The 288,358-nt window shown below is 40.5% G+C and overlaps 2 protein-coding genes across 2 annotated transcripts; one reads left to right on the forward strand and one right to left on the reverse strand.

The window, feature by feature from the left end:
* Nucleotides 1-20,254: 20,254 nt before the first annotated feature.
* Nucleotides 20,255-55,735, forward strand: fam98b (family with sequence similarity 98 member B). The gene is made up of 8 exons (XM_072569051.1): nt 20,255-20,563; nt 23,174-23,322; nt 28,671-28,805; nt 30,851-31,032; nt 31,117-31,197; nt 40,526-40,642; nt 44,144-44,311; nt 54,886-55,735. The coding sequence occupies exons 1-8, from the start codon at nt 20,520-20,522 to the stop codon at nt 55,324-55,326; spliced, it is 1,317 nt and encodes a 438-aa protein (XP_072425152.1). The 5' UTR covers nt 20,255-20,519; the 3' UTR covers nt 55,327-55,735.
* Nucleotides 55,736-76,245: 20,510 nt separating this feature from the next.
* On the reverse strand, nt 76,246-190,466 carry LOC140476440 (RAS guanyl-releasing protein 1-like). The gene is made up of 17 exons (XM_072569052.1): nt 190,251-190,466; nt 179,805-179,983; nt 139,184-139,289; nt 131,174-131,236; nt 128,220-128,351; nt 124,580-124,733; nt 121,633-121,806; nt 120,962-121,078; nt 118,984-119,259; nt 115,258-115,338; nt 111,887-111,991; nt 109,154-109,263; nt 104,713-104,857; nt 102,001-102,037; nt 100,367-100,510; nt 90,164-90,537; nt 76,246-78,928 (listed from the first exon to the last, which is right to left on the reverse strand). The coding sequence occupies exons 1-17, from the start codon at nt 190,322-190,324 to the stop codon at nt 78,758-78,760; spliced, it is 2,442 nt and encodes an 813-aa protein (XP_072425153.1). The 5' UTR covers nt 190,325-190,466; the 3' UTR covers nt 76,246-78,757.
* Between the last annotated feature and the right edge of the window lie 97,892 nt (nt 190,467-288,358).

A 288,358-nucleotide genomic window follows, 5' to 3' on the forward strand; every position in this document is an offset into this window, starting at 1 on the left:
TGTGGCTTGCTGGAGCATTCCAGCTGTTGGCAGTACTCGGTGGAGGGGAGGACCCTGTTGCTTCAGGCAACATGATTTCATGTTCTACAACAAAGACAAACTTAGCTTTATTTTCAAGCCAAGAATCCTTCAGTCTCTCAGCAGTCCTTGTACTACTGGTCATGAGAAATTTCAGCATTTATCTTGAGTAAAAGGCATAGGTTCACAGTTCATGTGCTGTTACTTCACATTTCCAGGTGCTTCCTTTTGACTGTAGTATTGAAGGGCTTCAGAACAGTAACATTTATGTAAACTAATATCTTAGAAACTGAGATCAAGAAACAAGGTAGAAGCTTTCTCTTGCCTGTACTTAGGAAGAGCAAATGAACACATCACAACTCCCAGACAAAATCTGTATAAGTAAATTGTCTCTTGTAACACCCAAAATTAAATGCTTTTGCATTTCTTAGAAGTGTTATAATTCTGGATCTGTAATTAGAAACTTCTCTTTCACCCAACACTCCACCCCACCTCCCCCCCCACCTCCCGCCCCACCTCCCAATCAGGAGTGTAGCTTTATATGCATGCTATCTGATAATCTACAAGGCTTGAATAAAATAATTAATTACTGTTCTTTCTGCTGGCAAAGAACAGGGGCCTATGTACAGCACTAAAATATGTAGGTTCCAGTATATTTAAGTTCGCCACATTGTGAGCAAGACTGATTGACAATTTTAAATTGTTTGGGTAGACGCCATACCTTGCTTATTGTGAACAGCCGAAGGAACATGCTGTTTGATATGATCTGCCAGTCTTTACAGCATATGGCCTACATACCTGGTGTAACACAGACACTGACATTAATATACTGCATTCCTCTTTTGTGCGATTGTACATTATTTTTAACTTCATGTCAGCATCATATTAGTAATGAACACCACTTGCATTGCTGTTCCACGTAGTAGAAAGTGAGGACTGCACATGCTGGAGATCAGAGTCAAGAGTGTGGTGCTGGAAAAACACAGCAGGTCAGGCAGCATCCGAGGAGCAGAAGAATCGATGTTTTGGGCATAAACCTGTCATGAGGAATTAGCCCTGATTATACCCGAAACGTCGATTCTCCTGCTATTCAACAGTAGCAGCATAAAACAGCTAGCTTCACCGGATGCTCCAATCTTTGAGACACCTTACCCTTCCAGGGCAATCTAAGGTAAACCGGGCATTTTTCAGGATCAAAAGTGGCCACCCTAGGATCTTTCGGGAATTTGTGTGATATACAATGAGAGAGGGTCTGATCAGGACAGTCACTATTCAATAGAAGGAGTCTGAGAGAGTAACTGATCATGAAGATGATGAAGAAGCCATGGCAGTAGTAAGAAAACAGGCCAAAGAAAACCTTACAGCAGCTAGATTTGGAAACTAATGATCTTGCATGGACATTTGCAGACACGCAGAAGCAATAGCTAGTTGTGATGCACAAGCATTACTGCCCTCAAAGGAATACTTGTTTTATTACCATGAAACTTTGTTTGTTAGACATTTTTCATATCTTTGCTCCCTTTGCACCAATAAAATGTTGTTAAGTTTAATGGCCTGAGCATCAGCTTGGAGTTATATGGACTTGCATGGAGTTCATGCTTGTACCGTACAGATCTTAGTTTGCAAGGGACATATCTCTACCACAGAGATGTCGAGGGTTTGCACCACACTGATTGACTTACAGTCATGCAAATAATGTTGCCTCTTCCCAAAGCGTTTCCTCATCCCAGATGAGACCTGTCCACGTGAGTATCAGCATTCTTCACAACATTGCCCGTGAAGTGCAGGTAAGCATCCAGGATGCTCATCAACCCTCAAGGTATTCTAGAAAGGAGTGTAAAACTATTAGAAGTAGAGCAGATTGCACAAAACCAAAGAACTGGCAAATTATGGTGTGTTTATTTCCATATCAGCATAAGTGAAGACTTTGTCTGAGTAAGACAAAGGTCAAGTGAATATAACTGGCAAATTGGTTCACAGAGGGAATTTGGAGGAGGGCGAAGGAGGTACTTTTCATAAGGTTTACTGCCAGAAGTAAAGTCTCCTGAACAAGCAGTGAGTGGGAGGGGATAGAAGGTGCAGATAAAAGTCACAACCCCATAACATGACACAACTAGAGAGAAAGCAATTGATTGGTTAGTAAGGGTGGTGAATATTTCTAGTCTTTAAAATAAAAGTAAGGTCTTCAGTTTGTGTTTTGGCCTTTAGCCTTTTTTTAACTCTATCTTTAATAGCTTATTAAGTTTAAGATTGATATTCTGTTTTTTTTAAAAAATACAATAAAGTGCAAAGAGCAGGGATTCTGGAGTAATTAGTTAATAAAGTAAATAAAATACAATAGTGATGGCAGGATGGATAATATGAGAGCTGCTGGACACCAGGATCTTCCACGCCACACGCATCTATTACAATGTCTGCAGTTTCAGGAACTGCAGTCTGCGCTGGGAAGGAGAAGGTTACCGGGAGACTTTAGTCCAGGAAATCATTTAAATTCGGTCTGTCGTCAGGCACAGGAGGGTGTGACTGCAGGTGAGGCAAGCCTGGGAACCTGGAATATCGTCAGCCCCTGAAATTGTCCAACAGTTACAAGGTTCTTGCTAGTTATGTGGATGAGAGTGGGTACTGCAAGGAGGATGAGAGAACCGACAATGGCACTGTAGAACAAGAAGTCATTAATATGTGGGAAGGAAAAAAAGTGTGTTGGGGTATAAAAGAACATAAACAATATAATTAGGGGATAAATACAGTTCTCAGCAGCTTGAGCATGAATCCTAAAGCCTGACTTACCTGCCTAAATCCAGGGTTATCATCATCTCATCAATGCTAGAGAGGAACTTGGAGTGGAAGGGGAGGAATCCAATTGTTATCTTCAAACTGAAACCAGCAACGTTAAGAGTTGGAGCAAAATATATTAAAACACAGAGGTAAATTCAAAAATAATAGTCTTGGGATTACTATCTGAGCAACTGTCAAACTGACACAGGGTAAATAAAGTCAAGGAGTTAAACTTGTGGCTCATTGTTTGGTGTAGGAGGAATGGGTTTCAGTACATAGAGCACTGTCACCACTACAGGAATAGAAGGGAGCTGTTACTGCTTCACTTGAACCGTGCTGCAACTAGTGTCCTGGCAAAACAACTAACAAAGACTGTACAGAGGGCTTCAAATTAATTAGAGTATGAGAGGATTTAGGAGAGGGGAAGTGTGGGCTTACAAAGCAAAGGGATGTGGCTACATTGTAGGGCAGCTATTTGGATAGTAATACCAGATGGGACAGGACATAACACAGTATACAAACTTCAAAAACAGTAACAAATAGGGTCAGAGGAGGAGAAATGCTAAAAAGTCAAAATTAGTGGGTCTTTACTTGAATTAATTGTACAATTAGAGATTAATGGTGACAATGATATAACCATTACAGAACCATGGTTACAAGGAGATCAAAGCTGAGAACTGAATATTCAGGGATATGTGACTGTTTAAAAGACAGGAAAGGGAGGTGAGGTAGCTTTATTAATGCATATTAAAGTATGTTAGCAAGAAATGATCTAAAATCAAAGAGTGTTGAATCCATATTTGCAGAAGAAATAAATAACATGGAAAAGAAAACATTGGTATGGTAGTCTATAGACAGTTAAAAATTGTAATGTTGTAGGACAGGGAATAAATGAGGAGATAATGAGGGCATGTAAAAAAAGCAGTGCATTAATATTGGGTGACTTCAAACTTTATGTTGATTGGGCAAATCAAATTGACAAAGTAGCTGCAAGAAAGAAATTATGTGTATTCGGAGCAGTTTGCAAGAACAATAAATTGTGAATCCCACCAGGGATCAGACTATTTTAGATCTGGTAGGTGTGATGAGGCAAATGGAATAAATTATATTACAGTAAAAGAATCCCCTAGGAAACAGTGACTACAACACAGTAAGGTTTGCCATTCAGTTTGAGAGTGAGAAACTTGGATTGTAAAACAACTGTGTTAAACTTAAATAAGTGCAGTTCGCTGGAGAAAAAAAGATTGAGGAACAATGGCAGGTTGTTAAGAAAATATTTAAGACTCACAACAAACCTATTCCCAATGAGGAAGAAGTATGTCAAAAAGTGGTAGCCAACCATGGTTAACCAAGAAAGTTAAGGAAAGTATCAAATTGAAAAAAAATACATATAATGTACAAAAGATTTGTGGTAAGCCAAAAGATTAGGAAAGTTTCAAATCCAACAACAGATGACCACAAAAGATTAAACATGTAAAAAATAAACCTTGAAGGTGAACTAACAAGTGTTGGCAAAACAACATGAGGAGCTTATTTAAATATATAAAAAGGAAGAGAATGACTGAAATGAACTTGGGTGCTTTAGAGATTGAGCCTGGGGAAATAATAATCATAACAAAAAAGCAGCACACCAAGGTTTTAGGTTCACTTCAATCAAGGTGAGCAGATTTTGCTTAACCACAATCGAGAACTCCAAATGATCAGTCCTCCCATTGCATTGGGATTTCAGCTGAATGTTTCCCCTTGGCATGAGTTTAGTTTTATCATATTGCCTCAATCTTACTTTCAAGGCTTTTATTTTTGGGTCGCAAACTAGGCCACTTTGCAGGAATCTTGTGTGGAGCCGCAGGAGATGGGGGAGTTACTAAATGAGTATTTTGAGTCAGTGTTTACTGAGGAAAAGGACATGAAAGATATAGAATGTAGGGAAATAGATGGTGACATCTTGAAAAAAGTCCATATTACAAAGGAGGAAGTGCTGGATGTCTTGAAACACATAAAAGTGGTTAAATCCCGCGGACCTGTTCAGATGTATCCTAGAACCTTGGGGGAAGTTAGGGAAGTGATTGCTGGGCCTCTTATTGAGATACTTGTACCATCGATAATCACAGGTGAGGTGCTGGAAGACTGAAGGTTGGCTAACGTGATGCCACTGTTTAAGAAGGGTGGTAAAAACAAGCCAGGGAACTATAGACCAGTGAACCTGGCATTGGTGGTGGGCAAGTTGTTGGAGGGAATCCTAAGGGACAGGATGCACTTTATTTGGAACGGCAAGGACTGATCAGCAATAGTCAACATGGCTTTATGCATGGGAAATCATGTTTCACAAACTTGATTGAGTTTTTTGAGGAAGTAACAAAGAGGATTGATGAGGGCAGAATGATAGATGTGATTTATATGGACTTCAGTAAGGTGTTCGACAAGGTTCCCCATGGGAGGCTGGTTAGCAAGGTTAGATCTCATGGAATACAGGGAGAAATCCATTTGGAGACAGAACTGGCTCAAACGTGGAAGACAGAGGATGGTGTTGGAGGATTGAGTTTCAGACTGGAGGCCTGTGACCAGTGGAATGGCATAAGAATTGGTGCTGGGTCCACTACTTTTCATTATTTATGTTGATGACTTAGATGTGAGCATAAAAAGATATAGTTAGTAAGTTTGCAGATGAATCAGAAGCAGAATCAGAATCCCTACAGTGTGGAAACAAGCCCTTCGGCCCAACAAGTCCACACCAACACCCCCGAAAAGTAACCCACTCAGGCCCATTCAGCTATGCTATATTTACCACTGAATAAGACACCTAACCTACACATCCTGAACAATATAGGCAATTTATCATGGCCAATTCACCCAACCCGCAGATCTTTTGACTGCATAGGTGACACCAAAATTGGAAGTGCAGTGGACAGTGAAGAAGGTTACCTCAGATTACAACGGGACCTTGATCAGATGGGCCAATGGGCTGAGGAGGGCAGATGGAGATGCGAGGTGCTGTATTTTGGGAAAACAAATCTTAGCAGGACTTATACACTTAATGGTAATGTCCTAGGGAGTGTTGCTGAACAAAGAGACCTTGAGTACAGATTCATAGCTCCTTGAAAGTGGAGTCGTAGGTCAATAGGATAGTGAAGAAGGTGTTTGGCATGCTTTCCTTTATGGGTCAGAGTATTGGGTACAGCTGTTGGGAGGTCATGTTACGGCTGTACAGGACATTGGTTTGGCCACTTTTGGAATATTGCAATTCTGGTCTCCTTCCTATAGGAATGATATTGTGAAACTTGAAAGGGTTCAGAAAAGATATACAAGGATGTTGCCAGGGTTGGAGGATTTGAGCAATAGGGAGAGGCTGAATAGGGTGGGGCTGCCTTCCTTGGAGCATCGAAGACTGAGGAGTGACCTTATAGAGATTTATAAAATCACGAGGGATAGGATAAATAGACACAGTCTCTTCCCAGGGATTGGGAAGTCCAGAACTAAAGGGCATAGATTTAGGGTGCGAGGGGAAAGATATAAAAGAGACCTCAGGGCAACTTTTTCACACAGAGCGTGGTACGTATATGGAATGAGCTGCCAGAGGAAGTGGTGGATGGTATTATGATTGCAACATTTAAAAGGCATCTGGATGAGTATATGAATAGGAAGGGTTTGGAGGGATATGGGCCGGGTGCTGGCAGGTGGGACTAGATTGGATTGGGATATCTGGTCAGCTTGGACGAGTTGGACCGAAGGGTCTGTTTCCATGCTGTACATCTCTTTGACTCTATTATGATGTTGCATGAAGCAACAGTCTATCTGACATCTATTGCTTTCCTTTTGCATTCATCACTCTAATAGTCACAATCTTTTATCATTTTAAAATGTGATAACACCAACTTATTATATTGTGTAAAATGATTCATCAGAATCATTGGTTGACATTTTTCCAGCAGCCATCTTTATAGCCTTGTTTTGCTTCTTTCTCACTAAGTACTTGCTGGCAAAGTGATTCAGCTTCTTGCAGTTAGAGCACTACTTTCCCCAAGCTGAACATGCTTACTTTTCTTTCATGTGATGCCCTCTGCAATATTTACTTCCTGCCTTCCAGCCTTGACCTTTCCGTTTGCACTTCTGCAAATATTTCTTCATTTTCATCAATTTAGTTTTTCATTCAGTCCAAAGTGTCTCTTTGTGTAATGCAAAGTCTTATCTATTCTCCAGCTGATGATTGATACTCTGAGCTTTCACTCATTTCAGCAGCTTTCTTAAGAAAACATTTCTCCTCTCTCATCAAAAGTGCTGTCACTGTGGTATCTCTTTTACCTAAGACCATCCTATCACAGATGAGATTATCTTTCAATTATCCAAACACAAAATTCAATTTGGATCAATTTCACGTATAACCAATAGTCCCTGTTTCCCTTGACTTCAGATTTTGAATACTGTTCAAAATAACATTAGTATGAAATTTCAAATATGTCTTCAAAATCTCTCTTGTCTGGCTTTTCTGTTCCTCAATGAGATCTCGACTGCAGGACAGCTTGAATTAATCTTTCTCCAGGGCTGATAGCAGGGTTACAGCTCTTGTATGCTTAGGTTTCTAGATGAATTTTTTTTTTAGATTAGATTACTTACAGTGTGGAAACAGGCCCTTCGGCCCAACAAGTCCACACTGCCCCGCCGAAGCGTAACCCACCCATACCCCTACATCTACATCTACCCCTTACCTAACACTACGGGCAATTTAGCATGGCCAATTCACCTGACCTGCACATCTTTGGAGTGTGGGAGGAAACCGGAGCACCCGGAGGAAACCCACGCAGACACGGGGAGAATGTGCAAACTCCACACAGTCAGTCGCCTGAGGCGGGAATTGAACCCGGGTCTCTGGCGCTGTGAGGCAGCAGTGCTAACCACTGTGCCACCGTGCCGCCCACGGTGGCACTATTACTATTTCATTGTTTTGCCTCTGAGAGAGAAAAAGTTCCAATTTAATCTCATGCCTCCTTTCATTTCCACAGCAGCAAAGAACAGAAGATGCACAGCTATTTTGACTCACTCAGTAATTCAAAGGGACACTCTTTTCTGAAACTTTTCCCTTGCTGCATCTTTCAGCAACTGAATATTTTTAAGCTCTGAAAATCCATAGATGTTCAGCTGCTCCACTCTGGCACCATATTCTAAGTGATGTGTGATTAATGACTCCTACAGACTGTAGATAAAGGCATTTACAGCAAAGGTAGAGGTCACATATCTACATCAAGCTAGCCAGTATACTTAGTCCAAATAGATAGGGCACCACCTGTTTGGTTCTTAATTAGGTCCATGAAAAACTAGCAGCTGAATAGGACTAATTGAATAGCTTTTTCAATGCATCAGCAGTGGCACAATGGGCAGAATGGTCACTTTCTATGCTGTACCATTCAATTATTCTAGTTTTAAAAATACCAGGTATTTGGCTCCAGGATCTGGAAGTCCATTCTGAGTAATGATCACCCTTAGTATATGTACATTCTGATAGACTTAGGCCACCAAGAAAATGCTGGCTCTAAAATCTCCTTCAATTAATTTGCTGGATGGATGGCTGATGTGGGAAATGGGAAATACTGGGACTATGTGTATGTGTAAGATTGTCATTTGCAGCTTCCTCACCTGGAAATGGTCTAACATGGGATGGGGAAAAGGAGGGAACATTTTTGTTCTCCAGTGCAAGCATACTTTGCATTTTTTAAAAATCCTTTGGGATTTCTCAGGATGAATTACTTCCAAAATGTGTTTTTATTATCCAGTATGTTAGCTGCCACTCTTTTGTTGACACATTTACCTCTGAGTTAAAAGATTCTGGGTTCAAGTTTTACTCTATGGCTTGAGCACAAAAATCAGAGTAGATACTCCAGAGCAATACTTGGGGATTGTTGCACTGTTAGAGGGGCTGCCTTTTGGATGAGACATTAAACTGAGACTCCAGCCATCGAGAGTGTGGTACTGGAAAAGCGCAGGTCAGGCAGCAAGAAAGGAGCAGGAAAATTGATGTTTTGGGCAAAAAACCCTTCAGCAGGAAGGGTTCCAGCTGCAATCTCAGGAGAATGTAGGAGATTCCATGGCAAATTTTGAAGAGAAAGTGGGTTGTCCCTGGTGTTCTGCCTAATGTTTATCTGTCAGTTAACACCACACCAAAAACTGATTGTGTGGCCAACATATCACATTCTACTTATGAGATCTGCTGTCTACAAATTTTCTGCCACATAGCATACATTACAACACTGACTACAATTCCAAAAGTGCTCCATTGGTTGTAAAATAATTTGGAGACATATGGTGTTTGTGTGAAGTGCAATACAAACAAAAATCTTTCTTTTAATATCTTGTTTTTCATCCTTGATTTCAAATCCCAACATGGCCTTACCACTCCCTAATGGTGTAATCGCATCCAACATCACAATAATCTGAGATAACTGTGCTCCTCAAAGTCTGCCCTCATTTGCAGTCCTAACTTTAATTGCTTCACCTTCAATTGCCTAGACCCGAAACTCTGGAAATTCCCTCCGGCTTCCATTTCTTCTTTCAGACACCCCTTAAAATCCACTTCTGAAATCAGTTTTTTGATCATCTGCCTTATATGCACCTCATATAATATTCCTTTAAAATATGATTTGGAGATGCTGGTGTTGAACTGGGGTGTACAAGTTAAAATTCACACAACACCAGGTTATAGTCCAACAGATTTATTTGGAAGCACTAGCTTTCAGAGCACTGTTCCTTCATCAGGTGGTTGTGGAGTATAAGATCGTAAAATACAGAATTTATAGCAAAACTTTATAGTGTGATGCAACTGAAATCATATATTGAAAAAGACCTGAATTGTGTGTTATGTCTGTTATCTTTTAGAATGACCGTGTTGGTTTCAGTTCTTTCATATGTAAATCCCAGAGCCTTTTTCAAAGTTACATTCTCAAGTGAACTTTAACAATAGGTGCCACGCCAGCTCAGATAATGCATTGAAAGTGAGAGGTGCCCTGTGTAAGGCTGTCTGTGCCCCAGCGTTCAGATTGATTCTATTTCTAAAAAAAGGATTTATGGAATCTTGCGTAGATTCATGCAGTTTTCCAGCAAAATAAAATGCTATTCTGCAAGTACAAATTCATCCCACAAACCCATAAGTGTGTGTGTGTGTATGTATAGGAGATCAATATAAGACCATAAGACCATAAGACATAGGAGTGGATGTAAGGCCATTCGGCCTATCAAGTCCACTCCGCCATTCAATCATGGCTGATGGGCATTTCAACTCTACTTACCCGCATACTCCCCGTAGCCCTTAATTCCTTGTGAGATCAAGAATTTATCAATCTCTGCCTTGAAGACATATCATGTCCCAGCCTTCACTGCACTCTGTCGCAATGAATTCCACAGGCCCACCACTCTCTGGCTGAAGAAATGTCTCCGCATTTCTGTTCTGAATTTACCCCCTCTAATTCTAAGGCTGTGTCCGCGGGTTCTAGTCTCCTCGCCTAACCGAAACAATTTCCTAGCGTCCACCCTTTCCAAACCATGTATTATCTTGTAAGTTTCTATTAGATCTCCCCTTAATCTTCTAAACTCCAATGAGTACAATCCCAGGATCCTCAGCCGTTCCTCGTATGTTAGACCTACCATTCCAGAGATCATCCTTGTGAATCTCCGCTGGACACGTTCCAGTGCCAGTATGTCCTTCCTGAGGTGTAGGGACCAAAACTGGACACAGTACTCCAAATGGGGCCTAACCAGAGATTTATAAAGTCTCAGTAGCACAACAGTGCTTTTATATTCCAACTCTCTTGAGATAAATGACAACATTGCATTCACTTTCTTAATCACGGACTCAACCTGCATGTTTACCTTTAGAGAATCCTCGACTAGCACTCCCAGATCCCTTTGTACTTTGGCTTTATGATATTTCTCACCATTTAGAAAATCATCCATGTCTGTATTCTTTTTTCTAAAGTGCAAGACCTCGCATTTGCTCACATTGAATTTCATCAGCTATTTCCTGGACCACTCTCCCAAACTGTCTAGATCCTTCTGCAGCCTCCCCACTTCCTCAGTACTACCTGCCTGTCCACCTAACTTTGTATCATCGGCAAACTTCGCTAGAATGCCCCCAGTCCCTTCATCCAGATCATTAATATATAACGTGAATAGCTGAGGCCCCAACACTGAACCCTGCAGGACACCATTTGTCACTGGCTGCCATTCCGAAAAAGAACCTCTTATCCCAACTCTCTGCCTTCTGTCAGACAGCCAATCCTCAATCCATACCAGTAACTCACCTCGAACACCATGGGCCCTCACCTTGCTCAGCAGCCTCCCTTGTGGCACCTTATCAAAGGCCTTTTGGAAGTCTAGATAGACCACTGGGTTTCCCTGGTCTAACCTACTTGTTACCTCTTCAAAGAATTCCAACAGGTTTTTCAGGCACGACCTCCCCTTACTAAGTCCATGTTGACTTGTTCTAATCCGACCCTGCTCTTCCAAGAATTTAGGAACCTCATCCTTAATGATGGATTCTAGAATTTTACCAACAATCGAGGTTAGGCTAATTGGCCTATAATTTTCCATCTTTGAGTGTCTGTGAGAGAGTGTGTGTATGTGTGTGAGAGTCAGTGTAAAGGGGTATAAGTCTGTGAGAGGGTGCATATGTGTGGGCGTTTGGGAGAGAGAGAGTGTGTGTGTGTGTGTGTGTGTGTGTGTGTGTGTGTGTGTGTGTGTGTGACAGAGAGACAGAGAGAGAGAAAGAGTGTGTGTGTGTGTAGTGCAGTGGGGTCACTAGGAGTGAGACTTTGCCACCGCACCACTCGCAAACTCCTCAATCATCTTGTGCACAAACACGACAGCAGGTGCCACAACCTTAAAATTAAGTTGGAGTCCACACTCCTCAGCCTGCACTCAGGATACAGCAGTGCAGTTACAGGACACTGCCAAACAGGCAAGGTGGCAAAACTACACCATGTACATGCACATCAAGAACAAGAAACTGGAGAAATTTGGCATCACAACCAGCACTAGCCAAACCTGCCCTAGCACCACAGTGGAAAATACTATCAGCACGGGGAAGTCGATCATGAACTTATCAAACCATACCCTTCAACCGGAAGAGATTGAAGTTCTTAGCAGGAGTCTCAATTTCTGCCCCACCATCAAAATGACCCCATGGGTCTTGCAGCAGACATGGAAGAATTCATCAGATGTATGAGACTCCAGGAATTCTTTCACGATGCCAGCAGTGATCCCACTGAGCCCACTGAGGAACCAAAACAGTCATCACAGGGATCAACCAAAGAAGGAGTCAATTTGGACCCCATTGGAGGGCCACTGCCCTGGGCTTAACACGTATGCTCAAACCATCAGGAAATATATAAATGCCAGATTCATCAGCCATATCCACAAAGTAGAGCAAAACATCATCCGATCACAACGCAATGCCATCCATGCTCTCAAAACCAATTACAACATTGTCATCAAACCACCAGATAAAGGAGAAGCCATTGTCATTCAGAATAGAACAGATTACTGCAAGGATATGTACCGACAACTGAACAACCAGGAACACTACAGGCAACTACCAGCTGATCCGACCAAAGAGCCCACCCGTGAACTAAACACATCGATCAGGACTTTAGATTCAGTCCTTCAGAGTTCCCTATGCGCCCTCATCCCACATACTTCTCATGTAGGTGACTTTGACTGCCTTCTGAAGATATACAAAGCCAACCCACTAGGACGTCCCTTTGTATCAGGCAATGGGACCCTGTGTGAGAACCTGTCTGGCTATGTCAAATGCATCTTGAAACCCATTGTACAGGGGGCCCCCAGCTTCTGTCGAGGCATGACAGATTTCTTACAGAAACTCAGCATCCACGGACCAGTCGAACCGGGAACATTCCTCATCACAATGGACATTTTAGCACTCTACGCCAGCATCCCCCACGATGATGGATTTGCAGCAGTAGTCTCAGTACTCAACACCAAAATTGCCAATCTCCGAGCATCGTCCTACAACTCATCCGCTTTATCCTCCACCACAACATTTTCACCTTTGAGAAATAGTTTTTCATCCAGACACACGGAACAGCCATGGAGACCAAATTTGCACCCCAGTATGCCAGCATTTTCATGCACAGGTTTAAATAAGCCTTCTTTTCTGCACAGGACCTCCAACCAACACAATACACCAGATATATTGACGACATTTTCTCCCTCTGGATCCCTAGCGAGGAGTTACTGAAACAGCTACACAGTGATATCAACAAGTTTTATCCCACCATGGAAAACTCTTTAATGTCTGTCTCATTCTTGGACACATGCATCTCCATCAAGGATGGGCACCTCAGCTCCTTCGTCTACTGCAAACCCACAGATAACCTTCTTCAGCTTCTACCTGAAACATATTAAAACAGCCATCCCCTACAGACAAGCCCTACGCCTACACAGGATGTGTTCAGATGAGAAGGAACATGACGGCCACATGGAAATATTCAAGGATGCCTTCATAAGAACTGTGAATGATACTCAACTCATCGACTGCCAGTTCCAACATGCCTCAGAGAGAAACCATAATGACCTATTCAGGAGACAGACACAAGCTGCAACTGACAGGGTACTCTTCATTGTCCAGTACTTCCCAGGAGCCAAAAATCTATGCCATCTTCTTCACTGCCTGCAACACGTTATCAATGAGAATGAGCACCTCGCCGAGACCTTCCCCACTTTTCGCCTTTAAACAACCACCAAACCTCAAACAGACCATTGTTTGCAGCAAACTGCCTGGCTTTCAGGACAACACCATACAACCCTGTCACAACAGACACTGCAAGACGTGTCAGAGTGTCAACATGGATACCACCATTTGCGTGGGGACACCACTGACCACGTATGCGGCAGGTGCTCGGCCAATGTTGTCTATCTCATGCGCTGCAGGCAAGGATGTCCTGAGGCATGGTACATTGGTGAGACCGAGCAGAGACTGTAACAACGGATGAATGGACACTGCACAACAATCAACAGACGGAGTGTTCCCTCCCAGTCGGAGAACACTTCAGTGGTCCGGAACAGTCGACCTCGGACCTTCAGGTGACCATCCTCCAAGGCGGATTTCAGGACAGACAACAACGCAAAGTGGCCGAGTAGAGACTGATAGCCAAGTTGGGTACCAATGGAAATGGCCTCAACTGGGACCTTGGGTTCATGGCACACTACAGGTGAGCCCACTTCACTACACACATTCTCTCTCTGTTGCACACACACAACACAAGCTCTCTCTCATACGCTCACACATACACTCCCACACTCGCACCCATACACACACCCTCTCACAGACTTATACCCCTTTAACCTCAGATTCACACACATACACATACACAAACTCTCTCCCACCCCGAACATGTGCGCGCGCACGCACGTATAAGTTTGTGGGCTGAATTTGTACGTGCAGAATTATATTTTATTTTGCTGAAAAACTGCATGAATCCATGTAAGAGTCTATAAATCTCTTTTTTAGAAATAGAATCAATCTGAACATTGGGGCACAGAGAGCCTTACACCAGGCACCTCACACTTTCAATGCATTATCTGAGCTGGCATGGCACCTATTGTTAAAGTTCACTTGAGAACATAACTTTGAAAAAGGTTCTGGGATTTACATATGAAAGAACTGAAACCAACATGTCATTCTAAAAGATGAGAGACTTAACAAACAATCTGGGTCTTTTTCAATATATGATTTCAGCTGCATCACACTGTAAACTTTTGCTATAAATTCTGAGTCTTACAATCTTATATTCCACAACCACCTGATAAAGGAGCGGCGCTCCGAAAGGTAATGCTTCCAAATAAACCTGTCGGACGATAACCTGGTGTTGTGTGATTTTTAACTTAAAATATGTTTATATGCTTCATCAGATTAAAATCATTCACAAAGTGAACAAAGGCAGGTGTTTGACTCATTGTCTGCCTATAAAATTCTATGAGAACCAGAGAGGATAAATGCATAAAGAATGTCCTTGTTGACTAGAGAGCCCAGAATCAGGTTTCACAATTTAAAGAAATGGGGAATGCCATTTAGGACTGAAGTGAGAAGAAATTTCTTTGCCTAGAGTGATTATGGAATTCTCTGAAACACAAAATGATTGAGGTCAAAACATTGAATGTTTTCAAGGAGTTGTATATGCTTCTTAGGGCTAAAGGGATCAAAGAGGATGCGGAGAAAGCAGGAACAGGGTGCAGTGTGACAATACTATGACTTTAGACATCTCATCACCTCTGTCTTAAAACATTTCTTTATAATAAAACCAGGACAAAATAGACCTCTTATTGAAAACTTACAAAATACAGAGCTAGTGAGGCCTTGGATTTTACTTCTAAGTTGGAACAAAAGAAACAGCCTGAATGGGTGTGTTCAAGTTCTCATAGAACTAGGATTTTTAGGGTTTTTTAAGTTTTCAGTAGTAGCCGGTGCTGCTGAGGTTTTGAAGAAGTAGAAACTATTTTTCCCTTTCTTTATTACGGCTAAAATTTGGGGGTTCTCTTGCTGCTGCTGGAGTTGCTTGCAAGACAATCTGTTTTTTGAATTTGCCTTTTGCCAAGGGATTATGAGATGTTATTCTGTTCGAACAGATAATTAGTAATGGCTGCTGTGTTATTATTCTGTTAAGTTTTCCAATAGAGTTAAATTATTCCAATTGCTTTATTCTTTCTTCTGTTGTACTTCACTGGAGTGGATGAATGAAGCATGTTTTGCTTCAGATCTGGTAGTTTGCCTAATAGAATTGCATCTTGGAAGCTGCATCTTACACTTACCTTTAAAATAAGAAAAAGTTAGGGTCTAAGCTATCTTATTAATATATTTTTGAGAGGATCTAGTCTAGTCCATAACAATGGCTTTAGATGATCGTCCATGAATATATTGATTGACAGACCAGACTCGAAGAGTGCAGTGACACACTCCCACTTCTATACTCTATGTTGCTACAGCCAAACTGGATACAAAATTAGCTTGAAGGTAGGAGACAGAGGGTGGTGATAGAGGGTTCCTTTTTGGTCTGGAGGGCTGTAACCAGTGGTATGCCACAAGGATCAGTGCTGGATGCCCTGTTTTTGATAATTTATATAAATGATTTGGATGTGAATATGGGATGCATGGTGTGGAGGCGTGTTCAAATAAATATCAAAATTGGTGAGTAGCAAAAATAACCTCTTTTATTCAGCAATCACAGCACAAGTTCGAGGCGGCAATAGAATCGCAAAATACAGTTCTTACAAGAACCCTTTATACACAGTTCTAGCATATATTAAAATCTCATTACTGTGGTGTTACATTTTTTATCTATAGTACATAAAGGTTTAAAGGGCTTCTGTCGTGGGAGACAGGAGATGGGTTAAAATGTGCTAAATGCTGGCAGCTACTTCTGATGGGATGTCTGTCAGGTCTGCTTGCATAATTATAGAGTCATAGAGAAGTACTGCATGGAAAGAGACCCTTTCGGTCCAACTCATCTATGCTGACCAGGGATCCCAACTTAATCTAATCCCATTTGCCAGTATCTGGCCCATATCCCCCCAAACCCTTCCTCTTCATATTCCTATCCAGATGCCTTTTAAATGGTGTAATTGCGCCAGCCTCCACCACTTCCTCTGGCAACTCATTCCAAACACACACCACCCTCTGTGTGAAAAAGTTGCCCTGAGGTCCCTTTTTTATCTTTCATCTCTCACGCTATGCCCTCAAGTTTTGGATTCCCCCACCCCAGGGAAAAGAATTTGTCTATTTATCCTATCCATGCCCCTCATGATTTTATAAACTTTGATAAGGTCACCTCTCATCTTCCAACACTGTAGGGAAAACAGCCCGCCTCTCCCTATTGCTCAAATCCACCAATCCTGGCAACATTCTTGTAAATCTTTCCTGAACCCTTTCACGTTTCACAACACCCTTCAGATAGAAGGACACCAGAATTGCATATAATATTCCAAAAGTAGCCTAACCAACATTCTGTACTGCTGCAAAATACTGACTAATAAAGGAAAGCATACGGAACACCTTCTTCACTATTCTGTGACTCTACTTTCAAGGAGCTATGAACCTGCACTCCAAGGTCTCTTTGTTTAGTAACACTCCCTTGGACCTTACCATTAAATGTATAAGTCCTGCGAAGATTTGCTTTCCCAAAATTAAGCACCTCAATTTATCTAAATTAAACTCCACCTGCTACTCCTCAGCCCAATTAGGAGGTGTTAACCCTTTTGTCTTTTAAATTAAGAAACGTTAGTAAAAATACCAGGCCCATATGCTCTAAATAAATTAGAAATCATCATAAAAGAATAAACAATTTTAAATTTTAATTTTTAACTGAATTTTATTCATTGATGCAATTTTATGCAAGCGCTGTTTTGTCTTAAAGGGATAATGGCCCAGTTAAAAGGTAATTAACACGTACTTAATTTATTCAGGTCCAGGAGATGGCTGGTAAGGGCTGCTTAATATTATAATGTGTCGTGGAGACTTGACGGGGATGGTATTGTTCTGTGTGGGATGCTTGGTGAGGGCTGATTAATATTATAATATTTCACGAAGACTTGATGGAGATGCTGAGGTAAACACTGCTTGTAGCAGGGTGATAAGGTGTAGGAATGCAGTGATGGGTTTGAAAGGGTTTTTTTAAATTTGGAAAATATAGAACTGCAGTTTTATGAATGAATGAATGATGGGTTAGTAAAGGGTTATGAATGAATGAATGGGAATCCCGTATTAATGAATATAGCAAGCTAGTGAGTGAGTTAATAAAGATAGCCTATAACACAATATCTCACAACACAATATCTCACAATGTTAGTAAGTCAGCCGATGACACCAAAATAGGTTGTGTAATGAACGATGAAGAAGATTATGTCAGAATACAATGGGTCCTTGATCAGACGGGTCAATGGATCAATAAGTGAAAGATGGATTTTAAGGGAGAAGCTAAATAGGCTAGAGTTATTTTCCCTGAAGCATTAGAGGCTGAGGCGTGACCTTGTACAGGTTTATAAAATCATGAGGGGCATAGATAGGTTAAATAGAGAAGATCTTTTCCTGGGGTGAGAAAGTCCAAAATTAGTTGGCATAGGTTTAAGGGGACAGAGGACAGATTTAAAAGGATCTAAAAGGCAATTTTTTTGTGCATGGTGCATGTATGGAATGAGCTGCTAGAGGAAGTTGTGGAGGCTGGTACAATTACAACATTTAAAAGGCATCTGGATGGGTACATGAATAGGAAGGGTTTAGAAGGATATGGGCCAAATGCTGGCAAATGGGACTAGATTTATTTAGGATATCTGGTTGATATGGGCGAGTTGGACTGAAGAATCCGTTTCCATGCTGTATATCTCTATGACTCTAAATAAATGTGAGGTGTTGCATTTTGGTAGGGCAAATCAGAGCAGGAGGAGAAAGTGAGGACTGCAGATGCTGGAGATCAGAGCTGAAAATGTGTTGCTGGAAAAGCGCAGCAGGTCAGGCAGCATCCAAGGATCAGGAGAATCGACATTTCAGGCATAAGCCCTTCTTCAGGAATTCCTGAAGAAGGGCTTATGCCCGAAACGTCGATTCTCCTGTTCCTTGGATGCTGCCTGACCTGCTGCGCTTTTCCAGCAACACATTTTCAAATCAAAGCAGGACTCATACAATTAATGGAAGGGCCCTGGGGGTGTTACTCAACAAAAAGACTGAGGGATGCAGGTGCATAGTTCCTTGAAAATGGAGTTGCAGGTAGACAGGCTGGTGAAGAAGGCATTTGGCATGCTTGTGTTCATTGGTCAGCACATTGAGTATAGGAGTTGGGATATTATCTTGCGGCTGTGCAGGACACTGACTAGGGCATTTTTCAACTACCACATAGAATTCTGGTCACCTTTGATGGAGGTACAATGGATCTTTGTTAGAAGAAGATGCTCTTTTGAAAGCAGTTGACATGGGGCAGTCCTCTTCAGAATTTACTGACTTTTGTGAGTGGTTATCATCATAGATTAAACTGTTGTGTAATTTGGAAGAATGTGTAAATTCAACTACCAGGAGTGTAGTCTATTATCAGAACTTCTACTGTTTAAACACTATGCTTCCTTCTCATTCACTCCTATATTTAAAAAAATCACCATGAGTTGAGATTGCTCCTCGATCCTGAAGATTTCTCTGAAATGTGTTTCTAAGAAATGTTTAGCTTGAAGTCTGGTTGTTAAACTTGAGAGGGTGCAGCAAAGATTTACAAGAATGTTGCTGAGTCTGGAGCATTTGAGTTATAGGGAAAAGCTGAAGAGGCTGGGGCTTTTTTCTCTGGAGTATCGGAGACCGAGGAGTGATCTTACAGAGGCTTATAAAATCATGAGGGGCATGGATAGGGTGAAGAGCCAAAGTATTTTTCCGAGGATGAGGGAGTCCAAAATTAGAAGGCATAGGTTTAAGGTGAGAGGGGAAAGATTTAAAGGATCTGAGGTATAACTTTTACATACAGTGGGTGTATGGAACAATTGCCAGAGGAAATGGGAAAGGTGGGTACAATTAGAACATTTAAAAACCATCTGGATGGGTATATGAAATGGAAGGGTTTACAAAGATATGGGCCAAATGATGGCAAATGTGACTAGGTCAATTGGGATGTGTGGTTGGCACGGATGAGTTAGAGCGAAGGGTCTGTTTCTATGCTGTATGACTCTATGTATTGCGGGGTGGGGGAGCCCAGAACTGGAGGGCATAAGTTTAAGGTGGGAGGGGAAAGATATAAAAGGGACCTAAGGGGAAACTTTTCCATGCAGAGGGTGGTGCATGTATAGAGTGAGGTGGAGGCTGGTATGATTACAACATTTAAAAAGGCATCTGAATGGGTACATGAAATAAGAAGGGTGTACAAGGGCATGGGCCAAATACTAGCAAATGGGACCAGATTCATTTAAGCTATCCATTGGCATGGACCAGGTGGCCTGAAGGGTCTGTTTCCTTGATTTACATTTCTCAGATTATATGAAGTATAAAGTTAAAAAAAATCACACAACACCAGGTTATAGTTCAACAGGTTTCATTGGAAGCACACTAGCTTTCGGAGCGTCGCTCCTTCATCAGGTGGTAGTGGAGGGCTCAATCCTAACACACAGAATTTATAGCAAAAATTTACAGTGTGATGTAACTGAAATTATACATTGAAAAATTGATTGTCTATTAAGCCTTTCATCTGTTAGAATACCATGTCAGTTTCACTTCTTTCATATGTAAATCACAAAACCTTTTTTTAAAAAAGTTGCATTCTCAGGTTAGCTGTTAACAATGGTTATAGCTAGACAATATGTTGAAGGTAAAAACGTCAAAAGTGTTATCCCCCTATGAAGTATATGTTGATTTAAACTATGATTGGTCTTCATGCACGTGCTTCGGAGGGCCGGCCAGCAGGGCGGCGCTGCTTGTGGATGTTGAGCAGGGTTTTAGTGGGGTTTATTTTCTAAGCGAGGAGGTGGAGGCGCCTCTTGCCGTTTCCTTCTGGAACAAAAGGAGCGGGAGGAGGTTTGAAAACAGCGGCATCGGCAAATACGCCGCGAGAGGGGCCTGGTGGTGCCTGAGCTGATCCCGTGTTGAGACTGCTGTGTGCCGATCGACTGGTCGGGGCCTTGGCCTCGGGCTTGCTGTGGGCCCTGAGCCTGAGCCTGAGCCTGAGCCTGAGCCTGAGCCTGAGCCTGTGTGCGGGGCTGTCACCATGGCTTTGGAGGGGGATGTCCTGGACACGCTGGAAGCCCTGGGGTGAGCCGCCTTTTCCTGCAGGGTCCAGCATCCGATCTGCCTCCGAAGGGTTTATTAGGTCTTCTTACTCTCTTTGTTTTAAAGCAAAACGGAGGAGCGAAGTGGTGAGATGGGTTCTCCCTGCCCTGTTGCTGCAGGGGAATGAATGGGGAGGGGGTGGGCTTCCAGCACAGGGACCCACTGTGGCCATTCACTCATACTGCCCCATCCACGGGGAGAGCTCCCCCTCTCGCTACAAGCACCTCCCCTCCCTGCACAGTTTCACCAACTCTCCCACTACCCCCCACCTCTTCCCCCTCCTCCCCAACTCTCCCTCTCCTCTCCCCCACCTCCCCTCTTCTCCCCCCCCCCCACTATTACCAGCTCCCCCTCTCCTCTCCACTTGCCCCCCCACCTACCACATTACCCCCACAACTACCATCTCACCCCCTCAGTATCATCAACTCTCCCTTCCCCACCCCCCTGTATCACCAACTCTCTCACCTTTCCCCTCTTCCCCCACTACCACCAGCAACATTTTTCCCTTTCCCCACAACTACCACCAGCAACACCTTGCTGCCACAACACCACCACCACCTCCTCTGCCCATCCCCCTGACTACCACCACCAGCACCTCCCCTTCTCCAGATCATCTTCACCCCACAGACTTCACCTTCACCCAGTCAGTGCTTCTCCCATGGAGTAGTACTGATGACACTTGGACCATAAGAATGGGAGGGGGTCGGGAGTTGTGTGTTGGTGCTACTGTCGGTCATATAGATCAGGTGGTGCAGCTCACACTTTGGGAGAGGAGAGAGTAGATGCAATTGCTGAAATCAAAGATATGGGACTGACATCGTGGCAAGCAACAGTCCCATCAGTATGGCATATGGTGGTGCAGCATCCTAGAACTTTGTGGAAGCAAGGACAAATGATTGCTGGGCCCTTTGCTGAGATACTTGTATCATCGATCGCTATGGGTGAGATGCCAGAGCATGCCATTATTTAAGAAAGATGGAAAGGAAAAGCTGGGGAACTATAGACTGGTGAGCCTGATGTCTATGGTGGGGATTCTGAGGAACAAGATTTACATGTATTTGGAAAGGCAAGGACTGATTAAGGATACTCACCATGGCTTTGTACATAGAAAGTCATGTCTCATTAACTTGAGTTTTTTTTTTGCAGGAGTGTCTAGGAAGATTGAAGGCAGACTGGTGGATGTTGTCTACGTAGGCTTTAGTAAGGCAAGGCAAGGTTCTGCATTGTAAACTGATTAGCAAGGTTAGACCACATGAAATACAGGGAGAACTAACCATTTGAATGCAAAATTGGCTCGGTGGTAGGAGACAGGGTGGTGGTGGAGAGTTGCTCTTTGGACTAGATGTCTGTGATGAGTGTGTGCTGCAAGGATCAGTGTTGGCTTTTTTTTGTCATTTTATAAAAATGATTTGCATGTGAATGTAGGGGGTACTATTAAGTTTGCAAATGCCACCAAAATTGGTGTTGGGACAGCAAAGATTACCTCTGAGTACTACAGGACCTTGATGAGGTGGGCAAATGGTCCAAGGAGTGGCAGATGGAGGTTAATTTAGGTAAATGTGAAGTGCTGTATTTTGGTTGGGCAAACCAGGGCAGGACTTATACACCTTAATGGTAAGGTTCTGGATTGTGTTGCCAAACAAAGAGGCCTTGAGATGCAAATTCCTAGTTTCTTGAAAGTGTAGTCACAGTGTAGTGAAGAAGGCATTTGGAACACTTGACTGTATTGGTCAGTACATTGAGTATAGGAGTTAGGAGATCATGTTGCAGTTGTATAAGACATTGGTTAGGCCACCTTTTGGAATACTGTGTTCAATTCTGATCTCCCTGCTGTGTAAAAGATGTTGAGAAACCTGAATGGGTGCAGAAAAGACTTACAAGGATGTTGCCAGCATTGGAGGGTTTGAGCTATAGCATACAGCTGAATAGGCTGGGGCTATTTTCCTTGGAGTCTTGGAGGCTAAGGAATGATATACAGTAGAGGCCTATAAAATCATGAGGGGCATGGATAGGGTCAGTAGCCAAGGTCTTTTCCCCAGGGTTGGAGAGTCCAAAACTGGATGACACATGTTTAAGGTGAGAGAGGAAAGATTTACAAGGGACTTAAGGGGCAACTTTTTCATGCAGAGGGTGGTGCATGTATGGAATGAGCTGCCAGACAAGATGATAGAGGCTAGTACAGTTAAACTATTCTGGGTATATGAGTAGATGGTTTAGAGGGATAAAGGCCAAATGCTGGCAAATGGGGCGAGGTTAACTTAGAATATCTGTTGGCCTAGATGAGTGAGACTGAAGGGTTTGTTTTATTGGTGCATATCTCCCTGATTGTAGTGATGCTACTGGCTCATAGTTTGGTTGCTTACATTAGCTTTTCTTTCTTTAATGACATGCAAGTTAGCATTGACTGCTTATCCTTAATTGCACTTGACGTAATGATCATGAGCTGTCTTTATGAACTGCTCTAGCCCATGTGCTGTAGATGTACCCACAATGCTGTTGGGAAGGAAGTTCCAAGATTTTACCCAGCTGTTGTTTTAATAACACTTTCAATTTCTAATAATAGTTACACAGACCTTTGTTTTTATGATGCAGATACAATGGACCCTTGTTAGAAGAGGATGCTCTTTTGAAAGCAGTTGAGATGGGGCCGTCCTCTTCAGAATTTACTGAACTGTGTGTGTGGTTATCATCACAGATTAAACTGTTGTGTAATTTGGAAGAATGTATAAATTCTACTACCAGTAAGTGCATTTTATTATAAGAACTTCTATTGTTTGAACACAATGTTTCCTTTTCTTCCGCTCCTATGTGAAAGAAAGTTGTCATGGAATCAGATTTTTCCTCAGACTTGAAGATTTCTCTGAAATGTTTCTCAGAAGTGTTTAGCCTGAATATACTGTCACTGAGAATATTTGCAATTCATAGATATGAAAACATAGCTAAGAACTTGTGTTACAGTGGTTTAATGCTCCTTGTAATTTAGTTTATAACTGAGAAGTTCAATTCATTTTAGCCAAATTGTACCATATTTTTCAGTAGAAAGTTATCCAAGAGATTATGGTTGGTCAGTCTAAGTGCATGTGGAAGGTGGCTTGATTATTTAACATCCTGTTAACATCAGTTAGCTGAAGTGAGTTTTAAACTTGTTACTACAATAAGCAAAATATCTTTTCAATTTTCTGTTTTCAGTAGAATCCCACTTATGTGGTAAGTTAGGGTGCAGGTTGGAAATCTATTAATATAGAAAATTGAATAATTGGGTAATCGATGGTATCTTCTACAGACACAGTTGAGAGTTGAAGGGCAAGTGATTTACCTGATACCTCAGAGCAGTTGGGGAAAAAAACCTGGAAAGATATCTACAGTACAAGAAAACCTTTCAGCCCAGCCTGTGCTGATTTAAAAACAACTACCTAATTATTATTATCCCATTTTCCAACACTTAGCCCAATGCCTTGGCATTGGCAGTGCATATCCAAATACTTATGAAGGTTTTGCTTTTACCACCCACACAGGCAGAGCTTCAGATTACCACCACCCTCTGTAAGAAATAAACCTCCTGCCCCTTGCCTTTCTCTATATTCCCTAGTCATGATCCCAGTCCCAAGGGAAACAGTGCCAGGCTCTCCAATCACTCTTCATAACTAAAACTCTCCATCCTGGGAGCATCTGGTAATTCTCTGCGCACTCTCCAGTGGAATTACATCCTTCCTGTAAAATGGATTCCAGAACTGCACACAATACTCTAGTTGTTGCCTAACCAATGTTTTATACAGTTTCCCAACTTTTAAAGTATATGCCTTGGCTAATAAAGACAAATATCCCATATACATTAACTACTTCATCTTCCTGCCTTGCTACCTTAAGGGATGCTGGGCGTGTATACCAATGTCCCTCTGATCTTTGGTGCTTCTGAAGGTCCTGCCATTCATTATTTCCTTGTTTGTCCTGCTCAAGTGCATCAGTTCACACTCAATCAGGTTGAATTCCATTTGCCACTGATCAGAAGAAATTGAGTGAGTGGGTTAAGAAAAAGAAAGAAGCATATATCAGTATAGACAAGATAGATTAGAAGTGTATAGGAGTATACTTAAGGGAAATCAGGAGGGAAAAAAGGGGACATGAGATAGCTTTGGCAGATAGGGTGAAGGAGAATCTAAAAGGTTTTAACAAATACATCAAGGACAAAAGGGTAACTAGGGAGACAATAGGCCCCACAAAGGACAGCAAGGTGGCCTTTGTGTGGAACCGCAGGAGTTAGGGGGAATTACTAAACGAGTATTATGCGTCAGTGTTTACTGTGGAAAAGAACATGGAAGGTATAGAATGTAGGGAAATAGATGATGACATCTTGAAAAATGTCCATATTGCAAAGGATGAAGTGCTGGATGTCTTGAAACGTATAAAGGTGGATAAATTGCCAGGAGCAGATCAGGTGTACCCTAGAACTCTGGAGGAAGCTACTGAAGTGGTTACTGGTCCCTGCTGAGATATTTGTATTATCGATGGTGACAGGTGAGGTGCAGGAAGACTGGAGGTTAGCTAACGTGGTCCACTATTTAAGAAAGGTGGTAAGGACCAGCCAGAGAACTATAGACCAGTGAGCCTGATGCCCGTGATAGGCAAGTTGTTGGAGGGAATCCTGAGGGACAGGATGTACCTGTATTTGGAAAGGCAAGGACTGATTGGGGATAGTCAACATGGCTTTGTGCGTGGGAAATCATGTCTCTCAAATTGTAATTGAGTTTTTGACAAACTAACAGAGGATTGATGAGGGCAGAGCAGTAGATGTGATCTATATGGACTTCAGTAAGGCGCTCGACAAGGTTCCTCGTGGTAGACTGGTTAGTAAGGCTAGATCAATGCAGTACAAGGAGAACTAGCCATTTGGATACAGAACTGGCTCGAAGGTAGAAGACAGAGGGTGGTGGTGGAGGGTTGTTTTTCAGACTGGAGGCCTGTGACCATTGGAGTGCCACAAGGATTTGCATTAGCTCTGCTACTTTTTGTCATTTATATAAATGTTTTGAGCATAAGAGGTATAGTTAGTAAGTTTTGCAGATGACACCAAAATTGGAGGTGTACTGGACAGCGAAGAAAGTTACCTCAGATTACAATGGGATCTTGACCAGATGGGCCAGTGGGCTGAGGAGTGGCAGATGGAGTTTAATTTAGATAAATGTGGGGAAGTAAATCTTAACAGGACTTATACACTTAATGATAAGGTCCTAGGGAGTGTTGCTGAGCAAAGAGACCTTGGAGTGCAGGTTCATAATTCCTTGAAAATGGAGTCGCGGGCAGATAGGATAGTGAAGGTGGTGTTTGGTATGCTTTCCTTTTATTGGTCAGAGTATTGAATAGAGGTGTAGGGAGGTTGTGTTGCAGCTGTACAGAACATTGGTTAAGCCACTATTGGAATATTGCGTGCAGTTCTGGTCCCCTTCCTATCGGAAAGATGCTGTGAAACCTAAAAGGGTTCAGAAAAGTTTTGTAAGGATGTTGCCAGGGTTGGAGGATTTGAGCTATAGGGAGAGGCTGGACAGGCTGAAGTTGTTTTCCCTGGAGCGTTGGAGGCTGAAGGGTGACCTTTATAGAGGTTTATAAAATCATGAGGGGCATGGATAGGACAAGTAAACAAAGTCTTTTTCCTGGAGTTGGGGAGTCCAGAACTAGAGGGCATAGGTTTAGGGTGAGAGGGGAAAGATATAGAAGGGACCTAAGGAGCAACTTTTTCACAGAGGGTGTATGGAATGAGCTGCCAGAGGAAGTGGTGGAGGCTGGTACAGATACAACATTTTAAAAGGCATTTGGATGGGTATATAAGTGAAAGTGTTTGGAGGAATATGGGCTGGGTGCTACCAGTTGGGACTAGATTGGGTTGGGATATCTGATTGGCATGGACGAGTTGGACCGAAGGGTCTGTTTTATCTGTGATTCTATGTATGCATGCCTGTACTCAAAAGCTTTCCATCTCGCTATTTACCACCCCACCTCATGGGATGTGGCTGTCACTGGCTGGACCAGCATTTATTGATTGTTCCAAGCTGCGCTTGAGGTGTGGTGAGCTGCCTTCTTGAACTGCTGCAATCTATTCTATGACTGTGCATCTGTCTACAGCACAATGCTTTTAGCGAGGAAATTCCAAGGTTTTGACCCATTGACAGTAAAGGAATAGTGATAAGCTTCCAAGTCAGGATGGTGAGTGGCTTGGAGAACTACCAGCTGGTGGTGTGCCCATATGCGCTTGTCTTACTAGCCTGCTATTGGTCATGGGCTTGGAATTCTTAAACAATCAAGAGCCAAGCCCCCAGTCCAGCTGAGCTCCCCAACTGACATGGTAATCCTGAACTAAATGGTCACGATTTGCAGAATTGAGTACAACTCAATGCCTGGATCCTGATTGCACATAGCAGTCCATCCCCTGGACTAATGGTTCCTTTGAGAAATTATGGTGTCACTCTGTGACTGGCTTAGGACTTCTCCCTTTGGACTTTCAGTCATTGCATGTGCTACAACCAAGAGGCTATGTGTGCTGCATAAATATGCAGTAAATGTCACGGTGACGTGGCATAATGCCATACACAGCCAACAAAAAAAACTGCTAGTGCTGACAGCAATAACAATGTGCCAGACTTTCTGTGCTCAAAGGCAATGCAGTTCACTCTGAGCATTCACTTCTGAATGAAGGGACGTTAGGTAAAAAGATATTACAAAGCTGTTGAGTATCTGAGTGATAGTTAAGAAAGCAAATTAACAGTTTCCAACATCTGCAGTCATTGTTTTTACCTAACAGCTCTGAAACAATACAACTTGCTCTGATGCATGAGCTAGGTACATTTTCCTACGTGCACAGTGGCCGGCAGCAAAATTGCAACCTAAGATGTTGATGAGCTCCAAAGTGCAGTTTTGAGGTGCTGAGCTATATTCTAAGTTTAGTTTGAGGTGTGCAATAATGATGTGATATGCTGATGCCTTTGGCAATGCTGACTTCTGTTGATGGAGAGTGCAGGCGGTCACTTCAAATAAGATTTTGGGGAGTGCTGGCCAACCTGGACAGCCAGCAAGACACCAGTCCGTGTCAGCATCGAGGTAACCATTCTGGTTTTCAAGTTGTGAATTGGTGATATCTACTGTTTCAGCGGAGCTTGAGAGCATTGTGTGCTGTGTGTACATGAGATGAGATCAACATCGCATTATCAAATAACAAATGCAAATACAGCCCTCACTGCTTGCAAAGTTGAGAGATTTGTATCCAGTTTTTAAAACCATAAGGGAAGAATTGAATTTTGATTTTCTCAGTGTTGAGACTTTTTTTTTCTTGCCATATTTTCTGAACTTTATCACCTTTGACCACATCATTCTAGACTGAGAAAATTCCACCCTATGATGTATTTGACAGTGTCACCCTCTTATGTGAATCTCTATTAAAAGTCAATTAGTATTAGATAATATCAACTTGTTAAATGTTTGAAATTAAGTTTAAATTATTAAGTTTTCAAGCATTCATCAAAATATGAAAGTGGATAGAAATTTGAGATTCCTAGCCAGGGCATGCAGAATGGTTAATAATTGGGAGTAATTAGAGTTAACTGTAAAACCATTTAAGAGTCTAGACAGCAGTATGAAAATGTTAATCATTTTCACTGAATTAAATTCAGACTGCTACGTTTCTTCCTGTGATTTGAGTCAACGAAAGTCATATTTTTAGCTGTATGTTTTCAATTTAAATAACCATAGTTCACTTCTTCAATACAGGAAAAAAATGATTTATCAAATTTCATTTGAAGAAATGATAGGGATGTATGTATTAGTAATTGGATTAGATCACTTAATAAAATGCAATCTGAAGATTTGTAACCAGATTCAAGGGTACAAGTTGGAATCAGACTTTTTAAGAAACTATCACCATTTCCAAATGAGTTTTGAATTCTTGTGTGATATGTTGCATTGGTGATGGTGCTTTAGCTTAGGTATGGGAGATAAGTAACCTAGAACATCATACCTTTTCTTGGATGGACTCTGCTTTTTGACAATAAATATTCTCTTTGAGTACCTTTTCAGTTCTGCTTGCCTTGCTTTTTTTTTTAAGGTGCTGATGATACAGAAAGCTTTCTGCTGGAGATTAATGGCTTCTTGAAAGAGATGTTGTGCCCTTTCTCATCACTTCTCACTGGAGATTTCAAAGAAAGACTAAGAAAGAAGGAAGACTGCTTAAAACTTCTTTGTAAGTTGAATGGTAGCTTGGTAGATGAAAAATATCAGTCAAAAGAATTCTATACAATTTGCAGGAATTGTTAGTGGAATCTTTTATTGTACTTAATCAGTAGAATTGCTTCTAACATATTGCAAAGAAATACTAAAGTGGAAGCCGCAAATTTTACAGCACAGAAGGACGAATGTACAATAAGCTTTACAAGTAGCAATATTGCCAAACTGAGTCTCTTTTAATCTTTAGTGTTTTGAGACCATCTGACTTACCATCATTCACCACAAGGTGTCCTCTCCATCCCATGTTACAGGAGCTATGACATTTTTGACGAAGGGAGCAAAAGCTTATGTTCCTCCATAGTACTCATTTGCTTAATCCTTGCTTTGACTAACAATTTAGGGAAGTAACTGTTCCTGAATCCTGGGTATTCGCATGACCATTATTTTTCTGGTAGCAAGAGTTCTGCACCCCCTTCCCCACACCCAACCACAGTAGCTATAATCCTATGTTTCTGTGAGCTTTCTGTATCTTGCCTTATCCATTTTAAGCTTATCTTGTCGATGAAGCCACTCTCATTTGACCCCATTACTGCTACATTGTTGATAGCCAACTTCTTTTCCTGGTCTCTGTGCCAGTTGCTATTTTTATTGTTGTTTCCTTTTTCCAAAGTGCTGTCATATGCCCCTCCTTAATCTGAAATTGACAGATTTTTGTTTTTAATGAAGTTACACACAGTGGATTGTGTTGAGATGCAGATCAACCATGAATGGTGTAGCAACCTCCTAGAGCTGAATATTTGCTGCTGTTCCTTCATTCGCTTGAAACAACACTCTGAGGCTGGGAAAGGGGCATTATACAGAGGAACCTCAATTATCCGAATGAGATGCGCGGGCACTATATCATTCTGATAATTGATTATTCGGTTAATTGATTCAGTTTCTCTGGGGCTCAGAGTTTTCTGTTAAATCTGCTCCCCATTCAGGAGATGGGGTAGCAGCATACCACGCGCAGGCCCCCATCTGCCCCCAGCTGTGCCCCACCCCCCAACCCTGTCCAACACCACCCCCCCATCTGCCCTGCTCCCTCTCTGAGGCAGCTGGACTGAACACCAACAGCAAGACAGCTGCTGTTGCCGCTGCTGCCTTTTGGGGGGGTGAATCTCCAAATAGCACACATGAGCACACAAACTTTTTACTGCAACGCTTTAACAGGTTCCACCTTTGCCCTATACAAGGCAATGTGGGAGAGATTATCTGGTGAGGGGAGGGGGAGGGTTAGGGTACACCCCTATGTACAACTGCAGGGAAAGTGTGTGGGGAGAGAGGGGATGGGAGGTCAGTCATTTGGACTGGGTGCCTGGGTCCCCATCGATGTCCAGGACTGTTCTCGGCAGCATTTCAGTCAGCCAAGTTCACTTTTAATCACCGTAAACAAAAGGCACAATCAGTGTAGGAATTACGTCTTTGTAATGTTTCTATTAGGACCTCTAGATCTCCTTCAGATAATGCAGTATTTGGATAATTAATGTTCAGATAATCAAGGTTTCTCTGTAAATGCTTAGTTCAAAAACAACTAGGTCTGAATAAATTAAAGAACTGCAGATTCTGAAAGTCTAAAAAGAAAACAAATTGTTGGAGGAACAACATGTCTGGTGCCATCTGTGTGGAGTAAGCAAAGTTAATGTTTCAGGTTCAATGACCATCCTTTAAAACAAATTTCGAAGTAAACACTGCTTAGAATTGCTTTTTCAATTATTTTAGCATGATGCTTTTTTTTTTTTAAAACTATGCTCACCTCTGCTAAAGGTCGATGTTTTATTGTGCTGGAAATATAATTGTGACCATGAACAGAATTTTTTGGAGCCTTTTGTCTCCTGTAGAAAGATTGGCCAGCCTTATCTAATAAGATCTTTGTAACTTTAATGTATAAAATGATAAATGCAAATAATTGGATTATAAATAAAGCTAATTTCCTTTACCCAATGTGTTTTTAAGTTTAACTACGTATATGTTTAATATATACAGATAAACAAAATTTTGTTGTATTTGTTTGTTTTCCAGTATACTTATCATCTGAGCTTCAAACTGCTAGGATCCTACACTCTAAATCTCCTCCAGTGCCTAAAACTGAAGGCAATGAAGAAGTTCGGCAAGAAATTAGATCTATTTGTGCAACGTTGAGTGTGCCCTGCCCTGTATCTGGTGCTGCTGATGCACATTTATTTAAAATTCTGGAGGAAAAGGTTGGTGCTACAGCTTGTCATTCTCACGTTGTAACGCGTATTTGCTCCACTTGAACCACTTCTGAATATATCCCGTTCTTCTAGGTGAAAAATATCACTTCCAAGGTTCCCGAAAAACACATGGGAGAGCCCTTGCTAAAGCTAACATTAACCTCTGACCACTGGGTAAGAGACAGATTCCTCAATAAACTGTTGTAGCTATTATGTAGGTAAACATTGTGTATCTACCTTGTCTGCAGAATATCTTTGAATCAACAATGAGATAAATTATCTTTTTAAATGTGGTTTTTGATGGTGATATTTCAGGAAGGAATGTTTAGTGCACCACTTGATGGTGTTAACTGTCCTCTTTGCATAAAGCTTTGAGATTTGTTTAACCTCCAAATAGATCACAGTTGCGTGGCAAGTGCCACCACTTATGTACTGAAGGTTTTATCTTCAAGTCGCCAATAAGCCGGTATGACAATACAGCCTCAGATTATGCCTTTTTAAAATTCAGCAACACTTAATTAAGCATTCAGGGTCCAGCGCAAACAGGTCAGAGTGTCAAGTTTGACTTAGTATGCAGGGACAGTTATATCCTGCGATACCACACACTTCTGACACTGGAAGTATGGTTATTTTAAGATTACTACACATGGCGAACTGTCTTTATGGTTGAACTAAAAAAGGAGAAATAATAATACAGATTCTAGTGCTTTTCACATTCTCAGGATATTTGAAATTCTTTTATAGCCAACCAGATGCATTCTGCACAGCTATATCTCAAAAGCCAAATTGTGTACAGTGAAGTTCCACAAATGTGATTAACATGGAGCAATGAATCTGCTTTTGGTGGTTGTGATTGATTCATCCTGACGGGATATCAGGAGAGACGTCTTTTAGAATATAGAACATTACAGCGTAGTACAGGCCCTTCGGCGGCTGATGTGTGTTGGTTCCACAGATAAATCTAAAGCCTATTCTGCACTATTCCATTTTCATCCATGTTTATCCAATGACCATTTAAATGCCCTTAAAGTTGGCGAGTCTACTACTGTTGCAGGCGGTGCGTTCCACGCCCCTAGTACTGAGTAAAGAAACTACTTCTGACATCTGATCTATATCTATCACCCCTCAATTTAAAGCTAAGTCCCCTCGTGATAGCCATCACTATCTGAAGAAAATGGCTCTCACAGTCCACCCTATCCAGTCTTCTGATTATCTTCTGTCTCAGTTAAGTCACCTATCAACCCTCACTCTAAGGAAAACAGCTTCAAGTCCCCCAGCCTTCCCTCCATAAGACCGTCCCTCCATACATTCCCTTTACTAGGCAATATCCTAGTAAATCTCCTCTGAACCCTTTCCAAAGCTTCCACATCCTTCCTATGATGCAGTGACCAGAGCCATATGCAATACTCCAAGTGCAGCCGTACTAGAGTTTTGTACAGCTGCAGCATGACTTCATGGTTCCAAAACTCAAATCCTCTATTAATAAAAGCTATCACAGTGTATGCCTTAACAACCCTATCAACTTGGGTGGCATCTTTCAGGGATCTATGTACATGCACACTGTGATCTCTCTGCTCATCTACCCTACCTAGAATCTTAACATTAGCCCAGCACTCTATATTTCTCTTGCTCCATCCAAAGTGAATCACCTCAGACTTTTCCACATTAGCTCCATTTGCCACCTCTCAGCCCAGCTCTGCAGCTTATCTATGTCCCTCTGTAACCTGCAACATCCTTCAGCACTATCCACAACTCCACCGACATTAGTATCATCCGCAAATTTACTAACCCATCCTTCTATGCCTTCATGTACATCATTTATGAAAATGACAAACCGCAGTGGCCTCAAAGCACATCCTTGAGGTACACCACTAGCAGCTGAACTCCAGAATGAACATTTCCCATCAACCACTACCATCTGTCGTTTTACACCTAGTCAATTTCTGATTCAGATCACTAAATCACCTTCTCCCATGCCTCCATATTTTGTGTAATAGCCTACAGTGGGGAACCTTATCAAACGCCTTACTGAAATCCATATACACCCATTATCCATCTGTTTGGTCACCATCTCAAAGAACTCAGTAAGGTTTGTGAGGCACGACCTACCCTTCACAAAACTGTTGATTATCTCTAATCAACTTATTCCTCTCTAGATGAATAATCCTATTTCTTATAACCTTTTCCAACACTTTACCCACAATCAAAATAAGATTCACTGGTCTACAATTACCAGGGTTGTCTCGACTCCCCTCCTTGAAAAAGGGGACAACGTTTGCTACCCTCCAGTGTTCTGGCACTATTTCTTTCGGCAATGATGACGTAAAGATCAAAGCCAAAGGTTCTGCAATCTTCTCCCTGGCTTCCCAGAGAATCCTAGGATAAGTCCCATCTAGCCCAGAGGATTTATCTATTTTCACACTTTCCCCAATTGCTGACACCACCTCCTTGCGAACGTCAATCCAGTCTAGTCTAGTGGCCTGTATATCCATATCCTCCTTGACAACATTCTTTTTTTCGTTGTAAATACTGACGGAAAGTATTCATTTAGCCCTTCCCTCGGACTCCACGCACTATTTTCCACCACTATAAGATTTGACCTTTCTCTAATTTTTTTTTTCTTGATATACCTGTAGAAAGCTTTAGGGTTTTCCTTTCCTCTGCATCTCGAGCTATTTGGAGGCCTTTGCAAACTCCCAACAGGGTGACCTCCCCTTTCCTGTTTCTAACTAACCTCAGTAGACAAGTCCTCATGCATCCTTTCTGCCACTGTAATGCTGTCCTTGACTAACAATGCCATGTCGCACCTCCCCCTCTTTTACCATCTTCTCGTTCTTACTGAAACATCTAAATTCCATAATCTGCAACAACCATTCCTGTCCCTGCTCTATCCATCTGTCTGAAATGGCCACAACATCCAAGTCCCAGGTACCAACCCATGCTGCAAATTCACCTGCCTTATTCCAGATGCTCTTTATTCTTGGTCTTCTTTTGATTTTAAAAAGTGGCTACAACATTATTAACAACCCCCTGACATGGAAGACAGGTCTTGGTTAACTTAATGTTAGAGATACTTCCAATAATGTGTCACTCATAATGCATGGAAGTGTTGGCTTAGATTTTGCATAGAGTAGGCATTCAATCTACAAATGTCTGGCCTCAAGTTGAGCATGTTACACTGAATAAAACTGACATGTGAATGTGTCCATGCATTCAGATGTAAAGTTTTTGTTATGGCCTCTTATAAATAATTGTACACATGCTGTAGTAGAGTTTCTGAAAGAAAGAACTTAATTTTGCAAGGGAACCTAGATTATCCGAACAAGGTGGTCGGGCACTATTCTGTTTGGATAATCGTTAATTCGGTTAATTGATTTAAATGCCTTTCCTCTGGGGCTTGGAGTTTTTTTGGAGACTGCAGTAGCGTACAGCACATGAGATCCAGCCCCCCAACTCCATCAACACTCTCTCCTCCTCCTCTCTTCTTTCCCCCCCCCCCCCCCCCCACCCACAAACTGGGGTAGACACACTGTACACCAACAACAAGATTGCTGCTGAAGCTGCGGCTGCCTTTGTGGGGTAAGTCTCCAAATAGTGCGCGCACACACCGGCACAGCCCTACACACACCTTTTTCTTGCAACCTTTTGACAGGTTCCATGTTTGCCCTGTACGGGACAGTGTTGGAGAGATTATCTGGGGAAGGGGGTTGTGGTTTAGGGTAAACCCCTCTGTAGAACTCCAGGGAATGTGGTGGGGTGAAAGAGAGGGCAGGAGGTCAGTCATTTGGAGACTGTGCCTGTTTAATCATTGTAAACGAAAGACGCGATCACTGTTGAAAGCACATCTTTGATGTAATGTTTCCATCAGGACCTCGATCTCCTTCAGATAATCTGATTTTCGGATAATTGGTATTCAAATAATCGCGGTACCTCTGCATACATTTTCTCCTCTGTTTAGAAGCCTTCTGCCATCTTAAATTTCCTAGAAGGAAGGTGAATAGAATGGGTAAATGTCAGCTTGGGAGAATGAATAGCTGTTAATGGGTACCACGAGTGGCTGAGTTCCTAGAAGGGCTTACCATTATTACATAAGCTTTAGTGGGCCATATTTCGCACACTGTCCTTTGTATGAGTTGCATTTATCTTGTGTTAGTGTATAGGCTGATTTACATATTTTGTGCATAGACATATACATATTTTATATGTTCCAGTGCACACCAGACATGGGCTACTAAAAAAACAACACAGCTACTAGTGGTACCCATTAGCAACTATTCATTCTCTAAGGCTGACTTTTATGCATTCCTTTTGTCTGTCAAACTGCTTTTCTCTCTCTGTATCTCCACCTATCATTTGCTCCATCCCATCTTCAGTATATATCGACATTTATCCTAGCGACAACCAGTTCTGAAGAAGGGTCACTTAACCCAAAAAGTTAGCTTCTTTGAGAGAAAACAGAATTGTCAGACCTGAGTTTTTCCAGCAATTTCTGATTTTATTCCCTCCTCGTTTTCCTGTCACTGAGTGAATCTCAGAAGTCCCTTAAAGACAGCAGCTTCTAGAGAGAAGCTCTGTTCGGCACCCTGATCAACACCTGTGAAGCTTCCTGGCTGCTGTGTAGCTTAGTGGGAACATTTGTTACAGTGTATTTTGCCACAGTGAGTGTCCGCTGCTTTTCCCCATATGAATGTGTGCGCGTGCACACGTGTTCAACTTTTTCTTCTGAAAATAAAGATGAAGTCTACAATAGGACGATGAATCAGAATTCCTGCAGCTCCTGCATATCTCATAAGCATAAGAGATATGGCTGATCAAGCAGTTACTCCAGACTTGCTGCTAAATTTCAGAAGTGGAAGTATTTTTATCAGCCATAACAAAATGTATTAGCTTCTGAGAAACTGCAGGATACCTCATAGTTGTGAAGTATGCTAAAATTAGAAACATTTGAAGGCTCATTCCTAACAGATTAACAGGAGAGCCATGATCCCATCTTGTTCAAATGTTTAGAATCAAAAAAGCTCTTTTATGAAATTTAGAGATTGTTCGATAAGTTTGAGTATTTCGAGTTCTACGATAAGAACTGTCTCAGTGTAGTACTGGAATTAAAGAACTGATTTTAAGTCCATGGCAGTTTAACAACAATGACAAGATGAAGAACAGAACATAGGAGAGCTGCGCAAACTCCACAAAAAATTGGAACTGTGAAATTTGGACTTGGTGGAGAAACAGAATTGTAAATTGTTTTAAACTAATTAAACTTTTTGAAGTACTTCAGAAAAATAAATCCTACTTGAGTTGGTGGAGGGATAATATGTAGTGTAATGAGAATGGCATTTACAGTGACAGGATGGTGACCTTGAATCATGTGCTGAGAGATGGAATGGTCTGTACCAGTTATAGGTGGACTTAATTTTGTATTCTACATTTCAAACCTGTGTTTTGTTGAAATTTACTTGTTCACTCATCAGTAGAGTAGATCCTTCCTATAACAGAACTGGGCGCAAGTTACCCAAAGATGCATTTACACTTATTCTAAAGTGGAATCAAACCACAAATCAAATGCAATCCAGGCTATTATTTTCTGTTTTATCTGTCTTCAGTATTATATGCCAATTTCCACATCTGATCTGCTGTCATATCAATATAGATCAGTTCATAGCTCATGAAATAAAGGGGACAGTAGCGATTAGATACAAAACTGGCCATGTGCTTAGAAACGGAGTAATGGTTGATGAATAGTTTTTCAAGCTGAAGAAATGTTTTTAGTGGTATTTCGTTGAGATCTTTATTAGGACTGATTTCATTGATTTATATTAATGATCTCAGTTTTCGAGGAGAGGGTCAATTTTTCAACATTTGCAGAAATTACAAAAGTTGGATGCATTGTGAGGAGGACAATGTTGAACTTCAAAGGGACATTGCTGAAAATGTGTTGCTGGAAAAGCGCAGCGGGTGAGGCAGCATCCAAGGAACAGGAGAATCGACATTTCTGGCATAAGCCCTTATGTCCGAAACGTCGATTCTCCTGTTCCTTGGATGCTGCCTGACCTGCTGTGCTTTTCCAGCAACACATTTTCAGCTTTGATCTCCAGCATCTGCAGTCCTCACTTTCTCTTCAAAGGGACATTAACAAGTTGGTGGAATGGGCAGGGAGTAGGTATTATGTGAAGTCCAGTAAGGTAATGGCAAGACTTTAAAGGGTGTGCAAGAACAGAGGCCTGGGTGTATATATGCATAAGTCATTAAAGGTGCAGGGCCAGTGGAGAGATTGGTTTATGAAATATACAGTATACTAGAATTTAATAGTGGCACACTAGAACAGGGAGAAAGAGTTAACATTTCTAATCCAGTGACTATACTTCAGAACTGTTCTGTTGCCAAGAATTGTCATTGAACGCAAACTATTATTTGTTTCCCTCCACCAATGCTGCCAGACATGCTAAGTTTCTCTGACAAGTTTTTATTTCTGATCTCCAGGATTTTGGTTTTACAAGAGCAGGATTTTGTGCTTTATCTTGCACAGAATTATTTAGATTACAGCTGGAGTATTGTGCACAGTTCTAGGCATCGCACTTCAGATGTGAATATGTTGGACAGAGTATTGAAGTTTACAAAAATGGTCTCCCAGGATGTAAAATTGCAGTTATGAACCTGAATCTTGAGAAGTTGGAACTGTTTTTCTTTGACTGGACATTTGTTTTAAGTTTTCAAAATCATGAGATCTGGACAGAGCAGATGGGGAACAACTGTTTCTACTCTAAAATGGATCAAGAACAAGAGGGCACAGATTAAGTGATTTGCAAAGCAGGTAAATGTGATCTGAACAGAAACTTTTTCACGTAGAGTTGTTAGTTCCTGGAATATCTGGAAGTGTGATGAAAGCCAGTTTAATTGAGACTCATTAGATTATTATTTATAATGTGCAGATTACTGGGAAGGCAGGATTATGGGTACTAAGTCAAGATGCTTATTTGGAGAGCTGGGGCAGACATGATGGGCCAAATGGCTGCTTTCTGTACCATAACTGTTCTGAGATGCAGTCCAAAGTAATATAAAAGCATGTGTTGAAACAAGGTGAAGCAATTTTTTTTAGCACTCTAGATTTGATTTCTCTGCCAAGCTTACATGCAACATCTGACATTAATCTTCACTGCACTCCTGCTAGAACAATGAGAGTTTTATATTGGCTTCATTTCTGAAAAATGAACCTTTTGTAAGGATTTTTGCTAAAATTATGATACTTTATTTACAGTTGTTTAACTACTGAGCCCAGTATTGTACAAGAGGAAAAAAAATCCACAGTTTTTACCATAAACATTGCTCTTTTCTTTTTTTTGTTTCTTGTCTCAATTCCAATGTACATTATAGGCTGAATCAATTGTTTTTTTACAAGTATTGAAATCAAAATGATTCCAAAAAATTAGATTTACACAGTCTCCTGTTCAACATGTGGTTAAACCTCCCCTCCCCCTGCTAATTTAAACCTGCAACATAGAAATGATTTAACCCATGCTTGAATCTATTAAAATTCGAGAGGCAAAGAACTATCCCAAAAGTCACTATTTTAAAGTAAAATTAACAACTTTTTAGTTTTTAAGTCTAACAGAGAGAATAGCTAACTAACTATTTACAACTCATTTATCTAAACCTATCTTTTACCTTCCCCTCTACAGTACTGATCTGATTAAAACCCCCGATTAAGATTTACAGAAAAATTCACATTTCAAAGCCAGCCAGCTGTTGAATCTTCTCTGTAGATTTGCTCTCCAGGTCGGTGTCTTTCTTTTTTTTCCTGTGCAAGCTCCTTCTCCAGACAGGTTTCTCTCAAAGTTCTTACTAGTAGCCTACATCTGCTGGTCTTTCGGCAGTTCTCTTCCAACAGGTCAATTTTTTCCCAGTCTTATACCCCAAAGCATCGAATCATTTCACTGGTTTTAATATTGTCAAAATACCAAATTCAAACTTGATTAGAGTATCTTGGGACATAATTTAAGATTGTCAAATTTGAATTGTTTTTTTTCACATAGCAGTTCAGGTACTGCCAGCTGCTAGACCAAATGTTACATTGTAAATTCTCCAGCACTCTGTGTCCTTGCTAAGTCCTTAAATGTACAGTACTCTTTACACCTTCATAACACTCCTTTGGTCATTTTATATTTGAATTCACCTAACCTATCGTACCCATTATTTGTTTAGGATCTCAAAAGTATTGCACTGACAGGAGACCAATCAGCCTATCATGTCTGCACCAACTCTCCAAATGAGTGTGTCATTTTGTTCCATTTCCCTGCCTTCTCCCCAGAATGTTCCAGATTGTGCCTTTTTTCAAATAACAGCATTTTTCCATTACTAATCTCATTCCAGTGTGCACTCAAGCAGTTGTGTACCAGATCTTAATCACTCCCTACATGGAAAAGTTATTTTCTCTTTTTTTTTTTACTGCAACAGATATCCATTATAGTGCCTGTATATGGTATCTCAAAGTAATGGTCAGTGGCAGCTTTGAGTCTAAAACTGATCTAGCCAATGGAAGCCGTTGTATTCTTTGTTCTGTATTTGACCCCCTTTTTTTTGTCTGTGCTATTTATTGATTCTGTTGCATCTTCTTAATTCCTTATCTTTTAATTACATTGTGTCTTTTTTTTTTCAATGATGCTTTGAATTCTATTTTTGTTGCTGCTTTTCCACAAATAATTGTAAATCATTTAAATCTTTATTTTGGTAATAGTGTTCAAAATGATCAGCAAGAGCATACAATCTAGTTTGGAGTGTGGAATATGTGCAGAATTTATTTCTATTTTAGCTGGATTCCTTTTGTGTAGTAAACTTCTGTTTTAATGATGAAACCAAATCTGCAACATTGCATGCTTATATTTCAATGCAAGACTGCCAATTTTATTTTTATTTAGAAAACTGATCTATCAAACCAGATTTCAGTCCAGAGTCTGACTTGCCCAGTAATGAATGACATGTCTGGGATTTAGCCAGAACAGGAATAGAACGAATGCTGCTGCTGTTTTCATCAACCACATACTAGCCATTTAACCAACTGAGCGAACTTAAAAGATTGTATGGTATAGAAAATGTCATGATGGAATATCTTTCTAGTAGATCGAATGTCTTTTCTCATCTGTAAAGGCCTTGGTATTTATTTTTAAGGTATTTTATAATGACCTGAGTGCAATATTGATTTTAAATGTATTGTAAGCTTTAAGTAACTCCATTTAAGAACACCTTTTGGGACAGTACCATCACAAGAACTGCAGCTGTTCAAGAAGAACACTGACCATCTTCTGAGGGCGGAGGATAGTTATTAAATGCAATTGTGGCAGGATCACATGCATTGTTTTTAACAAAAGCCAACTGATCATCAATTTTGAACAGTGTTTGGATAGATTAAGAGCTCAGCTGAGCTGAAGTTGGAACTTGCAGCTGGTGCACTGATATTTTATAAAACTTGATTTGTTTCTCAGTAGATAGTAACCACCTTCTTTCTGCCTAGGAAAAGCTCATGGCAATAAATGATGCTCTCACAAATGAATATGAAGTGCGCAGAAGAATGTTAATCAAACGTTTAGATGTGACTATCCAGTCATTTGGGTGGTCAGACAAAGCCAAGGTAAGGGTCTAAAGAAACAGAATAAAATTTATCTTCAAATTGCTTTTGTACCTCCCAAACTCTGTATCCTAACTTTAAAAACTGAGGAACAAACTGTGATTTGAAGCAACATCGAAGTATGAAATAAATGCTTGGCAGTGAATGTGTTAAAATAAAGCAAAGAAATTTTAAGATTTTATCATTTGAGTGGTTAATTTATTATTGTTGCCTTCTGACTAAGTTATAAATATATGCGTGTTGACGCTTACTTTGAAACTGAATTTAAGTTGTGCTCCTGATGTTTAGATTCAACCTTTTACTGGAATCTCCGGGCCGGTCTAAAGTTTTAGGCAAAATCCATGATTCCTAACATTGGATGGGGTAGGAAAATTTGGAGGGAGGAGTTATTCTCTGGCTTCATGTTTCCCCAGTGAGAGTGGCTTAGCAGGCCACTCTGGAAAAGAGCATGCAGGTCAGGTTTTGAAAATATGTAGTCAAGCAGTGTGTGTCGTTATTCATATTCCTTTCTCCTTTTTAAAATTTATTCTCCTACTATTCTGTGTAACGACAACAATGTGCGAGACTGTGGGCAAATGCATTCTTCTCATTGTTTGTTGCATTCTGCCTCTGCTATTTCCCTAAGTGCTATCATTATCCTGCAATGCATTTTACACATTGCAGTGATGAGATATTGACTAATCATCTGGATACTGGGTGAGTTGTCTGCCCAAGATAATTAAAGGGTTGCAAACAATATTCTGTGATGTGTCACCTAAGATTAAGAATTTGCACTGCTGCTTGATATAATGTGTATTGTAAGTTGGTGTTGAATGAATATTTCATATTACCAAGGGATTCCATTCTGCACATCAGGTGGTGATAGTCCAATCCATTTTATAATTAAGACTAACATAATATTTGCTTTCCTAATTGCTTGCTGTACCCATGTGAATTGTGTTTTGTATACAATGGCATTGAGGTGTCTCTGGATAAATTTCCTGGTCTTGCTATTTTTAAAAAAAACTTCTTCAACTTCCAAAAAGAAAAGCTCTCAATGATTTGTCAAATACTCTTCCCTTTTTATAAATCCACACAGATGAAGTCTAATTGTATTATGATTTTCCCAAGTACTCTGCTGGCATGTTCCTAATAATAATCTGACTTTCTTCCTACAATTATGAAGTTCAGTTAATTGGCCTTTCTCTAGGTACATATATTCTTTCTCCCTACTTTCTTGAAGATTTTTTTTAATATTATCTCATCAATCTATGGCATGATTTTGTGGAGATAGAACATAGAACAATACAGCACAGAACAGGCCTTTCGGCCCACGATGTTGTGCCGAACATTTGTCCTAGCTTAAGCACCCATCCATGTACCAATCCAATTGCCGCTTAAAGGTCACCAATAATTCTGACTCTGCCACTCCCACAGGCAGTGCATTCCATGCCCCCACCACTCTCTGGGTAAAGAACCTACTCCTCTTCTCTTCCCCCCCCATACCTTCCACCCTTCACCTTAAATTTATGTCCCCTTGTAACACTCTGTTGTACCCGGGGAAAACGTTTCTGACTGTCTACTCTATCTATTCCTCTGATCATCTTATAAACCTCTATCAAGTCGCCCCTCATCCTTCGCCGTTCCAATGAGAAAAGGCCTAGCACTCTCAACCTCTCCTCGTACAACCTATTCTCCATTCCAGGCAACATCCTGGTAAATCTTCTCTGCACCCTCTCCAAAGCTTCCACATCTTTCTTAAAGTGAGGCGACCAGAACTGCACACAGTACTCCAAATGTGGCCTAACCAAGGCCCTGTACAGCTGCAACATCACTTCACAACTCTTGAATTTAATCCCTCTGCTAATGAACGCTAATACACCATATGCCTTCTTACAAGCTCTATCCACCTGAGTGGCAACTTTCAAAGATGCTTCTGGAGCAGGTGGGACTTGAATCTAGATTACATCACACTACCACAAGTCCTGAAAGGGCTATGTTTGTTATCTTGCAATCCAAGGAAACATATAGAATTTAGGGAAATCTGGAAGATCGAAAACAATGCATCCACTAACTCTAATTTTTTTTAATAAAAGCCCTTTAATTAGGCTATTGGATCAAGGGGATTTCTCACCTTTTGACCCATTAATTTCACCTGTACTATTTCTTTACTCATCTTTGTTAGGTTTCTCATTTACATGGACCCTGGGTTTTCCACTATTTCGAGAATTTTTGTTTTCTACAACTCCTAATGCACTCGTTTACTTTCATTAATCATTTTACATACCCATAGAAACTTTTAAATTGTCTTTTATCTCTTAGTTTACACTCATTCTGTTTCCTTAACAATTTCTTGGTTACACTACTTTGACGTGATGCCATTTTAACAAAATATTGAAAATCTTCTTAGCTAATTTGGTTTGTCTAACTTCATTTGGCTGCATATTTCTGAGGTTTTTATCCCTTTAAATGATATTCTGAGACAAAATATGAGTGAGTCACAGCATTTCCTTTTATTGCACATATGCTTATTCATGAGACCAAGAATACTCTTCAAATGCTTTCATCAACAAGCTGACAATTCAGCTCTGTTTTTGCTACTACATTATCACCTCCAATAACAACGACAACGCATGCTTTTACTGACCTCAGGAATATCGGACAACACTTTTAGAACTTGGGACCTATTAAGTATTTTAAAAATATAGTCCTTTCTGTTTTATAAATAGAGGAGGCAGTTTTGCAGTTGCAAGGTCTCTCAAATACCAGCGAGGTAAATGACCACCAGAATCATCTGTTGGATGTATGGGAAATGACCAGATCACAAGTCATTTCTTTGAAATAGTGCCATGGACTTTTATACCTGAGGGGGTTGAAGTTATATTTGGTTTTGCCTCCTTAATCTCGCTCTCATTATTTTACAACTGCCATTGTTCCCATGTGGTCATAAAAGGTTCACTGCTTCCTTGAAATCCATTTCCTGTGTGGTGACCTAGTGCGTATAGATGTTTTCAACACCATACTGATATCCTGAAAAATTTGTAGTACAACCCCACCTGAAAAAGTCAATCTTTCTTTTTTTTTCCGATTGCTTCAATTGGAAAATTTACTTTGCTATTCAATTGTAAATATGTAGTGGTTACCCAGACTTGGATTCTGCTCTCTCATTCTCTACTCAAATCTTTTCAGTACATTTCATATCCACACCAAGGAGAACCTTTTGGAATTGTAAGTTTCAGTCTTTTGTCCACCTCTACATATGGAGAAACAATAATTCAGGCTTTGCTGAGGTCCAGTCTGTCAATTTAAATTACACTCTCGGTTGGGGTATCATGGTCATCTGTAAAACCTGATCAATAAAATGTGGTGTTCTTATCGAAATTGTATGTAAGTTGTTTCCAGTTTAACTGGTCAGCCTTCCCACTGAACAGAACAATTAGTGTTAATATACTGGAAAGGAGTCCTATCCTTGTTGCAAAGAAAATATGTCAATTAAAACAAGAATAACGGAGTTTTACTTTTTAGGCAAATACAGATAATATGGCAAAGGTGTATCAACCAAAAAGGCACACTTTGTCCCAGGGATCTACTGTAACACTGGCACACCTCTTGGCAGCCCGTGAGGATTTATCCAGGATTTTGAAGACCAGCAGTGGTTCCTTAAGAGAACGGACATCCTGCGCCATTAATAAGGTAGGGTTTTTGATTTAAACATAACCTTTTAATTTAGAAATTGACTACATTTATAAAGTGATGCATTACTGTAGATGATGCTTGGAGTCATTCAATTCAAAAGGCAGTTTCAGTTTCCCATTGTAATTTTACATTGTAATTTCCCATGACATTTTGTTTGTTCATAGTATGTGGATGTTGTTGGTATAGTTATATTTATTACTGCTAAGTAGATTTTAGGGAGTGGTTGCATTGAACCTATACAGTGCAAGGGCTCCATTAGTATGGCTTTATGTGAGTTAAGTTTTGTTTCTGCGGCTATATACATGGATTTTAGGAAGGCATTTGATAAGGTTTCCCATGACAGACTCATTCAAAAAAATAAGGAGGCACGGGATACAGGGAAATCTGGTTGTCTGGATACAGATTTGCTGGCCCATAGAAGACCCCAGAAGAATACTGAAAGTATTCCACCTGGAGCTTGGCTATCAGTGGTGTTCCGCAGGGATCAGTTTTGGGACCTCTGCTCTTTGCTCTTTGTGATTTTTATAAATGACTTGGATGAGGAAGTGGAAGGGTGGGTTAGTAATTTTGCTGCTGACATGAAGATTGGTGGATTGGTAGATCGTGTAGAGGGCTGTTGTAGTTTGCAACAAGACATTGACAGGATGCAGAACTGGGCTGATAAGTGGCAGATGGAGTTCAACCTGGAAACTTGTGAAGTGATTCATTTTGGGAGGTCAAATTTGAATGCAGAATACAGAGTTAAAGTCAGGATTCTAGGCACTGTGGAGGAACAGGGGGATCTTGGCATCGAGTGGTGACCTTTTTATAGAGGTTTATAGAGGGGCATGGATAGGATAAATAGACAAAATCTTTTCCCTGGGGTCGGGGAGTCCAGAACTAGAGGGTGAGAGGGGAAAGATATAAAAGTGACCTAAGGGGCAACTTTTTCACGCAGAGGGTGATATGTGTATGGAACGAGCTGCCAGAGGATGTGGTGGAGGCTGGTACAATTGCAACATTTTAAGAGGCATTTGGAAGGGTATATAAATAGGAAGGGTTTGGAGGGATATGGGCCGGGTGCTGGTAGGTGGGACTAGATTGGGTTGGGATATCTGGTCGGCATGGACGGGTTGGACCGAAGGATCTGTTTCCATGCTGTACATCTCTATGATGTCCATAGATCCCTCAAAGTTGCCACCCAAGTTGATAGGGTTGTCAAGAAGGTCTATGGTATGTTGGCTTTCATTAGCAGGGGGATTGAGTTGTAAGACCCATGAGGTTATGCTGCAGCTCTATAGAGCTCTGGTTAGACCACACTTGGAATATTTTGCTCCGTTCTGGCCGCCTTATTTTAATGGTTGTGGAAGCTTTAGAGAGGATGCAGAGGAGATTTGTCTTATGAAGAAAGTTTTGAGGGTGTTATGGCTTTTCTCATTGGAATGAAAGAGGATGAGAAATGACTTGATAAAGGTGTACAAGATGATGAGAGGTATAGAGTGGATAGCCAGAGACTTTCCTAGGGCAGAAATAGTTATTGCGAGGGGGCATAATTTTAAGGTGTTTGGAGGGAGGTTTAGGGGAAATGTCAGATGTATGTTCTTTACCACTACCACTGGCAATGCACTCATGCACCCACCACCCACATACACAAGGGACATTTAAGCAACTTTTGGATAGGCACGTGGATGATGGTACAATGAAGGGTATGTAGATCTTTAGAATAAGATTAAAAGGTCGGCACAACATAGAGGGCAGAACGACCTATACTGTGCTGCACTGTTCTAAGTAGAATAGAAGGATAGAAAAAGGCTTGAGTCTAATGCAGAGTGGGAAACAACAGTGAAGTCATCAGTAACATGGTTATTTTAGTTATGACAACTCTAGGTAAAGGGGTTCACTAATGCTTTCAATAGAGGGCGTTTGGTCCTTGAATAGCCACTGTCAGATTGCATATGGTACCTGTGCTATTTTGCAGCCTTGCTGATTCTGGTCTGGGTTTGAAAGTTTCAGATCTTGCACAAATGCCATCAAATCATCATTGAAACAATTGCAGGATTGTGTTGAAGTTTGTTGGACATCCTGTCTTTGGAGCATAATACACACAGCCTCACAATGTACTGAGTCAAATGCTTTTGGTTGGTGAATGCTGCGAAGGGTTTCTGGTGGTGGTGTTGACGTTTTTCTCAGATTTATAGATAATGCAGACCACGACAGTGATTCCTCTGGAAAATCTAAAGCATACTGTCTCTGGGAGAATTTCTTCACTCACCGGAAGTAAGTGATTCAGGTGAATGAGTGTCAGGGTTTTTTTCTAAGAGGGAAATACCTTGATAAATCATACTGTGGAAACTATCTCCTTTCTTGAAGATTTTTACAATTGTGACATCTGTGAAATCTGGGCATTTGAAGGAGTTATTTTTCCTGTCTCGTTCACAGGATTAATGCATCTAGTAATGATGTGAGCAAAAAGCCACCAACTTACCTGGAATACCAGGCAGGACTTTGGATTTTGTTGTTTTTCATCCATTTGATTGTTTGCTACAGCTTTCTGATTGTAATATACCCATAGATGTTACTGCAGCTTTAGATGCAGCCTAGAAATTGTTAGCTGCCATATTGCATTCCCAGTTGATCAGTCTTTTTCTGGATATTTCTGTTGGAAAAGGTTTTTTTTTTAAAAAATTACAATAAATCAACTTCGCTACTCAAAGAAAAAAAAGACAGAACAAAACTGTGTGTATATACACACCACGACAAATTAAACAAACGAATAGGAATAATAAATCAAACTTCACAGCATAATAAAACAATAGCTCTCAACCTTATTGCGCAGTCATTTATTCAAAATTCTTCCTCTCGGTAATAGATTTACTAAATCAAATCCTCATGGCTATACAAAAGAGCTAATTAGAGTGGAAGACAAGTCTGCATCCAGGTAATCCAAAAAGGGTTGCTATGACTTATATAAAAATTCTGTTTTTGATGCACTGTAGTTGAGTAAATCCAGCGGGATATGCTGCACGACTAGCTTATGGCAACCTGACAGGTGCGGCGGTTTTTCGGGCACCCAACACTTCAGAACGTTTTTCCTTGCACAGAAAGTAAGGATGTTTTTTTGCCATAAGCATAAAGAAGATAAATTGGGCCGCCCAGGAGAAGGGAGACTGGGTTCACCTTAACTTTAGGCCCCGAGACCCCCTCTGTTACTCCTACCACAGCCCTTCAGTATGTACAAAGCCTGTGGCAAGACCACAAACAATGATTGAGATTATCCATGCTTATTTTACACTGAGGATACTCCCGCCTTAAATTTTGAGGCGTGATCTGGGGCTAGATGGGTCCTATAAAGGATCTTCAATTGCATGGCATGGTTCCTATTACAGATCTAAATCTTTCTAGTGTTTTTCACAAATGTCCTCCCATGTCTCAGAAGATCTCAACCCTACCTCTCTCTCCCAGACCTCATAAAGCCGCTCAGCCTCATCTGAGGGGCCATGCCCCAACAGTGAGAGTGCTTGTAACATAAAGCGCCCTCATATCAATATATGATCTGTAAGAGTTGGTTAAAGGTGTAGTTCCTTTTTTAAATAAAGTCCCTAATCTGGAAAAAATGAGAAATGTCTCTACGAGATAATTCATACTTAGGAGTTATTTGATCAAAGCATATCATTGTTTTTCCCCTCAAATAAATTACCCAAATGGGAAATGCCCCTAGATGCTTAGAGTTTAAACCCAGGATCCATCACCCCTGGCTTAAAACCGAGCATGCCAATTATAGTGGTGGATAGGTTTGAATAGATTGCCCTTGCTCTGCTGCATTGTGCTCCATACTTTTATGGTATTAATAATTATTGGATTATGACGACATTCCATAATTATCCTCATTTTGTCGAAGAACAGCAGGCTAATAAGGGGGCATTTTACCCGAGAAGCCTCAATTTTTAACCATATTGATGCTGGGTCCTCACAGACCCAGTCACTCTCAAAAGATAAAAGGGAGCTCAGTTGGTATCTTATGTCCAGGAGGTCCACTCCCCACCCCAAATCTATGGAGCTGTTGCAATTTGACTAGCTCGAACAGGGACCACCTATGATGCCAGATAATGGAGCTAAACCAGCCATTAAGTCTCCAGAAGTTTTGCCTATGAAAGATCAAAGGATGCATTTGTATAGGGTATAACCAACAATGAAGGATATTCATTTTAATGAGGGCTACTCAGCCTAACCAAGATGGTGGAAGTGACTCCCATCTTTGGTCTTGCTTAATTCTGTCAAACAAGTGGACAAAATTAGCCTTAAATAACCGATCAAAAACACCTAAATAAAGAAAACCCACCGCTGTGACCATTTAATGGGAAATCGTGATTCGCCCTTGATGTTGGGTATCCTTCTAAGATCCCCCATAGGCATAGCCTCCAATTTAGAAAAATTAATCTTACAGCCTGAAAAGGCACCAAATGATTTAATACGTTGTATCAAATGAGGTACTGAAACTACAGGGTTCAACAAAAAAAAACATAATCCACATACAATGTGATCTTGTGATTTTGATCCCATTTCAGGGGCAGTTCTTTTTAGGATCCCTACAGATTGGTGATTGATCCGCTTGCAGAAGTATGTAAAAAGCAATGGTCAAGGAGGACAACCTTGCCAACAGCCCCTACCTATATGAAAATTATTAGATCTCACACCATAATGAGAACCGTGGCTAGAGGATTGCTATAAAGGACCCGTACCCATCTAATAAAGGCTTCACCTCTACCAAACCATTCCAGAGTATAGAAAAGATATGGCCACTCGACCCGATCAAATGCCTTCTCCAGGGAGATCAGTAATCCCTGCACAGATTATTGCTGACACGCTTGGATCATTTTAAGTAGCCTCCTGACATTGTTGGAGGATCTGCAGCCCTTTATAAAACCTGTCTGGTTCTCTTTAACTGTGGAAAGCAACACAATTTCCAACCTTAGTGCAAGATTCTTGGACAAGATTTTAAAATTGGAATTTAAAAGTGAGATGGGCCTGTAGGAAGCACAGTCCTGAGTTTTTCCCTTTGTTAAGGATAAGAGAAATATTAGCCCCTCAAGGATGGCGGGAGGTGGTCATGACTGTATGAGTAACTGTATATGTTAAGCATCGACCTGACAATATAATTAGAAACTCTGTGGAATTCACTCGGAAGACCATCAGGGCCAGGCACCTTTCCGCTCTGAAGCAGCTACACAGCCTCCTGTACTTGCTGCATTGTTAAAGGAGTGTTCAGGAAAGACGCCTGCTTGGAAGTCACACCTGGAAATTCCAAGCTCTTAAAAGACTCTATCTTAGCCCACCCATCCTCACAACGTTTTGGACTGATCTGATTGAGTAAAATCTCCAAAATGCAGTGTTGGTCTTTTTAGAATCGCTGATAAGAGTTTCAGTCCATTCCCTGATTGAGGTAATGGAGGGAGGGCTTTTTTTTTTCTCTCTGGCAAAATATGCTACATACTTGCCCAGCCTATCACCATGATCAAACAACCTTTGTTTCGCAAAAGTGAGTTTCTTCCTACGTGAGCATGGAATTCAAAGTAGACTGAAGCGCTGTAAGCCGCTGCGGCTTACCCACTGTTGGTCTCTCAAAATATGCCTTCTCAGCTGCAAAGACAGTATTCGGAGACCTTTTGTGCATTCTGTCCACTGTGGGATCCATAAGATGGTTAAAATCTCCACCCGTAATAATGTGCCACAATGCAAGAAGACTCGGTTTGAAAAATATATCTATCAGGAATTTAAGGGGTATGCCGGGGACAATAAACATTCAAAATACAATACTCTTTCCCCATATATCAAGGCTTTAAGGATTACGAACTGCCCTTGCTCATCTTTAATATGATCTAGTAATTTAAATTCTTTCTAACAAGTATGGCCAATCCCCTACTCATAGTATTAAAAGAGAGAAATGCATCTGATCAAACCCACACTGCAAATGCTCTTTATCACTTAGGTGTGTCTCCTGCCATAGACAATGTCCGCCCTCTCTTTTTAAAGACTTAAAAAGTACCTTTTTCCTCTTAACTGGCAAATGGCTGCCCTTAAAGTTCCAGGTACACTGTGCCATTAACCATAACCCTCTGCAACGACATTTTGAACTCCTGAGAGGAAGAACTCGACTTGGAAATCGTTGAGCATCAATGAAAAAAGATTCACTGAGCCTAAAAGCTACTCAAACTAAAACTACTACAACTAATAAATTTTGAAGAACGATATATACAGAAAAACCAAAAAAATGAAACAAAATAAATAGTACCAAAGGCATCCAATGAGGGAATTTACCTGTTACCCACAAGGGGCGCTTACACATCCCCTCGCCATTGTCACCCCTTCCAGCTTGAGCTGCACCCCAAACTCGAGCAAAAGAAAGAAAATAGCTACATTAACAAAGAAGTTAAAAGTAAGTCCTCCACTCCTCCCCAACTACAGAGGAACCTTGATTATCTGAAAGACATGGGCGGGAGCATGTTGTTCGGATATCTAAATGTTTGGATAATCAAATGCAGGATAACACAGTTTAGCCAAGCATCGGGACCTTGCGATCATGTCCAAATAATCCAAAATTCGGATAATCGAATGCTGGATAATGGAGGTTCCTGTATATACATTTATGCTGATTAGTATCAGAAAAATATCCAACAACACTCCCTTTAAGAAAAGGGAAAAGCATTATTGTCCATGTAATTTAAACAATCCAACCTAGTTTAAAGGGTCCAGAAAGTTTTTCGTTTTTTTTCTGAAGAGTCAAATGAACGTTGTAAGTAAAACGAAACACTGCTGGATACCTTGCACAATACTGAATCCAAAGTCCCTCAGTCTTCTCTTAATATCATCAAAGGGCTTCAGTTTTTGAACCACTGCCACAGAAAAGTTCTGGAAAAACATAATGTTGGAGCCTCATGACTTAAGGCCTGCGGATCCCTTCCTTGTGTTCTGGAGGCTTCCAGAGCTTTTTGCTTGTACCTATAACTGTGGAATTGCATTAGGACCAGGCAAGGGAGTTGGTCCGAACCTGACCTGTGCACCACAGCTCTGAGCTGTCTCGATCTTAACCCGGCCTGCTTCAGCCTCTAAGCAAAGGAATCGTAACCAGCTTTCAAAAAACTCACTAGCTGACTGCCTTCTGCTCCCCCCGGCAGCCCAATAATACAGGTGTTCTTCCTCCTACCTCTATTTTCAAAATCGTCAACTTGCTCAGTTAAGATACTGACCTGTTTTTCAAGGGCCTGGATCCACTCCTTTGAGGAATTGATCATGGTCTCTCATACTGTGGTCCAGTGTTCGACCTCCTCCATTCTCTTTCCAAGGCCTTCAAGCTGCTGCTCATGTTCCTGAAACATAGCTGAGATCGGGTCCAACCTACTTCAGAACTTTTCTTCAATCGAAGCCTCAATCACTTCCCGCAGCTTCATGAACTCTGCAACCAAGATCTGGTAAGTAATTGGGTCCAACGAACCAGCAGAGGGAGTCGCAGCCATGGTCATGCTCGGTGTACCTGGCTGGTGTCCCACATGTTGGGACTTATTCGATCCTTTTCTATGTTTTGTCATCTCTACTGTACAAAATGGAATTAGTAATGGTTCTAAACCTGTTTAATGTCAGTTTTTACTAAAATGGCTTAAGTGGGGGGAGGAGGGATGGTTAAAGTACCACTTTGCTTGAGTGTGATGCAGAGCTCAGCAAAGCAGACCTTTCTGATCACTGCCATCTTTGATCAGTTGATCAGTTGTTCTTTCCTGTGTTGACGGATGAAATTATCATCCTTCAGATAAGTGCCATCCTGTGAACAAAGGAGATTTTGTCCATTTGATGACCCCATTGATGACCCTCATGGCTTTAAAAACCTTTGCACATATTGTTGGCTCTCTTCTTTTTATCATCTGAATTTTATTTGGCCTGAGCCATGAACTGTTAAAATTCTTGATTTGTGATCCAGATAATCAACTAGGAGATTCCATATTTTGGCAGAGTTCTGATCAAATCGATTCTGATGAAAATGATGCTGGAAGTTGATAGTTTGGACATAGATGTCAAGTGTAATTGACTTTGCTGGAGAGTTTCAGGCTTGCAATCCTTTCTTTGCCAATTCTCCATTATCACAGGAGTTGGCAAATGGACCCTAGTAAAAACACATGCATGGTTTTGTTTAATGTGAGGATTGTGGAATGCTGTCATTGTCCACATGATCTTGACTGGTTGGCTGGTCAGATTTTGGTGATATATTGAACAATGATGACTGGGCCACTTTGCCCATGCAGCATTCCTCCTCCTTCAGAGTGAGGGAGGGACATGGTCATCCTTCGCCTGTTATGACAGCACATTGCCCAGAGCCTGTCCCACAAATTTGCTACAACGGTTGGACCTTTAAGATATTCCTGGTGACATCGCTCAAGGGATCATCAAAATACTGAAGTCTCTGTTTAGTACAATGACAGTCAACTGAAGGAATTCAAAGTTTTAGTGGTTTTGTTACTGGACTAATAATAATTCTGGTGATAGCTTGCATTGTCAGGAAAAGTACTCTACATCTGATAGTTCCTTCTTCCAGACACTGAAAGGCTAACAGAATGTTTGGCCATTCTTTAAGTAGAAAATACTCTGAACACCATGAGAATTTCATATCTATTCCACTGATACAATTAGTAAGTCGCTTGTAAATGCAATTGCTACTATAATCAAAATATGAATATTGTAAAATTAAGATTTGCATCTATTTGGCTTCCGGTTGCAGCTTTGACCCTATTTTACAGTTTTAACACTGATCATTTATAGGTACAGGTAGGTAGCAAATGAATACACAAAGTAGTTCATTTATCAATTTATCATTGATTAAATTAATTGATAAATGATTAGCATTTTCATTACATTTGGGTTTTTTTTATGCCATTCTCCCTACATCTGGATCAAAGTAGTTTCAAACTACTTTACTGCATCTAATTGTCTGAGCTTTGGATGAAAATTGCTTCTCTCCGCAGCAAAAATCTTGCAGCTGAATGAGTAACCAGCTTGCACTGGCTTTTCTGGGGCCTGGGAGTGGGGGCCTAACACACCATTTCTGATGTATTGCACAAACTTGCAAAGTAGCACATCACATTGTAAGGCATTCTGAATATAATTGTATATTTTTGATGAAGTGCAGAATGGAAGCTTGCCTTCCATCCGCATTTGAAAAGAAAAATGTCAGTTAATGTTTCAGATGAATATTTATTAGCATGTTGTAAACCATGTGTTTATGTTCAGGAAAGCATATTGTGTAAGCACTAAAATTGATAAATGAGTGTTGTGAAAAGGTTTGAGCAGAGTGTTAGATAAGCAAGTTGAACATCAAGGTCTAGATGGCTGTTTTAGTGTATAGTGCCAACATGATACTTAAAGAATATTTTTTCATTTTAATCACCAAAAGTAAAGACTGCATTGGATCTTACTGTATACCTAAACTTCTATAACATCAAACCTATAGCTACTTGGATGCTTTCGTAGATTTTGCAATTCTCTAGTCATTGGTAGACAATTTGCTGCTTCTCCTTCTCTACCTTTTTGTTTTTATCTATCTTGTCCAAGTAAGTGGAGAAAAACATGCATTAAAAAAAATTGCATTCCCATGAAAGTGAGTCTATATTTCTTTCTGATTTGGAACACTTGCACTAAATTGATTTAAGTTTGTTCTTGATGTTATTATGGTAGTTTTGCCTCAGTGCCAAAACTGGCAGGCTTTGAATAAAGCTTGGATGGATGGTTGCATTCACATGTTGTGGTGAGCTTGCCCAGTATGCTAGTCAACTCTTCATCTCTCTTAATATATCTAGGAATAAGGTTTTTTTTAAACTGAGAACTCTTCTTGATTGAAGTAGAATGCTACTGCATTTAGATATCACACTTTAAAGAAAACTGTGTGCTTGAAGCATTTTGAAACACTGCCCTTTTGAGTGAATTAAGTTTTTGAGGTTGGGGAGATTAACGCATCAAAACACTGATAATGTGTCCCAAGTTTGGCCGAGCTACTTCTGCTTCTGCGGGTATGGCATTTTCCTTCAGTTGCTTACCATGTGCATTCCTTAGACTATCAATTTGTTTCTTGTCTTGGCTCAAAAGTATATAATGACTAAATTTTTTTGGCACTTGACTGTTTTTTTAAAAATAAATTACACAAAATAATAAGTGAAGAGGTTTGACTGGAAGGAATTAAATTCTTGTAAAACTCTACCTCATCTTCTGTCTTTTATGTCAGTAAAGTCACTTGATGAGGCTTGGTAATTCAACAAATAGTTGACAATTAGTTCTTCAAAGTTAAAGCTCTAGTGCTAAAACATGCAACTATCTTTTAACAAATAAAACATTTCCGGCCATAGGGTTTTGTACCAGTTCTTGTGTCTTATTCTGTAGCTTCCCTCATTCTCAATGGAAGGCCACAATGTGGCTGTAGTTCTTTTCTCATTTATATTCCATTCCAAGTTAGTAAATCTCTGAGAACATATTATCTGTAAAGGTCAGCAAATGGTCAGTTTTTAAAAGAAACGTGCTTTGCTGCTTTGACCCCACATTGTAGTTTTCTTTGACAGGTCATGATGGGAAGAGTGCCAGATCGAGGAGGTCGGCCATCTGAGATAGAAGCACCACCACCAGAGATGCCACCGTGGCAGAAGAGACAAGATGGAGGGCGAGGTGGGGGGCGTGGTGGAGGTGGTTGGGGTGGTGGCCAGGGAGGTGGCAGGGGTGGTGGAGGGAGAGGTGGCCAGGGTGGAGGCTGGGGTGGGGGTGGCCAGGGTGGAGGCTGGGGTGGGGGTGGTCAGGGTGGAGGCTGGGGGGGTGGGGGTGGCCAGGGTGGAGGCTGGGGTGGGGGTGGAGGAGGCCAAGGTGGTGGTTGGGGTGGGGGTGGTGGTCGGGGTGGAGGTGGTGGTCATGGAAGTGGAGGTGGTTATGGAGGAAGAGGTGGTTATGGAGGAAGAGGTGGCTATGGAGATATGGGAAACTATGGAAGAGGAGGATATAGACGGTACTGAATGGGTATTGCAATCTATTTGTGATGCTTGTATAAAGAATGAACTCTTCTAGTTACATTCATTTGTCACTATAGTAGAGTGTGAATGTTGAACCTGCAACTGTAAATTGATTATTTTATCTATTCAATTGAGAAAGAAATGCACCATGATGTCCTTTTTAAGGTAGATAATTGAAGACTTTTTTAAGACTGCTCATAGATATAAGACCTAAGATAGAAACTGTTTACTACTGTAACAAAAATCTTTTTTTACATGTTAATTGTTGAAACTTGCTTTTTCTATGAGAATGTGATTATGAAAGTGTTTTACTTTGGAAATGTTGGAAGGTTCTGAAGAGCTGTGACCAGTCAATTTTTTTTTAATGGAAAGGTTTTAGACATGTAGTGAATAAAAAAGACATTAAGAAATACTTGGATTTTGTATGGCCTTCTTGTGCGACTCTGCAGTTCTCCAGCTCAACATCTGCATCCATAGGATTGGAAAATATCCAAAAGCTTTGTTATTGTCTTGTTTCCCTTAGCCTAGGATAAATTTCATCTGGGCTTGGAGAGTTAAATCTCCCAATAACTTTCTCTCCTTCTGTTGTCTTGATCAGGTGAGAAGGAGTGAATCAGTTGCCCTCTTTTCACCCTCCACAGTTGTCTGTAACATACATTTATTTTTTTAAACACTGGGCTAGATCTCTTCCTAATTGCAAAGTAGTTAAGTATTTTCTCCTCTTGAAGTAAGGAGTCAATCATGAGAGAGAGCAAGGGAGCATGTTTATTACCAGCCAAACCTGAGAAAAAAATAAAAAAGACACCAAGGCCAAGTGCCTGGCATCCATTCAGTGTCTCAAAAAAGTATTGTGTTCAGGAAGGGAAAGGAACACTGTTTAAAGTTGATAGGGCATTGTTGAGGTGCAAGGTTTTAACCTGACATTCCAGTTGTTTAGTTGATGACAGGAAATATTGTAGTTATCCTTTTAACTTCTGATGTGTTTCTTTTTCATAATAGTGTATACCAGTGTAATTGCTGAAATATTTAGACAATCTTTTTAAGGTTAACTTTGAGGTAGAGTATTACATGGATACAACTAGTGAGGGGCTGAAATTCATGGTACGGTTCAAGATGCCATATGAGCAGAAGCCTAATTGATCTCTAAACGAATAAAGAAAAAAAAACAGTTATGGTAATTCCATGAGTGCTACAGGGGAACTGAGGTGCACACAAGGGGAGGTTGTCACTGACTCAGACCTGATGCATCTTAAACATTCGCAGCCAATTCTTCCATTTCCCTCCGTTTTCTATTGCCTACTGTTTTTGTTTTTCAAACTAGCATTTTAATTTCAGATAAAAAAATTAGACATTTGACTCTCATACAGTCTCACTGACCATTGTATACGTGAGAAGTTGTCAACAACTACATGGTGCTTATAGTGAAGTAAGTGCTATAGGTGTGTCTAATACAGGAAATGATGGTGTGGTAAATTTTGTGTCACACTAATTATAGTGTTCATTCAATAATGAACTTAAGAAATCTGTACCTTTTTAATGTTGGTGTGAATTGTGCATCAAAACATCTAATATCACAAAAAAGTTCATTTCCTCATCATAACATTTATGTACAGGATAACACCTTGATTCTTAAATGTTGATCTGTTGCCTGAAGAGCTTGGGTTGACTTCTACAGGAGATGTATGGAAAATTCCAGATTTTTGGTCAAAAATAGTGGATCGACTTTTACTCGAGTGTGTGCAGTAGTAATGTCACCAGGAGCTTTTTTTTGTTTGAGAGAGTGTGAGTGAGTTTTTGGCCTGTCATCAGTGTTGCATCCTTAGTTTCATCTTTGCTCTTTGCCAAAGCACCTTCTTGAAATACAAATGAGCCTGTATTTTCCATCTGCAAAGTTGTTTTTAGAATCTGGCCTACAATTAAGAAGCCTATTGTCCAATATGTGACGATTCATCTAAAGATATAAATCAAAACAGTAGATTAGGGCCTTTTTACACTTCCCATGGGATCTTGCTGGCTGATTTCATTGTCTTTTGTAAAATGTTAATTTTAGCTGGGGTTACTGTGGTCTAACCCACCTTGGTTTCACAAGGTGAAGCCTGTGGTCATTTTAAGATAGTGTTTTGCTGCTTTTTTTTTTAAAGCTGTTTCAGGCCATGAAAATTCTAAGTATTGAATTGGATAAACAAATCTAAAAACTCAATAATGCTTATTTTATATCATTATGACACTTAATCTAATATATTCCTCTCAGATTGCAACATTTGTCATGTCTAGTTTGCGAAAACAGAATACAAAGTTATCAATAATAACACTAATTTCTTTCCAAACAGCACGATCTATCCTTGAGTTCTTTAATAGGCCCTTTTTTGTTACCATTTAGTGCTTTTTTAAAGCTTTATTTTCCTTGATTTTATTTACTGGTATTTGAACATGCTTTGTACATGACTTCCTAACTTTATATGTTTATGCCAACACTTCTGTGTTCCTCTAGGCTTTCTGAAGTGTTAAGTTTATGGGATTTGTCATATGCTTTCCTTTTACGCTCCTTGACCTCCATGGAACTCTGGAGTTTTTTGTCCCACCCTGTTTAATGGGATGTACTTGTTTTGGAACAAAACACAATGTACTGGAGAATCTCCGCAAAATTAGACTTGCCTCAGTTGAGTACTTTTCTCCTTTGGTTTATGCTCATTAAGATCACTTCCATTGCCAGCTTTGTCCTCAAAACTAACACTAAGTCCCCAGTTGTCCTGTGTCATGTTGGAATTGCTATATATTGGTAAAATGCATTCTGGATAACTTTCATTAAGCATTCTGCCCACAACTGTCTTTCACACTATGTCCCAGTTAATAATGGGATAGCTGAAATGTCCTTTTATTTCAGTTTTGTTGTGTTTGCACCTCTTGAGATTTGCCAACGTATTTACTGTTCTAGATGACAATTTAGGAATCTGTTATACCCCACTACCAGTTTGATTTGTATCTACTTTGCTCTTCAGTTCAACCCATATTGACTGACTTGTTTTTTTTAACCTCACCCACTAATTGTTCTGTCATTCATCATCTTGAATTAATATCTACAGCTGATGAAATGCTTGTCTATGCCTGTCCCTACAGATGTTGCTTTTCCTCTTTTTCTAACCTGTCCTATCTGATCCCCACCCCACTACTCGACTGTGCAGCTGAACCATCAATGTGAGTTTCAATTTGGCTGCACTCCCAGGGGAACTATCATTCTCCAGTAATCAGAACTGAATGCCAGTTGAAAGGAGAGGGCGAGAGAGAGAATGTCATGTGATCCCTCCCCTATGCAGTCATTGCGATATCTCTTTTATTTTATGGGGAGATGGTGGCCTCGTGGGTTTATCGTTGGGATATTAATCCAGAAACTCAAGTAATGTTCTCAGGACCCAGATTGGGATCTCACCATGACAAATGGTAGAATTTGAGTTCAATAAAAAATCAGGAATTGAGTCTAATGACCATGAAACCACTGTCAATTATAAAAACCCATCTGGTTCATTAATGTCCTTTTTGGGGAAGAAAATTGTCATCCTTACCTGATCTGGCCTGCATGTGACTCCAGACCCACAACAATGTGATTGATTCTTAACTGCTCTTTGGGATGGGCAACAAATGCTGGCTGAGACATCAAAACCTTCATACCATGAATGATTGGAAAACAAATCCATATTGTTCCTCAAATACTGTCCCTAAAGCAGCTCTACCTCCACTTTACTTTAGTCTCTTAAAACACTCCTTAAAATCCTACCTCCTTGACCATGCTCTTGAACGTTGGCCTGAGCATCTCCTTAAGTACTTCAGTGTTTTATCTAATTTTATAATGTTGCTGTGGTATACAGGGCGACCACCATGTTTGTGAAATCATTTTCCGGGGTTTCAGTTACCCATGGTTGCCTGTGGCCCGATCAGTAAAAAGGAAATGTTCCAGAACCAGGCACCAGGAGGCTACTGGGAAGGTAAATTTGCCATTTTAAATTAACGGATTAGCTCCTATCCGTGATTTCGGCCTCTCACACTAGGTCCTGGAATGTATCCCCTGCCACTGCAGAGGGTGCTTTTTAACAGGTTTAAATTTATGACGCCATGCATGGAATGCAGCTGTTAAAACAACCATTAGAGGGAGCTCCTGTCACTGATTTCAGTTATGAAACGTTAAAAAAAATCACAACGCCAGGTTATAGTCCAACAGGTTTACTTGGAAGCACTAGCTTTCAAAGCGCTGTTCCTTCCCACCTGAAGAAAGAGCAGCACTCCAAAAGCTAGTGCTTCCAAATAAACCTGTTGGACTATAACCTGGTGTTGTGCGATTTTTCTTTTAAGTTTGTAAAATTTGAGAGGGAGAGGGTACAGTCGGAAGTGACAGTACTTCTGTTGAATATAGGGAACTAAGGAGCTATGAGGGAGGAGCTAGCCAAAGTTCAACGGTGCACTACCTTAGCAGGGATGACCGTGGAGGAACAATAGCGGATATTTCTTTGTATAATGCAGAAGTTGCAGGATCAGTTCATTCCTAAAAGGAAGAAAGATCCCAGGAGGATGCATGGGTGACCGTGGCTGATGAGGAAAGTTAAAAAAACATATACTTTTTCTCTTTTAACTTAGCAGAGATAAGTGGGAAAACTGAGGACTGGGAAGCTTTTAAAGAGCAAAAGAGAATTACTAAGAAGGAAATACGCAGAGGAAAAATGAGGTACGAAGTTAAACTGGCCAATAATATAAAGGAGGATAGTAAAAGCTTTTTTGGGTATGTGCAAGGCAAACAAATGGTTAGGACTAAAATTGGGCCCTTGAAGACAGAAACAGGGGAATATATTACGGGGAACAAACAAATGGCAGAAGAATTAAATGGGTACTTCAGATCTGTGTTCACTGGGGAAAACACAAGCAATCTCCCTGAGGTAACAGTGGCTGAAGGACCTGAACTTACAGGAATTTATATTTGCCAGGATTTGGTGTTGGAGAGACTGTAAGGTCTGAAGGTTGATAAATCTCCGGGGCCTGATGGTCTACATCCCAGGGTACTGAAGGAGGTGGCTCGGGAAATCGTGGATGCGTTGGTGATTATTTTCCAGAGTTCGATAGATTCGGGGTCGGTTCCTGAGGATTGGAGGGTGGCTAATGTTATACCACTTTTTAAGAAAAGTGGGAGAGAGAAAGCAGGAAATTATAGACCAGTTAGTCTGACCTCAGTGGTGGGAAAGATGCTGGAGTCTATTATAAAGGATGAAATTACAGCACATCTGGATAGTAACAGGATAGGACAGAGTCAGCACGGATTTATGAAGGGGAAATCATGCTTGACTAATCTTCTTCTGGAATTTTTTGAGGATGTAACTCTGAAGATGGACGAGGGAGATCCAGTAGATGTAGTGTACCTGGACTTTCAGAAAGCTTTTGATAAAGTCCCACACAGGAGGTTAGTGAGTAAAATTAGGGCGCATGGTATTGGGGGCAAAGTACTAGATTGAATTGAAAATTGGTTGGCTGATCGGAAACAAAGGGTAGAGATAAATGGCTCCATTTCGGAATGGCAGGCAGTGACCAGTGGAGTACCGCAGGGATCCGTGCTGGGACTGCAGCTTTTTACAATATATGTTAATGATCTAGAAATGGTATCAGCAATAACATTAGCAAATTTGCTGATGATACAAAGCTGGGTGGTAGGGTGAGATGTGATGAGGATGTTAGGAGATTACAGGGTGACCTGGACAAGTTAGGTGAGTGAGCAGATGCATGGCAGATGCAGTTTAATGTGGATAAATGTATGGTTATCCACTTTGGTGGCAAGAACAGGAAGGCAGATTACTACCTCAATGGAATCAATTTAGGTAAAGGGGCAGTACAGAGAGATCTGGGTGTTCTTGTACACCAGTCAATGAAGGCAAGCATGCAGGTACAGCAGGTAGTGAAGAAGGCTAATAGCATGCTGGCCTTCATAACAAGGGGAATTGAGTATAGAAGCACAGAGGTGCTTCTGCAGCTGTACAGGGCCCTGGTGAGACCACACCTGGAGTACTGTGTGCAGTTCTGGTCTCCAAATTTGAGGAAAGACATTCTGGCTATTGAGGGAGTGCAGCGTAGGTTCACGAGGTCAATTCCTGGAATGGCGGGATTACCTTACACTGAAAGACTGAAGCAACTGGGCTTGTATACCCTTGAGTTTAGAAGACTGAGAGGGGATCTGATTGAGATGTATAAGATTATTAAAGGATTGGACACTCTGGGGGCAGGAAACATGTTTCCGCTGATGGGTGAGTGCTGAACCAGAGGACACAGCTTAAAAATACGGGGTAGACCATTTAGGACAGAGATGAGGAGAAACTTCTTCACCCAGAGAGTGGTAGCTGTGTGGAATGCTCTGCCCCAGAGGGCAGTGGAGGCTCAGTCTCTGGATTCATTTAAGAAAGAGTTGGATAGAGCTTCTCAAAGATAGTGGAATCAAGGGTTATGGAGATAAAGCAGGAAGAGGATACTGATTAGGAATGGTCAACCATGATCATATTGAATGGCGGTGCAGGCTCAAAGGGCTGAATGGCCTACTCCTGCACCTATTGTCTATTATCCCAGTCCAACACTGGTGCCTCCAAATCAGTTATAATACATTCAAGTTGTTACCAAAGATGAAAAAAAAATGCATACTTCTAACTACTGGAAGATATTGGATTTTTATTTAAACATTGTTTTCTTTATTAGCATTTTAACTGTAATATTACGTCAATGCTTTAGAAGCTTTTTATTTTATTAATTTATTTTGAGCTCAAATGATTGTTATTGGAATTCTGAAATGTTCAGCATACTCTGTCCAGTTGTGGAGTTGCATTTGATAATATTTGAGCAACAAGTAGTTAGCTGTTTCACAATGCTACTATTCAGTAGCCATATGGGTGGTATTTGTCTTTAACAGGATACTCCTATTGAGCCAAAAAGGCATTCTGCGTGTCAGATATGAGTGATACGGTATATGAGTTTCAGTGTTGCAGTGATGCCAGATACAGTTGGCAGATCATATCAAAATCAATCCTTTTGATTGATCAGAATAGGCTACACAGTAGAGTACTGACTACATAACTGTCTGGTCCTGGCAAAGCGCAGAACGTATGTTTAACATAAGACGTTGCAGTGCACTTACTGAACAACCTTGATTGTGCTAATAGTTACACTATGAGCCAATTGAACATTACCAATTATGCTGGCATTCATAAGCCTTTGTGAGAAATAGGAACATTTCTAGCCATTATACACTTTAAGTAATCTGAACTGTCAGTTGACAAGTGCCTACATCCTCATGGACTTCATTCTGGTGTCTTAATATAAGTGCCTCATGGAAAAAGTTGATGCATTTGTTTTAATTTCCCACAACTCCATCAATTCAGGAAAGGACTGGAAGATAGCAAGTGTAACTCCTGCAATCAAAATCAGGAGTTAGAAAGCAAACTTACAGGCCAGTTAATTTAAAATCTGTTATAGAGAAGATGTTGGAAACCGTTATTGAAGAAGTTATAACAGGGCAAAGTTCAACAATAATCAGGCAGAGTCAACATGGTTTTCTGAAGGGAAATTGTGTGGAGGCCACACATGCAGGGAAACTGATGGAAGAACTATACTTATTTTCCAGAAGACATTTGATAAAAGGACATATCAAAGGTAATTGTGAAGCATGAAAGCTCATGGTATAGGCAGTAATATTGGCATGAATAGAAGATTTGGCATGCAGAGTAGGTATAAATGATTCTTTTTCAGCTTGGCAAGGTGGAGTGCGTGGTGTGCCAGTGAAATCAGTGCTGGAACCTCAGTTGTTTACAACTTGTATAAACATCTGGTTGAAGGGATGGAAGGTAGGGTTGCCAAGTTTGCTAATGACATAAAGGCAGGTAGGAAAATAAGTTTGTGGAGTGGACATGAGACTACGAAGGGTTATAGATAAAATCATTACAGTACTGAAGAAGCCTTTCAGAACATTTAAGTCTGAAAAGCCAAAATATCCTGTTGCCCACACCAGGTCTCACTTTCCCATATTAGACACATAGCCTTGAAAGTTAAACGAGTGAACAAAGATGTGGCAAACAGAATATAATTCTTTGGAAGATATAAAATTGTCCATTTTGGCAGGAGGAATAAAGAAATATATTATGGAAATAGTGTGAGCTTGTAAATCTGAGAATCAGGGATCCTAGTGTGTGATTCACAGGCTGGTATGCAGGTGTGGTGAGGAATTAAGGAAGCTGAGAATATATAATTTATTGCAAGGGGGAGTCAATACAAAAGCAAGGATAATATGCTTCAGTTATACAGGGCATTGAGTCTGCATCTTGAGGAGAATGTGCAAAATTAGCCACTTATTTTAAAGAAGGGCATAAATATGTTAAAAGCTATTCAGGGAAGATTTACCAGACTAATACCTGGAATGGGCGAATTACCTAAGCAACTTGATTAAAACCTACAAGATCCTGAGAGGTCATCTCAAGGACAGAGAGGATGTTCCCCTGTAAACGAAGAATTTAGAATGAGGAGTCACTGTTTAAAAATAAGGTGCTGCCCATTTAAGAGGTGAGGTGAAATTCTTTTCTCATAGCTGAGAGTCTTTGGAATTCTCTTCCTGGGATTATAACCAGACACTGGCAAGGCTCTCCAATTACAGTTTGAGATGGGATATCCCAAATTGTTAAGTACCTGGGCAAGGAGAGATGAACTGACATCCCTTTGTTCACTTACCCCTCTCAGTTGGTTGCAATTTGAAAAAGATACCTTCCTTTTTGGTTACTTTTCTTTTGGACCCGAATGATGTTTCAAAAAGGGCCAATTTAACCAGATGTCTTTGAATTAACAAAATAAGTAGGTTTATTAATTCTGAAACATGGAAACAAGCAGTAATGTATTGCACATGCACACAAATTAGAGATAAGAGGTGAGTCCATAGAAATAAAAGTTAAAAAGAAATGGATCATTCTCTGAATCCATCATGAAGGGCAGATACAGAGATGTTGTGACTAATCTTGGATGACAGCGATGGCAATGATTAAGGCAGCTAAGCAGTCAATTTTGAGATTCTTAGTTTTGAAGGCTGGCTGAAATTCTTCTGTTCTGATTCCTTTTGACAGTGACTGAATCCTGGCATTTAAAGAGTTTTCCCTTTTTATGTTACCTGAAGAACACAGGTGTTGAAATGGTTGTTCTCAAAGCTGTGGCTGTCACAACAGACTAGTTCACACACCATAGCATCCAGACAAAAGGACAGTTTTAAACATTTTTTGTATATTCTCTCTAGGATAAAACACATCTGCAAGAGGAGAAAGGGAAAGTAGCCCCTCTTGTTAGCTCCTCTTGTTAAGATGTTCCCCCTGTTTGAAATGTTCCTGACACTTTGCATCTATAACATTCCACAAAGGACTTTTACATAGCTTAACAACAGAAAAACAAAACCAGACTCTTCCTTTATTTTTAAGGTAGAGATAACAGAAGTTGAAAGATTAGATTAGATTCCCTTCAGTGGAATCTAATTTGGCCCAACCAGTCCACACCGACCCTCTGAAGAGTAACCCACCCGCCTCTGGCTAATGCACCTAACACTGTGGGCAATTGTGCATAGCCAATTCACTTGGACTGTGGGAGGAAACCGGAGCACCTGGAGGAAACCCACATACACACTGGGAGAATGTGCAGTCTCCACACAGGCTGGGACCCTGGTAGCTATGAGGCAGCAGTGCTAAACACTGAGCCACTGTGCTGTCCTAGCTTATCAGGAGCAGGCAGGAATGTTGATTTGAAGTTATAATGAAATCAACCATGATTTTATTAAATGGTGTAACATGTCATCTACTCCTTATTCTTGTATTTTATATATTGTTGATGTTCGGTTATCCGCAAGATAGTCTGAGGAATTAATTACTCTTTACTGGACCAATTTTCTTCCCATTAAACACATGATCGTATACAAGAGAGACTTTATGTTGAAGGCATTATATAAATGTAAATTGATAAATTCTAGGATAATCTGTTCTTAAATTTATACAATATTAATGTTTATATGAGAAAGTGGGAGCCCTGGGGTGGGGGAGTCCAAACCTAGAGGGCATAGGTTTAGGGTGAGAGGGGAAAGATATAAAAGAGACCTAAGGGACAACTTTTTCACACACAGGATGGTACGTGTATGGAATGAACTGCCAGAGGATATGGTGGAGGCTGGTACAATTGCAACATTTAAAAGGCATCTAGATGGGTATACGAATAGGAAAGGTGTGGAGGGATATGGGCCGGGTGCTGGTCGGTGTGACTAGATTGGGTTGGGATATCTGGTTGCAATGGGAGAGTTGGACCAAAGGATCTGTTTTCGTGCTGTACATCTCTATGACTCTATTACAAAGGGATGTCAAGCACTAAGCCCGCCTACCAATATCTTCACAATGGTAAAAACCAGCAGAGGTTAATTTTGCTGAATTAGTGCAAAGCCTGTATGGATAGGCTGTAATTCACCAAGGAAATAATGATAGAGCTGTGATGTTCGTTGCAACTTCATAAGATCCAACATACAGCTCAGATCCAGTAACTAGCATAGGCTTTGAAAGTTGCATCAATCCTTACTCTTTATGCCTTTCGGCTGTATTACTGATTGTTTTTATATGACTGGTAACCTGCAATCTGACCTGATAACCATCTGCAACCACGCAATCCTTTGTCAGTATCGAAAGGTTGAGTGCTGGGCTCTTTCCCTACTTGTGTTTTATTGTATGCTGTGTATCCACATTGCATTTCGTCCCGTTCACTAAGCAGCTGCTTCATCCGATTTTTTGTTTTGAGAAACATCCTCGGTTTTCAGCTCTGCCAAAGGCCACCACCAAGGTGAAATTCTATTTTGATGTTTTTAAAAACTGTCAGTACTTCTTGCTTCTCTATGCCTCTTGAATAGCAGCTAACAAAGTGGTAATCTGGGTTTGCTTTCTTTGCCTCTACTCCATTAGACTATCATTCCATACCTCAAACCGAAGGTGCTCTTGGAGCTGCAAACATTTACATGAATGAATGGACTCATGGATAGACATCTTATCGTTCCACACGATGAGTTTGATTACATTGTAAAATTCGGTAACAATAATATACAAAAACACTTAGCAAGGACATTCTTCTCTGCTACCACTCTTTTCTCAGCTTTGTTTTGTAGTTCTGAGCTGACATCACTGTGACTTGTTACTATAAGGGACTGGGCTTGCAGTTATTTTTAGTCATGTGTGTTTTTACTGATATGAGCTGCATATTCCGTTGCTCTGGCGACGGTCAGATTCCTGCTCCGGTCTCAGATACAAGTCATCTGTTGGAGAGATGTGAAAACCTGAAGTTGGAGTCTGGCTTCTGGGCCTCCAAAACACCAGAGATTGGGACTTAGAGTCATAGAGATGTACGGGACTTCTCCTTACTCATTTATCCATGCCAAAATCCTTTCACAAATTCTGGAGGCAGGGTTATTGAACTAATAAAGTTTGATGTCTGCACCATTTTTAGTACTATTGGTCTGACCAATCGTAGACTTGGTGGTAATTTTGTGCTCTTGTGGTTGTGGGTATGTTTGCTGAGCTGGCAAGTTGATTTGCAGACATTTCGCCCCTGTCTAGGTGACACCTTCAGTGCTTTGGTGGGCCTGCTTTGTCACTTAAAGAAACTGACAAGTAACAGTTCTGCTTTACAAGTCCACTATCCAGGAAGGACGAACTATGAACATATGAGTGTTTGGCTGAGTTGAGTTATTACTATTTATTAGTTTGGTTATTATTTATTTAGTTAAATAGTTGGGATTTTAATATATGTTTTTCTATATATATTTATGCATTCATACATGAGGGTGGGTTGGGTTTTTACTTTTTTTGTGTTCTTTCTTTGTATTGTTTTGTATTTGTTGTAATGTTTTTAAAAATCTAATTTTCAATAAAAAATATACTTTAAAAGAGAAGGAACTGGCTAGGCTGATTTGACAAGACTCTAAAATCTGAGCAGTCCCCTTCAAAGCAGTTCCTTACAGATATCCAAATTAAAGTTAGTCTCTTTCAGCATTTTCCATTTGCACAGGGCATCAGAGAACTCTCGTGCAGGCAAGCTTACCATCGGCTGTGCAGTGAACAGAATTGGTGTGTTTCCTAACCAGACTCTGTATTCTGCCAGTCCCACTCCCAAAAGCAATGTAGTGATAGAAGCCTTTTAACTACTCCAGGAGAGAGTGTAACTTTGTTTTATTCTTTTATGAGATATGGGCCTTAGTGGTAAAGTCAGTATTTGTTGCACACCTTGAATTATGCATGAACCAAGTAGCTTGCTGAGCCCATTGCAGAGGGCAGTTAGAGTCAACCAAGTAAATGCTTTATACTGGAATCTAATGTAAACTGGAGGCAACGATAGGAGATTTTCTTACCTAAACAGCATTAATGACCTAGATGGATTCTTATAACAATTGATGATGAACATAGAACATTACAGCGCAGTACAGGCCTTTCGGCCCTCGATGGTTTCACAGGTTGGTGCAACAATCTGAAGCCCATCTGAACTACACTATTCCATTCTCGTCCAAATGACTATCCAATGACCATTTAAATGCCCTTAAAGTTGGCAAGTCTACTACCGTTGTAGGCAGTGCATTCCACGCCCCTACTACTCTGAGCAAAGAAACTACCTCTGACATCTTTCCTATATCTATGACCCCGCCATATAAAGCTATGTCCCCTCTGTGAACCATCACCATCTGAGGAAAAAGGCTCTCACTGCCCACCCTATATAACCCTCTGATTATCTTCTATGTCTATTAAGTCACCTCTCAACCTTCTTCTCCAACAAAAACAGCCTCAGCCTTTCCTCTTCAGACCTTTCTTTCATATCAGGAAGCATCCTAGTAAATCTCCTCTGAACCCTTTCCAAAGCTTCCACATCCCTCCTGTATTTTGTGTAATAGGCTACTGTGGGGAACCTTATCAAATGCCTTACTGAAATCCATTTACACCACATCAACCGCTTTACCCTCATCCACCTGTTTGGTCACGTTATGAAAGAATTCAATAAGATTTGCGAGGCACGACACCCCCATACCAAAACCATGTTGACTATCCCTAACCAACTTATTCCTCTCTAGATGATTATAAAATTATTGTCACTTGCTTTATCCCCCAGATTTATCAATTTAACTGTGGAGGACAAAGAAGGCGTGGAACATCCATCTGATGATGTTAGTGTTCCAGGGAATATCAAACAATTTCTTATTCCCAGAACAAAGAGAGAAGATATGCCACAGCAGATCTCACTAGGCCAGAAAATAGCAGAGGGGTTGGTGGGGGGCATCCTGAAAGTAAGTATAGAAACTGCAGTGGTGTTACAAAGAAATAGAATGCACCAAGAAAAAAAAAGATGGGTCAGAACAATCATGAGAATTCGTCTTTGAATATTGACAAGGAGAATCAAACCACTGGGTTTTTCAGCTTGGAGAAAAGAGAGGGACAGATTCAGGAATATACAAATGGACATTTATCAATAGCTGCTTCTTAAGAGTCAAGGAAAAAGGATTTAAAAACAAGATCTGTCCCTCTCAACAATATGCATAAACTTCAACACTTGAGGAAAATGTGGACTTGGATTTCCCCCTCATAGCTCAAGGACTCCAAGAACTTTAAATGGTATTTATCAATACCTTCCTGTAAGATGTCTATAATGCATTATTTTAAGTTTTAGTAGGTAGTAAAATATGGCCCACTCACTTAAACAAACTAGAAATTACTATTAGCCCAGTAATCTGCATTCCTGTTGCTCCATGCAAAGTGAATCACCTCATGCTTTTCCTCATTAAACTCTATGTGCCACCTCTCAGCCCAGCTCTACAGCTTGTCTATGCCCCTCTGTAACCGACACTATTCTTCTGCACTATTCACAACTTTAGTGTCACACGCAAATTTAATAACCCATCCTTCCATGCCCTCATCCAGGTCATTTATAAAAATGAAAAAACAGCAGAGGCCCCAAAACAGATCCTTATGGTACACCACTGGTAACTGAACTCCAGGATGAATATTTCCCATCAACCTCTCCCTTTCTGATTTGATTGGTTAGATTTAATTGGAGTGTAATGGTTATATGCTTAAATAAAATATCTATAGGTTGTTGAATAAGGGGATTCAATCACCCCTCCTCAACTTGTTGTTAGAAACTTAGAGGCTCAATCCATGATGTTATCACTGGAAAACAGCAGAATTGGATATGGGAGGAAACAAGTTCTTTCTTCAAAAGGTACTGTTTTTAAAAAAAAAAGAAAAAATTTAGCATTGTCAGTGCTTTAAGATGTCCACGTTTAATGTCAATGCTTTAATAGAATGGAAAGAAATCACTTAGGAACTCCCAAGTTGTTCATGGAAGAAATGAAAATTGTTTAATTTTTTAGTATAGGACAGAAGAGGAAGGCCAGGCAAACAGAAATTGTGAAATGCGTGGTAAAATATCAACAGGTAGAAACTGCGGGTAAGGAAATAGGCAAATTGAAACTGGAGCAACGGAGACTGGAATTAGAATTCCAGAGAAATGAGGCAAGAGAATTCCAAGAATGTAATGGAGAGAAAGAGAGGGAGACACACACACTCATACACACACATATGAAAGTTAGGATGTAACAGAAGCCCCAGAAAGAGAGTTCTAATTGAAACAGTGCAAACTGAGACAGGAGACTAAAAGCAACCCTCTCTGGTGAGGGAACTACCCTAAGCCAGACTTAAGGGCTGAAGTATTCAAGTTTGTGGATTAAATCCATCAATTTGATGACTGGTTAAAAAGTGTCAATTATTTCTCATCTGGTCACAACAATATAGAGCAAATCAGCTTCTGAAGAGTAGATTGTTTTAAATTTTTTTTGTTTCTTACATCACACATTTCTGAGGCGCACACAGAAGTTCTGAGCTGGTAATGATCCATGTGAGAACAACACAGATGATTCTCTTCCCCATTCAGTCTGATGATTGATGGAAGGGGCAGTTTCTAATCATAAGGCAATTATGCACATGATGCACTCCAGAGGAGGTAAAAAAATTAAACTCATCTCCCATTCCTCGAATAGAACTTGTTTTCCCAAAAAACGATTGACAGTATTAACAGTAGGGTGGGATGGCTGAGAGTCTGTTTGTAGTTGACAAACCCCCAGCAAGATCAGGAACATGGTGGTCCTGCCAGTTTTACAGACACCACCAGGTTGACTGCCTGAAGGGTGGGTGACAATCAAAATGTATCAGCAGGAGTCTTCATTCCTGAAGGAGTAGTCCCGACAGTCAATGGAAATATGTGTGCTTAGCAACTCCAACTAGATCAACAGGTTATTGAATCCGAGGACTTTTAGAGGTGATGGGGGAGGGGTGACAGTGAGAAGGCTAATTTCTGCCCTTTCTCTCCTGCACAAAAAAATATACAACTTTAATGCTTATTTGGCCAGCAGCCAAAAGACATCAAGATGCAACACTTGAATGTTGTTTAAATTTCCAATTACATCTTACAGGGGAAGCTCTTTCATGGCTTCATCTGGGATGATAGCCAGGAAAGTAGTGGGTTGGACAATTTTAAACCTTTGTTCCTCCAACATTTCCATTTGGTGGATGTCGCAATGGGGAAGGGTTTCAAATTAAGGCGACATATTAAGTCCTATTCCTCCTCAATCCAAAAGTTATGCTGTCAATGTCATAAGCAAAATTCGAGATTGAACCATTGATCAATTCCCAGACATGGAGAAAGAGATTTTAAGGAGTGTCGTAAAAGAGAGAGAGGTGAGGCAGATGGATAGGTGGCACAATCATCAACGGGGAAGCAATTAAAGATGCTCAAAAGGCAAGAATAACGTTCTCATGTGCCATGAAAAGCAAGGAAAGTCACAGGACTTTCCAAAATAAAGAACCAATGTCAGTGCAATGGAAATTGCCAGAACTGTGGTCAAGTTCTCCAATGCCTGATTTCTGGCTTTCCCTGTGTGAGCATTTGTTGTTGGCAGTTCCTGTCGTTTGTTCTCATGATTGGTAGCGGAATTTGGCAGGCACTTGCTTCAGAACGGGAGCATGGCACATAAAGCTGAGCAGGTACAAAACACCTGAGGGAGGAGACAAGGTCTTAATTGATGCTGCATATGTATAATTGAGACCCACATTCTGATCTTTTGTTGTGAGACCTATTGAAAATTTCATGGTGAAATTGACCAGGAGATCTACCAGACTTATATGAGTACAAATATGTCCGAGGATTTTTTTGGCTGTAGGAGATTACAGAGATGGGAAGAACTAAGTTCATGAAGGGATTTGTAAACATGGATGAGAATTTTAATTGGATGGATAGCTTTTCCTCTGTTTGTCTAATTTGAATGTCATTAATATGTACTCATTCAAAAGCAATGTTACACAATAACAGTTATATTTCCTCCAACTGTAGTGGAAACTATCTCCACAGAAATAATTTCAAGAACAGCAGCAATTTACCTTAGTCATCAAACAAACTCATTAAAGAAATTCCATAGTTATTATGCTCAAATCATTGCAACGTCTGGTAGAGGGGTTCCAAGTTATCATCTGGGTGTTGTTATGCTTCAGAGATGTAAAAACTCAATCAAGTGAGGCATATTATTGCTTAATTGACCAAAGACTGTGTTGTTTTTATCTCTGATTTTTTTAAAGAAATTCTTTCACTGGTGTCACTGCTAAGGCTAGCATTTGTTGCCCATCCTTAATTACCCTTGTGCTGAGTGAATGACTGGATCATGTCAGAGGTCAATTTGAAGTGGACCCCATTGCTGTAGGATGGGAGTCACATGTAGACAAGGTGAGCTAAAAGCGATAGACTTGTGTCCCTAAAGGACATTAAACGAACCATATGCTTTTTCACTGTCATGGGTTCTGAAAGGGATAATGTTTAAGACTCCACCAAGCTCCATCCAATCTCATAAAGTCTATCTCACAGTCCTTATGAAAATAAAAGTGTCATCAGTACCTTCTGATATTCTGAATTATAATGTCTCAGTAGCCAATATAACCTGTATTTATTGCTATCATGTAAAAGCTACAAATTGTTCTGATAGAAAACTTGTTGTTACGAGTCACTAATAGTTCATACTCTACCAATGTTAAGCAAACAGACTTAGTATAGGAAGGATGATTAGGCCGGATGGTTATGGCCGAGAGATTTAGGTGATGGATTAAAAATCCCCAGAGCCTCCCCATATGGTTTGCAATCCTGCTGACTATGTTTGTCTTTATCCCTGCCAAGTTATAAAGGGCTCTTGTGGTCGTGTACCTTTCAGCCAGATGGCTTGTGTTCAAGTCTAACCTACCCTGGTAGTGTGTACAAACATGTCTGAGTAAATTCATTAAAATATCTATCAAGAACAGTTGGTAGCAGCTCTCTACCCCAACTATTAGCTGCTTATGGCTGGTTCCACAGCTTACACAACATTTCTAACAATCAATTATCGCATTATGGTGACCATTGCTGTGACGAGGTTTCATCTCCAGGTTTTATGGATTGAATTCAAATTCTGCAATTGAATTTGTGTTCCCTGGAAATTAGTGTGGACCTTTAGTATACAGGTCAAGTGACATTACCACCATTGCTGCCTGGATCAGTCATTTAAGCTATGGTGAATATATAAATATTCAGATCCTAAAATGAGGTAGTTTTTAAAATCCTTTAAGATTGGTTTGAATATCCCAGTGCAGTTATTCACCATTGATCTAGCTATTGTTTGATTCTCCCATCAATCAACTTGCCAGTAGTTAGGTCACCTCCAGCTTTGTAGGAGCATTTGACAAAGCATCTGACAGGCAACTCAGTAGTTAGCCTGCTGCCTCACAATGCCAGGGAACCGGGTTCGATTCCACCTTCAGGTGCCTTTGTGTGCTTTGCACATTGTCCCCATCCCTGCGTGGGTTTCTTATGAGTGTTCCAGTTTCCTCCCACAATCCAAAGATATACAGGTTAGGTGGATTGGTCATGCTAAATTGCACAGAGTGTCCAAGAATGTGCAGGCTAGAAGTGGATTAGTCGTGGGAAATGCAGGGTTAGGAATGGGGTGGGTCTGGATGGGATGCTGTTTGGAAGGGCGGTGTGGACTCAATGGGCTGAATGGCCTGTTTCCACACTGTAGAGATTCTATAATTCTATGAAGTGAGAGCATGAGAAACCTTCTACAGTTCATATTATTCTACCATTGAAAAGGGAAAGTCATAATGACACTGAGAGTTTGCTGTATCACTGCAAACCAGTAAAGGGGTTTTGATTAAGACAAGCAATCAACATTACAGTTCCAATTATTAAGTGGGTTGTCAAATTCAAATTTCAGACATAGTAAGAAACCAGATAGTTAATTGGAAGTGTGTTGAAAGGAAAAAGAAATGTTATCTTTTAATTAATTCTTATCAAGTCATTATATTTTTATTAAACATGTATTGGTTTGTACATGTTAATGACTGGTATTGATCACATACGTTTTCACTGCGATTGCAGTAAGTGTGCAACAGACAAGTTATTGATGTTGGTTTAGTCATCCTGGGCTTATATACAATACAATAAAATGTAAATTGCTACACTTTTTTTTCAAGTGAGGATGTGTAAGCTACTGCAAGTTTTGAGCATGTTCTAATATTGCGTTCTCTGTCATGGGAGAGAAGATAGTCCATTAATGGTTGTCTGCAGCTGGGCATGTGTTAGTCTTACTCAGTTTAATACACAACAGTACAGGTCATCTGCTATAACATAGCATTAACACTGATTCGCTGTAACACGATTGACAAATTGGGAACACTGTTTTATTAAGCGCAAACTTTTAAAACACGTGTTGGCTGTAATGCAATTACATCACCAGCATTTTAAGTGCTGTTTCTAAAGCACAATTTTTCTATAATGTGGGGTTGTACAAGAACACAACCATTGCGTCAAAGAACTGTACGTTCATTACAAATGTCCCCCTCTTTATCTATTTAATGCCAATTACCTCAAGCATCCACAGTGGGAATAGAGTTATCTTTCAGTTAAAGGAGAGAGCAAAACCAAATGTGCTATGCTGCATTTTCACTCCCAAACCCTCTTATACTTTTTTAGGCAAACAAATGATATATTCTCCAAAAAGAATCTGACCCTAACACACTGGCACCTCAGGTCGGGAGTAATAATTCTTTTCTCATTCCAATGTAAAAAGGTGCAATTTAAAATTGCAGACAGCAGAGACCTACCCCCCAAGTCAGGAAAGTCTACTTTAAATGTGCAAATTGGGCTCAGCTGAAATCATGTGTCCAATCTGTGATTAAAACCTGAGCAGAGCAAAAAGACTTTTCCCACTAGGCCAAGTCTGCTGAGAGCAGGAACCTACAAGCAGCCTAGCCAGACAGCTATTTTTATTCCTTGGGGCCATACAAGGAAACATTTGGCCTCCAAGTGCTGTGATATAACAAGCTATTCTGTTTACCTTAATATTGATGATCCTTCCTTGTGGTTGTCAGCAGCTGCCGCTCCCTGATGTGTTACTTCGCTGAGTTCCCACCCAAGAGTAAAGAACCTCTGATCGCCTGGGTGGATCTGCCCTTTTTTTTCGCTTCATATTAATGTTCACATTTCTATTTAGCATACGATTTTTGATTTCCCAATATTCAACTTGACTACACAACCTCCATTTAGAGGATATATTTATGACAGGCTTTGGGACATTTTTCTTACTGGTATAGATGGCTACAAACCACTATATCAGCAGACTTGTTATATTAACTTGCAGTCTGAGGGGGGGAAATAAGATATATTTCTGCCATTCCATAACTGCTGGGATCAGGTGTCTGTATATTGAAAAACAAAAGAGAATATGATGTTTTTATGTGTTACTACCAGATTTAGGAAGTTTTTTTATGGTTTTACCCTGGCAAATGCACTGTGAATCACTACATATATTCACAGGAAGTCTGGATCAATCCAATTGAACAAAAATCGAAAGATGCTGGAAATCAGAAACAAAGTGCAGCAGGTCTAGCAGCATCTGTGGAGAGAAATCAGAGTTAACATTTCAGGTCCAGTGATCCTTCCTCAGAACTGTTTAAAGGTTTGAAAACATGTTTGAACAGATTTGAACTTCCCCGCTGTTATCAGACATATAAATGGATCTCTCATACATTGATCTTGCTCTGCGTTTTCTCTGTAGCTGTAATACTATATTTTGCAATCTGTTCTATTACCCTGATACACATGTAAGATATGATTTGTCTCAGCATACAATACTTTTCAATGTATCTGTACAAAATTTACTGTACGTGTGACAATAATAATTCAAATCAAAAAACACAACTCAATAATCCAAACATCAGCTGTGCTTACGGCCACTTTTACAATTAACATACACGACTTGCAATGCCACCTGTTCAGATGGCATTGTAAACATTCCCTCCTTGTAGTGTTGTGGTAGTAATCTGAACCAGGAGAACTATGTTCAAATCCCACTTGGCCAAGTGATGCATAATAACATCTCTGAACAGGTTGGTTACAAAACAGGTTGGTTACTTCCCTGCAAGTATTCCGAGGATTGGTGACAAATCACCAGGGCAAGCCTGAGTTTGCATGCACAAACTGCCTTGATGTCAAAAGACTTTTCAAATATTCACCTTAATGGTCTGTGAGATTGTAAATATTCTACCCTTCCATTTCAGGGGTTATAACACTTTAGATCATCCAAACTAGTCAACGTTTGACATCAATTGGTTAATTGTATCCAACCAGAACTGTGCTTAACCATTTCAAATTGGGTGGGGTCTGTAGAAGACTACAGCTATTATCCAGATACTTTTGACGGGTAATCAAACCTTGTAAGCGACTGCCAGAAAAGAATTGCAGTCCATTTGGCCACAGGTTCACACTGAAAGAATATCAGACTGGAGTAGAATATATTTTTTGAAATGTATTATTTAATGTTTGCTACGTTAAACGAAAGAATCAATCTTAATTATTACATCATGCTACAGATTACTTAACCATCACAAACGAGTCAAGTTACAGAAACAAAAATGTATTGTACAATTATACATATATACATGCACTAGAAAGCACAACTACTTGCTTATTTTATATCAAAAGAAGTCACTTAACAGAGCCTTAAAGCTCCTTGGGTCTTTAAGGGGTGATTCAATGTGAATTCAATGTGAATGGCATCTTACTGCTTTTCATTTTACATAAAGATTTGAGTAAAATTTCTACTAACATTTACAGTACCTGATCTGACAATCTTAAATATACATTTTAAGTTAAGCCTGAATATACAAGTGACTTACACTCTCCAAATGTCAATTTAATTTACTGCAATGCAGACTGAATAACATAAGCTAATATAATTTGTAATACACACAGAGTGAAGTATTGGTTTATTCAGATAGTGGAAAGAAATGTGGCTGCTGTATAGTTCATACTTAGAAAACAGAAACAAAGTAATATATTTCAGCTATTCACATGTCTCTTGATTTTATCTTAACACCCTGTGCCCTTACCTGAGTTGATGCCAGCAGATAAAAGTGACATTTGCTCTCTTTCAAATCAAACCTCTCAGCAGTTTACACTGAATTATATGCCCATTTAATTCTCAAAGCTAAGGACAACTTCTTTATTGATGTGCCCATCAGATTTGGGACTATACTACAGGGTGCTTTCAATAATGTTTCCATCGGCATTACAAACATTCATGAGTATTTTTAGACTAAGATGCAATATACCTGTTTAAAGCTTGTAGCTTGTATGAATGAGATTGGATTGGGGCTAACTACCAGAGAGAGGTAAAACATGCAGCAATTTCACACTGTGGTTTTGTAACAATGCAGCATAATCAAACACAATATGTATATTCTGGTTCAAAATACAGAGTCTTCATTTATAGGCATCTGTTCTTGAAATATTTGACTTACGACTGAATATGCCACATGTATGTGCTACTGTACACTTTTGGATTTAACAACTTAAATTTGATCGTTCACTCAGTTCTGAACTGAATATGGCTACAACAATACAAAAACAAAATACTGCAGATGCTAGAAATCTGAATTTCTTTTTTTTTTAAAAGTGCTGAATTAAAGGTCACAACCTTACCTGTGAATATGCGTGCTTTATATGTGTGCCTGAAGTGGCTTTAAATGCCCATTAAAAAACTGAAGTTATTGTATACCTTTAGCTGAGCTTCCCTCATAATAGCTCTGACACTTCTAGGGCTAAAGATAGAGGCTTCTGAGTGATTCTGGGGTGACTCTCAATTCATTGTGATTTATCTTTGATGACTTGATTAGATCTGTATGTTTTATTAGGTTTAAGTGGAAAGGCAGGGAGGGATGCAATTCATTGGTATAGATTGATGATTTGCCTTGAAACAAAAGCTTTCAATAAAATCATTGTGATGATTCTTTATTTAAGACGCTTAACACTTTTAAAGGTATAGCATCCTTTTATTTTCAAGGAGCTTTCTGGGTAAAAGGAAAAATGTCCTTACATTTACAGAGTGCCTTTCCTGATGTTGCTAATACCTCTCACAGAATAAATTATTTTGAAATGCTGTTGCCATTGTTCTGTAGATGAGCATAGTGTGAAAATATTTCTCCAAAATCTTCCTTGGCTAAAGGTATTTTGGTGACTGTGATCAGATCATTGCAGTAAGTAATGTAATTACTTCAACAGAACCTTTTACAACAGAGTCTGAGCCTTACATTAAAATTGGCACTAAATGTGAGGAACAAAATGATAGTATTGGGAATATCTTCCTCTCACCTATTAGGGGAATGTTAGAAAATATACTGTGAATTCTAATAATACAATTTATTTTTAAAAAGATTCCTTCTGAGAACTTTTATCTTAGAATAATGAATATATGTTCTGTACAAACTTTATGCTATCAAAAATGTGCGTGCAAGTCATTGTATTTATTTAAAATACACACACACATTTGAAATGGCCATCTCTGCCAAGTCACATTTATGTTTAAAACAAATCAGAAGTAACATTGTTTTAGCAGTAGTATAAAATTGTGACATTGGAGACCTACCACTAATTCACTTTTTCCATGTAAAAGTCAATCATGGATTGTTTTACACTAATGCAAAATTTAAGGTTAACCCCATGTGTAACTCTACAAAATTGTTATTTTATTTACTCAATGTCCAATCTTAATCTGCTGCTCAAGGGGTGCACTTGATTCTTCATGAATTTGAAGGAATTTATTATTAAAAGAGACTAGTGTTTGTACTAATGCTTGCTTCTATATCACTGTTTAAAAACTAGGTACAGGTTGTTATTGAAGAGAAAACACAATTAAATAATGTGGAAAATATCCACCAATTTTCACAAACATTCTCACATTTTCAACATTTTCTTGAGATCCCAGTACTATACAGAAATACTTGTTATGAATTACATATATTACATTTTATTCTTGTGTCAGTGAAGAGATTCTTGGTTCCATAATCATATGCTTTCGGAATAAATCTAGTTGTTCTGTAAGGGCCTTAATTTCTTGCTGTGCCTCTAATAACTTTGTTTGCAGGCTTGTATTTTCAATGTGTAACTTTTCTTTCTCTTCTTGAAGTAGAGTTCTTTCCTAAATCAGCAAAAGAACAGAGAAGCTATAATTATAAACTTTCAGATGTTTAATTTGTTGGATTCAACAGATCATGTACAGATACTGCCCACAAAAACCCATTGTGTCATGCTTATTGTAACACTCCAAACTTAACCTTGTAGAAAGCAATCTCATATGTGCTGATATAATATTAAGTATAAGATTGTATTTGAAAAGATGAGAATTTGTATAATAACATTGTAACTAAGTTTATATTCTTGTATAAATTTATTTTAATGGCCAGTCAAATGTGAACCAAATTTCAACTGACTTTTCCATCCTTGTGAAATCTTCATACTATCATCACATTTAAAAGGTTAAATTAAGAAAACAAACTTCATAAACTTGGCTTTTATTCCCTTGGGTTTAGATGCTTGAAGGATGATTTAATGGAGATACTCAGAATAATCAGGGAAGCTATAAGGTTAAATATGGAGTAACTGATTCCTCTGGCCATGATATCTCAGCACAGTAGAACATAATCTTAAAATCAAAAGTCCAGTTATGGTTGAAATCAGTAATCACTTATCCACAAAAAGCTTTGTGGAAGGCTGGATCTCACACAATGAAAATATAAATGCAAATTTAAATTTTCTTCTTAAGTAATAATAAGATACAATGAATGTAGAATAAAACAAATAAATAGGGTTCCAATATAGATCAATGATGATCCAACCAAATGTCTCTTCAAATTTTATATCCACAAAATGTTATTTAAGTGCTTCACGGCTGAAGAGTTTATTATTAAATAGAAAACTACTACGACTCACTCTGATGTGTTGGTGAGTACACTGTCTCAGTCAGAATGGACTTGGAAGATCTCGGATTGTATCCTCAACTGTCTCGAAATAGGTTATTTTTAAGATTAATTCATTGGATGTTGTCGTTGTTAACTGAGCCAGCATTTATTGCTATCGCTAACTCCCTTTAGAGTGTTAAGCTATCTTCTTGACCCACTGCAATGCATTTGGTTTAGGTATGCCTTTAATTCTGTTAGGGAAGGAGTTCCGGAATTTTAACCCAATGATACTGAATGAATGGCGCTATATTTCCAACTCAGGATGATGAGAGGCTTGGGGAGAGTTGGTAGGTGATGGTATTTGGTGTTCCCATGTATCTACTGCTGTTGTCCTTCTGGATGGAAGTAGCCATGGGTTTGGAAAGTGTAGTCTAAGAAGCCTTTGTGAATTTCTGCATAGACTTTTGTGGAGGGTACACATTGCTGCCAATGAACATCATTGGTGGAGGGAGTGAATATTTGTGGATGTGATGCCAAACAAGTAGGTTATTTTGTTCAGGATCTGTCAAGCTTCTTGAGTGTTGTTGGAAGTGCACTCATCCAGCCAGGCAACTGGTGGTTTATTCGAATTAGGGTGGTGCTGGAAAAGCATAGCAGGTCAGGCAGCATCCGAGGAGCAGGAAAATTGATGTTTCGGGCAAAAGCCCTTCATCAGGAATAAAGGCAGAGTGCCTACAGAGTGGAGAGATAAATGAGTGGGGGTTCAGGGTGGGGAGAAAGTAGCATAGAGTACAATAGGTGAATGGGGGTGGAGATGGAGGTGATAGGTCAGAGAGGAGGGTGGAGTAGATAGGTGGAAAGGAAGATAAACGGGTAGGTCAGGTCATTAGGATGGGGCTGAGCTGGAAGGCTGGAGCTGGGGTGTGGTGGGGGAAGGGGAAATGAGGAAACTGGTGAAGTCCACATTGATGCCATGGGGTTGAAGTGTTCCAAGGTGGAAGATGAGGCGTTCTTCCTCCAGGTGTCGGGTGGTGAGGGAGCAGCGGTGAAGGAGGCCCAGGACCTGCATGTCCTTGACAGAGTGGGAGGGGGAGTTGAAATGTTGGGCCACAGGGCGGTGGAGTTGATTGGTTCGGGTGTCCCCTAAAGCGCTATGCTAGGAGGCGTCCAGTCTTCCCAATGTAGAGGAGACCACATCGGGAGCAACAGATACAATAAATGATATTAGTGGATGTGCAGGTGAAACTGTGATGGATGTGGAAGGCTCCTTTGGGGCCTTGGATGGAGGCGAGGGAGGAGGTGTGGGCACAAGTTTTGCAATTCCTGCGGTGGCAGGGGAAGGTGCCAGGATAGGAGGGTGGGTTATTGGGGGGAGTGGACCTGACCAGGTAGTCACGGAAGGAACGGTCTTTGTCGAAAGCGGAAATGGGTGAGGAGGGGTCTGGTGGTGGGCTGTTTGGAGGGGACGGAAATGTCATCAGATGATATGGTTGATGTGAAGGTTGTTAGGGTGGAAGGTGAGCACCAGGAGGGTTCTGTCCTTGTTATGGTTGGAAGGGTGGGGTTTGAGGGCAGAGGTGCAGGATGTGGACGAGATGCATTGGAGGGCATCTTTAACCACGTGGGAAGGGAAATTGCAGTCTCTAATGGAGTTGGAGAGGTCCAGGAAGGGCAGGGAGGTATCAGAGATGGTCCAGGTGAATTTAAGGTCATGGTGGAATGTGTTGGTGAAGTTCATGAATTGCTCAACCTCCTTCATCAACTTCATCCAAAACATTCCACTCCAACCTTAAATTCACCTGGACCATCTCTGACACCTCCCTCCCCTTCCTGGACCTCTCCATCTCCATTAATCATGATCGACTTGCCACTGACATTTTTTACAAACCCACCGACTCCCACAGCTACCTGGATTATTCCTCTTCCCACCCTACCTCCTTCAAAAATGCCAACCCGTACTCCCAATTCCTCCGCCTCCACTGTATCTGCTCTCAGGAGGACCAGTTCCACTACAGAACACACCAGATGGCCTCCTTCTTCAGAGACCGCAATTTCCCTTCCAACATGGTTAAAGATGCCCTCCAACGCATCTCATCCACATTCTGCCCTTCCGCCCTCAAACCCCACCCCTCCAACCGTAACAAGGACAGAAACCTCCCTGGTGCTCACATTCCACCCTACCAACCGTCACATCAACCACATCATCCGATGACATTTCCACCCCCTCCAAATGGACCCCACCACCGGGAATATATTTCCCTCCCCACCCATTTCCGCTTTCCGCAAAGACCGTTCCCTCCGTAACTACCTGGTCAGGTCCACGCCCCCTCAACAACTCACCCTCCCTTTCTGGCACCCTCTCCTGCCACCGCAGAAATTGCAAAACCTGTGCCAACACCTCCTCCCTCACCTCCATCCAAGGTCCCAAAGGAGCCTTCTACATCTATCAAAGTTTCACCTGCACATCCACTAATATCATTTATTGTATCCGTTGCTCCCGATGCAGTCTCCTCTACATTGGGGAGACTGGACGCCTCCTAGCAGAGCGCTTTAGGGGACACCTCGAGGACACCCAAACCAATCAACCCAACCACCCTGTGGCCCAACATTTCAACTCCCCCTCCCACTCTGTCAAGGACATGCAGGTCCTGGGCCTCCTCCACCGCCGCTCCCTCACCACCAGACGCCTGGAGGAAGAACGCCTCATCTTTCACCTCGGAACACTTCAACCCCATGGCATCAATGTGGATTTCACCAGTTTCCTAATTTCCCCTTCCCCCACCTCACCCCAACTCCAGCCTTTCAGTTCAGCACCGCCCTCATGACCTGTCCTACTTACCCATCTTCCTTTCCATCTATCCACTCCTCTCTGACTTATCATCTTCATCCCCACCCCCATTCACCCATTGTACTCTTTGCTACCTTCCCCCACCCTCCTCTCTAATCTATCACCTCCATCCCCATCCCCATTCACCTATTGTACTCTATGCTACTTTCTCCCCATCCCGAACCCCCACTCATTTATCTCTCCACTCTGCCTCTATTCCTGATGAAGGGCTTTTGCCCGAAACATCAATTTTCCTGCTCCTCGGATGCTGCCTGACCTGCTGTGCTTTTACAGCACCACTCTAATCTAGACTCTGGTTTCCAGCATCTGCAGTCCTTGTTTTTACCTCGTTTATTCGAATTATCCTCCTGACTTATGCCTTGTAAATTATTAATAGGCTTTGGGGAGGCAGGAGGTCAGTTACTTACTGAAGAACTCTGATCCTCTGACCTGTGTTTGTAGCCACAGTGTTATATAGTTAGTCAGTTCAGCTTCTGGTTGATGGTAATCCCCAGAATGTTATTAGTGGAAAATTCTGCAATAGTATTGCCATTGAAGGTCAGTGGGATTCTGTCTTGTTGGGGGTGATCATTGCCTGGAACTTGTGTGGCATAAATGTTACTTGCTACTTACTACTTATTGGCCAGTCCTGAATATTGTGCAGGTTTTGCTACTGCTTCAGTACTGAGGAGTCCTGAATGGTGATGAGCATTGTACTGTCATTAGCGAACATCCCCACTTCTGACCTTATTATGGAAGGAAAATTATTGCTGAAGCAGCTGAAGCTGCTTGGACCTAGAACATTGCCCTCAGGAACAACTAAGAGATGTCCTGGAGTTGAGATTATTGACCACCGACAATCACAACCACCTTCCTTGGTACCAGGCATAACTCGAACCAATGGAGACTTTTCCCCTGATACCCAATGACTCCAAATTTGCTAGGGTTCCTTGATACTGCATTCGGTTAAGTGTAGCCTTGATGTCAAGGGCAGTCACACTCACCTCTCCTCTGGAATTCACCTATTTTGTCCATGTTTGAACCAACGCTGTCTTGAGGTCAGAAGCTGAATGGCCTTAGCGGAACCAGGACTGAGGTCTGAAGGTGGATAAATCACCCAGACCAGTTGGACTACACCAGAGTTGTGAAGGATATAGCTGAGGAGGTTGTAGGGGGTGATCTTTCAGGAATTACTGCAGTCAGGGAAGGTCCCAGAGAACTGGAAAATGGCTAATGTAACACACCCATTTAAGAAGTGATGAAGGTAGAAGTTAGGAAACTATGGGCTGGTTAGCCTGCCCTCAGTCTGATGTAAGATTTTAGACCAGGCGAAAGTCCATTATTAAGGATGAGATTGCAAAGTACTTGGAAGTGCATGGTAAAATAGGGCTGAGTCAGCATGGTTTTGTCAAGGGGAGATCATACCTGACAAATCTGTTAGAATTCTTTGATAATTTAGACAAAGGAGAGCCGGTGGATGTGGTCTATTTTGATTTCCAGAAGGCCTTTGACATAGTGCCGCACAGAATGATGCTAAATAAGAGCCCATAGTTTTAGGGACAAGGTACTGACATGGATAGAGAATTGTTTGATTGGCAGAAAGCAGACAATGAAGAAAAAGAGTCTTTTTCAGGATGGCAGCAAGTGACGAGAGTCATAGGGTTCATACAGCATGGAAACAGATCCTTCGGTTCAACTCGTTTTCCAAACTAAACTAGTCCCACTTGCCTGTATTTGGCCCATATCCCTTTAGACCTTTCCTATTCATGTACCTATCCAAGTTTAAAATTTTGTAACTGCACCTGTAGCTACCAATTCAGTTCAGTTCATCCACACACAAAATGTTGTTCTGTTAAAGCTACCGTATTATTAACAAATTGTTCTTTCTTTTGTTTAAGCTTTTGTGATGATACTATGGCTTGGATTTTTTTTTAAGAATAAAAGTTGAGACAAAGATGCTGAGCAATCTGTTTCAAATCCCATAAAATAAATAGCTTATGGGGCCTTGGGTTTTTTTCCCCTAAATTCAGAACAATAGAAGCAGCCTGAGCGGGTGGAGTGAAGTTCCTGCAGAACCCAGATTTTTAGTTTTAGCTTTTCAGTGGCAGTTGCTGGGGTCTTGAAACTGAGTTTGAAAGCTGCAGTACCTCTCTCCCTGCTACTCTGTCTCAGGGTTTTCTCTTGATGTTCCTACTGGAGAAGTGTCTGTGAGACAATCCATTTTACTGGTGGAGTTCTGCAGCAGTCCATGTTGGGACCACAGCAATTCACATCATACATTAATGACTTGGACAAAGGAACTGAGGGCATTGTTGCCACATTTGCAGATAACACATAGATATTTGAAGGGGCAGAGATTGATAAGAAAGAGGAAAGTGCTTGGAAGGACCTGAACAGGTGAGAAGAGTGGATAAAGAGGTGGCAGATGGAATACAATGTGGGAAAGTGTGAGATTATACACTTTGGTTGCAAGAATAGAAGCATAGACTGTTTTCTAAACAGGGAAAGGCTTCAGAAATCTGTGACTTCAGAGTCCTAGTTCAGGATTCTCTTAAGCTTACTGTGCAGGTTCAATTGGTGGTTAGGTTGATGCATTCATTTCAAGTCGGTTAGAATACAAGTTCAGGATTGTATTGCTGAGGCTGTATAAGGCTCTGGTCAGACCGTGTTTGAATATTGTGAGGAGTTTTGAGCCCCGTATTTAGGAAAGGATGTGCTTGTGTTGGAGCAGGTCCACAAAACGTTTGCAAGAATTATTCCGGGGATGAAGGGCTTGTCATATAAGGAACAGTTGAGGACTCTAGTCTGTACTCAATGGAGTTTAGAAGGATGAGAGGGGATCTGATTTAAACTTACATTATATTGAGAAGTTTGGATAGAATGGACCTGGAAGAAGATGTTACCAATAATAGGATAGACTAGGACCCAAGGGCACAGACTCAGATTGAACAGATGACCCTTTAGAACTAAGATGAGGAGGAATTTCTTCAGCCAGAGGGTGCTGAATCTGTGGAACTCTTTGGCACAGAAGGCTGTGGAGGCCAAATCATTGAGCAGATTTGAGACAGAGATAGGTAACTTTTTAATTGGGAAGGGATCAAGGGTTATGGAGCGAAGGCAGGAGAATGGAGTTGAGAAACATCTATCTTGATCGAATGGTAGAGGAGGCCTTATTCTGCTGCTTTGTCTTATGGTCTTAACTCTTCAATGAGCAGATTGTTGCTAAGAAAGTGTTACTTAATAACTCTGTTGATGACACCTTCCATCACTTTGCTGATGATTGAGAGTAGACCAGTGGGGTGATAATTGGCTGGATTGGATTTTCATGCTTTCAATTCACAGGACATATCTGGGAAATTTTCCATATTTTTCAGTAGACGTAGCTGTACTGGAACAGATTGGCAAGTTCAAAAGCACAAATCTTCAGTATTATTTCCAGATTACTGTCAGAGCTCATAGCACTTGCAGTATCCAGTGCTTTCAACCATTTCTTGATATTATGGGGATTGAATTGAAGGTGAGCATCTGTGATGGTGGGACCTCTAGAGGGAGCCAAGATGGATATTCCATTCAGCACTTCTTGGCTGAAGATTGTTATGAATACTTCAGCCTTATATTTTGCATAGACGTGCTGGGTCCCTCATCAGGATAACTGTGGCACTTCCCCCTCCTGTGAGTTGTTTAATTGTCCACCACCATTCACGACTAAATGTGACAGGACTGCAGAGCTTAGATTGGAACATTGATTGTGGGCTCACTTAGCTCTATCATTTGCTGCATATGTTGTTTGGCATAAAGGTGTTATAGCTTCACCAGGTTGACACCTCATTTATAGGCATACCTAGTGCTGCTCATGGCATGCTCTCCTACACTCTTCATTGAACCAAGGATGATCCCCTGACTAGATGGTAATAGTTAAAAATCACTCAACACCAGATTATAGTCCAGCAGGTTTATTTGGAAGCACTAGCTTTCAGAGCGCTGCTCCTTCATCAGGTAACTAGTGGGGCAGAATTTATGGCAAAAGATCAGTGTCATGCCATTAAAATGATATAATTGAACAAACCTAGATGGCTGTTAAGTCTCTAATCTTTTAGAGTGGGTTGCAGGTTTCGGTTCATTAATATGTAAATCCCAGAACTTTTTTTAAGTCACTTCTCGAGATAACTTAAGGTTTCATAAAATAAAAGTGACATCACAACTCAGTCAATGTATTAAAGGTGTGAAGTTAGAGTCTGTCTGTATCCCAATCTTGAGACAGACTGGTTCTATTTCCAAAGTCTGAATTTATGCAATGGTATGGGGATTGACTGCCTGCAGGTTGTGTGCTTTTTTTGAGCAAAACTAGAATGTATCTGAAAATACAATTCTACAAATGCAAATTCACCCTATAGACTTATATATGTGTGTGTGTGTGAGAGAGAGAATGTGAGTATGTGCGTGTGAGTGGGAGTGTGCGTGAGAGAGTGTGTGTTTGTGCGTGTGCATGCTTGGTTGAGTGTGTGCGTGAATGTGACGGAGTATAAGCCTGTGAGAGGGTGTGCACGTGGGTGTGAGTGTGGGGGGTGTAAGTGTGTGTCTGAGAGAGAGCGTGTGAATGAGAGAGGTTTTGCGTGGGTGTGCGAGTATGTAAGAATATTAATGAACCAAAACCTGCAACTCATTCTAAAAGATAAAAGACTTAACAGCAATTTAGGTTTGTTCTATATATTGTTTTAATTGCATGACACTGTGATCTTTTGCTATAAATTCTGTGTATTATGATTCTGCCTCACTAGCTACCTGATGAAGGAGAAGCACTCTGAAAGCTAGTACTTCCAAATAAACCTGTTGGACTATAACCTGGTGATGGGTGATTTCTAACTTTGTCCACATCAATCCAACATCAGCACCGCCGCATCATTGATGGTAATGGTTGAATGGGTAATATGCCAAGCTATGAGGTTACAGATTGTGGTTGAGCATAGGTCTGCTGCTGATGGCCCACAGCAGCTCATGAATGCCCAGTTTTGATTTGGCAGGGGTGTCAGGGGCTGAGTTTGCCATCGCCATTTCTAGTTCCTAGATTGATGCCCGGCAGTCCAATTCTTTGAGACTCTGGAGCAATTTGATACAACTGAGTGGCTTGCTAGGCCGTTTCAGAAAACAATGGAGAGTCAACCACATGGCTGTTGGGTTTGGAGTCATTCACAGGCAAGGTAATGACAACAGATTTTCTTCCCTAAAAGGCATTTTGTGAATGCAATGAATTTTACTGACAATGATTTCACGGCCATCATGAGATTTTTAATTTCAGACTTTTTGAGTTCAAGTGCCAAAATTTGTGTGTCGTGAGGTTTATACACACATCCCCAGAACATCACTTGTGCGTCTGGATTACTCATCCAGTGACGTTTCAATTGTTTGATTAGATGCCTTGTGTTAAAGTGAAATCACGATAATAATTAGGAGTGGAATGCTTTGACATTTTGTTGATGGGTCACTAACCTGTACTATTAACTTTATTTCTCTCTCTTTTTTGTTGCCAGACCTGTCGTATTTCCAGCATTTCCTGTAATATTTCAATACACTCCTAGTGCAGACCAATTGGTCCTACCTTAAGCCCAACATTCCCAGTGCAGGTCTTAGTTCAATGCTAATATTCCCAGCTCAGTCCAAATATTCCCTGCTGAAGCCCAATATGCCAGCTCAGGCCCAGCACACCAAGTTCATACCTAATACTTTGAGCTCAGTCTCAATACATATAACTCTGGCCCAGCACTTCTGGCTCAGATCCACTGGTTTCATCTTAGGCCCAATATTACTAGCTGCAGCCCAGCACTCTTAGTTCAGTACTAATACACCTAGTTCAGGCCCAATACTCCTAGCTCAGTACCAATAATCCTACGCCAGGCTCAATACACCTAGCTTAGGCCTGGTACTCCTAGCTCAATACCAATCCACCTAGCACAGGGCCCACACTCCTAGCGTAGGCCCAGCACTCCAAGCTCAGGCTCAATACTTCTGGATCAGATTCAATACTGGCTCCCACTCAATACTCCCTTGTTCAGGACCAGTACTCCTGGATAATGACTGAAATGTCTTTTTTTCATTCGATTCCATTGTTTTTGCAATGAGATGCCGGAAGAAGTAGTGGAGCCAGATACAATTATAACATTTAAAAGTCATCTGGATGGGTATATAAATAGGAAGAGCTTTGAGGGATATGGGTTAAATACTGACAAATGGGACTAGATCAGATTGGATTATCTGATCAGCATGAATGAGTTGGACTGAAGGTTCTGTTTCCGTGCTGTATGACACTGACTCTATAACTACGCCACTACATCTTTGCCTCCCCAGGAACCTGGGAACTGGGAATCTGAAATGCACTCTTGAGACTGCTGTATTTAGCTAGACTGGCCCTACTTGGGTTTGCTGCAGTTCTCTATTTACAAGATCTAAAAGTAACTGTTGTCTGACCTTCAGGAGTTCAATTACATTTTAATATTGAAAATACTGACTCTAGCTCTCCAGTGCAGTTCTTCTGATCATCTCTTCTCAAAATCTGAATTACATTTACCTCTTGGTGTCAGCATTACAACTTCATGTATGTACAACTTCATCATTAACATATTCATTCCCATTATACTATACTCAGGAGCTGGGGCAACATCAGGAGGGCTGGAACTGTCCCCAGAATCATTTTACCATGGAAAAGGAAACATTGGTCAGCTTCTGCTCCATAGCCAGCAATCCCCAACTGAAAATACCACATATTCTGAACATCTACCAATCATTTCACATTAAATTTGTAAGACTTTGGTCTGTACAAAGTCCTACAACTATGTGAATGGAGTGCATTAATAAATCTTCTTTGATGTGAAATTATAACTGGGCACTTTACATTGTGAAGCTACTTTATTAATGAGAAGCAAAGTACTTAAATGCAAAAATAAACTGGACTGTAAAAGGAAGAAAAACCCTAAGGATGAAAAGGAATATTTCTTCAGGGAAGATGGTGTTGAAATGACAATATCATTGGACTAGTAATGTCCATGGTAGTTGGTGGAATTTCAATTCAAGTCTTAAATATGGAATTGAAAGGTAGTCTCAACCATGAAGTCTCACGAATGTATCACCAATTTTGTTAAAAGCCCACTTGTTTCACTATTGTCCTTTAGGGAAGGAAAACTGCAATCCTTCTTAGTCTGTTCTATATGTGACTGCAGTCCCACAGTAATGTGGTTGACTCTTAACTACCTTCTGAAATGGCCAAGCCAGTCTCTCATGTCAAGGTCAATTAAGAACAGACGACAAATGCTGGCCTTGCCTTTAACACCCACATCCAATGAAAGAATAAAGAAAAATGTTTTTCCCAGCTCCTACTATACATTTTCCAGTGGATTGGCTCCCATGTTTGCCAGCCCTTAGAGCTGCTCCAGGATATATTATCCTCTCCAGGTCACTGAAATCCATGCAATGACTTGCTGGTCTTCTGATTTTGTTTTTTTTTAAAATAGTGTTTTAGATGTAAATATTGAGATTTATATTTAACAATATAACTTTAAAAACAATATGCCACATAAAGCAAAACATCATCCAGATTTTAAGTGCCTATTGTATTGTCCCCTGTGATTAACGCTCTAAAATGAAACTGGATTTGTACCTTTTCTAGTTGATATAATCGATGCTCCTTGCTAAAGTCGTCATTTTTAGGTTTGTGAAATGATGCCATATTTTCCCATTTCACACACGGTCTTCTACGAGTTGGAAGAGGACTTGGACACAATGGAAGTATGTTTGGGGATAACAGGGATGTGTCTGATGTCTTCATTCTTCCCAAAGAGGTTGCTTGATTTCCAGTGGTATCTGTGTCTGAGCCAGTTATATCAGTCTGTGTGGCCTTGTGCATTACAACAGGCTTCAATCTTACTGAGATCTTCTGGGCTGAGCCCCCCATTAGTACAATAGTGCGGTCTTTGCGTTCAGTATCATTATGCACTTCCTCATTGAAGTATGTAAATGGTCCATCTTCATTTCCTGCAAAAATATTAATGTGAACATTGTGAGAACATTTCTCAACTAACTGAAATATAAAATGTATGAACTACAAGTGACGACTGCAAATAAGTCTTTTTATTATCACATGTATAGTTTCCAGGAGATAAGTGACCTTGATGGGTATCCAATTTAGAAAAGACAAGGTATGGATTGCATTGAATTACTTAAATTGTACAGCAAAGAAACAACCCATTCAGCCTAACCGATCTTTGTCACTGTTTACGGTCTGCATGAATCTCCTCAAACCTCTCCCCAACATTTTATCAGCATTATTTTCTGTTACTTTTTTCATTGTCTGCTTACCTAGTTTCCTCAGAAATGCATCTTTGTACCTTGACTACTTATAAGTACCATTCAAAGCAATATCTGAGTAGAGATATTTATGCTGAATTTCATGTTGGATTTATTAATGACTACATATGGAGGCCTAGTTTTGGTCTCTTAACATGTGGAAACACCTTGTCTAAATCTAGCCTTTCATAACTCGAACTACCTCTTAAAGGTCACCCTTCAGTCTTAAAGTTTTCTAGAGGAAATAATCTATTGAATTTGCTGATAGATTTTTTTTTTAAAAGTTCATAAGATGTGGGTGTTGTTGTCTCGACCATCCAGTATTACCCATCACTAATTGCACAGAGGACACTTAAGAATCAAACACATTCCTGCGCATCTGGAGTCACACGTAGATTAGACTAGGTAAGAATGGCAGATATCCTTCCTGAAATGGCATAAGATGGATTTTGTAGACCATGGTTGCATGGTTGCTATTAGGACAGCATTTTATTCCAGATTTTTTTTGAATTAAAAATGTATCATCTGGCATATCGCCAGAAAATTAGTTTGGGGTTATGGATACTAGTGCAGTGTCATCATTGTCTCCTTGAGCATTCTAGTATTATCCTTTTAAATCTTTATTGCACCGTCTAATATTGTGCACGATACTTTAGTTCTTTCCAATATCATTGCCCATCCCTACTTAGCTGTGAGGAGGTGGTAATGAGCTTTAGTGGCTTGAGACAAGTTCCAACTTCTATAGAAATTACCTTTCTTTATTTGAATTGTTTTTTTATTATGGCCTCATGATCTTGTGATGCTGGTTAATAATTTGTATATCTCTAGCCTAGTTCTCTGCCATTTTCCAATCAAATGTTCTTATTTTATAAGCAGAATGTGGTCTGCTTATTTTTCTTATCAATTTAAATAACTCTGAACGTATCTATGTAGAAAATTGTTCTGCAAGTTTATTAACAGTGTTTTGTCATGACATCCCCACTTTTCTAACAAACTTGGTGTCATTTCCTAATTTTGGGAATGTGCTGCCAATCCCTGAGTCCACCGTTGGTGTAAATGTTGAATGATAATGATCGCAATACTGATCCTTGTGGAACACCACTGCTCAGCTTTTGTGAATCTGCTACTCATAGTTAAGGGCAAGGACAGAGGTCACAGACCCCAGTACTGCTCCTGGCCCAAATATCTCACCCTGCCCTTCACCTGAGCACTGCAACCCCATCCCTTATCTGAGCACTGCAGCTTCCCCTCACTCGAGTGAAGCAACCTTCACCTGAGAATAGTCACCTGACTCTTAACCCATTCTCAGTGGGTTGTATTTACTTTGATCTCTTATTCTAAAATCATGGTCACAGCACATTTTGTATTCACTTGTGGGATGTGGGTGTCAATGGCTGAGCCAGCCTTTATTGCCAATTGCTTGTTGCCCTTGAAAGTGGTGGTGAGTTGCCTTCCTGAACCACTGCAGTTCATGCTGTAGGGAGACCCTCACTGCACTGGAGGGAGACCCACAATGACCTGAGGGAGCCAAGTCCAGGATTTTGTCCCAGTGACAGTAAAGGAATGTCAATGTATTTGCAAGTCATGATGGTGAGTGGCTTGGAGGGGAACTTGCAGGTAGTAGTATTGCCATATACCTATTGCCCTTGTCCTTCTAGATGGAAGTATTTGTGGGCTTGGGAGGAAGTGTCTAAGGATTTGGTGTATTTCTGCCGTGCATCATCTAGGTAGTAGACTCTATGACTTCACAAGTATGGCATGCTCATCCTTGGGGGAGTCCGACATCTCAGTGCATAAAAAAAGGCTGTACATTTGCATTCATCTTCAGCCAGAAGTGGTGAGTGGATGATCCTTCTTGGCCTCATCCAGAGATTCCCAGTGTGACAGGTGCCAATTTTCAACCAGATTCATTCCAAATGATATCAAGAAACAGTTGAATGCACTGGTTGCTGCAAAGGCTGAGGGTCCCAATAATATTTCAGCAATAGTATTGAAGACTTGTATTCCACAACTACCTGTGTCCTGGCTATTCCACGTAGTGACAATACCAGGTTTTAATCACCAAGGTGGAAATTTACTCAGGTATATCCTCTGTACTCAAAACAGTACAAATGAAAATTTCTGCCCTGTCAGTCTACTCTCAATCATTAGTGAAGTTATGGGAAAGATTGTCAACAGGACTATCAAGTGGCACTTTCAAAGGAATAACTTGCTGTCTAATGCTCATTTTGGGTTCTGAGAGGGTCAGCTCCTCACCTCATTACATGGACAAAAGAGTGGAACTGAAATGGTTAGAATGACTACCCTTGGTTTCAAGGCAATATTTAAAAGAGCATGACATCTAAAAGCCCAAACAAAACTGGAATCAATGGGAATTAGCGTGAAAGCTATCTGCTGGTTGGAGTCATACCTAATACAAAGTAAAGTGGCTGTAGTTGTTGGCAGTTAATCATTAGTCTCAGGACATCCCTGTAGGAATTACTCAGATGTGGCATCCTCAGCACAACCATCTTCAGCTGCTCCAATGATGCCCTTCCCTCCATCATAAGGTCAGGAGTGGGATGTTCACTGATGATTGCAATGTTTAGCACCAAACCTGTCACCTTCAACACCGAAACAGTCTATATCCACACGCAACAGGACAATATTCAGGCCAGGTTGATAATATTACACACTACACAAATACCTGGCAACAAACAATTCCATGAGAGAATTTAACCATTGCCCCTTCATTTTCAATGACATTACATTGCTGAATTCCCCAGTGTTAACATCATTAGAGCTTTCTATTGATCAGGAACTGACCTAATCAGCCATGTATACACGAGCAAGTAAGAGGCAAGGAATAGAGGGTGGTGAATCTGTGGAACCCATTGCCACAAGAAGGCCACGGAGGCTAAGTAATTGAGTATATTTAAGACAGAGATAGATAATTTCTTGATTGGTAAGAGGATCAAGGATGATGGGAAGCAGGCAGGAGACTGGGGTTGAGAAATATATCAGCCATGATTGAATATTGGGATAGACTTGATGGGTCATATAACTTGGTTCTGCTCCTATAACCTATGGTCTTATGGTCTTAACTTTGCAGTGAGTAACTCACCTCCTGCTTCCCTGTTGAGTATTTACAACATACAAGTCAGGAATGTGATGGAAAACCCCCCACTTGCACGAATGAGTCAAGCTCCAGCAATGCTCAAGAATGCTGATACCATCTGGGACAACACAGCCCACAACACTGGAGCTCCTTCCACCACCTTCAATACTCCTCTACTTCATCACCAACAGTGACAGCAGAGTCTATCATATACAAGATGCAGTGCAGAAATTAATCAAGGCTCCTTGGCAAGTTGCTTTCAAACCCATGACTCTACTTGTCTTATTATGACCTTGTTTTGCTTTCCCTTTTATCGTTTAATCTTTCCTGCCTCTGACTGTTATCATTTATAGTTCTTTGATTACTTAACCCCAACTATTTAGCTTCCTCTTCACCTGCTTAAAACCTGTTATACATCTAACATTTTCTAATTCCAATCAAAGGTCTTTGACCTGAAGCATCAGGAATATTGTCAGAATTCATTATTATTTACAATGTTTTCTGTTTATATTTTCAGCCTTTATAGTACTTTACTTTGGCAAAAGATGCATCATGATTTTATTGAACAGCAGAAAACAGGCTTGTGGAACTGTGTAGCTGACATCTCCTGTTCCTTATTTTCCTATGGACGTCACTACATGCCATCAATGCAACACTCCCTCAGTATCACGCTGAGTAACAGATTCAATTCTGTGATGTCTTGGAGTGATATTTGAACCCACAATCCTATGACTCAGAGCTGAACACTTTCACGCTATGGGATAATTTTATGAAATAACACTCTCAGTATGGACTCCAGAGACAGATGCAGGTGGGCAGTTCAAGGTAGGTGAGTGGAGGCAAAGTGTATGCCAAATTCCAAATGGATGAATCCAACAAGAGAAGCTCTGTTGATTTTCCCTGTGATGTATTTACTCCATCTTCCCTCCTTAATTAAATGTTGGTTTGGAATTCGATGTCTGGTTTTGCGCTAATCCTAGGGACCGCACTTGGAAGTTGAAGTTAAAATCCTGCCATTACAACCAGTCATTGAATTTAAATTCAATTGAATGATGAATCTAGAATAAAATACTAGTTTCAATAATAATGATCGTTAAATTATCCAATTGTTAGAAACTAATGTCCTTCAGGGGAAGAAATCTACAACCGCTACCTGACATAGTTTACATGTGACTCCAGACCCACAGCACTGTGACTAACAGTCAACTGCCTGCAGAAGTGGCCCAGTATGGCACTCAGTTGCATCACACAGTTCAGAAAAATCAAATAATTTTGACATCAGCTTAGGTACCAGAAACAACAAAACACATCTGGAACAAAAACAGAAAGTGCTAGGGAAAATTAGTAGGTTTGGCAGCATCCGTGGAGAGAAAGCAGGATTAACATTTTCAGTCTGGTGACCTTTCTTCAGAACGATTCTGACAAAGGGCCTCTTGACTCAAAAGGGCCACTTAACTCTGCTTTTCTCTCCACAGATGCTGCTAGACTTGCCGATTTTCTCCAGCACTTCTTGTTTTTTGTTTCAGATTTCCATGATCCATAGCTCTTTGCTTTACTAAAGATGCATCTGACCCAGTTGACTCTGAAAAATCTTTCTGACATCCGTGGGCTCGTGCCAAAATTGGGAGAGCTGTCCCTTGGGCTAATCAATTAACAGCCTGATATTGTCGACTAGATATCATTCCATGAGTATGATTAAGTTCAGACATTGCCATCATATGCATATGTCCTGTTCCACCAGAGGTGGCAGCACAGTGATATACAGTCAGGAGGGAGTATCCCTGGCAGGCCTCAACATTGGCTCTGAGCTTCATGATATCTCATGGAATCAGGTTCAACCCCTCTTGCTGATCATCACCTACTGGCCTTCCTCAGTTGATGAATTTGTGCTCTTCTAGGATGAACACCACTTAGAACAAGTGCTAAGAGTGTCAAAGGTACAACGTACTCGAGGTGTACAGGTTTAATGCACATCACCAAAAGTAGATCAATAGCACCACTACTTGTCAAGTCTTAGAGGAAATCTAAGTCAATGGCGGGTCATTAAAGAACCTTATCCTTATCCTCTCTTGACCTTATCCTCTCCACTGTACCTATCACAGATCCATCTATCCATGATAGCATTGGCCGATCTAAACATTGTGTAATCCTTGTGGAGATGATGTCCTGTCTTTACAGTGAGGTCATGCTCTCTTGTATGTGGTACTACCACCATGCTAAATGTTTTAGTCACAGAACAGATGATCTATCAACTTAAAACTGAATTAAAAATCACACAACACCAGGTTATAGTCCAACAGGTTTATTTGGGAAGTACAAGCTTTCAGAGTGCTGCTTCTTCATCACTAGCTACCTGACGAAGGAACAGTGCTTCAAAAGCTTGTACTTCCAAATAATGTTGCTGGACTATAATCTTGTGGTGTGTGATTTTTAACTTTGTCCTCCCCAGCCCAGCACCTCCATATCATAACTTAAAACCTGAAAATCAATGAATTGCATCCATGGGCCATCAGCAGCAGAATTGTATAACTCTACACAGTTTTGGACTTATTTAAGAAAGGGCATAATCGCTGTAGAAATAGTTCAAAGATGTTTTACTTTGCTGATGAGGAGCTATCTTATGAGGGAATTTTGGTGCATATTCACTAGGGATAAGAAGAATGAGAGATGATCTTAGTGAAACACATAAGATCCTGAAGGGGCGTGACAGAGTAAATGCTGAAAAGATGTTTCCCTTTGTGGGAGAGACTAGAACAAGGGACATTCTTTAAAATAAGGAATTCCTAATTTAAGATGCAACAAGATGATTTTTATCCCAAGGTCATACATGAGTCTTTGGAACTTTTTTCCCAGAGTGTGGTAGATGGAAGGCCATTGAATATTTTTTAAGGCAGAGGTAGATAAATCTAACTAATATGGAGATCAAACTAACAAGGATGTTTAAGAATAGTAGGGGCAGGCAGAAAGGTAGAGTTGAGGCCACAATCTGATCAGCCATGACCTTATTGAATGGTGGACCAGGCATGAGGAGTCAAATGATCTACTCCTGCGTTTCATTTGTATGCTGTATGTATGCTTGTTTTCAGCCACTGTGCTATTACCATCGAACAAGAGGATCAGCCTTGATTCAATGAACAGTGTAGGACAGCATGGCAGGAGCAGCACCAAGCATACCTGAAGATGAGATGCATACAGGACTACAAATAAGTTAAACTGTGGATGTAACATGCTCTAGGCAGTCAAATAATTTCTCACACAAAGAATCACATCAGAACTCTGCAATTCTGTCAAATCTAGTAGTGAATGGTGGTGAACAGGCAACTGGAGGAGGATGCTCCAAAAACATGCTTATCTCCAACGATGGAAGAATGCAGCATATGAGTGCAAAAGGCAAGGTGCATAGAGTTCTGGGGAAAAATATAAACAGCTCACTGCCAAGCCACCGTTAGAAGAAAGTTGGCGGTTGGCTGACAGGGCCAGAAATTAACCAAACCACAGACATAACATAGAGACTCTACTTCTAGAGGAAGTCCTGCCTTCTGGTTGGTAGCTCATACAGTCCATGCAAGCCCACAATGGAGGCCTGATAGATTTCATAGTGAGCTAAATTGGGTAGTTTTGGGCTGAGATGTTTTGGCACCTCAGGGAGGGGAGCCGGAAGGAGACAAAGAGGATGGTTTTTGTAGTATGGGTGAATAAATTATGAAGGATATTATCTTCTCAGGGGTGCCCCCATGCAAAAACACATTTAAAATAAAAATGAAATGCCCACCACTACCCCCCTGCCCATGTCAACCATTTTATGGTGTAGATCAATTGACTTTGATTAAGACAAATGCCTTTTAACAAGCTCAACTCTACTCACAATCTACAATGAAGTGATGGAACAAATCATTAATAGCACTATCATTCAGCAATAACCTGCTCACTGATGCTCAGTTTGTGTTCTGCTAGGCAGACCTCATTATTATCTTGATCCAAAAATCAAAAGAATTAACTTTCATTAGTAATAATAATATGTTGTCCTTGACATCAATTTAACATTTGATAAAATATGGAACAAGAAGCCATAATAAATTTGAGGTTAATGGGAATTGGGGGGAAAACTCTCCACAGGTCATATCAGAGTTGATAAAGCATGGTGCTGGAGAAGACACAGCAGGTCAGGCAGTATCCGAGGAACAAGAGAGTCGATGTTTTGGGGAGGACCCTTCTTCAGGATTCTACAGGTCATATCAAACACAAAGGAGTATGGTTATTGTTGTTGGAAGTTAATTATCACAATCCCTGGGATATCAGTACAGGTAATGCCTTATGCAAAACACCTTCAGCATTTTGTATGCATGACTTTCCTTCAAAAATAATGTCAAAAGTGTGCATGTTTGTGGATGATTTCAAAGCCTTTCAAAAATGTTTTGCAACACCTCAGATGCTGAGGCAGATCGAGTCTGTATGCATAAAGATCTGGACAGCATTTAGGGTTGGGCATAGTACAAAGCAAGTAACATTTGTGCCACACTAATTCCAGGCAATGGCCCCTCCAAGAAAAGGAAATCTAACCATCTTCCCCTGAAATTCAACGTCACTAGTACCAATAAATTTCCCATTATCAACATTCTATGGTTTACCATTGACCAGACATTGAACAGGACCAGCCATATAAATCCTGTGGATACAAGAATATTGGGAATTCTATGGCAAGTAACCCACCTCCTGATGTTCCAATGTCTGTTCATCATCTACAACATACAAGTCAAGACTACAATTAAATACTCTCCATTTACCTGAATAAACACATCTCCAACAACAATCATGAAGCTTGATACCATCCAGGACAAAGCATCCCATTTGATCAGTTCCCTATTCACCACTTTCAAACTTCACTGTGCATCACCAATACATAGTTGCAGCAGTACATCCCAGCTGCAACACCTACTGCAGTAAGCTACCAAGGCTTCTTTGTCAGCACCTTCTAAACCCATGAACACTACCATCTAGAAGGGCAAAGGTAGCAGATAATAGAAACGTCACGACCTCTCCAACTCACATACCATCCTGATTTGGGGTTATATTACTGTTGCTTTATTGCCACTGGATCAAAATCCTGCAACTCCATCTCTAGCAGGAGTGGATGAATATGTAGAGTTCAAGAAGGCACCTCAACATTATCTGTTAGGGATGTGGAATAAATACTGGCACAGCCAACAACATTCACATCCTAAGAGTAAATAAAAGAGGGTATCATATATGTGCAGTTCTTTCATAACTCCATTTTGACTATTGAAGCTTAATTTTCACTGTTTCATGTTACTATTGCTCGACAATTCCAAGATTATCCACATTCAAATTAAGAACAAAAAAAGCACTCTTAGGCTGATTAGTTCTGAAAATGTACAGATATAGTGCAAAAATCATTTACACAAAATACTCTAATGTGTTGAAATTTGTTATCTGTGGTCTGTTTTTATCTGTGGTATAGATTTGGTTAATCAGCAATTGCATTATTGTTGTATCATTCATCTAACAGGACAATAAAAGGTCAATTAGTTTGGCTTTGGTCTTTTCTGATTCAGCAATTTCTTTGTTCCTGTAATAAGGAAGGAGTTTTCCCAAACTAGTTGAGAGGGTGGTAAAGATGCTGTTCTCTCACATTTGTTGACAATTTATGAGATAAGAAGTCTCAAATTTGTGAGCATTATCTCAAGCCATTATCTCTACTGTTCACTGAACCATAACTATGGGCAATTGTTGAAGGGTGATTCTATCTCGTATCCCTCAGGGTACTCAGATGTACATGATGACAGGATAAATAAGAGAGGCTCATGCTGCCTTTACAATACTGATAGATTCCCAAAGCCTGTTACATTGCTGCAGTGATCTTTTAAGTGTTTAGGTAAGTAAAATAGGAGGTAAAATTATCTAGGAAAATAATCAATTTTATTTATCTCATAGAAACTAGGTTCTTAATGACACGGACAGAGAACTAGGAGTAAGACACCCACAAATTTATTTTCTTGGCTAGTGCTAGTTTGTGTTTTGGAAGGGCAAGACAGACAGAAAAGCCATTAAGATTATATAAATTATATATATATTGATATATATTAACTTATATGTTAGATTACACAAATAATTTCAAAGATAATATAAAATATAACAAGAAAGAAAATAATAAGAAAGATGATTGCTTTTTATCTTCTATATAATACCCATCATTTAAACCTTCTCAAATATTTTTGAAAGTGTTTAACAAACGAAAGTACTTAAATTCTGTCAAGCACCAGGAATAATCAGTACTCAAAGATATGCATCTAATATTTCAATCAATGTGAATGTTTTTTATCCTCAATATATTAATATTTAGAAAAGGTTACAATTTTCAAAAAGTTTAACAGTACAATTCAATGGAAAGAGTAATATTACCAATGTTTAGGCCTTTGGTTTCTGCAGAGCAAAGTGCAGGAGCAGAGGAGCTTGAGGTTTGACTGGCATCTGTGGTCTTGGCTTTATTTTTGCATTCCAGCACCACCAAGTCTCGACACTGTTTGTGACAGTTCATACCACAATCTGCAATCAGAAATGCATCATATTGTGGGCATCAAAATGAAATGGCTATCAAATTTGACATCAATGGTAACTCACAAAATGCTCTGTGCAATAAGGTTGAAATACGGTTAAAATTTTGTGTATTAAAATATTCAGAAAGTGAAAGATTTAATGCAGCAATTCCAATCTTTCATGCTCAGGTGGTAGACAAGAGCAGTTTGATCTTTGTAAAGCTTGATGTATTAACCTGAGCAAATATAACAATATAAGTAGTTCTTCTAGTCCCATAACATTGCATACAACTTTAGAAAAGATTGTTGCATTTTTTGTAAATTGGTTGTTCTATTTCAGATGGTTTACATGCTAATTTAAAGATAATTTCACAATCTCAACATCTATAAGCTTGTAATCCTTTGCACATACAAACTCCCTCCCAAAAGTATATTTTTAAATCTCTCGTGCCCTCTTGAATGTTGAAGTCTTGTAAAGAAGGCTCCCTCCAAAATTATTTTCAGAGCACTATTTGGATGTCTTTCACACATTAGTTGCTAGCTGGCTTCTTCATTGACTTCCCAGCCTTTAGTGTTGTTAACATTTTGTTATGTGCATTAATGGAGATGGTTCTACACAGTGAAGTCACACAATTTAGGAATTGGGTTGAGACCACATAATCTTATTTTACATGGGATCTTTTCAGATAACAGAAAAATACTTTCATTTCATCAGTCTGTCATGGGTTGCTGACTCCTAATGCTGGAATGTAAACAATGTTTTCAAAATACATCAGTGTGAACATACATTTTAATATTTTTACAGCCCATCACCACAAGCTCTTATGCCAATATTTACAGCATCTCTATGATGTCTCCTAGGTCAATGTACTTTGTTTGGCCACTCATCCAAATTGTTATATTCTTCACACACATAAGCAAAGGAAGGATTTTCAAATGATTAGCTGGATGTAATCAGCCTAGAATAATAGGAGTGTAAAAAACATATGCTTTCTAACTTAAAATTCACTATTCAATTCATTGAAAGCCTTAAATGGCTTTTAAATACCTTTTTAAGAGTCTTAAGTTATTTATAATTTCACGAATGAAACAAATTTGATTCAGGAAACATTTTAATGTTTGGTAGTTGAGTGTTTATATTAAGTTGTTGGTTAACAGACTACGCATTATGGTTAGATCATGATCACCACTTCTCATTATTTACACCTATTTAAAAGTGTGCAAAAGGTTAGAAGTTGCACATTGTTTGGTTTCAATAAGCTCTTAAGCAAAATGTTGATTTCTGGAAGAACATTATTTAGATACAATCTGGATTAGGTGATAAAGCGCATACTATTAACTGTGTATAAAGCTATCAGAAATAGTAAAAATGAGTTTGTATAATTGCAGTTGTAAATCCATTAATCTAGCAAATTCACTGATCTATCTAAATTAGTTTACCAAACGCATGATAACAATTAATACAGTTCTTAAATATAATTATTTTATAACACCATTTACCTCTGCATCTGTACCCTTGTTTTATAACACCCCAGATCTGAAAAAAAGGAATTATTTTAATTTTGAAAATATGCAATTTGACAGACCTGAACACATTTAACATTTTTCAGAAAAACAAAAAGAAACTGAAAGACTTGTTGTTCTTGAAGTGATGCTTTGCCCATCCCTGTTTACTCTGAGGACATTAAATCTCAAAAATATAGCTTTGGCGCAAGAACCTAAAGGGTAGAGGTGGACAATTTCCTACCCTGAAGTTCATCCAGTTGGGTTTATCCAACAATCAGGCAGCTCTTCTGATCATTGTCAGATGATATCCAAAATCTACCAGATTTATTCAGTTCAATTCCCTAATTTAATTGGAGTAAGGTAAATTTTAATGGTATGAGACAAGAACTTTCAAAAGTTGATTGGAGTAGACTGTTCACAGCTAAAAAAAATGTCTGACAAGTGGGAGGTATTCAAGAATGTGATGATGAGAGTTCAGAGGCATTTTGTTCATGTTAGAGTGAAGGGTATGGCTGGTAAGATTAAGGAACAAAATCGATGAATAAAAATATTGAGGTTCTAGTCAAGAATAAAAGAAAGTCTTATTTTAGAAATAGACAACTTGGTTTAATTAAATCTCTTATCAATATAAAGAGTGTAGGGGCATTCTTAAGAGAGAAATTAGGAAGGCAAAGAAGGGAAATGAGATAGCACTACAGATAAAGTTAAGGATAATCCAAAGAGATTCTTACAAATACACTAAGAGCAAGAGGATAACTAGACAGAGGGTAGGGCTTCTTAAAGATCAAGGAGGTCATCTTTGTGTTGAACCCCAGGAGATGGGAAAGATACTAAATGAATATTTAGCACTAATTTTTACTGTGCAGAAAGAAATGGAGAGGAATAAACTTTGATGTTTTAAAAACAGTTCACATTACAGAGGAGGAAGTTCGGAGAGCTTAGAGAATATAAAAGTGGATAAATCTCTTGGACCTGATCTAATGCACCTTGGAACATTGTGGGAAGTAAGAGAGGAAATTATAAGACCTCTTGCAGAAATATTTGCATCATCTATAACAATGGGTGAAGTACCTGCTGACTGGAGGGTGGCTAGTGTTGTACCTTTGTTTAAGAAGGTTTGTAAGGAAAAAGTGGGGAACTTTAGACCTGTGAGTCTAAAGTTGTGGGTAAATTGTGGAGGCAACAATAAAAGAGGGGATTTATGGACATTTAGAGAGGCAAAAAATCATTAAAGATAGTCAGCATGGTTTTGCGCGAGGAAAATCGCGTCTCACAAACTTGAGTTAGTTTTTGAAAAAGTTACTAAAATGATTGATGATGGCAGAGCAATAGACGTTATTTATTTGGATTTTGGTAAAGCCTTTGACAAGGTTCCGCATGGTTGGCTAATTGTAAAGTTAGGTCACATGGGATTCAGGGTGAACTTGCCAACTGGATACATAAATGGCAGGAGACAGAAAGTGGTGGTGAAGGGTTGCTTTTTAAACTGGAGACCTGTCACCAGTGGTGTTCCACAGGGATTGGTTCTGGATCCACTTTTGTTTCTCATTTATATGAATGGTTTGGATGAGAACATAGAAGGCATGGTTCATAAATTTTCAGACTGACACCAAAATTGGTAGCATTGTAGACAGTGAAGAAGGTTTTCTAAGATTACAAAGGGATCTTGATTAACTGGGTGAATGGGCTGAAAAATGGCAGATGGAGTTTAATCTGAATAAATGTGAGGTATTGCATTTTGGTACAACAAACAAGGTTAGGGCTTATACAATTAGTGGTAGGACCTTGGATCGTGTTGTAGAACAGAGGGATCTAGGGATCCAGGTACATAATTCTTTGAAGTTTGCGTCACAAATAGACAAGGTGGTTAAAAAGGTAATTGGCACGTTTGCCTTCATTGCTCAGTGCTTTGAGTAGAAGAGTTTGGAAGTCATGTTGAGGTTGTACAGAACATTGATGAGACCTCTTCTGGAATACTGTGACCAATTCGGGTTGCCCAGTTATAGGAAGGATATTATCCAGCTGGGGAGGGTTCAGAAGAGATGCCAGGTATGGAAGGTTTGAGTTGTAAAGAAAGACTGGATAGGCTGGCACTTTTTTTCACTAGAGTGTAGGAGGTTGACAGGCAATCTGATAAAAGTTTATAAAATAATGCCGTATTAATGGTAGTTGTCTTTTCCCTAGGATGGGGAATTTCAAGAGTAGAAGGCAAATTTTTAAAGTGAAAGGAGAGAGATTTTAAAAAGACATAGGAGGCAATTTTTTTTACATGGGGGGTGGTTCACGTGTGGAATGAACTTCCTGAGAAAGTAGTGGATGTGGGTACAATTACAATGTTATAAATACATTTGGATAGATACATGAATAGGAAAGGTTTGGAAGGGTATGGGCCAGGGGCAGGCAGGTGGGACTTGTTTAGTTTGGGATTATATTTGGCATGGACTGGCTGGACCGATGGGTCTGTTTCCAAGCTGTATGATTTGATGACTCAATGTCATGGTGTGATTTGACCTCTAGATTACTAGGACAGTAGCACAGACAATAACTTCTTATGGCTATTACACCAATGAATAGTAAAGCTATCATCTATAACTCATTACTTTTCAGACTACATTTAGATAAAATATTTATAGCATTTTTTTCAGTCATCAACAGTTGCTCAGTGACATCTTACAAGCTGGGAGACTATAGGTTAAATCAACTTACAAATCCAGCACAGTTGTCACAGAAAGTTGGTTTCAGATATGTTGTCTCCTGGAAATTATGCAGAAAGCCGAGGACTGATTTCGAGAAGATGGAGCTGGATCTCATGAAGTAGGCTGTAATTTCTTCTCTGCTTATTAGACCTTCACTGTTAAATGAGAATCCTTCATTGCTAAAGATCTTATACAAACTTGGAATGACATAAATACAATAGGAACTCTATCAAACATATTCAGTTAAATTGGTAACTGATAGAGAATAGGTTACCATTTAAATCTTTATTATCTTTATCATTCATTAATGGAAACATAAATAATTTATTCTGCAGAGATCACTACACACTATTTTACATAACATTTTAACTAATTCATATCAGTAGTGAATACAATCAAACAATTCTTCCTTGGGCAAATCTGTCATTTAGTGACGGTTTATTATGATATTCAAGCACTGCACACTAGTGATTTTGATACAGTCTCAGTAAATATCAAAGATATGCACCTCAATATTGCATTTTAAGAAGGTATGCAGTTTGTTAGTTTTTATTAATAGAGGGACTGAATTTCGGAACCATGAGGTCATGCTGCAGCTGTATAAAATTCTGGTGCAGCTGCACTTGGCGTGCAGTTCTGGTCACCACATTATAGGAAGGATGTGGACGCTTTGGAAAGGGTTCAGAGGAGATTTACCAGGATGTTGCCTGGTATGGAGGGGAGGTCTTACGAGGAAAAGCTGAGGGACTTGAGGCGATTTTGTTAGAGAGAAGAAGGTTGAGAGGTGACTTAATTGAGACATATAAGATAATAAGAGGGTTAGATAGAATAGATAGTGAGAGCCTTTTTCCTCAGCTAGCATGAGGGGGCATAGCATTAAATTGAGGGATTATATAGGTATAGGACAGATGTCAGAGGTAGTTTCTTTACTCAGAGAGTCGTATGGGTGTGGAGCGCATAGCCTGCAACAGTAGCAGACTTGCCGACTTTAAGGGCATTTAAATGGCCAGGGGATATATATATATATCTTAATAAAAATGGAATAGTGTAGGTTAGATGGGCTTCAGATTGGTTTCACAGATCAGCGCAACATCGAGGGCTGAAGGGCCTGTACTGCGCTGCAATGTTCTATATTCTATATTTCAGATGTTCTTTTATGAAAGCAAAGAAACTTCAGTTACATTTGTAACTTCCATTGGTACAGTCATTACTAATTTTGATGGGTGAAAAGTGTGGTGCTGGAAAAGCACAGCCAGCCAGGCAGAATCCAAGGAGCAGGAGAATCGATGTTTTGAGTCTAAGCTCTTCATCAGGAATGTCTTGCTCAAAATATCGACTCTCCTGCTCCTTGGATGCTGCCTGACCTGTTGTGCTTTTCCAGCACCACATTTTTGACTCTGACCTCCAGCATCTGCAGTTCTCACTTTCACCTAACTTTGAGGGGTGCGGTGTAAAATGAATGAAATCATACTTGCGCCCAAGGAACTTGGAGTTCCACCTCAGGAGTTTTATGTTATCCTCCAACAGTGATGGAGGTACAACATCATTGGTAGCAAACAAAAGTGCATATATAACATATTGGTATGGTGCCTGGCCATGGGTAGACTTAGATTTCAGATTACAATAACAACATTGCTGGCTTTTCTGGGCAATGTTAGCCCGCACGGTTCCTCCTCCAAAACTGACAATATCTGCAGCACAAATCTGTACTGCCTTTTCAACATACATTGTGAATGGGCTATGTTCTCAGACACTAGGGAACACATTGAGGGAGCTGCCGCACGAGGTACATCTGCATAAAGAGACTATTAGAAAATGCTTTTAAGTGCACTTTTGATTACATTCGTCTGTGCAGTGATGATTTGTTGACTGATTACAACTTGAAATACGTTTTAAAGATTTTCTGCCAGATATATTTTTCTTTCACTGGTGCCAAATAAAAGAGAATGTCTTTGTTCTTAGACTAATAATCGATGTATGAGCACCGAACATTCTGCTAACTATAGTGTATTTCTCTAGTGTCAAGCATTACAATTACAAACCAATAAGAAATGTGCCCTGCAAAAGATCCTATCTTCTGCGATGTATGAGTTGGTTGATGTTAACTAGTCAACTAGACCTTTGTTAATTTAGTATGTCTTTCTGTTGCTATGCATATAAATTGGTTCATTTTTGTAGACTAACAATTTTTTGCAGCAAAGTTTGTGGAATTTATGAGTCATGTCCATATCTGTGTTTTTTTTAGAAGTTAATACTTTGTAATTTTTTGGAGCAGAAAATGACAGAAGGATCAGATGCATAAATCATCTCAATTTTAGATGTTCGAGCACAACAAACTTAGAACTAACTACAAGGATGGAAAGCATAAAGAAACTGTGATTGTTTTCCTTAGAAGAAACAGAGCAAAGGGGAGATTTTATGTAAGTATTCAAAGTTATGAAGAATGTTGATCAGGAGTTAGGGAAAAATAGTTTCCACTGGCAAGGAAGTCAATACCCAGAAGGTACATAGGGTGGCATGGTGGCTCAGTAGTCAGCACTGCTGCCACACAGCACCAGGGACCCGGGTTTGATTCTCTGTCAGGTGACAGTTTCTGTGGAGTTTGCGGATTCTCCCTGTATCTGTGTGGTTTTCCTCCAGGTCCTTGTTTCCTTCCACAGTCCAAAGCTGTGCAAGTTAGGGTGGAATGGCCATAGTGTCTGGGGCTATGCAGACCAGGTGCATTAGCCATGGAAAATATAGGGTAATAGGGATGGGATATGGGGTGGGTCTGGGTGAGATGCTCTTAAAAGGTCAGGGTGGACTCGATGGGCTGAATCACCTGCTGCCACACTAAGGATGAACGATTCTATAGAAAGATGGATAATAGGAGCAGCCTTTGGAGCCTGCTGCACCTTTTAACATGATCATGGCTGATCTTCCGATTCAGTACCCTGTTTCCATCTTTGTCTCATGCCCTCTAATCCTTCAGCTCTAAGAGCTACATTTAACTTCTTCTTGAAAGCATTAAAAGTTTTGGCCTGAACCGCTTTCTGTGGCAGAGAATTCCACATCCTCACCACCCTCTGACTGAAGAAATCTTTCCTCATTTCAGTCCAGAATGGCCTATCCATATCCTTTGTTCGTGAGCCTTGTTTCTAGACTCTCTTGGGAACATTCTTCCTGTGTTTACACTGTCTTGGCCTTAGAACTTTATACATTTCTAGGAAATGTTTGAATCTCCAGTGATTACAGACCCAACCAATCCAGTCTCTCTTCATACGTTAGTCCTGCAATCCCAGGAGTCAGTATGGTAAACCTTTCTTGCACTCCGTCACTAGCCAGAATATCCTTCCTCAGATAAGGTGACCAAAACTGCATGCATGTATTGCAATTGACAAAAGCACACATGGGAGAAAGAGGAGATTAAAAATACAAAATGCTGGAAATGCTCCGCAGGGCAGAGGGGAAACAGAGTTATGTTTCAGGCGGGTATTACAGGAGAATTTAACTCAGCAAGCTATGATCTGGGATGTATGTAGTTGGTTTCAATGGGATAGAATTTGCTGAGGGAGGATTTCATGACATGGTCTGTGAGTTGGTTGCTTTTCCCTCCTCATTCAGTTTTAAGCTATGCTTACTCTTCAAATTGCCACATGTGTAAATTTACAATGGGGCAGCTGGGATTGGGATGCATACTGGACTCTATCCTGTTCAGCAGTGAAATTTAAGGATTAAAAATTAACAATTGCAATGGAGGGGAAGATAGAGTAAATTAGAATCAAACTTGAAATTAGAAGTGGAATTTAAATTTTTTGTCACATGTCCTCAAGTTACAAAAGAACAGGAGGACAGTGAAAAATGTACAATGTTGCAGGCATCTTGGGTGGCACAGTGGTTCAGTGGTTAGCACTGCTGCCTCACAGCACCAGGGACACGGGTTTGATTCCAGCCTTGGCTGACTGTCTGTGTGGAGTTTGCGCATTCTCCCCGTGTCTGTGTGGGAGGGCTGGTGTGGACTTGTTGGGTCAACTGGCCTGTTTCCACACTGTAGGGAATCTAATCTAATATAGCATCATCATAGGTGCAAACCTTAGGTAGAGAAAATAAATAAAAACGTTATGCTATATTTGACATGAAAGGCAAAACAAAGGGAAGAAAAGAAAAGATTAAGCCAGAAACTCAGGTCCAATTTTCAAAAGGGAATTGGCAGAGCTCTTAGGAAAAGAGTGAGGGAATATGTCTAATTAAATAAATAATTCATGGCAAAGGCTTACTGGGCAAAATGGCCTTCTCTGTTCCATATGATTTCACTCTGTGTAGGAAACAAATAAATTTAAACCAACGAGGTGACAGTGTCTTTCTCAATGCCCTTCAATCCAAAATGCATATTTACTTATAGTCTGTTCTGCTACTTGCTGTTGCTTCATTGAAATATTTTGTACTGCTCTGACTGACATTGCTGTACTCACCAATCTTTGTCCATAACACAGAAGGAAAATGGAAAACTTGCAGCGATCTTTTCAAACTCCTCTTGGGAAATATAGCCATCCTGATCATGGTCGTAATTTTTAAAGACAGACTGCATTGGATAAGCAAATGAATAACATAACAAATGGTCAAACAACAGAAATGGGTTCATGAGTTATACTAGTAATTATGTTCATGTAAATTAGAAAGGATGCTCATTTATCTCTCCATCCCAGAGGCTCCCTGCATCATTTCTGATGAAGAGTTTTTGCCCAAAACATCAATTTTCCTGCTTCTCGGATGCTGCCTGACCTGCTGGGCTTTTCCAGCACTACTCTAATTTTGACTCTGATCTCCAGCATCTGCAGTCCTCACTTTCGCCTTATCTAATTCTGTCCCTATTGCACTAATTTCCCTTTGAAAATTGGTATCTAATTTCATCAAGATATCTCTGAACTATTGAGTGTCATAAGGCCCTGTACTTCTGAACCACAATATTCTGTTGCGATTTGTACTCCATCTGACTTCAAATTACTAACTCTGATGTAACTCACTGAGGGTGGGGATTCCACTGAAAACTCATGACAGATCACATCAAGAAGCATTAATGTACCACCTTCTCACATACTTCTTGCAAAATTAAAATGTTTAAACTTTTTGTTTAGAATGTAGTGAAGTCAATCACTTTAACAAATACAGAGCTTTTGTTGAAATAAATGTTATCATACATTCAGCTTTCAAACATCAAAAAGTGGCTAAAGCCTATCCTTAATTGCTCATTGTTGCAAATCCACTGTGTTAGAGACAATTACTATGTACCTTGCCGTTTTGAAGTTTAGTTACTGGTACAAGATGAACTCTATTTATGTATTACTTTTTATTCTTTTTGAAACTCAAAATGGCGCTGAATTTTGGTGATAAAACACTTTTCACTGTAGCTTTCTAGATATATTTGTTATATATGTAGTGAACATATAACATATATATCTATAGATACATTAGTAGTATTCTTGCTAGGGACTGTATTGTACAATTTTTATGCAATGGCAGTGGAGTGAAGTGTTCAGCCAATAGCCATTTACTTTTGTCAAAACCAAAATCAAAAGTGCATTTTACTTATTCTTTTAGAAAAGCTTGTTTTGTTTAAAACACAATCAATAGATACAGAAGCAATTGAATGAATTCTGGATTGGCATCCACAGAATCCTTGTGTTCAGTGAATATGGTTATTCTCTGCAACAAATGCATACCAACACATTAAACTTCTCCAGCATATGTATCTATAAAAGGAAGGCTTGTATCATTACATTGAATCCTTCCACAAATTCCTACTCTTTTCCAAACAAAGCATGAAAGTGTGATAAAAAGTTGAGTTTCAAGTAAAGTTTCAACAACCATGGGGGCAGAAGCAGAGACACGCAGGTGATAACAATACCAAATATAAATGTGCTTTCCTGGAGGGGGATGAAGGAAGGCATAGCTGCCCCTTACACACACTGGGTATAACCAATCCAGCTCAGTAAGGGCCTCTAGCTTCTGCAGACAGTGGGGGCAATTTAGCTGATTGGAGGTGACCTCCATGCAACAGGTCAGAGGACAGGAGCTTCAGGTATGCTTACAAACCTAACTGTGTGTAACGTCTATTGTAGGGCACCCTCCACTACAGCAGTGGCCCAGCTTCATATGGCATGGAAACCTACCACTTCTTTCAAGTTGGAATGTCTAGTCAGCCTCTAAAGTCGACTTGTATTTCTTAATTGTATGGCATGCCCACACTCTGGTCATGAAATTGGCTGCATTGGGTAAATCATAATGAGTGATTATTTCTCACATAGTGCATCTACTCATTTGAGTTTGCCAGTTGAGTTCAAAAGTCTACAGGAAAATCAAGCTTCAGATGTTTAGAATTCATGGTCTGAGTCTTCTTCTGTAATGCTCAGTGCATCCTTAGATTGCAAGAGGTCACATTGCGGCTATACAGGGCGTTGGTTAGGCCACTGTTGGAATATTGTGTGTAATTCTGGTGTCCTGCCTATCGGAAAGATGTTATCAAACTTGAAAGGGTTCAGAAAAGATTTACAAGGATGTTGCCAGGGTTGGAGGATTTGAGCTATGGGGAGAGGCTGAACAGGCTTGGGGCTGTTTTCCCTGGAGCGTCAGAGGCTGAGGGGTGACCTTATAGAGGTTTACAAAATTATGAGGGGCATGGATAGGGTAAATAGGCAAAGTCTTTTCCCTGGGGTTGGGGAGTCCAGAACTGGAGGGCATAGGTTTAGGGTGAGAGGGGAAAGATATAAAAGAGACCTAAGGGGCAACATTTTCACGCAGAGGGTGGTACATGTATGGAATGAGCTGCCAGAGAAAGTGGTGGAGGCTGTTACAATTGCAACATTTAAAAGGCATTTAAAAGGATGGATATGTGAATAGGAAGAGTTTGGAGGGATATGGGCCAGGTGCTGGCAGGTGGGACTAGATTGGGTTGGGATATCTGGTCAGCATGGAAGAGTTGGACCAAGGGGTCTGTTTCCGTGCTGTACATTTCTATGACTCTATGACTCTATAAATCTTAAACATTCTTTCTGTTCAATATGCTCTGTTAATAAAAATCTAACACTTTTGGAGGATAAATGCTTGTGAAGAAATATAATGGAGGGTTTTCTTGTTGGTTGCAATAAAATGAAAAGAAAGCTAGAATTAAATATATGACACAGCACTGACAGCAGGAAAAAACTTACGTCAACCATGCGCTGAACATGCTTACTGATCGTCTTGGGATCAGGCTTTGTTGAGACTCCAGGGGCCCAGTCTGCTACTACAGGTGGCTTACAAGGAGTTGCTGGCTAAATGGTACAATCATAAACAGCAATTGGTTACTTCCATCCATGAGTAAAACACATTATTTTCAAATGTTGATATTGCAGTTGGATACTTCAGTCAGTCAGCAATTTATACAATCAATAGAATTTTGAACACAATTTGTTTTCTGCATTAGTAACTGAATAAGAACCTAATTTAAGTCACTTGTGCCAAACTGCACAGCTTATTGTGACTTGTCTATTCTAACTGGGTTAAGACATTCATTGAATACAAAAAAAGCAGATTTTCCTTTTTACAATACACATCATATTTTAGTTATATTTATCTTGCAATAGTTTCTAATTTAATAAAGAAATTATTATCAAGGAATGTGAAAAGAAGGTAAATTATTCTTCTATACATAAGTAACAAGAGAAAAACTGGACAAGAACAAGTTTACTTTTAGTTACAAGCAGGACTTATACACTTAATGGTAAGGTCCTATGGAGTGTTGCTGAACAAAGACACCTTGGAGTGCAGGTTCATAGCTCCTTGAAAGTGGAGTCACAGGTAGATAGGATAGTGAAGAAGGCGTTTGGTATGCTTTCCTTTATTGATCACAGTATTGAGTACAGGAGTTGGGAGATCATGTTGTGGCTGTACAGGACATTGGCTAGGCCACTTCTGGAACATTGCATGCAATTCTGGTTTCCTTCCTATCAGAAAGTTGTTGTGAAACTTGAAAAGGTTCAGAAAAGATTTACAAGGATTTTGCCAGGATTGGAGGATTTGAGCTATAGGGAGAGGTTGAATAGGTTGGGCTGTTTTCCCTGGAGCGTCAGAGGCTGAGGGGTGACCTCATAGAATTTTATAAAATGTTGAGGTGCATGGATAGAATAAATAGACACAGTCTTTTCCCTGGGGTAGGGGAGTCCAGAACTAGGGGACATAGGTTAAGGGTGAGAAGGGAAAGATATAAAAGAGACTTCAGAGGCAACCTTTTCACGCATAGGGTGGTATGTTACGGGATGAGCTGCTAGAGGAAGTGGTGGAGGCTGGTACAATTGAAACATTTAAAAGGCATCTGGATGGGTATATGAATAGGAAAGACTTGTTGGGATATGGGCTGGGTGCTGGTAAGTGAGAATAGATTAGGTTGGGATATCTGGTTGGCATGGATGAGTTGGACCGAAGGATCTGTTTCTGTTCTGCACTTCTCTATGACTCTATAAATGATCAATTCATAGGTAATCACTTTGAAATGCTGGAAGTATTGAATAATTGCTTTGCCTCAACATTCAAAGGGAAATTGACATATTATAAATTGCTTTGCTGTGGATATAGACAGTTATTTGTGGCTATTCTTGAAATTGCATTTTACAAAGGTTCATGGCATTTTTTCAAAGAAATCTTCCTTTGCAGCTAAAGATACACATGTACCTTGAATTTTTACATTGGCTCAGTTTTTAAGAAAGGTCACTGGACCTGAAACCTTAACTCTGCTTTCTCTGCACAGATGCTGCTGGACCTGCTGAAATTTTTCCAGAAATTTGTTTTTGTTTCTGATTTCCAGCATCCTCAGTTCTCTCAATTTTTTTTACATTATAATAGGAAAACATTCACCAAGTAAAAATACAAGAACAAGGAGACAGCTTCTAAATGGAAGTTTGAACTTGAACAAATATTGAATTATCTAATTTATTTGAATAAGTAACAAAAGGGTATATAAGTCTAATACAGTCAACATAATATTTGAATTTTCAGAAGGAATTTAATAAGGTTTCATAATGTAAACTGATGACAAAGATCAGATCCTTGGAATCGGGGACAAGAAGCAGAACAGAGAGCAAGCTAGCTACTAAACAGAAAACTGGCAGTAGGCTTGCAAAAAGTAGATATTTATTTAGGTGGTTTGGAATTGGGGTATCAAATAAAATTTCAAAAGTCATGGACAATACCAAATTGAAGTGTGTAATAAATGCAGAGGTTTACAGTGAAAAGTGCAGGAAGACACAAAGAGCTTTGCAGAATGAACATGGAATTGATACAAGCTTTCAACAGATGATCGTGAAGTGATACATTTTGATTGGAAGAGAATGGCGGTCACAACTCCTTTGAAAATGTGTTGAGGTAGGGTAGAGAAGCAGAGAGATCAAAGGTAGAGATATACAAATCACTAAAAGTAATAACACAGCTGAATAAGGCTAATAAATAAAGCAAAATACTGGGATCTCATTTCTTGAGTTCTGAACTGAGGCCACTGCACTAATAGACACCCGTATATTATTCAACAGACGGCCTCAAAATTAATTTGCAATAAAACCAGCAGAATACAGGACTCAACATTAGTTCCTAGTGATATGAGTTATTGCTCACCTCCCAACAAGATGGGGAAGCTATGCATATACCCCACACAAAGACTCAAAGGATCAGCATCGTTAGTGGACTTTTGCAGCTGTTTCCCCAGACACCCATAGCTGATCCTTTTAATACAAAACATATCGCTAAGACTACCTTTGCAATCAGTTATACCAATAATTACATCAAGGAGAAAATTTCTAAGGAAGAGGATAAGCTGTCAGATAGTTATGCAAAAATATTTCTGCACATGATCATTCCATTTTGCTTTGTAGACAACACATTTCAAAACAGAGAGTTAGTTGGTGAATTGTCCTAAAAAGGCTTAATGTGGAACAACCGTAAAGGACAGGAAACATGTTGCACATCATATTGTGGCATTATGTACAGACAGACCATCTGATGTTTAAGTTATCTGTGAGTAACCTTACCATTGACTGATAGGACATTGTCTATTTTATGCTATTAGTCACTTGTAATACTGATAACAGGCAGCTATTCAAAGTTAAAATGATTCACTCTATATTTTGTTAAATTCAAATATTTTGCAGATAAATCTAAAATGGCTCAGTTAAGATCATGTTAGCGTATCAGTTGGGATTATTTCTGACAAAATAATATTTATAAATGCTGAGATGAGTTTGTGTTCTAAGTTTTAGTTCAACTTCCAAACTGTATGACTTTTCTTACATTTAAAGGTCTTGGATACTTAAAAATTGCATTCATACAGAAATCAATTACAAACTTCTTCGGAACCAGAGGCCATTTGATTTGAGTGTATCCAAATTTCATTGTCTTTAAAATTTTTCCATCTGCACTTTTTAATGAAATGTAATTGATTATTCTGACAAAGTGATCACAGTTGCAGACAGCAATAATGGATGACATAACATGGCATTGAGTGGGAAAATCAGGGTCATGAGATAGCAATAGTTTGAAAAAACTGCCTTACTGGAACTTTGTTATTCCTTGGCTCACGGGCATACGAAAGCTCATAAATCTCATCTTCTGAATAGTAGAGGTCCAAAGAAAGCTGAAATAATGCAGAATACATAAATTACATATGTTGTTACATAAGCAGTTTCAAACACATGTTTTAGTCTTAACTCACTTACTCCATAAATGACTCACTTTTGACATGAACCTTTTATTGTAAACTAACAGATCTACTAATTTAGAAGTGTTATACTTGTTCATTTTAATTAATGACTTAATGATTACCAATTACTCCAATCATACTGGATACCAACAGAAAACACCAGTAACCATGGTTACTGATGGCTTATGATAGAATGATTGTTGTTGGAGTCACGCTTCAATTGACTGCACCAAACGCTCCTTTTTTATAGAATCTAGATGCGGAATCTTTCAGAAATAGATCTCAATCAGGGTGAAACCTTTGATTCTCTTCCAATCTTCTCATTTCTCTCATTGCTACCTCATTGGAATATGGTTTCAAAGGCATTTTGTCCAAGGTCATTAGAAGCTTACCCTTGTGAGTATTATTCATATGAGTAGTGACAATGGAGGGTCAATGGGCTGACTGCAGGAATGCCTTATCCTTTCTTCAGCACTATTCACAAATGCAGGGGTTCAAGACCATGACTGATAGAATACCGTTTCCGAATTCAGAAGTTGAACAGCCAATTGTACTGACTCTATTGTTATACCACTTAAAATTAGCAAGGAATGAGTTCAGAAGTGGAGATTAGACTCTGGTCATTGGCATGATCCCTCAGGATTTTTAAATGATTAGAGACATTGTGTTTAGCATGAAAATATTCCTGATGGATCACTGGTAAAACACATCATAAGCAGACAAAGCAAACAGCAAATTATTGTCCAGTATGAGTATCAATAACTTTACTATCAATAACAAGTGCTTAATGCACAATAGCTGTTAGGTATGTGACTGTTCTCCAATAGAGAGGGTTAGAGGATAATGTATCCCAATTTGCTGATGATACAAAAATGTGTGGAGTGGCATATTGTGATGAGGATATGAGGAATCTGATATAGATAGGTTGAGTGACAGGGCATGAATTTGGCAGATGGAGTTTAATGCATAGAAGTGTGAAGTCATGCACTTTGCTTTGGAAAAATCCAAAAGGGCAGGCTATTCTTTAAATGGCGAGAGACTCCAAAAAAGTGCAGCACAAAGGGGTCTGAGTGTCCTTGTGCATGAAAAGTCAACTAATTCAGGAAGCAAATGGAATTTTGGCCTTTATTGTTTGGAGATAAAAATAGGAAAGTCTTACTACCAGGGTTTGGGGAGGTTGCATCTGAAGTACTGTACAGTCTTGCACCCCATAATTAAGAAAGGATTTACTTGGCATTGGAGGTAGTTCAAACACAATCCACTACGTTGATTTGTGAGAGGACGTTATCAAGAGTAGCTAAACAGGTTAGGACCAGCATTCCGTCTAAGCTGCATTCTTGCAGCCACTCCAAGGGTCCAGTTATGGCAAATGTGGCTTTGAATTCCTGATTCAAGTGTCACTGTTGTGCATTGGCCTCCAAGATTCACACAGCCAAAAAACATCAGAAGGCACACTGGTTAGAATTTTATTTATTACCATTCAGCAAAATGAGTGGTAATCTTATTGAAATATACCAGGTTCTGAAGTGGCTTCACAGAGTGGATGTTGAGAAGATATTTCCACTAGTAGGGGAATTAGGGAACACTCACTTAAAACTGATATGCAAAGGAATTTGATCTCTTAGAAGTTAGCAAATGCATGGAATTCTTTTCCCCAAGGAGTTTTGGAGGCTAGATCACTCAAATCATTTAAAGAGGCGATAGATTTTTGATATATCAGGGAGTTAAGGGCCATGAACAGTTGGCATGAAATAGGAGTTGAGACTTGGGGCATATCAGCCATGATCAGTGGGGCATATTTGAAGGTCCAAGCAGCACTTTCCTGCTCCTATTTCTTATATTCTTAATCCCTGTGAGAAAGCTAACTGTCACTTGTTACATTATTTACCATGAGCAATTTTCTCATAGTATCCAGACATGAATGAGCATCCATTTCTTTCTCCTCTTGCTCCCACCCCAACCCAAGAGCTATGCACCATGTAAACAGGCAAGTAGTGACACCACCCAACTTTACAGCAATGCTGCAATTGAGCAGACAGCTAAGATGTGTACAGATGTCTGGTGACAGCTTATATTCTCATGGTTACCTTGGAAAGTGGTGCCTGAACTTTGATCAACACTTTGTGACAGGAGAAGTTATTCCACAAAATATTGACGTTATAAGCATGACTATCATAGTGTACTTAATATTGATTTTTGTCAATTAATAGACAGGTAACATTGATAAATTATGCTTTGAATATTAATTTTCAAAGTACAATTTACCTTGGTCTGAAGTGTTTAGGCATTAACGAATATTTTGATTTATTGTCACTAAATGGATTCTATTGTGCATGTCCTAATGAGGCTGCCCAGAGGGTAATAATCTCTAATAAGGCTCTGCAGATGAAGAACACTATTTGAATTTATATAATTTCACCTAATAATGACTTTATAACAGGCTTCTGGCAGATTTCACAAGATCTCTGCTTCAAATTCAATCATGAAACCGCCAATGAACGGAGGCGCCAGTACAAAGGATGGGGTTGCAGGTTAAGTGAACCTACTGAAAATAATGTTTGCTGGAATAGTGTATTCAGATCAATGCTTATCAATTTAATTTCACCAACTTTCAGGGAGCACCTTTCCAAAGTTCCTCTTCAATTAAATACAGTGTAAAGAAGCACAAGGGAAATAATGTAGTGAGATTAAAGAAACTTAGCAATTATTAAATTAGATTTATTCTATATTATAATAGAGTTGTTTTTCTTAAAATATTCAATTTGTTGATGACCAAGCACTTTAGACAGATCACAGAAGGAAATGGTTTTCTGATTTTAACAAGTTCATCAATATTTCCTCATGTTGATTGTGAAAGTGACTTGCTAACTTGCTTTAATTTGAGTTGTAAAATTTAATTTTATCCTCTCAAATAGTTAAATAAAAAGAATTGTCTGAAGATGACACCTCCTTAAAATTTTAGTTTGCACACCTTAATGTGGGACTATCATACAAAGAGATGGGCAATTTAGAAGTCCAGACAGAAGTTTTCTAATAATGAAAACAGTAGGTTGATCAAGAGTTTCATTTCTGTTGGGCTTGTGATCAGTCTGACTAATCACAATGTTGATATTTTATAATATGAATGTATGGTCTAGCATCAATAATCATTCATGTGGTAAATATATTGGCCTTATTATATATATATATATATATCTCAGGATTCGTACAGAATAAGACACTGGAAATGGTAGATTTATATTTTGTTTTTGAGGATTGGAACTATTTTATCCAAATTATGGGCTTCTCTTAATAAATCAGCATTATTTGCACTTTTTCTAGAACCATTCTTTCATACTGTCTGTAGAAATGGTATTATTCAGCATTTTCAAAAGCAGCTTGCATTTATGAAAGGATGCTTTTTATTGTAAACTGTCTCAAGGTGCTGAATTCATGTCACTCGTGTATGCTTTAGCTACAGTTTTCCTGCCATTTTTGAGACCTAAATGCCCCAACATTTGGGGTGCCACTTTCACGCTTCTACCAATGGTTGCCTTTAGGAATCGAAAACTGAGACAAACAACTATCAGGCAGACATACTGTGAGCAAGTGCACCAGGTCCTTGTTCGCATCTAATGGGGGTGCAGTGTTCTGAAGCTGCACAAGCTCGTTGATGTGATTGTAGAGAGTCTGCAATTTGTGTACATTAATTTTGTTGTCTTCAACACAATCTGGCAAGGCTTCGTGTAGTGAGATAAGATCTTTCAGGTGGACACCCAGAATAGGGATCTTGAAGTCTGTGCATTCACTGTACACACGTCGGTAGTTGTTGTAGTTTCCACTGGACGAGAGCAGCTCAGTCATTTCATTCATCACCTACATTGGAAAAACCCAAAGTTACAGACAAGCGCTTCTGAATGTTTTTGCTTAAAATGAATCATTTATCTTCCACTTAAGTTTCCTTTTGACAGCTGTGGAGTATACATGCCCAATGAAAACATAGAATTAAATAAAGGCATGGAAATTCATTATCATATAAGTCATCAGCATTTAGCCAGCACCATGTTAAGTTGGTATTTTATACCTTTTCTGTTGATTGTGGGCCCACGTAACTCTGCCAAACAGGTTTTGGCTTTCATCCTGCAAGAATCCGCTGTTTTGGGGAGGCAAAGGGAGATGACAAGGGTTCCTCAGCATTTAGTGTTCAATCATGAAAGCTAGCGTAAGGGGGGATAGTAGTTGTTCCTTGCCCTTATCTCTGATTTCCATGCACCCTATTCTCATGACCTCTTCCCACCCTTACTCACTTGTGAACTATGTCTTTTGCTGATTCTGACACTCTCCCTCAGTTCAAAACCAAGAGCACACACTACTGCCAAAGGCACTGTCCGTTATGTTTGGTTTCTGGCCTCTTTTAGTGAGCAGCATTTATATCCATAGGATTCTGAATCCCGTTAAGTATCTGAGAGGTCAGGCCTACCCCTCAGAAGTGAGGCAGGATTTCTCACTGGCTCTCCAATCCATGTGCTGAAATCATGTCAATTACATTAAATTCTGCCTGCCATTTGGGGAGGTAGCTAGTAAGGGAACCTTTTCTGAATACATAGTAATCATCTGAATAAAATAAAAATCAGGTTGCCTTCATTGTGAGTGTCATTTTTTATTCTTCAATCTATATTGTAATGTCCTGTTGAAATGGGATGGCTTGAAACTGTAAATCATAGAAAATGAATACCACTAAATCTTAAATATCAGTTTTCACAGAGGATATATGATTTGATGATTGTTTTTACACATACTAAACTTTAATTGCACAGAAAAACAGAGAAAGATCATTGAAGCTATCATTTTACCTACACATTGATTCCATATATAATGCTGTTTATACTCTATATATTACCTAGAACAGCCAAACTGTGCATTCAAATCAAGATACAATCTTTGTTTCTTAGTTGTTGTTTTGCTTATTTGTTTCCAACTGACTGACAGCTTCTAAGACATATACAGGTTGTGGAATATTATTTTATGCCAAAATGGACCAACGACATTACACTTGCCACAGATGTGAACCTGACAACTACTGAGGGCCAGAATATTTGCTGTTCTTGTTTTCCTTTGAAAAAAAGTTGTTGGCCTTCTGAAATTTCATTTCCATGATATTGAAGAAATGTCACCTCGGGTGACAGTAGAGACCACAAAAATTGACCTCCATAACTCTGAGCCGGAAGGTGAAAATTAGGCAGTACCCCCTACTCTTGATCATTGTTTAGTGACTGCATCTGGAAGCTCCATGTCTATGGGTATTTGGGGACAATGTCATTGAGCTTGTTGGAAATGCCTCCCACAGTCCAGTTCTCCTCTGTATGCATTGTTTGGCTCATACATGAACACAACCTCAAAATACCGAAGAGCGCTGCTGCCTATGGAACTACACCCCAGCTTGAGTCACAGTTGAGCAAAAGAGATTTAGGAGAATTATGTTGTGGCAGTCAGATTTGCAATGTTCCGCAAAACAGTTGCATGAAGCCTTACAATGTCACAAGAAGATCAGTTTATAACACTGAAGGAAAACACTAACCTTATGAACATCATGAGGGACACAGGTGCTTGTTTCTTTGAGTCTGGAAATTGAGCTATGACACAAACCTCCAACCACTGCCATTAGTGTATTAAAGTTCTGAAGCTGCTGGAGTTTCTGTAGAGAAGGTAAGATGACAATGCCTCATAAATCAAACAAGAATAATGGCACAACAATAAGATTCAAATCTACTGCATTGCAACCCATAATTAACACCTCCACCTGGATTCAAAACACTAAAATATATAATCTATTGAAATACTTAAGAGTACATATTTCCCTGAGTGTGTAATCTTAAAGAAAAATTCCCTTGCTAAGTTATAATTATGACCCAATGACAATTTAATGTTTTATCTTTTTGTTGAAATCTTTGTTTGGACAGCATTTTTTATAATTTTACATTTTGTACTTGGTTCTCAAAGTTGCACGGGTTTCTGACTCAGTGTGAATCGCCAATTTATTCCAAAAATTAGAACAGATGACATTGAGTAGCATTGCAGCTGTAATTGAAACATTACCCTATGTCAGACTATGTGATATATGGCCAAAATACAGATAAAGCAAATTTTAATTCACCTGCTTCAAATTGTACTAACAATTTACTATGACAATAAAGATGACCAAACAACACAAGCTGCCTATTTGTCAAAAGGAACTAGTGCCATCCATACCTGAGCCACACAAATAAACTTGGTGAAGACTTCAGCCCGTAACTGTGGTGTTGGTCTGCTGAGAACCATAAGCTGGACCCACTGTGAAATGCCATTACACAAAGCAACAGAACGTTCCATTGTGGGATTGTCCTTTACACAGCCAGTCAACACATAATTCTGATAATCTGAAAACTGGATAAAATAAGTCCTGGTTATACTCTATTTTCTATTCATTAATTTCCTGGTTCACCGTAAGCTGCCTTTATGTTGCAGAACAGCTTTTATTTGAATTGCACAATTATTGAATTCACATCAATTTGGTTGACAATAGATCCTTCTGTATGCTTTAATTAATTTATAGAATGTAGGCATTGCTGACTGAGCCAGCATTTATTGCCCATCCCTAGTTGCCTTTGGCAAGGTGGTGGTGAGCTACCTTTTCGAATTGCTGCAGTTAATTTGGTGTATGTAGACCCACAGAACTATTAGGAATGAGTTGTAGGATTTTGACCAATGGTACTGAAGAGATGGTGATATACTTACAAATCTGAAGGGTGAACGGCTTGGACAGAAAATTTCAGGTGGGTGGAGTTCCCATGTATCTGCTATCGAGATGGTAGTAATCATGGATTTGGAAGGTGCTCTCCAAGGACCCATGGTGCACTTCTGCAGTACATCTCATAGATGGTACACACTGACACCACTGAGCTTCAGTGGTCGAGGGAGTGGATGTTGCAGGATGTGGTGCTAGTCAAGTACGCTACTTTATCCAGGATGGTGCCAAGCTTCTTGAGTGTTGTTGAAGTTGTACCTATTCAGGCAATTGGTGAAGATTCGATACCACTCCTGACTTTGGCCTTGTGGATTGGTTTGAGGGAGTCAGAATATCAGTTACCAAATGCAGGACTCTTAGCCTCTGAACTGCCCTTAAAGCCATTGATTTTATATGGATCGACTGGTTTTGTTTCTGATTAATGGTAACCCCTAGGGTGTTGTTGGTGATGGTGGTATCATTGAATGTTAAGGGATGATGGCTAAATTCTCTTTTGTTGGAGATGGTCAATGCCTGATACTTGTGTAGCACAAACATTATTTGCCACTTATCAGCGCAAGCCTGGATTTTGTCATGTCTTGCTATACTTGGACATGAACATTGTACAATCTTCAGCACTTCTGACTTATGATAGAGGGAAGGTCCTGTATGTGACAAACAGATCTATACAGCTCAAGAACATTTAAAAGATACAATAATTAAATGCTTGAGCTCTCTTACAACCAGCAATAAAAAAAAATGTCCAGCACCTTTGCCTCTGTTATCTTTTTTTATTAGGGAGAGACTGTCACCAATAATGCACCATAAACTACCTCCAAAGGCAGTACTGAAGGTATAAGTGATGCCTTGCATGTAATAGCATTTCTATGTTGTTATGGAGGGACAAGTGTAATATGCTAAGTGTCCACTGTTGTTCAGTGGCAGCAATAGAGCATTGACTCAAAAGGCTGCAGGTACAAGCTCCATTTAAGAGATTTGTAAGCCCTGAACACAAATGTAATAGACTGTTTCAGTGCAGTACTAGAGGACTGTTTTTCAAATGAGATGTGAAACCATCTGCTAACTCTCAGGCGAACATGAAAGTTCCTAAGGCCTTGCTTAAAGAACAGGTGGGTAATTCTCCCAAAGTCCTGCCTAACATTTCTCTCTCAGCAATACGTGAAAGAGTTGGTCATTTATTCTTTTGTTGTTTGCAGATCTTAACACGCACAGGTTAACTACCATGGTTCCTACATTAGAACAATTAAATAAGAAATTACTTGATTGGCTGCCATTGTTTTGGGTTGACCTGAAGACATGAAAGGCAAAATCATTCTTGGATGAGTGTCAGGGATCAGTTAGTTGGATAGCTGTTTTGCAAGGCTGAATGATACAGACAGCATGGATTCCATCTTCTCAGTCTCACCCCCTTGTCTGAAGTGTGGTGATCCTTAGTTTAGACACACCACAGTTGACTCTTTCTAATAAGAGAGCAGACAATTGTCCTCTAGGACAATGGCAACTTTCAATATCCCAAAGCTACTTTTAGAGTCACAGTAAGGCAAGAACATGAAAGGCATTGTGTACTAGTGCCAATGTCAGATTGATTTCACTTGCAGATTCAAGTGTGGAATGCCCAGTACATGGTAGTGTCAAATCTAACCTATAGATCTCAGAATACAATGTCAGAGTTCCACCTGCCATTCAGTGAATAAAGGCAATGGGGTGAGGACAAATTCCATTCTGACTTTTTGCTGGTAACTGGATATTGAAATGAATAGAGAAAAGAATCAGGGAAAAGACAGAGGCATGGATGAGCTGAATTGTTCTTGCTGAGACCCGACATGAACACAACGGACCGAAGATTCTCCCAAATGTAGCTGATTGCATTCTATAAGGAGAAAAGTCATCGGGGTTTGGGTGAAGCAAAACAAAAATGCCATGATAACATTGTATTTTCTGGATGAATTTTTAACTACTTCAGTATTACTCAAACTGTTTTGGACAAATATATTGTCAACACAAATTCATAAAGGCGAAAAGGTCACTGGACATTCAGGTTGGAATTTAGAAGCCCCACTATGAATCAATCCTTGAAATTCAAATATAAGTTAGGAAGAGGTACTTTCCTAGTGTGATTGATTGAATTTGAATGCATGATAAGTGGAAGTCCAGGATCATTTCTCTTACTGCTGCACTGGTGTTGTCTGCTTTGTCAGAATTTAATGATTTCCCACACATCATCAATCATTTCAGTATCCATCACAATTTTCTACTTTGCAATTTATCTGTAAGTGTTTGAGTCTTAAATGAGTAAATTGAAGAAGTGTTTTATCTCACTCAGTAATGTAAAATAGAGAGATCATTTTAAGACAGTATTCTGATCGGAGTACTTTCCCTCCAATATCTCAATACAGTTAATGGCACACTTACAGAGATCCTCCGGAAGGACTTGAACTCAAGGTAGGTTAGGTGTTCAGCCAGCTCTCCTGGCTCCAAGTGATCAAACAGGAGAGAAACTTTTCGCTTTTTGCTACAGTTTGGTTTTATCCGTTGTGTGATTTTCCGTGACCAATCACGTGTATTGCTGCCAAATAAATGTAAAGATGTCCAGACAGTCCATTCAAACATATTTGTCAAACAGGATAAGACACGTATTGGAGTGTCCCATTACCTGTTCTGTGGTTTCAAGAATCTGTTCTCTTATCTGCACTACATTACTGAAATACCTTTTTCTCTTCTCCCCATTTCTTAGATCAATATCGTATTTTGTTCCATTGAAATATCTACATTGATATCTGTAGATCTCTGACCACCTTGTTGTGTTTTTCATATCACTGCTACCAGGCTGCTCATATCACACCAGTATCAAACCCCTAAACACTCTCTGAATTGAGTAGTTAATCTTTCAACAATTCTGATGCAAGGAAAGTCCCTCCTGTGCTTCTGGCTTCCTTACCTGTAAGATACCCCATGAAAATGCTGCTCTCACCCCTTCAGTAAAACACTTTGCTAAGTGCAATAGGGTTGTAGGTTTACTAACTTAAATGGAAAGCAAGAAAAATTATATTCTATAAGTGTGTAAGAAGAAACATATTAACAAAATAAACATCGTCCATTATAAGCAGAGTCAAGAGAATTTATGCTGACAAATAAGGAAATGGCAGAGAAACTAAACAAATACGTTTTGTCTAATTCCACAATGGAAAATACCAAAACCCTCCCAGAAATAAGGGGAATATAAGGGAGCTAGTGTTAACAAGGCACTGCAATATGTTAGTATATATATATTTTAAAAGTATTACAGAAGATAGTTGGACTTAAAATAGATAAACCCTCTGAGCCGGATGATCTAGAGTGTTTAAAGAGGTGGCTATTAAGATAGTAGATGTATGAGGAGTCCTTTAAAGTTTCACAGATTCTGGAATGGTTTTTATAGATTGAAAAGTGACTAATGTAACACCACTGTTTATGAGAGAGTGAGAGAGCTACTGTATAAGCTAAATATTTTTGCCGAATATCGTATCATAGGAAAACCTCTTCAACATAGCTACTGTTTAGAGGCATATGGACCATTCCAACAGTGTCTTCTTCCCCTTGTTATTTCTTATCTCTGCCCATATGGTTTCTAATCTTCCTTACCTTGCTATTGCATCAGATCTTGCTATTATATCTATTTCATCTAACAAAGCAAGCCCATTAACTTTCGCTTCCTGTCTATCCTTTTGAAAAGTCATATATCCCTGATTATTTAGTTCCTAGCTTTAACTCCATAATAGCTATAAAGTCATACTCATTAACCTCTATTTGTGCCATTAATTCATTTATTTTGCTCCAAATACTAAAACATTTCAATAGAGAGCCATTAATTTTGCCATTTTTTAAAAAAAACATTTTTTCCCCTTTGACCAAATTGGCCGCTTTTTAAAATGTTTCTACACTCTATCACTTCTTGTCCCACTCTAAGTATCAGTAATTAACTACCTGCTTTGCAGGCCCATGTGTCCCTTCTTTCCCCTTACCTCTAATTAATATGCCTTCTCTGCAGTTCTAGTTAACCAATTCATCAGGACACTGATCCCATCACAGTTCAAATTACATCTGGTCAACGTCTCCCATCTACCACAGTATGAATGCAAGTGCTGCATGTGCTCAAGTCCATTCCTCCCTATAAGAGTCTGAGCAATGCATTTAACTCCTTGTCTTTACTTGCCCTATACCAGCTTGCCCATGGCTCAAGTACTGATCCAGAAATTATTACATTGGAAGGCTACCTTTTAAATCCTAAGATTAGATTTGATTAGATTAGATTAGATTACTTACAGTGTGGAAACAGGCCCTTCGGCCCAACAAGTCCACACCGCCCCGCCGAAGCGTAACCCACCCATACCCCTACATCTACATCTACCCCTTACCTAACACTACGGGCAATTTAGCATGGCCAAATTCACCTGACCTGCACATCTTTGTGACTGTGGGAGGAAACCGGAGCACCCAGAGGAAACCCACGCAGGCACGGGGAGAACGTGCAAACTCCACACAGTCAGTCGCCTGAGGCGGGAATTGAACCCGGGTCTCTGGCGCTGTGAGGCAGCAGTGCTAACCACTGTGCCACCGTGCCGCCCACTAACTGTTGAAATTTTCAACAGAATTTCCTTTTTAATCATATCAATGTCGTTGGTATCAATCTGTATAACAACAATCCTGCCCATCCTCTCCTATTTCCTCTCCAGCCGTAGAGAGATGTCCTTAATTGGGAAAGCAACTTAGCCTTCGGGGCTCAGTCTTAAGGCTACAGAGAAGAGTCTATGATAGATAGACTCCATGAGGGCAGAATAATGCAGGCTTTAGTCCATAAGAGCAGCATAGCACATGGAATCATCAGCCTTAGCTCAAGTCACTTCTCATCATTAATAGGTGACTTCATGAATTCTTTAACAATGAAAATGATTACTGTTAAGAGATCTGTACATTGTAATCCATCACTATTTCCATATATTTATAACATCAAATAAACAACTAAATTGAGAACATAGAATAAATCCCTAAATATGTGATAGTGCAGTACTGATGGAATGGACATTCTCTGAAGTATAATTTTTTGGGTGAGTTATTAAACCAAAGCATAGTGATCTCTCAAAGAAGTGCCTCACCGCTTCTAAAGGATGCTTTATCTCCTCTGAATAACAGCTTATCTCTCCAAAAGTTGTCCCAGGACAAGATCTAAAGAGATGTTATATCATGCAAGGACTGCCACAAACACTATGTAAGACAAACAGGAAGAAAGTTAGCCACCAGGATACACGAACACCAGCTCGCCACAAAAAGGCACGACCTTCTCTCCCTCGTCGCCCTACACACAGATGAAAAAAACCACCATTTCGACTGGGACAACACATCTATCCTGTGACTGGCTAAGCAAAGACATGCCAGAGAATTCCTAGAGGCCTGGCACTCCAACCACAACACCATAAACAAACACATAGATCTAGATGCCATCTATCAACCCCTCAGAAAACGAACAGGAAATGACATCACCACAAACCCCAGAAACCCCATCCAGGAGAAAGATATAAATAGAAAGCAGGAGACAACAGCTTTGTTTCACTTGGAGGTCGCCACTGATGATGTTACCTAGCCAGGTAATGAAACATCTGGATATCAAACCTACAGCTCAGCGAGCAAACCTACACCCTAGATGTTATACCTGTCCAAAATATTAGCAATCCAGTAAAATGCACAAGCTTTCAGCACTGCTTTCACCTGATATTATTTGCACACTTCAGACACCTGCCTGACCAGGAGTAGTGTGAGCTACCTCTGTAAACTGTACATGCTCAAATTCCAAGCCAAGTTACTTTCACCACAACAGAAAGGCACTCAATTCTGGCATAAACCTGAGCCTATGTTTGAAAAAGATTGAAAAACATTTTCCCCAAATGTTCCCTCATGCCTCACCTCCATTCATGTACAAATATTCTTAAAACAAACATAATTCTTCAAGTGCTAATTAGAACAGTTCTTCTAATGTACTTATGTTTTAGGGACATTGAATGCAAACTTCTTTTCTTACATTTGTGATGTGTCAATGAACCGGGAATGTGACTCTTCGCCATTCCTTCTGACCAGTTCCTGAAAGCTTTCCATTGTTTCTGAAAGAGCTTTGTCCATTTTAAACATTATCCAGAACTCTTTTATCCAGTATCTGCAAAATAAACCATGCAACTTTCAATATAACGGAAATAAGAATTTGTTTACTGTATTGTGAGGTCACATAGTTTCATTTTTTGGAACTGTAAGCTGAAATGGAAGCTGGACTGCCATAACTGAAAAAAAAGTACATTTTGCAAATTGAAAATCAAATGTTTCATATTGTTGAGCTGTGCAATACTATGTTTCTTTTTGAATGCAAAAAGAGGAACCATTTGAGACTGAATGGCACGAAGAATCTTTGAGTTAAACAGCCTGCTGATCTGTTGAATTTCAGTTTGTTAAAAACAGCTGTACATGCCAAGAACAGAAGAAAGTGGGCAATGTCCAGAGCCTGCAGACTGAAAGCATCCTTTTCTCTCTCTCTCCTCTTCTTGCCAATCACAGCTCGCTCCTCCACCAACCACCCCACTCCCTACTCTGCTAGGAAAATAAACAGAAATCTGAAAAATGCTTCAAAGAAAACAAAAATATCCACCTGATAATCATCAAATCGGAGGACAAGTATCTACTTCCAGACAATACCATCTCTTCATTATAAAAATCTTGAGCATGGTGAGTAAAAACGTTCCACTTTGTGGTCTGGACTTATAATTTTTTTCAAATTTTGTTCCATATAGTATATATCTATATTCCTTTCCACCCACAGTATATGTGTTAAACTGTTTTCTATTGTCTGTTTTAAATGTGATTAAAGTGTGTGTGTGAGTGAGAGAGAGAAAAAAAAGAGAAAGAGAGTGAGAAAGTATGTGTGTGCGTGTGTGTGTGTGTTTGGGGTTTTGAAGGAGTTTATTTTAAGTTGCATGAATTAGAAGTCCTTCCCTTTTATGTTTCTGTTAATGTTACATGTGTTACAATAAATTGTGATTTTTATTTGATTTCCCATAACTGAAGTAACATGGTGTGATTACTTCTGTCCTGAGCAGCAGTCAGTCAGGGTCATTGAACATTTTGGTCATCTCTGAGATTTTATAGATTTATACATTTTGTCCTCTTGTGGAATAGTAGGCCCTGACTATCAGAAAACTCTTCTCATTAAGTCATCATATAATAAAATATATGGATTCTTTTACCAATGTGTAGAGTGTTTCTTTGATGTGTCTTATTGAAACACCTCTCACTAAAAACAATACCACTGCTGCCTCATAGCGCCAGAGACCCGGGTTCAAATCCTGCCTCGGGCAACTGTCTGTGCGGAGTTTGCACATTCTCCCCGTGTCTGCGTGGGTTTCCTCCGGATGGTCCGGTTTCCTCCCACAGTCTAAAGATGTGCAGGCTAGGTGAATTGGCCATGCTAAATTGCCTGTAGTGTTAGGTGAAGGGGTAAATGTAGGGGAATGGGTCTGGGTGGGTTGTTCTTCGGAGGGTCGGTGTGGACTTGTTGGGCCGAAGGGCCTGTTTCCACACTGTAAGTAATCTAATCTAATCTAATCTAAACCAGAAAATAACTCTGCAACATTGGCTTTATGAGTCCAAGTATATTTCAGATTCTAGTCTAGAACATCACCAGCATTATTTTTCTGAATATTGCCTACATTGTGTCATACAGGACTGAAGGAAAGGTTAATATTGCCAGCACCACATTACTCTCACCTAACTGAACGTCTTTAACTTGACATAACACTAAACAGGTGTTACACAACGACTGATATGATGTGAATAACACACTGATTGTAGTATCAGACAGTTTTTGCATTTGAGTGTGGTTTGGAGTCAGACGCTAACCTGATTTTTGATGTTTTTATATCTTTTACACAAATTACTATGTCATCCTTTCACTATTAAGACTGTGCCTCTAGCCTCCACACTATAGGACATTAATCTGAATTACTTAATCAGGCCATTGATTCTGCAGTCATCCTCAGATATTACATGGCATAGCATTTGTGGCTGTGTTTGGAACAAGCAGAACTGCAGTTCATAGTCTGAATACAGCCGTCTGACCTAATTTAGATCTACTTAAAATCTGAAAGGAATTTGTACCTGCTTATTATTGCATGCATTTTCTGTGGCAACAAAATCGTTATATGAAAATATTGCTAACTGGAGATAGGATTGCATTTTCCTTTTTTTCAATAGCCCGTTGATTATATTGGGCTCATTTTCTCATGAAAAATGTGCTTTATTGATGTTATTCAACATATTTCATTATCTGTAATACACTTAATATTAAGTGCCTGCTGCAATCTTAAGTAACTTAATTTCCAGCAAGTGCACAAAGCACCAAGCAATGCAGCTTCTAAATGAAGTCGCTTGGAGCATTCACAAAAACAACCCACAACAGAGTTGTAGTTATTAACTGGGAAACGTGAATTTGAAAATTATACCTTGCAGCTTTCCAGCATATACTTTATACTTAAAGCAAAAAGAAAGAGCAATTATTTGCATCTTCAAAGAGAATGATGAGCCTAATGACCTCTAAGTGCACTGTAAATTATATGATTCCGTGACCAAACATCAGTTTAACACTTGCAACCTTCCTCACACAAATATCTATAAGGACAACTTGAAACTGATCAACTAGGTTTTTAGCTCTAACACTTTTAAGACTACTTGCTGATCTGTCATGTGATATTAGTGCTACGTTGCACCTACATTAAAATAACATTTCTCAAGTAAACTTTAAATTTAAAAAAACATGAAAGTTTAGACTGCACATACAGAAAAACAGCTTCGCTTATTTTCAATAAAGCATTTGCAAAACTAAACCACATTATTTCCAACTGAGTCGAAAATGAGCTGTGCCGCTTCTGCAGGTAGTCACTTTGCTTCTTGTCTTTTCATAGATGTGGTTACTACTTCCAGGAAAAGCCTCACCTTATAAAGTAACAGACCTTCAGGCAAGCTGCAGCACAGTTTTGCTCTAAAGCATTCTGATATGTAGGTCACCATTAAGGAAAAGTGTTTTCATCTGAGTGTCCAACAATTGTTATTTATATTCAGCTGAGTCCAATATGAATGACTTCTGTAGGGTCATTGCTGAATAATATAACAACTTATTGTTTACGATAGATTGCATTATCATAACCACCCATGAGCTATAGTGCAGTTTCAGGTCTCCAATGGTGAATGTAGTAGAAGCAATTATTTGCAATTTTAAGATGTACTTAAAACAGTCATTAAAAAAAATACAATATTTTACCAGGTAGCAATGGCAGATATGGCTGAAATCATGGACCATTATCAGTTATACATGCTGATCAAAAATTCATGAAGTCTAATGAGAGTGCAGCATTTATTTACTTGCATAGTTGGTCAGATTGAATTTGTCTTTGAGACTTTATTTTTATTCAGTGGTGCATTTGATCTGCTTTTCCCCTGCCTTGTTGGTCAGGAAGTTGAGCAACAAGTCATTATTGCAACATCTCATCTAGAATTAAGTGGAGCATTAGGGTGCAAAACATCTTCAAGCAAGAAAAGCACAACAAATGCAAATGCCAGAAATATCGCTAACTCTTGTATTATACACCCAAATTACTAAAATTTGCTTTGAACACTATTTAAATATTCACTCAGAATGCAGGCTTGCTCATTACTAGCATTGGTAAACTTTCCTATTTACAAACTAGTTTTCATGGCCTAAGAAAGCAGCTTACCTATAATTTTGTTGTTCATGATGGATTATATTTTTAAGCTGCCCTATTCAGTTTTTTGGTAAATACTTTTGGAATACTGCGTACAATTCTGGTTGCCCCTCTATAGGAAGAATGTTGTTAAACTTGATAGGGTGCAGAAAAGATTTGCAAGGACGTTGTCAGGGTTGAAGGGTTTGAGTTATAGGAAGAGGCTAAATAGGCAGGGGCTGTTTTCCCTATTTGTTGGAAGCTGAGAGCTGGCCTTATGGAGGTTTCTAAAAATCATGAGGGGCACAGATGGGGTGGGCAGACAAGTTCTTTTTCCTATGGTTGGGGAGTCCAAAACTAGAGAGCGTAGTTTAAGGTAAGGGGTAGAGATTTAGAACAGACCTGAGGGATAAGATTTTCCATGCAGAGGGTGCTGCGTCTATAGAAAAAGCTGCCAGAGGAAGTTGTTATGCATCAGACCAAACCCCATCAAAAATATATTAAGAAGATAGCCTAGACCTTAACTTTGTCTTAATTTAAAAGTAAGTGCAAGGCATTGTGTTCCAGGTGCAATTTGATTGGGCAAACTTTTTAACTTTAGGCAAAACACACTTTATTTTTACACTTTGTTAAAATACATTAAAGAAAACTAAAAGAAAAGAATTGGTTTAATTGTAACTTTACCGAAATGCTTAACAAATTTATATATATATATATAAACTACTACTAATTAACTGTTCCAATATAGCAACATCCCATAAACACACCCTTGGCAAAGGCAAATACATTGTCTCACAGTCAATTCTAGCAACAGGAAGGGTACCCAGCTTTTAGTTGTATTAGAGAGAGGAGTAAGAGCTTCCGCAACTAGTTTAAAGATTCCAGCAACAGCAGAAAGCTAAAATAAAAATCCTGGTTCTGTGGGAACTTGTTCCCATCCATCAGGCTGCTTCTATTGTTTCAACTTAAAAAAAAAACCCAAGCCTCACAAAGTGGGCTCAGTGGTTAGCACTGCTGCCTCACAGTGCCAGAGACCTGGGTTCAATTCCCACCTCAGGCGACTGTCTGTGTAGAGTTTGCACATTCTCCCCGTGTCTGCGTGGGTTTGCTCCGGTTTCCTCCCACAGTCTAAAAATGTGCAGGTTAGGTGAATTGGCCATGCTAAATTGCCCGTAGTGTTAGGTGAAGGGGTAAATGTAGGGGAATGGGTCTGGGTGGGTTGGTGTCAACTTGTTGGGCCGAAGGGCCTGTTTCCACACTGTAAGTAATCTAAAAAAACTGTTTGCTTTGAGAAGACTGCTTAACACCTCTGTTTCAACCTTTCTTTATGAAAAAAAAAACAAAATACACCTCTTAAAGTCAAATTATTGTCATAAAGTGGTGGAGGCAGGTAAAATGATGACATACTGGATTGGTATATGAATGGGAAAGCTTTAGAGAAATATACGCCAAATGCTGGCAAATGTGATTAGGACAGATTGGGATGTCTGGTCGGCGCAGACAAGTTGGACTGAAGGGTCCATTTCCATGCTGCATGACTCTATTTAATAGGCAAAAGCATTGCCAAGCTAGAACTGGTAGGCTCCAGTTATGGAGTGAGCTGGGTTTCAACTGGGCAATGGTGGGACTAACCTTGTGTCTCTAAGCTGAAAAGGAATTGATGATCAATTTGGTTAGTGTTAGGATTAAGTTTGTCGAGTTTGTGTTACTGTCTGTGTGATCACAATGGGAGTCTCAAATGACGTGTCCATTTTTGGACATTGGATGTAAAGGAATATGGTAAAGGTGCTATAGTACTACCTTGGCTGATGTTCATGGTGTTGTGCAGACTCAAAAAACAGTAAGAATCACTTGTGTGTGATTGGAGGGAGATATTAGTCATAGGAGAATCACAAAAGCTTAAAATGCTGCAGTCGAGGTGTGGGGAAATGGGGTTGACAAAAACTGGGGGTTCTAAGATTTGCCTTCAGAAGTTTAAGATATTACAATGATGAAAGTACAATATCACAAAACAATCCAATAATTTGACTAAATCACATTACCCATAGGGACAAAAATAGATTAAGATTTTGTATGTCTTCTAGGACAGTCGAAAATATCTGCACTGTGAGTTTATTTCCCCTTGTAACTGAGAAAGAGAACAACAGGGAAATCAATATCTGTTTTTAACATGATGTGTGTAATTTAAACTAATATCCTGTGCTATTGCTCATACTAAACACTTCATTATGAATTGGTTCATGGCTGTGTCCTCTTCAAGTATCTGTGGAGCTTTTCATCTCACTACAAGCCTGCTATTCATTCTGAGGGATTGCAGACTGATTATCATAATGGCTCATGGTCTTCTGAAGTGGCTTTTGTTGCCTAGGTTATTTTAACCATTGGGTTATTTCATTGATTATGGTCTATTTTTGAACAAGGTTTCAGTTGGCCAGAATGAGAAACATTACAGAATATGTATGCACTCATTTAATGTTAAGAGTTTACAGAAACAGGAGTTAGTGATAATGGATATCCTTCTGGCAAGTGCATGTTAAAAATCCTCTATTACTCACAGTCAAAAATATTACGACACAATATAATTTTCACAATATGAAGATTTTAACACTGCTGCCTCCGTTGTGAGGCTTCTGTCGAATTGTCACCCAGACAGATTTGGCAGAGGCAGGCCGATATTTGAGTGAGGTGTTTAGAAGTTTCTAAAATTGAAACCAGACACCATTCATTTGATTTTTATTATTAGGTGTTTTCTCCCCCATTTAATTGTGTCAGATCTCATTATCACTATAGAGTGGATCAAATGAGCTATAAGGCTCTCATTATCTTCAGCTGAGACTAATATCCCTCTTATTTCTCTGACACAATTGAAGGTTTAATATTAACTTGAACATGGTTGCATATGTGCTTTCAGTCCGAATGCATGTACAATGAAATGGATAGAGACCGAGTGAACTGTTTTCATGTGAAACGTTTTGCAGTCCACACAGAGCTATAAAACCATAAGATCTAGTAACAGAATTAGATCATTCAGCCCAACAAGTCTGCTCTACCAGTCGATCATGACTGATATACTTCTCAACTCCATTCTCCTGCCTTCTCCCCGTAACCCTTGATCCCTTATTGATCAAGAACCTTTCTGTCTTAAATACACTCAATGACTTGGTCGCAGCCTTTTGCAGCAATATGTTCAACAGATTAACTACCGTCTGACTGAAGAAATTCCTTCTCATATCAGTTCTCAAGGATCATCCTTTTACTCTGGGGCTGTGCCCTTGAGACCTGGTCTCTCTTATTAGTGGAAACTATTCTATCTAGGCCTTCCAGTATTCTTTAAGTTTCAATAAGATTCCCCTCATCATTCTAAAAACCAGATGGAGAGTAACCATCTGTTCTGCATATGACAAGCCCTTCATGCTTGTAATGATCCTTTGAACCTCCTCCAATGTCAGCGCATCCTTCCTTAGATACGGAGCCTAAAACTGCTCACAATATTCCAAATGACATCTGATCAGAGCCTATACAGCCTCAGCAGTACATCTCTGCTCTTGTATTCTAGCCCTCTTGAAATGAATGCTAATATTGTATTTATCTTCCTAACTGTCAACTGAATCTGCACGTTAACATTAACAGAATCATGAACTAGGACTCCCAAGTCACTTTGGGCTTCAGATTTCCAAAGCTTTACCCCATTTGGAAAATAGTCTATGCCTCTATTCTTCCTATCAAAGTGCATAACTTCACACTTTCCCATATTGTTTTCTATCTACCACTTCTTTACCCACTCTTCAAGTCCTTCTGCAACCTGTCCACTTCCTCAACCTACCATTGTGTTAGCTTAATCTTAGCAACAATGGCCTCAGTTCCTTCATCCAGATCATTAATATGTAATACGAATAGTAGTGGTCCCAAAACTGACCTCAGCGGAACTCCACTAGTCACCAGCTGCCATCCTGAAACAAAGATCCCTTTATCCCTCACTCTCTGTCTTCTGCCAGTCAAGGCAATCCTCCATCCAACCTGGAATCTTGCCCCCAACACCATAGCCTCATCTTATTTAGCATCTTTCTCTATGCCACCTTGTCAAAAGCCTTCTGGAAATCCAAATAGATTATGTCCACAGGGTGTCCTTTGTCCAACTTGCTCATTATCTCCTCAAAGAATTCAAACAGATTTTCAGGCACGACCTCCCTTTGATGAAGCTGTGCTAACTCAGCCCTGTTTTACTCTGCACTTCCAAGTACTCTACAATCTCATCCTTAATAATACTCTTGACGAGTGATGGTTTTAATCCTATTGGTTAGGTCATTCAAAGCACGATCTCAGAGGTGAACAGATTGAATTATAAACCACTGCATTGTCTATTTTTTCCTGTATTTCATAAAACATTTACGTTACAATGAATGATACAAACTTAAAGAATAGAGGAATTTCTGGAACTGACAACATCAAAACTGTACTGGAACCAGCAGAAAGACAGTCATCATGAACTGACTTCATGTGCAACTATGAAAATATAAGAAGACTTTGACAAAACATTACGTATGACAAACATGACGAAGCTCAAAGCACATGATCAGGGAGAAGCAAAATTCTGGGAAGTAAAAAGGGGTAAAAAGCAGAAAATAAAAATTTCTCAGATTTTGTCTGGAAGATGATGGAAATAATGTTACAAGTAGATTTGTGCAAGGATCATTGCTGTTTTAAATTCACACAAATTATTTGACTTGGGAATTAGAAATACAATTTAACATTTTGTAGATTATACCAAATTGTGGAGACTGGGAGGTTTAATTACAACTGAAGAAGGCTATGACAAAATACAAGAAGCCAGTAATATCCTTGCAATTCGCAAATTAATTTCCACTTTGATAAATATAAGATTATATACTTCAATAGGTAGAATAAAGAGGCTACATACTCTGTGGAATAGGGTGTCAGAATAGGGTAAAGGAATAAAAAGAGATTTTGGAGTGCAGATATGCAGTTCACTCTGGTTGCCCCTCTGGTTAAGTTAAAGCAAATGAAACAAATGAGAAGGACAGAATCTTCTCAGACCCTGACCAACAGGGGCTATCGTGAGAAGCATGGGAAATTTGGATGAGATATCCAGTGAGACCTTTCTAGGTATGGAGATCAAAAAGTCCCATTTTCCAACCAAGTGTTGAATGTCCAAATGAGATTCCCAATAGTGAACAGGGAGAGTGCTATTACTGTAGATGATCACTCAGTAACTGAATATGTCACTTTAATATGCAGTTTCTCATTCTACCAAAGAACAGAAACTAGATGCCAAGAATTTATGACATGAAAGTTACAGCAGTAACTGGCAGGATTCCAGCTCACCACCTGCTCCTCTGGAACTCCATCTTGGTCACAAGGCATCAACATCTCAGGGCACACTTTGTCAGCAGTGGCTGCATGCAGCCCACATCCACAGACTTTGCCATGTGACAGGTACATGCCTCACTGCCTTATCACTGCCTTATCTGTGAACCACTTCCAGCACACGTTCATATGTCAGTGCTGCACTTTGAAGCACAGGCACTCCTCACTGCAATGCTGCTGGGCTGGCATTTGTTGACAGTGGTAGGGCATGAGCCTCAGTAGGAGCTGAGTGCAGTGTCACAGAGATAGTGAGAGTGTGAGGTCGCAGAGAGAAGATATTGATTGCCACTTACCCTGACGGATTACAAAAGGTCACTGATATTTGTGCAGCATTGCTGGACATTCCTGGTGAATGGTTGAGACCACACCGACCCAAGTGGAAAGCCCAGACCAGCCTGGCAGGGTCTGGTGTTGTGACCTCCTTAGTCAGTCTTGGGGGAATAGGATGGCCCTCCTCTGCACCATCCAGTCTAGCAGGGCTTCCAAAGTCTGTGCCCACAAAACGGGATGCCATTTTTGCATTACCTGCCGTGTCCAGGGCAAACGTCACAAACCATGCAGGCCAGCACGAGCCTGCCAGTGCTTTACTGGGTTTGAACAGTGGCCTTTTAAATATGGCACTTGCACTGGAGTCCTGGGAGTTCCCAGTGTACTGATTGGCGTTGTTAATCTGGTACAATAAGGAAGCCCTGGCTGACAGATATAAACAGGAATATCAGAGATTCCTGAGAGCTAGCTCACAGGGAACTAGATCAGTATCAAGGACTTTCCATGTGTCAATAAAGTGTGACCTGGTGACAGGAGACTGGCCTCTGTGCAGCTATTTCACCCAGAAATGGCAAGTAATTCTGCCTACACTGACAGGGAGAATCAAGTTAATATCAGACAAGCAGAGCACCAATGGAGTGCGTTACTTTATTAATAAGGTGAGTTTGGGATGATAACATGAAAACCTTGCTAGGTTACAGTGAGAGAAACCCTCGGTGTAATGGGACAAAAATGACAGCTGATTTTCTGGCAAAATTCAGGCCCACGCTCCAGTTCCACAAAGATAGAATTGAGAAGCAAGATATTTTATTAAATTTGCATAGACTATTGACGAGATCACATGTAAGCATTATGACAAAAACAGAAATTGCTGGAGAAATTCAGCAGGTCCGGCAGCATCTGTACCAAGAAAGCAGAGTCAATGATTCAGATCCAGTGACCCTTCTTTAAAACTACTGATCTGTGGATTTGAAGAATGGTCTCTGAACCTGAATCATTGACTCTGCTTTCTTGCCACAGATGCTGCCAGACCTGCTGAGTTTCTCCAGCAATTTCTGCTCTGTCTCAGATTTCCAGCATTCGCAGTTCTTTGTTTTATTTTAGGACAGAATTTGTCATATTGGTTTAACATGACTGCATAACTCCTTTTTTATTGTTTTTATTTTAACTTTTGTTATCTACTAAGAAAATTTGCTTTTCTACCAAACACAGAAAACATTTACATAAAATCCTTAAACATAAGCTCATATAATTTTCATCAACACAAAGATAAAATTAATGAATATTTTTGAAAAAATACCTTAACATAAAACATTAATAGCATTATTTCAATACAGATGCACTAGAACAACATTTAAAAGTGATACAAGTAAAACACAAACTGACTAATGAAATTGAACTTTCACTATCAAGTGGCTCTTGTATTGTACATCATCAAGCAACAAGGTAACAGTTTGTTTTTATTTTGTTTTGAAAAGTGTATTTACCAAGTTTTTTTATTTTATCTTATTCTGTTACCCAGTTATCCTGTATGACATGACTGGCTTACCATCCAGACATTTTGTTACATTTCAGTGGTGACACATAAAGTGATATTGTAGCAAAAGGATATAGTGTGATGAGTTTCTGCAGCAGCTCTGTGGACGACACATTGAAGCGATGCATAGTCAGTATAACTTGCAACAAGTAGCTGCTTCGACATAGGTTCCCATCTGCATCTGTCAGAAGGAAGAAAGTTACAGGAATTGGATTCCAATTGTTAACCTCTGACTTAAAACAAAACTAACTTTGGCAAATACTTCTATTTACCTGAAGTAGTAATGTCTTGGAATTTAACCGCGTGCACTTGGCTGATTCTTTCAAGACTCAGTACATTCTAATGATTTCATGTAGAAGCAGTTTGGAGAATGTTGCACTTTTCAATAGTGAAACATTTTATTTGCCAAGCTCAGAAGTCAGAGGTTAGAACTAATCAATGCCGGTAGGACAAAACAGTCAGGCAATGAATTGGCATTTTGTTTTACACTATTTTAACGCTATTAAACAGAGGAACATAGGACCTGTGAGCAGAATTAGGGCAGTCAGGCCTTCAAAACTGCTCTGTTATTCAATAAGGTCACATCTGATTTGGTTGTACACTCAATTCCTACTTTTCTGTCTATCTCCATACCACCCGTCCTCCAGCCATAACCTTTGATCCCCGTGTCTATCAATTTTTAAAAATATATGTTTTCTTAAATATTGGCATGACACCATGTCATCAAATAGTCTGCTTTGCTGCTTTGGCACAGATGCAAGATCTGGAGATGGCACAGGAGTTGAATGTTGACTACATTGACTCATTTGAATAGTTTTAACTTGCAGATTTTAACCAATTTATTAGAGCTGGCACAAAAGTACCATATCAAGGGGCCAATCCAACTGAGTGTAGCTTTGTCCTATGTAAAATAGAAGATCAAATCAATAGTAGCAAAATGTTCTTTAAAAAGCACCGCTTGGTTTATGTGATGAATTATCTGACCAAACAAACTTTTTGTTAAAAAAGTTAGAACTTCTAACAAAGTCAGTAGAACACGACTGACCAGTTGGTTGGATAAATGTCGATAAAAAGTGGAAAGGCACAGCAGCTCATGCAGCATCGGAAGAGCAGGAAAGTCAACATTTCAGTCGGGACCTTTCTTCAGGACTGCGGAGGGGGAGTGGAGCTGAGAGATAAATGGGGGCTGGGAGAAAGGTAGGTGAGATGGTGATAGGTGAATGAGGTTTGATGGTTGTTACGGTTAGTCAGTGGAAACAGTGGAGCAGATAGGTGAGAAGGGAGATGGACTGATTAGGTCCAGTCAAGGAGGCAGGGAGGAGAGGGAAAGCTAGACGTGAGAAGAGGTTGGATAACAGATCAGTTGACAAATATATCACAGTTATGTAAAAACTCAATACATGTGTTAAGTTGCAATTTGTGAAGTGAGTTTTACAGTATCTTCAATAATATTTTAGAAGGTGGTTAATTACTCCAAATTTAGTTTAAAGGTAATTTCTATGTTGAATTTATAATGGTCCAGTTTATTTATAACAACTGATGGGATTAAACAAAGAAAAATGGGAGGAAACTTGTGTATAGTATACAGAACTTAACAAGAGGGAAATAAAAGGCAGCAATACTTGGAAAATGACATACTGGTTGTACCAGAGTGCCATTTTGGGGTATACAATATGAGTTGGACCAATATGCACTATTCACAAGTCTTATTATGCTTTTCTAGGTGGGCCAAATGGCTTGCTTCTGTGCATTAAATAACATGGGACACTTTGTAATTTGGCAGAGTAAGGGTTAACCATGAATTTCACATGATTATATAGAATATGTATTAGGAAAGCAAATGTTCAGCTGTGAAATTCTAATGTTATACTAGTCACTCAGACAATTGTTGTTACACAACATATACATAAGCATCATGTGCTTATGTCCCATGGGTTGACTTGTCACATGAAATGGCCAGTGCTGGCTGTCCTCCGTGACCAGGCATATCATTAAGTGGTGCTTTTTCCAACCCATTTAACTGGAAAGGGATGAGCAAGCAAATGAACCCCTTATAGTTCCCTTCTATATTTGCCTCCTCGTAGCTGCTTCGATTGTGGAAAGACATGCAGTCTTGAATTGATAATTAATAATACAGATTTGTAAGGTATTGTACAAGCATTATACTTAAGAAATAATTTCACAAATTATATATTAAAACTGTATTTTAATAAGACCATAAGACATAGGAGTGGAAGTAAGGCCATTTGGCCCATCGAGTCCATTCCACCATATAATCATTGCTGATGGGCATTTCAACTCCACAATTACTTGCACTCTCCTCGCAGCCTTTAATTCCTTGCGAGTTCAAGAATTTATCAACCTCTGCCTTGAAGACATTTAACATCCTGGCCTCCACTGTGCTCTGTGGCAATGAATTCCACAGGCCCACCACTCTCTGGCTTAAGAAATATCTCCCCATTTCCATTTGAAATTGACCCTCTCTAATTCTAAGGCTAATAGCCCCATCTCACGGAAACAATTTCCCAGCGCCCACCCTTTATAAGCCATGCATTATCTTGTAAGTTTCTATTAGATCTGCCCCCAACTTTCTAAACTCTAATGAATACAATCCAAGGATCCTGAACCGTTCATCATATGTTAGGCCTACTATTCCAGGGATCATCTATGTGAATCTCCGCTGGACATGCTCCAGTGCCAGTATGTCCTTCCTGAGTTGTGGGGCCCAAAACTGGACACAGTATTCTAAATGGGGTCTAACTGGAGCCTTATAAAGTGTCAGAAGCACATTGCTGCTTTTATATTCCAACCCTCTTGAGATAACTGACAACATTGCATTTGCTTTCTTAATCATGGACTCAGCCTACAAGTTAACCTTTAGAGAATCCTGGACTAGCACTCCCAGGTCCCTTTGTACTTTGGCTTTATTAATTTTCTCACCGTTTAGAAAATAGTCCACGCCTGTATTCCTTTTTCCAAAGTGCAAGTGCTCTTGCTCACGTTGAATTTCATCAGCCATTTCCTGGACCACTCTCCTAAACTGTCTAAATCTTTCTGCAGCCTCCTCACCTCCTCAATACTACCTGCCTGTTAACCTAACTTCATATCATCGGCAAACTTCACCAAAATCCCCCCAATCTCTTCATCCAGATTATTAATACATGAAGTGAACAGCTGCAGCCTAACACTGGACCCTACGGGACACCACTTGTCACCGGCTGCCATTCCAAAAAAGAATCTTTTATCCCAATTCTCTGCCTTCTGTCAGACAGCCAATCCTCAATCCATGCCAGGGGCTCTCTGTTGGGTCACCAGATACATGAATGAATGGAAAGAATTTATGGCAATTGCCTAATGCCCAAAAGAAGAGTTATAAAGTCATAGAAACAGATTCTTCAGTCCAACTAATCCATGCTGACCAGATCTCCTAAATTAATCTAGTCCCATTTGTCAGCACTTGGCCCATATCCCTCTAAAGCCTGCTTATTCATATACCCATCCAGATACCTGTTAAATGTTGTAACTGTACCAGCCTCCACCACTTCCTCTGGCAGTTCATTCCATACACACACCACACTCTGTGTGATGCTTAAGTCCCTTTTAAATCTTTCCCCTCTCGCTGTAAACTTATCTATATGCTTCATGATTTTATAAACCTCTATAAGATCAGCCCTAAGTCTCTGTCACTCCAGGGAAAAACAGCCTGAGCTATTCAGCCTCTTCGCCTAGTTCAAATCCTCCAACCCTGGCAACATCCTTGTAAATCTTTTCTGAACTGTTTCAGGTTTCACAACATACTTCCGAGAGGAGGGAGACCAGAATTGCACATAATGGCAAGCATTTCAAATGCCTTCTTCACTATCCTATCCAACTGCAACTCCACTTTCAAAGAACTACGAACCTGCACTCAAGGTCTCTGTTCAGCAACACTCTCCAGTCCTTACCATTAAGTGTACAAGTCCTGTCTTCATTGCCAATATGTATTCAGGAAGTTTAATATGCCAAAAGTACAAAGGAATGCTTAACTGATGCCTTTTGTCAATGCTCAAACATTTTCAATCCCATTGCAAGAAACTCTAAAGTAGCAAGAGTTTAGCATTTCTGCATTTATCTCAGTGCACCATTTCAACTTCATAGGTTCATCCAGTAATTAAATTCCCTGATGTTCTTTTAGTTAATGATTCCATTCTGAAAGAATTCGCCGTTTTCTGCACTGTAATTTGAGTTTCCTAAGCATATTTGCTGCCACTACTTTCAGGAAAAACACTTCCTGGCCTAATAATTAAGTCCCTCCAAATAAAGTTGATCAGATAATTTACAGACACAGCCTCAGAGCATTACCGAGATGATCAGCGTTTACTTGGTCTTTAACACGTATGTGCTCAAAGTGTAGGAGCATTTTACTGGATTGGTTAGCTGGGCAGAGCAGTAGCAAATTGAATACAATGTCGAAAACTGTGAAGTAATGCACTTGGGTAAGGCCTAACATGATGAGGGATTATATTTTGAAGGTAAAACCCTCGAAAGTATTGAAGATCAGAAGGACATTGATGTGCAACCCAGAGATCCCTGAAGGTAACAGGACAGGTAGATAAGATGGTTAAGAAGGGAGCATGGATACTTTCTTTATCAGCCAATATGAGAATGCAAAATACAGGAATAGATTATGCTGGAACTGTACGAAATGCTGGTTAGGCCACAAGTGAAGTGCTGTGTGCAGTTCTGGTTGCCATATTATAAGACAAATGTGACTGCACCAGAGAGGGTGCAGAGAAGATTTACCAGAATGTTGCTATGAAGAAAGATTGGATAGGTTGGAGTTGCTTTCCTTGGAGCAGTGAAGGCTGAGAAGGGATCTGATAGAACTGTATAAGATTATGAGAGATATTGATGGGATGGATAGGAAGGCATTTTCCCCATTAGTAGAGGGGTCAATAACTAGGCGGCATAGATTTAAGGTAAGAGGCAAAAGGCTAAGAGGAGAGATGAAAAGAAAGTTTTTTCACTCAGACAGTGGAGTCTGGAACTCACTGCCTGAAATAATGGTTGAGTCAGAAACTCTCATAACATTTAAGTGATATTTAGATATTTACTTGCATTGCCATAGCCTCCAGGGCAATGTGCCAAAAACTGAAAAATGGGATTAGTTTAGTCAGATTTTTATTGATTAAGGTAGACATGATGGGTTGATTGGCCTCCTTCTATGCTATAAACATCTATGAACGTATTGATAGATTTCAAAAAGTCAAAAACAGAATTGTAATGAGTGGATATATGGTAACTATAGGTTCTGCAGAGAAATGTGAACTGGTGCCTTTCATCATTCACGCCACACAAATGTAATATAAAGTGCAGGAAATTCAAAAGGAGTCCCAGAAGAAGAGGAACTTGAGGGTACACATGTGCAAATTATTGAAGGTAGCAGGGCAACAGAAGAGAATGATGAAGAGGAACTTGGGGCTTTTAAATAGAGGCACAGAGTACAAAAAGAAGGAAGGAAGTTATGATGAACTTTTACAAACACTAGTTTAGCCACAACCTAGCATGCTGTGTCCAATCTTGGCCACTACAGGAAAGATGTGTGGTTTTTGGAGTGGGTGCAGAAAGGATTTAAGGAACGATTCAAGGGATGAGAAACTTTGGTTCGCAAAAATAGAATCCAGGAATGTTCTCCTTGGAGAAAAAGTGGTTGGCAGAAAGGTCAAGAACCAAAGGACATTGATTGATGGTGTTATCTTTGATTGGGAGTTGCGGGGGGGTATATCAATCTAGGCGTGCATGCTTGACCACAGCAATTATCAAGTAGGCAATCTAAATATAACCGTTTTGAGGAACTTTGAGAGCCGTTTTTACTTGGGGAGCAAGAGAAGTTGTGAAGCATCTCCATCATGTTCATGTCACGTGTAAGTACCAGTAACAAGATTTTCTTTAGGTTTCCAACATCAGATTGTACACTTAGAGTCGTAGAGTTACACAGCATGGCAAAAGACCCTTCGGTCCAAGTCCTTCATGCTGATCAGATATCTTAAACTGACCTAGGCCCATTTGCTAGCATTTGGTCCATGTTCCTCTAAACACGTTCTAATTCATGTCTCTATCCACGTGCCTTTTACTGTCTAATTCATGTCTCTATCCACTGCTTATACTGCCTCCACCACTTCCTCTGACAACACGTTCCATTCACGCACCACACTCTGTGTGAAACTCTTAACTAAATACATAACAAATATTATTTCATAAAATTATTGTCCTTTCAGCACTGTAACAACAAAGTATATGTTTAAAATGTTAAGGTAAATTAATTGGATCAGTATGAGAACAGTGATGAATTGATTGGCATGGTCTCAATTTGCAATAATTAGTTGACAATCTTATTCAGTATACAAAGATGTTGCAACGGGCTCTTGTGGCACAATGGTAACGTCCCTTCTCTGAGCCAGAAGGCCTAAGTTCAATTCGCAGGTGTAATAAAACTTTAATCTCTCCAACGTGAATATTAATTCCCTCAAGGTAACTGGAAGTTGTCAATAAATGCAAAAAATGGCTATCTTATATTGCCACACACAAGATATAAAAGAGTTATGGATTGCAGCAAAAAAAGCCATTATATGTAGAATTGTGTCATTGTTGAACATTATTTGAAATTTAAAGTGTTTAGAGTCTTGAAGCTGACTACTGGTGGTTCACCTATATAAAAGTATAAATCAAACTTGCTGCTTTTGTCAAGTTGGCTGGGATACTGTTTGTACAGCTTAATGGAGAGTTAGTGGAAACCTGCGTATCACAGTGTGAGAGTGAATTGGTTGTCACTGTTGCATAAGTGATGCCACGTGACTTGTGGTAGGACATGGTATTTCTTTTTTTGCAATCAAACTGAAGAGTGCAGTGCCTAGGATTTATTAAAATTAAAACACACTTTTTTGTTTTTGTTTTTAACATCTGAGGGACCTGAAAATAAAGGACAGTACATTTTTCCAATTCTAAATACTCGGCTTTACTCTGTAATTAGTGTTCAAGTACAGATTAGTAACCTAAAAAGTCATACAGATTTCTCTCAAAACTGCAGGTCTGTTCTAAAGAAATAAGAAAAATATCCTCGTAAGTGCATGATTATAATAATCTGAGTTGTCATACTTCTGCTTTTAAAGATCAACAATTTTGTTAATGCAAGTTATATGTGCTTTACATACAGTATTGTTTTGCTTCACTGTTGATAGCATCAATTTGTGCTGTTCAAAAAAAAAACTGATGCTTTCAACCTCACCCCATAAGACTTCAAATCAATTGTGAGCAGGTGCTGTAACTAGGGCATTGAAAGTGACTTTTCAAATACTGAACTGTCAGAGTGGGTAATGATGATGTATGTAGAGGAGCCAGTGTTGGACCGGGGTGGACAAAGTTAAAAATCACACATCTACTTTCTTGCATATCTGCAGCAACTTGATGTCTGTGTCGATATGTTGTGGGTAATGGAGTTGGAGATGGTCTTAATGCTGATTTTGAAACATTGCCCTAAGACCTTGTGGAGAAAGAAAACAAAAGACCTACATTAATTTACCACTAGCAGATGACAGAAAATACAAAGTCATTGTAGTCAGACAAGAGTATCTGTAAGCATTAGGTGCAGGTACAGTATTGACACATTAGCCAGGCCACAAAAAGCAAGCAGGCTCTATTGCATTGACCACAAAGTTCTCATGCATTTCAACATCTTTGCAAGGACGATACAAAAAGTCATTAGATCTACTTTTGCAAGAAATCTGGCTGCAAAGGCATAGCCAGAGACTAAAACAGATCTCAACAGGAGAGAGGCATAGCAGAACTGCAGCAAGGAATGCACCAGACAATTGTGTAAACATAAGGCAATATACAAAGTTCACAGCAAAACAGATGAGTCAAAACCTAGTGTGTAGCAACTTCCAACGAGAGGTCAAACAGGCCTTCCACATTGTGAAAATATCACATTATTTGGAGAAAGTCAACCAACAATAAACTTTTCCACAATCAACATCATTCACCCAAAGAAAATTGGCAAATGTAGACTCAAAGCCAAGATTGACAAAGGAGCTAGTGCAAATATCTGCATAATTTTGCAGCAACTACTCACGTAGAATGCTGGAGAAACTCAGCAGGTCTGGCAGCATCTATGGAGAGAAATAGAGTTAATGTTTCAAATCTAGTATGACTTCTTCAGAATGAAAATTTTGAAAGATTTCTAACAGGATCATTATGCATCTGTTAGCTGCTAAACTAACTGCATGCTATGTATCATCCGCCATTGCTTTGGTAGACTAACATTGCAGTTCAGTTGTAGCAATTCAGCATGGAAACCAGAAACATATAATCGGCACAAGCAGACCAGCAGAGTCAGGTCCTCCAGCATGCATGGATGTCAATATTTTGATGATCTGTGAGATCACCAAAGTACTCAATACATCAGAAGAATCCAAATATGGACATTGAGTCAGTCAGACTTTGTAACAATAGTAGTGAGACAGGTTAAATGCCATAGGAAGTTTTAAAGGCAATGCCACATTGCCCTCATAGTAGATGATATTATGGAAGTTATCCAGGCAGTTATGTGGTTAACTTAGTGTTGCAATGCATGCCCGGGATCATGTTACAGGGATCCAGTAACAGATAATGGTGGTGCACTGTGATGGGTTAGTTAAACCACTGGGAGATGAGCTAATGCTGAAGATGACAGTGTTGTAATGTGATAGGTTAAATATGATCAAGGAAACTAGTGTGACAGACTATTTTAGAAAGGCAAAACGAGCCAGCGTGATTGGATATGGTAATGCCATCAGATAAGCGCAGGAAGAATAACTCTATAAATTGCAGGAGAACAAAGAGATTGTGGGCAGTCAAGCAGACATTTTGCTGGCTCCCGCAGCTTTGATTTTGCAAGATTAAAGTTTAATTTCATGAAGGATTTTCGGCGTCTCCTGGTAAATTTTTAATAGAGTATTGAGTGATTCTTCCACAATAATATTCCTTTAAAAAACAGAAAGTGTTGCGACCACATACAAGAAAAGCTTAAATGCTAGGTGGATGGCATGGAACACAATGGCATCATCCACACAAATGGGTATACATGCATACTAAACAATGATGATACAATTAGGCAATGTCTAAATCTGAGATGTCTAAACCTCTCTCTCTAAATAAATGCCCACATAAGATACAAACACGGGAGCAATTGGATCCTGAGTTCACATTTCTTCTCTAAGATGGACACCAAACATGAATATGCACTAGCCAGGGTATCTTGGAATTTACCCCTTCAGAATGCTATTAATAAATAACTGTTTTCAGAAGCTATCATTCAATTAACCTTTTTTCGAACAGCTTATGGAAAAAATGACAGGAAGTGTGCCTCAGTGCACATATATTGCCACTGGAATTACTGTAGTGGCAACAGACAAAACCAAAGAAGAGCATAATCAGAACCTTCAGTCACCAATGACTATCTCATCTGAAAGGTTTAATTTTCAACAGCAAGTAATGCCAGGTGAATGATGGTCAGGCCATTTTTCTAGTGCTATATATTCAGTTTTCAGAATCTGTTCTGACTTGTGCAGAGTAATAGAGTCAGAGAGTTATAGAGATGTACAGCACAGAAACAGACCTTTTGGTCCAACTCGTCCGTGCCGACCAGATATTCCAACCCAATCTAGTCCCACCTGCCAGCACCCACCCCATATCCTTACAAACCCTTCCTATTCATATACCCATCCAGATTCCTTTTAAATGCTACAATTGTACTCCATCACTTCCACTGGCAGCTTATTCCATACAAGTACCACCCTCTGCATGAGAAAGTTGCTCCTTAGATCTCTTTTATATGTTTCTCCTCTCACCCTATACCTATGCCCTCTAGATCTGGACTCCACCACCCCAGGGAAGAGACTTTATCTATTTACCCTATCCATGCTACTCATGATTTTACAAACCTCTATAAGGTCACCCCTCAGCCTCCAATGCTCCAGGGAACACAGCCCCAGCTTATTCAACCTCTCCCTATAGCTCAAATTCACCAACTTTGGCAACATCCTTGTAAATCTTTTCTGAACCCTTTCAAGTTTCACAACACAGGAAGGAGACCAGAATTGCAGGCAATATTCTAAAAGTGGCCTAACCAATGTCCTGTACAGCCACAACATGACCTCCCAACTCCTGTACTCAATACTTTGACCAATAAAGGAGCTTAATACCTTGAGAAACATTACCTTCATATTATCAGAAGTATTTGTTCCTGAAGCTGTTTGCCAGGACATGGATTCTTGGTATAGCTGCAACAATTTGAACTTAGAGCAAATGAAACAATTCCCACATGATTTGATCTACTGGCCAAAGATTAATGGTGATATTGAAACATTAGTGAAGATGTGTATGACATTTATCTTATGTCTTCAACTTTGCCTAAATCAAGGCAAATTAATTATTTGACTGAATTAATTGAACTAAAAGCACTGATCTGACTTTGATTCATCTGGCCCATCTTGCGCTGAAGGTGAGGCCTCCCAGATGAGCTGCTGCTCTACATGTGATCTTTCATAGAACATAAAACATTACAGCACAGTACAGGTCCTTCAGCCCTTGATGTTGCACCGACCTGTGAAACCAAACTAACCTACACTATTTTATGATCATCCATATATTTATCCAATAACCATTTATTTACCTTTAAAATTAGTGAGTCTACTGTTGCAGGCAGGGCGCTCCATGCCCTTACTACTCTCTGAGTAAAGAAACTATCTCTGTTATCTGTCCTATATCTATGACCCCTCAATTTAAAGCTATGTCCCCTTGTGTCAGCCATGATCATCCGAAGAAAAAGGTTCTCACTGCCCATCCTATCTAACTCTCTGATCATCTTATATGTCTCTAATAAGCCACCTCTTGACCTTCTTTTCTCTAACAAAAACAGTATTAAGTCCCTCAGCCTTTCCTCATAAGACCTTCCCTCCATACCAGACAACATCCTGGTAAATCTCCTCTACACCCTTTCTAATGCTTCCTCATCTTTCCGATAATGTAGTGACCAGAACTACCTGTTTACGCAATACTCCAAGTGCGGCCGCACCAGAGTTTTGTACAGCTGCAGCATGACCTTGTGGCTGCAAAACTCAATCCCTCTATCAATAAAAGTTAACATATCATATGCCTTCTTATCATCCCTATCAACCTGGTGGCAACTTTCAGGGATCTATGCACATGGACACCAAGATCTCTCTGTTCATCCACACTACCAAGAATCTTACCATTAGCCCAGTACTCTGTCTTCCTCTTCCTCCTTCCAAAGTGAATCACCTCACACTTTTCTGCATTAAACTCTATTTGCCACCTCTCGGTCCAGCTCTGTAATTTATCTATGTCCCTCTGTAACCTGCAAAATCCTTCCTCACTGTTCACAACTCACTGACTTTAGTTTCATCTGCAAATTTACTAACCCAGACTTCTATGTCCTCATCCAGGTCATTTATAAAAATGACAAACAGCAGTGGCAACAAAACAGATCTTTGCGGTACACCACTAGTAACTGAACTCCAGGATGAACATTTCCAATCAACCACCACCCCTCTGTCTTCTTACAGCCAGCCAATTTCTGATCCAAACTGCTAAATCACCCTCAATCCCATGCCTCTGTATTTTCTGCAATAGCCTACCATGGGGAACTGTATCGAACGCTTTACTGAAATATATATACACCACATCAACTGCTTTACCCTCCTCCACCTGTTTAGTCACCTTCTCAAAGAACTCAGTGAGGTTTATGAGTCACGACCTACCCTTCTCAGAATCATGTTGACTATCCCTAATCAAATTATTCTTTTATAGATGATTATAAATCCTATCTCTTATAATCCTTTCCAAAACTTTAATCACAACTGATGTAAGGCTCACTGGTCTATAATTACTCGGATCATCTCAACTCCCCTTCTTGAACACGGGGACAACATTTGATATCCTCCAGTCTTCTGGCACTATTCCTGTAGACAATGACGATATAAAGATGAAAGCAAGGCTCTGCAATCTCCTCCCTAGCTACCCAGAGAATCCTAGGATAAATCCCATCCAGCCCAGGGGACTTATCTATTTTCATACTTTCCACAATTGCTAACAAATCCTCCTTATGAACCTCAATCCTATCCAGTCTAATAGCCTGTATCTCAGTACTCTCCTTGACAACATTGTTTTTTGCCTCTGTGAATACTGACGAAAAATATTCATTTAGCGCCTCTCCTATCTCCTTGGTCTCCATGCACAATTTCCCACTACTGTCCTTGACTGGCCATAATCCTACCCGAGTTATTCTTTTATTCCTGACATACCTATGGAAAGCTTTAGGGTTTTCCTTAATCCTACCTGTCAAAGACTTCTCATGTTCCCATCTGGCTCTTCTTAGCTCTCTCTTTTGGTCCTTCTGGCTAACTTGTAACTCTCAAATACCCTAACAGAGCCTTCACATTTCTCTTTACAGAAACCTCTTTCTTCAACTTGAAAAGACATTCAACTTCTTTAGTAAACCACAGTTCCCTTGCTCGACCATTTCCTCTTGACCTGACAGGTATATACTTATCAAGGGCATACAGTAGCTGTTCCTTGAACAAGTTCCACATTTCACTAGTGCCCATCCCCTGCAGTTTCCTTCCCCAACACATGCACCCTAAATCTTGCCTAATCGCATCATAATTGTCTTTCCCCCAGCTATAACTCTTGCCCTGCGGTATATACCTATCCCTTTCCATCACTAAAGTAAACGTAACTGAATTGTGTCACTATCACCAAAGTGCTCACCTAGCTCCAAATCTAAAACCTGGCCTGGTTCATTACCCAGTACTAAATCCAATGTGGCCTTGCCTCTTGTTGGTCTATCTACATACTGTGTCAGGAAACCTTCCTGCACACACTGGACAAAAACTTACTCACCTAAAGTACTCAAACCATAGCGTCTCCAGTCAATATTTGGAAGGTTAAAGTCCCCCATAACAACTACCCTGTTACTCTTGCTCCTATCCTGAAACATCTATACAATCCTTTCCTCCACATCTCTGGAACTATTTGGAGGCCTATAGAAAGCCCCCAACAAGGTGACCTCTCCTTTCCTGTTTCTAACCTTAGCCCATACCACCTCAGTGGACAAGTCCTCATCAAATGCCCTTTCTGCCACTGTAATACTGTCCTTGACAAACAATGCCACATTTCCCCCTCTTTTACTACCTTCTCTGTTCTTATTGAAACATCTAAACCCTGGAACCTGGAACAACCATTCCTGCCCCTTCTTTATCCATGTCTTTGAAACGGCCACAACATCGAAGTCCCAAGTATCAACCCATGCTGCAAATTCATCCACCTTATTCCTGATGCTCCTGGCATTGACGTAGAAACACTTCAAACCACCTTCCTGTCTGCTGGTCCGCTCCTGCGACCTTGAAGCCATATTTATGACCTCACTACTCTCAACCTCCTGTACACTGGAGCTACACTTCAGGTTCCCAGACATCTGCTGAATTAGTTTAAACTCTCCCAAAACGCATTAGCAAATTTCCCTCCAGGATATTGGTACCCCTCTGGTTCAGGTGTAGACCATCCCATTTGTAGAGGTCCAACCTACCCCAGATTGAGCCCCAATTATCCAGGTATCTGAATCCCTCCCTCCTGCATCATCCTATGTGTTCAACTGCTCTCTCTCCCTATTCCTCGCCTTGCTAGCACATGGCACGGGAAACAAACCAGAGATAACAACTCTGTTTGTTCTAGCTCTAAGTTTCCACCCAAGCTCCCTGAATTTCTGCCTTATATCCCCATCCCTTTTCCTACCTATGACATTGGTACCTATGTGGACCACCACTTGGGGCTGCTCCCCTTCCCGTTAAGGACCCTGTAAACACGATCCGAGACATCGCGGACCCTTGCACCTGGGAGGCAACATACCAACCGTGGACCTCTCACATTCCCACAGAATCTCCTATCGTCCCCCTAACAATGGAGTCTCCCATGACAAATGCTCTACTCCTATCCCCCCTTCCCTTCTGAGCAACTTTCCAGTTCCCCAATCCAAAATCACCAGGAATGGAGATGACATCATCCCAGTCACTGATTGTTTCTTCAAATTTCCAAATGTCAGTCAATTAAAGAACATTCCAAATCCATCACCGGTGGATACATTAGGCTGAACTTTACTGGGAATCGGCCAAATGTCAATTTTGCATATTTTCATAAATAGTTTCGCTCGATAAGTTCCAGGAATTTTCTGATGTTATTCTCCATAACCTGCCTTTAAGAAATGGAACATAATTGAAGTAAGAACTGAAAAGAGAATAGAATACCATGGCTTTATAAAGCTCATTGCAACTTGTCATTTGTTTAATACAATATTTTAAATTTCTAATTGGTAATGTTATTACATGTAATTTACTGTTAACCAACTAACCATGATTGATTGCTCTCCCATTGTATGGGGAATAGTTTTATAGAATTTTAAAGATTTCTGTGGGTAAATTTAGGACCAGTCGAAACTAGGTGCTTGAATTGGAGTACAGGATTAATCTGCATCTGTTGCAGTAGTGGGAGAACAGAAAGGTAGGGAAGTTGAAGAAATACTGTCATTCACCATCACACTGACCATCTCCTCAGATATTGACACTGCAAATATTTTACAGGATAACCTTGAGGTGGTATCTATATGTAGTGAGACATAGGGCACCTAGTTGCCTGGCTGGGGAATGTGGAAAGGATAGAAAGGGTCAGATGGCCAGTAATTTGTCAGGAGTGGCACACAGGTTCTGCTGCAGAGAACATAGACACTCATTGGGGCAGAATACAGAAGAAGGGTAATAGAAACAAAACACTGAGGATGCTCGAGATCTGAAATAAAAATACAAAGTTTTGGAAAAATTCAGCAAGTCTGACAGCATTTGTGGAAACAGGAACAAAGTCAATATTTTGACTCCAACATAACTTTTCTTCAGAACTCAAAAGAATGGTGGCCGCACACAACAACATGCTTTATGTATAAGTTGGCTAACGAGGAAGCCTACAATGTCAAGTAATATTGGCGCTAATTTGGTAATGGGCTTTGCATTGAATTTGGGGTCCAGCCTCTCCAGCAGTGGAAATAGTGGCTATTTTCATGACGCTTTCCAACTATTTATGCTATTACCTGTCATTCAGTGTGTCTCTTTATGCAAAATGATTCAATTTATAGATTTGATTTGAAGTTGACTTTTATTTTTGCATTGTCACTACATTGATGCTATGATGATCAGTGATTTAGAGAAGATAAAGTGTGTGCATGTTGGCAAATAGGGAATTAGAGGCATGTCACTGGCATAAAGTCAGCAGAGTTGTTCATGGACAGTCTAGCTGTGCTGGATTCCTCTTGCTCTTAAGCTGCTTGCTATATAGCTGGTGGCAGGGGTTATATTGTCCAGATGATGATGTTGTACAGCAAACAACAGACCATTAAATTTTAACACCTATGCTGTCACACACTGCACTGCTCCTCCCAGACAACCCAGGCAGCAGAAATGGCATTTTATCTTGCTAGTGATTCACTCTAGCACACTTCATGTGACAGTTTGGCTTTCCATGGAATGCACATGAACAATCTTCATGGTGAACTGATATCCTTGCTATCCAGTGACCACCCTTTGGTCTGCCATGGTACCTTGAAAATAGATGGCACAATGGACTACCGCAGACAACACTGCTGCCATGTAACAGGCACTGAGCTAGCTGATTTACTATGCATGGCCAGACACCAACCGGGAGTGAAAGCCCTTTGGCATTCAGATTTAAGTTCTGCCCCCACAAAGTGATGTGTAGTTTATGAATGGGGAAGTCTTCATGAAGCTGTCTGATCATCCTACTAGCTGTTCCCTGACAAGAAAAAGCGAAATGAACTTGGCTTTCTTTGAATAGAGATCAATGTTGGCCTCCCTTATCCACTGGTGGACAAAAAATTTGGAGATGCTACAAATATTTCCAGGCTGGAAGGAACACACTGCATAATTATTCACTGACTGAGTTTTTTTCCCCTTCTCTAGAGTGTAATTGTGACCCACAGATCAGAGGATGTCTATACACATATCTCACATGATTTCTTGTTATTGCTTGGGTAGGAGAATCCCTGTGTCTCCTAGTGAGAACCTGTCTTCTCCTCCTTCTCTGTTCTCCTCCTTTCTCTTCCAGTAGTTTTTTACCACTCTGTCCAGCATCTGCTCATTTTCCCTGTCATGCTGTATTCCGAAAGCATTATTTTGGAACAATTAGTTTCTACAGAAGCATTAAGATCGGGGTTAGATTCTTCAGCACCTGCCACTTCACTCCCAGTAGACTTTCAATAACTTTAAATGACACTGAAAAGCATCAAACATTTGCACAATTGTTGCAACAGCCAGAAGAAATCAATCAGCAACAAATCTGGAAAAAAACAATGATGCTTCCTTTAAATTGCTGGAGTTGGGTGTCCTACCTATGTTCAGCATTGTGTGATTAAATACAGGGTGTTTGCTGGAATATTGAATTCCATAATGGCAGTACAGTAAATACTGATTGACATAATGGTCTCCCTTCTCTGCATTTTTCTGCCATATTCCCTCTGAGGGTGCTAATGATGGCTGGCACAACTTGCACCAGGAGTATGCAGACATATCATAGCCACCATTTTGAAATTAATGGCCATGTTCACCCCTGTAGTAATCAGGGAAAGCAATTTTGAAAAGGAATTACTGTTGGAACAGTCACCAACTGATTAGTGATTGTGTCTGGTTGTGAGAATGTTTTGTTTGATCTCTGCAGTGAAGAGTAATCATCTATATTTGGAATAATGTTCCCAACGACAGCTTTTCTAGCTGATGTCTGAAATCCAATAGGTCTGATATCAGCAAAAAAGAAACTAGCTGTCCTCCCAACTGGCCTCATGTGTGATAAAAATGAATATATATTGTCATTTTTATGCTGATCAGGGTGTTTTTGCTCGCAAGGAGGTCTCTTACAATTTTGTCACCAGTCTGAGCAAGTTAATTCCATTTCATGAATGCTTTGCCTGAAGGTCAGTCTTTGGTTCATTTCTGGCTCCTGCTTTGCCCTGAGCCCAATAATTGGCAAGGTTTTTCAGCAGTGGTTTGCCTGTGCCTTCCACTCCCCAGGGCAGGGTAAGGAGGCAGGACTGGAGTCTACCTTAGCCAGAATGGGAATGAACCCATGCTATTAACATTAACGTGAACCATACACTGTGGCCAGTTGGCCAACTAAGTTACCCAGTGCCAGACCAAGTTAATATCATCTCGGTATTCAATAGGAATGACAGTAATGAGGGAAAGAGCTGTGAATAACCACTGATGTTATTATTACTAAGTGCAATAACTTATGCATAGCAATTGCTGCTTCAGGTTAGATTCACCTTCCTTTCTTAAAATGCTGACTCTTGCTGAAATGTAAGTTTTTATAATTAATTTGTACCATTTGATGATGAGTACAAGCAAGTCATTTTTTTGGGTATTGTCACACACGTGCAAACACTCCCATCACTATTCCTTGACTACAATCAATTATTCTGGTGCAGACCAAGGAACTAATTCTGAAACTTGTTGGTCTACATGGCTCCGTTATTCCTCAGAACCTACAGGGAGCCAGTCTTCCTCAAAGTCTGCCAATGGTTGTTAAAGACAGTTGAGCACTATAATTTGATACTTGGTTTCTTTTGAACAGAAGTAACCAAGGGACAAACTTAGAACACTAATTATGAACCCATTTTCCATAAAGTCCCAGTACATAAAATATAAAACTGGTGGCAAGTGCAGCAAAATAAAACAATAAACAATAACATAATTGATTTTATGCTTGGAAGCAAAATAAAATGCTAAACTGTTCATGTGATGACCTATATGCTCTTTATTATCTTGTACTGCTGTGAGTGATTTTTAAAAAGCTGCTATTACGAAAAGATGGGAATGTTCCATTAGTGGCAAACACTCCAAATAGTCCCCTTTTTAATAAAACTGTGTCTATTCAAAACCACTTCTATAATTCTATTGAATAGCAAAGCTCACAATTTGGTGCAAGTGATGGATATGCAAATTTAGGTTTTTCCCTCTTGAAATTTCAATTTCATTTTTTGTTGTTCTGAATAACATTCTCTGTAATGGTATAGGCCACAGTGTGTTGCTTGAATGGCTGCTTTTTATTACCATGGTAACATTTACCAATTGCCATTTTGTTCCCCTCTCATCATTCAGATGAAACTTCTAGCTGGCTCCTGTTCTGAACATTGGTGTGGGACTTGCAGTTCCGCAAAAGGCACGCGAACTCTCCCCAGTCTTTCCAGGTTCATAGAAGCTGAACTTTGGTGTAATTCAGCTGAGGCTGTTGCTGAAAATTTGAAAGAACTGCAATTGTGTAAAGCACTTTGCATTCTCAAGTATTGTAGTCACACAAAAAAGGCAAGCTGCTATGGTAACCAGAACTATTGTCAATGTGCCACTTAGGATGCATTTTGCTCAGAATTAAATCTGAAAGTGTATGCTAGTTTACATTTATAGACCATAGATTGTGAAGGTAGTTATCTCATCAGTGTACTGACAATCGATGTGCAGATAAAATTGTTTTTGAACACCATTTAGGAACACATCAGTGCGATTGGTATAATGACTGGACAGTGAATGTTTTTCAGGTACCAAGACATAAATCGTGTACTTTGTAATGGGAAATCTCATGTGATTGTAATATAACATTTTAAAGTACCAGTTAATTACAAATAATTTCTGCCTTTGTTATATAACATCAGTTTGAACAATGCCTGATTGTCACCTTTTTTTATACAGTATATAATATTATATTAAATTCAAATATACTTCAAGCTGTTTTCAAATCTACAGATTTAAATTTGTAAGTTTCTTTACTAATTTTCATTTTCTTTCTTCACTGCTTCTTCTTTTGAAGGTGTTGTGATCATGGGGTCATGCTTCTCTGGATAGTGATAGCACCTTATCCCAGTGCCTAATCCAATCCTCTTCACTGAGCCCCAGTTGCCATTTCAACCTCTGAGAGTCGCACCCAATTCTGTGTTTGGAGGGAAGTTGACTTTGCATACTCATAAGCTGGCCATTTTGCTGAATATGATTTTGAGTGCACTGATTAACATACTTGCATAAATGTTCTCCCTGAGGTAATTTACTTAAATTAATCTACTTAAAATAAACTACTGTGTAAACATAGAGCACATAGCTATGCACTTAAAACACCACTTAATAGAATTTAAATTCTTTAGATTCTGGATCCCTTTTGAAACTCTTGACTATTTTTGTTACTTTCTCAGTGTTTTACAAACAAGAAATAACATTAATCAGCAATTGAAACAGTTGTTTTCTTTTCTTCCAGAAATCCCAACAAAATAATGTTCAAAATATTTAGAAATAGGATCAAAGTTAATTTTGGAAACTTTGATACAGCAAGGCTTCTTGGGAATTGTTTGCCAATTTGCCAAAAAGTCATTATTCAATGAAATGTTTGCAAAGAAAAGGATTTCATAAAGGTAAGCATTTTATGAGAAAATATTTGTTAATGTTCGTGTTGTTAACTTTTGTTTTCAATCAGAGAAACAGACATGTCTACAAAACACCCAATAAATGGTATAACTATGTTACAAAGAAATTTCAGAGGGTAAATTTTGCACATTGGATTATTGGCACACAAAGGCTTAGATTAGACACCACATAAATCAAGGAAGATAGTATACTTGATTTGGTCAGGTCAAGGAAGTGCAAGGATTTGCCTATACAGGGAAAACGTCTTGCAGCATGGGATAGTTGTCCTTTATGGTACTTAAAAGCTTCAACTGGCTAATGACTACACAAAGCTGGCAATGCAGTGACAGCTTGCAAGTATGTATTTGTTGGTCATGGGGAGATGTCTGACTTGTGTGACATCGAGGAAAATATTTGAATTTTGCATCATACTTCATTAATTCCAGGCAAACTTATCAGTCTTGGAGTCATAAAATCATACAGCATGGAAACAGACCCTTTGGTCCAGCTCATCTGCGCCAATGAAGCATTGCAATCTGACCTAGACCCATTTGCCAGCATTTGGTCCATCTCCCTCTAAACCCTTCCTCTTTATATAGCAATCCAGATGACTTTTAAATATTGTAATTATACCTGTTCCATCACTTCCTCTGGCAGCTCATTCTACACACAGACCACCCTCTGTATGAAGAAGTTACCTGTCAGGTCCCTTTTAAATCTTTCCCCTCTCACTTAAAACTATGCTCTTTAGGTTTCCCCTGGGGAAAAGACCTTGGTTATTTACCTTTTCTATGCCCCCCCAATGATTTTATAAACTTCTATAAACTCATCCTTCGCTCCAATACTCCAGAGAAAAAAGCCCCAGCCTGTTCAGCCTTTCCATATAACTCAAACTCTCCAGTCTTGGCAACATTATTGCAAATCTTTTCTGCAAACAGGTTTACCAACATCATTCCTATAGAAGAGTGACCAGAATTGTACACAGTATTCTAAAAGTCATCTCACCAATGTCCTTTTCAGCCACAACATGGTATTCCAACATCTACATTCAATATTCTGACCAACAAAGGCAAGCGTGCCAAACGCTTTTTTCACCACCCTGTCTACCTGTGATTTCATGTTCAAGGAATTATCTAGGTCTCTTTGTTCGGCAACACTCCCCAGGGTCCTACTATTAATTGTATAAGTCCTGTTTTCTAACTAACTTATACCACAAACAATCTTAACCCCATTTGATATGCAGTGTCACTTTTTCTGAATAGTAATAAGATGCTTGACGGCTTGCTCTCCAGTAGAATGAACAAGGCCATGTCTGCAGCAATTACAAATATGATAGTATTCGATTGGACAGCTTGACCAAATGCAGCATATATCTAACAGTGAATTATTCTGACTCCAGTTATATCTCATAGGTGGGGATAGAACAATTATGGGTTTGATATTAATTTGAACTGGCCTCACTTTAACACCAAAGTCCAAGGTCAAGGGAAACCAGCTCTGGACAGATTTGCCCTGGAATGGGCCCATATCCTGTCTGAGCTGGAGCTCGGTGACAGATGCTAGCTTTGGGTGACCCAAGGTCAGCATTAAGGACAAAAACGAATTGCTCCTGTCAGACAGTTATGTTCTTCAAAAGGATGAATTGGAAATGTAAGGCAATGCATATGGTCATATTAATCTGAAAAAGAACTCTCGAACTTGTCTCGTCTTGGAAGCTAAGCACACTTACACCTGGTTAGTACTTCGATGGGAGATAGCCTATGAATATCAGGTGCAGAAGGCTTAAAACACATTAGCAATGTTTAAAGCGTATCTTGATAGCCACATCAATAGTAGGCAAAAGAGGAATAGAAACTATGAATGGGCAATAAGTAGCAGGTCTAAATAAGGAGTAGGTGGGCCAAAGAGCCTGTTCCTCTGTTGTATTGAATTGTACTACCCTGTATAATGTTGGTCCAAAGGTTCCTCATGGAATCTAAGGAAACATTTTTGTTCCTTGTTGTTAACAAACGATATCAAAAATGGAAAAATTACTTCATTTTCAATGCATTTTTCTAGCCCAGAAACATGATTGAAGGTTAGCACTCTGACAATTAATGATACTAAAATAGCTTGTAATTAAATTGTATCATGCTCTTAATTTTAACATAGGCCTCTAATATGCAGGTCTTTTCCCTGTCTCACTTTGGCAGAAGTCTCTGCTACATCTAAATATTAAATGCTCAAAATGGTGACAACAGGAGAAAATCCGATATGCTGGGAGTTGTTCGGCAACTGTCTTATTTCACTAGTCTCTCCATTCTAATTTGGACACTGCTGTCTGTGAATGATACACATTGCACAGTAACTTGCTGTTTTTTACTGATATAATATTCCCAGTTTTTCCACATAAGTGCACGTGCAGGCACAGTCAGGCATGCACAGACACCCCGATACTGTTTCTTTATAATCTTTCACCATGCTAATCAAAATATATGAAGAAAAATTTGTGATATGTTTCTTTTGAGGGGAAATATATTATTTTCTCCCCAACATTACATGACAGGAGCATTATTGTCAACAATAATTATCATTTAGTCTGTTGTGGGATTGCAATATAAGTTATTGTCAGCCAGTCCTTCAAAATTATTAACAAAGAGCTCTGGGGTGTGCTGAGTGGAGCAGCGACATTAGTTGTTCACAAAATATGGTATGCTGGGGACTGCACCGAAACAGCTAAACATGGGGATAGGAAGATGTAAAAATTCGCTTTTGCTTGGCTGAAGAAAACAGAAACAGCATGAACTGGACGTAGGAATATATTTCTTTTTTTGGTTGCTTAATATAGTTTTGTTACATGCAATGGGATTTTTAGATGAGACGACACTTGTTTAAATTTCGGTACATATATGAACAATTTTGCGTGCCTTAATGAATTTATACCTGCACTTAGTCATTGGAACTAAGCCACATGTTCTGTCAAATAAACCACTAAAATATAGATAGAATAAATAGCTGCTGTCTGTGGCTAGATTGGCTTACCCATGAAAATTACTGATGCAGAAAGCAGAATGCGCTAAAACGAGAATTCAAGTTTACTGTTAATGATCTAAAGGCTTGTTCATTACACTGTATGGTTTACTCTTACTTTTTAAACAAAGATAGTTTTGGCATTCTAATGGCCAAAATGTATGCAATCATCAACTTGCTGTTAAAGTTCAGAGTGTGCGTGATGTAGGTCTCTTCTGTCAAACATTATTGATCCCTCCTCTCAAAGAGCTGGATACATCAAAGCAAGGTACACTACTCAGAAGCTTCATTTGGAGATGTGACATTTAGGCTCTGCGTGTGTTAGACCAAGTAGTGCATTATTCCCACAAATAAGTAGCGACTGGAACCTGTGTACGTCTCAATTTCCAAAGGTGGCATGAACCCAGGACTTCTAAGGGTAGCTCTGATGTGTAGCAGCACAGCAGGAAAGCTTTCTTCTTCAAATCTATGTATTTATCAGACAGTCATTTTGTTTCTCCTTAACTCTTTACTCTTATCAACTAAGGCTCTTCAAAGCATTGTTCCCAGATAGTTCAAATGATGGACTAGATTTAAGTTCTATGTTTCACTTTAATTCAATTTATCTTGATTTCATTAAAAGTGCCACTGACACTTGGCCAATAGCAACAGCAACTTACAATTGTATTGTTCCTTTAATGGGTGTTACTCAGAATACTAAGGCATGTCTGGAAGACCCATTTGCATATATATATTTGGGGCTTGCTGTGGATGTGCAAAAATAGATGAAACACTTATTTTGCATTCATCTGGAGGTCATCATAGAGACGAATGCCAGCATTTCTCAGCTCCTTCTTATTGATGTGTCCTGAAACAAAAGGTGCCTTTGGGATTTAAGATTCTACATTGTCCTAAGTAATCCCAGAAAACTTCAATTTTTTGTGGTAAGAGCTAAAGATGATTTCAGACTTCCCAAAAGTTTGCTAAAGAATTGCAACTCATCCCCGAGTTGAACATTAGACAAGCAGTTTGACAGCATATAACCAGTAAGAGAGAGATATGGGAAGAGATCAATGTTGAAGAGGTAGTGCTGGTTATAAACTGCTTTTACTACTGTTAAAACTGACTGCAAAATCACAGCAAAACAATTTGCAGATCAGTTGTGAACTGCTCATGAGATAAACAATCTTGCAAGTCTGTAAAATGCTCGTGATAGAAGCTTTTTATCTTTCTATCTACATTACACATTTTAAACTATGAAACTGAAATGACAAGAAAATGCATGCTGCAGCAGGGTTCTGTGGTGCACAAAGAGCCAATCTGACTTTAGTAACACAAACTGAATATAAAAAGAAAATACATGAGTATCCTTAATAGATCTTTCACTCCCAATGGTTTATGACACCATTAAGATCACACGCTTTTGCATTTCATTGGAAAATTCATCTACATCACACAATTAGGCAGCTTGTGAATTTTGGCAATGTGTTGGCAGAATGAACTAATTATGATCAAACATGCAGGTGCTTAATATCATCCAATGCCCAGCACCATGATTCCTTTGTCTGTTAGGGATGAGGTTTTTAAGGCTTTGCCAGATATATTTGATGGGATGGCGGTGTAGCGATAATATTCATGGTATATGTGCTTTGTCTAAGGGTAATTCCCGTGACTTATTGACATATCATTCTGATTTAGTTTGTTGGTCATTTCAATGGTGGTTCATCAGTGCTTTCTACTTCTCGAAATAGGACAAGAAGGCATAGCCCTCATCCACCTTGGATGGAATTGAAATCATATTTGCAGACACTAGCTATCTGGCCAGATGAGCTAGCCAGCTCATTAGTTGTAATATTACTGGACTAATAATCCAAAGACCCAGTTTAATCCTCTGGGGACACAGGTTCACCAAGGCTGGTGGAATTTACAAATTTTGCACACAGAGGGTGTTGCATGTATGGAACAAGTTATCAGAGGTTGAACTGTGTAGAATTACAACATTTAAAAGAAATTTGGATGGGTACATAGATAGGAAGGATATAGAGGGATATCGGACAAATGCTGGCAAATGGGACTACATCAGATTGGGATGTCTGATCGACACAGATGAGTTGGATTGAAGAGTCTGTTTCTGTCACTCTATAACTTTAAGCACCAGAAACAAGAACAACACACCAATGCTGTCAACATTGTCAACCCTGTCAACAAAGTCCTATTAACCTTATGGAGGCTTGTCCCAAAATTGGAGAAGAGCTGTCCAACAGGCTAGTTAACGAACTGCCTGACGTAGTCACACTAACCAAACCATTCCTTACATTCATACCAAACCATTCAGACATCATCATTGTCATGCCTGGGAGTGTTCTGTCTCAGTGACAGGATAACCTGCACAAATAGTAGCACACTGGTATTTAGTGGAAGGAATTACTTTGGGAAACTTCAACATTGATTCTCGTCCCCATGAATTCTCATTCCAAAAGTCAAATATGGATCCCACTGAATGCCAGTTTGCACCACCTCATAGCTGATGAATCAAAATTCTTCCATGTTGAGCACCACTTAGAAGAAGCACTGAAGATAATATGGGCCCAGAATGTATTCTGGTTGGGGAACTTCAATGGCCATCACCACTAGCTTAGTAGCATTGCTGACTCAGCTGGCTGAGTCCTAAAGGACGCATCTGAAAGACTGGGTCTATAGCAGGTGGTGAGAGAACCAACAGGTGGAAAAAACCTAACTGACCCCATGGGTGGGTTGAAATGATGGCTCGGTGGTTAGCACTGCTGCCTCACAGCACCAAGGAGCCAGGTTTGATTCTAGCCCTTGGATGTCTGTCTATGTGCAGTTTGCATGTTCACCCTGTGTATGCATGGGTTTCCTCCCACAATCCAAAAATATGCAGATTAGGTGGAAATTACCATGCTAAAATTGTCCATAGTGTCCAGGGATTCAATAAAAATCCGAGATTAATATTAGCTTAATGACGGCCATTTAACTTTGTAAATTGTTGTCAAAGCTCATCTGTCTCTTAGAGGAGGAAATCTGCTAAGCTTACCTCTAGACCCACATCTATGTGATTGACTCTTAAATGACTTCTGATGTGGCCTAGCAATCCACTCAGTTGTATCAAACTTGCACAAAGTCTAAAGGAAGGAATTAAATCTGACAGGTTATCGGCCATCAATCTAGTCACCAGAAACAATAATGGCAAATTCAGGCATTCAACCGTGCAAAGTACTCCTAACTTATAACTGGGGCTGTGCCAAAATCATGAGAATGATTGAACAGATGAGTCAACCAACAGCCTGATACAGTAATACTCATGAAATCATATCTTATGCATATTGTCCTAGACGCCCACATCATCATTTGATGTCCTGTCCCACCATCAGGGCATTAGAAGTGACAGCAAGTGATATTCAATCAGGCAGGAATTGTCCTGGGAGTCCTCAATATTCACTCTGAACCCTGTAAAATTGTATCAGCTCAAATATGAACAAGGAAACCTCTTGTTGAGTACCACAGACTATCCATCTGGCCCACCCTTCAGCTAATGAATCAGGGATCCTCATGTTGAACTGCAGCTGGATGAAGCACTTAGCTTAACAAAGAAACAGAATGTAATCTATGTGATTGATTTCAAAATCCATAACCATGAGTATCTCGATAGGACTAGAAGTGACTGGACTAATGGAGTCCTAAAAGACATAGCTGCTGGACTTGGGTCTGTGGAAGGTGGTGTGGGAACAAACAAGAGGCAAAAAAATCTACTTGATCTCATGTTTACAAATCTGCATGTCCATATTGGCAGGAGTGATCACAGTCCTAATGCAGAAAATGTTCTATCATCATATTGAGGACATCCTCCATCAGGGTGCCACTACTACTGTGCTAAATAGCACAGATCTTAAACACATCTAGTGATTCCAAACTGGGCATCCACGGTGCACTGTGGGCCATCCATTAAACAAGCATTGTTTTCAACCACAATCTCTCAGCATATCCTCTTCTCTTTCATTTCCACTACACCAGAAGATCAAGTCTGGTTCAGGGGAGTGTGCAAGAGGGCATTATTAGGTTAGGGCCCTGCACATTAATAAAAGGGGTACCAACCTGGTGAAGTTACAGTACAGGTCTACTTACATATGAAACAATGGAACAAGTCAAGGGTAAACAAATCAGATGTAAGATTTGAAATCCTGCCATTTAAGGTTCCCACTGTTTGTGGACAATTATACAACTAACAGAAGGAATTAAACTACATAAATACTTCCATTCTAAATGATGGGTGAGCCCAGCAAATCAGTGCAAGAGACAAGGCTGAAGAACTTTCATCCACCTTCAGCCAGAAGTGCTGATTAGATGATTCATTTCTACCTCTTCCAAAGATCCCCAGCATCAGAGGTATTAGTTTTCAACCAATTCAATTAACTCTAATTGACATCTAGAAATGGATAAAGGACATGAATTACAAAGCTTTTACGTTCCAAAAACATTGCAACATAAATTGCATTGAACACTTGTGCTCCAGAACTAGCTACACCCCTAGCCGAGCACTTCCAGTACTGCTACAACATTGGCATCTACCGACTAATATGAAACATAGTCCAGGCATGTCCTATCCATGGAAAGGAGGTCAAATTCAACCAGTCCATTTGCTATCCCTTCAGTCAACTCTCAATCATCAACAAGGTTATGGAAGGATAATTGATAGTGTTATCAAGCGACACTTGCTGAGCAATGATCTGACCACTGATATTCAATTTGGGTCCTGCCTGTGCCAGTCAGCTCCTGACCTCTTTACAGCCTTGGAGAAAAGAGTTGAACTACAGCAGTTGTGTCAGAATAGCTGCCCTTGATATCAAGGCTGCAAGTATGCTATCAAGGACCCTTCAAAAACTGGAGCTACCAGGAAACAGGAGGAAATTCCCTGCTGGTTGAAGTCATACTTTGCACAAAAGAAGAAGGTTGGAGTTATTGGAAGTCAATCATCTTAGCTTCGGGATACCTCTGCAGGAGTTCCTCAAGAAAGCGTCCTAAGCCCAACCTTTTTCAGCTGCTTCATCAATGACCCTCCCTCCTCATAAGGTCAGAAATGGGGATGTTTGTAATGATTGCACAATGTTCAGCACCATTTGTAATTCCTCAGATACTGAAGCAGTCTATGGCCAAATGCAGTAAAACCTGGACAGCGCCCAGGTTTGGCTTGATAAGTGGCAAGTGGTACTTGCATCACGAAGGTGCCAGACAATGAGCATGTTCAACAAAACAGAATCTAAGCTTCACCCCTTAACATTCAAAGCATCATTGAATTCCCCCACTATTAACATATTGTGAGTTACCATTGACTAGAAAGAAATAAATATGGAGGCTTTTTAAAAATTATTATTCATTTATGAGATGTGAGCATTGCTGGCTGGCGAGCATTTATTGCCGGTCCCCTAGTTGCTCTTGAGAAGATGGTGGTAAATTGCTTTCTTGAACAGCTGCAGTCCATCTGCTGTGAGTTGACCCATAATGGAATTCCAGGATTTTAACCCAGCGACAGTGAAGGAATAGCGATACATTTGCAAGTTAGGATGATCAGTGGCTTGGAGGGAATGTTGAAGGTGTCAAGTTCCCATGTTTCCACGTGTCTGCTGCCGTTGTCCTTCTCAATGGCAGTCATCATGGGTTTGGAAGGTGATGTCTGAGGATCTTTGGTGAATTTCTGCAGTGCATCTTATAGATAATACAAACTGCAGCTACTGAGCATCGGTGATGGAAGGAATGGATGCTTGTGCATGTAGTACCAATGGAGTGGGCTGCTTTGTCCAAATAGTGTCAAGTTTCTTGAATGTTGTTGCAATTGTACACATCTGGGCAGGTGGGGAGTATTCTATCACACTCCTGACTTGTGCCTTGATGGATGGGCTTTTGGGGAGTCACGAGGTGAGTCACTCACCGCAGTATTCCTAGCCTCTGACCTGCTATTGTAGCCATTGTATTTATGTGAGTTTCTGGTCATTGGTACACCCCAGGATGTTGATAGTGGTTGATTCATTGATGGTAACACCATTGAATGTCAAGGCCTGGTGGTTAGATTGTGATCTACTCGTGATGGTCATGGCCTGGCACTTAGGAGAGAATGAGGACTGCAGATGCTGGAGATCAGAGTCGAGAGTGTGGTACTGGAAAAGCACAGCAGGTCAGGCAGCACTTGGGTAGTGCCAGTGTTACTTGGCACTTGTCAGCCCAAGCCTTGATATTGTCCAGATCTTGTTGTAAGAGAAGATCAGACCATAAGAATCCTGAGGCAAGTAACTCACCTCCTGACTCCCAAGCCTGTTCACCATCTACAAGGGACAAGTCAGTAATCTGTTGGAATATTCCCCACTTCCTTGATGAATGTGGCTCCAACAACACTGAAGAAGCTTGACACCATCTGGGACAAAGCAGCCCGCTTGATTGGCATCCTATTCATCACTGTCAGAATTCGCTCCTTTCATAACTGTTGGCAGTGTATTCCATCTTCAAGACGTATTGCAGAAACTCAGCAAGGGACCTTTAATATCACCTTCCAAACATGTAACCAAGAAGCACAAGGACAGCAGGTTTATGGGGACCTTACCACCTACAAGTTCCCCTGAAAGCCACACACCGTTCTCATATGGGACCATATCATAGTTCCTGCACCGTTGCTTAGTAAAATCCTAGAATCCATTCCTAACAGCACTGTGGTATATCTATACCCAAGGACTGTGTAATTCAAGAAAATGGCTCACCATGAGACATTTAGAAATCAATAGTAGCTGATGGTCTAGTCAACAATGCCCATATTCCACGAATGAGTAAAAACACAACTATGATGGCTATGACTGTATCGGTAGGGGTGAGTACTGCAGAATCTTGTGAAGACTAAGTCCAATTTAAATGAGTCAAGATTAGAGTGGTGCTGGAAAAGCACAGCAGGACAGGCAGAATCTGATGAACAGGAAAATCGACATTTCAGGCAAAAGCCCTTCTTCAGGAAGGGCTTTTTGCCCGAAATGTCAATTTTCCTGCTCCTCAGATGCTCCCTGACCTGTTGTGCTTTTCCAGCACCACTCTAATCTTGACTCTAAATTCCAGCATCTGCAGTACCCATTTTCTTATAGTTCTTATCTGGGCATCAATGAGATGCTGGAGGCCATCATCAGGAACAGAAATGTTTTCAACCATGATTGGTAATCACATGACATAGCCTTCATTTCACTGTTACCTTCAAGCCCGTGCTCAATTCTTATTCCATGAAGAATGCAGGAGAGCATGTCAGGACCAACATGAGGCCCACCTAAAATAGAGTGGCTGGTACAACATAGCTTATACAGTGCAAAACAATGGAAGCAGTATGTTATAGACAAAGGTAAGCAGCTCCAAAATTAATGAAGCAGATCAAACCATATTTAATTGTGAACAACTGATTCCACAAATATCTCGACGTCAATGGTCAGTGAAGCCAAGCATATCAATTTAAAATACAAGACTGAGGAACCACCTTCAGCAAAAAGTACCAAGTGGATAAACCATCTTGGTCTCCTCTTGAGGTGCCCATCATCACAGATGCCATCCTACAGTCATTTTGATTCACTCCACATGATCTGAAATGTTTGAAGGCATTGGATACTGCAAAAGCTATAGGTCTTTAAAACCTGGGCTCCAGACCTAGCTATGCCATATCTACTTGAAAATGTGGAACATTTTGCAAGAATATGCTATCCACCAAAAGTGACACAAAAGCAATGTGGCAAATTATATTCCCAATCATTAGCAAAGGGACGGAAGATACCATTGATAGAGCTGTCAATATAGCAGCACTTTTACATCAACAACCTGTTCAACAGTGCTCAGTTCAGCTCCTGACCTCATTAAAGCTAATCTTTGATATTCAACTTTCAAGCTTAAATAACCATATATTGCGTGATATTAAAAGTAATCAAAATCAAGAATGTAGTGACACTGTATGAGTTAATGCAATGACACAGCACACTTAGATATTCTGGATATAAAAGAACAATTTTATTACATCTTAATTTGATGTTACATTTCAATCTTAAACCAGATTCAGATTCAAGGCCAGTTATGGCAAAGGCCTCTCCCCCAATTTAAGGAGAGAATCTACCTGACCTCACTCAGCTCCTCAATTAAGTATTGCAACTCACTGTGTCAACAATTAAGGATTATGTCCTTTTCTAGAAGGTGTGAACTATTGGACATATTTATTGACAGACGCTGTGCTAATTCTGCAGCTTCAAATTACTGACTTAATTGTAATATGAGGAGGTAGCAACACTAGGCAGTTTCTTCTCTTTTTAAAATTTCCCAATTAATTTTTGGAACTGAGGCTAAGCTATTGCCAATATTATTCTGCCGTGCTACAGAAAGAGGTGCATGTTTAGATTTCAGAGATTGGACTGTCTGAAAAGGTGGTAGAGGGAGAAACAAGCATTGTATTTAAAATATGATATACGTTTGAATTATTTTATCCTATAAAGCGACTAGAAAATGGAATTAGAATGGATAGCTGAGGTTAGCTAGCACAGACACAGTGGCAGAATGGTCTTTCCCTTTTCTACAAGTTTTGTAAGCTTTTATGTTTCTACTAAATAGTCTGCCATTTGATTTATTTATAAACATGCTATTTGCTCGGCAATATTTCATGTATGCATTAAATTTAATGACTTAGAGTTACAGAGATATACAGCATGGTAAAAGACCCTTCATTTCAACTTGTCCATGCTGACCAGATATCCTAAATTGATCCAGTCCCATTTACCAGCACTTGGCTTATATCTCTCTAAACCTTTCCAATTCATATACCCATTCAAATGCCTTTTAAATATTGTAACTGAAACAGCCTCCACTACCTCCTCTGGCAACTCATTCCATACGTACACCATCCTCGGCATGAAGAAGTTACCCCTTAGTGCCCTTTTAACTTTCTCCTGTCACCTTAAATCTACGCCCGCTAATTCTGGACTTCCCTACCCTGGGTAAAAGACCTTTCTTGAAGCCATTTGGTTGTATGATCATTGACAACTTTCCTCTTTTGAATGTGAGTATGATGGGATTTTTTAGAAGTGTGAATATATTCTGGACACTCCGCCTCAGTTGAGTATGAAGTTTTGGGAGAGGGTCATACTACCAGATAGGATGCTGGGACACCATTTCCTCCAAACTGATATTTTTGCTATCTTTCATTGTTAAGTTCATGTTGGTTTTGCTTCCCACAATGTGTCTTTACCCGATGTGACAATGTTTATGTAATGTAGGAAACTAGATGTGAACAACATGGTGTTGAAAGGTTCAACAGAAGTTCATTACAGATGGCTATTGTACACAGACACAATATTAACAAGCACATCAGCGTCTCGACTGGTAATTGATCATGTGGCTATAGCAGAAGGGCATGCTTCTAGCACGTCATACTTCAAATGATCCTAAGTAAAAAGGTATCTGACACCTTTATGCCTGGAGGTCAGGTACAAAGATATCATGAGTTTGAATGAATATGAATATCGTGAAAGACACATTGACATATATTGGGCTAAATAGAGTCATAGAATCATAGAGATGCACAGCATGGAAACAGACCCTTTGGCCCAACCTGTCCATGCCGACCAGATATCCCAACCCAATCTAGTCCCACCTGCTAGCACCTGGCCCATATCCTTCAAAGTACTTCCTATTCATTTACCCATCCAATGCCTCTTAAATGTTGCAATTGTACTAGCTTCCACCACTTCCTCTGGCAGCTCATTCCATACCTGTATGAAAAAGTTGCCCCTTAGGTCTCAGTAGCATCACTGGAGGCCATATCAGCAGACCATGCTAGCCTGGCCCAGGTTTGCCACCTGGATATGTGCAGTCCCAGCTGCTTTGAGGAACACCTAACACTTTAATAAGAATGTCAATGTTTTCATACACTCATCAAGGGTTATTCCACTGAATGGCAGGTTGTGCAATGTAATAATGCAAACCATGATTTCATCTCTCCTGAGTGCTGCAAGAATCAGAATGATCCAAACAGTAGAAACATTGAGCGATCCTTTATAATCCCACTTGTCATGGCATGGTTTTCATTGTAGGTGCATTGTACAAAATTACATGAGTTCCAGACCAGAATCATGTTCCATGGCATCTCTTGACCCAGTTAGCCACCTTTTATCATGCTGTAATGGTTAAATACCAATGATGTAGAGGGCAGCCATGATATGAAGAAATCGTGACTATTGCCAGGATACAACAGATATTCACCCACATGATTATTTGCTGTATTCACCCAGCAGTTACACAATGAAGGAATGTAGTCCGTCTCAGTTCAGGAAATGGCAGAATTGACATGAGGCACCTGGAGGACAATGTACACACAGATAATTGCACAACGGAGAAGCCTTGAATTTATTCAAAACCCTTATGTTCACTCTCTTTGTATCTCCGTCAAAAAGGAATCATATGAAGCTATTTCTGTTTGTAAATAGAACCTCAGTGACCCCCTTTATGCATCAATGTACTACAACTACAATATACTGCTTACATCTCTAGCAGCAGGCTAGAAGTCAAAAGCACAAAAGGTTAAGAGCCACAGTCATCTTGACAGCTTTGGAAATTACAAACCTTACCATGTTTTGATGTTACAGCAGCTGACAGATTTCAGTCACGACAATAAAGCAAAGATTTCTCATATTTTAACTCTCACAGAAGATGAACTAAGAAGATTGCTCTGACAAAATAGCCATCTCAACCTCATCTTCCCTCTGTGAGCACTCAGCACCCCAGCAATTTTCTATGCTGAGTCTAAGAGCCTATCTAATTATCAATGACAGAGGATGGACTATTGGTGAGTCCTAACAAGAAGAGCCAATTGCCTCACATAACAAGAGACAGTTTATTGCATGACAGCAGCAGATAGAACTTACTAGTTAGTTAGGCATGATCTCTTAAGACTATTATGAGCGAGATGACATATCTTTCTCCATTAGGACCTTCAAACAAGACCTGATTCTTGATTTAAAGATATATCAAGAATGGGCAGAGCTTAATGCAACTGCAACATTTGTTCTTTACCTATATAACTGAAGCTTTAGAAATGGCTAACATTACACCAGTATCTGGAAGAAATAATCCAGTCAGTAACCAGGAAGTAATTCATACACCTTTTCAACTATTACTGGCGGTACAGTTTAAAATAATGCTCAGCTGTGCAGAGTTAAGACAAGCTGTAGGTTGGAGCATAGCAATTGAACTTTGCATTGAACTATGTATTAACCCAACTTTGTCTCTGATTAACACATTTTTACCTTTCTCACATGTTAATCGATACTTGCTGATTTTGTGCTTTCATGTGACCTAACTCATTCCAGTTGAGCTGTGTGGTCATATATTAGGCACGAGTGAGTACAGCTAATCTATAGGTTCCTTGTCCAGAATGACAGCTGATCTTGGGAATTTTCACTGGATTTCATATTATACTGAAGGATTGGCTGACAACTTCATCATAACCAGAGTTTTGGGTGATCTGAATTCGGCTTATTACAATTTTACTATTAAGTCCTGTTATTTTCAGGTGGGAAGGGGAGAAATAATCAACAAATCACACCCACAGTTTAATGGTTGCTAATGGTAGAATCACGACTTTAGAAATGTTATTATTTAAGCTTGAAGAAATTGCAACTTCAAACAAAACAAGCATAAAGCATAAGCTTTCTTATTTTTGAACAAGTAGGATTGTTAGCTTATCTTTGATAATTTAAACAATATGATTCAAGGTCATGCAAAACCTCTATTGACATTTATAGCAGATTCCTGCTGGAGCATTTCTTGTTGTGGTGTAATTATGGATTATGTTTTTATCAGTTTAACAATGTAAATAATGTAATTAATATGGTTATGGTTCTTTTTGAAAAGAAAAGACTTTCAGATATCCAGTACTTTGATGAATGTCCAGAATTCTCAATTCATACCGGCAATGGTTGCATTGTTGTTTTAAGCTGAACAAAGCTGTATGCTTTTATATATAATATAATATAATTTAGTTTTTTTAATATTCCGACTTGATTTTAAAAGGGCTGACTAAGATTATTTTCATGAGAAAGAACTAACTGGTAATTAAAAACGCGAGATATTGAAGCACTGGAAAGGATTTACGAAAAGGACTTACGAAAAAGATGTTATGAGATCTGAAAGAATGCAGCTATCAGTAAGCTTTGAGCAGTAAACCAACTGGGATTTGTCTATGGAAAAGAAGACAAACTAATTTAAGGATTGATAATACATCCAGATGCAAGATGAGAAGATTGCTTGCTTAAAAAGAAAAGTTGTCTTAATCTAGAATGTCTTGCAAGAGTGATGGAACCAGATGCAATAATAACTTTCAAAAGAGAACTTGACAAAAAAATTGAAGGGTAAACATTTTCAGGATTATGAGGAATCAGCACCAATGTGAGTGGTCTCCTATGCTGCATCGTTCTCTGAATTGCTATGATTACAGCAGAAGCAACTTTTAGAAAAATGAAATCCAGAATCCCAGTTTTATTCACCAAAAGAATGAAATCACAAAATATCATGGCTTAAAACAGAAGACTTTTTATGATGCTACACAAGAGAAACAATACAAACTCTCAATACTATCCTACAGAGGTCCTCAGCAATAGTGATGCCAATCTTACAATCTTCTATTCACTCCATGTGACAACAGGAATTGGCTAAAGTACCAGACATTGTAAACGCAATGGGCCCCAACAACATTCCGGCAATAGGATTGAAGGTATGTGATCCAAAACTTGTCGCACCCTTACCCAAACTGTTCCAGTACAGCAACAACACTAGCATCCACCCAACAGTTTGGAACATTTCCACAAAAAGCAGAACAAATATGACCTGATCAATTGCCAGGAGAAAGTGAGGACTGCAGATGCTGGAGACTAGAGTTGACAGCATGGTGCTGGAAAAGCACAGCAGGTCAGGCAGCATCTGAGGAGTAGGAGAGTCTATGATTCAGGCAAAAGTCCTTTATCAGGAAAGGCTTTTGATGAAGGGCATTTGCCCGAAATGTTGACTGTCCTGCTCCTCAGATGCTGCCTGACCTGCTGTGCTCTCTGATCAATCACTCATCTGTAAAGTGATGGAAGGTGTATCAAACAGTGCTATGAAGCAGAGCTTGTTTAGCAGCAGCCTGCTCTTTTAATGCTCAGTTTGAGTTCTGCCAGGGTCACTCAGCTCCTGGCCTCATGACAGCCTTGGTTCAAACATGGACAAAACAGCTGACTTCCAGAGGTAAGGTGAGAGCAACTGCCCTTGACATTAAGACTGTATTTGATCAAATGTTGCACCAAGGAACTCTAGCAAAACTGGATTCAATGGGAAAACTCGCCACTGATTGGGGTCATAGTTGGCATATTGGAAGATAGTTGTGGTTGTTGGAAGCCAGTCATCTCACCTCAAGGATATTTCTGCAAGAGTTCCTCAGGGTAGTGTCCTAGGCCCAACATCTTCAGCTGCTTCATCAATAACTTTCCCTCCATCATAAGGTCAGAAGTGAGGATTCTTGCTGATGACTGACTGTGCAATGTTCAATACAATTTGTGACACCTCTGATACTGAAGCAGTCCATGTCCAAATGTACCAATACGTGGACAATATCTATGCCTAGACTGTCAAGTGGCAAGTGACATTCACATCATAAAAATGCCAAGCAATGACCATTCCTAATAAGGGATAATTTAACTATCACTGCTTAACATTCAGTGGCATTGAATCCCCTACGATCAAATCTTAGGGTTATCATTGATCAGAAACTGAAACGAATCTGCTTTCTAAGTGCTGTGGCTGCAAGAGCAGGTCAGAGCCTGTGAATCCTGCACCTAGTAACTCCCCCTTGATGCCCAATAATGTACAAGGCACAAATCAGGAGGTGCCAGGATGAGTGCAACTCCAACAACACTCAAGGAGCTTGACATGATCCAGGACAAAGCAATTCACTTCACTAACGTCATATCTACCAACTTGCTTCAGTGTCATTTGTTCAAAATCCTGGAACTCCCTCTTGAACAACATTGTGGCTTTACCAACAGCAAATGGATTGTAGTGGTTGAATAAAACAGCATGCCACCACCTTCTCAAGGGCCTCTCAGAATAGGTAGTAATTTTAGATTAGATTACTTACAGTGTGAAAACAGGCCCTTCGGCCCAATAAGTCCACACCGCCCTGCCGAAGCGCAACCCACCCATACCCCTACATCTACCCCTTACCTAACACTACAGGCAATTTAGCATGGCCAATTCACCTGACCTGCACATCTTTGTGACTGTGGGAGGAAACCGGAGCACCCGGAGGAAACCCACGCAGACACGGGGAGAATGTGCAAACTCCACACAGAGAGTCGCCTGAGGCGGGAAATGAACCCGGGTCTCTGGCGCTGTGAGGCAGCAGTGCTAACCACTGTGCCACCGTGCCGCCCCCTAGCCAGTGTCACACACCTGCCATGAATGAAGATGAAATAAAACCTATGCTCTAAAACCTGGAATAAACAGAAGTTAAACATGAATTAACGGTGAATTATGGTCAATTATAAACTATAAATTACACACTAAATGGGAAATGTAACTATGTCAGATCTTACAAATGATCAGAGGTCCACAAAGCAAATATATAATTTGTTCAGTCACAACTTCTTCAAACTCTGTCTTCCTTGTGAAGAATCACAGTGGCATGGTGGCTCAGTGGTTAGCACTGCTGCCTCACAGCACCAGTGATCTGGATTCAATTCCGCCCTTGGGCGATTGTCTGTGTGGAGTTTTCATGTTCTCCCTGTGTCTATGTGTGTTTCCTCCCATAGTCCAAAGGTGCTCAGGTTAGGTAGATTGGCCACAATGTCCATTGATGTGCAGGTTATGTGCATTAGCCATGATAAATGTGAGGTTGTGTGGATGGGATGAGTCTTGGTGGGATGCTCTTTGGATGGCTTGTGCTGATTCAATGGGCCAAATGGCCTGCTTCCACACTGTATGGATTGTATGTTTCTGTGAATTAAGTTATTTTTCCACAGTGTAGCCTGGTTTCCAGACAACAACAGCACACAACCAACTTGGCTTCCATGGGAATGATCTCCACCAAAAATGGCAGACATCTCTAGAACCTCAACACATCTTGGATGGTGTACATCCATCAATGTTATTTTCAAGTAACAGAATCAGCTACACCAACTTAGTCTCAGTTTCTAACTGTTGACTCTGTCTTCTTCAGCTTACTTGGACTACACCAGAGGACTCATCACTTGCTATGACCAAGCTTGGATGGCTTACATATTCTCAACCAGTTTCAATCTGTTTAGAAGTTTTGGTTTCCAAATCTAAATTTCAGTTTTTTTTTCTTAGATGCATGGGAGGTTATGTTCCCTTCTCTGTTTGTCTTTTCAATTTCTGTTTTCATTTCAGGTCTGTCTCAAGACTTACAAAATTTGAAAGCACAGATTCTATCACAGATCATAGAAGATGATATCTGGAAGAAGTGTTAAAACTAATGAAGGAACTCAATTCGGTATATCCATAGAAATTGATTCAATTTGTGAGTTAACCCAAAGAAGGGATTATAAATTTAAAATATTGACTAATGGATTGAATAAACAATAGCATTTACATAGAGAACCACAGAATGTGGAGCTAGTTGCCGTTTAGAAAGTTGCAAGCTGTTACAATTGGTATATTTAAAGAAAGAATTGATGCAAAGGAGGGAAGAAGAGAATAGTGTAATATGAAGTTAAAGTGAGGTTGGATAACTAAATGGGATGAGGTCCATGTGAAGCATGAACACTAGTTGTATTGAATTTTTGGATGGAATTTAATCCTGTCTTCCAAGGTGAGTTTGGATGCCATGATGGTGGAAGGAGGAAGAGGAGGGCAAGTGGGCAATTGAAGAGTGCCATCCTATTGAAAGTGATAATAGCTACATAACATAACATTTGATGTTCCCTGTGCTTTGCAGTCTCTTTCGCCAAAGCCAAATTTTCCTCTTTGAACAAGTCCATACCAAGGGAAATCAAAGGATTTCTGAGAACTTGTAACATATGATGGTGTAACTAGTCTATTGTAGTTGAAGGAGAGGCAATAGCCATAGTTGGCCAAAATAGTTTGGCAGTAACCTGGCGATTACATAAACTGAGAGGGATATTGGAAAAGGATGGCTTCTCCAAAAATTGTAAACAACATAAACAGAAACCATTTTAGTGTAGAGAAAGCAATCCAGGTGACAGTGGTTCCTGCCAATCTGATGTGAAGCAGTATGTATGTAATTGACAAAGCACAACTATAAACCTACTAAAAATCAATGTTAGATCCTGAGGATGCTTGAAAAAAGACATTGAAATGTGTTTGCTTCGAAAAAGTAATTCACAACTGATATTGTTATTGTATGAAGGGTATTACAACCCGGTACTAACCAGCAACTTGAACATGATGGCTATTTCAGAAATTTGATTTTGTTTCACATATGCTGACGGTCTATGAAATAGTCTCGACACATTAGAAAGATGATGAATATAACTTGTATTAACACTCGAGCAGTACAAGGAAATAACTTATGTTATATAGTTAAGATACTGGTAACATCTTGCATACATGCACATGAATCTATCAAACCATGAAATAATTTAAAATGCAAGGTATTTTCAGTGTTTATTTTTAAAACTTTCCATTAAACTGAGAGGTTTATAATATAGATTGAATAAAGGATCAATATTCTTTAACTTTATTTGCACAGCAAAATATATGTACCAAGATTGATATAGATGAGAGGCTTGAATAAGATAATTCAGTAACAGCAAGATCTTATAACCTTTTTCTTGGCAGAGCTGTAGCGCAAATGTTAACGGTTTACAGACACAAAATCGGTATTGGATTGTTTCCAAACCCTGGTTGTGTAATCCAAACTCCGCACTAGAAGTTGACACCTGCTTCCTCTAACCAGTGAGACTAGAGGTATTATTCAGAGACAACGAGACAAGGTTTTCATATAAAAGAATATTTAAATAAGATAGAAAACATACAACTCATCATGTGATTTTCAGGTACAATTAAACTTGTCAATAAAGTTTGGAACAATTAATACTATCCTGTGTAGTGTTCTTACAAAAGATTTGAGGCTTAATGGCCATCATTGAGGCTAGTGGAAATAAACTGCTTTACAATGCCCTGCAGAAAATCTATGGACAAGATGTTTGATAATGACTTATGCGTGTATTTTTCCGCGGCTAATCTATTTAAGGCTAGCCCATTATTAACAGTGACAGGAAGCTGATTGAGTTGACAGACCTCTGCAAAATGAATGTGAAAGATGAACTCTGCAAGTTAGTCAAAGAGAATACTGTGTTTCCTCAGACTGGTGGCACACACTAGCTTCAGTCTGGTCAACCTTATTCTCTCATCCAGGTATTTACAAAGGTGAAGGAAGATACATGTGGATTTATTTTCTGAGCAGTACCAGTTCGTATTACTTTCCTCGGGAATAAAGATGAATTTTGTCACTGCACAATGCATTCACAGGTCTCAAGCAACATAAATTGTTGGAGTCTCATGAGCTGTCAATTACAACCCTGCATATCGAAAATAATTTATTAAAACATGATAGCACATAAGGAATATTGATAATAAACCTTTTTTACTGCAATCTTTGAATAAGGTGAAATAATTATTTTCTGGTTTTAAAGATGTATTTTTAAGCATTCTAGTTGTTCCTATTGTTTAGAATTAAAAAAACATTTTCACCATGCATCCATGCAGTTAAGTATTTTGCCCAGTAATGCATTTTTTAAAACTCCCCATGTTATGCAGTCATTCTGTGTTAACTAGATGTGATAATTCCAGGGCTTCTACAATTAAAATTGTGTCTTAAAATTACATTATGGCATTTTATAATCACTATGCAGCTGTTCTGTCAAAATTGTTAAACATTTTGTGATGGGTAGCATATTCAGAAAACAGAGACGAAACCTGCCAAAATCACAAAGTAAAAACATGCTTATTTAAATGTGTAACTCAGCAAAATGATGAAACAATTGTTAAATGAAAAATAGCTGCTATAGCTATTATTGAGGGAAAAGACCTACCGTGAGGTTCCAATCCACAACAATGTACTCTATATTAAGGAAAGAAAATCTTACCAAAGGACTGAATGCAGGTCTCAATTAGGTCATCCAGGCTAGCACCTTTCGCTAGATGTCCCAGGGACATCATTACGCTCACCCGAGTGACCTGAGCAAGGTTTAGGCCAGATATGCTGTAGTTTCTCTGCCCAGGAACAGTGGCAACTTCAAGGTTTGTGCATTCTTGTTGGGATTTCCTGGAAGATGAAACAGCAGTTGGAGAAGTGTCAGATTGCTCAGCTGAATCTCACATGAGTATACCATCAGGGCACAGCGCAGAGTATTAAAGCAAAACCCCCTCGAGGTGGACTGGTAGGAGCCATCATCCATTGGCAACTGAAGCAAATAACACACATTGTGGAGGCAGCATTTCATATGCAAATACAACCTCTTTGGAAAAAAAGTTCACTGTAGCCTGTGAACACAGGCATGTTGTTTCAAACCAAATGGCCATGGAAAAGATAGAATGATATGTCTCACACCCACAGTGCACATGATTATATAGAAGAGACCCTTATTTACTGTATAATTACATTAATTACTTGCAGAATTTACTATCTAAAAAACATATATTTTTGATGTAAATGATTCATGGCATGGAACTGATTTTTACAATTCAGCTAAATTATAAAGTTTTATTTGTTAGCTAGAATTTAATATTCCTACAAAATGTATAAGAGAGACAGTGTCCAATGCCACTTTTAAAAATGAACAGATGTTAATTTAAATTTTTTTTAAATACATATGTAATTTGTATAAATGATTTTATATGCAGCTTACATTTTAAGATGCAGAACTGGAATTGCTGATTTAAAGGAATTCACAATATATAGTTTACAACAACGTTTTTTGGAAATCTTTATTTATTAAGTGTTCAAATTCACGTTAAAGGTTCTAAATTGATATTCTGATATTTTGACCAGTGTTTAAGATGCAAAATTTACATAATACCTTTGATATGTTAGGTAGTATATGTTTGTAAATCCTAGATTTAAATGTGGACATTGACAATATTAGCTGAGAATTCTTTCATAACCAACACAATCTTTTATCATTGTAATACAGGAGAATTTGAGTATATATAAAGCTGTGTACCATATATAATTATAGAGAGTCTTGGTGAGATCACACCCAGAGTGCTGTGAGCAGTTTTGATTGTCTTACTTAACGAAAGATATACTTTGCATAGAGGGAGTGCAACAAAGGTTTAACAAGTAATTCCTGGGATAAAGGAATTGTGCTATGAGAAACCATTTAACAGACTGAGCCTCTTTTCTCTGGGGTTTAATAGATTGAGAGGTGTACTCATTCAAACATACAAAATTCTAACAAGGATCAGCAAGATAGATATAAAAAGGATATTTCTCTTGGCTGGGGATAGAGAATGATGGGTCACAGATTTAAAATAAAGAGCAGTGCATTTAAGATTGAGATAAAGAGGAAATTCTTTACCTACAGGGTGATAAATTGTTTGAATTTTCTGCTCCATCAGGCTGCAGAGGCTCAATCATTGAGTATATTCAGGACTAAGAACTCTAGTCAGTTTTCTACATACTAAAGCCATGAAGGGATACGGGTATAGCGCAGGAAAATAATGTTGCATTCGAAGATCAGCCAGGATCTCATTGAATGGTGGAGCAGGCTCAAAGAGCTGAAAGGCCAACCCATGCTCCTATTTCTTCTGTTCAAATGTTCATATATTTATGACATAAATAAGTGATGAGTACTGAACTAAATTTTCCATGTCAAGCAGTAGACATTTGCCCATGTATTAGCGCTTCTAGTGATGCTATGCAGACTTATCTTAATTCCATGAAGTTAGCGGTACCAAAGACCTATCTTTGTGAACCACGGCAGAATCAAGGTAGTCTAGCAATGCCATGCAGACAAATTTCTCCCTCAAAGGTTTTAAGGTACTTTGGGAGCTGTATGTAACTTGGGAAAGTCAACATTTCTGCAAGTAGTCATGGCTCCATGAGAAATCATTGACATCGATAGAATTAAATATTGTGCAGGGCATGTAATGAATGGCAGACGCAATATCCCTCATGTTGTATTCCTACCCAAGTCAAATTTCAACCCCTTTAAATTTGATAAATACCAAATTTATAGTCAGACGTACCCTCTAAAAACTGAAGCATTTTCCCTGGAATGTTGGAGGCTGAGGGGTGACCTTATAGAGGTTTATAAAATCTTGAGGGGTATGGATAGGGTAAATAGACAAGGTCTTTTCCCTGAGGTGGGGGAGTCCAGAACTAGAGGGCACAGGTTTAGGGTGAGAGGGGAAAGATATAAAAGGGACCTAAGGAACAACTTATTCACACAAAGTCTGGTGCATGTATGGAACAAGCTGCCAGAGGAAGTGGTGGAGGCTGGTACAATTACAACATTTAAAAGGCATCTGGATTGGTGTGTGAATGAGAAGGGTTTACAGGTATATGGGCCAAATGCTGGCAAATGAGACTAGATTAATTTCGGATATCTAGTCAGCATGGATGAATTGGACCAAAGGGTCTGTTTGCATGCTGTACATCTCTATGACCCTATATAGAGGCACATCAAAGAACAGACATATTTGCATCTCTTGATTAGTTACCTGTTTTAAAAATGGACAGCTAATACTTAGTGCATATATCTATAGCCTTAAAACTAATGATAAAGTGTACCAAAATCAAGAAATGTCATTTTATTAGCCCTTTTACCTTTATTTGAGCTCAGCATTGGAATTAATATTTAGAATAATAAGATTTTGAACAACAGAGCTCCCTGAACTGTGGGTCACAACCTCTAGTGAAATGGCAAGACAGGATATTGGGGTTGTGACTTCAGAGGTAACAATGATTGCCTTAGAGCTTGAACTGGTTTCTGACAACTGCAAATCGCGTTTAAATCCTTGCTTTCTTGTTGAAGGGTGTAAACTAGTACACTGCTCATAGGCCCAATAGCTGCTGCAGAAAAAGCCCACAAAAGATAGTTTTTATTATCTACCATCCTCGTCATCTCCTGCTTTATTATTCGCATACCCTACAAATTATTACTGTGGGGCCATATAAAGTCTGAGGCATTAAAATGGCTCACAGTGGGAAAATATTTGGGGAACACTGCTCTACAGTCTCATATCTGTACTATCCTTAAAGAAATGCGAAAAGAGATTTTAAAAAAATTAAAAACATAAAATTGATGAAAGCTCTTAGCAGGACAGGCAGCCTCTAAAGGCAGAGAAGCGTAATCAATTCTGACAGTCATCATTCTTCATGAATGTTGCCTGCCCTGCTAAAAGCTTCCAATATGCCATGTTTTTATTTCAGACTTCTGCAGCATGTTGCTTTTGTTTAAAAGTAACTAATATTACAGGTTCAACATTTCAATAACAAAAAAAATTGTATTTATGTAACACCTAGAACAATAGAACAATAGAACAATACAGCACAGAACAGGCCCTTCGGCCCACGATGTTGTGCCGAACTTCTATCCTAGATTATATACCCATCCATGTACCTATCCAAATGCCGCTTAAAGGTCGCCAATGATTCTGACTCTACCACTCCCACAGGCAGCGCATTCCATGCCCCCACCACTCTCTGGGTAAAGAACCCACCCCTGACATCTCCCCCATACCTTCCACCCTTCACCTTAAATTTATGTCCCCTTGTAACACTCTGTTGTACCCGGGGAAAAGTTTCTGACTGTCTACTCTATCTATTCCTCTGGTCATCTTATAAACCTCTATCAAGTCACCCCTCATCCTTTGCCATTCCAACGAGAAAAGGCCGAGAACTCTCAACCTATCCTCGTACGACCTATTCTCCATTCCAGGCAACATCCTGGTAAATCTTCTCTGCGCCCTCTCCAAAGCTTCCACATCTTTCCTAAAGTGAGGCGACCAGAACTGCACACAGTACTCCAAATGTGGCCTAACCAAAGTCCTGTACAGCTGCAACATCACTTCACGACTCTTGAATTCAATCCCTCTGCTAATGAACGATAATACACCATAGGCCTTCTTACATACTCTATCCACCTGAGTGGCAACTTTCAAAGATCTATGTACATAGACCCCAAGATCCCTCTGTTCCTCCACCTGACTAAGAACCCTACCATTCACCCTGTATTCTGCATTCTTATTTGCTCTTCCAAAATGGACAACCTCACACTTGGCAGGGTTGAACTCCATCTGCCACTCCTCAGCCCAGCTCTGCATCATATCTAAGTCCCTTTGCAAATGACAAATGCCCTCCTCACTGTCCACAACTCCACCTATCTTCGTATCATCTGCGAATTTACTGACCCACCCTTCGACTCCCTCATCCAAGTCATAAATAAAAATTACAAACAGCAGAGGACCCAGAACTGATCCCTGCGGAACTCCACTTGTAACTGGGCTCCAGGCTGAATATTTACCATCTAGCACCACTCTCTGACTTCGACCGGTTAGCCAGTTTTCTATCCAATTGGCCAAATTTCCCTCTATTCCATGCCTCCTGACTTTCCGCATAAGCCTACCATGGGGAACCTTATCAAATGCCTTACTAAAATCCATGTACACCTGTAGCAAAACATTGCAAAATACTTTATAGGAGCATTATCAAATAAAATTTTACATCAAAATCCATAAAGAGATATCAAAGTAAATTACCAAAAGTTTGGACGGGGAGTTTTAAAGGAGGTTCAAGAAGGAAGAGAGACTGAGAATTGGAGAGGTTTGCAGAGGGAATTCCAGAGCTTAGATCAGAGGCAACAGTGACCAATTTGTATTGTTTCTTCACGTGAACTTTTTTCACTTTGGGAAATAGTGGGCAAGTGTAATAAGGGTTAACTGGCTGATTATCATCCTGTTTGAACCGTGTCAGGAATGGTCTTTCTGTGGTGAACCAATCTTGGAACTGGAATTTAAGTCACAGGCTTCCAATGCAAAGGCAGGGATGCTCCCTGTGCACAAGAACTTCACAGCTACTTCAACAGCTGGTTGCCAGCAACACCTACCCTAATGGCACACTGTCTTTCTCTCCCATTAGAAAGTGAAGACACTGTTACCAGGTAGGACATTTTTTGTCAAACATTCTTATTAACCATCTCCATGAGGTTTACAGTTATGTAATGGTTGAGCGGTTAGCATCAGAGAAGCTGATGAAGCTAGAAATAGATATGCAGGCACTTGGAATCTTGTGGATGAGAGAAGATTTCAGAGATGGGAATGTCGTGGGTTAATTTGTGTGCATGATTTTCAACAACAGCCTTCATTTCTCAAAACTAACTTCAGTCTGGTTGGGCAAGGCCACATGCAAGCCAATGATGGTGGATGAGCCCAGCCTACTTGCAGCAGAAAGACTAATGGTTTGCATTTCTAAGTTGGCCTTTTGTAATCATGGAATGATGGGGATTGGGCGCATGGGTAGACGGGATAGGGGGGTAATGGACATTGTTCACTCCTCAAAGGCAGTAGTTCATCCATTATTGCTAAAACTAGGGTTCCCAATTTGGACTGGACCTACTGCTGCAGATATCATCACATGACTGTCTGTCCTACAACTCCAACAGCTGGTTGCCAACAAGATCTATCCGAATGACACATTGCCTATCTCACCAATTAGAAAGTGAAGAAGCTGTTACCAGATAAAACGCATTTTTGGTCAGACAAACATCCTATGTAACCATCTTCAAAATGTTTACATCTGAAAAAGTGAAAGCTTACAAATAAAATTGAAATAACCATCTTATATTGAAATGGCAAACATATTTCTCCAGGATTTCTGAAAGCAGTGCCCTGGATTTAACCTGGAGCTTTGACGCCTCTAACTGAAAGTGGAACAAAGACCAGTGGTAGCACTGCAGTACACTGCAAAAAAAGTGTAGAAGATTGAAGCCCGATCTGTCATCCAAAACATTTCAATAGAGAAATGTCACATTCTGTTAATGGTATAGCTTTGGGTTTCCACTTCCAAAACAATTGACCTTTTAGGCAAAAACAGAGATCGCTGGAGGAACACAGCAGATCTGACAGCATCCGTGGAGAGAAAACGTTTAATCTGTTTTTGTTTCTGATGTTTAGCAACTGAATTTCTTATTTTATTTCAACGTTTTAGGCATGCTGAAACGTTCTCATTTTCTATTCTGTTAGTCAAACACCAGGGGCAGTACTGTCCTTAGACAAAAGCTTGTATTAACTGCCAGTAACTTTTACGTCTATGAACACTTATTCCTCAGTGTGAAGAACAGAAGATAAAGAAATATGAATGCATGGAATAAGGAAGGTTGAAAATACTTTCAGGTGTACTTTGTTTCCAGACTATGTATGTTTTCATAAGCCTGGACCATGCCCAACTTACTTAATTGCATGAGGTTCTGCAAGTTTGTTCTTGTTCTCCAAAGATGAGCAATAAACTTTCAAAGTATTTGTTTAACATGTACCATCAGTTTATAATAACTAGGTTTCAATAATAAAAGATTTTAAAAGATCCCCCTTACTTCATAACCCAGTGTGTGAAGAAAAAGCCATAACAGACAATGTTAGCTTTGATTTAGTATTTGTAAGTAACCCAGGAAATGGAAAATGTACCATTGTTTGATCACAGCATGATCTGGAGATCAGGAGCTTTGTGTATAACAACAGAGTTAAATTTCAAGAAATGAGTGAAAACTAAATCAAATTAATTATATAGGAGATTTAAAACTTCTCCTATTTGCTTTCAAATTTTTCCATGGCCTCATCCTTTGCTTTTCACCCAGTTATGGCTTCTTATGTATCACTGGCTTGTGAAAACCCTGATAACAAACTAGAAGCTACTTAAAGAATAGGAAAGAAATATTCATTAGTGAGTTTTGCTATAGTTGAGGAATCATGTATTAGGCCTGGCTGCTGCGACCAGTACTATTTCTAATTTACATAAATGAACTGGATTCATAAATGTTATGAAAAATAATCATATTTGTTCCAGATCTTCAAAATTGTAGATGCCATCCAATTAGACGAAGCAACTTATAAAATGCAGACTGAACTGGATAGGTTATGTATGTGGGCTAAACGATGCAACATTAGATTTAATAAGCACAAGTTTAAATGAAGAAGGACACTTTTAAAATAGTTATCAGGTATTTCTTCATATGATGAGTGATCTACATGAAGAAACTTGTAGCTAAAGCAGGGAAAGTAAAAACACTGGAATTTTTTTTTAGAAATGTGGCAAAAATGAGAAGTTCTTTGGATGGATTCATTGTGCTGAACCAAATGGTCTTCCTCATCTACTATTACAGCGTAAAGTTACCAACCGCTGTGTTCTTCTAAAGGATTAGAGGATATCTATTTTTATCCATCTTTATTTTGTTCAGTCACAATCATACCAGATGCCTAGTTCATCAATCATTAAAAAAGAGCTATGTGATGCAACAGTAATTACATTTACCTCGAGTCTATCCACAGATCTGTTACTTGCAAAGCAATTGCTAATTTTATAATGTTATTCTGTGCTAGCAACCCAAGGTAAACACTTGTGTTTGTCTACATTGTTAATGCTTCCATATTTAAGGCCCAGTGGAGACAGCTTCATTAATACAACAGAAAAGTACTGTAGATGCTGTAAATCACAAATGCAAATAGAAAATGATGAAAGTACTCAGCAGGTCTGCCACCTACATAGAGGCATGTTTCATATCAATGAACATTCTGAAGACTGGCCACTGACCTGAAACATTAAACTGTTCATTCTCTCTGTAAATGCTACCAGACCTGTTGATTATGTCCTGAATTTTCTGTCTTTAGTTTAGAAAAGATTCATTTCTGAGTGTTAATAACATAAATGCTTTTCTCATTGTTAGAATGTGGTTGACTTTGCAAAAGTGTTACGTAGTTAAAATAAAATGACTTCCATAAATCCAATGGCTTCACTCTTCACATATCTCCTAACCTGTCAAATCGACACAATTTGTTAGCTTATTTACTCAACTGGTCCAGATCTCCAAATAAGTACATAGTTACATTAGCAATTTAAGAAGCAACCTCCTCCAGATCCTCGGAAAATATATTAACAGTAAAACAAGGAACACATCACAATCTCCAAAATAACTCCTACTATCAGCTTGTAACCTTTGCTTTTTGTTAGTTTCAGTTTGGATTAAAAAATGAAATTAAAGTTCTGTCGGCACCTACACTGATGAGCTCCATTTCACTTATAGGCATTAAACATCAGGAAAGAATACAGATACAAGGAGATGGGAAAAACCATTGGCCTAATTTTAAATGTATTGATTGAAGATACAGTTCACATTGTTTGCAGTAACATGTGAAAGAATTATTTATGATAGACTTGTGGAAAAACTGGTGCCCTTGCAAAACACCACCTGTTAGTTAAGGTACAGATTTGAAGAATTCACTGTGGACATGATTTACGTCAATTCCAGAGAAAATGAAACTACCAAACAAGTTTAGCAAGATGTTTTATAATGAAGGCTGAACTCTGATTACAACACTGAAATAGTATGTAAATTAGCAAAGTCAACCACATACTAACAATGAGAAAAGCATTGATCTTATTAACACTCAGAAATGAATTTGTTTTAAACTAAAGACAGAAAGTGCTGGACATAATCAACAGGTTTGGTAGCATTTACAGAGAGAATAAATGAGTTAATCTTTCAGGTCAGTGGCCAATCATTAGAATGTTGATTGATATGAAACATGCCTCTATATAGGTTTAAGAACATAATTCATATCAAACAGTACTTCCTAATGTTGAGTGACACCAAGAATAAACATTGATTTTAAGGTTCAGAAGTTTAAATTGGTAAAAATATAAAGTTTTCAAATATCAGCAGGTTGTGAAAACTCAGTTACGGAGCCGCCACTTGCAGGAATGCTTTATACTATTAAAGATAGAGTTACTTTAAAAATGTTTTAATCTCAAGCAACTGAGGTTATAAGGCTGAAACAGTATTTAAAAATAAGTCCAGTTGTGTAAGTCTGCAAATCACTGTACCTCCAAATCCACAATTGTTCTATCTCAAAATGGGAAAACTCCCACGAGTCTCTCTTTTGAGGTAAAGGGATTGGGGACAAGTCATTTGCACTTCAGTCTCCTTTAAAACCAATGTAAATTCCACATCCCTAAAAAACTATTCTAATAATTGTGAATATGGCAAATTGTCTGATTTGAGTTTAGCCTCTCAGCATAACTCTCTATGTCAGCCTTTCAGGCATGCAGTGGATTAAAATAGGAAACAGAATATAAAATTCTTTGCAGCATTTGCATTTGATGAACCATTAAATTATCAAGATACACAGAATGCCCATCCTAAAAAAAGCTGCTGACACTAGCACAGTTGAAAAATTAAAAATTTAAGTTCATCCATTTTTGTTGGGCAAGGGTGTTAAGAGTTATGGGACCAAGGAGATGTAGTTTTTATCATGATACAGTGAAACCATGGTTTAATAAATAGGCTTGATGGGCAAAATGGCCTACTCCTGTTTCTACATTAGATGAAAACTGTTTTTGACTGCAATTAATGAAATTAAATGAAAAGTCTACAACAGGAATATTGTTGTAGAATAAAAATTCTACTTATGTGACAAAATACAAAGATGAAATGCAATTTGAAGCAGTGCAAGAATGTTATCATCATCAAAGAGTAAAACTAGCTATAACAAAGATAACCCTTTTCCAGCAATGCAAAGTGGCCGAGCAGAGGCTGATAGCCGAGTTTGGTACCCATGGGACCTTGGGTTCATGTCACACTATAGGTGACCCCACTGCACTACACACTGTCTCCCTCACTCTCTCTCGCGCACACACACACACACTCACCTCACAGACTTATACCCCTTTATACTCACATACATACACATGTACACACTCTCTCATAGACACTCAAACTGCCCCCCACATACACATCAACATGCAACACACACATATAAGTTTGTGGGGTGAATTTGTACTTGCAGAATTATATTTTATTTTGCTCAAAACTGCATGAATCCATGTAAGATTCTGTAAATCCCTTTTTTAGAAATAGAGTCAGTCTGAACATTGGGGCACAACAAACCTCACGCAGGGCACCTCACATCATCAATGCATTATCTGAGACGACATGGCGTGTATTGTTAAATTTCACTTGAGAACGTAACTTTAAAAAAAGTTCTGGGATTTACATATGAAAGAACTGAAACCAACATGTTCAGTCTAAAAGATGAAAGACTTAACAAACAATCCAGGTCTTTTTCAATATGTAATTTTAGTTGCATTACGCTGTAACCTTTGCTTTAAATTCAGTGTCTTATGATCTTATTCTCCAGAACCACCCGATGAAGGAGCAGCACTCTGAAAGCTAGTGCTTCCAAATAAACCTATTGGACTATAACCTGGTGTTGTGTGATTTTTTTAACTTTTTCTTGAGCTGTGGGATTAAAATAGCTACAAATATGATTGCAGGATAAGGAAGTACAAATATGTGAAGTCCAAGCTAATTTTAACTCACCGAGTTTCTTTGAATCCCTCTAATGTTCCCATATTATCCGTAGGCTGAAATGTTGCATTTTGTTGGTATCTCATCGCTCATGCAATAGCACAAACAATAAAATGAAGTTCATCTCATGCTGCTTGTGCAACAACTGAATCGTCTGCCAATGCTGTTGCTAATGTGTCTTCAAAGGAAATTTAAGAGTGATGCAACTTTCCGACCGGTGTTCTGAGATTTTATCATCCCCGCAGCCAGGAAGTAGCTGCTTGTCTGAAGGGGCAGAAGTGTTTACTAGTCTTTGTAAAGTCTGCCTATTTCTAATCTTGTATGCAAATAAAACACTGCCATACCTTTAACATGCTGTAACAAGCAAAGGGAATAATGTTTGCTGACAGTACGCATGGAAATGTAATGATAATTACAAGGGACATTAACCTCAGGTAGTCTGCAAAAATATTACCAATTTGTAAGTGTTCTTTTAGTTGTCATTTTTCATAGACTCAGAATATATAAATTTAAAATTTGCCACCAATGGTAAAATTACAAATGGTATTTAGTAAATGGCAGAATAGGAGGTGAAAAGTTTTAGAATAGGAGATGAAAATTTATGTAGTTTGCAGTAGCTGTAGCCTTGCATTGAATTAGTGAAGTTTTAATCAAAATAATATTTAGGTTTCTTGATTATGTATAATATCCAGACCTTTGAATTAATGCCTGTAATCAAAATTATACCTTATTGGCATTGAAATGAATTTGAAGTTTTACATTAAACAAATCCATTTGTTTTCCACAGCAATTTTTCCGTTGTTTAAAATTTATTCTAATCTAAACTGACTCAGATTGATCATTTGTATAGCTGTGAAATTACTGGGAGTATTAGGACGAAGAAAGTATACAGGGAAGTAACAGATAGAACATGTGCAAAATAAGCATATATGGAGGTGTGTAGAGTCAGAGATTCATAGAGAAGTACAACATGGAAACAGACCCTTCAGTCCAACTTGTTCATGCCAACCAAATCTCCTAATAAATCTAGTCCAATTTGCCAGCATTTGGCCCATATCCCTCTAAACCCTTTCTCTTCATATACCTATCCAGATGCCTTTTATATGTTCTAATGGTATCAGCCTCCACACTTTCGCGGGCAGCTCATTCCATACTTGCACCACCCTCTGCGTGAATAAGTTGTCACTTAAATCCCTTTGAAATCTTTCCCCTCTCACCTTAAATCTGTGCCATCCAGTTTTGGACTTCCTCACCCTTTGGAAAAGGCCTTGTTTATTTACCCTTTATAAACCTCGGTAAGGCCACCCCTCAGTGTCCGACACTCCAGGGAAAATAGCCCCAGTCTTTTCAGTCTCTCCCTATAACTCAAACCATTCAATCCTGGCAACATCCTTGTAAACCTTTTCTGAACCCTTTCAAGTTTCAGAACATCCTTCCTATAGCAGAGAGACCAGTCTAAAAAGCTAAGTCCAAGGCACACCCTTATGTTGGGCGGCAGGCCTCATTATCATTTTGATCTAGCAAATCGCAGACATTAATAGGACAGACTTCAAGGAAACTTGTCAGAGGAAAGGCCTCAAATATTTGATTTTTTGCATCACTGGTCACAACCCTCAATTAAGTCCTCAAAAAGAGGAATTGAGCGACCAGGAGGATGGGTAGTGTAGAGAATTATCAGGGATATTTGTGGTGGTGATTGGGAGAGTGTGACAGTCATGATAGTGAAGGGATATAAGTGGAGGGATATAAATAGCTGGCACTAATGTGTTACATTAGTTTAAGTCCTTACTTTGGCATTAGGTAAAAGTCATTGCTATCTCCAAAGAGATGCAAGACTAGATATAAACATGATTGTAGAGTCACTGTGGTTCAAAGATAAACAAACTTGCAACTGGTTATCTATTCCCAGAGATAGTCATTGCCCACAGAGCTAGTTTTCTCCAGTGCTGATATGTGAGGTGTGAGAGAGTATGGGTGAAAACTTAGGCAGGTATTAGGCCCCTTATTCTTATTCTAATATACGAAGGGAATAATATCTGTTTCAGATTTGTGGTGGTTGCCTATATTAATATGACAGATTTCATGGTTCCAATTTTATAATAACATTTGCTGCCCACTTTATTGAAGACACAGGTACACATGGAACATCTGAAAATAGGGTATAGCACTATAGCATTTCTAGGATGGCAGAAAAAGCAATAGACCCATCAAAATAACTCTTTCCATTGACCATATGCAGTCTATCTTGTCAATTTAATTTCTCAAGGGACAACTTCTTGTAAACCTTCCCCAATCTCCAAAAACATTTTTAAAAAGCCAAAAATCCTTTTAATCTCTATATGTTCACCATTGATTTTAACAAACTATTCTCTTTAGATCATCTTCCTTCATCATAGCATGACAAGAATGACCACATTCCAGAAAGTTTTTTGCTTGGATTGATTCCATTCCCAACCTAAAATTTATGCCCTTCCTTCATAAAGGAGTTAATTATTAAAAGATACAAATATTCCTCTTGAGATTTAATAATTAATAAAAGTGGAAAATGTTTCCTGCAATCTTTATTTTGAAAGAGGCTGTGTCACTTTGAACCTCAGTTCTCAAGATCTAGTATTTCAGTTATCTTGTTGTTTCTGGTCTCAGGCTGATAATAGTGAAATCCGATATATGGCTTGTAAACTGCCAACTGTATATTCTTCCAGATAATTCTAAAGATCAGCCACAGAGTTGTATGGATTTGGAAGCAAAGACAAAGCTCCATTTCCCAGATAATCTTTGATAGGGAAATATGGGTGGGTACCTCTACTTTCTCAAGACATCAGTCAAACAATGTACAAAAGTATCAAAAATATACAAGGCCATGCAAAAAACTGATGCAAGTGTGTTCGATAAGAATTCTTCTACGGTTGTCTATCATGGACTTCCTTTCCACCATCTCTTGATCCTTTGCTTGAGAGATCTTTAATTTATGTTTCCCAACCTCCAGTAAGAAAATAAGAAAAGTAATGTTGTTGAATATCTCCGTGACCATCTATACTGATTCTCAATGCATGTCAATCCAATTTCTTTTTCTGTTGGGAGTTTATTCCACTTGCTAAATGTCCTGTGGAAGAGGTGCTTATTAACTTTGTAATGTTTGCAGTTTACCTCCGACACAATTAAGTCTAAGGAAAATGTGTCTCTGTAATTTCCCATCTACCATTCTCATTATACTTGGGATATATCTTATCTAGTTGTGATGCCTTATCATTTGAACTTGACAACTAACCTTGTCCTTGCCCAAAAACATTTCACTGCATTAATGCAGCCACAAATTTCTTCCCATCTGAATGATTCAAGTGTCTTGAAAGATAAACTGTGTTCTTTTATTACTTACCGACATTTAAGAATGGGAATTAAACAAGCTACCATTGGGTGTAGTTGTAACATAATCTACAATGCAGAGTTCAGTCAGCTGGGATGTAAAACTAGCAGATTATAAAATCCTACGGCGTGGGTTAAGTTAATATAACAAGGGCCCAGGATAAGATGATACAACAACTTCTAGAAACAATAATTTAGGACAATATTAATGTTCATGTGGACAATTTAGATTCATTCAGGAAACTTCGTGGATTTGATAAGGGGAAATGATGTTTAAGTAACTACTTGAGTATTTTGACAAGGTAACAGTGGGTTGATATGAGACTGTTGATGGAGTATGCATGGAATTCCACAAGGCATTTGATACCAGACCACACCACAGATTTGTGAGAAAAGTTAGATTCATAGAATAAATGGGACAGTAACAAAATGGATACAAAACTGGCTGAGTGACAGGAAATAGACAGGAGTAGTTAATGAATGGTTGCTGTTGGTAGCCCGAGGGTGGTTTATAGTGATGTTTCCCAGGGCTCACACCCAGTCATCTAGTGTCAGGATAGACCTCAATCTATTCAGCCAAATTATCCGCTCCGAACGTTATGCTCCCTTGTTAGTCTGCTTGAAATGAGGAAATCTGTGAATTCAATCAAGCCTCTAAGAAGATTTCCATTTACACAGTTTGGATGATAATGTGACTTGATCACATGTCCTTTATCCTGCTCACCTTATTTTAATTCTGTTGAGTTCAATAGAATGAAATCAAGGAAGTTCTAAATAATGCAGGACCTTTACACCTACTGCATTATCCTTATTTAGTCAGTTCTGAAAGACTTCTAATAATTAGTAAAGCATATTTTAGTTGCTGCTTCTTCAATGATAGATTTTCCTACTACTTCTATTAAACTAGTTACAATTGACCTAACTAACTTGTGTATGGACTATGTCTATTCCTTTTGTGTTTTTAAGAGTGTGGATTTAAATGAAAAAAATATTTTAAAAAGCATTTTTAGAATGATTGACTGCAGTTTTGAAGGCAAATAATTTTACACTAATGACAGGCATCATTCCAACAACTATTTGAATAGTAGTAATTGGATTTTGAGGTGCAAATGATTTCAAGCTGAACAGGTGTTCAGATGCAGCCTTTGCTGGTAATAGCAATTGACTGATGTATGGACTACTGACCAGTTGTCAATGACAGAGGTGTTTTGCCTGCCAAAAACTGTGTGATTGGTTCTCACACCATTGAATTGATTGGAACTGGGAATGAACAGAGCGAGAGAGAGAGAGAGAGAGAGTGAGAGAGAGGGAGAGAAAGAGAGAAGTATTCAACTCTTCCCCATATCGTGGAGATGCCACTACTGGACTAGGGTGGACAAACTCAGAAGTCACACAACACCAGTCACACTAAACCTGTTGGACTATAACCTGGTGTTGTATGACTTCTGACTTTGTCCAGACTGGGAGCAATTTCTTTGTTCTCAGCTATAAAAGCTTATTGTAAACCTAATAAGTCAGAGACTTTTCACAAGTGAATTGGCCACCTTGTGTCTCTTATCAACCAAAGGAAACATCTGGAGAAAGACAATGAGGCAATGCACTAACCAACGGAAGTGTCATAAGGATCACCTTAACAATAGAACTTGGGAACAAACACCACTGAACTGTCCAGTCTTTCCATTCTTTCCCCTTTAACCATAACCTATCTGTTTGTTTGTTTGTCTGTATGTAAGGGGCATCTATAAATGTAGTAGAGCTTTAATTAAGTGTTATATGCTGACAGTATATAACATTTTACCTGTAGCCAAATTCTAATTCCTTGTGATAAATAGTAATTTGCATTCAGTACAGAAATCAGATAGATTGTGGTATTTTGTAGACTACACTGGACTTTTGTGATGACTCCAAGAAGACCAGGACTTTGTTTTCAGTGTGCTATCCTAATGCATTGTAAGCCTTGCCATCAATTCCAGGAACCTAAATAGCCCAAAAACTCTAAATGGTGGAACTCTAGCAATTGTCTTCCAAAGGTTGATGTAAAGTCCACCCATTAGATTATTCACTTTAACTAGCTAATTACTTCCTCAGAGAATTCTCATTTAACAAACCAACTGTTGCTTATAACCTGGTCACTTCTTCAGATTAACATGGATCCTTTCCTGTTCAAATACTTTCTACCTTTAAAAGCAATTCACCTATTATTGCAGCATTGATAACTTGAGGATAGTTTCTCCCTTTCCTTACATTATGATAATCAAGGTGAAGTGTCAAGTTTCATAAAGCAATTGGCAAAGTTACCTAAGTGAAAAAGGATGAAAGTCAGAAAGTAGCAATGAGAAGAAGCCACAACTGAACTTCAAAAGCTTAAAATAAAGAGGGGAATGGACAGATTTGGAGAATACCCATGAGAGATAAGGGTCACTTGGTTATTTCCCAAGGAAGGTGAGAGAAAGAATCAGTGAGGCATTCTAAATTAAACAGCTTGAAACATGACTCCAATACTCTACCCCACCAGTCATGGTTACTGTGGTGAATAGAGTCATAGAGATGTACAGCACAGAAACAGACTCTTCAGTCCAACTTGTCCATGCTGACCAGATATACTAACCCAATCTAGACCCATTTGCCAGCACCTGGCCCATATCCCTCCAAACCCTTCCTATTCATATACTCATGCAGATGCCCTTTATATTTTGCAATGGTACCAGCCTCCACCACATCCTCTGGCAGCTCATTCCATACACACACCACCCTCTGTGTGAAAAAGTTGCCCCTTAGCTCTCTTTTATATCTTTCCCCTCTCACCCTAAACCTATGCCCTCTAGTTCTGGACTCCCCCAACCCAGGGAAAAGACTTTGTCTATTGATCCTATCCATGCCCGTCATGATTTTATAAACCTCTATAAGGTCACCCCTCAGCCTCCAACATGCCAGGGTTAACAGCCTCAGCCTACTCAGCCTCTCCCTGTAGCTCAAATCCTCCAACCCTGGCAACATCCTTGTAAATCCTTTCTGAACCTTTTCAAGTTTCACAACATCCTTACAATAGGAAGGAGATCAGAATTGCACACAATATTCCAGAAGTGGCCTAACCAATGTCCTGTACAGGTGCATCATTACCTCCCAACTCCTGAACTCAATACTCTGACCAATAAAGAACAGCACACCAAATGCCTTCTTCACGATCTATCTACCTGCGACTCTACTTTCAAGGAACTCTGAACCTGCACTCCAAGGTCTCTTTGTTCAGCAACATTACCATTAAGTGTATAAGTCCTGCTATGATTTGCTTTTCCAAAATGGAGCAGCTCACATTTATCAAAATTAAACTCCATCTGCCACTCCTCAGCCCATTGGCCCATCTGATCAAGATCCCATTGTACACTGAGGTAACATTCTTCGCTGTCTACTACACCTCCTAATTTGGTGTCACCTGCAAACTTACTAACTATACCTCCTATGTTCACATCCAAATCATTTATATAAATAACAAAAAGATGTGGACCTAACACTGATCTTTGTGGCACTCTACTGGTCACAGGCCTCCAATGTGAAAAGCAACCCTCCACCACCACCCTCTGTCTTCTACCTTTTGAGCCAGTTCTGTATCCAAATGGCTAGTTCTCTCTGTATTCCATGAGATCTAACCTTGCTAACCAGTCTCCCATGGGGAACCTTGGCGAATGCCTTACTGAAGTCATGTCCACCACTCTGCCCTCATCAATCCTCTTTGCTACTTTTTCAAAAAACTCAATCAAGTTCATGAGACATAATTTTCCACACACAAAGCCAAGCTGACTATCTCTAATCAGTCCTTGCTTTTCTAGATACATGTGAATCCTGTCCCTCAGGATTCCCTCCAACAACTTGCCCCCACCAACGTCAGGCTCACCGGTCTATAGCGCCCTGGCTTTTCCTTACCACCTTTCTTAAGTAGCGGTACCACGTTAGCAAACCTCCAGTCTTTTGGCACCTCACCTATGACTATCGAAGATACAAATATCTCAGCAAGGGGTCCAACAATCTTTTCCTTAGCTACACCTGATCAGGTACTGGGGACTTATCCACTTTTATACATTTCAACACATCCGGCACCTCCTCCTCTGTTTGTCAGAGCATCTAAGTGTTCCTTTAGAGGCGAGACACTCATTTTTTTAATTAGCCTCTTCCAGTGCATTAGAGTTCTAATTTGAAGTTGGCTGTGGACAGTGAAGTCAAGTGGGAAATTTTGGCTTCCAAATGTAAGTATCTTTTTCACCACTCTGTGTGGGCCCGGTGAAACAGGACTTCTCCCCCTCCACAGCCCCCAAGAAAGCCTTTGACTTCCCCCAGTTCTGATCTCTAATCTACTCTGAGACCACCTGATTGCAAATGTCTTGAATAATTACTTTGCTGACTGCTAATCTTCTCCTCCATCCAGCTCTTCCAATTCCTAATTAGTTTAATTCTTCCTTTCCAGCCTAATTGTTGACTGTTCATCCTCTTCTTTTTTGCAAATTTCACCACACCCACCCCAACCAATTGCTTCCTTACTGAATCCCAATTGTTGATCCCTTTCCTTCCCAATTTGTGATCTGTCATTCCCAAGGGTTCTTGTTAGGGCCTTTATCCACTAGTGTCTTCATTTCACCCATGAGCTAGGATGTTCATTTGGTTAGCCATCAGGGGAAAGCTAAATTTAACCAGATATGCCCATTTCTTTGTCATTGATATTCAAGAAACCTGTGTTTGTCTGCCATGCCACACAATTTTATTGTATGTCAAGTCAACATGGGTTGGAGCATTTTTATGTGTGTGTCTAAGCTCCGTAAAATGCTTAAGTTCATAATCAAGGTTGACATGCCAGAGAGTACTAATGTAGTTTACCTAGTATCACAGACAACATCACTTCCTCAAAGTCTACCTCCAGAGAATACCAAATTTAACAACAATTCCTGAGGCTGTTACTTATGGCATCTTATTTGTGGAGAATGTTTTCCTCATTTCTTTGTATTAATTACAGTATTCATTTAGCTGTTACGTAGGTGCATTAAGCTCTTGGATAAGCAGTACTTCCACATATTGGGGCCCTAGGTGGCTCAGTGGTTAGCATTGTCAGTGCCAGGGACCTGCGCTCGATTCCACCCTTGGGTGACTTTGCACATTCTCCAGAGTCTGTATTTGTTTCCTCTGGATGCTCCAGATTCCTCCTAGAGTCCAAAGATGTACACGTTAGGTTTTTAGCCATGGGAAATACAGGGATGGGTTGGGTCTGGGTGTAATACTCTTTGAATGGTAGGTGTGGAGTCAATGAGCTGAATTGTCTGTTTCTACACTGTCGGGATTCTATATTAAATATATCAAAATAAAAACTGGTAGCATAATGCATTGTGTATTTTGCAGCTGTGCTCCATTATTGTAAAAGATTAGCTTACACATCTATTTTGTTTGTCACAACAGCAGGCCTGGAATTACTGACAGACATGCTGAACTTGTAAGTAAGATGATCTTTCTGTGAAAGAGCATAATGTAAAGGACTACAAGCCAAAGTGGCATGGAATGTAAATTCTGAGAATATAATTCAATAATTCTGTGACTATTGGGAAAATTCCAGCAGGATTATATTCAGTCCTGAGAGAATGTATCGAATGTCGCACCTAGAAAGTGTCAATGAACTTCAAGCAAAGACACCTCAAAGGAAGAGTCACAATTCAAAAACTGAAGTATCATGTCCTACTGTTGCAGAAATAATGGAAGTCGATTATCACCTCAGCAGATACTATCTCCTGAGAATTATGTCCCAGACTGTGGACATGATATGAGGTAAAAGAAATAATTTCTGTGAAAGATATGTTTGCATTTTCCATTTCCAGGAATACACATGAGAAGAGGTTAAAATATACAACTGCAGTCTTGGCGTTGATGTGATAGTACAGTGCTCTATGGGCTCGTGTATGCTTCAAAGGTTACAGCTGCTAAGATCATTTAATATGCACCACTGTTCTGGCAAAGGTAGAAGAAGAAAGTTTCTCTTGCTGCTTGCAAGAGGCAAGTCATACACCAACAAAGCACTGTTGAAAAGGAAACAGGACAACTCCCTTTTGCTAACTTGCAGAACCAGTAAGATCCAGACAAACAGCTCAATTGTTGAAATCAGAGCTACCAAAATCACCCAACTTAACTCAACTATGATCCGCCCTCTATTCCTCACACAGAACCCAAAGACTGATCTGTATATCTTTTTATCTTAACTGCTATGTGTTGTCTCACTTCTCATTTCTAATCCATACGCAAGTTTGTTGTTTTTTTATTATTTATCGGTACATTTTAGTACCTAATAAACTATCCATCTTTAAACCTCAGAAGCTTGGTTAAATTGGTTCCTTTTAAAGTATAAATACAATGAAATTTGGAAATTTATCCATGTGGGAAGGGATTTATGTGTTAAGTTAGCTTGGTTATGACTAACTGAAATGAGTGGGATATAGCTGAATAAAGAAGGAGATCTAGTACCTCCTGCTTAACCTGGGAGCATAAAAATTTCTGGGGTGTCTCATCTAAAACCATAATGAATTGAGGATCCTTGCCCATGGACTGGTTGTAACAGCTTTCACACATGCTGAATTATTGGGCTTTAAAAACAGATATTTAACTGAGATACAATGAAGCAGTAAAAGTGCAAAGCTAATCAATCCACAATGCCCTTGTGCACCACTTAAGTAAAGCAGCAACAGAGTAGCAACAGTCTTTTCTACAATGGTACACCTCCACATCATCATCTTGGAACTATATCGGGGTTCCTTAATTGTTATTAGGTCAAAAATCTTAAAACTCTTTCCTTTATTGCATTGTGGGTGTACTTATAGCAAATGAGCTGCAGTGATTTAAGAAGGCAGCTTACCACCACCTTCTCAACAGCAATTAGGTAAGGGCAATAAACGCTGACCTAGTCATAAATGTCCACAACCCACAAATGAATAAGAATCAGCCTCTGATTTTTCCTATGGGGGGCTGGCTTTCCCAAATACACTGTCTTTTAGTCTGTCCCCTTTGCAAAATTATTGGTGAAACTTCGTATTTGGAGTGCTGAACTTGCTGTTTTACGACTTTCATGGCTGCTGCAGTCTGTCTCTATCAATAATCATATTTCAGCTGCTGACTGATTGTTTAACTCTTCTTAAAGCAATAACACTCTTAAAGTGTTAAATGTACATGCTCATTTTCTTTCCCTTCTGTATCTTCTGGAGTTCTTCTCCTTCTAATGGGGGTCAGATTCACATCACTGCAAAGATGTCACCGTTTTCAAGATAATCACTCCTGGTACCTGGTACCACTTGACACCTCTTTAGTGATGGTGGATACAGATGTAGCTCACTGTTTGTCCTTGTTTTAAATTGTGCCCATTTTATGATTAGAAGTGGGATATATACCACCATGCGGTGCTACAGAATAGGCACTATCCTTAGTTAATAAGAAGACTTGTTGCATGATTGCAATATATTTAGTTGGACACGATTATGAGGACTTTAGGGAATTGGTACAGATACATCTGCTCCCTGCAAAATCTCAAGCAGAATTCCTTATCTACTACTGTCAATGCATAGTTTCACTACTAATTACAAGCCCTAAATACCTGTGATGGATTTATTTGCTTCTGTGGTGCAAATTTCACACTCAAAAAGAGACTTCAGTAAAATGTGTGGAGTCAATGCAACTTGAACATCAACCCATCAAGAACCACTACCTTATGCAATATTTGCCTTTGACAATTGTTTTTTTTTACTTTTTTTGATTACAAGGTAAAAAAAATTGACATAAATCAACTACTTGAGTTTGCCCTTAGTTATGAACTTACTAAATTTTAAACCTGATAGGACCTCACAAGATGCAAAATAATAGCCTTCTGAATAACATTTTGTTGAAAGAAAAGGTTACGAAAACAGCACAACTCAGTCATGTTTAATTTTTTTGTGGAAATCCCCATGTGTTACTTTCAATGTGCTTGAAGAAGATTTTCCATTTCCCTGTGGAAATAGTCAGTGTTTCTGAGCAGATAATGGACTAAATACCGCTGTAATATACATCAAACAGCGTGTTCTATTGGGTAGATATTTCCCTTTAACTTCTAGCTCAGAGAATTTAATCCACAAAGTTATTTAATGTGTGAACCTGCAATAGTGCAGTGAAGGTAACAGAACAACTGGGATCTGAGATACTATAAAGGTTTCATAAAAAAGGTATTGATGGAACAATGCAACTGTAGGATATTTGCATTTGACCACTCATCTTCTTAGTTAAATTTCTGTACAAATGAAGCCTAAATGGCACTGAGCACCATCAGCCATTATCTTGTCAACAAAACTCTGGCTTAATATCATGAATGAAACTGATATGAAATGTTCACATTGTGGCTAGCAAGACTGATGGCTGGAATGCATTCGTAAATTGTGGTTGGTGAGCATCATGCCATTTGGAAAAAAAATATTCAAAAGGCTATAATTGCTGAAAATGCAACCTCTTGGTGATGCATTGAACACACATGTGTGAAGAGGTAGTGTATTAGAGGTAGTATATTTACATGGATAGAGAATTGGCTAATGGCAGGAAACAGGCAATGTGGATAAATGTTCCTTTTCATACTGGTGATCTGTGACCAATGGGGTTCCACAGGGATGGGATTGCAACTGTTAACCATATCGATTAATGAGTTGGAGGAAGGAAGCGAATGTGCTGTAAGTAAATTTGCAGACACCACAAAGGTGGAAAGGCAGCTTGTAAGAGTGATATGAACGTCTGAAGTTACTCATTTTGGAAAGGAGAAAGTATTCAGGAAGACTAATGTTGGCCCTTATTTTAAGACAGTTGGAGTATAAGAGTAGAGAAATCTCACTGCAACCATACAAGGTGCTGGTGAGATGACATCTGCAGTACTATAAGCAATATTTAATGGTCTAAACTCAGGAGCAGTGGAAAGCAACAGCCACTCTCAAATAGCTGCCTGAAGTGTGTACAATCAAAAGAAGAATTCAAGACTTAGCAGCCTGAATCATTTCCTGCATTGATTATCAGTGATGAGTGTCAGATTGTGAGGCCTTCAAAAGGCAGGTCCAACTCTGAAGCCTGATATTGTCACTGTTAGAGTGGCATTCCTTGGATAGCAATACAAACCAGGAACAGAAGGTGGATCATTCCTTCTTTGACAGTGAAAGTGAGGAAAGCTATAGGTTGCGAGTGCATCAAGTGCAGCAGCAGCCCTATCCCCTCCCCAGGTATGGCCTTCCAGCTAGGGGCAGGATCCCTTTTCAGACAGCACAAGGCTTGAGAGGGCCAAGTGTCAGGGTGAGAACAGAGAAGGGCGGGCTGAGGAGACCTACTCCACAGACGCCCCAGGAAGAGAAAACTGTATATCATCAGTGCCTGCCTCTACCTCAGCTCCCCTCCTCCCACCAATCCCCCACCCCTCCCCCCAACCCCACCTCCAACCTGGTGCCATCAGCAATTCATGCACAAATGATTACTGTGGCCTGTTGCTGCTAACTGATATCAGGGACTACGTCTGTGTATACATAGCTGCTATTTTTGTGTTATGGATAATCACTCCATTTGTGAAATGCTTTGTGATCTTGATGAGCTCACTAAGGGATTGTGAAAAAAATTTACAAATGCCAAAGATACATAGAGTCACAGAGTTGTACAGCATGGAGACAGAACCTTCGGTCCAACCTGTCCATGCTGACCAACTATCCCAACCCAATCTAGATCGACCTGCCAGCACCCGGCCCATATCCCTCCAAACCCTTCCTATTCATATATCCATCCAAATGCCTCTTAAATGTTGCAATTGTACCAACTTCCACCACTTCCTCTAGCATGTACCAACCTCTGTGTGAAAAAGTTGCCCCTTAGGTCTCTTTTATATCTTTCCCCTTTCACCCTAAACCTATGCTCTCTATTTCAGGACTCCCTGATCCCAGGGAAAAGACTTTGCCTATTTACCCTATCCATGCCGTTCATAATTTTGTAAACCTCTATAAGGTTGCCCCTCAGCCTCCAACACTCCAGGGAAAACAGCCCCAGCCTGCTCAGCCTCTCCCTATAGCTCAAATCCTCCAACCCTGGCAACATCCCTGTAAATCTTTTCTGAACCCATTCAAGTTTCACAACATCTTTCCAATAGGAAGGAGACCAGCATTGCACACAATAATCCAACAGTGGCCTAACCAATGTCCTATATAGCCGCAACATGACCTCCCAACTCCTGTATTCAATACTCTGACCAATAAAGGAAAGCATACCAAAAGCCTTCTTCACTTCATTTTGTGTTCCTGTTCTGAAATCTTGTGGCAAATAAACTAATAAAATGTCAAGACTTCTTTTCCTCAAAGTTCCTGACATATATCTGCAAACAACAACTTTCATTTCATATAAATGTTATCTAGTCTAAAAGCTATTTTTTAAAAGAAAAAAGTGGAGCTAATAACTAATAATAATTCAGAAGAACATTCAACATTGTTAGGGTTCACACCCATCACTGATACTCATATTTTAATACTGACTACTCATTGACCTTTTCGAATTCTCACTCATCCTTAAATAACCCACAGGAACGTCAAAAAAGACTTCAAAATTGATTGGACATTTATGCAAAACAGATTGACATTCTCTACCTACTTTGTGTTTTAGGGTAAACAATATAATTTAGCCTTCAGTAACCTAATTCACACAATGATACAAACTTTCCATTTTATTGTTGTCAGTGTTTTACCTTCAGTTTCTCAATTTGTGGGTGTATCCTGTATTACTTTGAACAGCTTTGTCTTGCCCACAATAAATAATTCTAATAAGTTATAAAAATATATGGATATACTAGGACAGCACTTCAATGCATGACACTGGTTAGGTGCTGACAGAACTTTTTGGTGTCTATCGATATCTTTATTATTAAGCAGATGACAAAATGTTTTGCTTGAATCTAAATTAGAATAAATGGTGAACTGAGATTCAATAGAAAAGTGAAGACAATAGGGCAAATAAATGAAAATTTCCAGAGTATGGAATGCAGATACTATCAAATGATATTTAATTGTAGCTAGAGAGAGAATGGGTTATTCTAAATAAAGTTGAGAACATAAGTTGTAAACTGTTTACTACTGCTAGTTGTATCATATTACCTGGAAGTCTCAAACTGCACCCGTTTACATGTTTGATGTTGGTGCCTTGTTACACACTGATTCCTTCAGGAAGGTGAGGCACAATGACATCCTGAGATTGATGATTAGGCACTAATTGTTGCAAGTTAATAATTGATTTGCTGCAGAGCATTACCAAAAAGCTAAAGTGCATAATACAATTAATTAGGAATGGTGTTAACCATGGCCAGTCAAATAATGTATTTTGTCATGTAATGTACAATATGGGACCAGTTAGTTCAGTTGGTCAGATGGCTACCGTTGCTAAAGAATACAGTTGATTCTGATGTAACATGGCAGTTCCATTCTAGTGCAATCTCACGTGATAAAAAAATCACGCAATAGCCACTCCATTTGAACTAATGGTGTCAGAACCATGTTATGGCCAATACAAGTCAGGAAGGTTCACATTCTATACATTATGGTCTAAATTTTTCATCCTTGTTAAAGCCAATTCGCGTTGAAGAAACAGTACATCTCTATGACTCTATGCGTTATAGCAGAACCGACTGTAATACCAGCAGCATGGCTTCAGCTCCTGATCTAACTTAGGGAGACATTGGGTCCTGTAGTGTTGGCCTGCACCCAAGATTGGAAGGCTACAGAAAATTTCTTCTGACAAAAAACTGCCTAAATCATGGTTCAAGACCATCAATGAGCCTAGGATTTCGCCTTTGGGCAGAGCACTCGCACCATACAATATATTCTCAAGACCTTTGGTTTATGATGATAAAGTCAAATTTTTTTTTACCAGAATTCATAAATATATGACTGATGCTTTTGATTCTTCATTGTCAACTTTTCATGCGGTCTGACTCGAAACACTAACTCTGCTTGCTCTCCACAAATGCTGCCAGACGTGCTGAGTTTCGCCAGCAATTTCAGTTTTTGTTCCAGTGCAGTACTGAAGGAACAGTGGTTTGCCTAAAGTTCTGTCTTTGAGATGAGATACTAAACAGGGGCCCTGCATACCTACTCAAATGGCAACAAACGTTATCATGGCTGTATTTCAAAGAAGAATAAGGAAGTTATCCATGTATCCTGACCAATTTTATTCAATTAATATCATTAAATCAACCACCATGGTCAACCACCAACAATCATATTTCATAAACAGATAATAAAATGCAAAAATGGATTATCTGATCAAAATCTCATTGCTGTCTGTGAAAGTTTACTGTCTACAAATTGACCACCATTTTTCCTATAGTGACTAGACTTTAAGTACTTAACTGGCTGTAATTTCATCCAGAAATGAAATATGCTTGATAAAAATGCAATTATTTTTGCTTCTTTTCATTTATTTATTTATTTTACTGCTTGCCTTTTAGTGAAGATCAATAGTTAGTTAAAAATCACACAACACCAGGTTATAGTCCAACAGGTTTATTTGGAAGCACTAGCTTTTGGAGCGCTGCTCCTTCATCAGGTGGCTGTCGTTCTGACAACCACCTGAAGAAGGAGCAGTGCTCCGAAAGCTAGTGCTTCCAAATAAACCTGTTGGACTATAACTTGGTGTTGTGTGATTTTTAACTTTGTACACCCCAGTCCAACACTGGCATCTCCTAATCCAAAATTAAGGTTAACGTTGTGGGTAATTTTGTGCAGAACAGAACACAGTTATAGGAGCAGTGAGCTGGGGATTTGTGCAGTTGATTCTATTGAAAGGAAAATCCTTGTGGGCTTGATTTTAACTGTTTGACACTCTAGCAAATCCGCAAACACCAGCAGCTTGTTTGTCAGTGGTTTTTAAACCCAGCCATTGCATTGGTGTTTGAATTTTGAGTTCCCTCACCAAATAGTTTGAAAGGGCATGGTGACTACCTGCATGAGTCTATTCAGCTGATATTTTTACAAAGATTCAGACAAGATGAAAATTGAACTATTGTCAAGGTGATCCAACAGAGATTAAAAAGGAGCAGCAATTACTTCACAGTAGTGCTTTCGCAGAACCTTCACTGATGCATCCATAGAATTGTGCCTAAGCCTGTAACTGAACAAATATTTTCCAGCAAACTTCTTTTAAATCAAGAGAGCGAATGGTCAAGTACATGAGCACTGTTTACATATTGTGCTAATGCAGAGCTTTGAGCTACTGCATGTTGGTTCTCAGATGTGTACTGACTGTCATCGCAAGATAAAGCTTAAGATAACCTATAAATAGTGAAACTAAAGTAGAGACCGTGGAAGGTGGATACCTGAATAAGAAGGAGAAGGTGTTGAACAAACTGAAAAGGCTGGCAACATCTGTGAAAAGACAAATAAAGTTAATGTTTCAAATCCAAATGACGCTGCTTTCATTCTGAAGAAGAGTCAAATTGGACTTGAAAATGTTAACTTGGTTTCTGTCTATTAATAGTGCAGGCTTGCAAGATATCAAATGTATAACAGCACTGCAATGCAAAGAAACATAAAAACGTAACAAAGCATTAAACACAGAAGGTAGAACCTACTTTCTCCAGACATCATGTACAACCTATGTAACCACGGGTCATTTCTGCTGTTATTAAATCTACTTAAGGAAAGTTTTGCAGGAATAATGGCAGGTCCACAAGGTTAACTAATCTTAACCACAGACTATGAATCTTTTCTTCCATTTTTACTAGTCATCTCTGGCGGCTTGATGTTTAAGTTATGATGCTTTCACCACAGCAACTAGGGTTTAGAGAATACTGACTTCAACAGTGATGCATTTAAGGAAACTTAAAACATACATGAAGGCAACTAACCAGACCGCAGCTGAATATTGTGAACATCTCTGGGCCCTTTAGCTAAGCAAAAATAAAATGGCAGTGGCAGCAGTCCAGAGAAGATTCACTAGGCTGATCCCAGGAATGGACGGATTGTCTCATGAGGAGAGTAGTTTAAGCCTGTACTCATTGGAATTTCAAAGAATGAGGGGTGATCTTATTGAGACATATATGATCCTTAGGGGGCTTGACAGGATAGATGAAGAAAGGTTGTTTCCCCTTGTAAGGGAGTCTAGGATCAGAGGCATAATTTCAGAATAAGGGGTCATTGCTTAAAGACAGTGGTGAGGAAGAATTTCTTGTCTCAAAGGGAAGTGAATCTGTGGAATTCTTTACTAAGAGGGCTGTTGAGGCTTTTTTTTAATTAGACAGGATTTGAAGAGCTATGAGAAATAGGCAGAAAAGTCAAGTTGAAGATTAATCATGACTGGATTGAATAGTGGAGCAAACTCAATAGGCTGAATGGTCTACTTCTGCTTCTCCATCTTATGATTTTATGGTCTTTAAGGAACAGAAGGACCTGGCAGGAGTGACAGCTGATGAAAATAGAACTGGAGGATTGTGGTGCAGAATATTGAATGGCCTGTCTTTGTTCTATAAATTCTATATAACCCTGACTTGCTCTTTTCCAGACAAGCTCTTTTCCCGCTTCAATATTCTGTAATGGTTTCTGTGCTGTTGAAGTGGATTACATTACTTTATAGCTTTTACACTCCATGTGTCAAACTATAGGGTAGTAACATTTCAAAATCCTTTTAAAAGTGTTTTCAGTTTCTCTAGAAGTGTCAAACAGAAGAAATCTCTGGGAACACATTAACAACGTACTCATGCAGAGACTGGAACAAGTTTTCTTCTTTAATCTGACATAGACTATATTATCATACACACTGAAATAGAATATTTTGTGATCTAATTTCTTCACTTGAATGTTTGGTTTTAAATTTGGTTTTAAATTATGTGAAAAATGGCTCTTGTGCAGTTTTATTTGAATTGCACATTGCAAATTAATGCATAATAATATGAAAAATGACCATAAATGTACCAAAATAGACTATAATGTACTAGTACTTCTTACTGTGCTGCTTTCTAAGTGTGTTAATGGAGACCTAATGTTGACACCTTTCAGTATCAACTATTTCATTTTTTTTGCTCCCACAACAGCTTAACCTCTGAGAATATGAAATACTGCCATAGATCAATTCCTTTAGAATAATGAAATTACCACTGATATTGCCTTCCCTTTAGCTACACAACGGAAATCTGATAGAACGTATTCAAATTTGATAAAGCTGAGATAATAACAACAGAAGATAAGATAATAATAAGATAATAAAAGCAAAATGAGAATAAGTTTTTCTTGCTTTAGTTTCCCCTCACAGGAAAGGTGGTGACTCACATTGGATTATTTTCCAGAGGTCAGTTGTGGTTCAGTGACAACAGTCTTTCCTCTGAGTCTGAAGGATCTGGTTTCAAATCACGGTTTTCAAATACAAAACCAAGGCTGCCACTCCAATACAATATTGAAGAGATGCAGTCATTTAGTTGAGACATGAACTGAGGTCCCTTTAAGATACAACTAAAAGATTCCAGGTACTAGATCAAGGGAGATTCTCGTGATATCTCAACTAATCATTATCACTACATTATTTGGTTATTATTACATTGCTGCTTGTGGAGTCTTACTGTTCTGCGCTGCTAACATTACAACAGTGACCACATTTGAAAGTATTTCATTTGTAAGTTAGATGATAAATACTGTTGAGCTATACATCCATTAGAAATTATTTTAATGATATCTATAATTCATAATGCACTCAATCAACATTTTTTTGTTTTTCATTGCTTCTTTACACAAAAGCACAGAAGCTAAAACATCTTGATTCAAGAGTGATTCACAGCAGTTTATGTATCTAACTTAATTAGATGCTGGGATGTTGTTTGACAACAGCAGTTATAACAGTAAATACTAATTTCAGATGAATGTCTGCTAACCCTACATGCAGCATTGTTCAGCTGAATAGAATGTACAAAATAGAGTTGAATGACAGTAACTGGATAGGGGTCAGGAATGAAAATTCTGCCTAATTTTTCCATCGTTACACAGAAGAAACTCATAGCTTATCTCAGTAATAGTTAACTTCCCATCCTACCACCCACCATGGGCAAAGTAGACTCCAAAAAGTCTCGACATGGAGGTCAGAATGGGTACCTGGTAACTTCAGCTTGCCACTTGCTGGAAGGAGCCTCTGTGTTGTTTACTACCATCTCAGCACATGATCAATGAGCACATACCACATGCACCCCACATTCATGAGAATTCCCCACCTGTCAGGATCCTCATGGCAGCTCTCCAATCCATTTGTTGCTCACTTAGGAAAGACAGTGCACTAAAGGGCGCACCAGCAACTAGCATTGAAAGGCCACTGCAAGGACAGTTTGTGCGCAGGAACAGGCACCCAGCTCGCAGGTTGGACAGACTGCATCACAGGACTGCTTGCTTGCTCTTTTTGTCATTGTTAACTTAGAGCCTACTTCATATCCACTAAGTTCATGCCTTGCCAACCTGTACCACACCAGTTAGCATGTTCACTGTTCAGCCAAGGTGTGAAGGCTATCAGTACTATTGTATTGATGTGCTCTGAAGTGCAGAAACACTGACAGACCATTTGTCGTGCTTGTCAATGGGGTGGTGGGTGGAGGGGGCAGAATTCTTGCTGTTATGACACACTGAGATTTCAACCTAACAACCACATACACACAAACACACGTTTATTCAACTGGATGGGAATGTCTGAAAGTAAGCAGGGGCTACTTTCTGTGTTGAGCCATCACGGTGATGTGACACCGGAGTGTCCTCTCCAGGGTGCAGGCCTGGGCAAGGTTGTATGCAAGACCAGCAGTTGCCCATGCAGCAAGACACTTTGTGCTGAGCTTTGATCTGGAAGTAGGTGTTGGTAACACACAATTCATGGAGTGTACAAAGCTTGAGCAGTTGTTGCCCATTGTTATTCATACTGGCTAACCCATACCGCCCCAGGTAGTTTAGCCAGGAGTCATGGTCAGCGCCAATTCTGGCGTTGAAGTTGCCAAGTAGAAGCAACTATGCCTGACTTGGGATCCCCTGTATTATCATTGAGGGCTGGTCGTAGAACTCTTCCTTTGCATCTTGTGTAGAGTAGGGGTTTGGGGTATAGGCACTGACAAGGTTGACAGGCCCATTGGATGTGTGGAGTTGAAGTGAGAAAACTTGCTCCAGCCTTTCTCACGAGACTCTACCATCTTCAGCATCAAATTCTTCACGGCAGCCAACACCATGCTCTCCAGTCTCGTCTGAGCCCTTCCCCTACAAGAAAAAGGTATACTCTCTCTCACACAGGATTCCCGATTCTGTGAGGTGTGTCTCTTGGAGCGTTGCAATGTCCACTTGGAGTTTCAGCAGTTTATTGTTAATCTCTGCTGTCTTGTGTGTGTCGCTGATCTCCCAAAGATTATCCGATAAACCAGTGGTCATGGTCTGTATATTCCAGCATCCTCGTCTGAGTGCTGGCTTCTTTCTTTGTCTTCTTGTTGTACTTGGTGTAGTACTTATAGTCTGCAGCTCGGGCCACTTGTATGCCGAAGCCCCACACACCCAGTGGAGCGAACAGACTGTAGTGGGACAGCATTAGTTGGCTGGGGCTGCCCAGCTTGAGGCAAGTGGTAGCTATCCAGTGAGGCGTAATGGCCTCTCCCTCCATGGAAAGCAACCCCTGGTGCCTTGCTCTATGCCAATTGAGTGCAGGCTTATAATTGGGTAGATGGAACTCATCAACCTGGGAAGGCAGTCCATCTAAGACAGAGAAGACTCTGATTTCAAACCTCCGCTGCCTTGTGCTCATACCCACTCATGGGAAAGGCTTCGCAAGTAAACCCTGAGAAAAAATCTGGAGCTGGAGTCCCTAAGGCAGTCCGATGTTGTCCTCAACCTCATTCTGGCAACTCCTGCGACGACACTAGTGCCAAGCTGTATAGGCCCTGCCCTTCCTTTGGACAACATAAGTAGTATGGAGAAGGGAGACCTGCTGCTGATCAGCTGTTATGTGCTGGATAATAGTGGGACACGATATTAGAGTAAACAAAATACCAGATAGAATTCTTAATCCTGTTTGGATTCAGAGTTACTTCAGGGGGATGTTTGCGCATCCATATGAAATTACAGTTGTTCTCTTGAAATATTAGGCAGGTGCATTGCCGCAAGCTTCTTCCAGTCCCACTGTACAAATGACTATCAGGAAAGTTCAAGGCTCCTCTGTCAAATCTGTTTCTGAGTATGGAAACTTTATACGAGGTATGCTGAAGATGTCATCATTGTAACATGGTGTATGACCGAATGGTATAAAGTTCTCAGACTCCACTGAGTCCTCTTGCAGCATGACACTCTGAGAGAAGCCTGCTATTGTACTCCTTTACTGGTGTGACAGACAGTTTTGGGATAATTGGGACATTTTTGCACAGGTTCCATGATGTTCATGAGAAGGACTTTCTGGGGTCGATTGAGCTGGGTATATTTTCATCAGATCCAAATCTGCTGCCTGTGTGGTTCATCTGGTTTTATTCTTTGTTCTAGCAGTATGATAAACTTACCAGACGTTTTCAGATAGCCTTTTAAGAGTCAACTATATTGCTGTGAATCTGGAGTCACAATTAGACTAGACTCAGTAATCACAGCAGATTTTCTTCCCTGAAAGATTTTTCAAAGAATTCTTTCACGTGGGAATTGCTGGCTGGGTCAATATTTACAATCATGTAGGGAAGTCCAGGTGAAGAATGCAGAATTCCTAAAGCACAAAGGTGAGCCAGATAGGTTTTTAAGTTAAAAACAACAGTGATTTTGTGATTACCATTAGACCAACTTTTTCTACAAGAAACTGTCATGATGGGATTTCAACACATGTCCCCAGAACATTAGCCTGGATCGAACAGTCTAGTGACATTACCACTATGTCCCCCACTTCCTCTTATATTAGTGATCAAAATGAGGGAAAGTTATTAATTTAATGGGAAGGTCTATGCAGAGGGTTTGCTTCATGGATATCTTTGTGATCTTGATACGATCAACATTCTCAGTACAAAGCCACATTTTGCACACAAATCCCATGAGTTACTTGAAAACTGATTGGGGCATGAACAGGGTAGAAGGTCAAATCAAACAGAAAATCATCAGAAAGTGGAATTAGACAACAGCCCACTAAGAGAAAATTGTACTAACTTTGTCTTTCAAAGTTAATTTTTTTTCTGCTCTAGAGACAGCAACAACACAAAAACACTTCACTTGCGAATTTTTGCGGATTTCAGTAGAACGAACGTTTACATAGAATTTGAATGCGCCTCCTGTAACTGTCTCAATTAAAAATTCTTTTTGTGTGGGCTTGGAGTATGAGTGTTGGCATATGTTTTAACCTGGGAGGATATCACAACCAATCACAATTCAGCCCTCATCCAATGTCAACATCTGCATATTACAACAGAAACCATTCCACAGATAATCTTCAGGGTGCAAACTGCACAATGTATACCATTTGGTTTCTTTTAGTCTGTCTTTATATAACCGGAGTTATGAAATTAAAGTTTAAAACCATCATTCATCATTTATGCACATTACATGTATACTTATAAGATATACTGTAAAGCTTTCCTGTTTTTAATGATTTCTTTTTAAATTAAAGATTTGGAAATGCAAAGCATGTCTCAGTAAAGTGATTACTTTTGATAAGCAAAATAATAAATCAGTATGAAACAATAGTGCCTTAAGATTCTGCTGCACCTAAGAACTTTAGCATAAATTTACTCACTTCTAAATCTATTGTAAATTAGAAAACATTTTTTTTGTTTGGGAGTGTGCAGTGTTACATTGTTAAGGTAAGTAGTTTTGGAAATGACCTCAACAACATAATTACTAGTATTCAGGTTCTCCACACTTGATAATGAGGCCTAACTGAGCCAGAGATCAAGCAAGGTCTTGGTGTCAGGATAATGGTGCAAACATTTTAGAGAAATCAAAGCATGCCTCAACAAGAACAATTTAATTGAAAGGTGCAACAGCATATTAGCAATACTTCTAAATAAATGCATGTGAATATACTGCTAAATGCAAAAAGTTCTGATAAATTATAATACATATATATACAATATATATTGTTATGGTGCCTTCAACGAAATGAAACATTCCAATGCATTCATAATATAAAGTAAAACACCATGACACAGAGGTGGTATTAGACTAGGTGGCCAAACATTTGGTCAAAGAGCTAAATTTTAAGAACTGCCTTAAAAGAGAAAAGTGAGGTGGTGAGTTGGAGAGATGTAAGGACAGAAGTCCAAATTTTGTGTTCTTGGGAACTGAAGCAATTATAATTGGAAAAGCACAAAAATGCTGATGTTAGAGGATCACAGGTATTGCAAAGACAAGGAGTGACAAAGACATGGAGTGATCTGAAAATGCAATTAAGGATTTTTAAATTAAGACATTGTTGAGCTGGAGCCAATGTATGTCAATGAGTAAATAAGTGATAAGAGAATGATACTTATTGCATGTTAAGACATGGGCAGCAGAGATTTGGATGACTCAGATTTATACGGGACACCAATCAAGGGTATGTTAGAGTTATCAAGTATAGAAGTGACAAAGACAATGAACAGATGAATTAAAACAAGGACGTGGTCAAAAGGTGTTGAGGAGATGGAAATAAGTGGTATTAGAAATGGCATGAATATGTCTTAGAAGTTCATCTCAGATTTAAATGTGTCACCGAGGTTGGGAACAGTGTGGTTTTATCTACAATTGTTGGCAGTCAGAGGGATGGAATCGGTAGTTAGGGAATGGAATTGGAGTGGGGATAGAAAACAATAACTTCGTTCTTCCCAATATTTAATCTGAAGAAATTTCTTCTCATTCAGACCTGGATGCCTTACAAGTCACCTGTTAATTTAGTAGCAGTGAAGGAGTTAAGAGATACAGCAGTAAGGCAGAGGAATGTACTTCCTTGAGAATAAATTGCCAGACCAAATTGCTGGTAAATCCTTATCAGCAGAGTTTCTGTTTAGATGTAGTCTGTTAAACTTTTTTACCTATTTGGAAGACTTCTGACTAATCTAAGACCCAAGGAATGAAGGCACAAGTTCATAATGCCTAAGGGTTGAATTTTCCTATTTTTAGTTGAAGGGTATTGTGAAATAAGATTCATGGTACACTGTTCAGCATAGCTTGACACAGCTCTTCTCACACAATCTTCTATTCTTTACTTCACTAATTGTGTTATCAGGCTCTTTGGCGCCCTTCTTGTGGAATTGTGCTGGAAATCCACTGCTGCTCCTCTTCCTTAAGAATGACTGTTTTAGACAAGTCTCACATAACTTCCTTGCTTTTGTATTTGATGCTTCTGTAGATAAAGCAAGGATGCCATTTGATGTATTACCACTCTACTTCAATGCAAATCTGGGATTGAAGAGGAAGTAAATGCTATGGTGCTGCTGAAGTGTGCAAGATTATCATTAAATGAATAAATGGTTCTAAATAACACCAATTGCAAGAAGACCAGCAGAAGGAGCAGGGTGACATGTATGCTCCTGTTTTGCTCAATTCTCCCCAGTGGAGCTAGCAAACAGCAATTAAAATACTTGTATCAATTCAAGGATTATATGCAATACTGTAAAGTGCACACAAACCCACTCCACACGTCCCCACTTTTTTTATTCTGACGGAGTTTATTTGTAATTCAAGGAAAAGGACCTTCAAGCTGCCTATACAACTGCTGATATGATCTTCTACTCCTTCAAGAGCCAATAACAATTATTCTTTAATCAAAGTAGGAATTCAACCTCATCACCAGTCCCTGATTGTAGACATACTCAAACATGATATTCCCACCGTTGAAACAATTATCTTTTTACGCCGACATCATTTTCCAGATCCATACTTGTTTTCCATTGTCACAGAGTGCCCCATTACCAGCTTCCTCTAACTAGTACCTTCACTAAAACTTGAAATCATGTTGGATCTGATCAATAATTTCCTCCTTCCATCTCGTTTCTCTATCTCCCTCACTAGAATGCATTTACCTTTTTTAGTGCAATGTATTCTGCTTCTATTTCACTGCCAGCTGCTCCTCTCCATCGATACTCTCCTTAACAACAACTTGCTGTCAGCTGATCTTGGGTGAAGCAGTCCTGCATTTGAGCAATTCAACTGCTGCTGGGCCTAATTGATGCCTCTCTGAGCTGGAGGTCAGAATTTCCATTCCTGTGAATTTTGGTTTAGAGTATACAGGCACAGCATTAGAAGCATTGAAAAAGGAGGAGGTGTATGGAGTTAGATATTCAGTTGGTGATGGGGTGGGGGAGGGATGGGGTAGAGGTGAGATGCACAAGTGTTTCTTCTTGGTCTATTAGGTGCTATGGAGCAGCACAACACAATTAGTTTATAAACAGCCTGTTGAGACATGTTATAACACATGCTTGAAGCAGGTGGGACATGAACCTGCGCCTTCTAGCCCAGAGATAGGGATACTGCCACAAAACCCCCAGCAGTACAATAGCACAGGACATAAATGGGGTCAATTTTGTTGATTTTTTTTACTTTGATCATTAGAAATTTAATCAGATAGGTAGTAAACTTAAAGATCTGTACTGCAAATTTCAACTTTGATCCAGATTTTTCTTTAATATTTAAAATGGCTTTATTATTTAAAACGCTGCCATTGTATTGACTTGTTTTCCCTCATTTTTGAAAAGACCTGACAAATGTTACTATTTAAATAAAAATGAGATCATGCATTTGAGCAGCACTGCGATGGAAGGATTCATTTTGTATCACCATGGATATTAGGATAAGTGCTACTGAGAATGGATATTAAACCTACTAATTATGATGATGAGTTCCATTAGTTAACAGTCTGAGAACATCGTGACTATTTCACCTCAAAGCAAACCAAGCACTCTGCCACTCTAACCCAACTGGTGTTCCATATTATTGATTTTTTCACCCACTTTGTTGCTGGCACTATACTCTCCTTTTATAATGAGCTGTAGGGAATGGCTAATTGTATATTTTCCTTTGGATCCAGGAACTCTCACTTAGTATCAGTTATCTGTAATGTTGAACTTTCCATAGGCCACCAACCGTATACTTTCTCTAATTTATTCTCTAATTTTAACCATAATTTCACTTTAACTTGTGGCATGGTGGTTGGTAGCAGCAATATAAGGTAAATGAGACAGCATTAATGTACCTGAGATTGTGCAAGTCAAGTCCTGATTCACACCTTCCCAGTCCAGCACTCCACCAATTTGCCAGGCAGTGTAGGAGCCCGACAGCTGTAATCAGCAACACAGCAAACCAACATTTCCAGTTAGCTCCATTGTTTCTTGCTAAAAGAGTCAAAGGCATAAATAAAAGTTAAAAATCATACAGCACCAGGTTATAGTCCAACACGTTTATTTGAAGCACTAGCTTTCGGACCGCTGCTCCTTCATCAACCACCTGATGAAGGAACAGCGCTCTGGAAGCTAGTGCTTCCAAATAAATCTGTTGGACTATAACCTGGTGCTGTGTGATTTTTAACTTTGTACACCCCAGTCCAACATCGACATCTCCAAATCGTGATTACCATCAAAATAAATGAAAGGTCTGGTTTCACCTTTCTGAAACTTGAGGAATTTTTATCATCTATTTTTGTATTGTCACTGATGAGGTTCTATCCATATTAATGCACAAATAGCAGGAATGTGGGGGATGTGGAAATGAAGTTCCTCCTAGCCTTTTTGCATCAACTAAAAACCCAGAGGTTGTGCTATCGAATTTCTCCATGGTAACATTTGTTCAATAAATCTGCTAATTGTTGGGGCCAAATGTGAAAGAAAGATTATGAATTCTACCAGATAAATTGACTGGAAAGGAAATCTTCTGCTCTTCTCTAGCCTGGCCTTTAATTGACATACATGAATGCCTTCAATCAGATACCTCCCTTATATAATTAGTTAATGCTTTAACAAATTATAAAGGATTTTGACAGAATAATGAAAGGGAAAATGTTCCCAGTGAAAGAAGAGTTAATAACAACAGCATGGAACTATAATAATTGACAAATTGACATAATTGAGATAAGGAGAAATTTCCCTACACAGCAAGTCATTGTGATCAGGAATGCATTGACTGAAAATTGATGGAAGCAGGTTCAACATTAAGTTCCAAAGGGAGCTGGATAAATATTTGAATGGTGAAAATTGCAGGGCGATGGGGAAAGAGCAGGAAAGTGGGATTTTCATAATCAGAAAGCTCTTTTAAATTGCCAAAACAGGTTGCAAGGGTCAAGTGTCCTCCTTCAGTGTGATAAGATTCCAAAATAAAATGCCAAGGATTTTGTTACAATCTTTGATAACATTATCATAATTTTTAAAATATCTGTGAAATATTTCTATGTTTTGCTACCTCCTTCTTCGTTTTTGTGCTGACAGAAGGGAGAAGTCACTTGGATTTGCATTTGCGAATTTCTGACAGTTTCTGTCTACCCTGAGTGCGTTGCGTATTTGCATTTTCTGACCTGATTACAACAGCTGTCCCTGCAAAAATAAAAAAAAATTTGAAATCTGTATTTTAACAGCCATTATTTTTTGATGTATCCTTTCACTGTCATGAATGTGGACTAGTTATATATATCATAAAACTTCCCTTTCATTTCAGCAACATCCTAGGGTCATTCTGTAAAAACATCATGTGACTTTCTGAAATAATGTAGATGGGATACAACCAAGCATCATGAATGACCTGCTCTCTCATTTTACAGTTGCAAATTTTCTGATGTGATTATGGTAAGAAAGCATTAATTGTCTCTAAGAATAGGCAAAGAAAGACAGAATTTCACTTGGGAATGTGATTAAGGGCATTTAGAGGCCAGGTAGATGAGGGATCTGATTATAGGAATGTAGGAACTGGAGTAGACCATTCAACCCATTGTGCCTTCCTTGCCATTTAGTATGACCATGCAGGAGGCTGGGAGAACACAGCAAGCCAGGCAGCATCAGAAATTGATGTTTCGGGTGTAATCCTCCTTCAGGTCCTTCTGCACCTCCTGCTGCTGCCTGGCTTGCTGTGTTCTCCCAGTCTCCTGATTGTCTACTTTAGATTCTAGCATCTGCAGTTTATTGTCTCTAATTTAATATGATCATGGCTGATCAACAATTTCAACGCCTCTTATCTACCTTATTCCCATAAGTCTGAATGCCATTGATGATCAGAAATCAATCAATCTCTACCGTGAACATACTAAAAGACTAAACTTCCACAGTCCTCCACAGTGGAGAATTCCAAAAATGCACAACCCTCTGAGTAAAACAAATTCTCATCTTAGACCTTTTCATAAAAAATGGTTGGTTCTAGATTCCCAACAATGAAAAATAGCTTACCTGCAATTACCCCGCCTATCACTTTAAGTATTTTACAAGTTTTAATCACCTACAATCTTTGAGATTAGAGAGAATACAGTTTGTCTAATGTCTCTTCATAGGACAGTCTTTCCATCCCAGGAATAAGTCTGGTGAACTTTTGTCGCAGTTCTTCTCTGAGAATAACATCTTTCTTGAGATAAGGAGACTAAAACAGCACACAGTACCCCAGGTACGATCTAACCAAGCTCCTGTGCAATTGAACCAACACGTTCACCATTCCTGTCCCCAAATCCTCCTATAACTCGCCTTCCTGTTTTTGCTCAGAGAAAGTAAGGACTGCAGATGCTAGAGATCAGAGTCAGAACATGTGGCACTGGAAAAACACAGCCAGTCCGATAGTATCTGAGCAGCAGGAAAATCGACGTTTCAAGCATAAGCTCTTTATCAGTCATTCCTGATGAAGAGCTGATGCTCAAAATGTCGACTCTCCTGTTTCTCGGATGCTACCTGGCTGGCTGTGCTTTTCCAGTGTCACACTTTTTGACTTTCTATTTTTGCTGCATCATCAGTGACTTACTTTTGAAGTTACCCAGGTCTTTGTGCACATCTACATAATCCAATCTCTTATAATTAAAGAAAATGCAGAAGAGAGAGAGAAAGAAACTGACCAGAGTGAACCTGCACAGTACTGCCTTTACTGTTTGAATTCATGTATTGCTCGACATTGGAGTGCATCTGGGAAAATTAACAAACAGGAAAGGTAAGAGAGGTAGGCAGCTAGTGCAGGATTCTGGATTAGTGGTGCTGGAAGAGCACAGCAGTTCAGGCAGCATCCAAGTAGCTTCGAAATCGACATTTCGGGCAAAAGCCCTTCAGTGCAGGAGTCTTTTGTGGATATACCCATTTCAAACAGGTATGTAGGGGGTGATGGATTCTCAGGGGAACGTAGCACGAACAGCCATGTTTCTGGTATTGAGACTGGCTCTAATGCAACGAGGGGTACGTCAGCTTCCAAGAGGTCAATTGTTTTTTTTAGATTAGATTACTTTACAGTGTGGAAACAGGCCCTTCGGCCCAACAAGTCCACACCGCACCCACCGAAGCGCAACCCACCCATACCCCTACATCTACCCCTTACCTAACACTACGGGCAATTTAGCATGGCCAATTCACCTAACCTGCACATCTTTGGAGTGTGGGAGGAAACCGGAGCACCCGGAGGAAACCCACGCAGACACGGGGAGAACATGCAAACTCCACACAGAGAGTCGCCTGAGGTGGGAATTGAACCCGGATCTCTGGCGCTGTGAAGCAGCAGTGCTAACCACTGTGCCACCGTGTTAGGTGATTCTCTTGTCAGAGGTACAGACAGACGTATCTGTGGCCAGCAGCAAAAAATCAGAATGGTGTGTTGCTTCCCTGGTACTGGTATCAAGGATGTCTCAGAGAGGGTGCAGAATGTTCTCCAAGGGGAGAGGGGCCAGCAAGAGGTCATGTCTACATTGGAACCAACAACATAAGAAGGGAAAAAGTTGAGATTCTGAAGGGTGATGACAGAGAGTTAGGCAGGAATTTAAAAAGGAGGCCCTCAAAAGTAGTAATATCTGGATTACTCTTGGTGCGATGAGCTAGCAAGGGCAGGAATAGGAGGATAGAGCAGATGGATGCATGGCTGAGGAGCTGGTATATGGGAGAAGGATTCACAATTTTTGGATCATTGGAATCTCTTTTGGAGTAGGGGACTAATATACTGGCAGGGAGATTTGCTAAAGCTGCTCGGAAGGATTTAAACTAGTAAGGTGGGGGGGGGGGGGGGGAGGGGGTGGGGGGGGAGCGTGTGGTGGTGCAGGGAGATAGTGAGGAAAGAGATCAATCTGACACTGGTACAGTTGAGACCAGAAGAGAGTAAAACAGTCAGGGCAGGCAGGGACAAGGTAGGACTAATAAATTAAACCGCAGTTATTTCAATGCAAGGGGCCTAACAGGGAAGGCAGATGAACTCAGGGCATGGTTAGGAACGTGGGATTGGGATATCATAGCAATTACAGAAACATGGCTCAGGGATGGGCAGGACTGGCAGCTTTATGTTCCACGACAGAAATGCTACAGGAAGGATAGAAAGGGAGGCAAGAGAGGAGAGGGAATGGCATTTTTGATAAGGGATAGCATTACAGCTGTATTGAGGGAGGATATTCCTGTAAATACATCCAGGGAAGTTACTTAGGTGGAACTGAGAAATAAGAAAGGGATGATCACCTTATTGGGATTGTATTATAGACCTCCAAATAGTCAGAGGGAAATTGAGTAACAAACTTGTAAGGAGATCTCAGCTATTTGTAAGGAATAATAGGGTGGTTATGGTTGGAGATTTTAACTTTCCAAACATAGACTGGGACTGCCATAGTGTTAAGGGTTTAGATGGAGAGCAATTTGTTAAGTGTGTACAAGAAAAGTTTCTGATTCAGTATGTGGATGTACCTACTAGAGAAGGTGCAAAACTTGACCTACTCTTGGAAATAAGGCAGGGCAGGTGACTGAGGTGTCGGTGGGGGAGCACTTTTAGGCCAGCGACCATAATTCTATTAGATTTAAAATAGTGATGAAAAAAAATTGACCAGATGTAAAAGGTGAAGTTCTAAATTGGAGAAAGGCTAATTTTGACGGTAATAGGCAAGAACTTTCAAAAACTGACTGGGGGGCAGATGTTCACAGAAAAAGGGACGGCTGGAAAATGGGATGCCTTCAGGAATGAGATAAGGAGAATCCAGAGGAAGTATATTCTTGTCAGGATGAAAGGAAAGGCTGGTAGGTATAGGGAATGCTGGATGATGAAAGAAATTGAAGGTTTGGGAAAGAAAAAGAAGGAAGCATATGTAAGGTATAGACAGGATAGATCGAGTGAATCCTTAGAAGGGTATAAGGCAGTAGGAGTATATTTAAGAGGGAAATCAGGAGGGCAAAACGGGGACATGAGATAGCTTTGGCAAATAGAATTAAGGAGAATCCAAAAGGTTTTTACAAATACATTAAGGACAAAAGGGTAACTAGGGAGAGAATAGGGCCCCTCAAAGATCAGCAAGGTGGCCTTTGTGTGGAGCCGTAGAAAATGGGGGAGATCCTAAATGAGTAATTTGCATCAGTATTTATTGTGGAAAAGGATATGGAAGCTATGGACTGTGTAGGGAAACAGATGGTGACAACTTGCAAAATGTCCATATTACAGAGGAGGAAGTGCTGGATGTCTTGAAACGCATAAAGGTGGATAAATCCCCAGGACCTGATCAGGTGTACCCGAGAACTCTGTGGGAAGTTAGAGAAGTGATTGCTGGGCCTCTTGCTGAGATATTTGCATCATTGATAGTCACAGGTGAGGTGCCGGAAGACTGGAGGTTGGCTAACATGGTGCCACTGTTTAAGAAGGGTGGTAAGGACAAGCCAGAGAACTATAGACCGGTGAGCCTGACGTCAGTGGGTGGGCGAGTTGTTGAAGGGAATCCTGAGGGACAGGATGTACATGTATTTGGAAAGGCAAGGACTGATTAGGAATAGTCAACATTGCTTTGTGCGTGGGAAATCATGTCTCACAAACTTGATTGAGTTTTTTGAAGAAGTAACAAAGAAGATTGATGAGGGCAGAGTGATAGATGTGATCTATGTGGACTTCAGTAAGGTGTTCGACAAGGTTCCCCATGGGAGACTGATTAGCAAGGTTAGATCTCATGGAATACAGGGAGAACTAGCCATTTGGATACAGACCTGGCTTACAGCTAGAAGACAGAGGGTGGTGGTGGAGGGTTGTTTTACAGACTGGAGGCCTGTGACCAGTGGAGTGCCACAAGGGTCGGTGCTGGGTCCATTACTTTTTGTCATTTACAAAAATGATTTGGATGTGAGTATAAGAGGTACAGTTAGTAAGTTTGCAGATGACACCAAAATTGGAGGCATAGTGGTCAGCGAAGAAGGTTACCTCAGATCACAACGGGATCTTGACCAGATGGGCCAATGAGCTAAGAAATGGCAGATGGAGTTTAATTCAGATAAATGCGAGGTGCTGCATTTTGGGAAAGCAAATCTTAGCAGGACTTATACACTCAATGATAAGGTCCGAGAGTGTTGCTGAACTTGGAGTGCAGGCTCATAGCTCCTTGAAAGTGGAGTCGCAGGTAGATAGGATAGTGAAGAAAGTGTTTGGTATATGGTTTCCTTTATTGGTTAGAGTATTGAACACAGGAGTTGGGAGGTCATGTTGCGGCTGTACAGGACATTGGTTAGGCCACTGTTGGAATATTGCGTGCAATTCTGGTCTCCTTCCTATCGGAAAGGTGTTGTGAAGCTTAAAAGGGTTCAGAAAAGATTTCCAAGGATGTTGCCAGGGTTGGAGGACTTCAGCTAAAGGGAGCGGCTGAACAGGCTGGGACTGTTTTCCCTGGAGCGTCGGAGGTTGAGAGGTGACCTTATAGAAGCTTACAAAATCATGAGGGGTATGGATAGGATAAATAGACAAAGTCTTTTCCTTGGGGTCGGGGAGTCCAGAACTAGAGGGCATAGGTTTAGGGTGAGAGGGGAAAGATATAAAAGAGACCTAATGGGCAACGTTTTCACACAGAGGATGGTATGTGTATGGAATGAGCTGCCAGAGGAAGTGGTGGAGGCTAATACAATTGCAACATTTTAAAAGGCTTTTGGATGGGTATATGAATAGGAAGGGTTTGGAGGGATATGGGCCAGTTGCTGGCAGGTGGGACTCGACTGGGTTGGGATATCTGGTCGGCATGGATGGGTTGGACCGAAGGGTTGGTTTCCATGCTGTACATCTCTATGACTCTAAATACACTGCATATATGCTTCTCCTCCCAAAGTGGAGAACCTCACATTTGTCCACTGTGTAGTCGCTGTCATACTCATATCTCGTCATTATGCTTGTCCAAATCATCCTGAAGCTGCATTTCCATATACTATTGTACTGAGAGCAGCTTTTACAGTCCGTTTTTATCATGTTTTGCTTGCTTGCATTCATATTCTATTCTCCTTTTCAATTATCAGTCTCTTCGTCCTCCTTTGCTATATTCTAAAGACTTCCCAATCCTCAGATTGACTGCCATTTCTGGCAACCTTCTAGGCCTTTTCTTTAACATTATACAATCCTGAACTTCATTTTTTTTTGCTATGGTTTACTGAACTTTTCTGAGTTTTGAAAGTATCTTGAAGCAATGTGTATTTGCTATATGTCACGTAACAGTTCTGTAAAAACTATCCATTACGCATTTATAGCCATGCTTTCCAATATATTTTCCCAGTCCACTTCAGCCAATTTGTGCCTCAGGTCCTCATAATTTCCCTCATTCAAATTTAACACATTTGTTCTCCCCAACATAGCATAAAATTCTATAATATTGTGGTCACTCATCCCAAAATAATCTTGTACAGATTACTAACTAGCCCTTTATCATTCCATAACATTAGATCTAAAATAGCACATTGGCTCCTCAACATACTGCTCTAGAAAACCATCCCTAACACACGCCAGATACCTGTCCTCCACAGTTTTAGTGCTAAATTGATTTACCCAGTCTATATACAGATTGAAGTCACCCATGAAAACTGTTTTGCCCATACTGCCTGCATCCATCATCACCTGATGTATATCATGCCACACGCCAAAGTTCCCTCTAAGCTGTGCGTGCATACTGCCACTTCAACATTCTGTGCATGGTGATTAGCGTGCCAATGCCAATCGGAGCATTGATTCCTGAGTCCAAAATTGCTTCGATGCACAGACCTCAGAGCTTTGTGCAGAAGGAAAAAAATGAGAGGGAACACACAAGGATTGGTGCTGGGTCCATTATTTTTCGTCATTTATATAAATGATTTGGAATGTGAACATCAGAGGTATAGTTAGTAAGTTTGCAGATGACACCGGGACCTTGGGTTCATGTCACACTACGGGTGACCACCATTGCACTATACACACACATTCACATGTATACACAGACACGCACACACACTCCTACAGACACACACACTCCCACACTGACACATGCACCCTCTCACAGACTTAAGACACTCTACACTCACATACACACACACATGCACACTCTCTCTCACACTCACAACCCCCCAACCCAGACAGACATAGTCACTCACACACACACAAAAACCCACATGCACACATATACATATACGTTTGTGGGGTGAATTTGTACAAGTTACATTGTACTTTGGTCAAAGACTGCATGAATCCATGTAAGACTGTTAACTCGCTTTTTAGATTAGAATCAGTCTAAACATTATGGCACAGACAGGGAACACGGGGGCTAAAACCTTCAACATATTATCTGACTGAGACCAATTGTTACAGTTAACCTGAGAGTGCAACTTTTTTTTAAAAAGTTTTGTGATTTACATATGAAAGAAGTTAAACTATTTTGGTATTCTAACAGATGAAAGACTCAACAAACAATCAAGGTATTTTTGATGTATAATTTCAGTTACATCACACTGTAAACTTTTGCTATAAATTCTGTGTCTTACAATAGTGTCCTCCACAACCACCTGATGAAGGAGCAGTGCTCCGAAAGCTAGTACTTCCAATTAAACCTGTTGGACTATAACCTGGTGTTGTGTGATTTTTATCCAAAATTGAAGGTGTAGTGGACAGCGAAGAAGGTTACCTCAGAGTACAATGAGGTCTTGATCAAATGGGCCAATGAGCCAAGGACTGGCAGATGGAGTTTAATTTAGACAAAAATGAGGTGGTGCATTTTGGAAAAGCAGGACTTGACAGGATTTATACACTTAATGGTAAGGTCCTAGAGAGTGTTGCTGAACAAAAAAATCTTTGGAGTGCAGATTCATAGTTCCTTGAAAGTAGAGTCACAGGTAACTATGATAGTGAAGAAGGTGTTGGTATGCTTTCCCTTATTGGTCAGAATATTTAGTATAGGAGTTGGGAGGTCATGGTGCAGCTGCACAGGACATTGGTTAGTGTACTTCTGGAATATTGCATGCAATTTTGGATTCTTTCCTATAGAAAGGATGTTGTGAAACTTGAAAGGGTTCAGAAAAGGATGTTGCCAGGCGTTGGAGGTTTTGAGCTAGAGGGAGAGGCTGAATAGGCTGGGGCTGTTTTCCCTGGAGCATCGGAGGCTGAGGCATGACCTTATAGAGGTTTATAAAATCATGAGGGGCATGGATAGGATAAGTTGACAAAGTCTTTTCTCTGGGCTGTGGGAGTCCTGAGCTAAAGGGTTAGGGTGAGAGGGGAAAGATATAAGGGATCTAAGGGGCAACCTTTTCAAACAGAGAGTTGTGTGTGTATGGAATGAGTTGCCAGAGGAAGTAGTGGAGGCTAGTACAATTGCAGCATTTAAAAGGCACCTGGATGGGTATATGAATAGGAAAGGTTTAGAGAGATATGGGCAAAGTGGTGGCAAATGGGACTAGATTAGATTGGGATATCTGGTCGGCACGGACGGGTTGGACCAAAGGGTTTGTTTCCGTGGTGTACATCTCTATGACTCTATGACTGCCCCACATTGCACAACTATTTCATGGCCTAGAAATAACTCTAATCAATATCTGTTGTCCCTTGTGTCTGATGTGAAATTCTCCTGTACTGAAGTACTGATCCCATCTCTTATCATCAGTGCAATTCCACCACCTTTTCCTTCTTGTCTGTCCTTCCTAATTTTCAAATAACCTTGAATATTCAGTTCCCCGTCTTGGTCACCATGTGGCTACGTTGCTGTAAGTGGCAATTAAATCATGCTTATGCATCTCTATGTGTGCCTTTAGATCATCTACCTTGCTCTGAATTCTGAGTGCACTCAGGTAGAATGCCCTTAACTTTGTCCTTTTGATATTATACCATTTCTGAAGCATATTCAATGCTGGACTTTATTTCTCACATTTATATCTCCAGCATTTTTTTTATCTTCCGCTTACCAAGTTTATCTCCTTCAAATTGCATTACCCCTCAGATTCACATTCACCTGAAAGGGTTGTTTAAACTACACACACGAATCTCCCTGTGAGGATATCAGTCCCAGTCTTATTAAAGTGTAACACATTCAGCTTGTACATGTTCCACTTACACTACTCTCCCTGCATGTGATGGTCAGTACATGTAACTGTATCTATCAGTTTCCATAGCAGCACAAACAGCTTCAGAGAAATACAATACCTTCCCTGCTACAGCAGTTCTCCAGCCATGTATTGAATTGATCAATCCTCATGTCCTCATGCTCTGTAGCACTTGGATCTAAGAGTAATCCTTAGATTACTGCTTTCAAAATCCTACTTTTTAATATCCTTCCTAACTCCGTGAAATCTGCCTTCAGGACCTCATCCTCTTGCTATCGATGTGGTTGGTACCAATGTGAACCACAACAGGTTGATTTCCCCTCCCCTAGCCGGATGCCCTTCAGTCGTTCTGTGACATTCTTGACCCTGACACCAGGAAAGCAACACATCTCCCTAGGGTAATGTTTAATGCCACAGATATCACATACCTCTCTAAGCTCTTGACTGCAGAATCTCCCAGTCGTATTGCTGTTCCACTTTTCTTCTTGCTCAGCGTATTGCTGAGTTGCCTGTGGTGCAATGGTCTTGGCTTTCCGATGAAGAAACATCACATTTGCCAGTTTCTAAACTGGAATACTGATCAAGTCACTTATTTGCCTCTTAATTGAGTAGCAAAGGACCTCAATAAGCCTAACAGCAGGCAGATTAGTACCAGATCAAGAGTAAGTGATGCACTACCCATCCATTATAATTGACATTCAGACTCCCACCAAACAGACTCTTGGCAGGAATCCTTAAAATCCAGCTCTTTGTGAAGTTGTATATAGCAGTCTAGAACCAATTTAGCACAGGGATGTGTACAGAACTTGAAGTCCATCTGTTCTGATGTGGATCAAGTGATAATAGCTCAATTGTGGAACCCATCACGATGCTGCATGTGATGGTCAGTACGTATAACTGTATCCATCAGTTTCCATAGCAGCAGAAACAGCTTCAGAGAGCTCAGATTGCTCCCTTACAATTTGTTTATGGATAACACTGTTCACAGGGATTTCCAGAACTTCATAGCAGACTATTAACCTATTCTCTAACAGAGAACTAGGATTATACCACAATGGGAATGTGGTTGTGATATCTTGGCGCTTGAATCCACTGCTTCTTCAGAATGGAAAAAATCATAATCCCACCCCTGCCATTCTACTGGCAATATCCACACTTTCCTGAGGCAACAAAGAATGAGGTAAAGCTTATTATGATCTCCATACAAATTGAAAACTGATATGAAGATATCTGAATTTCAAGTGATTAATTGAAAGGATCACATTCTAGATTTCAGGACTTTCACTATAAAAAACAAACTCAAAGCAACATTTGATTAAATATTAGGCAACTTGTTGTGGTTCTGTTCGCTGAGCTGGGAATTTGTCTTGCAAACGTTTCGTCCCCTGTCTAGGTGACATCCTCAGTGCTTGGGACCCTCCTGTGAAGTGCTTCTGTGCTGTTTCTTCCGGCATTTATAGTGGCCTGTCTCTGCCGCTTCCGGTTGTCAGTTCGAGCTGTCCGCTGTAGTGACCGGCATATTGGGTCCAGGTCGAATTCATGTTGCTTGAATTCGACTGGGACAACACTACCATTATAGGGCAAGCCAAACAGAGAACAGCCAGGGAATTCCTAGAGGCATGGCACGCATCCACAGATTCTATCAACAAACACATCGACCTGGACCCAATATACCGGCCACTACAGTGGACAGCTTGAACTGACAACCGGAAGCGGCAGAGACAGGTCACTATAAATGCCAGAGGAAACAGCACAGAAGCGCTTCACAGGAGGCTCCCAAGCACTGAGGATGTCACCTAGACAGGGGACGAAACATTTGCAAGACAAATTCCCAGCTCGGCGAACAGAACCACAACAACGAGCACCCGAGCTACAAATCTTCTCCCAAACTTTGATTAGGCAACTTATATTCAAAACAACTGGAAAGAAATTTCCCATTTCACATGACTGAAAATTTCCCACTAAAATTATATTTGACGTCAGCCATTAAGTGGAGACTTCATCTTCCAGTCCAAAATAATTCTTTGTTCATGACGAATCTTTGCTTTCCCAGTGAGGTTTGTTCCAATCTGAACTGACTTCCACTGCGAGGATTACAGTGGAGAATCCTTCCCTCTAGGCAAACTAGACAACTCTTCCAGCCTCATTTAAATTCTCACAAACCCTGTCTCTTCACCTGAATATACTTTGCTTTTGTGACTAGATGCTCAGCATTTTCTTTGCTTCAATAGCTACCTCAATCTCTTGAACTTTGTCTTTCAGGTAGCTGCAGACTGAGGAGATTCAGTGATATCTGAGGAAACCTGCCACCTGGTACTACAATGACTTACTATTCACTTTCTCCACTTAAAAACTAACTTCATGGCAAAGTGAATCACATGGGCTCTGTATCAAAGTAGAAAAGACCTCCAACTCCAACTCCAACCTCCAACTCAATTTTATCTTGGAACTAAACAGACAGTTTAAAATGTAACTGTTTGTTAAGTTGGAAAGTGATGGGCCCAGACAGAGTCCCTTGCTATGCACTTAGATCTTGTGTGGAACCACTGATGGAGGTATACGCTGACACCTTCAACCGTTCCCATGACATGGTAAGGTCCCCATCTACTTCAAGAAGACCGCTATCATCCCAATACCAAAGAAAACAAATACAACGTGCCTTAATGACTACCACCCAATGGTTCTGATCTCCATAATCATGAAGTGCTTCAAGAAGTTAGTCATGGCCTACATCAACTCTAGCCTCCCAGCCTGCCTTGATACCCTGTAATTTACCTACCAATGTAATAGGTCCATAGTGGGTGCCTTTTCCCAAACCTACACTCATCCCTGAAACATCTGGATAACAAGGACAACTATGTCAGGCTCCCACTCATCAACTACAGCTCCATCTTCAATACCATAATCCCTTCCAGACTAATCTCAAAACTCTGAGCCCTAGGTCTCGGATCTGCCCTTTGCAACTGGATCCTCAGCTTCCTGACCCACAGACCGGAATCAGTGAAGATAGACAATTGCACCTCATCCACGATAATCCTCAACACTGGCGCCTCACAAGGATATGTTCTCAGCCCTCGACTGTACTCCTTGTACACACATGACTGTGTAGCCAAATTCCTAATGAACACCATCCACAAATTTGCTGATAACACCATTGTGACAGGATGGATATCAAACAATGATGAGTCAGAATACAGGAAGGCGATAGAGTGCTTGGTGTCATGGTGCAATGATAACGATCTCTCTCTCAATGTCAGCAAAACAAAAGAACCGATCAGTGACTTTAGGAAGAACAGAGGATGATGCACCCCCATCTATGTCAATGGAGCTGAGGTTGAGAGGGGCAAAAGTGTCAAGATCCTAGGAGTGATGATAACCGACAATCTGCCTTGGACTTGCCATGTAGGTGCAATAGTCAAGAAGCACAACAATGCCTCTTCTTCCTCAGATGGCTTAGGGAATTTGGCATGTCTGTAAGAACTCTCACCAAGTTTTACAGATGCATTGTAGAAAGCATACTATCCAGGTGAAAAACAGCCTGGCACGGCAACTGTTCTACCCAGGATCATAAGAACATACAGAAAGTTGTGTGCACAGCCTAAGCAATCACGGAAGTCAACCTCTCATCCATGGACTACACGTACACTTCTCAATGCCACAGAAAGGCTGCCAACATCATTAAAGACTCCTCCCACCCCAGTAATACTCTCTTCCAACCTCTTCCATCAGGCTGAAGATACAGAAGCTTGAACACACTCACCAACAAGTTCACAAACAGTTTCTTCCTGCTGTTATTAGACTGCTAAATGGACCTCTCTAACTTCAAATAATGTTGATCTGGTTTTGCACACCTCCTGTACAGTGTAACCTGTATACCTCGCTCTGTCTAAGCACCCTATGATCTGTATGTCCCTGCTTGCTATGATCTGCCTGTGCTGCTTGCAAAAGAAAGCTTTTCACTGTACTTAGGTACATGTGACTACAATAAATCAAATCAAACATTCCTCACACCTCCCTGTGAGGACATGTAAAGTAACAGTCAACCCACAATCAGGATCATAACTCTTATCATTATCTACAGGTATGAAAATCTTGTGACATCTTTTGACAAGTCAGCCCTGAGCTCTTTTTGTCCTCTTGACATTCATATTACTCAGGCTTGCATCAGCCAGAATTTGGAGCAGGTCACATGGCCCCACCACCATTCCATATTATCTTAATGAGGCAGTCTGAAAACATAACATTGCAAACTTTATGTTTGTGACAATCCATTTCTCTCTGTACAGATAGCATTGGTGATTGACCTTGTGCAATGTTTACTAGAGATTATGCCTATATCACCAACTGCAGTTTGAAGAAGCCAAATGCATGAAACAGCTCCAGCCACCTTCAGAAATCCAGGCAATATTGTCTTTACCCTGGTTTTGGTGTTGCAGTTGTGAATGAGGAAATTGACAAATTTCAGTCACAACCTCTTCTATAAAGCAAAGATATCTCATGGATTGGTCCTCATGGAAATTTAAGTAAGATAATTGCCCTAGCAGATGCTTGTTCACTTGCTTTTCCCCCTGCTCCATTAGACCTTTCTATATTCACTTATCTACTCAATTTTAAAATGAAGCCCGAGCAGGACACCCATGTCTGGATGCAACTTATTTCAACGAAGAATTTTAACTGAATAAATATGATCTGCGGCAGCTGCCAAACCACTCACTGCAAACTAGACAAATTTAAGCTAAGTACAGAAACCTCTAACGACAGTTATTATTGCTTGAACAGCCAGAATAAGCCAAGTAGTCTGTAGGTGGTGGGAAACCTTCAGTCCAGTTAACATTGTATTCTGAGATACAAGGTTAAGACAAGGTGTTGACTACCATGTACAGTTTTAAAACTACAATGCTGGTATCAGACCTATGTTTCTGATTGATATTCTAATATTACAGTTCTGCATGCATTCATTAAATGGGCATGTACATGTTTAATTATCAATGATCCCTCTTATTTTTCTCCATTGTTGCCATGACCATTCCAGATATGTCTGCAGAGAAATCTGTGAGCTTTGTTTAGATCATTTAACCCTACTTTTAGTGTTTAAAATGTTATGATTTAAAAATAACCAATAAGAAAGTGTCTTGAACAAGATAAAGTTTTGCTCATTACACAACTATTGCTGAAAGTTACTTCGTTAAAAAAAAAGTGATAGTAATTGGCTAAAGAACAGATACAAAGTTTAAAGGTAGGTATGAATAAAAGATTCCTAAGACGGTTGAAGTACGATCAGTCTGTTGTCATTTGCAAATTCTCTTTCCAAAGTGAAAGTGTTGTAAACTTGATGTCAGAATTCAGCACCTGCGATGCCTTCTGTGCTTAAATAGTTGGAGGTTGTTTGTACCCTTGGACTCAGTAGGTGAACGGCCTTTGTGAGAGAGAAAGTTTCTTGTTTCTCACTTGTTCTGCAGTTATGATATTTACAGATTGCCTGGACTTCTTCAACAATACTGTGGTTGATTTGTGAAAGACTTTCTCCTTGAATTTCTTTTGAGAACTCCTTTCATTCTATCTCTCAGAATCCATCATGGTATTCTGACAAAATGGTGTCACACAGTCTTGCTTATCACAGTGGAAGTAAAATGGCAGCTGTGTTAAGTTGGTGGCAATGGCTGCTGACATCAGAATTGCGAGGCAACTGCACAAGCCTGCACTCTTGGAAATGGGATTTGGATGTGAGGGATGGAAGAGAGAGAACGGACAGGCCTGGTGATGATGAGATAAGGATGAACCAAGAGCCGGGAGGCTCTTGCCTCACCCATTCCGGCCACTCCCTTTCCTCTGGTTCTCTTCTGGGTCCCAACACCTTCCCCCCTTCCCAAGTCCTGGTCTCCCACAAGCATGCAGAGCATGTTCTGCCCCAACTCCGAAGGCATTTGTATGTGCGCAGGTGCAACTTAAAATGGCATGCACTTTTGTCAGCAAATGCAGCCTAACTTTGATGAATCATTGTTCTAAAAAACAAAGTCAATTATATTGGAATTCTCTGTGGTGTGATTCCAGTCTTCTGTTTTCTCAGAAGCCTTGAACTCTCACACCTTTAGAGTGACCTATTGTGTTCTCCAAGTAAAACGTCTCACAACACCATGTTATAGTCCGATGCGTTTATTTGCAAGTACAAGCTTTCATCAGGTAACTCGTAGGGCAGGATCATAGGACACAGAATTTATAGAAAAAGATCGAAATGTCACACACCAGATGCAATGTATTGAACAAACTTAAATTGCAGTTAAGTCTTTAATCACTTAGAATAGTGATGCAAGTTTCGATTGATTAATATGTAAATCCCAGAACATCTTTCAAGTCACAGTCCCAAGATAACTTCAGGTTTTAACAGTATAAAAAAAAGGTGACGTCTTAGCTTGGGTAATGCATTAAAGGTGCGAGATTAGAGTCTGTATCCCAACCTTGAGTGAGACTGGTTCAATTTCCAAAGTGGAATTTATAAAACGTCAAATGGACTGACTGCCCACAGACTGTGTAATTAATTCAAAGTTGGGATACAGACAGACACTAACTTCACAACTTCAATGCATTGCTTGAGCTGAGATGTTACCTTTTTTAAATACTGATAAAACCTTAAGTTATCTTGGGACTGTGGCTTGAAAGAAGTTCTGATATTTACATATTAATCAATCAACACCTGCATACCCATTCTGAGTGATTACAGACTTAGCAGCAATCTAGGTTTGTTCAATATCGCATCAATTGTATGATACTTTGATCTCTTACTATAAATTCTGTGTCCTATGATCCTGCCCCACTAGCTATCTGACAAAGGAGCAGTGCTCTGAAAGCTTGTACTTTCAAATAAACCTGTTGGACTATAACCTGGTGTTGTGTGAATTTTAACTTTGTCCGTCCCAATCCAACACCAGCACCTCCACTTCATGTTCTCTAAGGATGAATGTCTCTCTTTATCACTGATGCTGAGATAACTCAACATTTGTTTGTTGTAGCTGACTGTGAATCAATAAGAGTAGTCATGCAACTTCTGGGGGTCATGTTGTACAATTTTGTGTTCAATGTTTAAAAGTCAGATTATCCTTCTTTACAAAATATATTCAATATTATAATTACACTGTCATAACATTAAGATTTGTGCATGCACACCATTTTTTCAGATTAGGTGGTCTTGAATGACACAAGTGCGTCAAAGCTCTGTCTAAATCCCAGTAATTTTTAATTTGAAATATACTAAAACACATACTCAATAAATGAATTAACATGTCATTCAATTTCTTGGTTCCAGTTTAAAATGCCACGAATGCAATTTAAATGAGCACCATCCTTATCATCCTGATGACATAATTTATATTAAAGTAAATTATTAGCTCACCTAAATGTGACTGTCAAGTTAAAAGTGGTATCTGTAGAATATTACTCTTCTTCTGCAAACAATAAAAATGGTTAAATGTTTAACTTTCATAAAGACAGAAACTCATTTACATTGCATAGGAAAAACAATGCACTTTATTTTCCTAATAGCAAGACAACAATATTCATGGGGTGGACAAATTCCCTTTATGTTATTATCGAGGAAAAGTTTAGATGTACTGGCTTCATGCTCAGTTATTGGTGCAAAAAGAAAATGGCAATCAACACTGCAAAGAACTCATGAATGACATATATGGGTCCTGTAGTCATGGTTGACTGGTTAGGGTGATGAACGTATGTACTTTATGGGGGTTTCCCCGTGGAGGTTTGAATCCAGGTGCCTACATTTTAGGGTGGTACAGTGGCTCAGTGATTAGCAGTACTGCCTCACAGCACCAGCAACCCGGGTTCAATTCTAGCCTTGGCGACTGTCTGTGTGGAGCTTGTACATTCTTCCCATGTCTGCGTGGGTTTCCTCCAGGTGCTCCAGTTTCCTCCCACAGTCCTGAGAAGTGGCAGATGGAGTTTAATTTAGATAAATGTGAAGTGCTGTATTTTGGGAAAGCAATTCTTAGCAGGATTTATACACTTAGTGGTAAGGTCCAAGGAAGTGTTGCTGAACAAAGAGATCTTGGAGTGCAGGTCCATAGCTCCTTGAAAGTAGAGTCACAGGTAGACAGAATAGTGAAGAAGGCATTTGATATGCTTTCCTTTATTAGTCAGAGTATTGAGTACAAGAGTTGGAAGGTCATGTTGCAGCTGTCCAGGACATTGGTTTGGCCACTTTTGAAATATTGTGTGCAATTCTGGTTTCCTTTCTATCAGAATGATGTTATGAAATTTGAAAGGATTCAGAAAAGATTTACAATGATGTTGCCAGAGTTGGAGGATTTGAGCTATAGGGAGAAGCTGAATAGGCTGGGGCTGTTTTCCCTGGTGCGTCAGAGGCTGAGAGCTGACCTTATAGAGGTTTATAAAATCATGAGGGGAATGGATAGGGTAAATAGACAAGGGGGAGTCCAGAACTAGAGGGCATAGGTTTAGGACGAGAGGGGAAAGTTATAAAAAGACCTAAGTGGCAACCTTTTCACACAGAGGGTAGTGTGTGTGTAGAATGGGCTGCCAGAGAAAGTAGTGGAGGCTGATGCAATTGCACCATTTAAAAGGCATCTGGATGGGTATATGAATAGGAAGGGATGGGAGGGATATGGGCCGGGTGTTGGCTGGTGGGACTAGATTGGGTTGGGACATCTGGTTGGCATGAACAGGTTGGACCGAAGGGTCTGTTTCCATGCTGTACATCTCTATGACTCGAAGTGCAGATTAGGTGAACTGGCCATGCTAAATTGCCCATAGTGTTCAGGGATGTGTAGGTTAGGTGCATTAATCGGGGGCTAATGTAGAGTAATAGGGTAGGGGAATGGGTCTGGGTGGGTTACTCTTCACAGGGTCGGTGTGGACCTGTTGGGCTGAAGGGCTTGTTTGCACACTGTACAGATTCTTCTATGGATTCTCTCTCTCTCTCTCTCTCTCTCAGCTGCCATTCTTCTTCATAGTCATGCTACTTATCTGCTGTGCTACAAGTAACTTTTGCATTCTAGTTGATACATTGTTAAAATAGATCTAGCTGCATGTTTTAATAGCTACCACTACTTTTTCTTCCATAAGTAAGTTGGTAACACATGCAGCTTGGCCCATGCAAAGTGTATACAGGGCACCTGGCCTAATTTATATGAGACCGCTGCATTAGGAGCTGTAGCTAGTTTCAGGCAGCTCATCAGGATAAATGAATGGCAAGTTTGTGCCTCTGCATCACTGGCAGTTCTTAGATAGATTCTGGAAGAGAAAGGGACCAAACAGGAAGGGAATTGTTTGAGTGAGGGGGAAGGCATGTGATTGTCAGAGAGGGGAAAATTGAGAGAGGTGGCAAGCAATTAAGGGGAGGCACTGATTTGCAGTGAAGCAAAAACAGAAAATACTGAAGAAGCTCAGCAGATCTGGCAGCATCTGTAGAGAGAAAGCAGAGCAATTCTTCAGCATGATTCTGAAGAAGAGTCACTGGGCTTTCACTCCACAGATGCTGCCAGACTTGTTGGGTTTCTCCTGCAATTTCTGATTTTGTTACAGATCTTCTGCATTCACAGTTCTATGTTTTCTTTAACCAATTTGTGGTGTGTTCAACAGCAGCAGGCCACATTCTTGGGATTGCAGTTGAGCAGAGAAAAGTGTTCCTGCATCTCCTGGCTCCACATTTTTAAAAGTAATTATTTAAAGTTACTTTTTTGTTGATGGCTTTCAGTGGTCCCCTTTAAGATTCATTGGTTAAGCTACACACTGACCACACTTGTTAAGCAGCTGACTTCACAATGAATGCATTCAGCTAATTTTGCAAAGGAGGCCTCAGACAGGCATTTGGCTCCCGGTTTGCTTATACAAAGGGCAAATATTGTTTCCATGGACAGCTCTAATATACCTCTTTTTCTGTCTTTGGTGTTTGTCTTTTGTAAACACATTGTGTTTGTAATTCAGGGACATTCTTAAATTATATTATTTACTTTGTGCATCATAAATATAGTAATTAAGATGTAGATTTCTAATTTACATGTTCAAAATATGCCAAAAGAGATCTGCAGATCTACTCAAAATGTGTCCTATTCTCTCTAATGTGCTCAATTAGCAAATTCAACGTAACATTTGGAACTGTGCCATACAGATCAATTTGCACTGAGTCAGTTGATATTGGTCAGGGTAACAGTATGGCTGCTGCAAATTGACCGCATAAAAACACTTGCAGTGGAGAGTGGAATAATAAGCCAAGGTTTCTGCCCGTGATTACTGTCAAGTGACCTTTGCTAAAAGTTCACAGGCATGCATGTTTGGTGCACACATTGATTTTGATGACCCGAAGATCACACACCATACTGAAAATCATGGCTTAAGATCACACAGGAGAATGACAACTTGGGTGATGTGCTGGAAGCCAATCAATGTCATTGAAAATATACTGATCAACTAGTGTGTGCAAACATACATCCCAGCAACCAATATCCACTAAAATGTTCCCCACCATCCATCAATGAAGAGGGAATAAAACTGGAAGACAAAATTAAAAGATGCTTTCAAAATTCCATACAGCATCTAGGTCAGGTATTCCCAAACTGTGAGTGGTGATACCCATGGAGTAGTGAGACAAAGTACCGAGGTTGTGAGCTCCAAGGTACCAACAGGAATCGTACAACCTGGACTGAATGCTAACAACTGTGACACCCCTTTAAATTCTCGCACTTCTAAAATGGTGAATGTGGCCTAACTAACCAATTTTTGAAGCCTGAATCCTGCTCCAGAAAAGCAGGTGGAATAACTGCACAGAGGCCATTATCCTGTCACCAAGTCACCCTTTATTTACATGTGCACAGTACATTGGCTGTGGTCAACCAACTCAGAGTCAGTCCCCGAAGTGAGAAGATTCTAAACCCCCTGTTTATTTTTTTTTTCTTTTTCTTTTTCTTTCTTTTTTTTTTTTTTTATTTAACCCCCACACTACCGCCTAAGTGCGGTAGTGCTTATTTTTTCCCAAACCCCCTGTTTATTTTTTTTATTTTTATTTTTTTGCTTATTTTTTCCCCAGCACCCATGGTGTACTCCTGTTTTTTTTTTTTCTTTTTTTTTTCTTTTTTTTTAACCCCCACACTACCGCCTAAGTGCGGTAGTGCTTATTTTTTCCCAAACCCCCTGTTTATATCGGTCAGTCAGGGGTACCTGATTGGCTGAGGTTAACAACCCTGATCAAGGATCTCGTAGTCAATGGAGATCCATCTGGTTCAAATTACTACAGTAGGCTTTTAAAGTAAATCACTGAAGATTAAAGACATTTCCATCCCCCACAGCTCTATCAAGACACCACACTGGGGGTGATGGCAATTTTTAATCATGGTGGAAAACCATTTCGGAAGCACAACCCTAGATTTAAAAAAAACTATAACCATAATCAATGGATATTGAGCATTTGGTTATAATATAAAGCAACATCTTTCATGAATGACAATCTTTGCTGATGGTTAAAAAATATATCATTGTAATGAAGCAAGCCAGCTTTATTTTGAAATGGTGCGTGAGCAAAAAGATTCTCTCCCCCCAGTTCTCCACTATCCATCTTCCATATTGTTCAGACATACCCTCAAGTATTCAACACTCCCAAGATCCATCAGCAAACTCTCTCAATTACTCATTAAGAAAGAATTGGATAGAGCTCTTAAAGATAGTGGAGTCAAGGGTTATGGAGATAAGGCTGGAACAGGATACTGATTGGGAATGATCAGCCATGATCATATTGAATGGCGGTGCAGGCTTGAAGGGCTGAATGGCCTACTCCTGCATCTATTGTCTATTGTCTATTGTCTATTGTCTACTCTTCACATTCATTATTTTCTGGCACATTGCATCCATATCTTATTATTCCTGGTATCATAGAATCCCTACAATGTGGAAGCAGGCCATTTGGCCCAACAAATCAACACCAACCGTCCAAAGTGTATCCTACCTAGACCAATTCCCTTACCCTATTATTTTGCATTTCACCTGACTAATGCACCTAACCTACACATCCCAAACACTGTGGGCAATTTAGCATGATCAATTTACATAATCTTTGGACTGTGGGAGGGAACCGTAGCACCCGGAGGAAACCCATGTAGACATGAGGAGAATGTGCAAACTCCACACAGACAGTCCATGTGGTGAAGTTAGATAACATTTTTTACAGTGTATTACAATTTAGATGTCTTGAGTACAGTGCAAAAATATGCACACAATACTGGAGATATAGCCTAAATAAGGACTTCTTAAATTGTTTTCATGAGATGTAGGTGTTGCAGGCAAAGCCAGTCTTTGTTATTCACCCTTAATTGCCCGAAAGAAGGTAGTGGCGAGCACCACTGTTTAACCATTGCAGTCCATCTTATAAACCTGTGATGCTATTAGGCAGTTACAGAATTTTGATTCAGCAACTGTGAAGGAGGATTGATATAGTTCTAAATCAGGATGCTGTGTGGCTTAGTGGGGATCTTTCAGGTAGTTCCCATGACTCTGCTGCCCTTGTTCTTCTAGATGTTTCCGTGCTGTACATCTCTATGACTCTATAGTTGAGGCCGCAGTTTTGGAAGGTGTTGTTAAAGAAGAATAGATAAATGTTTACAACGATTTTGCAAATGGCACACACTGCTGTCACTGTGCAGCAGTGGAAGGTGTGAATGTTTAACTGTGATGCTAGTGAGTGGCCTGTTTGTGCTGAATGGTATCAATTTTGTTGCGCATTGGAGTTACCCTCATCCAGGCCAGTATTTCATCACATTCCTGATTTGTACTTTGTAGATAGTGAACAGGCTTTGGGGTGTCAGAAGGTGAGCTACTGCAGAATTCCTGTTTCTGACCTGTTTTTGTAGCCACAATACTTATGCCTAGTCCAGTTCAGTTTCTGGTCAATTAACTCCCCAGGTTCTTAATGATGGGGGATGCAACAACATTAATATAATTGAATATCAAGCAAAGATAGTAAGGTTTTCTCTCATTCAAGACAGTTGTTGCTTGGCCCTTGTGTGGTGCAAATGTTACTTGCCATTTATTAGATTTGTAATTATCATCTCTGTATCACCTCTATCATTTGCCTCTGTATTCATGAATGTACAAAATACAGAATTCCGTTCTTTACCACTTATTATTATAGTTGAACATTGCCATAGCAATCTATAACTTTAATGAGGAAAAGGGACAATATTTTTGAGTGGGAGTAGCGGCCGAGGAAAAGCGAACCCGGGAGACTACAGCTAAGGTAAGACAGTTTGTTTCAAAATTACTTACCTGTAGCGGGCAGCGGAAGTGAGGTTGGAGCGCATAGCTGGGCGGGAAGGTAAGTGATTAGTATTTGAGTGGGTGTGTTCTAGACCCCAGGTCCTACTTTCGTAGGGCCTCCCTCCCACCCTCCTCCTCTAACCTAACTTTAAAGTCCACAGGTTATTGACTCAGTGTTCTTGTTTTTGGAGACAAAGTGTACAGTCATGGCAGCGCAGGCGGTGGAATGTTCCTCCTGCAGGATGTTTGAGGTAGGGGTGACCACCGATACTCCTGCCGACTTCGTCTGCAGGAAATGCAGTCAGATCCTGATCCTCACCGAACGAGTTAGGGAACTGGAACTGGAGCTGGATGAGCTGAGGATTATTCGAGAGGCTGAGAGGGTGATCGATAGAAGCTACAGGGACATAGTTACGCCGGAGAACAGAGGTAGCTGGGTAACAGTTAGAGATGGGAAGGGGAAGAAACAGGCAGTGCAGGGTTCCCCTGTGGTCGTTTCCCTAAAAAATAAGTACACAGCTTTGGAAACTGTTGGGGGGGACAGCCTTGCAGGTGTAAGCTGCAGTGAAGGGGTCTGTGGCTCTGAGACTCAGAAGGGAAAGGGGGAGAAGAGGAGAGGGCTAGTTATAGGGGACTCTCTAGTTAGAGGGACGGACAGGCGGTCCTGTGGACATGGGCGAGACTCTCGGATGGTTTGTTGCCTCCCGGGTGCTAGGGTCCGAGACGTCTCGGACCGTGTCTTCAGAATCCTTAAGGGGGAGGGTGTGCAGCCAGAAGTCGTGGTACACATTGGCACCAACGACATAGGTAGGAAGAGGGGTGGGGAGGTCATTCAAGAGCTCAAGGAGTTAGGCTGGAAGCTAAAAGCTAGGACAGACAGAGTCGTCATCTCTGGGTTGTTGCCGGTGCCACGTGACAGAGAGGCAAAGAATAGGGAGAGAGTGCAGTTGAACACGTGGCTGCAAGGATGGTGTAGGAGGGAGGGCTTCCAATATTTGGACAATTGGACTGCATTCTGGGGAAGGTGGGACCTGTATAAACAGGACGGGTTGCACCTGAACCAGAAGGGCACCAATATCCTGGGAGGTAGGTTTGCTAGCACTCTCCGGGGGGGTTTAAACTAATTTGGCAGGGGGATGGGATCCGGACTTGTAGTCCAGCAAGTAAGCTAGCTGTGTGTCAGGATGCCCAAGACTGTAGGGAGGCTGTGGAGAAGGTAGCACTGACAGGGACTACTTGCGGTCACAGAGATGGGCTCAAGTGCGTATACTTCAACGCAAGGAGTATCAGAAATAAGGTGGGTGAACTTAAGGCGTGGATCGGTACCTGGGACTACGATGTTGTGGCCATCACGGAAACATGGATAGATGAGGGACAGGAATGGCTGTTGGAGGTTCCTGGTTACAGATGTTTCAGTAAGATTAGGGAGGGTGGTAAAAAAGGAGGGGGGGTGGCATTGCTAATTAGAAATGGTATAACGGCTGCAGAAAGGAAGTTTGAGGGGGATCTGCCTCTGGAGGTAGTATGGGCTGAAGTCAGAAATAGGAAAGGTGCAGTCACCTTGTTGGGTGTTTATTATAGGCCCCCCAATAGCAGCAGAGATGTGGAGAAACAGATTGGGAAACAGATTTTGGAAAGGTGCAGAAGCCACAGGGTCGTAGTCATGGGCGACTTCAACTTCCCAAATATTGATTGGAAGCTCTTTAGATCAAGTAGATTGGATGGGGCGGTGTTTGTGCAGTGTGTCCAGGAAGCTTTTCTAACGCAGTATGTAGAGTGTCCAACCAGAGGGGAGGCCATATTGGATTTGGTACTCGGTAATGAACCGGGACAAGTGGTGGGCTTGTTAGTGGGTGAACATTTTGGTGATGGTGACCACAATTCTGTGACTTTCACCTTGGTTATGGAGAGAGATAGGTGCGCACAACAAGGAAGATTTTACAATTGGGGGAAGGGAAATTACGATGCTGTAAGACAGGATTTGAGGAGCATACGTTGGGAGCATAGGCTGTCAGGGAAGGATGTGGTGGAAATGTGGAACTTTTTCAAGGAGCAGATACGACGTGTCCTTGATATGTATGTACCGATCAGGCAGGAAAGAAATGGTCGTGTGAGGGAGCCTTGGTTGACGAGGGAGGTTGAATGTCTAGTAAAGAGGAAGAAGGAGGCTTACATAAGGTTGAGGAAACAGGGTTCAGACAGAGCAGTGGAGGGATACAGGATAGCCAGAAGGGACCTGAAGAAAGGGATTAGGAGAGCTAAGAGAGGGCATGAAAAATCCTTGGCGGATAGGATCAAGGATAACCCCAAGGCATTCTATGCGTATGTGAGAAACCTGAGAATGACGAGAACGAGGGTAGGTCCGATCAAGGACAGTAGTGGGAGACTGTGTATTGAGTCGGAAGAGATAGGAGAGGTCTTGAACAAGTACTTCTCTTCAGTATTTACGAACGAGAGGGACCATATTGTTGAAGAGGAGAGTGTGAAACAGACTGATAAGCTAGAAGAGATACCTGTTAGGAAGGAAGATGTGTTGGACATTTTGAACAACTTGAGGATAGACAAGTCCCCTGGGCCTGACGGGATATATCCGAGGATTATGTGGGAAGCAAGAGAGGAAATTGCAGTACCGTTGGCAATGATCTTCTCGTCTTCACTGGCAACGGGGGTGGTACCAGGGGACTGGAGAGTAGCGAATGTTGTGTCCCTGTTCAAAAAAGGGAATAGGGATAACCCCGGGAATTACAGGCCAGTTAGTCTTACTTCTGTGGTAGGCAAAGTAATGGAAAGGGTACTGAGGGATAGGATTTACGAGTATCTGGAAAGACACTGCTTGATTAGGGACAGCCAGCACGGATTTGTGAAGGGTAGGTCTTGCCTTACAAGTCTTATTGAATTCTTCGAGGAGGTGACCAAGCATGTGGATGAGGGTAGAGCAGTGGATGTAGTGTACATGGATTTGATAAGGTTCCCCATGGTAGGCTTATGCGGAAAGTCAGGAGGCATGGGATAGAGGGAAATTTGGCCAATTGGATAGAAAACTGGCTAACCGGTCGAAGGCAGAGAGTGGTGGTAGATGGTAAATATTCAGCCTGGAGCCCAGTTACAAGTGGAGTTCCGCAGGGATCAGTTCTGGGTCCTCTGCTGTTTGTAATTTTTATTAATGACTTAGATGAGGGAGTCGAAGGGTGGGTCAGTAAATTTGCAGATGATACGAAGATAGGTGGAGTTGTGGACAGTGAGGAGGGCTGTTGTCGGCTGCAGAGGGACTTAGATATGATGCAGAGCTGGGCTGAGGAGTGGCAGATGGAGTTCAACCCTGCCAAGTGTGAGGTTGTCCATTTTGGAAGAACAAATAAGAATGCGGAATACAGGGTTAATGGTAGGGTTCTTAGTCAGGTGGAGGAACAGAGGGATCTTGGGGTCTATGTACATAGATCTTTGAAGGTTGCCACTCAGGTGGATAGAGTTTGTAAGAAGGCCTATGGAGTATTATCGTTCATTAGCAGAGGGATTGAATTCAAGAGTCATGAAGTGATGTTGCAGCTGTACAGGACTTTGGTTAGGCCACAGTTGGAGTACTGTGTGCAGTTCTGGTCGCCTCACTTTAGGAAAGATGTGGAAGCTTTGGAGAGGGTGCAGAGAAGATTTACCAGGATGTTGCCTGGAATGGAGAGTAGGTCGTAGGAGGATAGGTTGAGAGTTCTCGGCCTTTTCTCGTTGGAACGGCGAAGGATGAGGGGTGACTTGATAGAGGTTTATAAGATGATCAGAGGAATAGATAGAGTAGACAGTCAGAAACTTTTTCCCCGGGTACAACAGAGTGTTACAAGGGGACATAAATTTAAGGTGAAGGGTGGAAGGTATAGGGGAGATGTCAGGGGTGGGTTCTTTACCCAGAGAGTGGTGGGGGCATGGAATGCGCTGCCCGTGGGAGTGGTAGAGTCAGAATCATTGGCGACCTTTAAGTGGCATTGGATAGGTACATGGATGGGTGCTTAATCTAGGATAGAAGTTCGGCACAACATCGTGGGCCGAAGGGCCTGTTCTGTGCTGTATTGTTCTATGTTCTATTGCATGTTTGCATGTAAGAAGTAAAGTATGTAGCAAGCCACATAAGGAGATAATAAGAGCAAATGATTGCGAGTGTTGGAATCTACACTGACAACAGCAAATGCTGGAGATCACAGCAGGTCAGACAGTATCCATGGAGAGAGAGAGAAAGCTAGTGTTTTGAGTCTAGATGACTCTTCATCGGGGCTCAAATGAAGTTTGGAGAGGTTGTATAGGGTTGTGCTGTATAGGGGGAGGGGACGTGGTGGTTTGTGGCAGTGGTGGAGATGTGTGCCAGTAAATTGTGAACCAACTCCCATTTCTTCCTTTTCTCTTATCTTTACTTGTTATATTCTCTCATTTCTTCCCTTTCTTCTTTACTTGTACATTCTTTGTCACCATGTCCTTTCTACCCTACCCCCATCCCAGTGGGGCTGTCTTTTCTTTCAAGTCTGGCAGTTAGACACATCATAGTTCTGCCATTCTCATATTACAAACACTTAACCTACACAATGAATATCGTTTTTCTACCAGCATTCTACACCTCCACCACAAACCCCTCTCCACACTTCCCCCCCCCACCCCACATACAAGTATAGCATAAATGCTGCCCCTCCACACTTCACTTTAGCTCTGATGAAGTCATCTGAACTCGAAACGTTAGCTTGCTCTCTGTCCATGGATGCTGTCTGACCTGCTATGATCTCCAACATTCGTTGTTTTCAGTAAAGAGATAAAAAGTCAGATTACCAAAACTTAGATCAAAGAGGTAGACTTATGAAGTGTGTAAAGAAGGAAAGTGAGAGTTCAGGAACTAGTAACTGAAGGCACAACCATCAATGATGGGGCAATTATAATTAAGAATGCACAAGATTGCTGAATTAGAGTGCAGATATCTTGAAGAAATTTGGTACTAGTGTTACATACTGAAGTGTTTCAGAGTACACAGTACTCTCTACTTAGTACATTCCAAAAAATGGTATATCTTTGAAAGTGAGAAGTTAATACAGGGGGAGAACACTGACTTAGAGTACAAGGCTCAGATGATTTATAATTCTAAATACTAAAAATAGATTGCTGCCATCCTGATGTTTTATTGTGGACAATTCATTCTATTTTAGTGCCAATAGCTGCCAGTGTGCTTGATACTTTAATAATCTTGGCATTTCTTTGGTAAAGAAACTTAAAATTACGGAAAACTATTTAAAATTACCAAGTTACATGAGCAGATGAGAATTGTTAGAATTTATGTCTATTTTATACAGTATAAAGAAGGAATGCTACTCTCCAATACAAGCTCATTTTTATGGTAATCATCTATACATTGAATATATTTAAATCTTGTCCAGAGCATGCATTATCCTTCAAATATGTTCATAGTGCAAAAGCATCACAGTTTGGACTGCACAAGCTGCCCAGGATTGAAAACAAAATTATAGACATATATGTCACTATTTCTGAGTTTCATGTCAGCTGTGGCTGATCATACTGTACATTTTGAGTTGCTATGCTCAATGTCTTCAGCACAAAGATTAAGGCTGACTTGATTAATGCAGTACTAAGGAAACTCTTCAGCAGTACTCATTAGGAGAAAATGCTGCTATTTGGATGGAAACTTAAACAAAGACCTTATCTTCATATTTGGATGAGTGCATAAAATCTCACAGTACTATTCTGACGAAGACTAGGGGAAAGTTTCCTGATAGCTTGGCTAATAGTTATACCTCAAGCACCATCCAGACCTGAATATCTGATCATTATCGTATTACTCTTTATGGGATTTTACTACTCGCAGATTGGCTACTATACGTATTATATTACAACAGTGACCACATGTCAGCTGCTTAATTGGCTGTAAAATGTGGTGGTTGTGAAAAGTGCCACAGAAATGCAAACTTTTATTCTGTTTGGTTATATCAGGTTTCAGTGAAATATATCAGAAACTGACATTGTATCCTATAATCTGAAATGAACAATGCTAATAGAAATACAAAAAATGTACATTTCAAATTGAACATAAGTTAGTTAAATGTAACGTGTCACAAATGCAAAGTGCCCGCTACATAAGAAGATCACATTAGACTCAAATTTTACTGTATGGGAAGGTAGTTGAGACAGGAAATCTCACAACCTTTAAAATGAACCTGGAAGAGCAGTTGAAGTGACATAATATTCAAAGTTAAGGGCCTCGTTCAGGGAAAGTGGGATTAGTGTAGACAGTCGTGAGGTTTTGCTGGTATAGAGTTGATAGGTCAAAGGGCCCCTTCTGTACTGTATGATTCTATGAAATATATTATTTTGTACAAAACAGATATGTAAGTATGATTTTGTTTATATGTAAATGTCTTCAGTGGACTGAGATCAAAATAAACTCCTAGAATCAATGTGCGTAATTTAATGAACAATATTGAGATCTTTTTTGACCTACCAGTACAGGGGAATCTCATGATTTATTAGACAAATCAGCCTCTTGATGTGCTAAGTTCTAAAATTAAAAGCTTATTTTACTGCGCAATATAATGAATTGTTATGACTGAGGTTGGAGGGCCATACTGTTTCCATTGTTAGTCCCACTGCTCTACTCGTCTTAAGAAATATTACATTTGATTAGATTGATGATATGCTACATTCCCTCTAAATTCTCCAGTCATTGCATGGACCTTCGAAGTCTGAGAGCTTCTTTAATCGACAATATCATCAAGGTTCCCTCTAAGCTACTTGACTGTGTTGCTGCTCTGAGGGTCCATGCATGCCAATTGAAGTGTTGATGTGTTCACTTACAGTTTCGCCAGCTCTTGGACTTCAAAGGTCCACACAATGACTGGAGAATTTAGAGGGACGGTAGCATACTGCTGAGATAGTTGCATCAGCGATAGGCACAGGTGAGGTGCTGGAAGACTGGAGGTTGGCTAATATGGTGCCACTGTTTAAGAAGGGTGGTGAGAACAAGCCAGGGAACTATAGACCAGTGAGCCTGATGTTGGTGGTGGGCAAGATGTTGAAGGGAATCCTTAGGGACAGGATGTATATATATTTGGAAAGACAAGGATTGATTAGGGATAGTCAACATGGCTTTGTGTGTGGGATTTCATGTCTCACAAATTTAATTGAAATTTTTGAAGACGTAACAAAGAGGATTCATGAGGGCAGAGAGGTGTATGTAATCTATATGGACTTCAGAAAGGCGTTTGACAAGGTTCCCTATGGGAGACTGGTTAGCAAGATTAGATCTCATGGAATACAGGGAGAACTAGCCATTTGGATAAAGAACTGGCTCAAAGGTAGAAGACAGAGGGTGGTGGTGGAGGATTGCTTTTCAGACTGGAGGCCTGTGACCGCTGGAGTGCCACAAGGATCAGTGCTGGGTCCATTACTTTTCGTCATTTATATAAATGAGTTGGATGTGAGCAGAAAAGGTATAGTTAGTAAGTTTGCAGATGACACCAAAATTAGAGGTGCAGTGGACAGCGAAGAAGGTTACCTCAATGTACAATGGGATCTTGATCAGATGGGCCAATGGGCTAAGGTGTGGCAGATGGAGTTTAACTTAGATAAATGTGAGATGCCGCATTTTGGGAAAGCAAATCTTAGGAGGACTTATACATTTAATGGTAAGGACCTAGGGAGTTTGCTGAACAAAAAATCCTGGAGTGCAGTTTCATAGCTCCTTGAAAGTGGAGTCGCAGGTAGATAGTGAAGAAGGCGTTTGATATGCTTTCCTTTATTGATCGGAGTTTGAGTACAGGAGTTGGGAGGTCATGTTGCAGCTGTCCAGGACATTGGTTAGGCCATTTTTGAAATATTGAATGCAATTCTGGTTTCCTTCCTATAGAGAGGATGTTGTGAAACTTGAAAAGGTTCAGAATAACTTTATAAGGATGTTGCCAGGGTTGGAGGAATTGAGCTGTAGGGAGAAGTTGAATAGGCTGGGGCTGTTTTCCCTGGAGCGTTGGAGGCTGACGGGTGACCTAATAGAGATTTATAAAATTACGAAGAGCATGGATACAATAAATAGACAAAGTTTCTTCCCTGGGGTGGGGGAGTTCAGAACTAGAGGGCATAGGTTTAGGGTGAGAGGGGAAAGATATAAAAGATACCTAAAGGGCAACTTTTTCACGCAGAAGGTGGTACGTGTATGGAATGAGCTGCCAGAGGAAGTGGTGGAGGCTGGTACAATTGCAACATTTAAAAGGTATCTGGATGGGTATATGAATAGGAAGGGTTTGGAGGGATATAGGGTGGGTGCTGGCAGGTGGGACTAGATTGAGTTGGGATATCTGGTCGACATAGATGAGTTGGACCGAAGGGTCTGTTTCCGTGCTATACATCTCAATGACTCTATGACTCCATCACCAATCTAATTAAAAGAATTATTTGAAGGTCTCAGACTATGTCAGGTTCAGTAGGTTTTGCCTAGACCTGTTCCCATAATTATCTTTTCTTCTGTATAGACTTCCAAGGTCTGTGCATAACAGTAACTTCCTAAACTGGAAGTCAATACTGTGAATGGCATCTGCACACTGATCACCATGTGTGTATACAAGAAATTACTAATTTGTTTTCAAAAAAGTAACTTAAACAAAGCTGCAATGTTTGAGATTGGAGGTGGTTTTCAGCAAGCATCACTGTGAGGCAGATTAAGAGAGCAGACCTGAGGGGGACCTGAGCCATAACTAAGAGACCATTGTACATATCCATCTGAATGTACCTTTGTAAAGAAATTCTGGAGAGAGATGCAGTAGTTCTTGTCAAAGTTCTTCCTGAAGTGCTCTGTGACACAGTACTCTGCACCATTTTTGCTTTTCCCTGGGAAGCACACCAAAATGTGTCCAGAGGATCATCACATCAGTGAAAAGCACCCTATGGACTCCCTGAAATTTGTTGGTTCTTTCAATGCAGAGTTATCCTCAATCAAGTGTTGCTGACTTACACATTCCAAGGTCCAAGACTATGTGCTGAAGGACACAGAAAAGAATGGGACAGCCACTGCCAAGGTCATAGAGAGGAAAGACCACTGTCTAAGGTCTTTCTGCCATATTGTACCAATGAGCTGTTAACTTATATAACCCCTCATAGCTTGTATTGGAATGCATATAGTTTCTGGTCATACTTAGTAAGTGTTTCAATTTTGCATTTGGGTTGTGTAAAGTGTTCAACTGAGAAAAGAGCTTTTTTATTGTATTTTCTGTAATCCAACTTGAATTTATTGTAATGCATTTATGGATAATTCATGTATAAAGTACAATTTTGCAAAAAAAAAAAATTTCTAGACTTTAGTCTACACTGACTCAAAGGGAAGCTTATCAGAGATGTCAGAGCAGAGTAATCCTGGGGATAACAGCAACAGTGGAACCTGAGGGATGAGGCTGAGATTAAGCTCAGCTGGAGTAGTAGCTAAACCCAAAAGGAACTCTGTTAGAATCTGCAAAGATTGACGAAAAGTTTAAATTAATTTGGCAGAGGAAGAGGACATAAACTAACTCCTGCTGAAGGGCTTTTGCCCAAAACGTTGATTTTCCTGCTGCTCGAATGCTGCCTGACCTGCTGTGTTTTTCCAGAATCGCTCTAATCTTGACTTAAAATTGGATAAGTCCCTTTACACGGTTGAGATGAAACAGAGGCCACTGTGGGAAGCAAAGGAAGAGATTGCAGGGACTTTGACATAAATTTTCAAATCCTCTCTGGAAATGGCAGAGGTATCAGCAGAAAGGAGGATCTTTAATGTCATACTAGTATTCAAGAAGGGTGGTTGAAATAAATCAGGGTACCATAGACAAAGGAGTTTAAAATCAGTGGATGGGAAACTACTGTAAAAACTTCTAAGAGATAGAATTAATCTCCCTTTGGGCATGTAGTAATCAAGGATAGTCAGCACGGCTTTGTCAGGAGACATTGTGTCTCATTGTGATTTTTGAGGAGGAGACTGGATGTACTGATGAGGGAAGGTCTGTGAATGTAATCTCCATGGACCTTAGTAAAGTTTTTTGATGAAGTCTTGCATGAAAGACCAGTGAAGAATGGGATCCATGGCAATTTTATAAATTGGGTCCAGAATTAGTTTAGTGGCAGGAGGCAGAGGGTGATGGTTGAAAGATATTTTCGTGATTGGAAGCATTTGTCCAATGCAGTCAAATTCAGTGCTGAGTCCCTTGCTGTTTGTTATTTACATTAATTATATCTAGACAAGCGTGTAGGAGGTATGATTAGTAAGTTCACAGATGACATGAAAATTGGTGAAGCGGGAAATAGTGAAGAAGAAAACCTTAGATTACAAGACAATATAGATAAGCTGGTCAGATGGATAGCACAATGGCAAATTGAATTTAATCTGGAAATATGTGAGTTGATGCATTTTGGCAGGCATGGAGATACACAATAAACGATAGAAAGTGCAGAGCATCAGAGGGACCATGATTTACATGTCCATAGATCCTGGAAAGCAACAGGACAAGTGGCTAAAGAGGCATATGGATATTTGATTTTATTAGTTGAGTCTATGAACACAAGAGCCAAGAGCTTTTATAAAAAAAATTATTCATTCATGGGATGAAGGCATCGCCTACTAGGCCAGCAATTATTGCTCATCCCTAATTGCTCAGGGGTCAATTAGAGTCAACCATATTGCTGTGGGTCTGGGGTCACATGTAGGCCAGACTAGGTAAGGATGGCAGTTTCCTTCCTTAAAGAACATTAGTGAACCAGATGGGTTTTCCCAACAATTGGCAATGGACTCACAGTCATCATTACACTCTTAATTCCAGATTTTTAATCACATTCAAGTTCCACCATCTGCTAAGGTGAAATTTAAATCTGGGTTAGTTATCTGGGTCACTGGATAATACCACTTGGCCATCATCTCCCCTTTAACAAATGGACCTTTTTTTATTCACTCATGGAACATGGGCATTGCTGGCTTAGTCTGCATTTATTGTCCGTCCCTGTTTCCCCCTTAAAAGGTGGTGGTGAGCTGGTTTCTGAATCTTTGCAATCCATACACAGTTAGACCCACAATGGTGTTAGGGAGGGAATTCCAGGATTTTGACCAAACAACCCTGAAGGAGCAATATGTTTTCAAGTCAGATGTTGAATGGCTTGGAGGGAAATGTTCAGGTGGTGGTGGTGTTCCCATGTACCCCTTACCCTTGTCCTTCAAGACGTGATAATGGTTGTGGGTTTGTAAGAGTCTGTCTAAGGGTCTTTGGTGAACTTTAGGCAGTGCACCTTATAGATAGTACACACTGCTTACTGTGTACTTTACATCAGTATTTACAACATAGAAGAATGATGTAAGTACAGAAAAAAGGGAAGAACGCTATGGTACACCTTCAAAAATTACAATTGAGAGAGGGGATGTATTAAAAGCTTTAGTGGGCTTAAACTTGGATAAGTGCCCCTTGCCCAGATAAGATGTATCCCAAGCTATTGTGGGAGGCAAGAGAGGAAATTACAGCGATCCTGACATTAATTTTCACATCCTTTCTGGACTCGGGAGAGGTGCCAGAGAATTGGAGGTCAGCTAATGTGGTACCATTATTCAAGACAGGTGGTCAGGATAAGACAGGGTACAATAGGCCAGAGAGTTTAGCATGTATGGTAGGGAAACTATTAGATAAAATCCTGAGGGTAGAATTAATCTTCATTTGGAGAGGCAAGTATTAATCAAGAATAGTCTGGATGGTTTTGTCAGGAGATCATGTTTCATTGATATTTTTAAGGAGGTGACTACATGCATGAATGAGGACAATCCAGTGAATGTAATCTACATGGACTTTACCAAGGGTTTTTGACAAAGCCTCACATGGAAGACTAGTAAAGAAGGTAAGAACCCATGAGATAAATGGTAATTTTGCAAATTGTTATCAAAATTAGTGTTGTGGCAGGAGGAAGAGAGTGATGCAGTTTTTGTGATTGTAGCCTGTGTCCAGTGGCATACCATTGGGTCAGTTGCTAGGTTTCTTGCTGTTTGTTGTATACATTAATGACCCAGACATGATTATAGAAGATTTTATCAGTCAGTTCACAGGTTACATGAAAATTGGTGGTATGGTAAATTGTGAGGAGGATGACTTTTAACTACAGGACAATATAGATAGGCTGATCAGACAAGTAGAGCAATGGCAAATGGAAATTAATCTGGAAAAGTGAGAGTTACATTGGTGTGTTTTCAACCCTTCTGCCAATGGGAACAATTTTTCTCTATCCTTCATGGTTTTGAATACCAATATCAAATCTCCTCTCAACCTTCTCTTTACTGATAAAACAATTCCTGCTTGTCCAATCTGTCCATGTAAAATCTGTCCTCATCCCTATGATTATACTCATAAATATTTTCTGCAGTCTTTTTAAAGCAATCTTTCCGAAACAGCAGTGCCCCGAATTGAACACAATACTCTAGTTGGGGCAAAGCCAGTACTTTAACATAACTTTCTTACTTTTGTATTCTAGTCCTTTATAAATTCCATAATCTCATCTGCCTATTTAAATTCTTTCTCAACTTGCATTGCCAGCTTCAATGATTTGTGCACGTACATCTTCAAGTTTCTCTGTTCCAGCTCTCCCTTCAGATCATGTCATTGCTCTTCATTCTTCCTGTCAAAATGTATCACTTTCCAATTTCTGCATTAAGTTATATCTACAAACTTTACCCACTCATTCTGCCAATTTATCTATATTCTCTTGACATCTGCCATTTTCCTTCTCACAGTTCACAGTTCTGTTTCATGAGGCATGGCATCACCTCTTTTAAATATTTCTTAGTTATTAAGTCTCTCCAATTTTAAAAAAACCTGACATTTCAGACTGTTTAATGCTAATGTTGAACTCCACCATTGTCCTGGACTAGCACAATTAATATCATAATAATAAGATGTTGAGTTGTTTTGTTTGACAGATTCAAAAGATGGATATAACAGTTCTTTTGGCTTAATGCAGAAACTATTTAAAACCTTATGAAATGCTAAAATCCTTTGAGATTTTATCTTATTAAATGGTTAAATCTGTTTTTTTTGTTTACAGCCAGGGCATGCTTACTTTGCCAGTGCACAACATACTAAGCTTGCCGACATTAGTACTACCTTAGCCATGCAAAACTGGCAGGGTGCACTTGCAATAGTCATCTTGTCGTAAGGTGAAATCAATTCTTCTTACACTCTGCTATTCCACAGATATGTAGCCATGCTAGTTAAGTGTAGATTTTGTGCAGATTGATAAGGATTGAATTGAAAGGCCCAACAGATTTGAGGAACAAAAGTTTAATTTTGTTCTGTATGTTCACATATTTTTCATCTTTTTATGATTGTATGATGAAGACAGGATCTGCTTTATATTCTTATATATTTCTATGCACGGTATTGAGCCACTAGAAGCACATAATTTATATGCTATAAATTATTAATGTTTCATTTATGGATAAAATATTGATCTGCTTTCTATTCCTATATATATTTCTACGCATGGTATTGAGCCACTAAGGGGAATAGGCCTACCTGGCCTACACTAAACAAATAACCTTGCATCTTTATTTCAGTTACTCCATTCAAAAATACAGCCAAACCAACATTCACAAAACTCCCCTTGGATATATTGATAAGTTTTAAAATTCTAACTTGCATCTATCGTGTTTTTCCAATTAGAATACCTAATTATATTTACAGGATTCCAACACAACACGTAATTTATATGCTATAAATTATTAATGTTATACTTTTGCAGTAAACAAACAACTTGTATTAAAAGAAAACTATTTCACTATTTTAATTAATTTTTCTACATATTTATTTATAAAAACAGCTTGACATTACATTTTAGTTCACAGAAGCCTGAAGAATCAAAATATTTCCCTCAATATAGCATTGAGCTATTGGTATGTATTTTATCACAGAAAACATATAGCAATGCTTTTAGTTTATTTCTTTTGTTTAACATGTGCATCCTTAAACTTGCACTGACAACCACAGAATATGTTTACAACATCATTTTAAAGTTAGTTAACAGAAAACTTTCTTCATAGTAACAGGAATGAAGCTGACAATAATTTTCAAAGCAAATTTAAAAAGAAGTTACCAAGAAAACAAAATTAAGTTTTAACAAGCTTTAAGTTTCTTACCATTTTTCCACCCAGTATTTCAATATTCTTTCTACTAACTCTAAATACTTACAGAAAAAAAGTTGTCAGGTGCTCAGAATGTGGTCAGGTCATGCACTTTTTAGTGGTTTAAAGCCTGTAAGTGATAGGCCAATGAAACTGTAAAGATCCTCACTTTGACTTTCCTACTCCAACTGCAGTTAAACTAGATCTAGTCTTGAACCTCCATCAACTTAAAACAGTTGCTTTCCCTACAGTTCATGTCGCATTCTGATTGAGGATGTTACCAAAACTTTTAGCTGTGCAACATAACATCTTGTTGAACAGATCAGCACATAATTGTTCCACCATGAGACATAAAGATCTTTATTATGAAAAATGTTTGCACCGCCAATACTAATAGTGAACAGCTGTATTGGGTAATGTGTCATTTCTCTCTCACACACATATATTACATTGTCAAAAAAAGTCATCTCAAAATCCAAAAATGATCAATTCTAATCTCACTTTAAAATGCAGCAGTTGTAAAATGCATTTTTTTTTTGCAGGAAACTAGAATAGACTGGTGGTCTCTACCATTTACCACAGGTGCAATGGAAGGTTTATACAGCAGGGTGTGTTTTAAGCAAGTCAGTGAAAGAGCAACTATCAGCCTGCAGTTGCTGTGTATTTCCGATGCTTTCATGTGCTTTTCCTACATTTATGCAGAAAAGCATTTTGTTGATTCTATATTTGCCACATGTAATATGTGTGATGGGTATTATCAGTGTAAAATATTTTTAAAAAACCATAAATTTCACACTGGCGTTCAATAACTATTACCTCCAATCATTATAAGAACGTACGATTTACAGGACTGAGAGGGAAAATAGCAGAGGAGGTGGAGTAGCCTTACTGATTAGAAACAAAATCAGTTCAATAGTGAGGGAGGATATAATAACTGGAAGGTATTCAGTGGAGGCTGTATGAATGCAGCTGGAAGACCACAGGAGGTCAGACAGTATCCAAGGAGTCAAAAACTTTCATCAGGACTGGGGAAGGGGAGGGAGCCAGAGGTCCATAGAGGGAGGGGTGTGGGGCTCGGGGAAGAGTGGGGTCGGATGGTGATAGGTGTCAGTGGGAAGGATGGTGGATAGTGAGTAGAAAGATGGACACATTAGGACAGGTCAGGGAGGCAAGGAGGAGGGATGGTGCTAGACATGAGATAAGGCTGGGGAGGGCAGATTTTGAAGCCGGTGAAGTTGTTGTTGAGGCCATTGGACTGTGAGCTTCCCAGGCAAAATATAAGGTGTTGTTCCTCCAGTTTCCTTTTAGCCTCACTGTGACAGTGGAGAAAGCCAAAGATAGACATGTAACCAAGGGAGTGGGAGGGTGAATTAAAGTGGATGGCAGCTGGAAGGTTGGATTACTTAGTGTGGAAACAGGCCCTTCGGCCCAACAAGTCCACACCGCCCCGCCAAAGCGCAATGCACCCATACCCCTACATTTACCCCTTACCTAACACTACGGGCAATTTAGCATGGCCAATTCACCTGGCCTGCACATCTTTGGACTGTGGGAGGAAACCGGAGCACCCGGAGGAAACCCACGCAGACACAGGGAGAACATGCAAACTCCACACAGTTAGTCGCCTGAGGTGGGAATTGAACCCGGGTGTCTGGCACTGTGAGGCAGCAATGCTAACCACTGTGCCACTGTGCCGCCCTAATGCATGCAGAGTGCAGATGCTCTGCGAACCTTCAACTTCCCACATCTGTAGTCCTTACTGTCTCCTGAGTGGAACTGAGGAACAGTAAAGGATCTAAAGGTGTGTACAGATACCCTGGTAGCAGCTCTGAAGTACTGGGTTGTGTAAATGCAGAAATTACGCAAGTGTATAGCAAATCCTGTGGAGTATTAGTGGTAGATTTTAACTTTAACATATACTGGGAGAGCAGATAAGCACCTGTCAGAAAGGTAGTGAATTTCTGGAATGTGTCCAGGATAGTTTCCTACATCAATATTCCCTGAATGCAACACAGGGACAAGCAATATTGGATTTTATAATGAGTAATGAGCCGGATTTAATTAGTAACCTAATTTTGTGTGAACATAATTCAAAAGTGGTCATAACATGAACTGGTTTAAGGTAGCATTTGAAAGTGAAAAGCATGAATCAGCCACCAGAGTTTTAGATTTGGGTGGGAAAATAGGCTAATGGATTAAACAACTCAAGAACAATATAGGTTGGTTAAACAATCATTTAACACAACACAAAATCAGTTTATACCCCGGGTAGAAAAGCTCCACTTTACAGAAAAAACAACCATGGACAGCTAAAAAGATAAGAGACAGCATAAAACGAAAAGAAAGAGTCTACAAAAATGCAAACAGCTGAAGAGGAAAGATGCTGCTGAATGGGAAAGATACAAATGAAAAAGTGAATACTGCAGATGCTGGAGAGACAAGAGTTGAAAAGAGTGGCGCTGGAAAAGCACAGCAGGTCAGGCAGCATCTGAGGAGGAGCAGGAGAGTCAACGTTTCAGGCATAATTCAGGAATGTGGAGGGGAAAGGGGATGAGAGATAAATAGAGGGGTGGGGCTGGGGTAAGATAGGTGGGAAGACAATAGGTGGATGCGTGTGATAGGTAATTGTGATAGATTGGTGGGAAGGGTGAAGCAGATAGGTGGGAAGGAAGATGGACAGGTAGGACAGATCAACAAGGCAGTGCCAAGTTGGAGGATTGATCTGGGATGGGGTGGGGAGGGGAGATTTGGAAACTAGTGAAGTCGATGTTGATATCGTGTAGTTGATATAAACACAAGCAAAGGGTCGCAAAGCAGCTTATAAGAACCACTGAAAGGGAATATCAAAGGAAATTTGCCAGGGATATCAAAATCAATAAGAAGAAATATTATAGTTATATTCCCACCTGTCTGTGTGGAGTTTGCACATTTTCCCTGTGTCTGCGTGGATTTCTTCTGGGTGCTCCGGTTTCCACCCACAATCCAAAGATGTGCAGGTTGGGTGCATTAGTCAGGGGTAAATATAGGGTAGGGGAATGGGTCTGGGTGGGCTTCTCTTCGGAGGGGCAGTGTGGATTTGTTGGACCGAAGGGCCTGTTTCCACACTGTAGAGAATTTAATCTAATCTAATCTAAAGGGAAAATGGATGGTCAGGAGAAATACTGGCCCACTAAAAATGGAGAGTGGGGATATTTTTAAAGACTTTGGGGAAAAGTTGCAGAATTACTTTGCCACAGTATTTATAGCAGGAGGTTAGATTGTTGAAGTCCTGAGGAAATTAATAGTGGGTTGGGAACAGGGGCTGAATAAAGTTAATGTAAGTAAAACATCGGTAATGAGGAAATTAATGGAACCAAAGACTGACAAAACTCAGGACCTGACAATTTTCATCTGAGGGTGTTAAAGGCAGTAGGGGAGCACATTAGTCACAGAGTCCTATAGCATGGCTACAGGCCCTTCGGCCCAATTGTTAATGCGGCCAAAATGTCCATCCACGTTAACTCCATTGCCCTGTACTTGGCCCATATCCTTTTAAATCTTTCCCATCCATATATTTGTCCAAATGCCTTTTAAATGTTGCTAATGTACCCACCTCAATCACTTCTGCTGGCAACTCATTCCATATGCATACCACCCTCTGTGTAAAAAACATGCCCCTCAAGTTCCCTTTTATTCTTTTCCCTCTAACCTCAAACTGCTGCCCTCTATGCCTTGATTCCCCAACCCTCGGAAAAAGACTGAGTGCATTCACCCTATTCATGTCTCTCATAATCTTCAATAAGATCCCCCCCTCAGTTCCTATGCTCTAAAGAAAAAAGTTCTAGCTTGTCCAACCTCTCCCTATAGGTCTGGAGTCCTGGCAACATCCTTGTAAATTTCTACTGCACTCTTTCACTTTTTAATAAGATACTTCCTACAGCAAGGTGACCAAAACTGAACACAATACTCCAAGTATGGCCTCACCAGCATCCTGTACAACTGCAATATAACTTCCCAATTCTATACTTAATGCCCTGACTGATAATGGCCAGTATGCCAAAAGCCTTCTTCATTGTCCCTTCTACCTGTGATTCCACTTTCAGAAAACCATGCACCTGAATTCCAAGGTCCCTCTGCTTCACTACACTTCTTAAGGCCCTACCATTCACCATGATTTGACTCTACAAAATGCAAGACCTCTCAGTTATCTACATTACGACCACCCTAATTATAATCTTTCAGAGTTCTTGGAAAATTGCACATGACACTCGGTTTTTAAAAAGGGCAAAAGAGAAAAACAAAGGAATTACAGTCCAATTAGTCTAACGTCTGTTGATTAACAAACCTTGCTGAATTTTTTCAAGACTTAACTCAGGTAGTGGACAGGGGAATATCTATGGATATTGTTTATATGGACTTTCAGGAGACACTTAATAAAGTCCCACATGAAAGACTAATAACTAAGGCAAACGTCCACAGAATTGATGAAAGATTACTAACATGGCTGGGAAATTGGCTGAATGGAAGTTGACAGAAAATAGGGATAATGGCTAAGTATTTAAATTGCCCGTGTGAGAGTAGTGCTGTTCTACAAGGATCTGCACTACACCCTCAATTATTCACATTATTTATTAACAACTTGGATAACATCACAGAAAATCATATATCCAAATTTGCTGATGGCACAAAGTTTTGCAGCATTGTAGGCAGTGTAGATGATAGCATACAATTACAATATTGATATTGATAGACTATGAATGTGCAAAACTATGGCAGATGGACTTCAGTGTAAGCAAATGTGAGCTTATCCATTTTGTGCCTAAAGAAGACAGAAGAGGGTATTTTCTAGATGGTATTAAGTTTAATATAGTGCATGTCCAAAGAGACTTGGAGGGGGGGGGGGTGTTCAGGTGCATAGATCTTTAAAATGTTACAAACAGATAGAGAAAATACTCAAGAAAGCTAATGAAATGCTGACCTTTATACCTAGAGAACTGGAGTACAAGGATGCAGAAGTTATGCTATAGTTATACAAAATCCTGGTTAGACTCCACTTGGACTACTGAGAGTAGATCTGGGCACTACACCTTAGGAAGGATATACTGGCCTTGGAAGGACGACAATGTAGGTTTACAAGAATGATACCTGTACTTCAGGTGTTAAGTTATGAAGAGATTCGACAAATTAGGCCTGTTTTCTTGAGAATTTGGGAAGTTAAGAAGCGATCTGGTCAACGTTGGATGGGTATATGAATAGGAAGGGTTTGGAGGTTTATGAGCCGGGTGCTGGCAGGTGGGACTAGATTGGGTTGGGATATCTGGTCGGCATGGACAGGTTGGACTGAAGGTCTGTTTCCATGCTGTCCATCTCTATGACTCTATAAGTCTTCAAGATATTAACAGGAAAAGACAGGACAGATAAAGATAAACTATTTCCACTAGTTCAGAATTCTAGAACTAGGGGGTATAGTCTGAGGATTAGGACTAGACTGTCCAGGAGATAAGTCAGGAAGCACTTCTACATACAAAGGGTGGTATATGTTTGGAATTCTCTTTCACAAACGGCAGTCAATGCTGGATCAGTTGGTGATTTTAAATCAAAGATACATAATTTTTTGTTCAGCAAAGGTATTAAGGCATATAAGCCAAATAAGCCAATATTGAGTGAGGCCACAGATCAGCTATGATCTCATTGGTGGAACAGGCTCAAGTGGCCGAATGGCCTACTCCTGTTTCTATGTTCCATTGTCCTATGTTCCCACAGTTACCTTCTTTTGATTGCTATCAAAATCATAACCAATTTTAGTAGCAGTACCTTTAAAGCACAGCAGAAATCTAGATAATACAAAACAATGCTCTGATGCTCTATAATGAGAAAAATGGACTAACAATGTAAAATAACAATAAACTATTAATCTTCTGAAAGCCTATGTGCAACTTATTTTTGTTTCTCTTGAATGGGAGGTAAAGAATTATGCATCCTTATTTACAGATTTAAGTATACAGTAATTCTGTTCCAGACTTTATCCATTCATGCATTTATTGCACAGAATTCCTGATTAAACTATTGACAGAAATTGGGCCATGTTTGATTAATTTTAATGTATAACTTGCTAAACCCAGTCAATTCATTGTCAGACTGCAGCAGATAAAACAGCATGTACCAGAAATCTAATCATCTCCGTACATAATTTAGACTATGAACATTTTATCACTGGATTTGTTGAGATCAAAGTGCTGAAATCAATGATTACATCACTTGATTAAAAATGAACAATTTTGGTAATTTTGCAGCTTCTAGAAATTCCGGTTTTAGTATCTCTATCAGAATTCACGTAAAAATAACCATGAAACTAGCAGTGATTTGTGAATAGAGAAACAGTTAATATTTCAGGTTGTGACCTTTCATTGGAAAGGATCTAGACATCTAAAATCAGAAAAGGCCTGATACAGGAGTCAGAGTTGACGAGCAAAGGACAGCCCATTTCAGTGAAATTTCAGTACCTGTATTAAAAATTGACAAAGTTTAAAAATACATTGGAGAATGGAAAAGATTTTCTTTTAAATTGAAGTCTTATGAGGGAAAACCAAATGAGAAGAGAAAGTTCCAAATGTTTCATATTAGGATGCAATTTGGAGCTTAAGTAAATTTACCATCATAGTTAGAGGAAGCTGACATTTAAGCAGCAAACAAATGGACAGCAGGACAGTAGACAAGTTAAACTGTACTTCATTTCACTTTCAAGCAGCAGTAAAGACCAATTTACACAGATATCTTCATACTTTCTTTCAGTGGATCCGATTTGTAACTTCCATCCAAACACTGCTGCACTGACATAAATTTATGAATTTATTACAGGATTCATGATTCGTGCATTGCCACTCAGTGTCTTTTTAGTGCAATTACATGCTGACTTTCAGGCAACATAAACTACTACTGAAGTGTTGTTCAGCATGGTAAATACTTTAACATTGCAAATACCAATAACATGCTATCTACAGATGTAACTAGTGTTTCTTCCAAATTCTGACATTTTAGAATAAATTTAGCCAATAAATGGAGCCTGACATAAGTGTTTCCAATACATTTTGGAATGAATGTTGAATGAATCAGCATATTTAATATATAACAGATACAGTATGCTAAGTGCTAAATGAACAAAAGAGATACATTTAGACTTTGCTTTTGTTTCGTATTACTGCTATATATTTAAAGCTTTTTTTCAGACTATTTTGATAATCCTTTTGGGAAGGGAGAACAGCCAAGTCAAGGGAAAAAAATGAATGTCAATTCAGGCAATTTGAACTCATTCTAAAATAGTCATTGCAACAGCAAATTCACATCTCTAATAACTTAGTATAGATTCTTATTTACATCTTGTGGCGATAGCTTGCTGTAGGCTATAAGCTAAGCATTTGCTATAATTGTCAAGCAGTTAAAAAACTGTGTGGTTATCTTGTGTCTACAATAGGTGGAAATCACCACCTTCCAAATTTAGTCACAATCATTCTTCTGCAAAAGAGTAGGGGAATAAACAGAAAGACAATGCTTGATGGTAAAATACTGTTCTGAAAATAGTATGCTCAAATTTCCAGTATCATTTCACAAGCTTTTAACTGAGTATTTGATTGAAATACCCTTCACAGTTGAAGAAGACTTACTTCCATGGAGATGAGAGAGATCAATCTATGATTGGTATATTTGATATATGGATCTGCACTTTAAGAGACTGTGCTTGAAAAGTTGTGTGTTTCAATGTTTCACCTTTGTCTTTGCATGATCCCTACAAAGTCTGTCAACATGAATGCATGGCTGAGGCGCTGGTGTATGGGAGAAGGATTCACATTTTTGGATCACTGGAATCTCTTTTGGGGTAGAAGTGACCTGTACAAGAAGGACAGATTGTACCTAAATTGGAAGGGGACTAATATACTGGCAGGGAAATTTGCGAGAACTGCTTGGGAGGATTTAAACTAGTAAGGTGGGAGGGAGGGAGGGGGAGTGGGGAGGGTGGGGTGGGGGGGGAACCCAGGGAGATAGTGAGGAAAGAGATCGGTCTGAGGCGGGTACAGCTGAGAACAGAAGTGAATCAAACAGTCAGGGCAGGCCGGGACAAGGTAGGACTAATAAATTAAACTGCATTTATTTCAATGCAAGGGGCCTAACAGGGAAGGCAGATGAACTCAGGGCATGGGTAGGAACATGGGAGTGGGATATTGTAGCAATTACGGAAACATGGCTCAGGGATGGACAGGACTGGCAGCTTAATGTTCCAGGATACAAATGCTACAGGAGAGAGGGAGTGGCATTTCTGGTAAGGGATAGCATTACAGCTGTGCTGAGGGAGGATATTCCCGGAAATACATCCAGGGAAGTTATTTGGGTGGAACTGAGAAATAAGAAAGGGATGATCACCTTATTGGGATTGTATTATAGACCCCCCAATAGTCAGGGGGAAATTGAGAAACAAACTTGTAAGGAGATCTCAGCTATCTGTAAGAATAATAGGGTAGTTATGGTAGGGGATTTTAACTTTCCAAACATCGACTGGGACTGCCATAGTGTTAAAGGTTTAGATGGAGAGGAATTTCTTAAGTGTGTACAAGACAGTTTTCTAGTTCAGTATGTGGATGTACCTACTAGAGAAGGTGCAAAACTCGACCTACTCTTGAGAAATAAGGCAGGGCAGGTGACTGAGGTGTCAGTGGGGGAGCACTTTGGGGCCAGCGACCATAATTCTATTTGTTTTAAAATAGTGATGGAAAAGGATAGACCAGATCTAAATATTGAAGTTCTAAATTGGAGAAAGGCCAATTTTGACGGTATTAGGCAAGAACTTTCGAAAGCTGATTGGAGGCAGATGTTCGCAGGTAAAGGGACGGCTGGAAAATGGGAAGCATTCAGAAATGAGATAACAATAATCCAGAGAAAGTATATTCCTGTCAGGATGAAAGAGAAGGCTGGTAGGTATAGGGAATGCTGGATGACTAAAGAAGTTGAGGGCTTGGTTAAGAAAAAGAAGGAAGCATATGTCAGGTATAGCCAGGATAGATGGAGTGAATCCTTAGAAGGGTATAAAGGAAGTAGGAGTATACTTAAGAGGGAAGTCAGGAGGGCAAAGCGCGGACATGAGATAGCTTTGGCAAATAGAATTAAAGAGAATCCAAAGAGTTTTTACAAATATATTAAGGACAAAAGGGTAACTAAGGAGAGAATAGGGCCCCTCAAAGATCAGCAAGGTGGCCTTTGTGTGGAGCCACAGAAAATGGGGGAGATACTAAATAAATATTTTGCATCAGTATTTACTGTGGAAAAGGATATGGAAAATATAGACTGTAGGGAAATAGATGGTGACATCTTGCAAAATGTCCAGACTACAGAGGAGGAAGTGCTGTGTGTTTTGAAACGGGTAAAGGTGGATAAATCCCCAGGACCTGATCAGGTGTACCCGAGAACTCTGTGGGAAGTTAGAGAAGTGATTGCTGGGCCTCTTGCTGAGATATTTGCATCATTGATAGTCACAGGTGAGGTGCCGGAAGACTGGAGGTTGGCTAACATGGTGCCACTGTTTAAGAAGGGCGGTAAAGGCAAGCCAGGGAACTATAGACCGGTGAGCCTGACCTCGGTGGTGGGCAAGTTGTTGGAGGGAATCCTGAGGGACGGGATGTACATGTATTTGGAAAGGCAAGGACTGATTCGGGATAGTCAACATGGCTTTGTGCGTGGGAAATCATGTCTCACAAACTTGATTGAGTTTTTTGAAGAAGTAACAAAGAAGATTGATGAGGGCAGAGCGGTAGATATGATCTATATGGACTTCAGTAAGGCGTTCGACAAGGTTCCCCATGGGAGACTGATTAGCAAGGTTAGATCTCATGGAATACAGGGGGAACTAGCCATTTGGATACAGAACTGGCTCAAAGGTAGAAGACAAAGGGTGGTGGTAGAGGGTTGTTTTTCAGACTGGATGCCTGTGACCAGTGGAGTGCCACAAGGATCGGTGCTGGGCCCTCTACTTGTTGTCATTTACATAAATGATTTGGATGCGCACATAAGAGGTACAGTTAGTAAGTTTGCAGATGACACCAAAATTGGAGGTGTAGTGGACAGTGAAGAGGGTTACCTCAGATTACAACAGGATCTGGACCAGATGGGCCAATGGGCTGAGAAGTGGCAGATGGAGTTTAATTCCGATAATTCCGATAAATGCATTTTGGGAAAGCAAATCTTAGCAGGACTTATACACTTAATGGTGAGGTCCTAGGGAGAGTTGCTGAACAAAGAGACCTTGAGGTGCAGGTTCATAGCTCCTTGAAAGTGGAATCGCAGGTAGATAGGATAGTGAAGAAGGCATTTGGTATGCTTTCCTTTATTGGTCAGAGTACTGAGTACAGGAGTTGGGAGGTCATGTTGTGGCTGTACAGGACATTGGTTAGGCCACTGTTGGAATATTACGTGCAGTTCTGGTCTCCTTCCTATCGGAAAGATGTTGTGAAACCTGAAAGGGTTCAGAAAAGATTTCCAAGGATGTTGCCAGGGTTGGAGAATCTGAGCTACTGGGAGAGGCTGAACAGGCTGGGGCTGTTTTCCCTGGAGCGTTGGAGGCTGAGGGGTGACCTTATAGAAGCTTACAAAATTATGAGGGGCATGGATAGGATAAATAGGCAAAGTCTTTTCCCTGGGGTTGGGAGTCCAGAACTAGAAGGCATAGGTTTAGGGTGAGAGGGGAAAGATATAAAAGAGAGCTAAGGCAACTTTTTCATGCAGAGGATGGTATGTGTATGGAATGAGCTGCCAGTGGATATTGCTGGTACAATTGCAACTTTTAAGAGGCATTTGGATGGGTATATGAAAAGGAAGGGTTTGGAGGGATATGGGCCGGGTGCTGGCAGGTGGGACTAGATTGGGTTGGGATGTCTGGTCGGCATGGACAGGTTGGACTGAAGGGTCTGTTTCCATGCTGTACATCTCTATGACTCAATGTTACTTCAGTTCCCGTGTAATCTCAAGTCAGGGTCTCCGATCAATCAGAGAATCCCTACAATGCAGATAGAGGCCATTTGGCCTATTGAGTCTGCACCAACCCTGCAAAGATCATCCCAGGCAAAGCCATTTCCACATCTTATCTGCGTAACCCAACATTGACTGTGGCTAAATTACTTTGCCTGCACATCCCTAGACACTACAGGACAATTTAGAATGGCCAATACATCTAACTTGCACATCTTTGATCTGGAGGAAAAAAGAGTGCCTGGTAGAATCCCATGCTGACGCAGGGAGAACATGCAAACTTCAGATAGTTGTTTAAGGCTAGAAATTAAATCTAGGTCCTTAATGCTGTGAGATAGTAGTACCAACTGCTATGCCACTGTGCCGCCAGTAAGAGGGAAAATTTGGCTTCCACAGGACATCCCTAAAGCTATTTTTCTGGGAGTCTCCTCCATGACTGATATCAAGTAAAGCAGCGGCTTCATGTATCTAATGTCAGGCATATGCGCAACATGTTTCGCATAGTACAGCCGGTTTTAAGTGTTTAGTGCCCTAATGTTGGGCATGTTGACTTGAGAAAGGATGCTGTTGCTGGATCATTGTTCTTGGCACCAGAATTGAGGACCTTGCAAAGGCATCACTAGTAATATTTCCTGATCCTGCAGAAGGTTTTCCAATCTGTAAAACATGAAGCAAAGAATGGGGATCACTGCTGTCAAGTAAATGATGCCCTTAGTCTTAGATTTGAGATTCTGCTCCTCAAATGCTCTTTTTTCTCAGTAGAATAAAGGCTAAGCTGGCTGTTTTGAGGTGATAGTGAATTTTACTGTCTATGTTTGCCCTATTTGACAGCAGGTTTCCAAGACTAGGGAAACTGTCACCACTTCCAGGAATCATCATTGATCTTAATGGATGTGGGTGATGTCTGGTTTCTGTGGGACCTGGATGAAAGAGGACCTTAGTTTTCTGAGGGTTTAGCAAAATTTCCATTTTCTCATGTGCTTCAGAGAAGAAATGAACAATACCCCAGAACAGAGTTTCTGAGTAAGCATGCACCCGAACACCATCTTCAGACTGAACTCTATGACTGAGGTTGCAGTGATTTTGGTTTTGAATTCAAAATGGCTTAGGTTGAACCGTTGCCTGTCTGTTCAATAGGTTATCTCAACTCTGTGGGTAACTATTATTGAGGGACAGTGTTGTAGTTGGGAAAATGGAAAAGGGTGTGCCCTGCTCAGAATGAATGCGGGCCATGTTCTGACCGAGTCTGAGCAATTTTTCACTGTGGGAAGTGCACCATTTTGCGAAGGGAACGAATCTGGGAGTTCATACCAATAATGGGAATTCGAGGCTGCGTAGTGCTGTCTATTTGGGTCCAGTGATCTGCAAATGATTTGCCTGGCTAGCACTGAGGGTGGGCCTTGTTGTGACCGGGTTTCAGTGATTTTCCACTGGGGGAATTCGTCATTTTTCACTAGGGAGTGAATCTGGGAGTTCATACTAACTTAGAGGTTTCAAGGCCAAGTAGTGTCACTGGATTTGGTCCGGGATATCTGCAAAGAGTGGGCCCCGCTAGTCCAGAGTGTGAGCTGTGTTCTGTCTGGGTTTCAGCAATTTCCCACAGTGGGAAGTTTTCTACTTCAACAAGGGATCCTGGATCTTACACTGACTGAGAAATTTCCAGGAGGCTTTGCATCCCCGCATTTGGTCCGGATTATTGGCAGATGGTGCCCCCTTCTGGAGAGGGCTTCCGGCTGTGTTCAGAGCGATTTTCTACAGTGGAAAGTACTCCATTTTGGGAAGGGAGCAAATCCAGCAGTTAATATTAACGTGGGGTTTCGAGGCCGGGTAACTCTCCCAGATTGGGTCCGGGGATTCTGCAAGTGGTGGGCCCTTTTTCGACGGAGTGCGGACCGTGTCCTTTTAGCAATTTTCCTTGGTGGAAAGGCTCCATTTTGGGACGAGAGCCAATCCGACAATTCATACCAACTTTGAGAATTCACGGTCAGATAGTGTCATCGGATTCAGTCCGGATGATCTGGAAACGGTGTGCCCTTCTGGGGCAAGAGCTGGCTGTCTTCTGACTTGAGTTTGAGCGACTTTCCATCATGGGAACTGTTCAATTTTGGGAAGGGAGCAAATCCGGGAGGTGATACCAACTTTAGGAATTTGAGGCTGGGTACTGTCGCCAGATTGGAAATGGGGGATCTGAAAACAGTGTGCCCGGCTGGCACAGAGTGTGGGCCATGTCCTGACCGAGTGTGAACGATTCTCCACTGTGGAAAGTGCTTCATTTTGGGAAAGGGAAATTCCGGGAGTTTACACCAACATTGGAACTCGAGGTTGGGTATTGGTTACGGATGATATGCAAACGGTATGCCTGCTCACACTCGGATTATAGTTTACACTGGGTCTGTAGTAACCCTTGCTCACTCGGATTACAGTTTACACTGGATCTGTAGTATCCCTTGCTCACTCGGATTACAGTTTACACTGGGTCTGTAGTATCCCTTGCTCACTCGGATTACAGTTTACACTGGATCCATAATATCCCCTGCTCGCACTCGGATTAGAATTTATAATGAGTCTATAGTTTTCCCTGCTCACACTCGGATTACAGTTTACACTGGGTCTATAGTATCCCCTGCTCGCACTCGGATTACAGTTTACACGCGGTCTATAGTATCCGCTGCTAACACTCGGATTATAGTTCAGGCTGGGGCTATAGTATCCCCTGTTCACCCCCGGATCACAGTTTACATTGGGTCGATTGTAGCCTCTGCTCACACTCGTATTATACTTCACACTGGGTCTATAGTATCCCCCGATCGCACTCGCATTACAGTTTACACTGGGTCGATAGTATCCTCTGCTCACACCTAGATTACACTTCAGGCTTGGTCTATAGTATACCCTACTTGGATTACAGTTTACACTGGGTCTATAGTATCCCGTGCTCGCACTAGGATTACTGTTTACACTGGGTCTATAGTATCCCCTGCTCACACTCGGATTACAGTTCAGGCTGGGTCTATTGTATCCCCTGCTCACACTCGGATTACAGTTTACACCGGGCCTATAGAATCCCCTGCTCACACTCGGATTTCAGTTTACACTGGGTCTATAGTATCCCCTGATCGCACTCGGATTACAATTTACACTGGGTCTATAGTATCCCCTTATTGCACTCGGATTACAGTTTACACCGGGTCTATAGTATCACCTGCTCGCACTCGGATTACAGTTCAGGCTGGGTCTATAGTAGCCCCTACTTGCACTCGGATTACAGTTTACACTCGGTCTATAATATCCCCTGCTCGCACACAGATTACAATTTACACTGGGTCAATAGCATCCTCTGCTCACACTCGGACTACACTTCAGGCTTGGTCTATAGTATCCCCTACTTGGATTACAGTTTACACTGGGTCTATAGTATCCCCTGCTCACACTAGGTTTACTGTTTACACTGGGTCTAGAGTATCCCCTGCTCGCAATCGGGTTACAGTTTACATTGGGTCTATAGTATCGCCTGCTCGCACTCCGATTACAGTTCAGGCTGGGTCTATAGCATCCCCTGCTCGCACTAGGATTACAGTTTACACTGGGTCTATAGTATCCCCTGCTCGCACTCCGATTACAGTTCAAGCTGGGTCTATAGTATCCCCTGCTTGCACTCAGATTACAGTTTACACTGGGTCTATAGAATCCCCTGCTCACACTTGGATTTCAGTTTACACTGGGCCTACGGTATCCTCTGCTCACACTCGGATTACAGTTTACACTGCGTCTATAGTATCCCCTGCTCGCACTCTGGTTACAGTTTACACTGGGTTGATAGTATCCCCTGTTCGCAATCGGATTACAGTTTACACTGGGTCTAATATAGCCCCTGCACACACTCGGATTACAGTTTACAGTGGGTCGACAGTATCCTCTGCTCGCACTCAGATTACAGTTTACACTGGGTCTACAGTATCCCCTGCTCGCACTCAGATTACAGTTTACACTGGGTCTATAGTATATCCTACTAGCACTCGGATTACAGTTTACACGGGGTCTATAGTATCCGCTGCTAACACTCGGATTATAGTTCAGGCTGGGGCTATAGTATCCCCTGTTCGCCCTTGGATCACAGTTTACACTGGGTCAATTGTAGCCTCTGCTCACACTCGGATTACACTTCACACTGGGTCTATAGTATCCCCCGATCGCACTCGCATTACAGTTTACACTGGGTCGATAATATACCCTGCTCACAGTCGGATTACAGTTCAGGCTGGGTCTATAGTATCCCCTACTTGCACTCGGATTACAACTTACACTGGGTCTATAATATCCCTGGCTCGCACACAGATGACAGTTTACACTGGGTCTATTGTATCACCTGCCCTCACTCAGATTACAGTTTACACTGGGTCTATAGTCACCCGCGCTCGCACTAGGATTGCAGTTTACACTGGGTCTATAGTATCCCCTGCTCACACTCCGATTACAGGTTACACCAGGTCTATAGTACCACCTGCTCACACACTGATCACAATTTAGACTGGGTCTATAGTATCCCCTGCTCACACTCTGATCACAGTTCAGGCTGCATCTGTAGCATCACCTGCTCGCACTCGGATTACAGTTTATACTGGGTCTATTGCATCCCCTGCACGCACTCGGATTACAGTTGACACTGGGTCTACAGTATCCCCTGCTCGCACTCGGATTACAGTTGACACTGGGTCTATGGTATCCCCTGCTCGCGCTCGGATTACAGTTCAGGCTGGGTCTACAGTATTCCCTGCTCGCACTCGCATTACAGTTTACACTGGGTCTATAGTATCCCCTGCTCACACTAGGTTTACTGTTTACACTGGGTCTAGAGTATCCCCTGCTCGCAATCGGGTTACAGTTTGCATTGGGTCTATAGTATCGCCTGCTCGCACTCCGATTACAGTTCAGGCTGGGTCTATAGCATCCCCTGCTCGCACTAGGATTACAGTTTACACTGGGTCTATAGTATCCCCTGCTCGCACTCCGATTACAGTTCAAGCTGGGTCTATAGTATCCCCTGCTTGCACTCAGATTACAGTTTACACTGGGTCTATAGAATCCCCTGCTCACACTTGGATTTCAGTTTACACTGGGCCTACGGTATCCTCTGCTCACACTCGGATTACAGTTTACACTGCGTCTATAGTATCCCCTGCTCGCACTCTGGTTACAGTTTACACTGGGTCGATAGTATCCTCTGCGCACACTCGGATTACACTTCAGGCTTGCTCTATAGTATCCCCTACTTGGATTACAGTTTACACTGGGTCTAGAGTATCCCCTGCTCGCAATCGGGTTACACTTTACACTGGGTTTGTAGTATACCCTGCTCGCACTCGGATTACAGTTTACACTGGGTCTATAGTCACCTGTGTTCGCACTAGGATTACAGTTTACACTGTGTCTATAGAATCCCCTGGTCGCACTTGGATTACAGTTTACATTGGGTCTATAGTATCCCATGCTCGCACTCGGATTCCAGTTTACACTGTGTCTATAGTGTCCCCTGCTTGCACTAGGATTACAGTTCAGGCTGGGTCTATAGTATCCCCTGCTCGCACTCGGATTACAGTTTACACTCGGTCTATACAACCCTCTCATCGCACTTGGATTGCAGTTTACATTGCGTATATAGTATCCTCCGTTCATACTCGGATTACGGTTTACACTTGGTCTATAGTATCCCCTGCTCACACTCGGATTACAGTTTACACTGGGTCTACAGTATCCCCTGCTCGCACTAGGATTACAGTTTACAGTGGGTTAAAAGTATCCCCTGCTCACACTCGGATTGCAGTTCAGGCTGGGTCTATATTATCCCCTGCTCGCACTAAGATTACAGTTCAGGCAGGGTCTATAGTATCCACTGCACGCACTTAGTCTTACAGTTTACACTGGGTCTACAGTATCCCCTGCTCGAACTAGGATTACAGTTCAGGCTGGGTCTATAGTATCCCCTACTTGCACTCGGATTACAACTTACACTGGGTCTATAATATCCCTGGCTCGCACACAGATGACAGTTTACACTGGGTCTATTGTATCACCTGCCCTCACTCAGATTACAGTTTACACTGGGTCTATAGTCACCCGCGCTCGCACTAGGATTGCAGTTTACACTGGGTCTATAGTATCCCCTGCTCACACTCCAATTACAGGTTACACCAGGTCTATAGTACCACCTGCTCACACACTGATCACAATTTAGACTGGGTCTATAGTATCCCCTGCTCACACTCTGATCACAGTTCAGGCTGCATCTGTAGCATCACCTGCTCGCACTCGGATTACAGTTTATACTGGGTCTATTGCATCCCCTGCACGCACTCGGATTACAGTTGACACTGGGTCTACAGTATCCCCTGCTCGCACTCGGATTACAGTTGACACTGGGTCTATGGTATCCCCTGCTCGCGCTCGGATTACAGTTCAGGCTGGGTCTACAGTATTCCCTGCTCGCACTCGCATTACAGTTTACACTGGGTCTATAGTATCCCCTGCTCACACTAGGTTTACTGTTTACACTGGGTCTAGAGTATCCCCTGCTCGCAATCGGGTTACAGTTTGCATTGGGTCTATAGTATCGCCTGCTCGCACTCCGATTACAGTTCAGGCTGGGTCTATAGCATCCCCTGCTCGCACTAGGATTACAGTTTACACTGGGTCTATAGTATCCCCTGCTCGCACTCCGATTACAGTTCAAGCTGGGTCTATAGTATCCCCTGCTTGCACTCAGATTACAGTTTACACTGGGTCTACAGTATCCCCTGCTCGCACTAGGATTACAGTTTACAGTGGGTTAAAAGTATCCCCTGCTCACACTCGGATTGCAGTTCAGGCTGGGTCTATATTATCCCCTGCTCGCACTAAGATTACAGTTCAGGCAGGGTCTATAGTATCCACTGCACGCACTTAGTCTTACAGTTTACACTGGGTCTACAGTATCCCCTGCTCGAACTAGGATTACAGTTCAGGCTGGGTCTACAGTCACCCCTGCTTGCACTGGGTTTACAGTTTACACTGGGCCTACAGTATCCTCTGCTCACACTGGGATTACAGTTTACACTGGATCTATATTATCCCCTGCTCCCTCTTTGATTACAGTTTACACTGGGTCAATATTATCCCCTGCTCACACTCTGATTACAGTTTACACTGGGTCAATAGTATCCCCTGCTCGCACTCGGATTACAGTTTACACTGGGTATATAGTCACCCCTGCTCCCACTGGGATTACAGTTTACACTGGGCCTACAGTATCCTCTGCTCACACTGGGATTACAGTTTACACTGGGTCTATATTATCCCCTGCTCCGTCTTTGATTACAGTTTACACTGGGTCTATAGTATCCCCTGCTCGCACTTGGATTAAGTTTACAGTGGGTCTATTGTAGCCCCTGCTCACACTCGGATTACAGTTTACACCGGGTCAACAGTATCCCCTGCTCGCACTCAGATTACAGTTTACACTGGGTCTACAGTATCCCCTGCTTGCACTCGGATTACAGTTTACCCTGGGTCTATAGTATATCCTACTAGCACTCGGATTACAGTTTACACGGGGTCTATAGTATCCGCTGCTAACACTCGGATTATAGTTCAGGCTGGGACTATAGTATCCTCTGTTCGCCCTTGGATCACAGTTTACACTGGGTCAATTGTAGCCTCTGCTCACACTTGGATTACACTTCACACTGGGTCTATAGTATCCCCCGATTGCACTCGCATTACAGTTTACACTGGGTCGATAATATCGCCTGCCCGCACTCAGATTATAGTTCAGGCTGGGTCTATAGTATCCTCTACTTGCGCTCGGATTACAGTTTACACTGGGTCTATAATATCCCTGGCTCGCACACAGATGACAGTTTACACTGGGTCTATAGTATCACCTGCCCTCACTCGGATTACAGTTTACACTGGGTCTATAGTCACCCGAGCTCGCACTAGGATTACAGTTTATACTGGGTCTATTGCAGCCCCTGCTCGCACTCGGATTACAGTTGACACTGGGTCTATAATATCCCCTGCTCGCACTCGGATTACAGTTTACACTGTGTCTATAGAATCCCCTGGTCGCACTTGGATTACAGTTTACATTGGGTCTATAGTATCCCATGCTCGCACTCGGATTCCAGTTTACACTGTGTCTATAGTGTCCCCTGCTTGCACTAGGATTACAGTTCAGGCTGGGTCTATAGTATCCCCTGCTCGCACTCGGATTACAGTTTACACTCGGTCTATACAACCCTCTCATCGCACTTGGATTGCAGTTTACATTGCGTATATAGTATCCTCCGTTCATACTCGGATTACGGTTTACACTTGGTCTATAGTATCCCCTGCTCGCACTCCGATTACAGTTCAAGCTGGGTCTATAGTATCCCCTGCTTGCACTCAGATTACAGTTTACACTGGGTCTATAGAATCCCCTGCTCACACTTGGATTTCAGTTTACACTGGGCCTACGGTATCCTCTGCTCACACTCGGATTACAGTTTACACTGCGTCTATAGTATCCCCTGCTCGCACTCTGGTTACAGTTTACACTGGGTTGATAGTATCCCCTGTTCGCAATCGGATTACAGTTTACACTGGGTCTAATATAGCCCCTGCACACACTCGGATTACAGTTTACAGTGGGTCGACAGTATCCTCTGCTCGCACTCAGATTACAGTTTACACTGGGTCTACAGTATCCCCTGCTCGCACTCAGATTACAGTTTACACTGGGTCTATAGTATATCCTACTAGCACTCGGATTACAGTTTACACGGGGTCTATAGTATCCGCTGCTAACACTCGGATTATAGTTCAGGCTGGGGCTATAGTATCCCCTGTTCGCCCTTGGATCACAGTTTACACTGGGTCAATTGTAGCCTCTGCTCACACTCGGATTACACTTCACACTGGGTCTATAGTATCCCCCGATCGCACTCGCATTACAGTTTACACTGGGTCGATAATATACCCTGCTCACAGTCGGATTACAGTTCAGGCTGGGTCTATAGTATCCCCTACTTGCACTCGGATTACAACTTACACTGGGTCTATAATATCCCTGGCTCGCACACAGATGACAGTTTACACTGGGTCTATTGTATCACCTGCCCTCACTCAGATTACAGTTTACACTGGGTCTATAGTCACCCGCGCTCGCACTAGGATTGCAGTTTACACTGGGTCTATAGTATCCCCTGCTCACACTCCGATTACAGGTTACACCAGGTCTATAGTACCACCTGCTCACACACTGATCACAATTTAGACTGGGTCTATAGTATCCCCTGCTCACACTCTGATCACAGTTCAGGCTGCATCTGTAGCATCACCTGCTCGCACTCGGATTACAGTTTATACTGGGTCTATTGCATCCCCTGCACGCACTCGGATTACAGTTGACACTGGGTCTACAGTATCCCCTGCTCGCACTCGGATTACAGTTGACACTGGGTCTATGGTATCCCCTGCTCGCGCTCGGATTACAGTTCAGGCTGGGTCTACAGTATTCCCTGCTCGCACTCGCATTACAGTTTACACTGGGTCTATAGTATCCCCTGCTCACACTAGGTTTACTGTTTACACTGGGTCTAGAGTATCCCCTGCTCGCAATCGGGTTACAGTTTGCATTGGGTCTATAGTATCGCCTGCTCGCACTCCGATTACAGTTCAGGCTGGGTCTATAGCATCCCCTGCTCGCACTAGGATTACAGTTTACACTGGGTCTATAGTATCCCCTGCTCGCACTCCGATTACAGTTCAAGCTGGGTCTATAGTATCCCCTGCTTGCACTCAGATTACAGTTTACACTGGGTCTATAGAATCCCCTGCTCACACTTGGATTTCAGTTTACACTGGGCCTACGGTATCCTCTGCTCACACTCGGATTACAGTTTACACTGCGTCTATAGTATCCCCTGCTCGCACTCTGGTTACAGTTTACACTGGGTCGATAGTATCCTCTGCGCACACTCGGATTACACTTCAGGCTTGCTCTATAGTATCCCCTACTTGGATTACAGTTTACACTGGGTCTAGAGTATCCCCTGCTCGCAATCGGGTTACACTTTACACTGGGTTTGTAGTATACCCTGCTCGCACTCGGATTACAGTTTACACTGGGTCTATAGTCACCCGTGTTCGCACTAGGATTACAGTTTACACTGTGTCTATAGAATCCCCTGGTCGCACTTGGATTACAGTTTACATTGGGTCTATAGTATCCCATGCTCGCACTCGGATTCCAGTTTACACTGTGTCTATAGTGTCCCCTGCTTGCACTAGGATTACAGTTCAGGCTGGGTCTATAGTATCCCCTGCTCGCACTCGGATTACAGTTTACACTCGGTCTATACAACCCTCTCATCGCACTTGGATTGCAGTTTACATTGCGTATATAGTATCCTCCGTTCATACTCGGATTACGGTTTACACTTGGTCTATAGTATCCCCTGCTCACACTCGGATTACAGTTTACACTGGGTCTACAGTATCCCCTGCTCGCACTAGGATTACAGTTTACAGTGGGTTAAAAGTATCCCCTGCTCACACTCGGATTGCAGTTCAGGCTGGGTCTATATTATCCCCTGCTCGCACTAAGATTACAGTTCAGGCAGGGTCTATAGTATCCACTGCACGCACTTAGTCTTACAGTTTACACTGGGTCTACAGTATCCCCTGCTCGAACTAGGATTACAGTTCAGGCTGGGTCTATAGTATCCCCTACTTGCACTCGGATTACAACTTACACTGGGTCTATAATATCCCTGGCTCGCACACAGATGACAGTTTACACTGGGTCTATTGTATCACCTGCCCTCACTCAGATTACAGTTTACACTGGGTCTATAGTCACCCGCGCTCGCACTAGGATTGCAGTTTACACTGGGTCTATAGTATCCCCTGCTCACACTCCGATTACAGGTTACACCAGGTCTATAGTACCACCTGCTCACACACTGATCACAATTTAGACTGGGTCTATAGTATCCCCTGCTCACACTCTGATCACAGTTCAGGCTGCATCTGTAGCATCACCTGCTCGCACTCGGATTACAGTTTATACTGGGTCTATTGCATCCCCTGCACGCACTCGGATTACAGTTGACACTGGGTCTACAGTATCCCCTGCTCGCACTCGGATTACAGTTGACACTGGGTCTATGGTATCCCCTGCTCGCGCTCGGATTACAGTTCAGGCTGGGTCTACAGTATTCCCTGCTCGCACTCGCATTACAGTTTACACTGGGTCTATAGTATCCCCTGCTCACACTAGGTTTACTGTTTACACTGGGTCTAGAGTATCCCCTGCTCGCAATCGGGTTACAGTTTGCATTGGGTCTATAGTATCGCCTGCTCGCACTCCGATTACAGTTCAGGCTGGGTCTATAGCATCCCCTGCTCGCACTAGGATTACAGTTTACACTGGGTCTATAGTATCCCCTGCTCGCACTCCGATTACAGTTCAAGCTGGGTCTATAGTATCCCCTGCTTGCACTCAGATTACAGTTTACACTGGGTCTACAGTATCCCCTGCTCGCACTAGGATTACAGTTTACAGTGGGTTAAAAGTATCCCCTGCTCACACTCGGATTGCAGTTCAGGCTGGGTCTATATTATCCCCTGCTCGCACTAAGATTACAGTTCAGGCAGGGTCTATAGTATCCACTGCACGCACTTAGTCTTACAGTTTACACTGGGTCTACAGTATCCCCTGCTCGAACTAGGATTACAGTTCAGGCTGGGTCTACAGTCACCCCTGCTTGCACTGGGTTTACAGTTTACACTGGGCCTACAGTATCCTCTGCTCACACTGGGATTACAGTTTACACTGGATCTATATTATCCCCTGCTCCCTCTTTGATTACAGTTTACACTGGGTCAATATTATCCCCTGCTCACACTCTGATTACAGTTTACACTGGGTCAATAGTATCCCCTGCTCGCACTCGGATTACAGTTTACACTGGGTATATAGTCACCCCTGCTCCCACTGGGATTACAGTTTACACTGGGCCTACAGTATCCTCTGCTCACACTGGGATTACAGTTTACACTGGGTCTATATTATCCCCTGCTCCGTCTTTGATTACAGTTTACACTGGGTCTATAGTATCCCCTGCTCGCACTTGGATTAAGTTTACAGTGGGTCTATTGTAGCCCCTGCTCACACTCGGATTACAGTTTACACCGGGTCAACAGTATCCCCTGCTCGCACTCAGATTACAGTTTACACTGGGTCTACAGTATCCCCTGCTTGCACTCGGATTACAGTTTACCCTGGGTCTATAGTATATCCTACTAGCACTCGGATTACAGTTTACACGGGGTCTATAGTATCCGCTGCTAACACTCGGATTATAGTTCAGGCTGGGACTATAGTATCCTCTGTTCGCCCTTGGATCACAGTTTACACTGGGTCAATTGTAGCCTCTGCTCACACTTGGATTACACTTCACACTGGGTCTATAGTATCCCCCGATTGCACTCGCATTACAGTTTACACTGGGTCGATAATATCGCCTGCCCGCACTCAGATTATAGTTCAGGCTGGGTCTATAGTATCCCCTACTTGCGCTCGGATTACAGTTTACACTGGGTCTATAATATCCCTGGCTCGCACACAGATGACAGTTTACACTGGGTCTATAGTATCACCTGCCCTCACTCGGATTACAGTTTACACTGGGTCTATAGTCACCCGAGCTCGCACTAGGATTACAGTTTATACTGGGTCTATTGCAGCCCCTGCTCGCACTCGGATTACAGTTGACACTGGGTCTATAATATCCCCTGCTCGCACTCGGATTACAGTTTACACTGGGTCTATAGAATCCCCTGCTCACACTCGGATTAGAGTTTACACCGGGACAATAGTATCCCCTAATCGCACTTGGATTACAGTTTACAGAGGGTCTATAGTAGCACCTGCTCACACTCGGATTACAGTTTACACTGAGTCTACACTATTCCCTGCTTGCACTCGGATTACAGTTTACACTGGATCTATAATATCATCTGCTCGCACTCGGATAACACTTCAAGCTTATTCTATAGTATCCCCTACTTGGATTACAGTTTACACTGGGTATATAGTATCGCCTGCTCTCACTCGAATTACAGTTTACACTGGGTCTAAAGTATCCCCTGCTCGCACTTGGGTTACAGTTTACACTGCGTCTATAGTATCCCCTGCTCACACTCGGATTGCAGTTCAGGCTGGGTCTATATTATCCCCTGCTCGCACTAAGATTACAGTTCAGGCAGGGTCTATAGTATCCACTGCACGCACTTAGTCTTACAGTTTACACCGGGTCTATCGCATCCCCAGCTCGCACTAGGATTACAGTTCAGGCTGGGTCTACAGTCACCCCTGCTCGCACTGGGATTACAGTTTACACTGGACCTACAGTATCCTCTGCTCACACTGGGATTACAGTTTACACTGGGTCTATATTATCCCCTGCTCCGTCTTTGATTACATTTTACACTGCGTCTATAGTATCCCCTGCTCGCACTCGGATTACAGTTTACAGTGGGTCTATTGTAGCCCCTGCTCACACTCAGATTACAGTTTACAGTGGGTCTATAGTATCCCCTGCTCACACTCGGATTACAGTTTACACCAGGTCAATAGTATCCCCTGCTCGCACTCATCTTACAGTTTACACTGGGTCTATAGCATCCCCTGCTCGCACTCATCTTACAGTTTACACTGGGTCTATAGCATCCCCTGCTCGCACTCGGATTACAGTTTACACCGGGTCTACAGTCACCCCTGCTTGCACTGGGATTACAGTTTACACTGGTCCTACAGTATCCTCTGCTCACACTGGGATTACAGTTTACACTGGGTCTATATTATCCCCTGCTCCGTCTTTGATTACATTTTACACTGGGAAAATAGTATCCCCTGCTTGCACTCGGATTACAGTTTACAGTGGGTCTATTCTATCACCTGCCCTCACTCGGATTACAGTTTACACTGGGTCTATAGTCACCCGTGCTCGCACTAGGATTACAGTTTACACTGGGTCTATAGTATCCCCTGCTCGCACTCGGATTACAGTTTATACTGGGTCTACAGTATTCCCTGCTCACACTCCGATTACAGGTTACACCAGGTCTGTACTACCACCTGCTCACACTCAGATCACAGTTTAGACTGGGATGTAGCATCACCTGCTCGCACTCGGATTACAGTTTATACTGGGTCTATAGTATCCCCTGCTCGCACTCGCATCACAGTTGACACTGGGTCTATAGTATCCCCTGCTCGCGCTCGGATTACAGTTCAGGCTGGGTCTATAGTATTCCCTGCTTGCACTTGGATTACCGTTTACACTGGGTGTATAGTATCCCGTGCTCGTACTAGGATTACAGTTTACACTTGGTCTATAGTATCCCCTGTTCGCACTTGGATTACAGTTCAGGTTGGGTCGATAGTAGACCCCTGCTCGCACTCGGAATACAGTTTACATTTGGTCTATGGTAGCCCCCTGATCGCACTTGGATTGCAGTTTACATTGGGTCTATAGTATCCCATGCTCGCACTCGGATTCCAGTTTGAACTGCGTCTATAGTGTCCCCTGATTGCACTAGGATTAGAGTTCAGGCTGGGTCTATAGTATCCCCTGCTCGCACTCGGATTACAGTTTACACTCGGTCTATAATATCCCCTGCTCGCACACAGATTACAGTTTACACTGGGTCGATAGTATCCTCTGCGTACACTCGGATTACACTTCAGGCTTGCTCTATAGTATCCCCTACTTGGATTACAGTTTACACTGGGTCTAGAGTATCCCCTGTTCGCACTAGGATTACTGTTTACACTGGGTCTAGAGTATCCCCTGCTCGCAATCGGGTTACAGTTTACACTGGGTTTGTAGGATACCCTGCTCGCACTCGGATTACAGTTCAGGCTGGGTCTACAGCATCCCCTGCTCGCACTCGGATTATACTTTGCACTGGGTCTACAGGATTCCCTGCTCGCAATCGGGTTACAGTTTACATTGGGTCTATAGAATCCCCTGCTCGCACTCCGATTACAGTTCAGGCTTGGTCTATAGCATCCCCTGCTCGCACTAGGATTATAGTTTACACCGGGTCTATAATATCCCCTGCTCGCACTCCGATTACAATTTACACTGGGTCTAATGTAGCCCCTGCTCACACTTGGATTACAGTTTACAGTGAGTCTATAGTATCCCCTGCTCGCACTTGGATTACAGTTGACACTGGATCTATGGTATCCCTTGCTTGCACTTGGATTACCGTTTACACTGGGTGTATAGTATCCCGTGCTCATACTAGGATTACAGTTTACACTGGGTCTATACTATCCCCTGTTCACACTTGGATTACGGTTCAGGCTGGGTCTATATTATCCCCTGTTAGCACTCGGATTACAGTTTACACTGGGTCTACAGATTCCCCTGCTCGCACTCGGATTACAGTTTACACTGGGTATATAGTATCCCCTGCTCACACTTGGATTACAGTTTACCCAGGGTCTATAGTATATCCTGCTCGCAGTCGGATTACAGTTTACACTGGGTCTATAGTATCCCCTGCTTGCACTCGGATTACATTTCAGGCTGGGGATATAGTATCCACTGTTCGCCCTCGGATTACAGTTTACACTGAATCAATTGTAGCCCCTGCTCACACTTTTATTACACTTCACACTGGGTCTATAGTATCCCCCGATCGCACTCGCATTACAGTTTACACCGGGTCTATAGTATCCCCTGACCGCAGTCGGATTACAGTTTACACTGAGTCTATAGTATCCCCTGCTTGCACTCGGATTTCCGTTTACACTGGGTGTATAGTATCCTGTGCTCGCAATAGGATTACAGTTTACACAGGCTCAAAAGTATCCCCTGCTCATACTCGGATTGCAGTTTACACCCGGTGTATAGTGTCCTCTGCTCGCACTCGGATTACAGTTTACACCCGGTGTATAGTGTCCTCTGCTCGCACTCGGATTACAGTTTACTCCCCATCTATAGTGTCCCCTGCTCGCACTCGGGTTACGGTTTACACTGGGTCTATAGTATCCCCTGCTCGCACTCGGATTACAGTTTACACTGGGTCTACAGTATCCCCTGCTCAACTCGGATTACACTTCACACTGGGTCTATAGTATCCCCTGCTCGCACCCGGATTACAGTTTACACCGGGTCTATAGCATCCCCTGCTCGCACTCGGATTACAGTTTACTCCCCATCTATAGTGTCCCCTGCTCGCACTCGGGTTACGGTTTACACCCGGTCTATACTATACCCTGCTCGCACTCGGAGTACAGTTTACACTGGGTCTATAGTATCCCCTTCTCACACTCGGATTACAGTTAACACTGGGTCTACAGTATCCCCTGCTCACACTCGGATTACATTTCAGGCTGGGGCTATAGTATCCCCTGTTCGCCATCGGATTACAGTTTACACTGGATCAATTGTAGCCCCTGCTCATACTTGTATTACACTGGGTCTATAGTATCCCCCGATCGCACTTGCATTACAGTTTACACTGTGTCTATAGTATTCCCTGATCGCACTAGGATTACAGTTCAGGCTGGGTCAATAGTATCCCCTGCTCGCAATAGGATTACAGTTTAAACGGGGTCTATAGTATCGCCTGCTCGCACTCGGATTACTGTTCAGGCTGGGTCTATATTATCCCCTGCTAGCACTCGGATTACAGTTTACACTGGGTCTGTAGTATACCCTGCTCACATTCTGATTACAGTTCAGGCTGGGTCTATAGTATCGCCTGCTCGCACTCAGATTACAGTTTACACTGGGTCTATAGTATACCCTGCTCACACTCATATTACACGTCACACTGAGTCTATAGTATACCCCGATCGCACTCGCATTACAGTTTACACTGGGTCTATAGTATCCCCTGACCGCAGTCGGATTACAGTTTACACGGAGTCTATAGTATCCCCTGCTTGCACTCGGATTACCGTTTACACTGGATGTATAGTATCCTGTGCTCGTACTAGGATTACAGTTTACACTGGGTCTATAGTATCCCCTGTTCGCACTTGGATTGCAGTTTACATTGGGTCTATAGTATCCCATGCTTGCACTCGGATTCCAGTTTACACTGCGTCTATAGTGTCCCCTGCTTGCACTAGGATTACAGTTCAGGCTGGGTCTATAGTATCCCCTGCTCGCACTCGGATTACAGTTTACACTCGGTCGATACAACCCTCTCATCGAACTTGGATTGCAGTTTACATTGCGTATCTAGTATCCTCCGTTCGCACTCGGATTACAGTTTACACTGGGTCTATAGTATCCGCTGCTCACACTCGGATTACATTTCAGGCTGGGGTTATAGTATCCCCTGTTCGCCATCGGATTACAGTTTACACTGGATCAATTGTAGCCCCTGCTCACACTTGTATCCCCCGATCGCACTCGCATTACAGTTTACACTGGGTCTATAGTATCCTCTGTTCGCACTCGGATTACAGTTTACACTGTGTCTATAGTATCCCCTGCTCGCACTTGGATTACAGTTTACATTGGGTCTATAGTATCCCATGCTTGCACTCGGATTCCAGTTTACACTGCGTCTATAGTGTCCCCTGCTTGCACTAGGATTACAGTTCAGGCTGGGTCTATAGTATCCCCTGCTTGCACTTGGATTACAGTTTACACCGGGTCTACAGTCACCCCTGCTCGCACTGGGATTACAGTTTACACTGGGTCTATCGTATCCCCTGATCGCACTCGGATTACAGTTTACATTGGGTCCATAGTATCCCCTGCTCGCACTCAGATGACAGTTTACACTGTGTCTATAGTATTCCCTGATCGCACCAGGATTACAGTTCAGGCAGGGTCTTTAGTATCCCCTGCTCGCACTCAGATTACAGTTTACACTGGGTCTATAGTATTGCCTGCTCGCACTCGGATTACAGTTTAGGCTGGGTCTATATTATCCCCTGTTAGCACTCGGATTACAGTTTACACTGGGTCTACAGATTCCCCTGCTCGCACTCGGATTACAGTTTACACTGGGTATATAGTATCTCCTGCTCACACTCGGATTACAGTTTACCCAGGGTCTATAGTATATCCTGCTCGCAGTCGGATTACAGTTTACACTGGGTCTATAGTATCCCCTGCTTGCACTCGGATTACATTTCAGGCTGGGGATATAGTATCCACTGTTCGCCCTCGGATTACAGTTTACACTGAATCAATTGTAGCCCCTGCTCACACTTTTATTACACTTCACACTGGGTCTATAGTATCCCCTGACCGCAGTCGGATTACAGTTTACACTGAGTCTATAGTATCCCCTGCTTGCACTCGGATTTCCGTTTACACTGGGTGTATAGTATCCTGTGCTCGCAATAGGATTACAGTTTACACAGGCTCAAAAGTATCCCCTGCTCATACTCGGATTGCAGTTTACACCCGGTGTATAGTGTCCCCTGCTCGCACTCGGATTACAGTTTACACCCGGTGTATAGTGTCCTCTGCTCGCACTCGGATTACAGTTTACTCCCCATCTATAGTGTCCCCTGCTCGCACTCGGGTTACGGTTTACACTGGGTCTATAGTATCCCCTGCTCGCACTCGGATTACAGTTTACACTGGGTCTACAGTATCCCCTGCTCAACTCGGATTACACTTCACACTGGGTCTATAGTATCCCCTGCTCGCACCCGGATTACAGTTTACACCGGGTCTATAGCATCCCCTGCTCGCACTCGGATTACAGTTTACTCCCCATCTATAGTGTCCCCTGCTCGCACTCGGGTTACGGTTTACACCCGGTCTATACTATACCCTGCTCGCACTCGGAGTACAGTTTACACTGGGTCTATAGTATCCCCTTCTCACACTCGGATTACAGTTAACACTGGGTCTACAGTATCCCCTGCTCACACTCGGATTACATTTCAGGCTGGGGCTATAGTATCCCCTGTTCGCCATCGGATTACAGTTTACACTGGATCAATTGTAGCCCCTGCTCATACTTGTATTACACTGGGTCTATAGTATCCCCCGATCGCACTTGCATTACAGTTTACACTGTGTCTATAGTATTCCCTGATCGCACTAGGATTACAGTTCAGGCTGGGTCAATAGTATCCCCTGCTCGCAATAGGATTACAGTTTAAACGGGGTCTATAGTATCGCCTGCTCGCACTCGGATTACTATTCAGGCTGGGTCTATATTATCCCCTGCTAGCACTAGGATTACAGTTTACACTGGGTCTGTAGTATACCCTGCTCACATTCTGATTACAGTTCAGGCTGGGTCTATAGTATCGCCTGCTCGCACTCGGATTACAGTTTACACTCGGTCTATACAACCCTCTCATCGCACTTGGATTGCAGTTTACATTGCGTATATAGTATCCTCCGTTCATACTCGGATTACGGTTTACACTTGGTCTATAGTATCCCCTGCTCACACTCGGATTACAGTTTACACTGGGTCTACAGTATCCCCTGCTCGCACTAGGATTACAGTTTACAGTGGGTTAAAAGTATCCCCTGCTCACACTCGGATTGCAGTTCAGGCTGGGTCTATATTATCCCCTGCTCGCACTAAGATTACAGTTCAGGCAGGGTCTATAGTATCCACTGCACGCACTTAGTCTTACAGTTTACACTGGGTCTACAGTATCCCCTGCTCGAACTAGGATTACAGTTCAGGCTGGGTCTATAGTATCCCCTACTTGCACTCGGATTACAACTTACACTGGGTCTATAATATCCCTGGCTCGCACACAGATGACAGTTTACACTGGGTCTATTGTATCACCTGCCCTCACTCAGATTACAGTTTACACTGGGTCTATAGTCACCCGCGCTCGCACTAGGATTGCAGTTTACACTGGGTCTATAGTATCCCCTGCTCACACTCCGATTACAGGTTACACCAGGTCTATAGTACCACCTGCTCACACACTGATCACAATTTAGACTGGGTCTATAGTATCCCCTGCTCACACTCTGATCACAGTTCAGGCTGCATCTGTAGCATCACCTGCTCGCACTCGGATTACAGTTTATACTGGGTCTATTGCATCCCCTGCACGCACTCGGATTACAGTTGACACTGGGTCTACAGTATCCCCTGCTCGCACTCGGATTACAGTTGACACTGGGTCTATGGTATCCCCTGCTCGCGCTCGGATTACAGTTCAGGCTGGGTCTACAGTATTCCCTGCTCGCACTCGCATTACAGTTTACACTGGGTCTATAGTATCCCCTGCTCACACTAGGTTTACTGTTTACACTGGGTCTAGAGTATCCCCTGCTCGCAATCGGGTTACAGTTTGCATTGGGTCTATAGTATCGCCTGCTCGCACTCCGATTACAGTTCAGGCTGGGTCTATAGCATCCCCTGCTCGCACTAGGATTACAGTTTACACTGGGTCTATAGTATCCCCTGCTCGCACTCCGATTACAGTTCAAGCTGGGTCTATAGTATCCCCTGCTTGCACTCAGATTACAGTTTACACTGGGTCTACAGTATCCCCTGCTCGCACTAGGATTACAGTTTACAGTGGGTTAAAAGTATCCCCTGCTCACACTCGGATTGCAGTTCAGGCTGGGTCTATATTATCCCCTGCTCGCACTAAGATTACAGTTCAGGCAGGGTCTATAGTATCCACTGCACGCACTTAGTCTTACAGTTTACACTGGGTCTACAGTATCCCCTGCTCGAACTAGGATTACAGTTCAGGCTGGGTCTACAGTCACCCCTGCTTGCACTGGGTTTACAGTTTACACTGGGCCTACAGTATCCTCTGCTCACACTGGGATTACAGTTTACACTGGATCTATATTATCCCCTGCTCCCTCTTTGATTACAGTTTACACTGGGTCAATATTATCCCCTGCTCACACTCTGATTACAGTTTACACTGGGTCAATAGTATCCCCTGCTCGCACTCGGATTACAGTTTACACTGGGTATATAGTCACCCCTGCTCCCACTGGGATTACAGTTTACACTGGGCCTACAGTATCCTCTGCTCACACTGGGATTACAGTTTACACTGGGTCTATATTATCCCCTGCTCCGTCTTTGATTACAGTTTACACTGGGTCTATAGTATCCCCTGCTCGCACTTGGATTAAGTTTACAGTGGGTCTATTGTAGCCCCTGCTCACACTCGGATTACAGTTTACACCGGGTCAACAGTATCCCCTGCTCGCACTCAGATTACAGTTTACACTGGGTCTACAGTATCCCCTGCTTGCACTCGGATTACAGTTTACCCTGGGTCTATAGTATATCCTACTAGCACTCGGATTACAGTTTACACGGGGTCTATAGTATCCGCTGCTAACACTCGGATTATAGTTCAGGCTGGGACTATAGTATCCTCTGTTCGCCCTTGGATCACAGTTTACACTGGGTCAATTGTAGCCTCTGCTCACACTTGGATTACACTTCACACTGGGTCTATAGTATCCCCCGATTGCACTCGCATTACAGTTTACACTGGGTCGATAATATCGCCTGCCCGCACTCAGATTATAGTTCAGGCTGGGTCTATAGTATCCCCTACTTGCGCTCGGATTACAGTTTACACTGGGTCTATAATATCCCTGGCTCGCACACAGATGACAGTTTACACTGGGTCTATAGTATCACCTGCCCTCACTCGGATTACAGTTTACACTGGGTCTATAGTCACCCGAGCTCGCACTAGGATTACAGTTTATACTGGGTCTATTGCAGCCCCTGCTCGCACTCGGATTACAGTTGACACTGGGTCTATAATATCCCCTGCTCGCACTCGGATTACAGTTTACACTGGGTCTATAGAATCCCCTGCTCACACTCGGATTAGAGTTTACACCGGGACAATAGTATCCCCTAATCGCACTTGGATTACAGTTTACAGAGGGTCTATAGTAGCACCTGCTCACACTCGGATTACAGTTTACACTGAGTCTACACTATTCCCTGCTTGCACTCGGATTACAGTTTACACTGGATCTATAATATCATCTGCTCGCACTCGGATAACACTTCAAGCTTATTCTATAGTATCCCCTACTTGGATTACAGTTTACACTGGGTATATAGTATCGCCTGCTCTCACTCGAATTACAGTTTACACTGGGTCTAAAGTATCCCCTGCTCGCACTTGGGTTACAGTTTACACTGCGTCTATAGTATCCCCTGCTCACACTCGGATTGCAGTTCAGGCTGGGTCTATATTATCCCCTGCTCGCACTAAGATTACAGTTCAGGCAGGGTCTATAGTATCCACTGCACGCACTTAGTCTTACAGTTTACACCGGGTCTATCGCATCCCCAGCTCGCACTAGGATTACAGTTCAGGCTGGGTCTACAGTCACCCCTGCTCGCACTGGGATTACAGTTTACACTGGACCTACAGTATCCTCTGCTCACACTGGGATTACAGTTTACACTGAGTCTATATTATCCCCTGCTCCGTCTTTGATTACATTTTACACTGCGTCTATAGTATCCCCTGCTCGCACTCGGATTACAGTTTACAGTGGGTCTATTGTAGCCCCTGCTCACACTCAGATTACAGTTTACAGTGGGTCTATAGTATCCCCTGCTCACACTCGGATTACAGTTTACACCAGGTCAATAGTATCCCCTGCTCGCACTCATCTTACAGTTTACACTGGGTCTATAGCATCCCCTGCTCGCACTCATCTTACAGTTTACACTGGGTCTATAGCATCCCCTGCTCGCACTCGGATTACAGTTTACACCGGGTCTACAGTCACCCCTGCTCGCACTGGGATTACAGTTTACACTGGTCCTACAGTATCCTCTGCTCACACTGGGATTACAGTTTACACTGGGTCTATATTATCCCCTGCTCCGTCTTTGATTACATTTTACACTGGGAAAATAGTATCCCCT

The sequence above is a fragment of the Chiloscyllium punctatum genome, chromosome 4, assembly GCF_047496795.1.
Source record: "Chiloscyllium punctatum isolate Juve2018m chromosome 4, sChiPun1.3, whole genome shotgun sequence".
In the NCBI taxonomy this organism is placed as follows: domain Eukaryota; kingdom Metazoa; phylum Chordata; class Chondrichthyes; order Orectolobiformes; family Hemiscylliidae; genus Chiloscyllium; species Chiloscyllium punctatum.

Bases quoted from the DNA above. Each gene is read 5' to 3' on its own strand.
- LOC140476440 (XM_072569052.1), bottom strand. From the start codon at position 190,324: ATGAGATACCAACAAAATGCAACATTTCAGCCTACGGATAATATGGGA. The intron at 128,352-131,173 runs GTGAGGCTTTTC...TTTATTTTGCAG, and splicing joins AAGGTCTGTTACTTTATAAG to ATACTGGATAAAAGAGTTCT. The intron at 78,929-90,163 runs GTACAAATCCAG...TTGCTGATTTAG, and splicing joins GATTATATCAACTAGAAAAG to GAAAGAACTCTACTTCAAGA.
- fam98b (XM_072569051.1), top strand. From the start codon at position 20,520: ATGGCTTTGGAGGGGGATGTCCTGGACACGCTGGAAGCCCTGGG. The intron at 20,564-23,173 runs GTGAGCCGCCTT...TTTATGATGCAG, and splicing joins GACACGCTGGAAGCCCTGGG to ATACAATGGACCCTTGTTAG. The intron at 28,806-30,850 runs GTAAGTTGAATG...TTTGTTTTCCAG, and splicing joins AGACTGCTTAAAACTTCTTT to TATACTTATCATCTGAGCTT.